Source organism: Phaenicophaeus curvirostris, chromosome 24, assembly GCF_032191515.1.
Source record: "Phaenicophaeus curvirostris isolate KB17595 chromosome 24, BPBGC_Pcur_1.0, whole genome shotgun sequence".
In the NCBI taxonomy this organism is placed as follows: Eukaryota; Metazoa; Chordata; class Aves; order Cuculiformes; family Cuculidae; genus Phaenicophaeus; species Phaenicophaeus curvirostris.
In genome coordinates this window covers 7,376,288-7,599,175 of record NC_091415.1, presented here as the reverse complement: position 1 = coordinate 7,599,175, position 222,888 = coordinate 7,376,288, and the positions used below count along the sequence as shown (strand labels likewise).

General features: G+C 50.2%; 10 protein-coding genes and 1 long non-coding RNA gene across 21 annotated transcripts; 6 read left to right on the top strand and 5 right to left on the bottom strand.

Moving 5' to 3' along the window:
* The first annotated feature begins 29,247 nt into the window (after window positions 1–29,247).
* SLC6A17 (solute carrier family 6 member 17) lies at window positions 29,248–53,232 on the top strand. The gene is made up of 12 exons (XM_069875631.1): window positions 29,248–29,415; window positions 38,806–39,210; window positions 42,925–43,082; window positions 43,359–43,485; window positions 44,188–44,369; window positions 45,686–45,796; window positions 46,785–47,026; window positions 47,721–47,913; window positions 48,272–48,464; window positions 48,655–48,814; window positions 49,382–49,544; window positions 51,580–53,232. Exons 2-12 carry the CDS (start codon window positions 38,925–38,927, stop codon window positions 51,946–51,948), a joined length of 2,184 nt encoding a protein of 727 aa, XP_069731732.1. The 5' UTR covers window positions 29,248–29,415; window positions 38,806–38,924; the 3' UTR covers window positions 51,949–53,232.
* Window positions 53,233–61,194: 7,962 nt separating this feature from the next.
* LMOD1 (leiomodin 1) lies at window positions 61,195–84,511 on the bottom strand. Its single transcript, XM_069875632.1, has 3 exons — window positions 84,070–84,511; window positions 64,091–65,728; window positions 61,195–62,647 (listed from the first exon to the last, which is right to left on the bottom strand). Exons 1-3 carry the CDS (start codon window positions 84,328–84,330, stop codon window positions 62,621–62,623), a joined length of 1,926 nt encoding a protein of 641 aa, XP_069731733.1. The 5' UTR covers window positions 84,331–84,511; the 3' UTR covers window positions 61,195–62,620.
* Window positions 84,512–91,693: 7,182 nt separating this feature from the next.
* On the top strand, window positions 91,694–101,709 carry TIMM17A (translocase of inner mitochondrial membrane 17A). The gene is made up of 6 exons (XM_069875839.1): window positions 91,694–91,753; window positions 95,716–95,815; window positions 98,215–98,278; window positions 99,537–99,665; window positions 100,058–100,168; window positions 101,398–101,709. Exons 1-6 carry the CDS (start codon window positions 91,728–91,730, stop codon window positions 101,466–101,468), a joined length of 501 nt encoding a protein of 166 aa, XP_069731940.1. The 5' UTR covers window positions 91,694–91,727; the 3' UTR covers window positions 101,469–101,709.
* Window positions 101,710–105,568: 3,859 nt separating this feature from the next.
* On the bottom strand, window positions 105,569–112,355 carry ADIPOR1 (adiponectin receptor 1). Its single transcript, XM_069875855.1, has 7 exons — window positions 112,167–112,355; window positions 111,320–111,436; window positions 110,495–110,666; window positions 109,760–109,946; window positions 108,475–108,662; window positions 106,703–106,896; window positions 105,569–106,393 (listed from the first exon to the last, which is right to left on the bottom strand). The coding sequence occupies exons 1-7, from the start codon at window positions 112,305–112,307 to the stop codon at window positions 106,265–106,267; spliced, it is 1,128 nt and encodes a 375-aa protein (XP_069731956.1). The 5' UTR covers window positions 112,308–112,355; the 3' UTR covers window positions 105,569–106,264.
* Window positions 112,356–113,875: 1,520 nt separating this feature from the next.
* On the top strand, window positions 113,876–116,870 carry LOC138730462 (tetraspanin-18-like). 2 transcript variants are annotated; one of them, XM_069875655.1, is made up of 7 exons: window positions 113,876–114,026; window positions 114,195–114,389; window positions 114,912–114,986; window positions 115,301–115,399; window positions 115,614–115,793; window positions 116,044–116,127; window positions 116,573–116,870. In XM_069875655.1, the coding sequence occupies exons 1-7, from the start codon at window positions 113,970–113,972 to the stop codon at window positions 116,618–116,620; spliced, it is 738 nt and encodes a 245-aa protein (XP_069731756.1). In that variant the 5' UTR covers window positions 113,876–113,969; the 3' UTR covers window positions 116,621–116,870. The 2 variants fall into 2 exon arrangements, with proteins under 2 accessions (XP_069731756.1, XP_069731757.1); XM_069875656.1 differs by lacking the exon at window positions 116,044–116,127.
* A 567-nt stretch (window positions 116,871–117,437) lies between these two features.
* On the bottom strand, window positions 117,438–123,960 carry UBE2T (ubiquitin conjugating enzyme E2 T). Its single transcript, XM_069875658.1, has 7 exons — window positions 123,887–123,960; window positions 122,833–122,951; window positions 122,127–122,196; window positions 120,505–120,610; window positions 119,197–119,295; window positions 118,677–118,760; window positions 117,438–117,681 (listed from the first exon to the last, which is right to left on the bottom strand). Exons 2-7 carry the CDS (start codon window positions 122,939–122,941, stop codon window positions 117,559–117,561), a joined length of 591 nt encoding a protein of 196 aa, XP_069731759.1. The 5' UTR covers window positions 122,942–122,951; window positions 123,887–123,960; the 3' UTR covers window positions 117,438–117,558.
* Window positions 123,961–127,009: 3,049 nt separating this feature from the next.
* Window positions 127,010–136,299, top strand: LOC138730551 (cryptochrome-1-like). 2 transcript variants are annotated; one of them, XM_069875833.1, is made up of 10 exons: window positions 127,014–127,534; window positions 128,951–129,067; window positions 129,302–129,449; window positions 130,442–130,582; window positions 131,417–131,587; window positions 131,742–131,882; window positions 132,387–132,538; window positions 133,451–133,548; window positions 134,065–134,175; window positions 135,313–136,299. In XM_069875833.1, the coding sequence occupies exons 1-10, from the start codon at window positions 127,122–127,124 to the stop codon at window positions 135,474–135,476; spliced, it is 1,656 nt and encodes a 551-aa protein (XP_069731934.1). In that variant the 5' UTR covers window positions 127,014–127,121; the 3' UTR covers window positions 135,477–136,299. The 2 variants fall into 2 exon arrangements, with proteins under 2 accessions (XP_069731935.1, XP_069731934.1); XM_069875834.1 differs by lacking the exon at window positions 130,442–130,582 and having other exon boundaries at window positions 127,010–127,534.
* Window positions 136,300–142,746: 6,447 nt separating this feature from the next.
* On the top strand, window positions 142,747–159,139 carry LRIF1 (ligand dependent nuclear receptor interacting factor 1). 4 transcript variants are annotated; one of them, XM_069875629.1, is made up of 5 exons: window positions 142,747–142,836; window positions 148,769–148,844; window positions 151,084–152,572; window positions 154,081–154,356; window positions 156,021–159,139. In XM_069875629.1, exons 3-5 carry the CDS (start codon window positions 151,097–151,099, stop codon window positions 156,486–156,488), a joined length of 2,220 nt encoding a protein of 739 aa, XP_069731730.1. In that variant the 5' UTR covers window positions 142,747–142,836; window positions 148,769–148,844; window positions 151,084–151,096; the 3' UTR covers window positions 156,489–159,139. The 4 variants fall into 4 exon arrangements, with proteins under 4 accessions (XP_069731730.1, XP_069731727.1, XP_069731731.1 ...); XM_069875628.1 differs by lacking the exon at window positions 142,747–142,836 and adding an exon at window positions 142,853–142,976; XM_069875626.1 differs by lacking the exon at window positions 148,769–148,844 and having other exon boundaries at window positions 142,753–142,836.
* A 10,371-nt stretch (window positions 159,140–169,510) lies between these two features.
* LOC138730593 (uncharacterized) lies at window positions 169,511–170,870 on the bottom strand. Its single transcript, XR_011339048.1, has 3 exons — window positions 170,820–170,870; window positions 170,252–170,375; window positions 169,511–170,166 (listed from the first exon to the last, which is right to left on the bottom strand). It is a non-coding gene; the product is annotated as an uncharacterized lncRNA (long non-coding RNA).
* Window positions 170,871–174,351: 3,481 nt separating this feature from the next.
* Window positions 174,352–189,858, bottom strand: DRAM2 (DNA damage regulated autophagy modulator 2). Of its 5 annotated transcripts, XM_069875652.1 has the most exons (12): window positions 189,822–189,856; window positions 189,099–189,159; window positions 186,103–186,199; window positions 185,494–185,618; window positions 184,002–184,116; window positions 183,541–183,698; window positions 182,781–182,848; window positions 181,812–181,951; window positions 179,265–179,442; window positions 176,468–176,550; window positions 175,039–175,131; window positions 174,352–174,699 (listed from the first exon to the last, which is right to left on the bottom strand). In XM_069875652.1, the coding sequence occupies exons 6-12, from the start codon at window positions 183,669–183,671 to the stop codon at window positions 174,592–174,594; spliced, it is 801 nt and encodes a 266-aa protein (XP_069731753.1). In that variant the 5' UTR covers window positions 183,672–183,698; window positions 184,002–184,116; window positions 185,494–185,618; window positions 186,103–186,199; window positions 189,099–189,159; window positions 189,822–189,856; the 3' UTR covers window positions 174,352–174,591. The 5 variants fall into 5 exon arrangements, with proteins under 5 accessions (XP_069731753.1, XP_069731752.1, XP_069731751.1 ...); XM_069875651.1 differs by lacking the exon at window positions 185,494–185,618; XM_069875650.1 differs by lacking the exons at window positions 185,494–185,618; window positions 189,099–189,159 and having other exon boundaries at window positions 189,822–189,858.
* Window positions 189,859–190,017: 159 nt separating this feature from the next.
* CEPT1 (choline/ethanolamine phosphotransferase 1) lies at window positions 190,018–222,540 on the top strand. 2 transcript variants are annotated; one of them, XM_069875643.1, is made up of 9 exons: window positions 190,018–190,090; window positions 192,301–192,701; window positions 196,691–196,838; window positions 197,808–197,949; window positions 213,516–213,600; window positions 218,479–218,610; window positions 219,494–219,652; window positions 220,798–220,923; window positions 221,756–222,540. In XM_069875643.1, the coding sequence occupies exons 2-9, from the start codon at window positions 192,363–192,365 to the stop codon at window positions 221,870–221,872; spliced, it is 1,248 nt and encodes a 415-aa protein (XP_069731744.1). In that variant the 5' UTR covers window positions 190,018–190,090; window positions 192,301–192,362; the 3' UTR covers window positions 221,873–222,540. The 2 variants fall into 2 exon arrangements, with proteins under 2 accessions (XP_069731744.1, XP_069731745.1); XM_069875644.1 differs by lacking the exon at window positions 213,516–213,600 and adding an exon at window positions 205,461–205,545.
* Window positions 222,541–222,888: the final 348 nt, after the last annotated feature.

Genomic DNA, 222,888 nt, shown 5'->3' with positions numbered 1-222,888 from the left:
CTTCATCTCCGGCTGCTACAGAATGCAAGCAAAGGGAAAAACTTCCCTTTTTTCAGACACCCTCTGGGTTTCTTTCCCCTTTTCAAGTTGTATGGAACCCATTGGTTCCCTTGCCTCCCCAAGGCCGGGGCTGAGGCCTGAGCAGGTCAGTTGATGATGATCCCTGGTGGGACTCGGGATCCAGGGATGGTGGTGATGCTGGGACATGGGATCCAGGGATGATAGTGACCCTGGCACATGGGATCCAATGATGTTGGTGACCCTGGGACACTGCATCCAGGGATGATGGTGACACTGGGACACAAGATCCAGGGATGGTCATGATCTTAGGACAAAGGAGTCAGGGTTAATGGTGACCCTGAGACACAGGATTCATGATCGCATGTAGCTGAGTCTTGGTGGAGGCGCTGGGCTCTGCCAGCACAGATGGTGTTTGTTCCCAGCACCGAGGAATTCCTATCCTGCTCCTTCTGCTGGTCCCACACTCCAGGATTTGGGTTCCCCATCAACCCCAACAGCTTGGCTTTGCCTTTTGCAGTGGGTGTTGCTGTTGGGGCAGAGCAGAGCAGAGCTAGCCTGGACTATTTCCCCCTGTTTCCTCCCTTTTTGTTCCTCTGCATCCCTCGGCTGTGGAGCCGCTGTGGCTTCTCCCAGAGGCTGGCGTTTTGCTGCACAGAGGCAGGAGGTTATACAGCTCTGGGGATGTTTGAGTGCAAAATGATGTGGTTTGTTGGGTGATTTAAAGTCTTGGTGTCAAAAAGAGGGGATTAAAAAGCAGGCACGGAGAAATAAGGAGATATCTGGGCTGATGGGTGATGTTTTACACCTCCATTTACTATTTTCCCCTGGCACAGCATAGACCACAGCTTTTAACTCATCCTAGGGCACTGCTCCTTGCTCCAGGTCTAAGGAAAAAACAACCTCCAGGTATCAGGGCTGACGGGTAGAGGTTGAACAGTGCGGGAGCAGCAAAAAGAGGCGAAGGACCAGGCTGATCACAGCCATGTGATGTTAAATAGCGGGACAACAGGATAAAACTGACAATTAAATAACACTATAAAGAGTGCTATTGCTTTTATTGGTGGTGCTGCGGCAGTACTTTGTTATCCCAGGCATGGTGCAAATCTGGAATTACAAGACAATCTTGCTTCAAAGAGTTGATGATAAAAATAGAATGTGATCCTTGTGTCTTGGCTACCGTTTCAGGACTGATACAACATTGTTGGGTCAGTGCAAAAGCCAGTGTTATCGCAGCAGTGCCGGGTTCATGGCGTGTGGTATAAATCATGGCTGGATTTTTCAGCTTCCCGCTCAGAGGAACTGCATTTGCAAGAAAAATAGTGGCTGCGTTGCAGTCTTAGGCTCAAACGTATTCCGGCAGAGTCCTGTGAGGGGCTGGCTCTGTAAACAGGGGTCTCAGGGTGTGGCGCCTCCTCCCTCCCCACACTGGCTTCCTCCACATCTCATGTCCCACAGCATTCACTGATGTTTTCCCTTCACAGCAGCTGGAGCTGCTGAGATTTTCCCTGTTCATAGGTCACTGTGTGTTGTGAATTCTTGCAAAACCGAGACTACAAGTTCGCTGGGGTGCAAGAAGTCATTAAATATTATTAAACATAGCGTAATTCCTGTAAAGTCTTAGTTTCAGTGTTCCTCTCCCAGTTTAACTGCTGGCATTTAAAGGATTTTAATAGCAGAGGGATAAGTCTATTCATGTGTGCTGGTGATGTAGAGGGGTACAGGTAGGCTGATTTGGGATATGCTGGTTTTCCAGGCTGGTGCCATCACTTGGACCCTCCTGGGCAGGTGGAAAAGGTCTTGGAAAGATGAGATTTGGGGTATTTGGTAGCTGAAGGCAGCATGAGGAGAGGTTTCTGAGATCTTTTGGGTGTCTGTGGGGCTGGTGTTGGTTTGTGGAGCTGCTGAGGGGTTTTGTCCCTCCAGTGGTCAGGGCTGAGGACCAAGACTCCTGGGGACTCCTTCTGAACCTGCCACCAGCCCTCTGTCCTGGGTTTTCTGCTGTGTAGAGCCAGACCAGGGTGCCTCATTCTCCTGTCTTGATGAATGGTTAGGTGCTTTGTGATCAGGGGCAAAAACTACTGGCAGAGAGCAAGGTGGGTGCCTCTGCTTTGGGGTCTCCTTTGGGGACCAGGGCTCTGCCCCTTACACCATGTGTGGCACTGACCGGGAGAGGAAGGTCACTACAGGCTTCTGGGTCTCATTGGGTTTCGTTTGTCATAAACCAGATGATCTGTGGTCAAAGGGTGGTCCCAAAAAACTCCTTGGCTGAAAAGCTTCAAGGAGAGCTTTTCACAATGTCCCAGAACCCGATCCCAACATCTCTGCATGGGGAAGAACTGCTGGGCCAGCTCTTGGATTGGAATGACCTTTGTGGCCCCATTTTAATTGCATCTGCCACTAAACAAGCCACAGCAAGAGAGCCACCAAGTGCACCTGGCAGACTCCAGTGGGATGTTCTGTGGGAGAACATTTTGTGTTTTCAGTTTCTCTCTTGCTTGCTGGGAGCAGGAATTCCTCCTCCCCCTCCCCCCTCTTTTCTTCTTTGCATCCCATCGGCTTTCTGGACCTCTCAAACCATCCCAGAGAGCTGCCTCACCTCCTCAGGGATCAGGAGATGTCACTGAAGAGCTCAGCAGGAGGCCGGGAGGGTTTGCATAGCTCTGTGGTTTGTATGAACGTCCTTGCACAGCCGAGGCTTTGTGATGTTACTGAGCGCCTTGGAAATGCTGGCAAGGCACGGAGCAATGCCTACTGCCCAGGACCAGGAATGGCTTCTCCTTCTCCAAGTTCATGCTTTCCCTCCCAGCCTGAGGGTCAAGCAGCAGGAAGAATAGATGGGGACTAGTGGCTGTGGTCCAGCCCGTGGGCTTTTTCTCAAGGGGGCTGATTTTTATTATTTTTGACTCTGCAATCTGCAGTTTGGGAAGAAAGCCCATTCCTGGGATCCTGCTGGGAAACAGCTACAGCTTCCTCTGGAAAGCAGAGAGGCAGCTCAGCTCAGCATGGATCCGGGGCTTCAAGGTCAAGGCAGAAGGGACAGAGCCTGAGGACAACTGCGCTCTTGATGACACTGTTAGACAACAAAGTCCCCTCTAGCGTGTGGCATCCCTGTCTGTGTTTAGCAACCACTGGCGAAGCTCAGAGGCAGCTCTGCTGCTCCTCTCCATGCCCTGGACAGGTCCTCAGCCTGGAGAAACACCACGTGTGGGCAAGAGGAGCTGGGACAATACAGGGGCCATTCCCTCTGTCCTTTGCAAGGACACCGTTTTGGGGAAGCCCATGAGATTCTTCCCTCACCCATGGAAATTTTGTGACTCACTCAGCCATCCTGGCTGCTCTTTTGCTGTGTCCCCAGCCTGGGCTCCTCCAGGCTGTGTGCCCCACGGTGAGGACCTTCTCCTAATGCTCAGGGAAAGCCATCGACGGCTCATTTGTGCTCCTTGTCGGGTGCCAACATAGTCTTCTAGTTTGTCTTGGGCACGTCCCTGCATCTCTGTCACACAAGGACAATGATCTCAGCCCCAAGCTGCAAAGGGAATCCCTGACCTTGCTTACATTGCTAAAGCTGCAGAGCTACCACGGGTTAAATCCTCAGCCTTCGTCCCTCTGCACATCCCTCTCTGCTTCCCAAATATCCCAGAAAATCCTCAAACTCCTAATGTCCAACTCATTGCAGACCTTCATCCCAACCCACGGCTCGATCTTGCTCAGGAATGTGTCTGTTGACGGCAGGAAAAAAATGTCCTTAATGATTCCTTCAAAATCTCCCTTGCAGATTGCAGCCCTGTTTTGCATTAGTGAGTGGGAGACAGAGCCCCTCAGCTTTGACCCTGTCAGAAATCCATTGGGTCCACCGAGCTGGGGCCACCTTTGTTATTTAATGAGGCCGATGTTATAGAAAATGGACCCGTTTCCAGATTGCATAGAGTGAAAGCACAAAACCAAACATCCCCCCCATGTGTAATAACAATGCACAAAGGTGGGCGATAGCCTCTGCGTCACACACGTGCTTTACGTGCATTCATATGGATTTATATACACACATGAATATTTATATATGCACATATATTTATATAATATACACATTTTTATCCATATGCATATTTATATCCATCCAGATGTATGCTCAGATAATTTAATTCCATGCAAACTTGTGTTACAATTTTGCAGACAAACACAGGGTATTTTGAAACTGCGTATTACTGACACGTGGGTGCTAAAATCAGATAAGTTTGTGTCTACACTGCAGAAAGGGAGCGTGTCAAAATCGCACCCACCTCATTGCAGAAATACCTACATTTGTACAAATGTGTTAAGATCGTATCTGCCGTCCGCACAGCCCTGCGGAGCTGGGTTACAGCCTCGCGGGTGCATTGAGGAGGGGTGCACGTCTGCTGCTAGAACACACGGACACCCTCAGCGCTGGCAAAGGGGGGATTTTTTTTCCTGTAAAATAGGGTATTTGTTGAAAATGCAATTTTTTCCAGGTTATTTTGTTGGTTATTGAAATCTTTAAGTTGCCAGTTTCCTCTGCTGGCTTCGGAGCGATGTTCAGAGTCAGAACGTACTGTGAATTAATGATCACTACATTCAACAAGCAAACAAACTGTGGGGCTGTGCACAGGATTAAACCCAGAGGGAAAGCAAAGCCCCATCGCTATTATTTTAGTTTGTATTTCATTGAGAGAGATTAAGGGGAAATTAAAAAAAAAAAAGGAAAAAAAATCATCAATATTTTAACTTGATTTTAACCAATGTGAAAACTAGCAGGGTTTTGCAGCTGCTGGATTAAAAAAAAAAACAACTAGGTGTTTAGAAAGTGCTTTGGGGATGTCTTTAGAGGAGCTGCAGGACTAAATCAGCTTAATTCCCTTAGTCTGCTTTAAACCAGGATCCAGCCCTGTCCTTGCAGTCAGGGCTACGGTGAGGATTTTGTCTCTATAAACTCAATTTTACGCTGCAAGACAGAGGGGACTTGTGAGCGCTGCATTGCCGGCTCCCAGCCGGAGGGATGGATCCCTTCTCCCATCGCCGTCCCAGTGCTGCGCCTTTACGCCAGGCGTCTTCCTGCTTTAATAAGGAAAGATTTGTACTTCGATGCGGGGAATTTTCAGGCTGCTTTGGAAAGTGCTTCAGGATGCCAAGTTCAGGCTTTTATTTACTTCAAGCTGCTCCAAATATACATATTATTATTAAAAAAAAAAAAAAGGCTGAAATGAAGCAGCAGCTGGGATTTAGGGGAGAGGCTGGGCTGGATGCTTATGGCATTAATCCCAGTAAAAGACGTGTAACTGGGAGCTGAATGGGACTTCTGACTCCTAAAAATCTGATAGCAATTGCAAAATATATCGGAATATATCTAGGGATTAAAGGAAATTTATTCCAGGGTTGTTCTGATGAGAAGGGATAGGATTCGAATTGATTCGAATTTCTCATTTTAGAATAATACTGTTACGTGTTGTAAATCAGAAATAATGACACAAAATAAGCGGGAGCATTTTGGATTTAACAGATATGAAACCAGGAGTGGGATCTGGCGCCTGAATTCACACAGCAGCTAATTAAAAGGGTGTAAATCAGAGAAACCCAGTGCTGGGTGTTATTAGAGATTTACACTGCCTGTAGGATGTACAACGGAACGGAATTGATTCTCCGTGTGGTTGATTCCCCATCGGTGCGGGGCTGGCCCGATCCATTCACAGTTGGCTCGGTTATTCTGGGTTTGCATGGGATCACCCTGAGCAGAGTTTGGTCCTGAACTGGGAACCAGCTGAAAACTGGAGCATATGGGGGAAAATAGGCAAAAGGGAGGGGGCATATTTTTGGGTGCTGGGTGTGTGTGTGGAATTTAGCCCAGCTCCTGTCTGTCGAGAACCACTCTCTGATCCCAGGAGAGATTGGAAATAAATCCAAGCCCTTCCAGAAATTAGTTTTGTAAAAGGAAACATATTTGTCTCCAGCTTTTCCTGCTTGTTCAGCATCCATGGAGCGGGTCCCAACGCCACGCTGGGGGTGTAAGCAGCCCCCATTCATCCTGCTCACGGGTGCTCCAGGATGCTTCCCCCACCCTGGGGGTTTATTTGACACCCCCTCACCCCCCCCAGCCCCAGTTGGGGCTCAGCTGTCCCGGCAGAGGATCTCATACCGTGCTGGAGATGCTGAATTCTCCCAGCGACGCCAAATTCTCCCAGCGAGCGCCCTACTCCCTGTCTGGCTGCCACTGAGCAAAACCCCCAGACCCTACTGTGGGATTTGCAAGGGTGACATCGAGCTGGGTAAAGCTCTTCCCCTCCCTAGGTAACTGATAGATTTATTAATCTCATCCTTTAATAAGCCACTTCCAGATCCCAGTAAATTATACCCACCAGGATGGATGAAATCTTGCTCCATAAATCAGATCTAAGGCTGACAAGTGCTGCCTGCATCATTATCCCGACGAGCTGTGGAGATCCCAGGCATCACCGCCTCCTTTGCAAATCCCAATAAATCTGGGAGTAATCATTCCCGACAGAGAGCTAGAAAAAGCACCAGAAAATATTTTCTTCCCTTAAAATTTAAGTGGAAAATTTATTGCAAGGAGAGGAAAAATCTTCTCTGGAGAGTCCATAACAAACAGTGCTGCAAGCAACTCCCTGGGGCCAAGCCGGTGGGATGGCGTTGCCTGGAGGTCACTGGGAGAAATTCGTAGTAGCCCCTAAAAGTTAGGGGAGTTTGGGTTTTTTTTTTTGGAGGGTGAGAAAACAGGAAAAAAATAAAGCCAAGTATCTGCAATTGTATCCCAATAGGACAGTGGAGCCAACACGCTGGAGCCCATTGCCTTCTGGTTTGTGTTTAGCCTTTGGAAAAAAAAAATCCCCCCTGCAAACCTCCTCTTTCCTTAGGGGGAAGATTGATTTTATGAACTGGCCAACACCTGAAAGTAATCGGCTTTTTTTTTTCTTGGTGGCTGGGGGGAAGGAACTATTCCTGGGGGCTCTGCAGGGAGGAGAGCTGTATTTTCTCACTGCTGTTGCTCCCAGCCGGTGTGGATGCACCCGTCCATCTAAGCAGGCCTCATATATACGTGTGAGTCCTGCCACTGGGTGAGACTTGCTTGGACAGACAGACGGATGCATTTCAGGAACATGTGTGACTATGTATGTGTACAGGATGCTCTGGCTCATCAGTGTTTTAAGTGGTGGGTACTGGATGTCTCGTTCCTCCTTACCCTCATGGTTCCATCAACGAGGCAACACAAGAGGACAAAGTGGTCCTCTATTCAGATGGGGAAACTGAGGCACGTGGCACTGGCATAGGTGTTAAGGATTGCAAATCCCCCACCAGCTCATCCTTGGATAGTTTATTGATGGGTTCCTGATGCTTGGCTGTCTTTACAACTGGGGGAAGCCAGGGGAAGTGGCACCTTCATGCATCTCAGAGGGCTTTTTTTTCCCCCCCTCAAAGTGTGCTTTCCCCTCCTCCCAGCCAAGTGCTCTTCAGAGTTTTGCTTTCCCCAAAGGCACATCAGCAAGAGCTCTTTTATTTCCATAAAGGGATTGTGCATGTCAGGACTTCAAGAGATCAGGCTGGTGGCGATCCCTGTACCTGTCAGGATGAATGAATGGTGACAATGCCAAGAGCACTGGGGGAGTTGTGCAAAACCCAGATGGGCTGTCAGGGCTTCTTGCTTCCCACCAATTTGTTTTGCCTGCCCCAGCTCCAAGCCTGGCTGGGTTGGCTGAATTAAGGTGTATGAGGACCAGCTCATGTGAGGAATGGGAAGGAACACATAGGCAGGAGCAGGGAAAGGGGAGAACAAAGTGCCTGACAGCTCAAAGCACTGTTTGGATGAGCAATGTGGTGCTATGGTCTAGGATGGATGGATAGAAAGAGGAGAATGAAGGCTGAGAACAAAGCAGGGGTGGGTAAGAGCTGAGCCCAGAAGCATTTAAGCATTGCTGTTGCTGTAGGATGCTTCTGGACCCTGGTGATTTGGGTCAGGAAGGCGAAGGTGGTCAGATGAGACACATCATGTTGCTCGTCCCTCAAGGCCAGGACTCTGTTTAGGATCAGGAGACCTCAGTCTTGTAAAGCAAAATGCTGCATCTGCTTTTCTGTGGTGGGCTTTTTGTAGCTGGTCATGACCATGTTTCTGCTCTGAAGGGGACCCAGCACCCAGGCCCAACATGGGGCCTCATCTGTGTCAATGGTGAGAGTCAAACCAAATGCAGGAGGGATGCAGAGCAGGTTCAGGGAGGTAAGTGGACACTAATGGGTCCAGCCCCTGGCTGCAGTGACCAAATCCAGTTTGGGCAATGGCATCCCCTGAACCATTGCATCCTACTGCCTTTGGTTCCACAGCAGATGAGACTATGGGGCCTGCTACGGTGGTGGGAAGAGTAGCCTTTCCATCCATGGTCTTGCTGTAGGTCTGGAGATGGGGCATGATTCCTGTCTCCTGGGTTTCTTCTCACCTTCTGCCTCATCTCTGGATCCCCAGTGCCCCGGTGCTTTGTCCGTGGTGTGACCTCCCCTACCCGACCCAGATGGAGAAAGGTTTCCTTCTTGCTTGGCCAGCTCTGATAAGGAGAACCAAAACCAGCTTTGATCTTTCAACTGCAAATATCCCTGCAAGGAGCTGCAAGCGGTTTCACATCTCAAAGGACCCTTGATACAAAACAAACCCCATATCATTAAACTTCTAAGCAATTTTACCCCCCAAAAATCTCATAGGCACACAAAACCAGCTCAAATGAAGACGACTGGGTGGTTTTAATGCTGCTGAGAAACTAGGCCAGCACGTACAACGTGTAAGAGGTATCTTGGGCTGATCAGTTGTCTGGAGCATTGCTTTCTCCTTCCCTTTTGCCTGCTGCACATGTGGAGACCCACTGGTGGGATGTGAAGGCTTTGGGGGAACTTGTCACCTCCTTTCCTCTTCTCTGAGAGTGAGAGACCCCAATTACGCTGAAACCTTTACCGCTGCTGCCCCCAGGAAGACTGGGGACAGATGGATGGGCCAACGCGGATGAGAGGTGTTGGTGCAAGTTTGATTGAGGGGCTTGTTGGGAAAGAATGATTTAACCCCTGGGATTTCAGCAGATACACTATGAGCCTGTCAATGCAAATCTTTTTCCTTGCTTTCTTTCCCATCCCAAAGTGGTGCAGTCCAGCATGGTGACGTGCTTCCAACCTCTGGGTCACTGTTGATAAAGAAAGGTGATGGCTGGAGGTGCAGGAGCTTTGAGCAAGTTAATTGGTAAAAACACAACAAGGGGAGATGCAGCAGCTCTGCAAAAGGGAGAGTGCTGAGTTCTGAGGGGGAATTGAGCAGAGGTCCCATGTCTTGGTGGTCAATTGGACTCCAGTAACTGGGTTAAGGCTCTCGGGACCACGTGCCCCATGCTGCTGCATGGCTGTGGGCTGCATCTTGCTGCACGTGAACCCACGGGGTGGAGGAGAGCAGCATGCTGTGATACTTTCCCCAAGCATGTCCCCACTTAGTTTCCACAACTTGAGCTTTTCCACACTGGGGTTTTCCCCTGCATTGGGTGTTTATCAAGAACAGCTTCGTGGCATGAAACACAGGGCTTTCCTAGGTGATGGAGAACTCAAGCATCCCACAGAATCGGGCTCTAAACACCATCAAGCTCCTTATATTTCCTCTCATATTACCCCTACATTTTCCCTGCTGTTGCTTAACTCCATTAATGCCATCTGAGTCAGTTCAAAGCCTTCAGAGCAGCAGGGGGGGAAGTACAGAGCAATAAGTGGAGGCGACGTCTGCCAAATTGGAGTAAAAGATGTCTTCCTCCAGCTCCCCAAACAGCCCACAGCAATTTCACATTTAAACATCTGTGCCCAGAATAGTTGGGGAGGAAGAAATAGCCAGGATCAGCCCTTTCTGCAAAGAGCCAGGTGTAAAAGGGGTTGTTGCCTTCTGGAGCAGGGGGTCAGGGTTCAGCAGCCAAGCCCATGGTCCAGCATGCAGGAAAGGATGCTCCTGGAGGGCTCACCAAGATCCCAGGATGTAAAACCTATGGGAAAGTCATCAAACCCAGGTAATTTGGGGGAAAGTGAGTGTTTTAGGGAGCTATGCCAGGCGGAAGATTGTCATGGAGTCTGGGCACAACATTCCTCATTTGAAATTGGTAGAATGGTCCATTCTGGAGCAAAAGTGTTGTTTGATGATAATCTTCTTCGATGCTGCTTCTTCTGAGCATCTTTGAGGGGGGTTACCTACTCCAACTTGGCTCTGCAGAGCCCCAGAAGCTGGAGCAATGTGAAAGGGAGGAGGAGTGCAACTGCTTTGCTCCTGGAAGGACCATTTGCTGCTGCCAGGAGGTTTTGAGTGAGTCCCCATCAGAAAGGACCCCCATGGCAGAGGGAGCTGGAGCCCCTTGTGCACTTGGAGGCACTATGAGTGACATGGCTGGCTGGGTGCTGAGGTCTTGGGGGCCTTTGTGGTGGCAGGGGTCCTGTGTGAGGTGGTTTCATGGGGGCAGAGCTTCTCCCAGCACAGATATGGTCACACAGGCTGAATTACAGCAACAGCCACTGTATTTGGGTCTAAAGCTGCTAATTTGGGTAATACAGATCCCAGCACATCCACTCTCAGTGGAGTTACCCCATGAGCAGGATCTGCCCAGCACCAGCAACTCCCCTTTGCTCCTCTCCTTTCTTCCCAACAGCATCTCTGTCTGTCCTTCCATCCTTTCCTGCTCTTGGGGTTTTCTCCTGGCCCCATTTGTGGGAGGACATTGCTAGGGTGGGAGGAAGAGGGGTCCCACCTTTCTCCTGGGGACACGTGTGACCAGTGGGACGGTGCTGCCTTGTCCCCAGTGTGGGGCTTAATGGGTCCCACCTGGCTCCCAGGCCAGCGTGCCCTGTGGCAGTCCCCACGCTTCTTCCCTTCTGCTCATCGGAGGGGAAGTAAATTCATTAAGTTCACTGAGGGCATGAGCTCAGCAGAGCTGGCCGAGGCTTTCATTAGCATTAACCCTGCTTCCTCTGCCCCACAGAGGAGTCATGGTTGTTAGCGGAGGCTGACGGCAGTGGAGGGGAGGCAGAATACCCCTCTCTGTGTCTTTGCTCCCCAGGGAGCTAAGAAGGGGCTGCCCCATCCTCTCAATCCAAGCCTGGGGACCTCCTGATCTAGGCAGAGGATAAAATTGCAGGGGAAGTTTAATTGGCAACAGGGAGCAATAAGGTGGCTGTAGCATCTTTCTTTCTTTTTTTATTTTTTCTGTCTGTTTCACTGCAGCTCTGTGTTTGGTCACCATCCTTCTGGCACAGCATCTCCCTGGAGGTGTTCAAGGCCAGGTTGGATGGGGCTTTGGGCAGCCTGGTCCAGTGGGAGGTGTCCCTGCCCATGGCGGGGTGGAACTGGATGATCTTTAAGGTCTCTTCCAACCCAAACCATTCCATGATTCCATGATCCTCTCTGCCTGTTGGACCAGCCTGGGCAAGAGCAGGACATCGAGTGTGGATGCTCAGGGTGGGAATTTTGCAGCGTCCCCTCATTCCTGCCCTGCGTAGCATCTCCCATGGGTCCCTGGTACGGAGACAATATTGGTGAGCTGAATGCAGGAATGCCTTGCCACAGAGGAAGGCACAGAGCCTCCTCTGTGTTCCTCCAACTTGCAGTAATTTCATTAACTTGTTTCAATCAAAGGAAGCCAGACCCTGGCAGTGTGGGACACACTGACTCTATCGAGGCTGCAGTTTCTTGCAGGCTGAAATCCATCCTTTCATTGATTCCAGCAGGGCCATCTCCCAGCCCAGCCAATTCCCATTCGCTGTGCACAGAAGGTTAATTCCTCCCCTACTTTTGCCCATTAATGCAACTGCTTCTGGGTGACAGCATGACAGCCTTTTGCCAGCGGCAGTGGTTTAGGGTTGTATCCAGCCCAAAACGGGACTGAGGGGCAGCAGAAATACACCCTCTGGATAGGAGTGGGGCAAAAAGAGCATTTGCTATAGGAAGAAAAACGCATCTGCTCTGCAGGAGTCATACACCACCATGAGCTCCATCATCCCACCATCCCTTTGCTTCTTGCTGGGATACCTCTGCCCCTGAGGGACCTGATGCGCTGTGACAACCCCCCTTCCCATGGGGACCCCCATCCCACAGGGAGGCTTGGTGGGTTGTGCCAAGCATCTGGGTTTGGGATGATGCCTTTTTCCAAGGCACCTGACTCTGACTTCGGCTTCTGCCAGCCCTACAGGAATGTGTGAGGGCACCTGGAGGAAGAGCCTCTGTTGTTTTAATAAACACAGAGCAGGCAGATATGGTGTGGGGTAGCTCTCCTCCAAGGAGCTGGATGGGCTAGGAGTGAGGGAGAGCAGGGAAAAAACAGGCAGAGAGTCTCAGCCCCATCCTGAGCTCCTGTCAGTCACTGTTATCAGCTGTCCCAGGGCAGGGTGATTGACAGCACGTGGAGGGATTCCTCAATATTTGCTGTCTCCTGTTTCCTTCTTGCTGAAGGGTAAAGGATGAGCAGTAATGAGAAATGGGGTTGAGCCCTTAGGGTTTGTTTTCTTGGAAACTCCCTGCAAACATCTTTTCTTCTTCAGCCTGAAGAAGAGGAGGAGGAGGAAGAGATGAAAAGAGAAGAAAAAGGAGGAGGAGGCTACCCACTATGCTGACGAGAGCCCAGAGCAGGCTCATGTTCTCCCCACTGCCCTATTTCACCTTCTCATCCCAGGAGTTGCAGGAGATATGTTGTGCCCTTCCTAAAGAAGCAGCACCAGAGGATCCCTAGGATGCCCCTTAGGATCCACCCCAGCATGTTTTACCCAGCCCATAGGGTTGGTGCCTCAAAGGGACCTGGGCTCTATACCTGTCTCCGCAACAGCCAACCTGAAGGCATCAGCTTCCAAACCCTGTCCTGGCTCCCAGGGCCTCCCATCAGCCCCAATTTCCTTCAGAGCCCAGTGATAAGAGGCTGATCCTCAGCCTTGGAAATCCGATGCCCCAATGTCAGGAAAAAACACATCCTGGGGGACTATGGAGACACAGCTGAGAATGAGCAGATCTTGCTCTTTCCCCTCCTTCTCTCCAAGAAAGAAGTAAATCCCTTTAGAGGATGCATGTGGCCTTAGTGCCACTCTCCGGTATTGCACCTGGACTGCGTTGCCCTGGTTTCTGCCAGCAATGTTGGTTTCTGCGTGGTTAAAAGCTGCCAGGCACACCTGCACCCACTGAAGCACCCAAAGAATAATTGGGTTCAGGTTCAACAAGGCCAAGTGCAAAGTCCTGCACCTGAGTCCAGGGATGATGTGATTGAGAGCAGCCCTGCAGAGAAGGACTTGGGGTACTGATCAATGAGAAGCTCAACATGAGCCAGCAACGTGCACTCACAGACCAGAAGGACAACTGTATCCTGGGCTGCATCAAAAGAAGCGTGGCCAGCAGAGCAAAGGAGGTGATTCTGCCCCTTTATTCCTCTCTTGTGGGACCTCATCTGGAGCATGATGTCTAGTTCTGGAATCCTCAACATAAGAAGGATACGGAACTGTTGGAACAGGTCCAGAGGAGGGCTGTAAGGATGATCAGAGGGCTGGAGCACCTTCCATACGAGGACAGGCTGAGAGAGTTGGGCTTGTTCAACCTGGAGAAGGGAAGGCTGTGAGGAGACCTTATAGCGACCTTCCAGTACCTGAAGGGGCTCCATGAAAGCTGGGGAGGGACTTTTTACAAAGGCTTGTAGTGATGGGACTAGGGGTAATGGCTATAAACTGGAGAGGGGGTGGATTTAGACTAGATTTAGAGCACTACAGTGATTGAACTAAACTGATTTATTTGAGGAAGTCCTTTGGGAGTGCTGGCTTCAGCCGCTCTGCTGCCAGCCTGGCTGGGCAGTTTACTCCTCAAGGCTTGTTGTTCCCATGAGATTGTGTCTGCATTAAAGAGACTGGTTTTACCCTGGAGATTATGGCAGCTCAGGACAGGGATGACAGCTCTAGGTTTTGTCTTGCCTGTCCTGTTTACAGCTTGTATAACATGGGGTCGCTGCACTTAGCCCCATCCCCAGGATACAGGAGAGCCAGAGTCTGTGCAAAGACGGGGGCTTTATTTGCAGCACTAGGACCAAGCAGGGAATTTGGGACCTGCATCACGCTCACGCCTGGGCTCTGTCAGGCAGAAACGTGGGCAGCACACGTGAGTCCAGAACCAAAACCATCGCAGGAGAAATCCCTGTTAAGCAGCCAAGATCTTTGTATTTTCCACCCAAATAAAACCTCAGCCAGCAAACGGGCTGTATCCAGGGCAACGCCAATGCCTCACAGCTTGGGTTTGCTGAGATCCAATCTGTGATCCCTTTGGACCAGCATAGGGGTAGGGTGACTGCAGGCATCAATCTAGGGTCTGCTCGGAGAGCTGGGAGAGGCTGGGGGTCTCTGGGGCCTCCAGGCTCCCCAGAGCCCCATGGAGATGCTCCACTGCCATCTAGTGACAAGGGTACCCCAGAAGAGAAAGTCAGGGGCACGGGCCCAGAGGAGCCCAGCCGGAGCCAGCAGGTCCTGCCTGCTCTCCCTGGGGGTCTGGGTGTGGAGCTGAACCTTCTTCAAAGGAGAAAGGACTGGCATCAAGACTGGTTTCTTCCCTGCAAGGAGAGAGTGTTTCCCCGCTATTCTCTCCCATGCAACCTGCTCTGGGCACCTGCCTGCGTCGTCACCACTGGAGTGGAAATGCCTTCTCCAGCCCTGACTGTCCAAACACAGCATGCTCAGGCTCTAAACATCTCTAGATTAGGCTATTACGTTTTTAAAACCCACTTTTCCCAAAGGAGCTGATGGGAAGAAGATGTCTGTGCATCTTGGGCTGGAGGTACCTTATTCTCCGTGCCTTGGACATAGCACAACCTCGCGGAACATCTCTCCACCGCCTCCTGTCTTCCCTCACCAACACAATGAAATTTTTTAGTGCCTTTAATGTAATTAACACGTTTCAATCCTAAACTGCTAGCAGCTGCCTGGCCTGGCAATTTATCCTTCCACTTGGCCATTAATGCCTCCCCCTGGGGGATTTCAAAGCAGAAAAATCCTGCAAACCCAAGTCCTGGTCTGGAGGAAAAGGAAGAAAAGGGGCAGAGGACCTGTATGCGTTAATATAATTAACACAAATTGCTTGGTGGCTGCCTGGCTCCATAATTCATCCTTCCACAGAGCTGTTAATGTGCCCAGAGTGGCTGTTAGGGCACATGTGTGTGCAAACACATGTACAAGGCTGTTATGTTCATAGAATCATAGAATAGTTAGGGTTGGAAGCGACATTAAAGATCATCCAATTCCAATCCCCTGCCATGGGCAGGGACAATTCCCACTGGATCAGGGGCTCCAAGGCCCATCCAGCCTGGCCTTGAACCCCTCCAGGGATGGGGCAGCCACAACTTCCCTGGGCAATGTGTGCCAGGGCCTCCTCACCCTCATTGTGAAGAAATTCTTCCTTATGTCTAGTCTAAATCTTCCCCTCTCCAATTTATAGCCATTGCTCCTAGTCCTGTTACTCCATGAATTTGTAAAAAGTCCCTCCCCAGCTTTCTTGTAGGCCTCCTTCGGTACTGCTGCCCCTGTCCCTCACTTTTTGGAGGTTATTTCCCTCCCAGCATCATCTCCCTGTGCACATCTCGCTCCTCAGTTTTAATTCACAGCAGTTGCTGTATGATCATATGCCTCCCTTCTCTTATTACTTTTGCTTAGGCTAATTGTGTAATTGGGAGAGGCAATTACCTGCTGAAATGGGATAGAAAGAGGGGCTGGCTCACTCTCCCAGCATGGCTGCTGGGGGGAATCCCTTTCCAGCTGGTAGTGAGGTAAACCAGGAGTAGGGTCCCTGTCCCTCTTCGGGGGGGGACACCTGTGTTTGCAGCACAGTCACATCCTGCTCACACAGAAGCTGAAGCCGCCCCTTTCCAATCTTTTGGAAACTTTTCTAACTTCTTATTGCTCAGGCTCCTGACCTTTGGGGTTTATCCCAGCAGTGGTGTCTCCCCACTGAATACCAGCCTCTCACCCCAGCCAGCAAGATTCCCCGTGTCAGGGTCACAAATCATCTCCTGCATGTGCTCTTTTCCGTTTCTCCAGGCATTTGCAGACTGACGTCCCCAGATCTTGGCCTGTCCTCAGCCTAACCCTGCTTCCCATGATCCACATGGATAAACCCTACCCTGGGATACTGGAAGAAAGAGGATGAAGTCCCAAGAGGAACGATGGGGCAGGGAGGGAAGGGCTCCACGAGGGATTTGCTCCAAGATTAAGGGTCTGACTTCTTTCAGACATGGCTTTTTCTCGTTGGTGCTCTAAGCTGATTGCGTTAAGCTCCTTGGTGAGTGATCACTTTGGATGGATCTTCCCAATTTTGCCTGGGCTGTCCCTTTGGGGCAGGCTTTTGGAAAGGAGCTGGCTGGGCACAGGGTCTGACAGGGAATTGCTGGCTCCCCACCAGGCACAGCACACCGATTCATCTCCCAGATGCCCTCACTACAAGAAAGCTATTGAGGTCCTGGAGTGGGTCCAGAGAAGAGCAATGGAGCTGATAAAGGAGCTGGAGAACAAGTCTTACCAGGAATGGCTGAGGGAGCTGGGGTTGTTTAGCCTAGAGTAAAGGGGGCTAAGGGGAGATCTCATCACTGTCTACAGCTGCCTTAAAGGAGGTTGTAGAGAGGTGGGTGTTGGTCTCCTCTCCCAAGTGACAGGTGATAGGATGAGAGAGAATGGCTTCAAGTTGCACCAGAGCAGGTTTGGATTCCACATCAGGACAAATGTCTTCACCAGAAGGGTTCTCAGGCACTGGCAGAGCTGCTCAGGGAAGTAGTGGAGTCCCTATCACTGGAGGGGTTTGAAAAATGGGTGGATGAGGTGCTCAGGGATCTGGTTTAGTAGTGGACAGGTACAGATGGACTCGATGATCTCAAAGGTCTTTTCCAACCCAGTGATTGGCCTTTGGCCTTTCACCTCCACTGATGAGCCCAGGTCCATCCCCAGGTTTTGGTTTTGCTGGGTTGGTTTCACCCACTGGGGCTGGCGAGTGGCTCAGAGACTGAACCCCAGTAGAAATCTGAGAAATTCATCACAGCTGGCACCCAGCACTTGGACACTGCAGCTCGCTGTAGTAGCCTTGGATTTCAAACTTTCCCAAGGAAGGAAATTAAGCCCCAGGCAAATAAGATTTAATCTGCCAGCAGCACTAATCCTGTTTGTAAACACTCAGCTGAGGGACGCATGGCTCCAGTGTTGGCTGAGCTCCTCAGCTTCCTGACCAGACCACCCTCCTGCCAACACACACCTTAAATGTGGGAAGACGGGCTGCCTTTTCCCCCCCTTTTTCCTAAACCCCAGCAGTTTTGCAGGATGCAGGTGATCCCTCTTGCGAGACAACCAGGGAGCTCAGCATTCCCAGAGCTCCCAGCAGAGCTGGGATCTCTCATGGGATCCCACTGCAGAACCCTACGGTGCCAGGATCTGCAGCTCCTGCTGTTTTTCCCTGGCATGCACAGAGCTGTGTGGGTCATGGTGTGGCACCATCACCCCAACATTCCTCCTGGGCTGTCCCCACTCTGTACAAACAATTAACAGGCCCTGGTTAAGGGGATCCTTGAGGGGGCATGCGGGGAGAAGGATGGGGACGCAGAGCCAGACCAGCTCAGCAGAGAATCTGGGACCTTTCAGGACCCTAGGAACCTCCCAAAGGGCAGGTGATGCCCAGCCCATAGCCAGCTACTAAGCCAATGGGAGAGCAGATGCTGTATTGTGGGAGTAAATTCATGCAGTACAGCCAATGGGCAGCGGGCTTTTTGCATATGTGATGAAGGGATAATTAACAACTGCGGTTTCCCTCCCATCTTCACGCCTCAGTGGGGGATAAAAGGGCTGCGGGGAAGCACAGGGGTTTCTTGTGGTGGTGGGGACCCCTAAAGCCACCCAGTGTATGCTGTGGTGTGACCACTGGCACAATACTGATCTCCTTCTGGTCTGGCAAGAGTGATCCCATGCTGAGGAGGGCAGGAGATGCCCAAATTTATGGCTAGTAATTTTTGTGCCTTTGTCTACCAGTTTGGGGGTGTGGATAAAGCAACACTGGAGGAATGGGGACCCCAGGGTAAGGGGTTTTAGGAGGGAGGCAGGCAGGAGGGCAGCAATGGGAAGAGTGAGTGAGGTGTCAGGATGTGCAGATGGTACAGAAGGAGCTGCTGAGGTAGAGGGAGGATAATTATAGTCTGGAGCAGAGCTGAGCAGAGCTCAGCAGCCCCAGGTGCGTGTCCCTGTCTCAAGCTCCAGTGCTTGAATTAAGGCATCTTAAAAAAGCTGTGAGGGACTGGGGCATCTGCCTGGTTTTGTAAAGCATCTGTGGCTGCTCTGAGCAGCTTTTCCTTCCCTGCTCCAGCGTGGTTCTGCCAGAGCTGGCTGCTAAAGGTAGTTTGCCCAATGAGTGATTTGGTGATGGAGCCCTGGCTGGTCCCATCCTTGGCACAGATGCTTCTTTCCTCAGCTCAGCCCTGTGAAACCTGCCTCCTTTCTTTCCCCTTGTCACAGGTGGGCTGTTCCAGGGCTGGGTTTCATCCTGTCTCATCCCTGAGTGTCCCCTGTGATTCAGGCTGGTGCTGGGAACCAACTCCCATTGCTGACAGCTCTTGCAGCAAAGCCAAGGCAGTGGAGCTGAAATGAGCCTAAGCAATTAAAAGCACCGGCAGCAGATGGTTGGTGCAGTCTGTCTCCCCGCCACTGCCGCCTCCTCGCTGCTTCCTTTCCTCATCCTCCCTCCTAACTCTTTTTCTTCTTGTTTGTGCTGACTCAGGACCTCTCAACCCTTCCCCAAAGGAGGATGCTGACCCTGCACCCCCACCTCTATTCCCTCTATGAACAGGGATGCATGGTGCAAACCTAAAGACTCATCTGCTGAGCTCAGGTTTTGTTGAGGAGACATCATTTGTGGAGAAACCAAGGCTGGAATCTGCTGGTTCTATCCGATCTTCCCCATCCCCAGCTGGAGAGAGATGGTGCTGCATGTTTTGTATCCCTGGTTCCAGCTTTGAGCATCTTCTTGAAGGGGCTGTAAATTGCAGGTAACAAAGAGAAGCGAAGGTTAAAATAGCTGTAACATCGGCCTTACTGAATGGGTCCTATTTTATCCAGGCTCCTTCTGCATCACTCAACCCTACCCTTGATTTGCAGCTCCCTCCTCAGCTCTGGTTCAGTTCCCAGGTGGTGCGGTTGAAATAGAGCCACGAGCATTCATTCATCTCTGACGGTGCTTTGCAATCCCTTCTCCCAGACACGAACACCCCTGTGTCTACCCCTTTCCCAGGGACTCCTGCGTGGCTGCATTCCTCCACAGTGCTGTTCTCAGTGGTGGTGGCCATGTCATTCAGCCAAGGTTGAGCCCTGCCGCGGGGACGATGGGCTTCATCCCAGCCTTGGAAAGAGGCATTGTTTTTTGGAGGTTTGATTTCTTCACTTATTTGTCTCTTCACCTCCTCTAGGGTCTCTTTGGCACTGCCAGTTTTGTTGGGTGTCCAAACCTCCTCTCGGTTGGCAGCAGTTAAAGCCTGACCCAGACAATGAAATGTGCTGCTGCCTTGGCAGCGTCTCCATCTGCTGACAGTCATGGGGATGTTGGGGGTGGGGGTACAAGATGGGTACCGACAGGCAGTTTCGATGGTTTCTCACATAAAGGCTGAGCTGGGTGGGTGTTTACACTGGAAGATACCCTGGGAGGTGCCTGAATGGCTGTTTTTGAGGTGCCCTCATGGGGGTATGCCCTGGGGGTTCCCAGCTGGGATCCTGCTGTGCTGAAGCTCTGAGCACTGTTAAGGAGGAGGCAAGTCCTGTCTGCTGAAGTCTAAGTAAATCCTTCCCTGATCCCATCAAGCATTGCTTGATCTCAGTGCTGCCTGAGGCTTCACTTGGCTCAAGCAGGAGCCCTAGGGGAAGGGATGGGGCATGGCAGGGGAACCCCCACATCACAGCTACCACAGAAAGCTCTGGGCAGTGGGGAAAAGGAGGAGAAACCAGGAACACAGAAGGATGGGACAGGTACAAAGCCAGACCCCAAACCACAGCCGGTGGGTAGAACTCACCATGCTGTGCAGAGCCATCTCCTGCTGTTACCCCTGTCCAGGCAAGGAGACTTGGGGAGGAAAATCTCCCTCTCCCAGCTCCTTGCAAAGCTGCAGCAAATCTTGCCTCAAGGCATGAGCTTGCATCCCTGATGTGAGCAGAGTGGGGCAGCGTGGCTACATTGGACCCACACAGCTCAGCACAGGAGATGCTGCCCAGGCAAAAAAGCTCCTCAAAGATCTTCCAAGCCTGATTCCTTCTGCTGGCCCTGTTGCAGTTGGGCTGGGTCTGTGCTATTGGATGGGAGAGAAGAAGAATCAGCCTGAGGGAACTAAATGCGGGGGGAGATGCTTTCACTTGTGCCAGCTATAGAGGGGCAGCCTGGCTCTTCCCGATGAGAGAGGGCTCCAGAGCGGCCAAACATCAGCAGCTTCTCCACACCAAGGCAGGGGAGAAGCAACCCTGCAGGCAGCTTTCTCTCTGTGTAGATGGAAGCTCAGCAGGGAGGGCAAGGGATGACATCCAGGCTCCTCTCTCCAGCAGTTTTTCACATACCTTGGGGCTTGCTCTGTTCTCAAAGCACAGCGAAACCCCCTTGTGTGAGGAGCTTGGAGGGTTGAAGAGCATGAGAGGGTGGGAGGATGGCTTATCTCAACCCACTTGTCTTCATGTGGAAGATAGTTTCCAGCTGAAGCGCTGGGATGGGATTTTTTAAAATCAGCTGCTTTAGTCCTCCAAGCCTCCTGTGATTCCCCCTCCACTGGTACAGCTCCGATGGGGGCTGAACCGCAGCTGGAGACATCCCCCCCAGCAGGCGAGATGTAGGAGAGCCTAGGGAAACCCCCAGCTGGGTGATGGCCAGGGTATTCAAAGAGAAAAGCTTTGAGACCAGGGATGCTTGCAGGATATTGAAGGGAGGTTTTGTGCCAGGCAGTAGGTATCCCCACAGCATCTCCATGAGTAGCCTGATTTCAGGGACCTCCAAAGCACACGGAAACCCTTGTGTGCCCAGTGTTGGCACTAAGATCCACTGGGATGTGTTGAAATGGAGCTGCAGGTAAAAAATTCCCATGAGGGGAAAAAAAAAGGTTGGATCTTTGCCCTGTGCTTCTCTCTACTGGTCATGGGTCAGCCTGAACAGCTTGGCAGGAGGCGATGCGAGGCTCAGGGGAACGTCTCTGGGGACAGACAGCTGCTGTTTCTGGGACAAGACATGTGAGTGAAAAGCTCAGTGTGAGTTTGTGCTGCAAAACACTGCTCAGCCACTGGAACTAGTGCAGCGGCTGTGCTGCTCCATCCCTGCCCAGATCCTTTTCCCCAGGTGGCTGTATCCTGCTCCTGGAGGTGTTCAGGCCTGGGATGCAAGGGATATGGAGGCTTGCTGCTGGTATGAGACTGGGTGCAGCAATTCATTTAGGGCTGGGACTAATTGAGGAGAGCAGTTGGGATGGAGAGGATTGGATGGAGTCTGGTTCCCAGTTCAACGCAGACCCTGTCAGACCCAATGGAGCTTGTCGGGGTGGTCTTTTGGGGCATGGGAAGGATTTTTCACTTGCACCCAGCTCCAAAAGGAAGGAAGGAGCAGGGTGTACCCACCACCCTGGGTGGTTCCAGCTCCTGGTGCCTCACTTCCCACACCCACCCTGTGGGGCAGGTCCTGCTCCAAATTGCCAGGTGAGCCAGGCATCTTGCAGCCTGTGGTTTTTTCCACCTTTGCCTTATTCTGCCAAAGAGGAGGCTTAAGTATCACCTCCCTCATCCTCAGCTCTGTTCAGCTGTGAAGGGGCGACCTGGCTGTGGGGACGCGGTACCGCAGGGGACAGGGGAAATTTGGGCCAGGGGAGATCGCTGCCTGATGGAGGGAGGTTGATGAGGAGACTTGGGCACAGTTTTGGCTGGAAATGTGTAGAAAGCAGCATCCTGGGGAAGAAGGTGTGACGTCAAAGGCAGCGCTTAAAATATACTCAGGACAAAATCACATGGCAGCTCGTGAAACAGGAGCTGATGGGCTCCATGCACAGAGTCCTGCGGGAGCCTTGGGGATCTGGTGGGAAGCATCCCCAGACAAAGCCGGCAGCTTTACTTTCTCTGCTGTCTTATTCCAGCATGTCCCTGGCCCTTGCCATGATCTGTGAGCTGTGTTGCCAGACTGGGGACAGCAGGAAGGACTGGCTGGTGGCAGGCGGCTGTGGGACCGCAGGTGGCCGGCTGGTTTCCATCTGTTCCCCGCCAGCCGGGACTGCGACTGCACAGCCCCAGGGTGATTCCTGGGTGACTTCTGTGGGAAGCAGCTACTGGTGAGGACCAGCTGGATGGCATTTGGCTGCTTCTTGTTAGCTGGCTAGAGAAGGGTGCTAGATGCCAACTTGCTAGGGGGTGGGCAGAGGCTGCAGCAGGGGATGATGAGCAGCTCTGCAGGGCTGGCCTGAGGGCTGTGTCCAGGACATGCTTTTCCACCCCAGTGGATGTGGGTGGGGATGAAAATCCTCTGGTTTTAGCACTTGGAGCCATGTCAAGTCTGCTGGACAGGTTGCATGGTCAGGGTGGACCTCAGAGAAACAAACCACGTGTTCGTTTGGGCAGCATCGGACAAGGCCATAGCAAACTCCTTCCCTGCTGGGCTGTGTCCTCCCTTTGGGACTCAGAAAGGAGACACATGTTCCCTCGCAAAGAAGCTGGCCGAAAGGCAGGCTGAGCTCTCGCTTTATTCCTCCAGGAATAAAAGGCACAGCCAGCAGCAGCCGTGCAAGGAGATCTGAGGCTGAGCAGCCCTTTGAAAGGTTTTTCTCTTCATTTCCAAGGACAAAATGTCCATGGGCCCTGCAGCTTTTCAGAGCAGGTCCAGGCACTGAGACTGTCCCAGATCTCTGCCTCGGGGCCCTGTGCCAGGCAAGGAGGGCTGGATCCAGCCAGGAGGGAGGGTGGTGGGGTCTATCCCACCGCACACCCTCCAGGGTGGTGGGTTTGGTTCAGCTGGGGGGTGCAGGCAGTGAGGGATAAGAGAGGATATTGGGAGGAAAAAGCAATATCAGCCAAGCTCCAGGTAATGCCTTCAAGAAAACCCTCTGAGGTCATTCAAATCTCCTCCAAAAAGACCCATCCAGGCCACAGAAATCACCTGGAAGTGTAGCCTGCTCTGCCACAGCACCCCGAGCCAGTGTGGTGCCACCCAGCCCCGGCACTCATGAATTCGCCTCATTGCACAACGCAGACTCAGCTGCATCTGATCCGACAGCAGCTCTGCATGTGAAGAAAATTAAGACCAGAACTCAGGAGCTGCAGCTCTTTAAAGCGTGTTGTTCTGCTGCCAGGAGCCCTTGCCCAGGGGTAATGGGACATGGTTCTCATTCCTATGTCTATGCTGGGGTTTATTATTTTTCCTTCTATTGTGCAGAGCCCCCTTTATTCCCTGCATTCTTGTCCCCTGGGGCTGAATGAAGCCGTGTGGTTTTCTTTTTGCGCTCAGCCACAACTTATTGCCTCCTCCCAGCCACCCTTTTGTTTTTTGGACATGATCTCCAGGCCAAAAATAGATGATCTTTGCTCCTCACAGCCCTGAAGTAAAACCTCCAACAGGTGAGTGCATGGAGGGACACCAGGGCTGGTTTTATTAAGATCATTAATAAATGGTAGATGTTTGTTTTAAACATCACTTCCTCCGTGTTTCTTGATGTTTCCAGCTAAGGCTGTCTGGCATTCATCCCTCTCCTGGGGATATGGTACCCTGTGGGGTTGTCATCATGCTCTTGGGTGACCCAGGAGGTTTGGGAGCCCCTGGAAAAGCCACCACATCTATGCAGGCTCAAAAGCTCACCACCCCAAGTTGTCTCTGTCCCCCACTGTGATGATGAGGATGGTGCATTTCTGGGATGAGCAGGGTAAATCCAAGGGGAATGTCCTGGTTAGGATTCTGCCTCACCTGTAGCCTTGGGTGCAACCTTTCACCCTGTGAGATGGGGGAAGGAGCTTGGTGTAGCAAGCTGGGATTCTTGGGTGGAAAATGCTGTCTAAGAGCCAGAAATTCCTCTGCTCTGAGTCAGGTCAAGCTCTCCTTTCCCAAACTCTGCTCCTTTCCCTCTGTGTTAGCAGCGCTCAGCCTTGAATGAGCGACGACAGGCACTGGCTTTGCAGGCAAATACATATTTAGAAACCAAAGGGCATTATCCCCTTCGATTATTGTCACTTGAATGTAGGCTGGCTTGACAGCTTAGGTGGAAAATGATCTTCTGAGAGTCCTGACAGCTTCGTGCTCACTGTCCTGTTAATTCCTCCCTGCTCACACCCTGCTTTGGGAGGAAAAGCCGGGTTTAGGAGCCATTTCACCAGCAGAGACGGCATGAAGGTGAATTATTAAGGCAGCCATCTCCTTCCAAAGGCACAGGACGCAAGGGTGTTTTTTGCAGCCAGGGGAAGACAGGGTGATGAATGGAGATCCTCATGCTGGAAACACCCTCATGAAGGTCCAAACTGCCAGGGGCTGACCAGGGAGGGATTCATTCATCCCTGCACAGCTGTCTGTCCATTTGTCCCTGCCCTCTGCTCACGCAGGCTCATCTGTCCCTGCCTGGCTGCAGCGTGTTTGAAGACGCAGGCTCTGCTGCATCCTCACCTGCTCCCTCTAAAACTCCCTGCTGTGTTTTTTCCTCCTTGATTGGAAGAATTCATCTTTTAAAAAGCCTCAGCAATGCCTCCCCCATGCCAGGCCCCCTCCCTTGGACCAAGCCTATGAATGAATGCCTGGTGGCCCTGTGATGCCATTTCCATGGTGACAGATGGCAGCCGAAAATGCGGGGATCAGGGTCACATGAGAACACCGGTAAATTCAGGCAGTTATTTATAGGCTGCTGCTGCTCCGGCGTTTATGGAAATGCGTCTGTCTTCAACTACGGTATCAGCCCTTCGCTGGCTCTCCGGGGCACTGCTCTTCCAGGAGAGACATTACTCATGCTCTGCTTTAATCCAGACTGTTCCTGCTGCTCAAGCTGGTGTTGGAAAAGTACCGGGCTCTCTGGGTTTGGGGGACTTTTTTTTCCCCCTCTTTGAACCTGAGTGTCTGGATCAGCCTCAGCCAAAGGCAGCCGTAGCCAGAGCTGCTTGCTTCTGTCTGTGGCACCTTCCATGCTGATTACTGCCACTGTCTACAGTGCAACAGCCAGGGCCATAACCTGAAATATCACCCCTGAGCATGCATGTTCATGGCAGAGCCTGGATCTGGCTTTGCTTGGTCTTTTTTTTTAGTTCCAATATGGGTCTGTGCCTCAGTTTACCAACCTGTCTGTGCCTCAGTTTACCAACCAACAACTTCGGTGATGTGTGGCCAGTCAAAGGAAAGTCTATAAAATCCTCAGGCAAGGATTTAGAACTCCTCAAGATGTTATTGAGTCACCCAGGAACCACCCCCTCCCCAACCCAAGTAGGCTCATCCCTGCTCCACATTGAGATGTGCAGGTGCATGGGAGCTATATGGCTGGTTCAGACCCTCTTAATAAGGTTGCTTGGTTTCCCTTTGCTTAAGATCCCCTTAATAAGGTCACCCGATCTTCTTTTGTCTAATCTCTGAGTGCGTGGAGAGCTTTATGCTCCTGGCATTTGCAGCTGTGGGCTCTGCAGCTCCCCTTCCCCAGCCTTCCAAGCTTGCATCCATCTCTCCATGGATTCATCACTGGGATATAATAAAAATCTCTGTCTTTGGAAACGAGGAAGGTTTTCTTGTGCATGTAGATGTAGGGACCTTTCTCCCATCACTGGGCTCTTTCCAGTGCCTGAGATGAGCCTAATGCTGCTCTGCCTGGGGGTGGTCATCACCTTGCAGCCCGGGGAGAGTACATCTCACACCAGCTCTGCGTGGGGTTGAATTTCATGGAGATCCTTCACTCCCCCCATGGGTTTGTCCCAGATCTATGGCTTCATCTGGGTCTCTGAGCAACCACACCAGTAGTTCGAGGCTGGAGACCTGAATCCTTTGATGTTCATCTCTTCCAGCATCTGCCAAGGGTTCTCCATCCCCATGGAGGTGACGTGCCATGGGACATATTTCTCTCTTGCTGCTCATTAATGCCTGCCATTGCCTGTCGTCTAGGAGGTGGAAGGGGGACCCCATCAACATGTTCTGTGTTCAGTTCTGGGTCCCTCACCACAAGAAGGGTGTTGAGGCTCTGGAGCGAGTCCAGAGAAGAGCAACGAAGCTGGTGAAGGGGCTGGGGAGCAAGGATTACGAGGAACGGCTGAGAGAGCTGGGGGTGTTTAGCCTGGAGAAGAGGAGGCTGAGGGGAGACCTCATTGCTCTCTCCAACCACCTGAGAGGAGGTTGTGGAGAGGAGGGAGCTGGGCTCTTCTCCCAAGTGACAGGGGACAGGATGAGAGGGAATGGCCTCAAGCTCCACCAGGGGAGGTTTAGGCTGGACATCAGGAAAAAATGGAACATGCTGCCCAGGGAGGTGGTTGAGTCACCTTCCCTGGAGGTGTTTAAGGCACGGGTGGACAAGGCGCTGAGGGACATGGGTTAGTGATTGATAGGGATGGTTGGACTCGATGATCCAGTGGGTCTTTTTCCAACCTAGTGATTCTGTGACATCCTGTCTGTGCTGGCTCCCAGTCTACCCATCCTTGCCAACCAGGGAGCTGCATCCCTGCCTGCCCTGCTTGAGTCTCCTGTCAACCTGTGAGTGTGATCTGCAGGAAGCAATGCAACAAGATGACACGTTAAAACACAGAAAGCATGAAGTCTTCAGAGCTGTCATGAAGTCTGTCTACAAACCAGAGGGGCCCCTGGCAGGCTTTGCCCTGTACCCCATCTCTTCCTGGCTGGCTCGTATGAAGCCTCAAGCTCTCCTCATCCCTGCCAAGGTTCATCAGCCCCTGTGAGATGTGCAGAGCCACAGCAAGAAGTCAAGCAGACGGCGGGGATTTCACACAGCAGTAAATCGCAAGTGCAATGTGCCTCTTACCCTCCAGGCACTGCGTGGAGCTGTGTTACCCCTGCCCGGGATGGGTAAAGGCACAGATTTAATGGAGTGTGGCCTCATTTCTCCCGAGGGGACAGAAGGGAGAGTTATGACCGTCGCTTTTGCACTGGAGCACTGGATCTCAGTGCAGATGCTGGCTGAGCTCCCAGGTACCTAGGAAAATTGATCATTTTGTGCCTAATAGGCTGGAAAGGGAAATGGGTCCATATGCCAGAAATGTGCAGAAACATTTTGATCCAGGACCTGTAAGGAGCATGATTTGAGGCTGGAGATATGAATCCTTTGGCATTTTTCTCTTCCAGATGCGTTTTTCCTCCAGTCAGGTTTTCTTACAGGCCCAGGAGCTGGACATTAGCAGAGGTGTTGCCAGCACCAGTAACACACTGGTTAGGGAAATGCCACCAGGGAACACCACTGGGGTTTCGATGGGTTGAATTTGGCTTTTCAGGACCCAGAGATCCTAAGAATTTCTATAGGGAAATGTCACCAGGGAACACCACTAGGGTTTGGATGGGTTGAATTTGTTTCTTCAGCACTGAATAGAAGGGGAGGGCTGATGTGTGGAGATGTGCCTGGGCTCTGCTACAGTTACTGCATGAAAGCAGCCTAAGTGGCTGTGATAAATCAAGCCTGTCTGAGCTGGAGTTAGTTTGCCCTGAAGAGCTGTGCATGAGTATTTCTGCTTCCCTCCTTATAAAATACCTGGTGCTGCCATATCCCACTGTGTCCTGTTGGGAGGGGGAGTGGGACCCCTTTGCCTGCAGAATTTCACCACTGGCTTTAAAAGTGGGTTAATAAATGCTAATACCTCATCTCCCAAAATTGCCTTACACCCCTAGCTCAGCCTCAGTCCAGCCTGTGCAGTTCCTGCGCTCAGCTCTGGCATGAGAAGACATTGGTGTGGCTGGGCACGTGGTGTCCTCTGAGCCCAGTGTTGGGTCTGGGGTCCCTGAGTGTCACTGGGCTGTGAGCAGCTCTGAGCATTGCTGCCTTCAAAGCGCAAAGTCCAGGTTTGTGCTTGAGTTGCAGGAGGCAGAATTTGAGTCCCAATCACTTCTCTTGCTTCCCTTCGTCCCTGCGAGGTCTGAAATAAAGTGACTTCTCTAATTTATCAAGCCATCCTTGGAGGAATTCCTGTGCGCTCGCAGCCCAGAAAGCCAACCATGTCCTGGGCTGCATCCAAAATAGTGGGAGCAGCAGGGAGGGAGGGGATTCTGCCCCTCTGCTCTGGTGAGACCCACCTGGAGCCTTGTGTCCAGTTCTGGAGTCCTCAGCACAGGAAGGACACAGAGGTGTTGGAGCAAGGCCAGAGGAGGGCATGGAGATGATCTGAGGAATGGAGCACCTCCTGTGCAAGGACAGGCTGAGAGAGTTCGGGTTGTTCTGCCTGGGGAAGAGAAGGCTCCAGGGAGACCTCAGAGCAGCTTCCAGTGCTGAAAGGGGTTCTAGGAAAGCTGGGGAGGGGCTCTTGATCAGGGAGTGCAGGGACAGGACAAGGGGCAACGGTTTTCAGCTCAAAGACCAGAGGTTGAGATGAAGTCGTAGGAAGAAATGTTTTGCTGTGAGGGTGGGGAGGCCCTGGCCCAGGTTGCCCAGAGCAGGGGTGGCTGCCCCATCCCTGGTGGGGTTCAAGGCCAGGCTGGATGGGGCTTGGAGCCCCTGATCCAGTGGGAGGTGTCCCTGCCCATGGCAGGGGTGGGACTGGATGGGCTTTGAGGTCCCTTCCAACCCAACCCATTCCGTGACTCCTATGGAAGGGGTGACCCAATGCTCCCCTTCCCCACGGCAGAGCCATGGGGGCACCCAGCGTGTGTGTTATAAAGGGGATTTTACCTCTCCCCGCAGTACCAGGGTGGGTGTAGCTGACCCCACCTCTTCTGCCAGGACTCATTCCTATTTTCTTTTGATGCAAGAGCCCCCTCGGAGAGGAAAGGGGGGGGGGGGCGGCCCGACACCCCAGCTTTGACGTGCAGCCCCGGTGACTCAAGCCTGCGTCAGGGGCCGCGTGTCCCTTCTTTATTTATTTTTTTATTGCTTTTCCTTTTTTTTTTTTTTTTGTCTTCTGGAGTGGAGTTACCTCCCCTCCCGCGAAGAGGAGTGAGGCAGCGCTGAGCCCAGCGCGCATCTGCCGAGCGGCGGCAGGGGAGGAGGAGGAGGACGAGGAGGAGGAGGAGGGGAGGACCCCGAGCATCTTCTCCACCGGCACCCGCAGCTTCCCCGCTTCCCTGCGGGCACCGGAGCCGCGTACCAGCCCAGCCGCCCGGCCTCACCCTTCCCCGCGCTGGGGCAGAGGCAAAACTGCTGGATTTACCCCGGGAACGGGCCAGTTTCTCCGAGGACCCGGTCAATCTCACCCTCCCCGGGAGCTCCGGGCAGCCGCAGCGCCGAGGTGAGGCTGCTCCCTCCGTTCTCCCGTTCCCGGGGATGCTCTCCACCTCTCCGGGTCCTCCCTGCCCTGCCTGCCCCCTCCCCACCTCTGCTTGCCCCCTCCCCACCTCTGCCTGCCCCCTCCCCGCTCTGCTCGCCCCCCTCCCTGCTCTGCTCGCCCCCTCCCACCTCTGCTGTCAGGGTCTTTCTGGGCAAGGTGCGCGGAGAGGGGTGCCACCTCCGTCTGGAGGCACCAGGCGTGGCCCTAAGGGTGGTGGCACGAAGGGCTGAGGGGACACACACACACACACGCGTTTTGACACAGCAAGTGGCTCCAGCCACCCCGGCGAGGCTGGGGGCGGCTGCCGGGGGGCTCGGGTTGGCGGGGGGTTTATCCCCTCCGAGCTGCTGCCTGAGGATGGGTAGAAACGCAGCTTCCAGGTTGACCTTGACGGTAACATTGGGAGAGGAGAAAGCATTCAGCTGCGCTGGGTATTTCATTCCTGGCTTTCAAAGTGTTTGGTGTTTATTTTCTGTCTTTCTCTCTTTTTTTTTTTCTTTTTTTTTTTTTTCTTTCTCTCTGCTACTCCCTGAATGGAGGTGGCTGGTTTTGAGGCAAAAAAAAATGAGGTTTGGGGTCCTGGTTTTGAATAAGTCTCAGTATAAAGTGTGGGGAGTCTTTATTCCCTTCCGTGCATTTACTGATGTGCCCAAAGGTGCGTGTTTTGGGCTGGCGTCTTGGCCAGGTGCAGACTTGCATCACTCTGGCGATGTGAAGCTGTAGACTGGCTGAAAAATCTGGCTCCAGCTCTTTGTAAAGGACCCAGAAGGTGAAATCCTGCTTCTCAGCTTGTGTCTGAGGCACCTGAGGTTTGAATCCACCAGGAGCTGATGCAATTATTTCTGGTCTTGATAGGAAAAAAACCCAAAATGCCACGGCAGCTGAACTATTCTTGGCAGGGCGTAGAGTTTCTCGTGAATATTTCTCTAGAGGTGTCGGGACTAGGTCAAGGAACCTGGATGGTGGTTTGAGTGCAGCTCGGCTGCTTGGAAGGGAAATAAAATGTGGGTCTGAGCTGTCCTCTGGGATATATGGGAGATGGCTCTGCTCAAGTCAATCGGAATAGAAAATGGCTTGGTTTAAATCTGGAGTGACTCCACGGGTACTTCAGGCTTGCACAGAGCAAGGATTGGAGTTATAACAGTGCCAAGCTGGAGTCATGAGGATCAAATTTACCCTAGATCAGATGCTGACCTACGCACATCCAGACTAAACCGTTGCCTTGGGAGGAGGGGTTCTGATTTTACCCCATCCTGGATCGCTGTTTAGACTTGTTTGTTTACAAACATAGCAGCAGCTTCATGAATTACAATAGGAAAAACAGAGCTTATAGAGGGATTGGGGTGCTGCCTATTTGCTGCCTTTAAGATCAAACCTGGGCTGGTTTTGGGTTCAGTCACTAGCTAATGGGTGAGTTAAGAGAGATCACGGAGATCTAACTGGAAAAAGATCATCTGGTGAATCAAACAGGGCCCTGAAGGAATCATATGACATTGGCTTTGATATGGAGTCACGCTACTGCAGCTGATGTATGTTTTTATGATACTAAATGAAGGATGAAAGGAGACCAAATGTGATGAATCAATGGGTTCATACACTTCGTGACAAACCCAAGTGCCAAGGCTTCCCCTCCTCCTGTGCTGTTGTGTCTGTCTCATGACCCATCTGCAAAACTGCTTTTTCTGAAAGTTTGTTGGTACCTATTAAAGAAGAATCGCTGTAATGTCACAGCCTGCCACGGGGCACAAAACACCTGGGCTGGCGTCGGTGGGAGACGCACCCACCTCTAGGGTGGAGCAGGTGGTGGCTGCTGGGGTAGTTCCATCTCTGTCTGCCTTTATAGGAGCTGGGGATATTTATAACACCTGGGTGCTTTTGCTGGCAAAAGCCACTTAGGTAGGTGTAAGACAGAAGTGGAGGCAGCTCTGATTCATCAGTGAACATGAACCGCTCCTGTCTCATGATGCTAAAGTGGGCCTGGATGTTCACACAGGAAGGACGCGGATACAGAGCATCTCCAGCTCCTCCAGCAGGGAAATGCTGGATGTGTGCCGCCGAGCTGCTCTCAACCCCATGCTGGGGCCAGGAGCTTGGTTTCCAGCAAAGCTTCTTGTGGGTGCCGTAGTCTTCAGACCCCATGTGCTCTGCTTTCTGCTTACACTGACCCTGTCCAAAGCTTGTGCCTCTTCACACGTGGGTGTAAAGGAGGGAGCACACCAGGATGCAGCTCAGTGGTGGGACTGAGTCACTGGATGGCATCTCTGCAGGGTGTTGAGAGCCTGGTGCTAATTAACAGGGTTCGTTTAAAGAAGGGGAGAGAGGGAGCAGCCCTAATGAGCCCAGATGGCAAAAACCTTCCCAGTGGAGTCACAGAGGATGGGCAGGGAGGAGCAAGACCCAGCAGTGAAAATATTTAAAATAGAGGCATCTTGGATTCGGCCTTGGCTTGTGGAAGGGAGGTTTGCGTGACAAAGGCTGCAGGAAGGTCTTTTGAGCAGGGCTAGGAGGGATCAGAGATGCAGTGTTTCCACACTGGGCAAAGATCTCTTCTCAGGGCTTTGAAGTGGGGCTTGGGTGCTGCTGGCAGGGTCTTGCCCTTGGTTTCTAGGGGCTTGTAAGAGTGGGATACCTCCCAAAGGTGGAATAACCCTAGAAGAACCTTTCCTAGCATGGAGGCTCTCCTGACTGCAGGGACCTGCAGGTAGGGCCTGGAGCCATTTTTCTCATGGTTTGGTCTCAAATCCGTGATGTGCACCCAGGGCTCCTGTCCTTCACTGCTTGGTTTTGCAGTGTACAGGGGATAATGGGAGGGATGCTTGTTTCTTTCCTCTGCCTGGTTCTTTTCCTCCTCCTGGTTCCTGGGTGACCCTGGATCCATCTCATCACTTTCCTGCTTAATCCTCTTCATCTGCACCAAACAGCCCAGCCCTGGTTGCAAGGTTTCCCTGGCCCCATGTGTGGTGGGGGGAATGGGAAGCTGCAAATCGATGCTTAGATCTCCCAGCCTGAACCTGAGAGTGGCCTTCCACCTCCTGAAACCCCTCTGTGCCCCTGGCCCCTTTGCTTTTCCCTCCTTTCCCTGCTCTGTGACCTTGATGGAGTGAGCTGGACCTTCCTGAGCCTGATGAGCCAAATTCTTCACCAGGAGCAGTGGGGGCTTTGCCTGGAAGCTTAGTGCAGTATGGTCCCAGCTGAAGGAAGAGAGGTGATGGGAAAGGGAGGGACCAGCAGAGAGTACCCATGGTTTAAATGTTAATTTTGCATTCACTCGATCTCAGCCTTTTTGTTCCTGACTCAGTTTCCCCTTTTTGGACTCAGGGTGTAAGTGGAGAATTTCGACACAGAAGAGGAGAAATGTCCCACTGTGCCTGTCCTTCAGACTCAGAGCACATTTCCTGCTGGTGGCTGCTCTCCCTAGAGGCTGCTGTAAATCTCTAGTTCCTCCCCACCTGCCTCTGCACTCCCAGACCTAGCTGAAAGCTTTGCTGACGTGTTTCCAGCCTGCTTTATTGCTCCCCAGCTGCCTTCCTGAGAAAGCAAAGAGGAGCCAAGGCAGGACACGGGGCTTGGAGCATCCCTCCTCCGCTGAACAATTTGTGATGCTGCTGACAGGGCTGGGCTGGGGGCCGTGGTGCCCTCAACTCCTGGAGGGCTTCACTCATCCTAAATAGCAGCTTTTCCCCAGTGGGTGTTTCTGTCTTCAGCTAGGATTGATAACAGCCCTGGGCAGGGATTAAACACCTTGAGTGTAGCAAAGCTGGAGCTTCTCCATCTCTGCCCTTTCCCTGGGTGGGGTGAATCCAGTTTGTACCATGCCAAACCATTGCCGTGCACCTTCAACAGGCTGCGTGCTGTGGCTCCTGAGCTGTCAGTGCAGAGGGCGGTCAAGGCCACCCCTGTGTCACCAGGACAGGTGAAACGCAAATGGGGGATCGGCAACATGGTGCAAGCAGGAGCCCTGTGCTTAGCCAACAAGTCTGATATGGGAGAGGAGGTTGGGGGTTGGTGGCTGCTTTGCATGGGGGCTGAGGTCCTGCAAGGGGTTAGGAATGAAGGCACCCATCAGAGACCATGGAAGTGGGAATCCCATTAAGGAGATACCTAAGGATGCCAAGTGGGGGGAGATGCAGGAGGTAAGTTCCCCCCAGAGACAACCCAATGGTTCTTTCCCCAGTGTCTCCCCTTGCTGTGCCCCTTGGCTGCTCTCAAGTGATCTCTAGAGACACTGGCACCAACCCCAGCACAAACTGGTCCTGCCATAAGAAAAGCCACGGTGCCTCTCTGGGCACCAGCGTGGGTGACATCAACACCAGTTTTTACCTGGGCAAGGCAGCTGCTGCAAAGGCACCTCTGGTCTGGCAGTGCAAGCGAGGTTATTAAAAGCTTTGGGCTTGGAAAGACCCTAATCTGTCTTCTAAAGAGAAAGAAAAAAATGCACGTTTAAGAAAATTAAGGTCATGAGGACTAAGTAAACAAACTGAATCTCCATCTGTCAGTGACAAGGGTTTTCTATCTCTCTCTGGCCTGGGAAGCTCCTGGTTGTCAGCTGATCTGCCTTGTCTTTCTTGCAGGGTGGTTATTATTTTTGGCAGATGAATTCTTGATTAAATTCCCTTTTCAATCAAAGAAATGAGTGGAAATACCTTTCTTGGATTTGGATTGCACTTTTCAATTTGAGGGCTGCGGACCCTGGGGCTGATGTAAAATGCTGGGAAATCACTAGGGGAGCTCTGTTGATCTCAGTGTTCCCTGGATGAGGTCCCCATGCTGGGCTGGTCAGTGACTTTGTGTTGATTCGAGATGGTTCATCTCGTGGTATGGGCAGGGATGTGGACGGCAAAGGTTGGGTGCACCCATGGCGTTGCTGTTGCCCCCTCTCCTTCAGGCCTGGGTCTCCTCTGGGCAACACCACCATCACTAGACTGGGCCTGAACCATCTGGGAGAGCAGGATCTTCCCAAGCAAACCATTGGGACAAAGTGACAGAGCCATGCTGGAATAAAGAGTTGGACCTCTGCCGTGGTTTTCCTCTGCTCTGGTTCAACTTGGGCAAATCTCCCATGGGGAGGAAGACTTGTACCTCTGCTCCTTCACCCTTGTCTCATCCTCTGGTGTTGTCTCACCAGCCTAGAGAGCCTTTGCCCCAGGAGAGCAGCTAAGCACTCTCTTTGATTCCCAGATCCTTTGGGAATGTTGTTTTCTTGAAAACCCTCCAAGGAGCTGAGAACATTTGGGGCTTTGAAGATGCTTGAAGAAACCTGCTTTTCAAGGACTACTGTGTCCTGCCACCTCTCAGCTCCTAAGGATAATGCTGGGGGAGTGGGAGGTGGGGAATCTAAACTGAGAAGGGGGAGAGGTAGAGATCCAGAGAGAAGTGCTGTGGGGTCTGTCCTAACCCTGTGGTGCTGGCCTGGCTCAACACCACCTCTCTGGGAGGTGGGCACCTGGCGCCTCTGAGGCTTTGCTCCAAGGAAATGAATTGTCCCAGGAGAGAAGTTTGGGTACCCTCATGACAGGGCACCGAGCTCTGGGAGCTCAGCCAGCAGGTCCTAGGTCTCCAAGGCTCTATCCCTAACAGAAACAGAGACTTTAGTCCCTGTGGCTGAGTCCTACTGAAGGTCTGAGTCACCCTCACTCAGAAGGAGCTTAAGTGGCTGCTGAGCAGACAGGGAGCAGCAAACAACCTGTGGGGGATTTGACCAGGTTTGTGCTAATGTATACAGAGCCTGATCCAAAATCGATGGAAATCCCAGTGATTTCCTGGCTGCTGGATGAGGCCCTTCCCTACCCTGTGTGCCTGTCGCAGTTGCGGCTGAGGATGCTCCAGCCCCAGGCAGCCACGTGCCGGTAATTGCCACGATCGCGCCATGAGTGGTTTACGTGAATGAGCCCTCGTTAGGAAATTAAACATTGCTGGGCCAGGCTTGAAAGAATAATTTAAACGGCTTCTCTGGGGGAGTAGGATCCAAGAAAGATGTGGAGCCGACAAGGTTGCTTGGCAACGGATGCAGCCAACAGCTGAAAATAGCTTTTCTAATAGGAACAGAGCCTGGCAAAGAGGGAACTTTCTTCAGGGGTGAAAAAACACCAAGGTAAGGGTGAGGAAGGGTGAGGTTTCCTCCTGACAATGCTTTGCTTCCTTCCCACACTGGATTAGGACCTTGGTGCACTGGTTGGGATGGGCTTTGCTGCCTGGGCTGAACCCACTGCTGTGAAAAGGTTTGGAATTGAGAGCTAAATTGGGTCAAAAAGATTGATGTGTGTCTGAAGGAAAGAAGATCTGCAGATGGCTCTGGAAAACCATGAGTTGCCCTTTGGATCACCAGAGGGGACAGTGGAAGGTCCATCCTGCATCATAAGGGAGAGCTTATCGCTGTCTACAACTCGCTGAAAGCAAGTTGTGGAGAGGTAGGTGTTGGTCTCTTCTCCCAAGTGATAGGAGTGGTGATAGGACGAGAAGGAATGGCCTCAAGTTGCACCAGGGCAGGTTCAGATTGGACATCAGGAAAAAAGTCTTCACTCGGAAGGGTTCTCAGGCACTGGCAGAGGCTGCCCAGCATGGTGGCGGAGTCCCCATCCCTGGAGGGGTATAAAAGATGGGTAGATGAGGTGCTCAGGGATCTGGTTTAGTAGTGGGCAGATAGAGTTGGGCTTGATGATCTCCAAAGTCTTTTTCAACCAAGTGATTCTGTGATTCCTTGATTCTATGGAATCTATGATTCCGTGATCATCTGTCTTGGTAGAGACTGGCCACCTGCACTGAGCATGTACTGAGCAAGGACTGCGCTGATGGGTTATTGGTGCAGCATCACCTGTGAGCTGCCACTTATGTCTTGTATGAGCTTTGAACTGAATAAGAAAGCCCCCAGGGTGAGATGATGCTGTGGCCAGGCTGGGGTGAGACAGGTCCCCAGGCATAGCACTATTACTTTCCCAGGGGCTGGTGACCATCCTGGTGTCCCTTAGGAAGAAGGAATGGAATGCAGAGAAGAAGCAAACTCTCATTCTGGAGAGTCGATTCGCATCATGCAATATTTCTTGTGGAGATTCTGTGTCTGCTTCCTAGCTGGTGAACCTCCAGAGTCCCAACTGGGGCAGAAACTGCCAGTCAAACCCCAGTTCTCCCTGTAAGGCAAAGAGGGATGTGATACTTTTCCGAGGCTGGGAAGCCCCAGCCCAGCAGAGTGGATTTCCCTGATGCCCCAAGGCTTTTCAAGGTGGCGGTGAGCATTGTGGGGCTGAGCCACATCATGGGCACTCCCTGGAACGCCTCCATGGGGCATCACTCCTGCAGACGGAGTCTATGAATCATAGAATAGTTTGGGTTGGAAGAGACGTTAAAGATCATCTAGTTCCAATCCCTCTGCTATGGGCAGGGACACATCCCACTAGATCAGGCTGCCCAAGCCCCATCCAACCTGTCCTTGAACACCTCCAGGGGTGAGGCAGCCACAACTTCCTGGGGCAACCTGTTCCAGTGCCTCACCACTCTCATTGTGAAGAAATTCTTCCTTATGTCTAGTCTAAACCTGCTCCTCTCCAGTTTATACCCATTGCCCCTCGTCCTATCACTACAAGTCTTTGTAAAAAGTCCCTCCCCAGCTTTCTTGTAGCCCCTTCAGGTACTGGAAGGTTGCTATAAGGTCTCCTTGGAGCCTTTTCTTCTCCAGGCTGAACAACCCCAACTCTCTCAGCCTGTCCTCATATGGAAGGTGCTCCAGCCCTCTGATCATCTTTGTAGCCTCCTCTGAACCTGTTCCAACAGTTCCATATCTTTCTTATGTTGAGGATTCCAGAACTGGACACAATACTCCAGATGAGGTTTCACAAGAGGGGAATAGAGGGGCAGAATCCCCTCCCTCTCCCTGCTGGCCACGCTGCTTTCGATGCAGCCCGGGATACAGTTGGCCTTGTGGGCTGTGAGTGCACATTGCTGGCTCATGTTGAGCTTCTGATCAACCAGCACCCCAAGTCCTTCTCTGCAGGGCAGCTCTCAATCACATCATCCCCCATCCTGTGTTGAAATCAGGGATTGTCCCAACCCAGGTGTAGGACCTTGCACTTGACCTTGTTGAACTTCATGAGGTTCTCACAGCCCCACTTCTCCAGCCTGTCCAGGTCCCTCTGGATGACATCTCATTCTTCCAGTGTGGCAGCTGCACCACTCAGCTTGGTGTCATCTGCAAACTTGCTGAGGGTGCACTCATTCTCACTGTCTATATCATTGGCAAAGATATTAAACAGCACTGGTCCCAGTACAGACCCCCGAGGGACACCACTTCCCACAGATTTCCATCTGGACTTTGAGCCATTGACCATTACTCTCTGAATACGACCATCCAACCAGTTTCTTATCCACCAAACAGTCCACCCATCACATCCATATCTCTCCGATCTAGAGAGAAGGATGTTGTGGAGGACCACGTCAAAGGCTTTACAGAAGTCCAGATAGATCACATCTGTTGGTTTTCCCATGTCCACTGCTGCGGTTACCCCATCATAGAAAGCCACTAGGTTGGTCATACAGGACTTATCCCGGTGAAGCCGTGCTGACTGCCGTTAGTCACGTCCCTTTCTCCCTGCCCATCACCACACTAGCAGTCAACTCACGCTCCTAGTCGCGCTCCCTTCAGGGATCCAAAAATTACCCTGCCTGTGCCCATCACGGCCCAACACTCATGGGATCTGGTACCATCAATTTGGGAAGTGAGGCAGTGGGGGCAAACTGGTGTAACATGTGAGTGCTCTGGGACTGGTATGGCTGGTCTGAGGTGAAGGCTGGGAAGGTGGAGGGGGAGAGACAACTGATGGCTTTCCTTGGCTGCTGCTTGTTTGCAGCCGTTATCTGTTGTAAGGCTGTCTGGGAAGATTTAGCTGCTGGCTCCCAGGCTTTTAAGTCTCTGACTCCTGATAATGTCTAGGGATGGAGAGGTAGCCTTGGCGTTTGTCACCGTCCCTCCAGTGCTTCTGAGCCAAGGGGCCAGGAGGAGAGGGAGCAGAGCAAGGAGAGCAGAGCCTTGGCTGGTGGTGCTGCTGGCCTCGGAACGGGGTTGTTAAAGGATAAAGGAGGTGTCACAGCAATATGATTTGGCTCCATCACTTGTCACCATCCCCTGCAGCCCAGGGAAATTCTTTCTTGTGGGTTGTAGGAGGCTCTACTCCATGAATGCTGAACTGCGGAGTTGCTCCTGGTCTGTCATTCATGGAGTGGGGGCACTTGGCGTCTCCCAGCCCAGAAGGAGGTCCCCAAGGCATGAGTCAATGGACATCTTCTCATGGTGCTGCCGCTCCCACCAGCACAGGACACATAGGCCAAGGCAAAACCAACTGTGTTGACCCATTCCCCACCCAGGTCCTACTGATGAAGAGGAGGTGAGGCCTGAGCTGTAGCTCATACAGGTACTGTTCCCTGCAGGACGCTCATCTCCCCTCGCGCCATCCCACCCCCGGGGGCCACGTAGAGTCATCCCGATGCCAAAGAACAGCAAGGTGACGCAGCGGGAGCACAGCAGTGAGCATGTCACCGAGTCAGTGGCCGACTTGCTGGCCCACGAAGAGCCCGTGGACTACAAACGCAGCATCCTCAATGTGACAGGGGAGACCTGGGACAAGCAGAAGGATGGAGAGGAGGAGCTGGATGCTGAGAACCGGCCTGCATGGAACAGCAAGCTGCAGTACATCCTGGCACAGATCGGCTACTCCGTGGGGCTGGGCAATGTCTGGCGCTTCCCCTACCTTTGCCAGAAGAACGGAGGAGGTGAGATTTGGGGCACAGATGGGCTCAGCTTTTGGGGAAGGAGGTATGGCCCAATCCTGCCTTGGTGCATGTTGGGATGTGGATCCTGGGGCGGGACAGGGACTGTTTGGGTTCTAAAGGGGGAAAGGAGCAGCTGGGAGCTGTTCACTGCAGTGCGTGCATCAGTGCAGAGATGCAGGAACCTCCAGGATGTCTGCCTGCATGCTCCAAAGTCAAGGCAAATCCCAGGCTGGGAGCCAGGATTTCTTGCTTCAACCCCCAACTATTTCCCATGGTCCTGAAGCCAGGTTGTGGAGGCTCCAGCCCCTTCCCTAATCCTCCTTCCAGCCATCCCATTCTCCCACCCAACCCCGTGAGGGTGGACCTCATGACTGTCTACAGCTGCCTTAAAGGAGGTTGTATCGAGGTGGGTGTTGGTCTCTTCTCCCAGGTGATGGACAAGATGCAATGGCCTCAAGTTGCACCAGGGCAGGTTCAGATTGGACATCAGGAAAAATGTCTTCACTGAAAAGGTTCTCAGGCACTGGCAGAGGCTGCACAGGGAGGTGGTGGAGTCCCCACCCCTGGAGGGGTTTTTAAAAGATGGGTGGATGAGGTGCTTAGGGATCAGATTTGTAGTGGACAGCTACTGTTGGGCTTGATGATCTCAAAGGTCTTTTCCAACCTAGTGATTCTATGATTCTGTGCCTCCCTACTGTGGACTTACAGGAGCAGCCCAGAGGGCCAGGTCTCTTCCAGCCGTGCTCAGTACCTTTCATGACACTGATGAGAGGGTGGGTTGCTCATCATTAATCCAAACCCAGCACTCATGGCCCCTCTTCCATAGCACTGAGCCTTGCAGCCAAGGGAAGCATCTTGTGCTGAGTGGCATTGAATGAAGCCAGTATCAGCCCAGCTTCCCCTTCATTCCCTTCCCCTCCCCTTCTTCCCAACACTGCATCATTCACCATGCCCCCAGCCCTGGAGCTGGCAAGCCTTCAGCGCTTTCAATAATTAAAACATCTTTGGTGTCATCTTCACAATGAGTCATTCTCCCAAACGAAGACCTGTGCAGTCAGCACTTCGCACCCCAGGCTGCTAGCATTCCCATCACCCTCCCTTCCCAGCTGGGATGGAGCACAGATACTGCATCCCATCTGCTGGCACACTCAGCTCCCAGTACACTAGTTTGGGTCCAGGTGAGGCTCAGTTTTGGTGCAGCATTGGCTTCGCATGCTGTGTTTGCCCTGTTGCAAAGCCAATGAAGGGGTCTCAGCATGGTCTTGGGTTGCAACAAGGAGCTGCAAGCATTGCAGGGCTCCGGTGCTGCGTTAGCTGCATTGCACGTGCCAGTGCGCGTGTGCATTGGGTGCAGCAGGGAGGGTTGCATGTATGACCTGAAGGATGTCAGAGCCTGGAGTAAATTCAGGGCTGGGTTAGATCAACACAGCCCTGCTGGCTTTGTTACACAGCTCTACGTGTGGACTGTGACTTCCATGCAGGTTTTCTGATTCAATAAGACTGGCAACCAGCTCAGACCTGGAGTGTAGAGACTCAGAGTCCTCCTTCTCTGTAAACCCATAACCCAGCTGTGCCTCAGTTTCCCCGCTGGCACAGCAGTGAATAACTAACTGTAATTAGTGCAATGAGTAGAAGTTTCTCAGTGTATGCTGAGGTCTCTGCTGTCCTGTGTTGTTGTGGGGCTTTCGCATTGGGTGTTGGGAGGCAGGAGTTTCAGCTTGTGTTCCCAGGCTGGAACTCATCCTGGTGAATTCCCTAGCAATTCCAGGGCTGAATTTTCTGTCAGTGTCAGGGGAGCATTATGCAAGTGTTTTTAGACAAAAAGCCGGATGAAGTGAGGAATGGGGACAAGGAATTGAACCTGCAACAACCCTGGGACCCACCGCAGCAGAGATGGGTGTGCTGAATTGGAAGCTAGTGACTCAGCCCCAACTTCTGGTGGGATACACGGACACCGACACAGGTACTGAAACAAGCTGGTTGTAGGAGCAATTCACTGTTGGGTGACATCTTCCTACAGCAGGTCTCAAAAAATGTTTTACAGGCTGCCCCATCCATTGCCCCTATTTTACAGATGGGGAAACTGAGGCATGGAGCTTCAGCCGTAGATTGCGGAGCTTTCCTGCACTCCACATGAGTCACCTCTTATTTTTTTTCACCCAAGTGGCATTTTCCTCCTCTGTCTCATGGGGCAGACACTGATTTTTCTGCCTTTTCTTTCCACCACGTTTAACCTCATAGCCTCTGTCTGGGGTTCTCATCAGGCTGTCAGGCTGGTGCCAGACAAATGGATGTGGGAGCTGGGGTGTGATGGACAGACCACTTCTGGGTGTGCTGAGCAGCCCTGGGACGTGGTGGCAGCTGCTGCTTTCTCTCCTGTTCCCTCGACAGGCATCTGCATGGGAGGACGGCTGCATGCCTGTAGCAAGATGGGCTGGAGCCAGATTTCCAGGACTCGATGTGCTGGGAGCTGGCAGTGCTGCCCATTGTGCTTCCACACCGGTGCTGCTGGGCACAGCAACGCATAGGCATCAGCTGATGCTCGTCTTTCCAGAGATCACAGGAAGAAAATCTCCAATACTGGACAAATTTACATCTCAGTCTGTCCATCTGTCTCATCTCTGTCCATCTGCACATCAAGATGTAGATGCCCAGGAGGGTGTTGCAGAGATGGGATGCTCATGGTCCTTCCTGAATGACGTGCTTTCTGCCTCTCCTTTCATCTTCCTCATTACCCTGGGCCTCTGCATCTTAATGTGTCTCCCCACCTGCGCTTCTAACACATCATTCCCCAGCCCACTGCCAGCATGCTCAGCCCGGGACAGGATTGTGGGTGAACCACTTTGCAGGTCCAACGCTTGGACCAGCATCAGCTGCTGCAGGTCCTGCCTGAGGCAGGGGTGTCTGTCACCAGGGTGTAAATCCAAACAGGAATGTGTCCAACACAACCAGGCTCTGGTGTGTGCCTTTGGATTGCCTGCCACCCTGCGGGAGCGAGATACAAGCTCCTAAACCTGTTCCTCAGCCCCTGGCAGGAGGTTGGAGTAATCAGCTGGGCACTGCAGCGTGAGTCATTGCATCCTTTACGGTCACTTCGTTACGCTTCAGCAATTGCTAATTTCTCTGTGGCTTCCTCAATTAGGCAGAGATTATTAACTGAGTTTCTAATTTGAACTGTTTCTACCCCTAACAGAGGACCTCTTTCTGCACAGTGCAGTGTTTGGTGTGGTGGATGGTGCTACCGAAGATGTGGGTGTTGGCGAGGGGGTGTATCAGTGCAGGTTGTGCTTGAACATGCGTGTGCAGGCAGGACCTGGGTGAACAGGAGGGTTCCTGCCTGCCTCTGTGTCTGAGATGGCTGGGACCATGCGCACATCCCCAGGGGCTGGTTTACGGAGGTGTCACTTTGCAAGTGGGACCATGTGTCTGTACCAATGCAGAGTGTCTTTAGTTTCATCAGGGTTTATCCCACGTGTACCCACACTGGCAGGGGATGTTGCAGCCTCTCCTTACACATGCGTTTGCTCCTCTCCATGGCTATCTTCTCTGCTACCCAAGCACTGATCTGCATACCCAGATCCACTGCAAATGAACTGATGAATAAGGCAGAGCCTGTCCCTGCTCTTCCCTGCCTGCCCATCCCTGTCCATCCATCCTTGGTTGCATCAGAGCAGGCAGAGACAGCCCCATGATGAGCTTTCTCTCCCCTGCCAGGTGCCTACCTGGTCCCATACCTGGTCCTGCTCATCATCATCGGGCTCCCCCTCTTCTTCCTGGAGCTGGCAGTGGGACAGCGGATCCGCCGGGGCAGCATCGGTGTCTGGAATTATATCTGTCCTCGCCTGGGGGGCATCGGCTACGCCAGCTGCCTTGTGAGTGCACCCATGGGTCCCCTCAGATCTCCATGTCAGGGTGTGCAGAACGGCTTTAGAGGCTGCAAAGCAGAGGGTGGCCTGGGAGTAAACTTTTTGGGGCCCCACACAGAGGTTTGAGAAGTCAAGAGGAGTTTTTTCAGCTCCACCCATGGGTCTAGGGCTGGGTGGGAATGGGCACATCCTCTGATCCCAGCACCCCTGCTCCCTCCAGATCTCTGCCCAGCAGAAGGCGTGCTGGGGGATTTAACACTGTGTCCTCCTTCTTACCCCCAGGTCTGTTTTTTTGTTGGTCTCTATTACAATGTCATCATCGGCTGGAGCATCTTTTACTTCTTTAAGTCCTTCCAGTACCCTCTTCCCTGGAGCGAGTGCCCCATCGTGAAGAATGGTTCAGTGGCTGGTAAGGGACGGCTGCTGGTGCCAGGGGAAGTTCAGCTGTAAGGGAACAGTTCCCAGGGAAGGGGGGCTGTGGGACACAGGGGACCCTCAACATCTGTAGCTGTTACAGGTTGGGGACACTGGAGGTTGAGGTGTCTTTTAGGGCACTGTGTCCTCTCCTGTCCAGTTGCCTTGATCATACGGAGGTGTTTCCCCTGGATTGAATGAGTCTCTCCCATGCTCTCCCCTTGCTGTCTGTCCTCACTGATGGGATTTGATGCCAGTTGGGGATCCAGTGCTTGGGTCTCCAGGCTGCCTCAGTGCTCAGGGCCAGGATCCGGCCCAGGACCATGGAGGGAGGCAGCGAGAGCCAGGCAGGGCTCACCTGGCTGCTCCATCAGTGCCTGACGGAGATGCTGATGGAACTAATGGTGTATAATAACATCTGAGCACCTCCTTGGGACACTCTGATAGGGTTTATAGCAAATGCAAATGTCTCTCCTAGTATTTAACATCTTATTTTCACCTGACAATGGCTTTATGTCCTGTCTCTGTGTTTTCCTAATAAAAAAAAAGAGCCTTATTAGTTCCTGTTCCTTAGTTTTCCTGCCTTTCCTGGCTGGCTCCAGCAGGTCTTTGATATTAATTGGTGTTCCTCCCCTAAGAGTTGGTGGGTGACTCTCCCCCAACCCCCTCATGCTCTTTTGCCTCTATTTGGTTACAGTTGTGGAGACTGAATGCGAGAGGAGCTCAGCCACCACCTATTTCTGGTACCGAGAGACCTTGGACATCTCCAACTCTATCTCAGAGAGTGGGGGGCTGAACTGGAAGATGACCCTGTGTCTGCTGGTGGCCTGGAGCCTTGTTGGCTTGGCCATGATCAAAGGCATCCAGTCCTCAGGGAAGGTGGGTAGCGGTGACCACCTGATCCTGGTTATGGTCTGTTATTGAGGCAGAAACATCCTACTGGGACCCTGATCTGGAGTGGCTGGGGGTCCCCTGGGATGCTCACACCCGCTCCAGAGTTGGGGCCGTCTCTGAGATGATCAGGAATAAGATCAAAAGAGAGTGTAGGGAAGATGTTTAGTCCAACTGACACTCACAGCCGCAGCCCAGGACTCAGCCACATCAGGTGAGACAAATCACCTGCCCAGCCAGAGCATTTGGGGGCTGTCAACTGTCAGATCCCCTGATGCACGGCACCTGAGTAGATGTTGGAGGAAAACCGAGCCCTCCTTCATGGGGGGAGCACTGGGACTCCATGCAGGAGAAGCAGGCAAGGGAGGAAGAGATTGCTTTGGGAAAGGGATGCGGTTAGCTTGCAGAGGCATTTCAAGCAAGGCTGTGTAAGCAGTGGAGTTGGATGGAGAAGGCTATGGTCTCCTGGCACACTTGAACATCCTTTTCTCCAGATGTGCTCTGCCAAACATCCAATGCCTTAGCATGAAGCAGAGGGCAATGAGACCCCTGTCCCACAGCCGCAAGAGCAGGGTGGTGGGAGTGAGCTGCAGGGACAGGACCACGGCAGCAGGTCTCCCCTGCCCAAGATGAAGTCCCAGCTACACCTGTATTATTGGGGCATTGGAAATGTGCTCCATGCCAGGAACCAGCTGTGGCTACCTGCAGCCCTGGGCAGATGCTGGAGGAAGGGAATGGTGGGTGCAGAGCTGTCCTTCCCTTGGGCTCACAGAACACCAGAGGTTTGTGTTTCAGAGATTTTCTAAGCCAGATCCAGCATCTTCACATTCAGCAGCCACAGCAGATTTTCTGTCTTAAGAGTGCCCAAGCACTTTGCGAATCCACTGCAGCGCTTGTAACATCCTGCACTCAGACATCAGAAAAAAAATTTTCATGGAAAGGGTCATTGGGCACTGGCAGAGGCAGCGCAGGGAGGGGGTTGAGTCATCATCCCTGGAGGTGTTTAAAAGATGGGTGGATGAGGTACTGAGGTGCATGGTTTAGTGATTGATAGGAATGGTTGGACTCAATGATCCTGGGGGTCTTTTCCAACCTGGTGATTCTGTGAGGAGTCCCACAGCTTAATCCTGCACTGCCTGCAGAGTAGACCTCATTGTGCGGAGGGTAACCCTCCCTTCTCCCCCATAGTGGTGTCCTTGGCTTGGATGTTTCCATCATGGCTTGGCTTGGACATCAGCCATAGGTGACTGAGCTCACTGGGCAAGGAATGAGGTTGAGCCGATGTTGCCTCCCTCTTGCCCTAGGTGATGTACTTCAGCTCCCTCTTCCCCTACGTGGTGCTGGTTTGCTTCTTGGTGCGGGGACTTCTGCTGCGCGGGGCGGTGGATGGGATCATGCACATGTTCACACCCAAGGTGAGACCCTCCAAGCCCCACAGACTCTAAGCAGGTTCTCATTCCAGCTGGCCACACCCTATTCTCCCTTATGCTCCCTACCCTCAAACCAAGAGTACCAACCCCAAACTGCCTTGGTGATCCTGATAAATCATCAGCACCCTAAAACCAGGGGACAGTCACAGCCAAGAGCCTCACAAACTCGCCATCCTGGAGCACCTTTGAGCCTCAGCATCACTCCCGTCACCTTTCATTGCCCAGACGCCAGTGTAGGGGTGGGAAGGTGTCCAAGGCAATCTATTTTAAAGCTTCATGGGAAGATACTGGCTGGCAGCAAAACTTCCATTGGTGGCATGCATCCCTTAATTAAACAGCTAATTAATTAGTTAAGCAGAGATGTAGATGAATCAACTCAGGCGGTGAGGCTCTTAAAAGATATTAATTATGATCTCTTGATGAATGATGCTCAGAGGCCTCCAGCTTGCAGCTCTGGCTCGCAGGAGAGGGCGGATGTGGCTGGGGGATGGGAGGTTAAACAAACACACCAGCTGAGACCTTTGATTGCAGGTGCTCCAGGTGCTCTGGAAGCAGTAGATGGCTGAGGGAGGATAGACACCCATTGCTGGGTGGCGGGTGGCTCCCTTGGGTTCAGAGACAGGGATGTCAGATCCCAGGGCAGCTGGGTGGTCTATTGGGAAGCTGTAGGGCTTTACACTGGGAGATCAAGCGCCCAGCTTGGGCTCTGGGGCAGATGGAGCACTCAGAGACACGATCAGATCAAATCTTTGCCTGCCTCTCGCCATGCCTCAGTTTTCCCCTCTGTGAGAAAGAGAAAAAGGACCTATGAGTGCTGGGTAATGCGAGACCTGATTGTGGTAGATCAACGGCCAGGGCTGCTCCAAAACCAGCCCATGTTGTAGGCACAGCATCCTTTTAATTTCGCTCTGGCTCCAATGGAATGAGTTGTGAGGCCACTGAACCACCTAACTACTTCTGTCTCCCTTCCAAGCTGGACAAGATGCTAGACCCTCAGGTGTGGAGAGAGGCAGCTACACAGGTTTTCTTCGCCCTGGGCTTGGGCTTTGGTGGAGTCATCGCCTTCTCCAGCTACAACAAGCAAGACAACAACTGCCACTTTGATGCCACGCTCGTCTCCTTCATCAACTTCTTCACATCTGTCCTGGCCACTTTGGTTGTGTTTGCTGTGCTGGGCTTCAAGGCCAACATCATGAATGAGAAATGTGTGGTGGAGTAAGAGGATTTGCTTTTTCTCTGTTTGGGGTGGGCAGGTCTTTGCGGCTGCTGGTTGTGGTAGGTCTGGGGGCAAAAGAGTAGGTGCCCCGGAGAGAGCTCAAGCTCCTGATGGTCAGGACCTGGATCTCCAGAGATGTCCCACTGTAGCTGAGGCAGTTGGGTATTCAGTGCTTCCAGCCTAAAATTCAGCTCTAGGATGGTCTCCTCATCTGAAAATTGAGGGTAAATCAAACGTGTCTGGTCGTATCACCTGGGTTCTTCCCAGTTTTGACTCATCATAGGATCCACTTCTTTGCAAGACTAAGGGAGCTGCTGTGTTGTACCCCAGAAGCAGCTGGAGGAAGGTGAATTTGGGCACCTAGTGTTGTCTTTAGACAATGACCTGAATCCATAACAATCCTGGCCATGTGGCGTGGAGTCCCAGAGCAGAAGGGAAGCCACAGGACCACATGGCTGAGAAGGAGGCACTGAGAGTTACCTGGTGTTACCACTTCTGCGTCCTCTGTCACGTGGCCTAATGCAATGTTTACTTACACCTTGGGAAACTGCAAAGAGGTCCTCTGTCTGGGTCCTGATAATGTGACCCAGGAGGTTCATCCTGCCTGTGCAAAGGCAGGATGATCAGGCCCCATCTTCTCTACCCAGGGAAGAAGGGAACATCTCTGGGTAACCAGGCTCTGTTCTCCCTTAGGAACGCTGAGAAGATCTTGGGCTACCTGAACACCAATGTGCTGAGCCATGACCTCATCCCACCCCATGTGAACTTCTCCCACCTCACCGCCAAGGACTACAATGAGATGTACAGGGTGATAATGACAGTGAAAGAGGGGCACTTCAAAGAACTGGGTTTGGATGCCTGCCTGTTGGAGGATGAACTCAACAAGGTACCTGGTGGCATTCCTAGTAGGACCAGGAGATCACTTACTCCATTGCCTCTCCCTGGTAGGATCTGCTCTACTTGTGTGTCTGCTAGCACATGGATCTGGAAAAACTCTTTTAGAGGGATTCCCTCTTTCTATGATCTTCCCCAGCACACAGTGGTTCTTCCTGGGGTGGGAGAAAGATCTGCCCATAGCAAGTCTGGCAGGGTCAGCACTGTTTCCAGGCTGGGCTACCAGACTGGGTTTTTCTTTCATCAGAGTGGTTCAGTGCAACAGGAGAGACCAGAGACATGCAGGAGCTTGTAGGCTGTGTCCCTGACATGTTTCTCCTCATCTTGTGGTCCTCTCTTCCCCTGAACAGTCGGTGCAAGGAACTGGCCTGGCCTTCATTGCTTTCACAGAAGCCATGACCCACTTCCCAGCCTCACCATTTTGGTCCGTCATGTTCTTCCTGATGCTGATAAACCTGGGCTTGGGGAGCATGATCGGGACCATGTCTGGCATCACTACACCCATCATCGACACCTTCAAGGTGCGGAAGGAAGTGTTCACAGGTGAGGTCTTTTCTCCCACATCCTCCTGGGGTAGGGCTGGAGGGTCCCCATTGCCCTGGGGGTCACTCCAGAAAAGTGTGAACATAGTGGATGTGTTCTGGGCCCTGCTGATGCAGGGAATGGATCTTGTTGTGGAGGCTTTCATTCACCGCACGATGCTCTGCTGACTGTGCCTGTTTGCTTCCCACAGTTGGTTCCTGCATCTTTGCCTTTGTGGTGGGACTGATCTTTGTGCAGCGCTCTGGGAATTACTTTGTCACCATGTTTGATGATTATTCAGCCACACTGCCGCTCACGGTCGTGGTCATCCTGGAGAACATCGCTGTGGCCTGGATTTATGGCACCAAAAAGTAAGGCATTTGTAGAACATAAAGAAGAGCTGTGTTGTAACTCATGGCTAAAGTCCCCCTGTCCTTCCAGCTCTTTTCCAGATGACGTTTTCTCCAGGAGGCCAGCTCTGAAGGAGCAAATGCCCCAGGGTCAGCTACTTCATAGAGGCAGGAACTCAGTTCACCTTGATCCTCTTGGCCTGCCCTGGGTGTAACACAGCCCCAGGAGCAGGTTCTTCTAGAGGGTATCTCCTGTTGGTTGTGGTGCTCCGTCACCTGAGATTCCTGTCTTGTCTGAGGATTTCAAGCCCTTCTGGAAGGGAACCTTGTTCCCCCACTGCCTGCTCTTGTCATTCACAAGTTGGCCAAGGCAGAGGTGGCTCTGCCTAGTGCTCCAATGGGCTTTTCCTTAGGAGGTTTCCAACCAGTCCTATAGGCTTGAGGGACACAGTTGCTCATCTGGATCAGCTTGGGTTCTTCTTCAGGCTCTGCCTTGAGCATGAGCATGCATTCCAACAGGGGCTCCTGGGAGGGAGTTTTTCACTTGGAGGTGGGGAACAGCGTGGTTCCATCTCTTTTTCTCGGCAGGTTTATGCAGGAGTTGACAGAAATGCTGGGTTTCCAGCCTTACCAGTTCTACTACTACACATGGAAGTATGTCTCTCCCATCTGCATGGCCGTGCTCATGACCGCCAGCATCATCCAGCTGGGAGTCAGCCCCCCCGGCTACAGCGCATGGATCAGAGAGGAGGTGAGCACAGCTCCCCTCCCCACAGCCATCTCCACTCAAAGTCTGACTGAGCAGGGGGCAGCTGAGAGCTGGAGACCAGCCTGGTCTTACCACCTCTGCATGTTTCTCCTCCCCTCTCCTGCTGGACAATGTCCTGCCTGTGGCTGCTTATCCTCTGCAGGCAGTCAGGTTTGTGCATGCTGCCCAGAAATCTCCAGCCACCTCTGACCATGGACTTAGTTTGAGGTTGGGTTTTGGTTTGCCTCCACAGCTCCATGCTGTGTGCAGGGCCATGTGTGCAGGCGCACACTCTCCTGGATGGAAAACTGGTTGGCTGGAGGGCCCAGAGAGTGGTGGGAAATGGTGTTAATTCCAGCTGGAGGCCAGTTCCAAGTGGTGTCCCCAGGGCTCAGTGCTGGGTCCAGCCCTGTTCAATGTCTTTATCAATGACCTGGATGAAGGCAGCGAGTGCACCCTTAGCAAGTTTGCGGACGACACTAAGCTGGGTGGAAGTGTTGACCTGCTGGAGGGTAGGGAGGCTCCAAAGGGATCATAGAATCATAGAATAACCAGGTTGGAAGAGACCCACTGGATCATCAAGTCCAACCATTCCTATCAATCACTAAACCATGCCCCTTAGCACCTCATCCACCTGTGCCTTATACACCCCCAGGGAAGGTGAATCAACCCCCTCCCTGGGCAGCCTCTGCCAGGGACCAATGACCCTTTCTGGGAAAAATTTTTTCCTAATGTCCAGCCTAAACCTCCCCTGGCGGAGCTTGAGGTCATTCCCTCTTGTCCTGTCCCCTGTCACTTGGGAGAAGAGGCCAGCTCCCTCCTCTCTACAACGTCCTTTCAGGTAGTTCACAGAATCACAGAATCACAGAATAACCAGGTTGGAAGAGACCCACCGGATCATTGAGTCCAACCATTCCTATCAAACACTAAACCATGTCCCTCAGCACCTCATCCACCCGTGCCTTAAACAGGTGCCCCTCACCAGCTTCGTTGCTCTTCTCTGGACTCGCTCCACACCCTCAACATCCTTCTTGTGGTGAGGGGCCCAGAACTGAACACAGGATTCAAGGATCTGAACAGGCTGGACCGCTGGGCAGAGTCCAATGGGATGAGGTTTAACAAGGCCAAATGCCGGGTCCTGCACTTGGGGCACAACAACCCTGAGCAGCTCCAGACTAGAAGTCTGTCTAGAAAGCTGCCTGGAGGAGAAGGACCTGGGGGTGTTGGTTGACAGCGACTGACCATGAGCCAGCAGTGGCCCAGGTGGCCAAGAAGGCCAATGGCATCTTGGCTTGGATCAGAAATGGTGTGGCCAGCAGGGCCAGGAAGGTTCTTCTCCCTCTGGACTCGGCACTGGTGAGACTGCTCCTCGAATCCTGTGTTCAGTTCTGGGCCCCTCACCACAAGAAGGATGTTGAGGCTCTGGAGCGAGTCCAGAGAAGAGCAACGAAGCTGGTGAGGGGGCTGGAGAACAGGCCTTATGAGGAACGGCTGAGAGAGCTGGGGGTGTTTAGCCTGGAGAAGAGGAGGCTGAGGGGAGACCTCATTGCTCTCTACAACTACCTGAGAGGAGGTTGTAGAGAGGAGGGAGCTGGGCTCTTCTCCCAAGGGACAGGGGACAGGACGAAAGGGAATGGCCTCAAGCTCCACCACGGGGAGTTTAGGCTGGACATTAGGAAAAAATTTTTCCCAGAAAGGGTGATTGGTCCCTGGCAGAGGCTGCCCAGGGAGGGGGTTGAGTCCCCTTCCCTGGAGGGGTTTAAGGCACGGGTGGACGAGGTGCTAAGGGGCATGGTTTAGTGATTGATAGGAACGGTTGGACTTGATGATCCGGTGGGTCTCTTCCAACCTGGTTATTCTATGATTCTATGTCTTTTTCCTTGATTTAAATCCACCTTCTGATAGCTTCACATGGTGCCCCTGAGGATGAAGCCTGACAGGAGGCAGCAAGAATTGCCTAAGCCTTAGGAGATGTCGTACATGGTGTGCATCACCTTTGCTGTAACAGTCCCTTGACACTAATATCTGTCTGTTCCAGGCTGCAGAAAAGTTCCTTTTCTACCCAAGCTGGGCCATGGCTATTCTCATCTCTCTGATCATCCTGGCATCCCTTCCTCTACCTCTGGTCTTCATCCTCCGTCAGTTCCACCTCATCTCAGATGGCTCCAACGCCCTCTCTGTCACCTATAAAAAGGGCCGGATGATGAAGGACATCTCCAACTTGGAAGACAATGATGAGACCCGCTTCATCCTGAGCAAAGTGCCCAGCGAGACCCCATCCCCTATGCCCACACACCGTTCCTACCTGGGTCCCGGGAGCAACTCCCCCATGGAAATGAGCAGTGCCCCCAATGGACGATACGGGAGTGGGTACCTACTGGCCAGCACCCCTGAATCTGAACTGTGATGATTGCCTGCCGACCACCCCCACTGGGAGAGGAGGTCACTGGGGAGTGGATCCTGGCTGTCCAGGCAACAGGAAAATCAATTAAGAAGAAAGATGAAGAAGAACCCCCTCTTAAAATTGTACCCAAAAGCAGCCATTTCTACAGTGACATCGGGAAGAAGGGACTGCGGGAGGGGCAGGACTCCTCCAACAACCCTCAGCTGACAGGCTTGCCTTTCAGGGAAGGGAGGAGGAACAAGGGACGCTGCAATATCTTGCCAAGAGTTGTTTCCACACAGCTTAATTCTGAAGCAAAGAAATCTCTCTTTTCTAAGCAGCTGATGGTTGGAAAAAGGACCTGGCGGCAGGTGGAAAGCCAACCGTACTTCCTCCTGGAACCCAGAGCTCTTCTCTCCCTGACTGTTGTCCTTTAGCTGGGAGGAGTCATGGCCTTATTCCAACGAGCACAATTAACCGTCGGTGTTCATAGCACAAAACGGTGCTGCTGTTGTCACCATTGGTGTTGTTGTAGTATCTCCTGTAGTTTTTAGCACTATGGACACACCCAAATAACCCCCAAATCTTGACCAAGGTTGGTAGGGAGCAGCATGGGGCTGGCTGAGATGTTGCAATGTGTGAGACAGTGGATGGTGGATCCTTGGGATAGGTTTTGTTACCACCAGCAATGGGGCAGCGTCTGTGGGGTCTTCTGAGGCATGAAGATGTCACGTCAGCATTGTGTCACGTTCATGATGTCCCTGTCAGCGTGTTCTGTGGTTGAGCAGTTATCAATCATGCTGAGTGTCAGAAGCACCTCTGAAGTGAGGGGGCTTTGGATGTGGGAGTATGTGTGTGGGCCTGGATAGGGTTATCATGGTGGGGGTCAGGAGCACTCTCCTGGAATTACTCCTGACACATGGAATGCTCTGCTGAACCAAAATCCCTGGCATGGTGATTGTCTCCTCTTGCTGCCCACTTTGGATGCCCCAGAAGGACGTGCAGAGACACTGTGGGGCATCCAGTGCTACCACAGTCCTGGTTGAGCTCTCAGGAAGCCACCCCCTGACTTATCTCCCTTGCACCCACCAGCTGAGATGAGCTAGGCAGGGAGAATCCCTGGACACGTGTCCTCATTTCTCATAGCTTTGAGCCAGGGTGTCTGCATTGCCTCCCATTGCACCTCCCCAGAAGGTCACCGACCTTCGGCCCTTGGGGACAGCAGGTTTCTGCTGAGCAGCAGTTCTTGGGAGGCAGTGCCAGGACCTTATGTCCATGGCAGCTCTTGATCCAGGACTGGGGGCAGGAGGGGCCTTTTTAGAGCCCAGGGGCCTTTATCGTGCCCCTCCACATTGTCTGGCGACCAGATGGATGTGACCTTATGCTGTTTTTCCCCAAGCTAAGAAAGATTGTGATCTCCCAACTCTCTGTCTCTCCTGCTGGGACTGAAGGTCATTTCCCTGAATCCTCCATGTGGCTGAGCATTCTGTCAAGGGCACCAGCATCTTCCTCCTTTCTCCACAGAGAGCAGGAGCCTGCTTGCACCCTCTCAGTGCATTGCTATGGCCTCCAAAAGCCAGTGGAGCTCCTCATCCTTGGTTCTGCTGGGCTTACATCATGCATGATGTTACTTGAAGCCAAACTGAAGGCCAGGTTTGTGAGTGCTTGCCCACAGTCCCCTCTTTCCTCCACTTTCCTATCAATGGATTTTCTTCCACCTCAATTCTCCTTTCAGCTGAGAGGCAAAGGCAGAATGGACCCGGTGCATCTGCCACATCCTTCACTTCTCTTAGCATCCCAGGGGCCAGGAGGTCCTGCACGATGGCATTTGACTTGTGGGTTGTGATCCTTATTGATGGTTCTTCTCCATGGGCTTGGCTGGTGACCTGAAGCCTCTCTTGGACAATGAGGTCGGGCCCTTCATTTAATCATCTTTCCAGGGGGAAAATGGAGGCATCGACTGAACCAAAGCAGCTCAGTCATTGGTGGCTCTGAAAAGCGCCAGCCCTGTGTGGTCAGGATGAGCCATGCTCTCGTCTCTCCTCCAGCAATCCCCACTTTACCATCCTCCCGCTTTCCTTCCCCTGGCTGTGCAGAGGGACAGAAATATTCCCACCCCGTCATCTCTGAAGGGGAGAAGAACAAAACCTGTGGCATTTCCCCACTACGAGGCAAACTGTGCCCTCCTATCTATTATTTCTCCCTCGGTGCCCAGTTTCCTTCACCCAACCAGCAAAACAGAGGATGAGCCAAATTCTTGCCCAACATCACCTTCCCCATCAATGCCCCTGAGCCCAGGGGCCGGATTCCCACCACAGCTCCCATGGAGAAGGGCACCTCCCAGAGCCAAAGTGCTCAGTCCCATCCCCTCTTGGGGCACGATGCTCCTTCAGCCCTGGAGGGAAGGATCCAGCCCTCCATCTCTCCCATCCCTACTCCCAAACGAGCCAGGGAGGCGTTCCTTGTCCACCCCTCTTTTTGCAGTATCAAAGTCAATAAGAAGGATAGAAAATTCACCCCGAGAGAGGAGATGGACCAATAACGAAGCGGTTCTGTTTCTTTTGGAGATTTATTGGCAGCCCTGCCAGTGCTGTTCAAAGCGGGTTCCACAGTGCCCCATGCATTTCCCCCCAGTGCTGCACACATCAGTTCTCACTGGAGAGCAGGACAGATTTGCACCTCTTTATTTCTCATGGGTAGTGGGTGGCCATCCCCACCCCAGTGCGTCCATCCCCACCCCAGTGCGTCCAGCTGCCCTGGGGACCCAGCAGGGAGGAAGAAAAGGGACCCCATCTCCCTTTTCAGCTGTGGCAATACTGCGTATCTCTGTGGCATTAGCTTGGTGCTGAACACAGGGGTTGGGGACAAGGGTTCCATTCTCAGTGAGCTGCATCGTCGCTGTATGAGCATACGCAAGCTTGTCTGTAGATGCCATGCGTCGGGCCAGGGGGGGAACGACACACACACATATGTGTGCACAGGTGTGTTTTGTTTAGGATTCACTTCTCACTGCACTCGGTCACTTTGGGAGCCTGCATTGGGGATTTCTTCAGCTTGCCAGGGCAGGCTCTCCCTCCATGCACCTTCTTGGGGTCGCAGGCTGTGGATCTGGCCATCCCCAAGGGCTTTTTGCCCTGGAAGGCACCTTCTTTCCTCTTTTATTTTTCTCTGGTGGCACAGGGAAGAGCTGCCAGTTGACACAACCCCATGCAGCTCCAGGCTTGGGGAAGAGCAGCTGGAAAGTGGCCTGGCAGAGAAGGACCTGGGGTGCTGGTTGACAGCACCTGAACAGGAGCCAGCAGTGGCCCAGAAGGCCAGTGGCATCTTGGTTTGGATCAGGAACAGCATGGCCAGCAGAAGCAGGGAAGGGATCAACCCCTGGTGAGGCCACATGTCAAATCCTGGATTCAGTTTTGGGTCCCTCACTCCAAGAAGGACATTGAGGGGCTGGAGCACATCCAGAGAAGGGAACCGAGCTGGGGAAGGGGCTGGGGAACAAGATTTATGAGAAGCGGCTGAAGGACCTGGGTTTGCTTAGCCTGGAGCAAAGGAGGCTGAGGGGAGACCTCATCACTGTCTACAACTGCCCAAAAGTGTAGAGAGGTGGGGGTTGGTCTCTTCTCCCAAGTTACAGGTGATAGGATGAGAAGGAATGGCCTCAGGTTGCACCAGAGCAAGTTCAGATTGGACATCGGGAAAAATTTCTTTACTGAAAGTGTTCTCAGGCACTGGCAGAGGCTGCGCAGGGAGGCGGTGGAGTCCCCATCCCTGGAGGTGTTTAAAAGATGGGTGGATGAGATGCTCAGGAATGTGATTTAGTAGCGGACAGATGTGATTGGGCTTGATGATCTCAAAGGTCTTTTCCAGCCTAGTGATTCTATGATTCTAGTTACCAGCACAAGCACTTTGGAGTTTGCCTCCAGGTGGTGGGAGAAGGAGGGCAGAACTGCTTCCCCTAGATGGGCTCGCCACTCGGTTCCCAACCTGGATCCTGCTGCTCAGAGCAGGGTGGTGTCGCTGGCTGGGGGACACAGAGGTGTTGGGTATCCCAAGAGTGTTTTAAATCACAAAAGGAGGGGTTGAGGGGGTCGAGGCTGCAGCAGGGCAGAGGGGATGGCTGGTGCTGAGGGCAGAAGGCTTTGCAGGAGGATGCCCACCCCATGCTGGCAGTGCTGCATGTCCAAGGGGGTGCAGTCCTTGTAGGGTTGGGGCTTGGTTGTTCCATTCCTGAGTGTCCAGTTCTGCTGCCTGTGCTGGGGGTAAGAGCTGTACCTGTCCTTGACCCTGGTGCAGAGCAGAGGGGACAGCTGGAGCTGCTCGTACTCTTCTGATCTGCACCCTCCCTAGGTGTCCGTTGGCCTGTTCCCTTCTATCCATCCAAAACAGCCTCTGCTTCACCTCCCAGACCCCTCCCCAGACCCTGACAGGTCCTGTCAAACCCCAGCACCTCTCTGGAGCAACTCCCACTGCCTTCCTTCTGTCCCCACCTTTCTCCGAGCCTGGGTCTTGCTGGCAGGAGCATGGAGCAGAGCCAGGTGGCCTTGGTGGCCTCGGGGGACATGGCACAGCCCAGACAGAGCCATGACAGCATGCGGGATGCAGCTGCTTCCCCTGTGGGCAGGTAGAGTGCTGGCAAAACCCTCCTGTACAGGTAAAAGCACAGATCTTGTAGTAACTTGTCCCATGTATCCTTGTAGCCGGTGTATTTACCACATGTACCGTGCTGGCCGGACTCCTCAGGAGTTGAAAAAAAAACCCTGTAACAGCTGTAACGGAGTTCAATTAAAAGTCTCTTCTTACCAAATCTCACCAAGTCTCTTTTCTGCCTCGATTTCCTTTCTTGGGGTGGGCTTTGGGGTCTCGCTAAGCTTTGCAGTTGCAGACAGCTGAAGCCAAGGTTATTGGGGCTGTCAGTATCCATGGCACTGGTGTCTCTGTCTTTGTCCTGTCCTGTCCCGTCCCTGCCATCAGTGGTCTGTCTCCCCTCATCCTGAGTCCCTTCCTCCATCCATCATCAGCCACTTCAAGGGGGTTGCTCAGGGCTCGGCTGCCAGCAACTGCTGCAGAAGCATCATGGAGATGATCTTCCATCCTGGACCAGTTCTACCAGTACACACTGGCTTTGTTGGGTACACGGACTGGTAAGATGCAGCATCTGCTGCTCTGCACAATGCCCTGCTAACGTTGCTGGTGGTTTATCCTGAGCATCTGGAACTGGAAAAACTATTTTGAGACTTCCCAGGGACAGGGATGACCACCAGCATCATCCAGCTGGGAGTCGGCACCCTTGCTGCAGCACAGGTCCAGCCAAAACCAAGAGCTGCAATTGCATCAAGAGATAGTTATCAGAGCGGGGTGGCCAGCGATCCCGGCAGGTGCAGTCTCCTGGCCGTGCCTGGGCTGGACGAGACAAGGCTGGGATCTCCAGGCGTGCTCAGTTCCCCAAAACCCAGCCCTGTTCCTCGTCAGCACTTGAGGGAGCACCCAGACCAGGCTCCATGCGCTGGGAGAGGCACCTCTCCATCGCTCCCCCTGCACGGCTCTCCCCTCCGGCAATCCCCAGCTGAGGCTTGGGAAGAGCTGCACTCGTCTCTCGCAGACGGAGCGAGCCACGTGCTCCAGTGGCTGCAGTAGCGCCTCGGCCAGGACGCTGCTGGTCTGACTGGGAGGCCAAAAGCCAGTCCCAGGCGTGGCCGTGCTCAGGAAGCACGTGGGCCACATCCTGGTCCCAGAGGAAAGCTGGAAGCTGGTATCCAGCACAGCTGGGTCGTCGCTTTCCCAGGTTTCTGAAGAAAACTCACCGAGAAACACCACAAGCTCCAGGATTATGATTTTGATCATAATCTCACCTGCCAGCAAGAGGCAGGCACTCCCTGCTTCCTATCCACTGTGGTGCCCCGTGGACCTCCCTCTGACATCCAGCGCGCGGAGCCTTTCTCCTCCTGCTCTTAGCTCAGGAGGGCTCCCCGCACTGATGCTTTTCTTCCACTCCAGCAGCGCGGGCTGTCAAGGCAGAAGCAGAGCAGATCCTGGACGGGGCTGGGGACAGGGCACGAGCACAGTTCCACATCTGATGCTGCAGTGGGAGCAACCGAGCTCCTCATCGCCAGCTCTAAGTGGAAGTTCCCGGGGGAGGAAAAAAGACAAATTTCAGTTGCCCCAGAACACCAGTGGCAGCTTCCCTGCTGCTCCACACCCCATAGGCCGAGTTTGGCCACAGCCCTGCTCCCATGTCAACCCAACGCCCCAAGCAGGTGTTCCCCGCTTCCTCCCCTTGCACTGCCCTGCTGGTTCTTGGTGGCCCCGGCTCCACCAGGAGTTCGAGCGGGCCCTTGGCTCCCAGGTGGGAGCCTTTCTCCTCGCAGCCTTCAGCTCAAGAGGTCTCCCCACACAGACACAGCTCCTCATTCCAGCAGAGCTGAGACGTGGCTGGGCGTGGGCACAGCTCCCCATCGCAGTCCTGCTTGGCAGGGAGAGCAGCTCAGGTCCTGAGGGCCAGCTCCAGCTCCAAGGGGAAGCTTCTGGAGGAGGAGAAAATCATGGAATCATAGGATAGTTTGAATTGGAAGGGACCTTAAAGATCATCTAGTTCCAACCCCCCTGCCATGGGCAGGGACACCTCCCACAGGATCAGGGGCTCCAAGCCCCATCCAACCTGGCCTTGAACCCCTCCAGGGATGGGGCAGCCACCACTGCTCTGGGCAACCTGGGCCAGGGCCTCCTCACCCTCATTGTGAAGAAATTCTTCCTTATGTCTTGTCTAAATCTGCCCCTTTCCAGTTTATACCCATCCAGTCACTCCAAGCCTTTGTAACCAGTCCCTCCCCAGCTTTCTTGTAGGCCCTTCAGGAGCTGGAAGGTCCCTATAAGGATTCCTCGAAGCCTTCTCTTTGTGGCAGAGCCCAGGGCCAGGGCTGATGGAATCGCGATGGAGGAAGAATCACAGTGCGGGGGAGGGATAATCGGGTCCGGGGAATATCGCAGGGGCTGGGGGGAAGAATCGGGGTGGGAGGTGATTCATGCTGGGAGAGGAATCATGCTTGGAGATGGGAAATCGGACTTGGGGTGAGGGGAGTGGGAATCGAGCTTGGAGAGGAAGGAACGGGCTTGAAGAGGGGGGAATTGGGCTTGGGGGGTAGATTGGGCTTGGAGGGGGAATCGGGTTTGGAGGGGGTGAATCAGTCTTAGAGGGGGAATCGCGTGGGGGGTGGAGGGAGGATCGGGTTGGGGGAGGAATTGGGCTTGGGGGGAACCACGACTGGGCTGAGCAGCTGCAGGACGGAGCGAGCTGCTTCATGCCCTCGGTACAGTCCGTCAGGGGCTTCAGTTTCTCTGCGAGCACCAATGAGCACAGAGTTCGACACAAACACAAAATCCAGCAGTGACCCCTCGGGGAGCCTCTGCCACGGGTTGGGGTGAGCCGAGGGGTTGGGGTGACCCTGGGGTCAAGTGCTGGGTGACTTGGGGGTGTTTGTGTAACCCTGGTGGAGCCCTGGTTGCCATTGCCCCCTGGGTGCCCAGTTGAGGGTGGTCTTGGGGTGCCCAGTTTGAGGTCACTGCTGGCTCCTGGGTGCCCGGTTTGGGGTGGTTCCATGGTGCCCTGTTTCTGGTCCCCACTGGCTTGGGTGGTCTCACAGAGCCTCCTTTGTGGTGCCCTGTTTGGGATTGTTCCTTGTCCCCAGCTGCCCACATGGGGGGCTCCAGGTGCTGGGTGGGGCAGAGCAGCCAAGGGTGCAGTGCCCAGCTCCACCCTAAACACCCCCGTCACGCTTCCGAACACCTCCAGGGCACACAAATAGACACATTTTGTCTGGATACTGGAACTGTGGCTTGGCATTGCAGCCCATTCTGACTGGGGGTCCATGGGCCAGCACCCCCAGGAGCCACCTTGCACCCCAGGTCCTACTCGGGCATGATGGTTTCATCACCATTGTGCCCCACAGGGCTGGCAGAGCCCCAGGCCCAGTGCTAAGTGACCCTGGGGAGGTTTGGGGTGACACTAGGGAGCCCTGTCCTAGCTCTGGGTGACCCTGGGGGTTGACCGAAGGGACGGGGGGTTGGGGGGTGGGATGACCCAGAGGGAGCCCCTGCCCCAGTTCTGGGTGAGCCAGGGATTTCTGAATGACCCCAGGTGGATTTGGGGTGACCCTGCAGGAGGCCCTGGCCCAGGTCTGGGTGACCTTGGGGGTTCTGGGGGGACCCTCAGGGGTCCATACTGGGACCAGTGCTGTTTAATATCTTCATCAATGATATAGACAGGGAGACTGAGTGCACCCTCAGCAGGTTTGCAGTTGACACCAAGCTGAGTGGTGCAGTTGCCGCACCAGAAGGCCAGGGTGTCATCCAGAGGGACCTGGACAGTCTGGAGAAGTGGGGCTGTGAGAACCTCATGAGGTTCAACAAGGTCAAGTGCAAGGTCCTCCATAAGGGTCAGGACAATCCCCAATTTCAGTACAGGATGGGGGATGATGTGATTGAGAGCTGCCCTGCAGAGAAGGACTTGGGGTGCTGGTCGATGAGAAGCTCAACATGAGCCAGCAAGGTGCACTCACAGCCCACAAGGCCAACTGTATCCCAGGCTGCATCAAAAGCAGCGTGGCCAGCAGGGCGAGGGAGGGGATTCTGCCCCTTTACTCTTCTCTTGAGAGACCTCATCTGGAGTATTGTGTCCAGTTCTGGAATCCTCAACATAAGAAGGATACAGAGCTGTTGGAACAGGTCAAGAGAAGGGCTACAAAGATGATCAGAGGGCTGGAGCACCTTCCATATGAGGGCAGGCTGAGAGAGTTGGGGTTGTTCAGCCTGGAGAAGAGAAGGCTCTGAGGAGACCTTATAGAGACCTTCCTGTACCTGAAAGAGGCTACAAGGAAGCTGGAGAGGGACTCTGCATAAAGGCTCATGGTGACAGGACAAGGGGGAATGGTTATAAACTGGAAAGGGGCAAATTTAGGATATAAGGAAGAATTGATATACGGAAGAATTTCTTCACCATGAGAGTGGTGAGACACTGGAACAGGTTGCCAAGGAAAGTTGTAGATACCACATCCTTGGAAGTGTTCAAGGCCATGCTGGATGGGACATTGGGCAGCCTGATCTAGTGGGAGGTGTCCTTGCCCATGGCAGGGGGGTGGAATTGAGTGATCTTTAAGGTCCCTTCCAACCCTAACGATTATGTGAGTTGCATGGGGGTGGGGGGGGTGGGGGTGGGGTGTTTGTGTGACACTGATGCGGCCCATGGCACAGTTCTGGGTGACCCCAGGGATTTTGGAGTGACCTTGGAGGAGCCCCCGGCACAGTTCTGGGTGACCCCAGGGATTTTGGTGTGTCCGCTTGGCTTCGAGGAGCCTGGTTGTGGGTGTTTGGCAGCCACAGGGTGCCCCATTTGGGGGGTTCTGGGTGAGTGACCAGGGAGATCTGGTTGAGGCATCTGGGTGGCCCCAGAGTGCTCTGTTTGAGGTGGCCACATGGCTCCAGGGTGGGGCTGTTGGTGCCAGGAGAGGGGAGAGCTGCCCTAGACGTGGGGCTGAGCCCATTCCCAAACAAGCCCTGCAGCCCTTTTCCCCACCCCATCAGTCCTGGGTGACCCCGTGGTGCAGACCTGTCCCTGAGGCAGGGGAAGCGTTGGCTGAGCTTTATTGCTGGTGCAGTGGCCACAGTCATACAAATGGCAAACAAGGCTTTATGCCAGGAAGATCCAGGGGAGCTGGGCATCAACACAGCCCCCAAACCTACTCCAGGACCAGGAAGAGCCCCTGGACAGACCTGTGCCCAAAGGCAGAGGGGTGGGCAAGGCTGCTGGGGACACCTCAGTCCCTGGGTGAGCCCTGCTCTCCCTGGGCAGGATTTGTTTTCACACAGGGGGCAGGCAGAGTGATCGAGTGTGGGGTCCAGAAGGTGGTGGGTCAAGAAGACGGAAAGAAAACCCAAACCTGAAAAACCCATCTGCAAAAATGCTTCAGGCTGCAGGACAAAATGCCCTAGGCTCCGGTGGGCCCTGAGTAAGGCTGGCTGCGGGCACCAAGCCCCTGGCTCCAGCCCCAGCTTGACCAGTTGCCTCATCTCCCCATCACTTCCATCCCCCTTCTCTCCCTGGCCTCTCCTTTCTCCAACCTCCCAGTTCCTCCCAGAGTAGAGCCTGCACCCCAGCAGCTGGCACCCCACTGTTGTGCCTGCACCCCCTTAACTCTCCCAGCATCCGGGGACCCCCTGGAGAGCCAAGCTGTGATGATGATTGGGTTGTCTCCTCTCCCTCCAGAAAGCAAGGCTGGGGCTACCTCTGCTCCCCCCAAGCTGGACCACCCTGGGGGCCCTGCTGGCAAGCCAGGATGGAGGGTGCCAAGCCTCTTTGGTGTGCTCCGAGGGGAGCTTCCCGCAAAAAACTGTACTGCAGACCCCTCCTCTATCCTTGGCATCTCCAGGCGGCCAAACAGAGCAGGGCACGGTGCTGGCAACAGAAAGAGCTCAAAGGCTTCACAACCACAAAAATAATAAATACATCTTCCTCCTGTGCTGCATCCAACAACCGTGCTGACCCTCCTTGGGCCCAGCCCTTCGTCCGGCCATCCCAGAGAGATCGCTGCTCCTTGATGCTGGTCACTGCAGGGTCCCAAAGGGCTTGTCACAGAAACAGTCATGAGAAAGGTGAGTGTCCTGGGCTCTGCCACGCCGGGCTGCGGGGGAAAAGCCGTTCCACTCCCTACTGCAGCAGCTTCGGTACCTCCACCTGCAGGAGAAGACATCCCGTTACTGGGGGGAGCAGGGACCGATGAAAGCAGATGCGGGAATGGCTCAGGCCTGCTCCCGTGAGGAGACCCACAGTGGAAGAGCTGGGTCACTCCATTGCTTCTGGGGATGCTCAGCCCACTAGGACATCTCTTCCTCTTGGCCAGGCTGGTTGTCCCCACACTCCAGCTAGTGGTCTGCCTGGCCAAGGGACATAAACCACCTGGGGTGAGGGAGACGTTTCAAGGAAGGGAAGTGACTGAGCCCTTGTACTCGGCATTGGTGAGGCCAACCTCAAACACTGAATTCAGTTTTGGGTCCCTCAATGCAAGAAAGACATTGAGGTTCTGGAGCACATCCAGAGAAGCTGGAATGGAGCTGGTGAAGGGTCTGGAGAACAAGTGTTATGAGGAGCAGCTGAGGGACCTGGGGTTGTTTAGCCTGGAGAAAAGGAGGCTGAGGGGAGACCTCATCACTGCCTACAACTGCTCAAAAGGAGGTTGTAGAGAGGTGAATGTCGGTCTCTTCTCCCAAGTGGCAGGTGATAGGAGAAAGGGAAGGGCCTCAAGTTGTGCCAGGGCAGGTTCAGATTGGACATCAGGAAAAACTTCTTCACTGAAAGGGTTCTCAGGCAGTGTCAGAGGTTGCCCAGGGAGGTGGTGGAGTCCCCATCCCTGGAGGGGTTTGAAAGATGGCTGGATGAAGTACTCAGAGATCTGGTTTAGTAGTAGGCAGGTACTGTTGGGCTTGATGATCTCAAAAGTCTTTTCCAACCTAGTGATTCTATGATTCTAAGGCATCATGCTGGGAGCAGCAGTGGAGACACAACCTCTCCAGCCACCCTAGGTGACTTCCCAGCTCCAGGGGTGTGGGCTCAGCTATTCCAATATGGCAGCAAATGCTCCTGGAGCTGCTGCCCTTGGGAACCCATTGCCTGCATTCTCTTGCCTGCAGGGATATAAGTCCATATAGTGCATGTGAGCCTCCTTTTCTGCATGAGGAGGTCCTGGATTTCCATCCTCTAGGACTATAGTTTAAAGCTGGCTTCTTCCTTGTGTCACAAAACCTGCAGCCAATCCTGACTGCTGGAGTGAGGTGAATCTGTTCATCCCAGGGGCTCTGCCAATGCATGGATCTGCCCCTTTCATGCTCTCTGACAAGGGACGGATCTTCTCCTGTTGGATGGGATCTGCTGACCCCAGCTGCTCTGTAAAGAATTATGCAAAAGGATGGATCTGCCCACCCTATGTGCTTGCTGAAGGGATGCATTTAGCACACCACATTCTCTGTGCAGGGGCTGGGAGCACAGACACCCCGCACTGGAGAAGGACAGCCCTCACCTCTCCACTACCCAAGAGACAACAGATGTGACCTCAGATCTCAGCCCATAGAGCAATCCCACGGGTGCTGCCTGGAGGCCACCCCACCGCAGCCCTGCACTTGCCTTCTTGAGCTGTTTGAGGTTGCTGGAGCGGATGGCTGCCAGCAGCTGGTCCCGTGAGTTCTTCTCCTGGACAGGCAGCACCCGGTCTCCCAACTTCCTCTGCGTGGCTGGTGAGAGCGAGTTCCTCAGGTTCTCATTGATCAGTGGTGGAGCGAGTGGAGGAGGAGGTGGGGGTGGTGCGGCAGATGCCTCTCCTTTCTTGGGAGAGCTTTTGGGGGAAGCCTTGGGGGATGGCTGCGGGGATGGCTTGGGGGACCCCTTCGGCAGGGCTCCAGGCTTAGGCACCTCCAAGAGGTCTTTCTTCTCCCCACGCTCCTGTGCCATTTTTTGTTCCTGGAGGCGTTTCTGCCTCTGTTTGTCCATGTTTCGGCTCAGCAGGTTGGTAACTGTCATGCGTGGTCCAGCCAGCTCAAAGTGGTAGCCCAGCTTCAGCAGCGTGGTGTTTTCCTTCAGAAGCTTGGCAATCTCCATCTCCGTCTTCCCCCCACAGATGTGCCGCTGGTTGTGGAAACGCAGCTCTGTCAGTGTGTTGTTCTGCAGCAGTGCCCGGAAAATGGCCAGGATGCCCTTGCCTGTAATGTGGTTGGAATCCAGGTTGATGCTCGTCAGCACCTTGTTGGACTTCAGCATGATGGCAATGGCAAAGGCCACGTGGTCATCGGCACGGGTGTTGGCCAAGGCAAACAGCTTGACCACAGTGTTGAACTCCAGGGCCTCAGTGAAGCGCACCAGGGTCTCGTTGTTGATACAGTCCGAGTTGTTGACGTTCACTTCAGTGACGTCAGCATCGTTGTTCTTCACCTTCTCAATGAGCTCATCGAAAATGCTGGAGGCTTCATCGTCCTTGGCCTGATCTGGGGAACTGCTGGTGGTGGGCTTGGAAGGGCTGCTCTCGGCTGCCACCTTGGCCTCCTGTTTCTCTTCCACTGCCTTTTGTGCCTCTGGCTGTGGTTTCTCCTTCTCATCTGCTTTTGATTTTTTCAAAGCTGAACTCTTTTCCTCTTCTTTTTTATTTTTTTCGTTCTTATCTTCTCCCTTTTTGTCCTTTTCTGCCTCTTTCTTTGATCCTAAAATCTTCTCTTCCTCCTTTTTGTCCTTCCCTGTGCTCTTCTTCAATGCAGAACCCTTTTCTTCTTCCTTTTTGTCCTTCCCTGTCTCCTTCTTTGCTGCTGAGCCCTTTTCTTCCTCCTTCTTATCCTTCCCTATGTCCCTCCTCAGTGCTGAGCCCTTCTCTTCTTCCTTTTTATCCTTTCCTATGTCCCTCCTCAATGCTGAGCCCTTTTCTTCCTCCTTCTTATCCTTCCCTATGTCCCTCCTCAGTGCTGAGCCCTTCTCTTCTTCCTTTTTATCCTTTCCTGTGTCCCTCCTCAATGCTGAGCCCTTCTCTTCCTCTTTTTTATCCTTCCCCATCAGCTTTTTCTCCATGGCCTTGACTTTGTCATTGATAGCCCTCTCCTCTCTGGTCTTGGTCTCAGCCTCAGCTTGGACTTTTGGGTCTGTTCTTTGAACACTTTCTTCCTTTTTAGAGTCTTTCCCAACTTTTGTATTCTGTTTCCGGGCCAGGTCTTTGGAAGGAGCTTCTTTTCCCTTTTCTTCTTCATTCTTGGCTCCTTTATTCTTCTCACTCAATCTGGTTTCCTAACAAGAGAAAAATACCAAGGTGTTACAGAGAAAATTGCCTCCAACCTCCACACTCACCACCCCAGTTTCGTTGTCACCAACTCTGTGTCTCTGTCACACAGGAGCAAGCATGGGGCCCTGTGGGGTAGCACTGCAGCTGGGGAAGATGCATGGGAGCGAGTCCAGAGGAGGCTACGAAGATGACCTGAGGGCTGGAGCACCTCCCATATGAGAACAGGCTGAGAGAGTTGGGGTTGTTCAACATGGAGAAGAGAAGGCTCCGGGGAGACCTTAGAGTAGCTATCAGTATGGAAAGGGGCTCCAGAAAAGCTGAGGAGGGGCTCTTGATCAGACTGCAGGGGTAGGACTAGGGGAAACAGTTTTCAGCTGAAAGAGGGAAGATTGAGATGAGATCTTAAGACGGAGGTGGCTCCTCCGTCTTGTTCTTCCCTCCCTCCTTTGCCCCCTCTGGCCTAGGTTGACCAGAGCAGTGGTGGCTGCCTCATCCCTGGAGGGGTTCAAGGCCAGGCTGGATGGGGCTTGGAGCCCCTGATCCAGTGGGAGGTGTCCCTGCTCATGGCAGGAGGTGGAACTGGATGGGCCTTGAGGTCCCTTACAGCCCAAACTATTCCATGACTCTGCAGGACAGTCCAGCCTCGGGAAGGTCTTAGACTCTGCCTACGATGCATAAGCTGCCCTACACCAGGCATTTGTGATAGAAACCTGGTGAAAGCATCAGGCAGGTTCCGCAGGAGGCAATGTGGAGGTGCTGGGGAGGAAGCATGAGGACTGCGAGTCCTGGTCTGAGCAGTGGCAGGGGACAGCCCTGTGGCCAGGACTCATCAGGGAAGTAAGTGACCCTCTCCAAATCAGGGTGGTTTGGCCCTGAACATGGGCCACAGCCTCCTCCATCTCACCTGAGTGATTTAGCACCACATGTTCACACACTGCAGCCTGTGGCTGGGTTTTGGAAGAGTAAATTTTAACCAAGCCAAGGTCCTGGGTCTAGGGAATGGTTCAACATCCAAATGCCCGAAATGCAGGCAGAGCCTGCAGGACCCAGGAATGCCAAGGCATCTCTGCTCTTCTTCTGCCATTGGTCCTGTCCCCAAAGGCTCCAGAACTTTGTGGGATGTCCTCCTTCATCCCCAGTGAACAGATGATAACCTAACAAGCAGCAGGATGCATCTTCCTTAGCAGACTGGACTGTCTGAGCCCTTCCTATCATAGCTTCCATGAGCTGTCCTCTTTTAATCACCTTTTGTTATCATCTTTTTAATCCAGGGATAGATCTAGTGCCTGTACCTCTGTGAACCCCAGATGTTTTCTCAGCTTTCCTAAATGGTTTCCAGCTGAATGCTCTGCACGTTTGCCTGGTCCAGAGCCCAACACACTTCCCATGCTGGCCTGGATGCTGCAGGTGATGGCAGAGGTGACACTTCTGATCCAGCAGTCACACCTGGGCTCTCTGAAATGTCCTCCTTTTGACATGAGCTTGTGTTTTTGAGCTCCCTGCGTAAAACCAAGGAAATGGAGACATGGTATTTCTTGCTTTCTAATGCAAGATGTTCTCCCAGCACATCTGCTTCCAGCATCCAAAGGCATCAAAGGGGGAAAGAGCTTCACTGGGGTGGTGTTGGGGAAGTTTTTGCTGCATGTGTCTGGCAAAACAGCATCACTGCAGCTTCCCCTGCTGCCCCTGCCCTGGGATCTCCATAGTTTCTCCATTCTAAGAAGTTCTGCAGTGCCCTGGACCCCATGAGTTTCTCCTTTTATCTCCAGGCCACCCAAGGTGCCTGGTCATTTCTTAGTGGCCTGGCAAACATCAGCGCTTCTGTTTGGGCTGCCTCCTTGTATATTCACTCTTCAGAAGTGATTTCTGCCTTTGCTTTCATGTTTGTCATGATTCCATTGTTGTGTTCATGGGACTTTGATAAGCATGAGGAGCTTAGTATGGCTTTCAGCTCTCCAGTGCTGACCCTCAGGTAGCGACTATCTCCTCTCTGCATGCAGAGGGATGAAGCCCAAGGCTTGATGGCCATTTTCTTACAAACTGCCCTGGCAGCAAAGGATTTTCCTCTTTCTCTCCTTGCTTGAGGGCCCTTTGTTCATTCAGCTTTTGTCCGTCAAACCCCCTTTTCACATAGTTTTTGGTACTTCTATCAACTAACTGCACCTCCCCCTTGGTACAGCCTGTGTGGTGCACAGCTGCTGACCACAGCCAATGCCAACAGCTCCAGGACACAGAAAATGCCACACTGCAGCCTTCACCTCTGGCTGGTGAGGCTGGGAAGTGTCTTCCATCAGCACCAGCTCTGCTTCTGCAATTAAAGCCTTCACTCGCAGCTTGGGGCATGCAGCCTTCCAAGCCTGATGGTTTTCTTATGGCACCAGATTCACTTTCTCAAGTATCTGGAGAGATGCAAACACAGGACTGAGACTTTGTTACAGTTTGAGAGCAGGACACCAGGGCAGAATTCATCCCCGAACATCAGATATGAGACACAAACCACAACAGAGATGAGTCAACACTAGGGACCCATAACTGAAGACAGATGAACCCTTGACATTGAGACCACACAGCTCCTGCCTCTTGCAGCTGGCCTGGCTCATCCTGGGTGCCCAGCTTTTGCAGCACAGCTTGGCTCTGCGTTACAGCTGGCACCATGGGGTTTCTGTCTGGAGATGAGCAGAGGGTGGCGTGCCGGGACTTTGCTAGCTGGGAGCCCGGCAGCAGAGCCCTGGTTAGGTCAGGCTTTGTCCTACAGCTGCAGGATTAATCTGGGCATTGTCATCTCAACCACAGCGATGCTGGCGAGCTGACAGCAATGCTGGTTGCAGGAGGAGGAGGAAGCATCAAGGTGAGGGGGTGACAGAGTGAATGTCATCGTTGCCAGGGGGAGTTTAGGACTTCAGGGAAAGGAGATAGAAAGACTCCTGGGAGCTGCAGCTGTGACATCTTTATGAGCTCTCAGGGACCTCCCAGGGCTAGGACAGCCCTGCGGCTTGAACCCCCAAATCTGAGTCCAGAGACCCTGGTCTGCAGCCAGGGCTGCCCTCTTCCAGCTGATGCCTTGGCTGTGCTGTCTTCCCCAGCCCAGTCCCCGTGGTGTCTGTACAGGGGCAGAGTGCGGCTTTGCCTTCCCAGCATGCGGCACTGCTGGCCCTCAGGGACTGCTTTTAGTGGAAAATACTGGCCTGGCAGCGAGCAGGGCAGCCATGGGGACTGTTTGTACCTGGCATATAAACAGAGGCCATCTGAGGTGAGAGAGCTGTTTATTTAGTTAAGAGATTTCTTGGCTCCCCTGTGTAGACCTAAATAGGTGACAGAAATGCACAAGCCAGACCCCTACAGAGCCCACCCATGCATCCACAACCACTCATGGCTGCAAAAGGACCAGGGGTGGGGCTCCCAGAGGTGTCCCAGTGCCAGCACACCCCTGTCCTGGGGACTGCAGGGAGCAGGCTATGTCACCTCCTCTGGCACTGAGCTGGTGGCCCGTCTCACCAAGGTGTGCCTTGTTCGCAGGAAACTCAGTGACATCATGAAGCACCTCAGGGAAGGATGAGCCCCACCTGCTCTGGCAGGAGGCTGCCCAGGGAGTGTGTGGGGGATGAGGACTCTGCTGCCTAACTCTGTGCCCCGACATCCAACCATGCCTTTCGAAGGTGTTTGGGGATGTCTCAGGTTGGAGGTTGCTTGTAGCTCCCTGAAAGAAGAAGCAGTTGCCCCCCAAGGGCTCTGCAGCCCTTCTGTGTCCACAAGCTGAGCAGTCCTCGAGGCAGAGACACCAGCCTCATCTCCACACCAAGCTCTCCAAAAAGCCTTCTCCTTCCCAGCCCAAGCTCACATGATTTGACAATGAGGAGCCCTGAGTCTCCCCTAAGTTGCCTTGCCCATCCAAGACCAAGCAGAGCAAAAGTTTTGGCCAGGAATGAGAGATCTTGGAGAAAGGAAGGAAAACTCTGAAAAGAAGGACCTATATCTCCCAGCTCAGAGAAGGCAATAGATTTCTCCAAACCAAAGGAAAATAAGATGCATAGCAAATACCTGCTTAGCAAAGATGCTGAGAATGTCTCATTCCCACACCGTTAGTGCTGTTCTTGTTAAAGCTACCATCCAGGGATGTGTTGCCACATGTCCAGGTGCTGCGTAGTGGGACAAGTCTGGGGGAAGCAGGGAACTGGAGCCAGAGTGCAGGATGTGAAAAAGGAACCAGTGGGGGAAGAAGCCAGCTGTGTTCCCAGGCAGGGGAAACCAGGCAGGCAACGGATGTGCAGTGCCCAGCTGTGGGTGTTACAGCCACCATGGGCAGCGTTTGTAGTATTGCATGTGTCCAGCAAATTTGGGATGTGCTGGAAAGATCATGTCAAAAGGGCTGCAAATTATTACAGACAGTGCTGGCTGGTGGCAAGAGGTATTCCTGCTGGTTCAGTTGATGCAGAGCTGTCTTGACTGTGACATCCTTGTCCCCATTGGGGAAGCCCTCTGCAAGCACCTGGTTCCAGCAGGAGGAGCAGAAGGGGAGGAATGAGGAGCAAAACCTTCCACGCAAGAAGGAATGTTTCTAAAACCAAAGGTCACCTTTTACCCATCTGCCACTGCCTGCATGAGACTTTCTGTCCCTTAGAGGAGATTTGGGACATCCCTTAAGCCCATTTAGAAGCCGCTCTTGGCAGGCAACTCTCCTGCCTCTGCACCCATCCCCAGGCTCTCAGTGTGCCCCACTACTCTGGCTCCACCGCAGCCAGCTCCGAGTGGTGACATCAACCCTAACTCTGCTCACTGGTGATGGTGCAGAAGTCCTCATCTCCAGGCTGGCAATGAAGCATGCTGCTTCAGCTCCTGGAGCTCAGGAGAGGAGCTGCATGGCAGAAGAGGAGAGGGAAAGGCATCTTTCTCCCTGGTCTTAAAATCCTGGCTGTCTGCACAGCCCCCAGCACACCTCCTCCCGCAGTGCAGGCCACTCGCCAGGCCGTCTCCAGCTGCAGTGGCCAGTGCCAGACCTGTGCTCTCCCCATTGCCATCTTGAGTCCTGCCTGCTCGCTCCTTTCCACCGCGCTGACATATTTACCTTGGATACCTAGAAACCAGAGCCACTGCACCCCCTTCTGTGCCATTCCCCCTGCCACAAGCATCATTATTAGGGGAATATTCTTACACTGCATGTCAGACCTTTAAAAATAAGCCTAATGAAAACAGCCTGGTGCTTGGCTGATTAATCATCAGTGTTTTGATGAACTGAAATGCCTTCCCCTTTCCTCTAAATAGACTAAAATGAGCATTGCCATTGCTTGTTAGCGTTTGTAACCCTCAAACCCACTCAGATGTTTCCTTAAAAGGCAAAGGAGACTGGGAACTTCTTGTCTGGAATTTGAGCACTTGCAGCACCGCTCCTGATGCTGAGCAAGGACTGCGGATGGAGCAGCCGTCCAAGCTGGGGATGGCTGGGAGCGGAGCAGAGCAGAGGGGCTGCTGAGATCTGCTGTGGGTGGTGGGGATGGGCAAATGTGCCCGTCCGCTCTCCAGGGCAGGATGGGCGCCTGCCGACTCCACTGTAACACTGTGTTAACTCAACTTAAGCCTGACTGAGGCTTTGCATCCATGGAATAATTTCTACGGAAATACTGACATTCATAGCAGCAACATGTACAAATCACAGCATTTCGAGAGCCCGAGCCCATGGCTCTATCTGGTTCCTAGTGTGGAGCACGCTTTCTCAGTGGTCCTTGTGAGGTTTTTGTTTGTGCTGCATTGCATCAAGAAGTCACGTTCAAGCAGGGACATCCTGCAGATGAGCAAACCATCCAAAAGCAAATGAAGCTAAAAAGCATATGGAGTGCACCAGAGAAGTTTTAAACTAGTTAGTAGGAAATACTACTTCACCAAAGGTGTTGTCAAAATTGGAACAGGCTGCCTAGGGTGGAGTCCCTATCCCTGGAGGGACTTAAAAGCCATGAAGATGTGGTGCTTAGGACATGGTTCAGTGGTGGAGTTGGCAGTGTGAGGTTTACGGTTGGACTCAATCATCTTTAAGATCTTTTCCAACCTAACTAATTCCACAGTTCCACGATTCTGGGATGTGATGGTGGACTGAGGTTTTTGCCTTCTGCCCTGAAGGCCCCATAGCTCACTTTGGGGCAGAAAATCATTACTTAGACAGTAGGTATTGATCTGGCTGCTTGCTCAGCATGGTCAGTGAGAGCTGGCCACCCCACTGGGCCCACAACAGGTTCCTAAGTGAAAGGGGAACACACTGGAACAGAGAGGAGAGGATGGGTTGCCCAGGGACTTGTGGATCTGCACCCAAGCTGGAGGCCAGGGGCACTTTGTGGCCTGGCTGATGCTGTTACATTAGTCTCTGGCAAAGGGGACGTATGGAAATACATTTGCAGAAGAAATGTTTTGTCCCTGGAATGGGCCAGCTCTCAGCAGCTTGCAGTTATTTTGAGAGGCACATCTTGGGAAGAGTCCCTGAAAGCCTGGATTACCAGGCTGAACATACCACCCCACCATGCTGCCACGTGCTTGGCTCAGCTCAAGAACAAGATGTAAGGATGGAAGCCGTGGGGGCGCACGTGCTGCCCCGAGCTTGGTACTGGCTCAAAGGCACTGCACCCCATCTGGGTTTGAGGAGGGCTTGGATGAAAGGGGGAAACCAGAAGAGTCCAGGATGGCTCCTCCAGGAGGCTCGGTGCTGGGGGCACATGGCACACTGCACCCAGAAGGAAAGGGCACTGTCAGCAGAGTCCTCAAGGCCAAACCTCCACCTGCAGTTCATGTGAAACCACTCCAGAAATAGTGAACTCAGCCTGCAGGCTTTAACTGACTCAGTCCCTAGTGTCACCTCCAGCTCTGGTGGCCTCTGGAAGCCAACTATGAGACCCCCCATCACCCCTCTGATATGAGAATATCAAGAGCACAGGACAGGAAGCCTGAGCTGGGATGAGACTCACCCCAACCATCAGCACTGCTGGAAAATCCAGGATTAGCTCCAATGGCTCCAGCAGTGCCTCGCTGTGCATGGCAACAGGGACATGGGCTGCACACCCCCCACACACAGGGGCACGGTGCTCGCCTGCATGCAGCCGTGGGGAACTCTGATCTTGAGGGGTAGAAGGGGAAAATATGGAACAAAGTGAGAGGCAAGTGTCGGTGCCTTCAGAAACTGCCTGCATGTGTAAACTGCACCCATTTAGCTCAGCCAGTTGGGCCACACGTCCACTTGCAGGCACAAGTCTTGCGCCTATGCTCTTGCAAGCACCAAGGAGTTACCACTGCTTGTAACTGAACTGTCCTACACCAGTGTGTGGCCTTCCCAACCCATGATTCAGGTGCCCACTGAGGAATGACTAAACTTAATTAATCCAGCAATTGTTTCAGCCAGGTGAAGTGATTTCTGCAGGTACCCTAGAGCCCGTGAGTCTTCTTGCAACTCACTTCTCTCCAGCAACTCTACTTGGCATGCTGCCTGCCTGGCACCTGGCTTTTTCCACCAACAGTGACTCTCCACCCAGAGCTGTGCTCCTTGTCATCCAACCAGAATCCCTCCAGAGAAGTAGGGATGGGCAATTCAGTCCAGGCCAAGAGACTGTCCCTCTCTTCCAGCATCTACTGGGATAATAAATTTCTCCTACAGCCAAAAGGACATTTCCCAGTTTGTCTCTTGGAGGGCATGACTTTGGCAACAGGTACCCACCAGCAAAGCTCCATTGGCCCCATGCAAACTCTGAGTGATGGACGGGCTTTGGAGGTGGGAGAACTGGGAAGCAAGGAAGCCTCAGGGAGGAAGGGAAACCTGAGGGACAGCTCGTTGGTCAGCTGGGGGCTTCTGAACCAGGCTGGCAAGGGAAGGCACTGGGGTTGGTTATTTGAAGTAGGGAGTTTAGGCACAATTATGGATCCATAACTAACAAGCCAATCTGGTATCATGGCCTGAGGGGTTTCAGTCTGTCCTATGCATGCTAAAGAGTCCTACAAATGTCTTCAGAGCCACCACGAGACTCTGAGGTTGAACCAATGTCTCTAACTCTGGGCATCTGTGTGATCCTCTGGAGATACCAACATAGATGTGTGGGCATTAAAGGATCCTGTGTCTCTCTCTGTCCTGCCCAGATACCCCAAATCCCAGCCAGAGGCTGTGAGCAAGGCACCAGCACCCCACCACCCCACAGTGTGGGTGAAGGGGGCTGAGGAAGCAACATACAAGCCACATGAGAGCTCCCAGAAGACAGAGATGCCCCCAAGACTGCACAGAGAAGTCCCTTGGGTTTGCCAGAGGGCAAAGGCATGTTGATTTGCACTTTATGTTCCTGCGTATTTGGGAATTGTGCTCTGGCCATGCAAGAGGGCTACTGGAGCCAAGCTAAACCACAACAAGTTAGCCAAGCTGCTCCTTTTGTCCATTCCTCAGCCAGTTTTGAGTAACTTAGGGACAACTCAGAGCCAAGGACATTCCTGAAAAAACTGCTGCATCCTTGGCCGAGTCCTGAGAGCCAGAGACCACCAGAGGCAGTGGGACCGTGAGGACCTGCTTGCCCAGGACAGCAGAGTCCAGGTCTGTGTGACACACCCCATGCACAAGGGGACCTGGCCTTGCTCTACCTGGAGCAGTGCCAGGGCAACCCCTGCTCCTCAGCTAAGAGCAACCACTCCGGGCCAGTGTGGTGCGATACCTGGCTCGCAGCCCCCATGTGCCTCACAGAGGTAGGGGCTGCCTGGCAGGACTATTCTCAGGCAGCAAACCACTTCTCTCTTGGCATGTTTGCATTCTTTTGTCATGAAGCAAGGGTGAAAGAACCCTGGCTCCCAGCACTGGGACACACATAGACCTAGCACAACTCCACGGCTGTGCTCTGCTGAAGTCCAGAGCGATGTAAACAATTTCTGGCCGTGTCCTGCCCCAGCTATTGCTGTTATTTTAATGAGGAGCTCAATTATTCCCTTTCCCTTCTGCTTAGACCTTTCTGACCCCAAATATCAGTCTTTTTGCACTTCCCAGGCCAAGGTTTTGAAAAACATCCTCCTCCTGAGATGCAGTGCTCTTCTCTAGAGCCTGGACAACTTCTGGCCCTGACTTCTGTCTTGCTTTGCTTTCTCCGCAAACAAACGTTTCAGTTGGGTTTCCTTTAATGGAATAGCTCCAGCCCTTCCTCAGCAACGCACGGCCATTTGCCAGAAAGCCCTTAAACCACTGGATACTTTGCAAAAGGAAACTTCGGGGTTTCACTGGTTTAAGAAGTTGGGTTTTTTTCTGTTTTTCCCCATTGTTCTCCCAGCCCCTTCTCCTGGCACGGCCATGGCTGAACTGGCTATTCCCAAGCTGAGACCTGGTCTCTGATCCTTTCCTCTTCGGCAGAGGTTGCGAAGGGCAGTGAACATCAGCCATTCACACTGTGCCACCTCAAGGCTGGATTTACGCCTGGTGCGCTTTCCGTAGGAAGCCCACGAAGAGCATTCCTCAGATTTTTAGGAACAGAAAAACTGTAAATCAGCCCTAGCAAGTCTTAGCTCCTGTCTCCCATCCTCTGCATCACGGGGAGGGGCTGGGCGCTCAAGACACAGGACTCTGTCTCCCAGCCTCTTGGGATGACATGGAAAGCATCTCCAGATCCCTAGCTCGTATAGGTCTCCCGTGGGTCCCATCAGCCCAGGGGACTATCACAGACATCCTATGGCATCAACAGTGGCTGTGGGCACCCAGTTTGGGAGGATGAATCAACATCTTAGAAGCAGGTGAGATGAGCCCCAGCCCCAGATGCCTGCCTGCCAACATCAGAGAGCTGGTTTACTGGTCAAACCCCTTGAATAGCTTATGAGGAGGAGGAGCACTGGCACCCTGTGCTCCTACACCACGCTGGAGCTGTAGCCAGAACGCAGCACTTAATGAGATCAAGCAGGGCGTGCCAGGAGTTGTGATCTCTAGTTCTTAGAAACCGAAGTTCTTCCCTGAAAGGAAGCAAACCACAGCTCCCTCTCTGCTGCAGGCAGCTCTCAGGGCTGTGCGGGTGCCTGTTCCCATACCGGGCATGACCAGCTGCTGCCACGGTCCCCTGACAGGAGGCAGAACAACTTGGAGCCCTCAGTAGAATTCAGTAGGTCCTGGTGTGAATCCTGACCCAAATATCATATCTCAGCCCTGGGCTACTCAACCCAACGTCAACAGGTGCACTCACCACCTCTGCGACCCTCGGCCATCGCTTCCCCTGTTGGATTTCTGCAGCTCTTGTTCCTGCCTCTTTTCCCTTGTCTGCTCCTTGCAGAGGAAGGGACTGAGCAGGGCTTACATCACTTCATGGTGTGGCTGCTCCACCACTGTTGCCACTGTCCCCACCGTGACTTCAAAACAAGTACCCTGATACTCTCCTCCCTGCAAAGTGAGATCGTCTCACTCCATCGTGCTGTGATTCCCACCATGGCACAGGGTGGGCTTGAGTGACACAATCTGTTAATCCCAGCGTCCTGCTGGGAGCTGAGTCACTGGGACCATTTTAGTATGCAAACGTTGTCATAATGCTGCAAAAGAAAGTGATACATGAAGGGTCCCAGCTCTTTTCCTCTTCTCTATGTCTATTTATCAGCTCAGCATAACAAGATAAAAAAAAAAAAACTCTTGTGCAGCTCAGCCCATATAAACTGAACACTGCATGGAGTTAATCTGCATCCCAGCTGTGGTTTATGTAAATACAGAACTCATCTTTTTACTCTTGGGTTTTCAGCCTGACTGGAAATTGAGCTTTTTCCCTACTCATTCCCTTAGATGGACCTCGTGTCTTTCAGACAGAGTGTGCATGACCTAAGAATCATGGGAACTTAGTGCTGCCACTCGCCCCCATCACAGCAAAACAAGGTTTCTGCACCATTTCCCAGTGGCATTACAAAAACTCTGATGCTGCCACGAGGTTCCCTCTCACACTGCTTGTTCAGAAATGCAGCTCAAACCAGGGTGTGTGGCCACTGCACTTGCTTCAGCTGTTCTCAGTCCTCTGGCATGGGATCACTGCTGTTTCTCTTCTCACCTTAGAGCTCTCGCTTCTGATGTTTGTTTGTCCTTCTGATTATTGGATTGGTATCTTTCCAGAAATGAAGAATTTAAACATCCAAGCTCAAAGAGCAGTTTTCATTTCTGGACAATGGAAGGGTTCTCCTACACCGGCTGTTCTGCAGCTGGCTGTGGACACCACAAAGCAGAGACCATCTGCGGCCTCCTTTAATCCTAGAATCATGGAACAGCTTGGGTTGGAAATGATCTCAAAGCCCATCCAGTTCCACCCCCTGCCATGGGCAGGGACACCTCCCACTGGATCAGGGGCTCCAAGCCCCATCCAACCTGGCCTTGAACACCTCCAGGGATGGAGCAGCCACCACTTGCCTAGGCAACCGGGGCCAGGGCCTCCTCACCCTCACAGCAAAACATTTCTTCCTAAGATCTCATCTCAATCTCCCTTTCAGTTGAAAACCATTCCCCTCATCCTGTCCCTGAACTCCCTGATCAAAGATCTCTCCCGAGCTTTCCTAGAGCCCCTTTTCAGTACTGGAAGCCGTTTTAAGGTCTCCCCAGAGCTTTCTCTTCCCCAAGCTGAACAACCCCAATTCTCTCAGCCTGTTCTCGCACAGGAGGTGCTCTAGCCCTCAGGTCATCTCCATGGCCTCCTCTGGACTCACTCCAACAGCTCCATGTGCTGAGGGCTCCAGAACTGAACACAGGACTCCAGGTGGGTTCTCACCAGAGCGGAGCAGTGGGGCAGAATCTCCTTCCTCGTCCTGCTGGTCCCACTACTTTGGATGCAGCCCAGGGCACAGTTGGCTCTCTGGGCTGCAAAGACCAAATAGGAAAGACTCAATACCTTTTTTTGATAGGAATGGTTGGACTCGATGATCCGGTGGGTCTCTTCCAACCTGGTGATTCTATGATTCTATTTGATTTCTTTCAAAATGCATGACAATTTTGGACACCCGTGTCTACGCTCCACAAGAACAACACAAAGACCAGGGAACTACAAGCTCCATTTCCACTCAGTGTGTTGATGGAAGGACCCACACCATTGTCCCCTGACCACTCCAGTGTGAGCCAGGTGCTGCTGGACAAGCAGCAGGAGAAAGGATGCCCCAGTAGCACCCACCCCTTACGGCTCTTTTGGAGGCCAGGAGTGGGGCAGAACAGCCACATGTTCTGATGACAGAAAAGCAAGCACCTATAGACCTGCCTAGGACACGGATAAAAGAAAACCAAGAACCAGGAATTGGTGAAGGCTCTTAGAACAGAGAAGGAACATTCTTGGCACATTGACAGAACTGGCTGATAAATAGAACAGCAGAGTTTAAATACATGTGTGTTAGTCAGAGACTGGTAAGATGCTTAAGGAATGATACAACCAATTCTTTTCCTTTGTTTGCAGTTTCCCTTGGGTCTGTCCCAGCTTTTTAAACATGGAGCTTGTATTTCCGCCAGATATTTTCATTTTCATGACAAGATGACCAGCTTGGGGCATTTATAAGAAATTTAGATAACAACTTGTTTTTCTATGGGGTTGAAGAACAGTAAGGATCTTCACTGGTCATGTTCTCTCCTTCCACACATGGCCCCAGGAACCAGATTAAACACCACCCAGCAGTGAGCACCCAGCCTACACGCACACCCCAGTGAGCTGGAAAGGAAGGAAGGACTTTTTACAAGACCTTCCCAAGGGGTTTTGTAATCCTTATCCATGGCAACAGGACCTGCTGCCCTCTGGCACCAGCATCCTTCAAATAGGCTGCATTTGGAGTAAGTAAACTCCCTCCAAGGTCACTGCTTTTCCCTCTGCATCAAAACCCAGCCATGAGGAACGCTGTCCCAGCATTCACTGCATCCAGCCAACAGTGAAGAGTGTTTGGGGTCACAGGGACATCTCCAGGAGCCTTGGGCCAGGCAAAGCATCCTGAAGAGATAAGGATGCGTGGACCTGGAACAGAAGTGCACATGGGTAGTAGGACATCTGAGAGGAAGGGGAAAGGTGTTGGAAGACACTTTCCTGAGCCACCTGAACTTCTCCTCTGGGAAGGGTGCTCAGCCTTCAGGGGACAAAAATACAGGGACCATGTGCACTGTGCACAGCTGGCCATGGCTGCATGCACCTGCCCTGGCATCCAGTATCTCCTGTCCAGAGCTTTCTGCTTCAAGAAGCTGGTCTCTGGGCTTACATGGAAAGAGACAACCCTCATGTGTGAAAGCATCTTGCTAAAAGAAGTGGGTTTATGGCCCTGGAGTTAGTCCCCTCCATCAGAAAGATAACACTCCCACATCCAATCAGAGAATCATAGAATAGTTGAATTGGAAGGGATCTTAAAGACCACCTAATTCCAACCCCCCTGCCCTGGGCAGGGACAAGTCCCACTAGATCTCCCTGCATCTTCCCAGCATATGTGCTTGAGGCAGCATGAAATCAGTGTAGCCTTGCTGGGAGGAAGGACTGGGGACTCTAAAGAGACTGGGACATCCAGGTGTCCTCTCATTGCAGGTGGAGCTGAGGGAAGGGGGCTCCATCCAATCTCAGGGCAGACAGTGGTGCTAGAGAAGGAGAGCACGAGGAGGCCCCCCTTCTGCCACCAGGGATTCAGTGTTTTGGGCACCGCAGCGAGGCCAGGTGGGAATCCAATAGATCCTAGAACAGCAGCAGGTGGGTTTTGTGGCGCGTCTGAAAAGTAAAATCTCCTGATATGGATATGGTGACTGCTAAGGAGCACTCATCCACCAAGCCACCGGGTCCCATGGCACGTGCAGTACACACAGAGCAGTGGTAGCTCTTCTCAGCCAGGTTCCTCTGGCAAAGGTCCCCCTCAGGGGGTTTAAGAGTGACCAAATTCCAGTGGGAAAGATGGGTGTACCCCTGGGGTGTGTGTTGTAGTGCTGTATGCACAGATACAGGCTCTGCAAAGATTTCACCAACAGCAGAGGGAGAACATGTCCAGAGAAGAGCAATGGAGCTGGTGAAGGGGCTGGAGAACAAGACTTATGAGGAGCGGCTGAAGGACTTGGATTTGCTTAGCCTAGAGAAAAGGAGGCTGAGGGGACATCTCATCACTGCCTAAAAAAGGAGGTTGTAGAGAGGTGCTGGCGTCTTCTCCCAAGTGACAAGTGATAGGAGAGAGGGAAGGGCCTCAAGCTGTGCCAGAGCAGGTTCAGATTGGACGTCAGGAAAAATTTTTTCACTGAAAGGTTTCTCAGGCACTGGCAGAGGCTTCCCAGGGACGTGGTGGAGGTGGTTTGAAAGACAGGTGGATGAAGTGCTCAGAGATCTGGTTTAGTAGTGGGCAGGTACGGTTGGGCTTGATGATCTCAAAGGTCTTTTCCAACCTAGGGATTCTATGAACAGGCCAAACCCAGCTGGAGGAGCACTCACAAATCCATCTCCTCATGCAGCTCAGCTCTCAGACAAATCCGCCCTACAGAGACACCCACACGGAGACACCCGCACTGAGCCCTGATGCCCTGGGGCAGCAGCTATTCCTTTTCCAAAGAGAAATCCCAGGCACCATACAAAGATTTCAAGTGACAGCGAGTCAGCTGTGCATCCAAGTAAATCATCCTCCAGTTATGCCACTGCTTCAATTTCACAGCATGTTTCTAGCCTGAGTTTCTCATTATGTCTTTTCATGCTACACTAATGAGCCATGAGCCATTAGAAATCATCTTTTCATTTATCTACTCAGGAATATGAGTTTAACTTTGGCTCCCTTGATACCTGTACCTTGTTGAACACATCTGTGGAGAGGTACTGTCCCAAGCCCCACTCCTGAACCACACTTTCACTCGCTAGCACCGCAAAATGAAGATTAATGAACTAATACATCACCAAGATGTGAATTTGGCTCCCCAATGTGGAGAAGTGAGGGCAAAGCTCATGATTATTTTGGGCTGTTTATAAACTGCTTCCTAGTTACCCAACTTTGCCCTTTCAATCACTAAGTAGACATTCTTTTATGCAGTTACAATATTTCTAAATATTTTGAGTATTTAGGAGGGTATGGGGAGACTGGAACCAGTCCAAGAACAGGGCAATGAGTGTGAGAACTGAGAGATGGACAGAAACTGAGCCTTTTCCTTTAAAATATTTTATTTTGAACATTAGAGAAATTCTTGCATAGAATCATGGAATGGTTTGGATTGGAAAGGACCTCAAAGCCCATCCAGTTCCAACTCCTGTCATGGGCAGGGACACCTACCACTGGATCAGGGGCTCCAAGCACCATTTAACCTGGACTTGAACACCTCCAGGGATGGGGCAGCCACCACTGCTCTGGGCAACCTAGGCCAGAGGGGGCAAAGGAGGGAGGGAAGAACAAGACAGAAGAGTAAAAATAGGTAGGGAGACAGGGGTGCAGTAGCTTGGGTCAGCATGCTGCCAGCTTCGCACCAATGCGAAGCCCCAGCCCCAGTCCTGGCAGCCACAGGAATCTGGAGCAGCTGCTGCCCCACATGGGCTGCGACCTGGGCACCTTCTGGCTTTGCAAAACAAGGTTTAGTCACAAGGGTAGATCTCAAGGCACTGCTGCAGAGCTGGGACAGGAACTCCCTAATGTTTTCTATCCTTGCTGCCTTTATGCAAGGCACTACAGTCCTATAAACTCTGTAGTTTAAGGACATGATCAGTGATAGGACTCAATTATCCTTGCGAATCCCTTCTGACTCAGATAATTCTGTGATTCTGTGACAATAATAGAACCTCCTGTCTCTCCCTACTGCAGAGACATCACAGACATAGGATAACATCTCCCAGATGTTCCAGCCCTACTGGAAGGACCTTCCCTGCCTTCCTGCCCACACTTTCCTCCCATGCTCACACATCTGCTTCTTGCTTGCAAAGGCTTTGCTCCGTGCATTTAATCAGGGCTGCTGAGTGGTTGGTGATGCCCAATGCTGGGAGCCATCAAAGGAGAGAGATGGGGACAGACACCGAGGGGTGATGCCTGCATCCACCCGGGGAACACCGTCCCCTGTGGGTGTGCAGCCACAACGCTGTGTTGGCAGGCACGAGTTCACAGTGGGAAAGCCACTGATATAAGTGCTTGGAGAGCTGGGTGAGCTCAGGAGCTTCCCAGGATGCTCCAGATGGATCCGTGTTGTCACTCCACCCTGCAACAAAACATGGCTCTGTGGCCTCCTTGAGCAGAGGGAATCATCAGCCTCCTGGGCTGGTTTCTATTATTGCTTCTGTGGGCTAATAATCCCATCCCACCCCATCCCATCCCACATCACCTCCCAAGGTCCTGCTCCACCACCGGCATGGGCTGACCTGCTAGCCCTGTGAGCTGGCATTTTCTAGGCACTAATTCCAGCTCCTAACAATGCCAAGGAGGAAGGGGTGGAGGGTATTTTTTTCTCGGCCTCCAGGGTTTGAAACAGAAGAAGACAGACAGTTCTGCTGTATCCAGTTACTGCACTGCAATCTAACAGAGCCAGTTCCACAGACAAATCTGACCGACAGCCAATTTGCTTTGTCTTCCCTGGCCCATGGCTGCTGATGTTCAAAGAGAAGGATGAGGAGCGCTTTTCTCAGGACCTCCATTGCTGCCCTCTCTGCCAGCTGGAGCTGGACATCTTGTCCTGGGGTGCCTCTCTTCCCCATGCTGTCCCCTGCCACCACCCCATGTCCTCTCCCACAGAACACGCACACTCAGGCATCTTTGAAGTAACACAGTCTTTAACTAGAACTTCCCAGCTCTCTTATTTTTTCAAAAAAACCCACACATTTCCTCCCTTCCTCCTGATCACAGGCATTTCCCCATCCCAATTCTCAGTTGACTCCTCTTCTTCCCACAGTTAAAACCAAAATAGCATCACTAGTGATGACAAACACACGAGTCCCTCCTGCCTGGAAAAGCAGCTTTTCCAATGTCAGCTCCCAATGCTGGCATCACCACCAAACCAGTGCAAACCCCTGAGGTGTCACTGGGCTGACTGCACACATAACAGCGTTCCTTTTTCTGGGCAGGCTTGTCCTGCAGCACCTGCAGTTCTTCACAGGGAAATTTTGGACCAGCCCACTGGTGGGAAAACAAAGCCCATGCTGGGGGCACAGCGCTTTCTGTCCCGCAGCCCACGTCAAACGCCACATAAAGGTGAAGGTATGAGGGCCGTGTCCTCACAGCCAGAGGAAAGCTCCCAGGTGGCCTAAGCCTGAACTTGGAGATGGGCAGCGAGGGAACTATTTAAGCCCTTTTTGAGATCTCCAAAATAAATCTGCATTTACGCCCCCTACAGCTGCAATTTTTATCCTTTTCTGCCTATTCTCTCCCAGGCCCTGGTCGGGAATGGACCCTCCAATAATAAACTCCATACACATTGATAAAGAGCTGTTTCCAAGCGTGCATGGGCTACTTAGAGCTGGATTGCTCAGCTGAGAGGTCCAGGTACTGCTGGGTGACCTGGAATTGATAAAGAATTGGAGCCAGAGCAGTCAACAGAGGGGTATCCAAGTAAGCCCCCACGCTGCTTACACTGATGATGGTCCTCACCACTGTCCCGACCCAGCAGATGCAAATCCAGCCCAAGATATGAAATCTGCCTGTGACTACACAGATAAATAGCTGAAGAGTTTCCTTCTTTCCCCTTGTGGCTTAGCCCGCCATGAAAAACTAGGGAAACCAAATGCTTCCCAGCCTCCCACACATGAAGCACATACCAAATATTCTTAGTGCAGAGTTTAATTAAACATTACAGGGTAGTGGGACTGGCTCTCACTAGGATGAGCAGGGGGACTGGCACAAAGCTTCCTAGCTCAAAGCAAGCTATTAAAGAACTTGCCAGGTGCAGTGAAGGAGATGAAGGTACCCAAATCAAAATAAAAGAATAAATTTTAACTGAACAATAAGCCCAGAACAAACAGCCTGAGATAAAGCCTGCTTCTTGGGGTGATTTCCACAAAGGTGCAAACTTTTATTCCACAAGAATCAGAGACTGTCTAAGTTTTTGCACAAGAGGAACTGAAAGGACTGAGAGTCTGGAAATGTCCAAAGGAAAAAAACAGGAGGAAAAAAAGCACAGCCAGCAGGATCGCTGTCACTACACCTTCCCTGCTCCCTGCCCTCCCAAAGGATGTTAGAGCATAGGGAGAATCCCTGGCACCAGAAAGGTTTTGTCTTTGCAAGTAACGCCAGGATTTCATGAAATACTCCATTCCCTCCCAGAGTGCCTGGACCAGCTCCCTGCCTCGCTCCTCTGGTCTCTACATGGCAACTATTCCTCTCTAGAAAGCACAGTGCACCTTTCCTGGGGTTTCTGGCTTCCATCTCTCCCCTAAACCGGCGCAGCAGCAGTCATAGGTACAGCCCTGCATTGCTCACAGAAACACCTCAAGTATGAGGAAATGCGACTTACGTCTATCGAGTGTTCCCTCTGAATGCGTCTCCTGGTCTCCTTTTCGCAGTGATTGTGCACCGTGTCACAGTTTTGTGGGCCAGGTGGAGAACTTTCTGTTTGGTTTTTCTGACTAAGCTCCAGAGGGATACTGCCATCTGCATCCACCACATCCAGCTCCTTTTCCAGCTCTTCCATCTCCTCTGGGGACAGAGTAGACAACAAATTGTCAATATCTGGATCTTCACTAACTTGTCGCCGATATTTGGCCACTTTGGACATCTTGGCTCGCTGGCGAGACACGGTTGCGGTTGTGTGTGGTACCAAAGAAAGGAGAAAAACGAGAAGCCGAAGCTCCAAATCTGCTTCCCCCAGCAGCAGCAGGTGCTGAAGCGTTAAATTGCAGCAGCCCTCAATTGCTGCAGCCCAGGATATAGTAGTTATAAAGAGGGGACACCCCTCGGTCCAAGAGTTGGCCAATAACAGGACCCAGCCAGGATTTCGGGTGCTGGGAAGCCAATGGAGCCCAGCGGGAGGCGGGGAATGGTGCTATCGGAGGAGTCTGAAACCCGAGGACATTCCAGGGAACCATGCAGAGCTGCATGACCAAATTTAGTCCGGAGCATTTAGCCTTTTAAAGGCAATGGGCCAACCTAGTGAGAAAACACACAAAAATGCACAAGCTGGCAGGCTGGGGATCCGGGGGTGGGGGAGGCAGATCCCTAGCGTGTGCCCATCTCTGCCAGAGGGCTAGTAAAGAGGTCAGTGTGACTCCAAAGGTAAAGGGCATCTCCTGGTTACAGGAGAGGAGAGTTCCTGCTGAGACAGTGACAGCTCTGGGCTGTGATCAGCAATAAGGCATCCACCCCAGAGAAAGTTTTCATCTTTATCCCACTGCTCCCCAGGGTCTGCACTGTAAACCAAAGCACACAGCCCTTTGAGGAAGAGGTGGTTGTGCTGCTCGCGCAGGATGGCTGCTTTACAAAGGATATGCAAAGCCCAGCACCTTTAAAGTGATGAGAAAGAAGGCAGCGAGCTCAGCCCAGCCTGGCGCCTGCTCCTCGCTCTGCAAAGCCTGACACCAGCACCATCCCTGGGTCACTTTATCAGAGCTTCTGCCAATTCCTTGACCTCTGCAGGGGTGTTTCTGCAGCTGCTTTTCATCACAACACTCCCATATCCCCTCACCAAGCCCCATCACTCCCTCTGCACAGACTAAGTTCCTGAGTCTCTCCTGCTTCTGGTTCAGGCAGTGCCCTAAGCCTGGGCTTTGGCTCGAGGCACCTATTTTTTTTCCATCCACCTAATCCATCAAGGAGCTTCCTGGCACCTGCAGATTCTCCCAGAGGCACAGAGGCAGCCAGGTGCTTCTCTCCAAATTTCAAGGCAGCTTTACCCCATACGCAGCACTTTGTACCCATTCGTCATGCTGACAGCTTCAGCCTTTTTTATTCATCCTCCTCCTAATATTTACTGCCTGTTCTCAGGCCTCTCTCTCCCTGCTAACCCAAACAAGCAGCCCTTTGGTCATCTTCTGTAAAATAAGCCCTCATAAGATTTTCCTCATCCGTCTAATTTCCTCCTCTGCCCATTTTCCTCGCTCAAACCCCATCCTGAACACAGGCACAGGGCTCTCCAGGTGAGTGTCCCAATGCCTTGTGGTACAAACCAGACATTTTTCATCCTAACAGGAAATGCACATTCTTGTTGCACTCTAGGCTTTCACTTATCTCCAGCATCCCAGCTCCTGCTCATAGCCTTCCGATGATTCACCAGCATGATTGAGATTTTTTCCAGACTGTAGAAGAAACTGTTGGGTTTGGTTGCCAAGTGCAGAACCTTAAACACTGCTCTGTTGAATTTCAACCCACTTCATCCCATCACTTCTTTCTCCCTGATATCCTGACCCTCACCTTGGTGCTCACTTGTACCGAGTACTAGGAGGGACAAGGCCAGCCCCTTCCCCTTCTTCTGGTTAAACGCAGTCAGGCTCTTCTCCTTCCCATACACCAAAGCTGCCACAGCTGCAAGAGCACTGAAGGCAAGAGGTCAGTGGGAACTGCATGCAGGGCTGCATCCAAAGCAGTGGGACCAGTAGGGTGAAGAAGGAGATTCTGCCCCTCTGCTCCACTCTCCTGAGACCTCACCTGGAGCCCTGTGTTCAGTTGTGGATCCCTCAGCACAGGATGGACATGGAGCTGTTGGAGTGAGTCCAGAGGAGGCCGTGGAGATGACCTGAGGGCTGGAGCACCTCCTGTGCGAGGACAGGCTGAGAGCGCTGAGGTTGTTCAGCTTGGAGAAGAGAAGGCTCTAGGAAGACCTTAGAGCGGCTTCCAGTACTGAAAGGGGCTCTAGGAAAGCTGGAGAGGGATCCTTGATCAGGGAGTGCAGGGATAGGATGAGAGGAATGGTTTTCAACTGAAAGAGGGGAGATTGAGATATCAGAAACAAATGTTTTGCTGTGAGGGTGGGGCGGCCCTGACCCAGGGAGGCCCTGGCCCAGGTTGCCCAGGCTGCCCCATCCCTGGAGGGGTCAAGGCCAGGTTGGATGGGCCTTGAAGTCCCTGATCCAGTGGGAAGTATCCCTGCCCATGGCAGGGGGTGGAACTGGATGGGCTGCGAAGTCCCTTCCAACCCAATCCATTCTGTGACTCTGATTCTCTCGCTGGCCGCGAGACAAACTGAGCAGGAATTGCTTATAAAATGAGAAGAGATCAGTGTGTTTAACATTTTCTCCTGCAGGTTCTGAAGGAAAGTGAAATAAAGCAAATTGGAGGAATCCTTCCAATTTTCAGTTGTCCTTTATCAGCTAAGAGTAAAAAATAAAGGAAGACAATTGCCCTAGATGGCGACACGAGGAATGGGGGCACAGAAAATTTTTCCAGCTCTGCCAGAGACCCTGTACATGAGCCTGGAAAAGGTGCTTGATCTGACTCTGTCTCAGCTCATCATCTCTAATCATGTTGCTATGTTTCAAACTGCTGTGCAGAAATACTCATTGGTGCCTCTGTGGTGCTCATCTCCACTATCGCATTCATCTCCTGCTCCCATCCTGCTTTCATTAAGGACAAACATGCCATGAAGGCTGACATTCACAAGGAGTCTTCTAAAGAATTCAAACCCAGCACATGAGAGTAGGTGGAGTGTTTTGGCTCCTTTCTGTTGCGTCAGCCCATGGTTTATTAATTAAGTACCTCAGCACGCAATCCACATCGCCTGTTGCAACTGCCTGATTTACTGCCCTTACAAGACAGCACGTGTGCAAGGTTAAATTAGGAGTGTGAAAAGAACAAGCGATTTACAACATAGAACGCTTGCAACCATGTGGGGAATGGCTTTGGGGGCTCTGAGGCTGCTCTGGTGTTTGCTGCCAGCACAGTAATTCTCTGGTTTTCAGCTCTGCCTTCCCAGCCTCCTGGGAGAACCTCTCTCCCACAGGCACTATCCCTCAAGGGAGACCACAAAGCCCAGCTCTTGTTCACACTGACCAGTACCCAGGGACACGTCAAGGTCAGCCAAGCTGATTCAGCAGCACCAGGAAGAAGGTGGTCACTGCTTCTGAGTGTCTCAGCTGCTCTGGTGGGATGGACACTCTCACCTCGCACCAATCTCTCCATCACCAGGCACGAGCTATTCTATAGCAGGATACTGACAGGCTTCTTCTCCACTTCCACTTCCAGGATTCACACTGTTTGCTGGGATCATAGAATGGTTTGGGTTGGAAGGGACCATGAAGGTCATCTGGTCCTACTTCCCTGCCATAAGCAGGGACATCTTCAACTCAATCAGGTTACTCCAAGACCCATCCAACCTGACCTTGAACACCCCCAGGGATGGGGCAGTCACAGCTTCTCTGGGCAACCAGGGCCAGGGCCTCCCCACCCTCATAATAAAAAATTTCTTTCTAATATCTACTGTAAACCACCTTTTAGTTTCAAACCATTCCCTGTTGCCCTATTCCTACAGGCCCTGCTAAAATGTTTCTCTCCATCTTTCTTATCAGCCCTCTTACAGTACTGAAAGGCTGCAATAAGCTCTCCTTGGAGTCTTTTCTTCTCCACACTGAACAACCCTAACTCATTGGGGATGCATTTACAGATGGATCAGTTGCCTGAAGCCTCAAAGATCGGCAAAGCAGACTCCTGCCTCTCAGATTTGCCCACATTTCTACTTGGCCATTATTTCTTAGAAGGCTAAATCATAGAATCATGGAATGGTTTGGATTGGAAGGGATGTTAAAGCCCATCCAGTTCAAAAACCCTGCCATGGGCAGGGACACCTCCCACTGGATCAGGGGCTCCAAGCACCATCCAGCCTGGCCATGAACACCTCCAGGGATGGGGCAGCCACAGCTTCTCTGGGCAACCTGTGCTTATACAAGAAGTAGTTATGATTACAGTAAGTGGAATATTTTTATTTAAGCTAAAGTAAAGTTCATTTAAGTAGCTGTATTTTTTTGAGTGTTGGACATCATGTTCCTCCAATAGCATGGGATTTTATAGCATGGGTTTTTTTCAAATGTTTTTCCAGACACTGTTCCTACACCATTCTTTGAGAAATTATAACAGCTTGTGTTCAGTGTGATCTGTGCTGAACAGATGTGGTTTCTTCCCTCACCACCTCTGTTTGCAGTCTTCCTCTATCTCAAATGCAAGTTCAGACAGAACTGTTGCCAAAGCTCCAATTAGCAAGAAATCTGGCTGTTACAAAGTTCATAAAATAACATTAAAATGAGTCCTTTGAAAGTAATAGAATATGCGTAGGATTTCTGGGAAAAAAATATACTTATGCATGTAAGTGGGAAATATCTTCTGTCCTCAGTTCTTGTCGTGTTACACACATGATGGAGATCACTCCCTCATGCATCTGGCACTGAATTAAAGGATGCTTGCTTTCTAGAACTCCAAAACCAGTGGCCAGCAGGAGCAGGGAAGGGATTGTGCCCTTGGACTTGGCATTGGTGAGGCCAGACCTCGAATCCTGGGTTCAGTTTTGAGCCCCTCACTACAAGAAGGACATTGAGGGGCTGGAGTGCATCCAGAGAAGGGAACAGAGCTGGGGAAGGGCTGGAGAACAAGTGTTATGAGGAGCAGCTGAGGGACCTGGGGTTGTTTAGCCTGGAGAAGAGAAGGCTGAGAGGAGACCTCATCACTGCCTACAACTGCTCAAAAGGAGGCTGTAGAGAGGTGGATGTCGGTCTCTTCTCCCAAGTGGCAGGTGATAGGAGAAAGGGAAGGGCCTCAAGTTGTGCCAGGGCAGGTTCAGATTGGACATCAGGAAAAATTCCCTCACTGAAAGGGTTCTCAGGCAGTGTCAGAGGTTGCCCAGAGAGGTGGCGGAGTCCCCATCCCTGGAAGGGTTTAAAAGATGAATTGATGAAGTGCTCAAGGATCTGGTTTAGTAGTGGACAGGTACGGTTGGACTTGATGACCTGGTCATTCTATGACTAAAGAATTTATTTGTCAGCATTTTCGGTACTGGTGCCAGTGCCGAACTAAAAGCTACTTTGCCGAACCAAAGCTACTTTGTGTGCCAGGCCTCTATCAGAGCCAACACACACTTTTACTTCTGCATTTTTTACTTTTTACTTCTGCATTGGCAAAGTCTGTGAAAGATAACAAAAAATCATTCTATAAATATATAAATAATAAAAGGAGAACTAGGGAGACCATACAGTCCTTATTGGATGCAGAAGGAACAACAGGGACAGGGGATGAGGAAAAGGCTGAGGTACTTAATGCCTTCTTTGCCTCAGTCTTTAATTGTAAAGAAAGTCGTTCCGTCTGTGTACAAACCCAGGAGCTAGAGGAGCAAAATGAGGCTCCCATGATCCAAGAGGAGGTGGTCAGAGCCTTGCTAGCCCGACTAGACACCCACAAGTCTATGGGGCCAGATGGGATCCACCCAAGGGTATTGAAGGAGCTGGCGGATGTGCTGGCCAAACCCCTTTCCATCATCTTCCAACAGTCCTGGATGACTGGGGAAGTCCCACTGGACTGGAGGCTGATGTTGTGCCCATCTACAAGAAGGGCCGCAGGGAGGATCCAGGAAACTCCAGGCCTGTTAGTCTGACCTCAGTGCCAGGGAAAGTCATGGAGCAGGTGATCTTGAGTGCTATCATGAAGCACATGCAAGAGAACCAGGTGATCAGGCCCAGTCAACACGGGTTCACAAAAGGCAGGTCTTGCCAGACTAACCTGATTGCCTTCTATGACAAAGTGACTCGGCTGCTGGATGAGGGAAAGGCTGTGGATGTGGTCTTCCTGGACTTCAGTAAAGCCTTTGTCACGGTTTCTCACAGCATTCTGCTTGAGAAGCTGTCAGCCTCTGGCCTGGCCAGGCGCACACTCTCCTGGGTGGAAAACTGGTTGGATGGAGGGCCCAGAGAGTGGTGGTAAATGGAGTTAACTCCAGCTGGAGGCCAGTTCCAAGTGGTGTCCCCAGGGCTCAGTGCTGGGTCCAGCCCTGTTCAATGTCTTTATCAACGACCTGGATGAAGGCATCGAGTGCACCCTTAGCAAGTTTGCGGATGACACTAAGCTGGGTGGAAGCTGGATCTGCTGGAGGGTAGGGAGGCTCTGCAAAGGGATCTGAACAGGCTGGACCGCTGGGCTGAGTCCAATGGCATGAGGCCAAATTAACAAGGCCAAATGCCGGGTCCTGCACTTGGGGCACAACAACCCTGAGCAGCTACAGACTAGGAGAAGTCTGGCTGGAAACTGCCTGGAGGAGAAGGACCTGGGGGTGTTGGTTGACAGCGACTGAACATGAGCCAGCAGGGGCCCAGGTGGCCAAGAAGGACAATGGCATCTTGGCTTGGATCAGAAATGGCGTGACCAGCAGGTCCACGGAGGTTATTCTCCCTCTGGACTCGGCACTGGTGAGACCGCTCCTCGAATCCTGTGTTCAGCTCTGGGCCCCTCACCACAAGAAGGATGTTGAGGCTCTGGAGTGAGTCCAGAGAAGAGCAACAAAGCTGGTGAGGGGGCTGGAGAACAGGCCTGATGAGGAGCGGCTGAGAGAGCTGGGGGTGTTTAGCCTGGAGAAGAGGAGGCTGAGGGGAGACCTCATTGCTCTCTGCAACTCCCTGAAAGGAGGTTGTAGAGAGGAGGGAGCTGGGCTCTTCTCCCAAGTGACAGGGGACAGGACGAGAGGGAATGGCCTCAAGCTCCACCAGGGGAGGTTCAGGCTGGACATTAGCAAAAAATTCTTCACAGAAAGGGTGATTGGGCACTGGCAGAGGCTGCCCAGGGAGGGGGTTGAGTCCCCTTCCCTGGAGGTGGACGAGGTGCTTAGGGGCATGGTTTAGTGTTTGATAGGAATGGTTGGACTCGATGATCCGGTGGGTCTCTTCCAACCTATTCTATGTTTCTGTGATTTGGAGCCTATCCTCAGCGTCCCAACCCGCACCGGGGGGGGGGACCCGCACAGGCCCTGCGAGCGGCGCTGCCCCCAGGCGTCCTCTCCGCTTCCCCAGAAACACGGGACGGGCCGCGCGGGGCCTCGACGCGCCCCCCACACCACGGACCCGGCGGCGGAAGAGCGCTGCGCACGCGCCGGCTGCCCGCGCGCCCTCGCCTCACCCCGCCCTCCGCGCCCATTGGCCGGCGGCGGGGCCACCAGCCAATCGCGGGCCGGGGGCGGGACGAGGCGGCTGCGCGGCTGGCGGCGGTGCCAAGATGGAGGAGTACGCGCGGGAGCCCTGGTGAGCGGGCCCGGGCCGCGCCGCGCCGGGCCTGAGGCGAGCCCGGGCCGTGGGGGCAGTGGGACCGGAGCCGTGGGGGCTGGAGCGGGGGGGGAGCCGCGGAGCCGCTCCCCGGAGGGGAGGCGGAGGTGACCTTGGCGGGGGAGGCCGCGGCCTGTGCGGCGCCAGTGCCGCCGGTCCCGAGCGCGGCCTGGTCCTCTCGGCACCCCTGCAGCCTTTTCAGTCCCCCAGCCCCCTCCCAGACCCTCCTTCAGTTCTCCCAGCCCCTTTCTTTCCCCATCAGCCTTCTCGGCCCCTTTCAGCTCTCTCAGCTCTGCCCCAGCTCCCCTACCAGCTCTTCCCCGGCCCCTGCCTCGACTCCCTCATTACTCTGCTCCCACCTCGCCATAGCTCTCCCAGCCCCTTCTTTATTCCCTGTGACTGTTACCGGTCCCCCCTCAGCTCTCCCCCGCTCCCCAGCCTCCGCTAGGCCCCTCTCAGTCTCCCCTTTCATTCTCCATCAGCTCTCCCTGCCCTCTTTCAGCTCTTTTGCCCCACCCTCAACTCTCCCACCTCCCTTCAGCCCCCGCCCTTGGCTCCACTTCCCCCCCACCCCTCCCGCCCTCCTTCAGCTTTCTCACCCACTTTCCCAGATCGCTTTCAGCTCTCTGTGCCCTACTTCAGCCTCCCCTTAGTTCGCCTCAACCTGCTTTATTCCCCATCAGCTCTTCTGACCCACTTTCAGCTTTTTCAGCTCCCCACCAGCCTCTCCTCAGCTCCCTCTCTGTTCTCCCCAGTCCCATTCATTCCCCATCAGCTTGCCCAGCCCCCTTTTAGCTTCCCAGGTACCCCCTCAGCTCCCTCTACCATCTTCAGAACCCCCTCTGGCCCCCCATAGCTTTTCCTGCCCCCCCTTCATTCTCTCTCAGTTCTTTTTAGCTGCCCTCAACCCACTCCCCTCAGCTCGCCTCACTCTCTCCTGCCTCCCCTCAGCCTCCCTGCGCCCCCCTCAACTCCCCCTCAACTCACCCCACTCTTCCCTGCCACCTCACAGCCTCCCTCAGCTTACTCTATTCTCTCTTAGCCCCCCTCAGCAATCCTGCCCCACTCGGCCTCCTTAATCTCTCCCCACCCTGTGCGGCTCCCCCAGCCTCTCAGGCCTTCTCTCAGCACCCCCAGCTCCTGTCCCTCAGCCCCCCTGGCTGCACAGGTGGCCTTGCTGCTGAACTGGCTGCATCTAACACTAATCACATTTCTGCAGTGTCTTTGCAGCCACCTTGGTTGCAACTTAAAGTATTTAGCTGTAGTACTAAAGCATTGAAATGAAAGCTTAGGCTCAGGATTAAGTATGCAGCGTTCTGCTTGACTGCAAAGAGAGACCTGTGGCACTTGGCGAGGCTTTTGCCACAGTTCTGGGCATTGCTCTGCTGTCGTATGTTAAGTTTCTCCAGAAATGTCAGCTCTGCCTTTCCCCAGCACAAGGTTTGGGACATCAGCAAGATCAATTCTGTTTCTTTACTGATTGCTCTTGGCTTCAGGAGGTCTCATTCTCTCTTCAGTATGGTCAGGCGATATGGGGCCATTAGAGGCCCTGCTCTCTTTTGTCCCTTTTGCTGCTGACAACACTGTTTTCTGTGCCCCCCTTGTAGCAGCGTGGGGATTTGCTGCTTCTGGAAGTAGTGTGACCTCGCTGGAAGGTTGGCTGTTGGACCTGGCTGTAATCCACATCACAGTCGCCTTGGTTAGGAGCACAGATCGTTGTGTAGCCATGTCCATGCTGAGAATGACCCGGATGGCTGAGGTGGAGGTCAAGTGTGTCGTGTAACAGTGGTTCCTGTCCTGTTACCGCTGTTTGCCAACAAGGCTGAAGTGCTGCCCCTTCAGCAGCAGCGCTGCTCTCAGGCTGGCACCCAGCTGAACTCTCGGTGCTGAGGAAAGGCACTGTTGTTTATTTAAAGTGCTTGTTGTTTGCTTGCTGTTGGGAGAACTGCCGCAGCCCCTGTGCTTAGGGGGGACAATTCTCCCCTTGGAGCAAGGATCCTGGCTCGCAGGCAGTTGGAGCTGGTGTGGTGCCCTGGCTTTCCTCACTCTGCTGGCCCAGCCACCTGCTCCTTGTTTTATTGAGCTAAAGATCTCCCATGTTGCTGTGCCACTGGCAGCCACCACAGGCCTCTCCAGATGCCTGAGGTGAGTGGCATCCTCAGCCTCTCCGGCTGGCCTGGTGCACAGCTGTCCCAAGGCCCTGGTGTAAGTGAAGTCCTGGCCTATGCTCTCCTTATCTCTCAGTCATTCACAGGACATCAGGAGTAGGAATGTTCTCTTAACTGCAGCAGTGCTTGCAGCATCTTTCCTCTACTGTGAGGGCTCCCCTTGAAGTCAGGGAAACAATTGACAGCAACATTAAGCTTGTAGATAACCATCACATTAGTAATGGACTAATCCCTTTTATTGTCATCTGATTCTTTCCTCTGCTGAGGTCACATACTGCCAGGCACTGTGCCGTATGCCATGTGGGCTTTCAGATCCATGCAGTGTCCTTCCGCAAGCTCAAGGGAGCCAATATATGAAATGGCTGTGATGGATTCCAAGATGGAAAAGCTGCTTGTGGCATAGTTTAAAAGGGAAATTGAGAGCCCCAAAGGTAACAGACACTGAGCTGTACATCTGATGTAGGGTTAAAGACGGAGAGAAATACAGGAAAGCATTCCATGGCTGGGGTCTAATTAATGAAGGTTCTGCAAAGATCCGTCATGATTTAGTAAACTGGAATTCTTCGACTGTGTGGGTAAAAGAAGACTCATTTACACAGTCTGTTTGGATTTCCAGAAAGTCTTTTAATGAGATTACTGTTAGCCAGCTAACAAAGGAGGAGATCTGGGATGAGATGTTTTATTTGGAACAGAGTAAGTCAGGGTCTTGAGAGACACAAAATGCAGAGTGAAATGAGTAATGCACATCAATACTCTTCTCTGTGGTTTGCTGATGTGAGCACTGAGCCCTCCACAGAGCTTGGTTTGTGACCCCAAGTGGGGATTTTGCCAGGTTTGCAGATCATTGCCAGTGCGACAGTTACCATCACCCAAGTGCTGGGCTGCTGCTGTAGCATTCTGATATCAGATGGAAGAAAAAGAGTAACTTCTTTGTTTTATGCTTTGAAATTGCCAGAGGTGGCAGCCCAAGGTTGATAGTGGATTAGTGCTCTCCTAGCTTAGGCGTGAGTTCAGTGATAGACAGTCACATGGCTCCAGAGCTTCGCAGCAGCTTCGAAGGGGGTTTTGAACCCCAGATTAAAGCTCCTTTCACCAGTATTGAACATGTTTGCTGCAAGGAAGGTGCTTGTTCTGTTGCAAAGCTTTCGCTCACCAGTTGGAAACATTTGATGCTCTATTCTTGGAAGCAGGAATCGTAACTGCTGAACCTCTGAGGAGATCTGTGTTGTGATTGGATGAAATTCCAAGATCCATGAGGAAAAAATGTTCAATTTAACAAAAGATGGCTTTGAAATCTCTCATTTAAGTAACTAGAACCAATGAAAAGCTTGGGTAGATCAGGAAAGTTTTGTGCCGCATGGGAATTGAGTCCCATCAAAGTGGTCACCTGTGTGACCTGTGGGTCGAGACAAAGATAAGAACGATAAACATAGAGCCATTTACTCTCCATAAGAGTCAGAACTGGAATTCTGTAGAAATTTTCCATGATAGAAATATGCCTTTCTGCCTTGCGTGGGGAGTTCAGGGAATTCTTGTCTATTCAACCCATACCGCTCTAGGGAGACGGATTGATCAACTCTCAGCCAAGGCTGAGTTTTGTTTGCTGTACTATTGCCTTTCTGTGTGGTTTGATGTGTGCTCAGTGAGCTGGATGTGTGGACAGCACAGCTTGGGTTTCACTCAAGTTGCACTCAGTGCATGAGTGCTGAATCCATTACAGGTGCCTGCACGGTTTAGTGTGGTGGAATTTAGTATATTTATTTTTCTTCACAGCCCCTGGAGGATAGTAGATGACTGTGGAGGGGCTTTCACCATGGGAGCGATAGGAGGTGGCATCTTCCAGGCTATCAAGGGGTTCAGAAATTCCCCAGTGGTAAGTAAAATCCTTTGGGAGTGCATTCAGAGTGCATTCTTGCTTTCTTTGTCCATCAACAATGAATCCAGCCATCTGAGGGTAAGGGAGAAGAGATCCCTGTGCCATGAATGGGGCTGGTTAATGGCCTGTGTGTCGCTAATCCAGACCAGGAGGGCACAGCTGGTGACTGTCTCAGGGTCTACATGGGTCCTCTGTCTGTCTGGGTGAACATTCCACTTTCCCAGTTCGGTTCAATGGCAGCAGCGCAGTGCTGGCAGCTGAGAGCTGTTTCTCTTGGTGGGGAAAGGGAGGGCACAGGAGAACATGTCCATTGTGGCTGATCCTCTGCCTTTGCTCTGTCTGCGGCTGCGGGTGTGCAGCCCCGGCTGTTCTTCCCCTTCCAGACTGCCCCTCTCCCTTGCTTTTTAGAAACTGCAAGATGTGAAGGAAGGATCTTTTTCTCCTTCAGATTTATATTAGAGTATATTATTTTCTTTAATTAATCTCTTAATAATTAACATAATTTATTAACTGGATTTTTTGGCAGGTTGTTCATGCAGAACTGTGTGTAAACACAGAAGTTGCAGTTTAGCCGATGCGAGTCAGGTTTCACTTTCAGGATTTCTGCTGTGAAATTTTGACTGTAAGGCTGTTGCTGAGACATTTTTTGGAATGACATCCAATTCCTATTTGAACATTGATTTTAAAACATTTCCGTGGCTTCATATTAAAGGGGGTTTTGAGGTGTTTTTTGGTGTTACTACCTGACAGTTTGTTTGCCACAAGTTTCTTGATGAGCCTGCAATTTGAGGTGAGGTTTGTAAATAAGTAAATGCTTCCAAATTGCTCAGATCCTGCAGACACTTAACTTGAAAAGGATTATCTGCTTAACTACAGTCTTGATTTTGCTGAAGGCTTATTAAATAAACTGTCTGTGCATCTGACTGCTTGTATCAAAACTAAAACTTGGGTATACATTCTTCAAATCTTCTTAAAGGGTAGGGAAGGAGCTTGTCATAGTTCTGTGGGGTCGTGGATGTTGTGTTCTGTGTTACGCTCTGGAAGGCTCAGCACTACGCTTAGAAGCTGGATTACTTGCTTCTTGTAGCTGGGCTGGTGAGACAAGGGCTAAGTACTCTGCCTGGCCCGCAGGAATGTGGGACAACCAAGGAGGCTGTTGCTGCCAGCCGTGCACACTGCTCCTGGAATGTGGGCGTCTGCAGCAGGGCTGAGGTGGTTTTGCTAAACCATATCAAATACCAGTGGCAGCGTACGATGACAGCAGGCAGTTTGCCTCTCACATGGCACCCCATGGGCAGATTTCCCTGTTCCCCACAGACAGAGCCTCCTCTCTGTGGTTGTCTGTGTCTGGTGCTGCTGTTTGCTCTGCTAGTGCCCTGTGGGCAAACTGCCTGAAGCATCCAGGCATCCGATAGGAACAAAGAAATGATAGACATGAAAAGTATATCTGCTTTTCTTGCTAAAAGTGTTGCTTTGAATGTCTCATTCAGTTATGGAATCTTAGAATGGTTTGAGTTGGAAGGGGTCTTAAATATCTTACAGTTCTAACCCTCCCATGGGCTGGGACACTTCCCACTGGATCAGATTGCTCAAGGCCTCATCCAGCCTGGCCTTGAACACCTCCAGGGATGGGGCAGCCACCACTTCCATGGGCAACCTGGGCCAGGGCCTCCCCACCCTCATTGTGAAGAATTTCCTCCTTATGTCTAGTCTTCACCTCTTCAATTTAAAGCCATTTACCCTCATCCTATCACTCCATGCCTTTGTAAAGAGTCCCTTCCCAGCTTTCTTGTAGCCCCCTTCAGTACTGGAAGCTGCTCTAAGGTCTCCTTGGAACCTTTTCTTCTCAAGGCTGAACAACCTCAAGTCTCTCAGCCTGTCGTCATATGGACAGTCCATTCCAGGCCACTCAAACCAACCTTCAAATCAAATTGTTCAATACCTGGTGGCTGTAATTAATTTCTGTGTCTTATGTGGAGTGATAAATACTGAACTAATGGCTCTAAATTGGAAGAGGGAAGGTTTAGATTAGACATCAGGAATTTCTTCACCATGAGGGTGGGGAGGCCCTGGCCCAGGTTGCCCAGAGCAGTGGTGGCTGCCCCGTCCCTGGAGGTGTTCAAGGCCGGGTTGGATGAGGCTTTGCGCACCTGCTCCAGTGGGAGGTGTCCCTGCGCATGGCAGGGGTGTGGAACTGCATGGGCTTTGAGGTCCCTTCCAACCTCAACTATTCTATGATTCTAAGCAGGTGTGAAATGCCTTTTCTGCCAGCTCCTGATCTCAGCTCCTGAGAGAGCCTAGGAATACTTAGGGCCTGTGCAGGTTTTGCTTTATTCACTCAAGAGTGGCTGTAAGACTTTGCTTTTATTCTAACTGTCATTTCTTTTTTGTTGCAGGGTGTCAACCACCGGCTGCGGGGAAGCCTGACAGCAATTAAAACCAGAGCTCCCCAGCTGGGAGGTAATTAATTGTGTATAGTTGTTGCAGTCAGCAGGCTGCTTGTGGATAAACCTGGCTTGGGATCAGAGCGTGGTATAAGCACAGTGCTGCTGGGTCTCAGCAGGGTTTGTCAGTCCTAGCAATGAGTAAATGTGGTTTTGATGCATGCAAAATTATTTTGGGTGTGGAGGAAACATGCTTGTGCTGATAGGGTTAATAATTGTCCTGTTTTAACCAGTGCTATGCAGAGCTGCTTGGGAGCCTGGGCATTGTGTACAGGGCTTTAAAATAAACAAAACTGACACATTAAAAGAAATCATCGAACTGGGAGAAACAATGAAGTGGATAAGTGGGTCTGGGTAGGATTCCAGACCACTCCTCTGGGGTTAGCTGGGTAAATTTCTTTTGTCACATGGATTTTGTGTGTAAAAGTCTAAAAATCACAAAACTGCTGGAGTTGAAATGACTTTGAGACCTCTCTGGGGCCAGGCTGTGGTCACGGACTGCGCTGAGCTGTTTTGACTGCAAATGGAGTTGATACATTACAGGAGAAAATGGGGGAATGATGTGGAGCTGGGAAATGTTAGCTGCAGCAGAACTGCTTAAATACATCAGGGCTGCAGGCTGGAAAGGCTTTATGGCTGCAGCCTGTGGTGGCTGCCTGGAGAGGAATCCTACCTCCCAGTGTATACCTGGTATAAGGTGTTAAAACACCTCAAATTAAGGGGGGGCTGAACTTACTCTAAATAGTTTTCCCAAAATTAGTCCAGAAATCAACATTCCTTTTACTTTATAATGCACATTATTGTTACAAGACTTCCAAATGTGCATTTGGAAAACTGTCATGTTCTTTTTGCATCTGCCCTACAATCCTGACCTCTGAGATGTCAGAGGCAGGATTAGAATAGGGCACGAAATTCCTCTACGTCATTCTATATGAGGAAATACGTTTAAACAGTGAAAAATAGGTAAATTCCCTGAGCTGTTCTGGTTTTATTACGATGAGAGTTCATTTTAACTGCTGTTTGATGAGCTTTCTGTTGTTAAATATAAATTAGTAAGTTATATATGTTGTGTGTGTGAGAGAGGTGTTTGTCACCTGGCAAGATGAGAGTTCTCAGCATTGATTTTTACCTGTGTTTGGTTCTTTGTGGCTCAGAACATGCTTCCATGTGTGAAAGCAAACACAGCCCTGCACCATCTCTGGATTCTCTGGCTGCAGTGTGGTGGGCAGCTCTGCTGTCTCTAAACTGGGTTTTGGTGGGTTCTTTTTCCACAGGTAGCTTCGCTGTCTGGGGAGGTCTCTTCTCCATGATTGACTGCAGTATGGTCAGAATGAGAGGGAAAGAAGATCCATGGAATTCAATCACAAGTGGAGCCCTGACTGGAGCCATTTTAGCTGCCAGAAGTAAGAAACTGGGGGTGTCAGTTGAAAGGCTCCTGTATTCTAAATGCCCAGTTCCCATCATTACACTGAAGCAACTGTTTGTGATACCCAGATTGGGATTTGCTTCCTAAGAGAAGCTGAGAGACAATCTGAAGCTGATGTCGTGTGGTTATGAAAATAATAACTGTCTGTCTTAGACATTACCGGTGTTCCTCTGTTTCCTTGAGGAGGAGGGGAGAGTTGCCCTGTAATTATCCTTTTAATGGTGATGCGAGGGAGCCTTAATGGATGCAAAATAACTGCTGCTGAGTCTGCTTATAGGAGAGCTGATAACTAAAGAGAGCACTCTTGTATGCAAATTTAATGCACCAAAAAAAAAGAAAAAAGGGTTGGCTTATACTTTTTATTTTTAGATGGACCCGTTGCTATGGTCGGATCCGCTGCGATGGGAGGAATTCTCCTGGCTTTAATTGAAGGAGCTGGTATTCTCTTAACAAGATTTGCCTCCACACAGTTCCCAAATGGTAAGAAGCCATCTGACTGCGGCATCACAGGGCTTTTAGAGTGCAGCACTGATGTACCTTTGGCGTTCTGACCACTTCTAAGTCAGCTTCTAAGGCTGCGGGAAGTAAAGGAGGAGCCACATGCTACTGCTGAGACCAGAGTATCATCAGCTCCTTCCCTGGGGTGATGGGAGATTGCAGAGAGCTCCTTGTGTCCGTGCCTTCCCCCCTCCATCCCCTGGTGTCCCGACATGGCCCGTTTGGTGGTGGCTGCAGTGTTTCAGTCGGCGGGGGGGGTGACACAGCAGGATAGGGGGAAGAACCAGCAGGAGGGCTGGTTGTGGCTGGTGAGGGCTGATTCTGGCCCGCTGGCGAGGGTCTGTGCGCGACTCTGCGGGCAGCCCTGGTTTAAATGTGGGGGTAAGAATGAGCAGGCACGTACAGAGAAAAGGTTTTGAAGAGGGGTAGTGGGGGGGGGGTGGTTTTCTAAACTGCTTCAAAAACTACATCCCTTTTTTTTCTTAAGTAAAATGGAAGCTGAGGTGTCAGTTAGCTGAGTCAGTAACTGTGCGTGTAAACGCTTGCCTGTGCAAAATACATAATGCCTCTATTGCCCCCCCTTTTTGGGAGGAACACAGACAAAACCACTGGTGCTGAAAGGATTGGGAGCAAGCCACTAATTCCCAAGAGGCTTCCTCTCTCATTTGTTCACTGATGTTCTTTGTCTGATCTAAATTGTAATAGTTTCTGTTCTTAACACAAAGACATTTGAAAGTTAATCTGCTTTGGAGTGGAGTATCATCTGCCTGTTGCAATTTGTTCTCTAAACCTGGCATGCAGTAGATGTGCTGCTTCCCTCCAGCAGAACATCAGTAAGAGGAGTCGGGAAGCTGACTCCATGATGACTGTTCTGTTTCACTGGTTGTATTGTCAGGCAAGTGATGGTGGATGAGCCTTTACAGAGTGGCTGAGTTCAGCTGGAGGGCGATAAGGCAGCGGTTTCCCTCTCACTGCTCTGATTCTTTTACCTGTTAGTAAGGGAGATATAAACAGGTTCCTTGTTGGAGTCATGCTCTCATCAATGCAGAAGCTCTTGAACTTCTTTGAATGAAAAAAAATTAAATGTCAAGTCTTGTTCATTAATTTTACAAGGGGCTTATATGAAAAATACTGTGGATGTTTAATGCTTCATAGAAAGAATCTCAGTCTTTTGGTATTTACTGCGTTTTTTCCTCTTGCCTTATTTGCAGGCCCTCAGTTTTCCGAGGACCCCTCCCAGCTGCAGACCTCTCCGTTTGGCGAGTACCGACAATACCAGTGATCTCCCTCCCTCTCCTCATTCGTGCTGCTCCTGTGCTGTGATTCCAAGTGCTGGAGGACTGGAGTGCATTGTGTCTTTACACCAGTGGTATCTCCTATGCCAAGAAGACCTCCAGCACTTTCCAAGGTAAAGCTGCACAGGAGAACTTCTAGAAGATGACAAATCTATTTATTCCTGATAGATTCCGTTGCTGTAGTGTTAACATGTGTCTGACAGAATACATGGAGATTTAAGACAAGGACTACATGGAGTTTTGTCATCCTTTGGACGTGGACTGATCTGAAAGTCTTTGGAGTCTGCCCTAGGATGTGGCATTGACCATCCACAGTGCACACAGCTAGAATTTAGCCTCTTCCCTACTGGATTTAGGTTGCTCTGCATATTTCAGCTTAAGGACAATAATCCAGCTACACACAGCTTTGCGTTCCTGAAGTGAATGTTATTGGGAGAATGTGCGAGCCAGTGAAAATTGCTTCCAGCAATGTATATTCCACTGCTGTGCATTGTTCCCTAAGCTGCTGCCACGCAGCCCAGCTTGTTTGGTTAAAGCAGAAGCCGCCTTTTGTGGATCCGCTGGCTGTAGCATCCCTCTGCTTTCCCTTAGACCCACAAGGTTTGATCCCCTTTTAGCAAGGTGACAGCAAGCAGGTTCTCCACTCCTGCTGCTGCTTGCGGTGGCTCTCGGGCCAGCCTGGGAAGAGGCCACCCCACCCTTCCCTCCCTGCGTAGGGGCCCCAGACAAAACCACACAGGCTCCTAGGGCTGGAGGGGCAGCACACTGTGTGCCCGCTGCCAGCCCAGCTCTTCCTTTTCACCTGGGATCCAGTCCTAAGCACAAATAGCAACTCTGCTCCATCTTTTTGGTCTTAAACTTCAGTTGTGGAGGCTGGTTCCCTTTTACCAGCAGTTGAAAACCTCACTGGGTGTGGTGTTTTGTTGTTAATGCTATTGCTTGCTGACAGTTCCTGATAGAATATCATATTCAAAAAGGCTTGGGTATTGTTCTCTGAGCTGCTTCCTGGCTTTTTCCTCTGCCTGGGGAGGAGCTTGGTCTCTGCCCTTTGTCAGGAAACGAAGTCAGACCTGTGTAGGAGGGGAGGGTGAAAATAACGTGGAAGCAGTGACAGTAATGGCTGACAAGTGGGGCCAGACTTTGGGGTTTTGACCATGGATTGGTCTGTACGACACCACACTTGCTGACAAAGGATGGGGTACACTTGTCCCCACGGGGCTTCCCAAGACGCTGGCAGGGCTTATCAGTAGAGCCTTAAACTAGATGTGAAGGGGGAGGGGGACAAAACCAGATTTGATCGAAAAAAGCCTGGGAATGGCACTCCAGTGTCTGAGGGATGCTGTGCCAGGGAGGCTCTTTGCTCTGCCACCTCAGGGGAGGTGGGGGAGAGCCCTCCAGGTGGCAGCAAAGATGCAAAGGTTATTGATGGGTTAGAAATGACAGTTGGAGTCACTTGGGAATTGAGGGTATTCCTCCCAGCAGCGTGGCAGGATCAACAGCTCAGCTGAAGTGCTTCTACACCAAAGTCTGTGTATGGCAAGAAAACTAAGCTATTAATTGCCATCACAGAAACGTGGTGGGGCAGCTTGCATCACTGGAGTGCTGCCAGGGCTGGATATAAACTCTTCAGACAGGACAGGCAAGGAAGGGGTGGCGGTGGGGGAGTTGGGGAGTGGTTTGAGTGCCTTGAACTCAATGAGGGTGGTGACAGGGTTGAGTGTCTATGGATAAAAATCAGTGGGGCACCCAATAAGGCAGAGATCATGGTGGGAGTCTGCTAGAGACCACCCAGCCAGGGAGAAGAGGCTGCTGAGATACTCTACAAGCAACTGGGAGAAGTCTCACGATCGCTATCTCTTGTCCTTGTGGGAGACTTCAACTTGCCAGATGTCTGCTAAGAGGTATGATACAGCAGAGGGGAAGACCCGAGGCCAGTTCAAGCCCACGGCAATCAACCACAGGCAGTCTGTGGGAATAAAGCTAAATCTGGGGAGAAAGGGGAACCCTAAAGCTTTCTGAATACCTCCCTCCCCAAGGCAGTTTTTCTTTAAAAGATGCAACGCAGAGGAGCAGCACACTTTTCACCAGAGAGGAATGCAGCACGGACACCTTGGCCTGTGAAGGGGAGGTTGGGATGTTGGGAGACAGACAGAGCCGGTCCCTGCTGTCAGCAAGGAGCCTGGTACCCAAGGGCAAACTGCAGCTGTGGCACTCCTGCCCTCCAGCTGTCCTGTACTCATTATCATGTCATTATAATACTAAAGCGCATCTCCAACTGAAGGCTGCCTGCCCTCTCCCTGCCTCTGAGGCAAACTGCTCCCAGAGCCACTGCTGCTGGGCCGGCGCAGTTCAGGTTTGTTGTGTGAAGCAAGAACTTTCTCCACAATCAGCAGGGTTTGATGTGATGACTTCAGGCACTTGAGCCTCACCTAAACCTCTGCCCCAGAGATGCAAGTGATCATAAAATTGAAAACAAAGGGGAAAATTTATGGGGGGTGGGAAACATCATTGAAACTTGGGATCAGGTGATGGGTTGGACACCACCTCCCCTCACATTGGGACGCTATTTGGGTAAGACCTTTGTGTTACGTGTGCGAAGTATATACCTTAACATCAAGCTAATTATTAGTATTTCTCTGTACACTGACCTTAACTACATATTCCTTACCTTCTTATTGCTCTGATCTATGCTCAGGTGCTCGACTTCCAATGTATTTTTGCAAACAGCGTCTTGTTCCCCGCCACCACGAAACCCTTATTCAGTTGCGATTTGTTATAACAGAATTGTTATAATAAAATGACTTGTTTGCACATAGACAAGTCTCAGGAATCCTGCTGTTAAATGGGGATTTAAAGGGAGTTTCTGGTTTAAGCTTAACAAGTTGGCTAATAATGTTCCTTGTGTGACTGCTCGATGTTTGCTGTGACCTGACAAGCTGAGCTGTTTATTTCCATTCCTGTCAGAGAAAGGTTTAAGCAGATTGGTAAAATAGAGACTGGCCCAGCTATGGTCAAAAAGAGAAACAAGGGAAAAGCATGAAGTGTTTTCTTAAATTTCCATTCAATTTATAAAATCCCAACCCCTCAGTGAATCTAGACCGAGCAGCAAACAGCAGCTCAGCCCTCACTGGTGGAGAAATGAGACTCAGGGAATGGTTCTGGTTGAAAGGGACCTCAAAGCCCATCCAGTTCCACCCCAGCCATGGGCAGGGACACCTCCCACTGGATCAGGGGCTCCAAGCCCCATCCAACCTGGCCTTGAACCCTCCAGGGATGGGGCAGCCACCACTGCTCTGGGCAACCTGGGCCTTAGGGCATTGTTCCAGGCTGCACTATGAGCAGAGTAAGGCATTTGTTCTCCAGCCCAACCCTCAAACCCGTGAGCTGTCCTTGGGGCTTAGCTGGAAAGGCAGAGGACTCAACTGAATCCTTTCCTGGCTGTGTTTAAGCTGCAGCCTGGAGCACTCGGACCTCTCTGGCAAGGGTGGGACAGGCTGACTGGGAGCAGCTGCAGGTGGATCTGCTGACCAGGAACCCTCTGCTCCCCACACCAGGGGCTCCAGCCTGGCCCCAAAGCCCAGCCACATCCAGACACCTCAAGAAGGGCCACACAGCCCTTCCCCCCAGCAGCAGGGACAGAGGGGTGCGTGCCCCAGCTGTGGCCAGGGGTGCGCTGGCACTGCAAGGTACCAGGCTCCAGCTGCCCCAGCTGTTTTGTTCTGCTCCGCTCTTCCCTCTCCTCGACCTTGATCTGCTCTGGACGGTCACTCACACACTCCTCGAGAAGCCTCTGGCTCCAGCTGCCATCCTCAGCCCTTTGCTCATTGTCCCAAACCGGCTGGGAGCCCTCTGCCCACCGAGGGGGAAGGTGGCAGATCCGTCCCTCTGTGCCCAGGGAAGGGTTTCCTGTCCTGCCCAACTATTTCCCGTGGATCATTTCACTGTCAGGGGTGTCCAGCCTCGCTGCCTTGGCAGGGGGAATCCTGGTGCTGCTCAGCACTGACGGCCCTTGAGGGGACGCACGCAGAGCCTGCTTCCCCGAAGCCACCCACACCCCAAAAACGAGACAGACACCACCCCACAACACTGAACTATCAACCTTTTATTTCAATCGGCTACAGCAGCTCTACGTTCCCCAAGGGCTCTGCCCCTCCGTCACGGACAGCCAGAGCGCTGAGGACGCTGCGCAGGCAGCGAGTCTCTTTAAAGCTTAGTATTAAATATTAAATATTCTCTCATTTCTGTTTACATTACTTTGTCAAGGAAAACAAACAACCAGAGACAATTAAAACTTAAGTTACATGAATCTATGCCTGTGCCCTGGGCGGCAGCACCAGGTGCTGCAGAGCTGCCTCTGGCTCTGCAGGAATCGCTGGCCCTGGGAGCACAGAGCTCTGCTCGCTCCAGCCGCGAGCTCGGAACAAGGGGCGCTCGGCTGGGCCAGAAGCAGGGCACCCACACCCATCGCTTTTGGGACTTGGCCTTGGCCGGGGAGGCCCAGGCACCCCGGAGCAGCGAGGATGCCGTCTGGAGGAGGCGAGGCTGCCAGGGCCTGCGCGGCCTCCCCTCAGGCCCCACAAAGTGCATGGGGAGGGGGCGAGGATTTGGTCAATGACTTCGCTAACAGATTTTTCTGTTTCGTTTTTGTCTTGTGTTTGTTTTTTTTTTTCTTAAAAAAAAAACCACCAAACCAACAACTCCAAACAGTTTTGAGTCTTCCTCTGATTTTAGCAAAGACGAGTTTAAAAAGCACTTGGGAAGCTTGTACTAAAATCGGGCGCTCTCAGAGGAGAGAGTCGTCTGTGCACCCCCCTTCCAGGCCATAGCGGAACTCCTGCAGGTTGGACACCCCATAGAAGTGGACAAAGGCCGCAGCCACCACAAGCACATGGAAGATCTGATGCGACTGGAACTGCAGGGAAGCAAAAATGCCCCTTAGGCCAGACCAAAGGGGACAAAGCAACACCAGGAACACCTCTTTCTCCTCCTCCCTGTTTCTGTGCTGCCCCCCGGACTCGGTTCCGCTTCTTCCTCCTCACTGCTCCCAGGCAGCGTTTTCCACCCTGTTCCCCCAGCAGTGCTCAAGGTCTGGCTGCCAGCACAGGCACTGGGCACACTAGGCCACCCCCAGCCACCTTCTCCTCATCTCAGAGCTCACCTCCTCCCCAACCTCGCAGCTGCACCCAGAGCGCCCCGTCTGCTGCCTCAGCCGTGCACTCACCCAGATGTCGAACTTGCCCGGGAAGAAGCGCTCAGGAACGCGGGCGGCGTACAGCCCCGCACCCGTGATGTACATCACGGCCATGAGGAAGAACCAGCCCATCTGGCCAACGGTGGTGGCTTTCACGAACCCCTCAGCGATGGTGAAGTGCATGGTGGGCACCACACCGCTCAGCCCCAGCCCCAGGAAGACACCTGTGGCAGAGAGGAGAGGTCAGTGTGCTGCTCCCCACACTCATCCTGCACAAAGGGAAGCTCCTGGAGGCACCACCAGATTTCCCTCACTCAGTCCTAGATTATCCCACCCCTGTGGCATTTATCCTTCACAAAGCAACAGATCTCTAGCTCTACGTCCTGGTCAAAACCAGTGCTGGCCCCCACTGCTTGCTGGGCAGATGCGTTCTCCGAGCTGCAGCAGCTCCTGCTCCTGGCTACAGGAATGGCCCTTTTGGAAGGTGCTAGCCCTTTGGAATACACTGAAGCCTCACAGGCAAGGAATGCAGCAGCCCTTCAAGGAGAAGCTTTGCCAGAGCCACTTGGGTGAAGCCGCTCATGGGGAAGGTGCTCACTTAGCAGTGCTGGAATTTTCAGCTCTGGCTGAATGAGTTCAGCAGAGAACAAACAGCACAGCAGCAAGAAACCCAGGGGACTGTGGCTCGTACTCCCAGCAGGATCCCGTGGCGCACTGGGGTGGCCAGCAGCCTGCACCAGGAGCTGCCACTGGGATCTCGGCACCGGTGGTGCCACAGGGGGTCAGAACGGCTCCAGTGCCAGCAGCGCTGCCCGGCCTCCAGCTCCACAGAGGCACTTGGCAGGCAGGGAGGATGGGTGAGAGACCGATTCTTTTTGCTGTCTTAAACTACTTGTTGTCAACTGCAGCAGAAGCAGCATCCTCCAGCCTTCTCTCACTCTCACAAGCAGCCCAGCTGTGCTTGCTGCCCAAAAAGCCTCCTGGAAGGAGCAACCCCCAGCTCAGTTCTGGAACTTTCCTAGAAGAGGCACTGTGAAGGGTGAAGGCCCACTGAAAACTATAAATAATGCTCTGCAAGAGGGGTGATTTGCATGCCCGCCATCCTGGGAGGCAGACCAGAGCACAGGTGGCATCTCTCTCCCTTTCTCTCTCTCTTTTTCCTTAACACAGGTTTAGCAGCCAGTGCCAATCTTATTCCTTAGAATGCCTATACAAATAATTTCCTTTTTGGACCAATCGTTTGGCATCATTTTGCTTTCATTTAGCTCAGTAGGTATCAAACCCACCAGGGCAGGTGGGGTCTGCGGGGCAGGACGGGGTCAGACACAGGGAGCAGGCTGGAGGCAGCCTCACGGGAGGCAGGAGCGTGCCAGCACATCCTTGGCAGGGGAGAGGCGAGGGGATCTCTTCCTCCTCCTGCCTAAGCTGCAAGCTCACGCTGCCGAACTGCTTCCCGGAGGAGGCAGCTTCACATGGCGCAGTCCCCAGCCACCCAGACGCTGCTCACAGGGCTGTTTTGAAACACTATCTGCCTGCTCCAAACCCTGGGCTTGCCAAATGCCAGGTGGAGCTCAGGCACTGCTCACTGGAGGACCTAAACGCCCCTGTGCAGCGAGAGGAAGGAGGAGACCTCTCCCTGCCAGGAGCTGCTGCAAAGCAGCATGGTGCTGTGAGGGAATGAATTCTGCAGATGCTGAGGATCTTCCAAAGTAGGAACAGTCACCCTGCAATGTGACCTTTCCAAAGTGCCTCCCTGAAGCCTCCGCAAGCTCCCTCTGGGGACTTGGAGAGAGGACTCCTACCTGCTCTTGTCTGCCTGTGCTTGGGGGTGGCGAATCGGTCCCACTGGGCGACAATGATGGCAGAGATACCCAGGACACAGACGATGGAGAGGTAGATGAGTCTTGGCTGCGGGGAGCAGTAGAACGAGTAGTAGAGCCACGGGACAAAGCTCCCCATGATCAGCAGTGCAATTCCTGAATAGTCCAACCTGCAGCCGGGGTGCAACAACAGAGTCACAGAGGAGCCTCAAAATCCAAGCCCCCTCCTCACGCCTGCACATCAGAACCCTTGGAGTCACTGTGATCAGGCAGGCAGCCACGGCCCCACACAGTCTAGAAAGGGGAGAAAGGCTGCACTCAGGTCTCATCAGTGCGATGTGGGGCAGGAGGTGGGCCGGGCAAGAGGACCGGGGCATGCATGCAGCTTCTGGTGCTTGGCAGGAGCACAGAGGAGAAATGGGAGTTGCTGGACACAGGGCCGTGCACCCAAACCCCCATGCCAGGACACAGGTGCCGTGCCCTTGCACAGACAGACTGAACCGTGATTCTCCACTGTAAAGTGCAATCGATTTATCGATCCAGGACCCATTTCACCACCATACTTCAGCCACTCACAACATCAGCACCACCACAGCAGCTGCAGGAAATGCCTTCCCCAGCACACAAGGACACCGTGCTGCAGGCACGATCCCACATGATCTCTGGAGCAAATGGTTTCCCAGCAAGGAGCACCCAGGTGAATGCCTCTGACATGACCTGCATAAGCCAGCTCTGCTTTCAGAGCCCTGCTGCTGCCCTGCCTGTGCCATCAAGCTTAACTCTGAGCACAGCTTGTGCTCCGGCCTTGAGGGAGGGCCCTCCACTGCCTGGCCTTTCCACAGTGCTGGGAATCCTGTTTGGTTTGTTTCTTTCAGCTCGGTTTCACTCCAAACTGGATTTAAACCAGAGTTTTTGAAAGCAACCAGTAAACTGGGAGCTGCCAAATGGCTGTGTCTCATGAGACCAAGACCCCTTCTCACGTCAGTGCTACAAGGGGCACAAGGCCATTCCCCAGGTTCCCAAAGTCCCTGTCTTTATCTTCCATCACTTGAGCTGGTGGATTCCTGGAGGGCTATTCCAGGTGCTCAGGCACCTCGAAGAGCCCTCCAGGACTTGGCCATGGCTCCCTCTCGGCTCTGTGCTGGATTCGGTGAACACTCCCTCCCCGCAAGATAAATACTTGGGCGTGCAGCACTTTCCAAGAGGAAGCACTGTGAAAACTCAAAACCTCCTGTGAGGCTGTGTAACTACATTCATGCTGACTCACTTCGAAAAAGTCCGCGAGACCTTCTCTGAGTGGCAGTAGACAGTGTGGAAAAGCCAGGAGAAGCTGAGGCACAGCACTGCTCCCAGGAAGAACATCCCGAACACCACCTTCTCCTGGAGAGGAGCCATGAAGTACATGTTGGGCCGCAGCATGGTCAGGATTCCCAGGCAGAGGAACAAAACGAAACCTGCAGGGAACACACCAAATGGGCAGTTAGGCAGAGGAGAGCCAAGGAAGTCAGCCAAGAGCCAGGAGAAACAGAGCCCTGGAGGTATCCTGCTCACAGTGGTGCTCAGTCCCACCCAGGGCTGGCCTGGCAGCAGGCCATTAGCCAAGGCCATTGGTACCGCAGATGAGCGGAGCCAGGGCAAGGGCATGGCCAGACACAGGGTGAGGAACCACTGACCATCCCTGGGCTTCCAAGGAACATGCTCTGATGCTCTGCTGGTTTCTCCAGGACATGTTTCTCTGTCTCACTCTTGTAGAGCGTCAGCAAAGCCCCAAACTTATCCCAGCCCTGGGGCCTCACTGTGAGGAAGTGTCCTGGTCTCTCGTCACCCATGGAGCTCCAGGAACTCTCAGGTACCTCCTGACCAGGTTGGGGTAGGTGATTTCCAAAAGGAGGCCCCGGGCATGGAAAGACCCAGCACCAAGCGAGTCCTGCCTGTGAACAGCCGCCCTGTGTGCGGGGGCCAAGGCCACCATCAGCTCGGGGGCTACTGAACCCCCTGTCACCTAGCAAGTGTGTCCAGATGTTGCCAGTCTCGGTGTGTATTCGGAAGATGCTCTTGAAGCAGGCTCGGAAGGACGGCATGGGAGGCCGGTGTCCGTGCAGGAGGTAATCGTTGTCCTTCAGCCAGTCAGGCAGCACATCATAGGGGATCACACGCCAGCGCCCTTCCCACACCTGCAAGACACCAAGCTGTGCCAGGGGCCCACGGAGTGTGGGACCAGCCCGAAGCCTCCCATTTATTCCTCCTCAAAGCTCTAAGTCACATGTTGAACAAGCTTGGCTAGGGCCAAACAGGCTCCATAAGGCTCCTCGGGCAGAGGAAGTTTGGTTTCTGCAATATCAGCATCCTGAAGGATTCCTCTGGTCACCCACATCCTGCAGAGACTCCCCACACCTCCCTCCAGCATTCTACATCCTCGGGTTTAACCCTTCTGCACCCAAAGTGATTGTTCTTGCAGTGGGGAATTCCCTTCCACTTTGCTCAGGGAACAGGGAGCCCCAGCTTCCCGAACTGCAGCGACCGTGAGGACAAGCACCAGGGAAAAACCCTTGGGGGTCCTGGTCCCCGTTAGAAGAACATGAAGACACCGGGATGCTCAGGTCATGGCTTATGAGGCACAGCTGGGCACAACTTCCAGCCCCACCAGCACTTCCCATCCTCTTCCTGCCCCACTCCAGTGGGAGCAGAGCTGCACAGAGCCCCGGGAGCTTTACCCAGACAGAACAATACATCCCAGCCCCCCTCCACCACCTCGAGCCCCAGGCTCGGGGCACGTGGCCCTCATTAATATCCTAAAATCAGGAATGGCAGATCGCCACTTCTCTACCTTATACACAAATTCCTCCATCTTCTCCATGGCGTGATGAGCTTGCAGGGGCAGAGTCAGCACACGGACCACCTCTTCCTCTTCCTCAGGGGCTGCTGGGCATGGTGGATCTTCAGCCTAGAGGGGAAAAGGCCGGGAAGAAATCATTCCTGCCAATGAGAGGAGAAATGGTATGCGGAGCACAGAGAGTCCATTCTGACGGCACCTGGGGCTTCATCCCTTCCCGCAGGGATGGGAAGGACCTACTGGTCACCACCGCTTATGCAACAAACACTGCCCGAACAGTCTCAGGCAGGCTAATCCCAGATTTATTCCTGTTGAAAGGTGATTTTACTAGGGGGATTTTCAAACCACAACCAAGGCTGGAGCAGCCCCTTGGCTCAGTGAGGAAACCTGGCCCTCAGGCCCAGCTGTAAGCGGAGGCAACAGCTCCCTGGCCCCTGCCTAGGCTGGAAACATGCTGCCCACCCCAGCTCAGCTCCATCTCTTCTCCTTATTCCTTAGCGGGTATGGAAAATGATTCCAGCCCTGCAGCTGCATGACTGAGGGCTCCCCTTTGTGCGAGTGGCTGCTGTCTCCATGCGAGAGCTTCCACGACCCCGTGCCTGCCTGGCGCAGCTCCCCAGCCAGCGCGGTGCCCGGCCCAGCCAGGCTGGTGTGTTCAGGCAGCAAAACGCCTCCCAGCTCCTCGCACGGAGCAGCGACCAGACCCAGGGCTCTGCCACCCGGCCGGCTCGCAGCCTCCGAGCTGCTAATGGGATAACGGGCAGATTCCCAGGTTAATCCGCAAGGACGCAGTGGAGAGTCGGGAGAGCAAACCCAGCGCCCCAGCGCGGCGGAGGCTTACGCTGGGCAGCCCGGCAGCCCCTGGCTCGCCCTTCTCCTCCAGCAGCGGCCCCAGCTCGGCCAGCTCCAGGTGGGCTCGGTCCCGGCCGGAGGCGGCCAGCCCGCTGCCCTGCCCGGCGGCGGAGGCCTTGCGGGACGCCATGGCGGCGGGGTCGGTCCTGGTGGCCGAGGAGCAGCCGGGGCCGGTCGCTCCGCGTCCTTCTGCCGCTGCGCTGCGGAGGAAGGAAGAAGAGAGTTACCGCGAACCCATCACCGCGAGCCGGGCGCCGATAACCGGCGGCCGCGAAACGAGCACCGTGAACCCGGCCCCGCGAACCGCCCCCCGCCGGCCCCGCGCCCGCCGCGCTCACCGGCCCCTACATCCCGCGCGGGGCGGCGGCACCGGAAGCGGTACCGGAAGTGACGTCAAGAGGCAGCCGCGCGCTGACTGGCAGCGCGGAGCCGGGAGACGCTCTGGCCAGGACGTACGTCTCGGTGGCGCCGCCTCGGCCGCCCCCTGGCGGTGGGGGGGGGAGGGGAGGCGCAGAGGGGCCCCGGGGCGGGCAGCGCCACCTACAGGGGCCGGGGGGATCTGTCCCTGTCCCTCAGTCCATCTCTGTCCCTCTGTCTGTCCCTGTCCCTTTGTCCGTCTCTGTCCCTCTGTCCATCCCTGTCCCTCAGGCCATCCCTGTCCCTCTGTCCATCTCTGTCCCTCAGTCTGTCCCTGTCCCTCAGTCCATCCCTGTCCCTCTGTCTGTCCCTGTCCTTCAGTTCATCCCTGTCCCTCAGTCCATCCATGTCCCTCTGTCTGTCCCTGTCCCTCTGTCCATCTCTGTTCCTCTGTCTGTCCCTGTCCCTTTGTCCATCCCTGTCCCTCAGTCTGTCCCTGTCCCTCAGTCTGTCCCTGTCCCTGTCTGTCCCTGTTCCTCAGTCTGTCCCTGTCCCTCAGTCCATCCTTGTCCCTCTGTCTGTCCCTGTCCCTCTGTCTGTCCCTGTCCCTCAGTCCATCCTTGTCCCTTTGTCCATCTCTGTCCCTCCCTCTGTTCCTGTCCCTCAGTCCATCCCTGTCCCTCTGTCTGTCCCTGTCCCTCAGTCCATCCCTGTCCCCCTGCCCATCTCTGTCCCTCTGTCTGTCCCTATCCCTTGGTCCATCCCTGTCCCTCTGTCCGTCCCTGTCGTCCCTCAGTCTGTCCCTGTCCCTCTGTCCGTCCCTGTGCCTCTGTCCCAGACCCTACTGGTCTCCCCATTGCTCCAGGTGCCACCAAAGCCGTCGAGGGCTTCCCCGGCCACCAGCCCGCAGAGCAGTTGCCCACAGCAATAATTGATGGCCAAGGTCGCCCTGGGCCTGTTGGGACCAGCTCATCTTTCCCTGCCTGGAGGTTTAATTACCACGCTAACGAGACCTGGGGCTGGAGACTCCCCTCTGCCTTGTCCTGCACACAATGGTGGATCCTGTTCCCCATCAATCATTCATGGCCCTGCTGCTGGAAGGGATTTCTCAGGGGCTGCCTGGATTTTCCAGTCTTCCTGGCGTTCCATAGGCGCTGCCGGGGCGCGTCAAGGTGCCCAGGTCACCCGCTGTACCCAAGGGTGAGTGGTGGCGGGTCTGGGAGGGGACACGAGGTTTGGGGGGCAGTGGGTGTTGGTGAGGGACGGGAGGTGCTCTGGGGATTCTGGGAGGTTGTGTCTTGGCTGGGACAAACCCCATGTCCCTGCCAGAGCTGGGGTGGTGGGGGGGGCAGGACAGGTTGGGGCTGGCTGTGGCCAGGGCTCTGCTGTCCCCTCCACAGGGACAAACGCTGCTGTCCCCTGCCCCGGAGTCCCCATGGGTGTCTTGAGCTGCATGAAGTACCTGATGTTCATCTTCAACGTGCTGGTGTTTGTGAGTCCGTGGGGTGCGGGGGGCCCAACCCTTGGCCATGGGATCTCAGGGAAGGAGGGGGGGACACCAGCCCAAGGGAGGGGACGCCACAGAGGTTGGAGCACCCCCTGCCCCTATGGGATGCTTGGGGCCAGTCCCTGCACCCCATAACCAAGACGTGTCCCACAGGCTGGGGGGACGTGCCTGGTGGGCGTGGGGATCTGGGTGGCCGTGGACCCAGCTGGTTTTCAGGACATCGTGGCTGCCAAGCCGGTGTTGAGTGCCGGTGCCTACCTCCTGCTGGCCGTGGGCATCGCCCTGGCGCTGCTGGGCTTCCTGGGGTGCTGCGGGGCCCTGCGCCGGAGCCGCACGCTGCTGCTGGTGGTGAGTGAGGGCAGACGGGTGGGAAGGCAGCACGGGATTGAGGAGCCAGGGAATGGAGGGTGTTGGGGGATGTGGGGTGTCCACAGATGAAACAGAAGCCTTGTTTTCCCCTTCTTCACTGCATCAGTTCTCAACACCTCCACCTAATCCAGTCCCCATTTTGTGAGTCTCTCAGTTTAGAGCTCAGAGGATTTCACAGAGCCACTGAGTGGGGTCATTTCTCTCTGAAGCTTCTGGCTTGTTCACTTGGCACTTCCGAGCATTTCTTCTCAATTGTGAGGGCTGAACCCCCTCTCTGAGCACTGACACCACAATTTCTTTGGCTTCCCCAGACCCTGACAGCTGGTGCTTGTTTTTACCACTCTGCCTCACACCCATGGCGTTTGCCCCTGAACTGCTCATCCCTGTGTCCCCTGGGTCTCAGGGACACAGGGCTGGCTGCAGGAGAGGGGAGGAGGAGCCAGAGTGAGTTGCCTGCAGCGTCAAGTTGCTCTCTGACTCTTCCATCCTTCTGCCTTGCAGTTCTTCATCCTCGTGAGCCTCGTCTTTGTCACACAGCTCATTGGAGCTGTTCTCTTCCTAGTGCACTGGAAACAGGTACTGTCCCTATGCCCTGACACCACGCCCGGCATAGCCAGTGCCTCTCCTCCCTCTGTCATGCCATGGGTTGTGGCTCCAAGTCCCCCAGGGACCAGGAACATCCTTTCTCACACTCATCTTCATAATCAGCACCCTGATGCTAGCTCAAACCTGGGTGGGTGGGTCTCATGAGTCCCTCCTCTGCCCTCAAAGAGAGCTGGTGCCCCAGGCAGGGTGGCGCTCGGCAGGGTGGGTTATGATGGGATCACAGCCCCCACAGTCCCATCCCTGGTACTGGTGCAGCAGTGCTCACAGACAGCACCGGCCCACAGATCCAGCCAGAGCTCTTCCTGTCTGAGCTGAGGAGGAACTACCGCGGGGACGATGGTGCGGAGGTCTTCTCCACCGCCTGGAACACACTCATGGTGACAGTGAGTGGCTGGGAAGCTCCTGGTCGGCTGGGGGGTGTGTGTGTGGAGCACTCACAAGAACTGCTGAGGGTGGCCTGGATGCATGTGAGGGACTTGTAGACTCCAGATAGGGACCAAGAGCTATGCAGGTCTGTTCCCCCTCCCTCTGTCACCTCTGCAAGTGGCATCCCCCCAGTCTGGACAGCACACTGATGGTGTTTCCCTTCCTTTTCAGTTTTCATGTTGTGGCGTTTTAGGACCTGAAGACTTTGGGAATGGCTCCCGCTTCCAGGAGCTGCACCCAGGGATGCCCTGGCCGCAGGCATGTTGTGCCCGGAATGGGCTCCTGCAGGCGGGCGAGCTGCTAGGCTGGGAGCAGTGCCAGGAGAGAAGCCCCGGCTACATCCATGAGCAGGTAGGACACAACCCTACCACGTCCTCCTCTTGTCCCCAGTGCTCCCCAGGCACAGGGCAGTGGGGCACTAGCACCCTCTGTCTCTGAGCATCAGGGACAGGAGCCTAGGACGCTGCTCGGCCGTGGTGCCACAGCCTGGGGACTCCCTGGCTCATCCAGCCACAGTGCCCCCCAATCCCAGTCACCCTCTGAACTTTCTGCAGCCACAGGAAGCATGAGGAAGCTCCTCCAGCATTTTTCTCTCCTGCAGGGCTGCTTCTCCACCTTTGGCAGGACCTTGCAGAAGTACATCTCTCTCCCTGGGACTTGCAGCTTGGCTGTGCTGGGCATCGAGGTTCTGAGTGGGGCTGGAGGGGACAGGGCAGAGGAGGAGGGACAGGGCAGGCAGCAGGACACCTCACACGGGCTCTTTTTTTGCTGGGAGGGTGCTCAGGCTGGACCCATCCGAGCCGCTGGCTGTCACAAGCACACCCAGAAAGCAGGTGCCTGTGGAGCAGGTCTGTGTCAGGGTGTGAGGCCAAGCTCTGGCTGCTGATGGGCCAGGTTAAAGGACCAGGGTGGGTTTGGTTTGTTCCTGGAGCCCTGGAGGGCAGGTGGGTTGGGCTCCCTGCAGACCCTGGGGAGGTTGGAGGGGCCTCATTCACTGCGGTGTCCCCAGTGCCCGGTTTGATGCAGAGCAGAGGACAGCAGCCCCTTAGTCTTCCAGCTTTCTGATTTCAGCAAGGCAGGAGCGTGGCTCTGTGGCGCGGGGCTAACTTGTTCCTCCTCCGGCATTCCAGATCTTCGCCATGTTCTTTGCCTTTTGCCTATATTACAACTTCGACTGAGCAGGACGGAGCGTGGCAAAGATGAGCCACTTTGGAAACAGCAGCAGGCAAGGACTCTCCACTTCCCCACGTATCCGAGCACAGCTCTGTGGTTCAGCACTCCGATTACTTCGAGTCCTGTCTCTGCTCCAGCCGGCACATAAAGATGGGTCTGGCTCACTCTTCTTGGAGCAGTGACAGGACACAGGTTGAATTCTTCATAGGCAACCACGTAGAGCGAGAGGCAGAGCACCAAACTTGCTCCCGCTGCGATCCCATCGGTCTTCACACAGTAAAACAGCCCTGGTGACAGAAACTTCTGCCCTGCTCACCTTCATATCTGCTGTAACACCAAAACCTGTCCTGCCTCGTCCCAGTCCTCTCCAGCTCCTTGCCCTGCACGCTGTCCCTCACAGCCCGCTGTCTCCCCCTCCTGCCCCACTCGCAGACCTCCAGGCACCCTCTAGGCTTTTCTCCATTGCTCTCAGCTGGCCACCTCCTGGAGACACAACCTAGTCCTGTTAAAGGCTCCAAGAGGCAACTGGGATGTGACAGGCTGCTCGAGGGAGCAGGACTTTTAAGCCTCCTAGCATTTCTGTTTTAACAATAGACATATATTTCAGTATTGATGTTACACAGAAAAGAAAGCCTTTACTGGAGAAGGGTGGCCCTAATGTGTCTGTGACTCAGTTTGTTCTGAGGCAGGAACAGTAAAACAGAAAGTTCATCCCGTTCCAACTCCTCTAAGAGAAAGTGGGAAATCAGCAGCTGAACCAATCCTTCCCCTCTTCCATTTCTTTGGAATACTCCCAAAACCCCACACATCAAAACAAGAAAATAAACACAAATGAAAATTATTTAATTGACAGAATGGAACTTGTCACAACTGACATCTGTAACCACTGTGCAGAGCAACGAAGGGAAAGCAAAAGCAACAGCGGCCACAAGAACAAAACTGCTTAGGAATCCAGGCAAGATTTCTTCTCCTTGCTGGTATCACTCCTTTCTGTCTCCCGCTCGGGAGCCTCACTGGTGGCACTGGTTTTACTTTGGGTTGTTGTCTCTTCCGAAGGCTTGGAAGCCTATGACAACACAAGAAACAAAAGCAGCAGCTGTGAACAATTTGGTTTTACAGCCCTCAGCGCCACTGTGCATTCCCAGCTCTGTGTGCATTGTGCCCTAGAACACCCTGTGCTCTAGGAAGAGCAGAGCTGACTACGCTCCCAGCTTTTCTGCAGCGACCCTTAATTCTCCCACTGCTGGCAGTTTTAGGGAGGAGGAGTGACAGGAGAGCAGGATAATGGCTGAGCCCAGCAGTGAAAACTGGATGAGCCGGGTCGCTTGGGGCTAAGGCTGTTGCTGTGAAGGTCTCTTCACCCCCAGCCCTTTTAAGAGCCCCCATGATGAATATGCAAATGTGCTCAGAGCAGGAGCAGCGAGGGCCGCTCATGGGCCTTCCACACACACCCTTTTTGGGAAGCAAGCTGTCTGGGTTGGGTGCGGGGAGGGAAAGCTCTCAAGGAAGGGAGAAGGCCCCAGTGGAACTAATCTTTGGGAACAGGATTTAATCTGCTTAAATGCAATTTTGTTTTATGCAACGACAAGTCAGGGTGCAGAACAGAGGAAGGAAAAGAGGAAGGGAATGATTGCAGGAAGGCTGAACTCTGCTGGGGATTAGGAGACCAGTCAGTGACTGGATAAGCAGGTGGGGAACAGCCATAGCTGAACGTTAGGCACAACCACAGCAGAATGCAGAATCTGGTGGGAACAGAGCTGAGAAAGAGACAGGGCTGCAGGGTTCCTGGGGAAGGGTTTTGTCAGGCTCCAGTCCCTCCTCCTTCTCAAGGAGCACTGCACCTAGCTGTGAAGGAACACTTATTTGGGAGGACTTAAGCTAGCAATCTTAAAAGTAAAAGCATAATGAAACACCCACCCAAAACACAGAATGGAAGGGAAGGAAAGGAAGCAGCTGCCAGAGGCGTTGCCCAAAATGATCTTGAAAGGCAAACTGAAACAAGACAGGCTGTTCACAAACAGGGAGCTGCTCTCTGCTGGGAAAGCAGAGTATGGTTCCTACCTCCTTCTGCTGGATTGCGTATTTCTTGGTCCACTCTCTGGCACGCAGCAAGAACACTTCCTTGTTGTACTTGTACTCCGAGGACTAAACATCACAAGCAAGAAAAAGACAGAGATTTGACTCAAGACAAACACCAGATGAGAAACTGGGACTCGGGGCTGCCTTTAGGGCTCCCAGAACCACACTGAAACCACTACAAGCACATGGCACAAAGCTTAAAATTCATTGTGCTCTCTTTAGTTTGCTTAAAGAGCACACACTGCCTTTTGTACTGGCAGGTGTGAAGAGAAGACTTTTAGCATCCCTTTTCCACTGCTGGCATTAACCCTGTCGCGCACACCTCATCTCCTCTGGGAAATGCAGTCACGTCCCCAGGCCAGATCCAGGTCAAGCTACACAACCATGTAATGTGCTGGCGCATCAATCCACAGCAAGTGGAGTGGAAGCAGCACCTACATCTAACGCCCTGTCTTTTGACAGTCCACACCTACAGCCACAGGAGAAAGAGGAGCTCACGTACAATTTCTGCCATGAGAGGGTCATCAGGGTTGGGCTCTGCCATCAGCAGCTGTATGGAGGTCAGCAGCGTGACGATGTTCAGGCAAGGAGTCCATGTGCCCTTCAAGGAAATGGGGAAAAGAAGCAGTGACGCAGAAGGAAACCTGCCCAGAGAAACCTCAGGACTTGGAGCAACTGACCCACAAGCTGCCCGAGGATTCACAGCACTGAAGCCCCCACGGAAAGCAGCAGATCCCTTCTCAACACACCAGCGGCCTCTCTGAGGAAGCCCAGCTGTTGCAATTTGAGATAATTAGGATCAATTTTCTGACTTTAGCTCAGACTCATCTAAGTAACTTCATTTTCTGGAAGTTGACTGCAGGTTTTTCAGACAGTTTTTCTCTCTAGCAGCAGTCACAGGGGGCACCGGGATGCAGAAAGGCCAATGCTTACACTTATTCCTACAGTAACCAAGGCCATCCTCGAGCTGGCAGAGCCGTAAGTCAAAGAGGTGAAGAAGGTGAAACCTGCAGGGAGGGGCGGACAGGAGAGGTGATCCCAAACCGACCAACAGAGGATTCCATCCCATACATGTCAGTTTTACTAAAACTGAGAGATCACAAGGGTCTCGCTGTCTTCTTTAATGGCTGATGTCCAGTGAGGACCTCGTCTCTCTGTTTGCCCCCAGCCGCAGATCTGTGCAGTCCTGAATGCAGCTCCTGAGCTCAGCTCCTACCCAGCCTTGGACCCCTTCCCTTGTGTCTGCTCTGCAGCATCTGCGGGGATGCAGTCATCGGGGGGGGTTGCAATCTCACATATTTGTATACACTTGATTACTTTCTAATTGTTCTCATCATCACCGTCTCCATTATTATTTCATTAAAACTGTAGTTTTAGATTCTAACCTGCACATCTTTTCCTCTTGTTTCCCTTTCTCCTTTCCCTGAGGGTTGGAGGGAAGGGAATTGGGAGCCCAACTGGTCAGTTTTAGCTGCTGAAATTGGCTGGGCCGGAGCTAAACCATGACACCGGCTGACAACCGCAGGCTGTATCCTGCACACCCCTGCTGGGGCAGGTCAGGGTAGGCCCCTTTCACAGGGCGCCCTGATGCCTTTGGACTCCAACCCTTAAAACCTTGGAACCTCATATAGAACAATGCAGGTCGTGTTCTAGTCTCTAAAGAAAGGAGACACTGCTCAAAAACATCACCCCGACACTCTTGTGTAAATAAGTCAGCAGCAAAGAGACATTCCATAAGAGTTTTACAAGAAAAAGATAGAGTTCGTTCTCCTCAGGCTCACTTACCCACACCCAAGCAGCACTGCCTTACCTTTGGAGGTGATTTAAGAGCATCCAGGCAAATCCTTCCAGCAGAGTCGATGTTAGGATGATAGATGGGGGTCAGAAAGCGAATCTTCGGGGGCTCAAACGGGTACCTTTAAGGAATAAGCATCAAGAAACAAAAGCCAGCTCTCTATTTGTACTCAAGTTGTCCCCTCACCCAAGCCATGCCATTACTCCTGCCTCCTGTCCATTCTCTAAGCACTTTCCTTCCCCAGAAAGCGTTGGGGGAGGCAGTGCTGCGCCTCCAAAACTTTCAGCTGTGTCTGACCGGCACTTCTCCAGAGAGCTTTCCACAAAGAAGTGATTTGTAATGGGATAGGAAACTTTATCCTCATGACAGAGCTCCTTCACAGAAGGCTTTAAGACTGGCTGGCTGGCCAGGGCCCAAGAGTGGTGGGGAACGCAGTACAATCCAGTTGGAGACTGGGCACAAGCAGTGTCCCCAGGGCTCAGAGCTGGGGCTGGTTTACCTCAATATCTCTATCCATGACCGGGATGAGGGGATCGAGTGCTCCCTCAGTCAGTTTGTGGATGACACCGAGCTGTGTGGAAGTGTTGCTCTTCACACAGAGGATCTGTATGGGCTGAATCCATGGGCTGAGGCCAACAGGATGAGGTTCAACGAGACCAAGGTTGCCGAGTCCTGCACTTGGGACACAAGAACCCCGTGCAGCTCCAGGCGTGGGGAAGGGCTGCTGGAAAGCTGCCTGGTAGAAGAGGACCTGGGGGTGCTGGTTGACAGCAGCTGTACGTGAGCCAGCAGGTGGCCAAGAAGGCCAATAGCATCTTGGCCTGTATCATAAACAGTGTGGCCAGCAGGAGCACCAAAGTGATTGTGACCCCTGTGCTCAGCGCTGGTGAGGCCGCTAAGCACAGGGGTCACGCTAGTGACGTCGAACCCTGGGTTCAGTTTTGGGTCCCTCACTCCAAAAAGGACATTGAGGGGCTGAAGTGGATCCAGAGAAGGGCAACAGAGCTGGTGAACAAGCCTTATGAGAGGTGGCTGAGGGACCTGCTGTTGTTTAGCCTGGAAAAAAAAGAGGCTGGGGGAGACCTCATCACTATCTACAACTGCCCAAAAGGAGGTTGTAGAGAGGTGGGTGTTGGTCTCTTCTCCCAAGTGACAGGTGATAGGAGAGAGGGAAGGGCCTCAAGCTGCACCAGGGCAGGTTCAGATTGGACATCAGGAAAAACTTCTTCACTGAAAGGGTTCTCAGGCTCTGGCAGAGGCTGCTCAGGGAGGTGGTGGAGTCCCCATCCTTGGAGGGGTTTAAAAGATGTGTGGATGAGGTGCTCAGGGATCTGATTTAGTAGTGGACAGGTACGGTTGGACTCTATCTCAAAGGTCTTTTCCAAACGATTCCAAGACAGTATGATAAAGGTAGAGATCTTGTCATAACACTTTTAGGTTGTTAATCACACAACTTAGGGAGTCCAAGGCGAATCAGCCAATGGAAATAATAACTACATTCCATAATGTCTTGCCTAATCAACCACATTCTTTGTTGGGAGGTAAAAGACCAAATGGTAGCACTAATGGGGAGTATCATACATGAACGAACTTATCTTTGAACTTATCTATTTCACTGGATGTTGTTGCCCAGTTACCTTTCAGGAACAACTATTTCCAGGTTGAATATTCCTTTCTCATAAGGCGTGCCTGCACCTCCTGTAATTTCTTTAAAAGCAAGATTACAACATAAACATTACATTCAAATCATTGGAATTTCTTCAACCACCTCCACGTACTTCCCACAGCTACAGGATTCTAACACTGCTCAGATCTAGGAATAACACAATCTCATCCTACCCAAGTCTAGTTCCAGCCCACTACAATCAGGACCGGAAGCAGACTGGCCCAGCTATGATTAAAGAGAAACAAGAGAAAAACCCTAAGCATCTTCCTAAAATTCTACACTTCCATGCAATTTTATAAAGCCTGCACCCCTAAGGAATCCAGACTGAGCAGCAAATCGCAGTGCAGCTCTCACTGGTGGAGAAGTCAAACTCATGGAATGGTTTGGGTTGGAAGAGACCTTAAAGCCCATCCAGTTACAACTGCTGCCACACGCAGGGACACCTCCCACTGGATCAGGGGCTCCAAGCCCCATCCAACTTGGCCTTGAACACCTCCAGGGATGGGGCAGCCACCACTGCTCTGGGCAACCTGGGCCAGGGCCTCCCTACCTTCACAGCAAAACATTTCTTCCTAAGATCTCATCTCTATCTCACCTCTTTCAGCGGAACACCATCCCTCCTTGTCCTATCCCTGCACTCCCTGATCAAGAGCCCTCCCCACCAGAGAAGTACATACGCGCCCTTAGCTCATCCAGACGGTCTTCATGCTGCCAGCAGGTGATTCCGGGAGGTGGCTCTGTGACCAAGAGGCAGAGTTCCCTCTTGAGCCGAGAGAGTCTTTGCATTGTGGTGAAACTGAGAGATGGAAGGGTATTGTTGGCAAAATGGGATTTTCAAGAAGAGTGCTTAATATTGAGAGTGGTTTTGGCTGAGGAGAGTTAACGCGGGTTCCCAGCTATTCTCCTGAGGTGATACCCAGCGTCCCGGGAGCTGTTCCCGGCCCCTGCTCCTGGAGCTGCTCTCGCAGCTGAAGGAGAACCAAATCCCCACCCTGTGCCACCTGCCCTATCGCTCCGTCCGTCCCCAGCTGGGTCCGATACCCCCAGGCCCAGGCCCGCCCCCCTTAGGGAAAAACTCCGAAGCCCCGGGGTGCCCGGAGCTCTGTGGGGCCGAGCCCCGGCGCTGCCTCAGCCTGGGCACCCGCAGCAACCCCTCAGCAGGCAGGGACCCCCCCTGCCCCAAGAAGGGCTGGAGAGCGGGAAAGCCCGAGGGATCGGACTCTCCTTACTAAAGGGATGCCCACGGCACTCCTCAACGGATCTGTCTCCCCAGGCCCCACGCTGCCGGTACCTGGCCCCACAAGCCCTACCTGCCCCTCTCGCCAGCCCCCACAAGCCTCAGCTGCGCCCCCAAACTCCACCTCCTCCCCCCCCAGGCCCTACCTCCCCCCAACAAACCCCACCTGCCCCTTCACCCCAGGCCCCTCCAGCCCCCCCCTACCCCGACCTGCACCCCTCCGTTCCTTCCTGCCTCTGCCTTTTCCCCAAGCCCCACCTGACCCCGGTCCCCCATGCCCCCTCCCCCGGCCTTACTCCCCCGCCGTATCTCCCTTCCAGGCCCCAACAGCCCCCCAGGCCCCACCTGCCCCCCCAGGCCTTACCTTCCCCTCACTGTATCTTTCCCTCCGGGTCCCACCTCCCCTCACCAGCCCCTCCAGGTCCTTCCTGCCCTCCCCAAGGTCCTACCTACCAGCCTCTCCCCTCCCTCACCCTCCTAATGACCCTAATTACCCCCTGATCCTAATCACCCCCCGTTCCCCTCAACCGCTGCCGGTGGCGCCCGGACCCGCGCGGCGGGGGCGGGACTCGCGCCGTCGCCTAGCAACCACGCGAGGTGCCCGGCCTGTGGCCCCGCCCCCCGCGCGCAGCTCCGGCGCTGATTGGTTCTCGCCCGTCCCCGCCCTCCCGCTGGCGCTGCTGCTATTGGAGGAGCCCGGCGGGCGGGCGAGCCCCGCCCCCTCGGGGAAAGCGCGCGCGGGGGGGCGGGGCTTGTGCGGAGGGGCGGGAAGCGGGGGGGGCGGAGCGGGGCGGGAACCGGAGCGGGACCGGGGGAGGAGCGGGGGCCGCGGAGGCCGGCGCTGGAGCCCGTGGGAGGAGCGGGGACCGGGCCCGCCGCCGCCTCCGAGCCGCGCGGCCCCTCCCCAGCGCCCCTTCCCCCCCGCGGCGGGCGTTGTGTGACCGGACACGGAGGTAACGGCGGCGCGAGGGTCCCCGGGGCGAGCTTCACGTCCCGGTCCCTTCGCCCCCCCGGGCGGGGTCTCTGGCCCGTGTCTCCCCCCTCCCGAAGCGGGATTCCCCTCCCCGTCCCTCTGCGCCCCCCGATCGGGGGTTCCCGTCCCTTCCCCCGTCCAGGCGAGGGGTCCGTCCTCTCCCTCCCTGGTTTTGCGGCTCTTTTCCTGTTGCAAACTAAACCACCGTTTTCTTTGGTGCCTTCTGCTTCATAAACTGTCACCTCTGGCCTGGCCAGGCGCACACTCTCCTGGGTGGAAAACTGGTTGGCTGGAGGGCCCAGAGAGTGGTGGGAAATGGTGTGAAATCCAGCTGGAGGCCAGTGACAAGTGGTGTCCCCAGGGCTCAGTGCTGGGTCCAGCCCTGTTCAATGTCTTTATCAATGACCTGGATGAAGGCATCGAGTGCATCCTTAGCAAGTTTGCGGACGACACTAAGCTGGGTGGAAGTGTGGATCTGCTGGAGGGTCGGGAGACTCCAAAGGGATCTGAACAGGCTGGACCGCTGGGCTGAGTCAAATGGCATGAGGTTTAACAAGGCCAAATGCCAGGTCCTGCACTTGGGGCACAACAACCCTGAGCAGCTACAGACTAGGAGAAGTCTGTCTAGAAAGCTGCCTGGAGGAGAGGGACCTGGGGGTGTTGGTTGACAGCGACTGACCATGAGCCAGCAGGGGCCCAGGTGGCCAAGAAGGCCAATGGCATCTTGGCTTGGATCAGACACGGCGTGGCCAGCAGGGCCAGGGAGGTTCTTCTCCCTCTGGACTCGGCACTGGTGAGACCGCTCCTCGAATCCTGTGTTCAGTTCTGGGCCCCTCACCACAAGAAGGATGTTGAGGCTCTGGAGCGAGTCCAGAGAAGAGCAACCAAGCTGGTGAGGGGGCTGGAGAACAGGCCTGATGAGGAGCGGCTGAGAGAGCTGGGGGTGTTTAGCCTGGAGAATAGGAGGCTGAGGGGAGACCTCATTGCTCTCTCCAACTCCCTGAAAGGAGGTTGTGGAGAGGAGGGAGCTGGGCTCTTCTCCCAAGTGACAGGGGACAGGGCAAGAGGGAATGGCCTCAAGCTCCACCAGGGGAGGTTCAGGCTGGACATTAGGAAAATATTTTTCACGGAAAGGGTCATTGGGCACTGGCAGAGGCTGCCCAGGGAGGGGGTTGAGTCCCCCTCCCTGGAGGGGTTTAAGGCACGGGTGGATGAGGCGCTGAGGACATGGTTTAGTGATTGATGGGAATGGTTGGACTCGATGATCCAGTGGGTCTCTTCCAACCTGGTTATTCTGTGATTCTATGATTTTAAGTGCCGTGTGCCCCCCCAGAGCTCTGGAGCCACGTCAGAGTTGTTGGCTCAGCAGCTCGGGCTGGCGCCGGGTGGGGACTAGGAGGATGCCAACAAATCTATGCAAAGGATGCATTCCCAAATCCCAGGGGAGGAGTTGTTCTCCAGCCCGTGAAGTCAGAACACTGGGGAACAACTCCACTGTGGGGATTCTTCCACTTCCAAAGCCAAGTTTTGGAGGGTGGCCTTTTTCGTGCTGGCCAACATGTATTTAAAGCTTTGTAATTGCATTCCCAGCACTTCAAGCTGAGCAGGCAGGGAGAACACCTGCAGATTGCCTCATTGGGACAACCAGGAGTGCCTGCAGAGGAAAATTAAACTGTTAATTGCTTCCCTCCTCGCTCCTGGTCTTGTCCATACATCCTCTGAGTGTTGAGCCCACTGCCGTCCTCCTCTCAGGGATCACACAAAGCCTTGAGTCTCTCAGACCATCATTGATGTGCATATTCATGGTATTTAGGAGTGTTTAAACATGGTCAACTCCTTTCTCAATGCTTGTAGGAACAGCAGTAGCACAGCTGGATCTGCACAGTGATGCTCTGAATACTGTGCATCCCTCCGGCAGAGAAATGTTCCTCAGCGGGAGAGCTGGGAGCAGCAGTTGTGTGGCATCCTCTTCCCAGGGTGACATGTAAATACTCTGGAGTGTTAGCCTGGTGATCTTGAGAGAAGGCCCAGCTGTCTCACCCAGGGTTTCCCTGCTTTCTGCAGTGCTGTGCCTCTCCAAAGAGCGGGGATGCACCAGGCGCGAGGTGTATTTGCTGCCAGTGCTGGTGGGTTTTTGATGGACAAAAGCAATGCAGCCGTGGCTAGCCTAGCACCACCACTTTGGAGGGAGTTGGAACAGTGACAGAGCATAAATCATATAATCCGGTGTCCCCCTGTCCTGGAAGCCCTGTTCCCCACTGGCTCCGATTCTCCCAGTCCCCTGCGCTGGGATCCCCAGAGCTGCCCCAGGCCAGGTGGGGTGCAGGGCACTGTGGCAGAGCAGCCTCCCGAGAGCATGGGGGGCTGGGGGGCTCCACGGGCAGTGTGTGGGGCTGGGGGGCTCCACGGGCAGTGTGTGGGGCTGGGGGGCTCCACGGGCAGCGTGTGGGGCTGGGGGGCTCCACGGGCAGCGTGTGGATCTTGAGTGACTCATTTGGAAAAGAAAGCTTGCTCTGTGGAGCGAGGTGATGCTGCTGCAGCTTAATTAGACCTGGCTGAGGAGAGCAGTTTGGTCCTGTTTCTGCTTTTCTTTCACAAAAACTTACCAAAAAGCAGAAGAGATCTGCGGTAAAAAGAGCAGAGGGTTGTTTGGAGCTGCGTTTCTGATTGTTAATTGCTCTTGTTCTGCGTAGGGATTGTGTACCCCGAAAGCTAACGGTTCCATCCCTCTTTCAGCAGATCTGAGAGCAGCCAGGATGCCGCATCGCACTATTCATCTTTTCCGGAAGGGACTTCGGCTTCACGACAACCCGACACTGCTGGCCGCGCTGGAGTCCTCAGAGGTTGTCTACCCTGTCTACATCCTGGACAGGACATTCCTGACATCTGCCATGCACATTGGGAACCTGCGGTGGCATTTTCTGCTGCAGACCTTGGAGGATCTACAGAAAAACTTGTGCCAGCTGGGCTCTTACTTGCTGGTTATTCAGGGAGAGTATGAGTCTGTTCTTAGAGACCATGTCCAGCAGTGGAATATCACCCAGGTGACACTGGATGCAGAGATGGAACCATTTTACAAGGAAATGGAGGTCAACATACGCCGTCTGGGGGAAGAGCTGGGCTTTGAGGTGCTTTCCCGGGTGGGCCACAGTCTGTACAACACCAAACGGTATGTGGCTGCCCTGAGGACCAGTGAGGTATCTCCAGGAAGGTTAATTTTAGATTTAGCAGGCACCAGGGAGAAAAGGCCGGGTATCTTGGTCTTTCTAGATGCTAATGTCTTTCTTTTGATAAAATGGGGTGGTCTGAGATGGACATAGTGCTATTTGCTGGAGGTTTTTCCCTGTGTTGTTCTGCTGTGAGAAACAGAAGAGATTTCATAGAACGGTTTGGGTTGGAAGCCTACAGACACAGTCATGGAATCATGGAATGGTTTGTGTTGGAAGGGACCTCAAAGCCCACCCAGTTCCACCCCTGCCCTGGGCAGGGACACTTCCCACAGGATCAGGGGGCTCCCAGCCCCATCCAACCTGGCCTTGAACCCCTCCAGGGATGGGGCAGCCACCACTGCTCTGGGCAGCCTGGGCCAGGGCCTCCTCACCCTCACAGCAAAACATTTCTTCTTAAGATCTCATCTCTATCTCCCCTTTTTCAGATGAAAACCATTCCCCCTTGTCCTATCCCTGCACTCCCTGATTGAGAGCCCCTCCCCAGCTTTCCTGGAGGCAAATTTGCTGGGTTGCACAGGCATGAGGATGTTGGGCTGTGATTTGAGCGTAAAGAGTTGGTTTGTGTTTTCCTTTTGGACTTTTTAATTCCCTTCAATACTGGCACGAGCTGCTCTTTTAAGCAGAGTGGAAGCCATTCTTTAACATTTAATAGGACTTTTCCATAAGAATTCTTTGCGTCAGATTCTTTTGTAATCTTTCTAATCAATGTTTGCTGGTATCTGGATACACTTGGATCCAAGCTATTATTCTGAGCTTAACGACTGAAGATATTGAAATCGATAATAGCAGAGAGGGGACCAGTAATGCTGAACCAGCCTTAGCACTCCAGGTCTGGAAAGGCCGTGATGTAAATCACTGACTGGATGCGTTTGCCTCGCCGTCTCAAATTCAGGCTGTCTGTTCACATAGGTGGTTGCTTGCACAGAAGAGTCATTTATTGCCCTGAACCTGTGGGTTGTTTTGTGATCCAGCTGCTTCTGGCAGCCGCAGAGGTGCCCAGCATTGTGTCCTCTGCTATCCTGGCTCTGTCTGGCTGCATGGAGCTGCCCAACTGAAGCCGTGGCTGGTATCCTGCTCCCAGTTTTGTTGTCTTGAGACCTGAGAGACTGCTTGATAGGAATGGTTGGACTCGATGATCCTGTGAGTCTTTTCCAACCTAGTGATTCTGTGATTCTGCTTTCAGTATGGGTGCGTGTTCACCCAGAGAGGTTTTACTTGTAAAATCTGTAATTTCCACGTTCAGTTGTACAAGCAGGGGCTGTTCCAGCCTGTGCAGTCACCTTCCTACCCACTGGCAGCTCCAGCTTCCTTCTTGTTTTTATACTGTGGTGAAAAGTGATCTTTATTTTATGTAGGATTTTGGACCTGAATGGTGGGATGCCCCCGTTAACATACAAGAGGTTCCTTCACATCCTGTCTCTGCTTGGTGACCCCGAGGTGCCTGTCCAGACCCTGACAGCTGAGGACTTCCAGTAAGTTACACTGAGATGGCAGGAAATTGCAGGTGCTTGGAGAAAAACTTTTAAGTTTAACAGAGGAGTTTACTCCCCAGGAATGTGCAGCCTGGGGTTTCGGCTGTGCTTGTGTTCTCTGGTGCTCTGGCTGTGCTGCAACAGAGGAGCTCTTGACGTGCATGATGAACAGGGCTCTTCCACTTTCCTCTGGCTCCAGTTCCTTCTTTGAAAAAGGCCTCTCTTTCCCATTAGGGGATGTCGTCCTCCTGCCCCAGGCCTGGCTGAGCATTACAAAGTGCCTCTCCCTGTGGATTTGAAGATCCCCTCGGAGAGCCTTTCCCCCTGGAGAGGAGGGGAGACCGAAGGGCTACGGCGCCTGGAGCAACACTTGACTGACCAGGTCAGCCTTGATTTTCTGTGGGTGGTGATGGAGGCTCTGGATGGGCTGGGGTTGGTGTCCACCTCGATCCTTTGGTGTGGGTTTGTGTCTGGACCTCAAGAAACTGCTCAGCTCTCCCAGCTCTATCTGAGATTTCCTCCACTGGGGCTCAGCTCTTGGCAGCCCAGCCTGCCTTGGTGCTGGCTACTTTTAAGCAGATGCTTTACCCACTCCTAATTTCATAAAGTTGTAAAGCTCTTCAGCGCGGTGCTGTTGGACCCAGAGAGCTGTTCCTCATGGGACAAAATCACCCAGTCCTTGGGAGAGCAGAGCTTCGCAGCACCCACAGGCAGGATGTGGCCTTGGTGTTGCTCTTGGAGGAGGCTGCGTGTTTGGAGATCTTGGAGGAGGATGGCAGCCAGGTCTCAAGATTTCATTGTCCTTGATGGTGGCATTTGTGGGAGGGTGGGTGGTGAGAGTGTTTCCCAGGCACAGCATTGATCAAGCCTTTGTGACGCAGAAGCCAATTGACAAGAGTTTTTTTCCTCTTGACAGGCTGAGAGAGTTGGGGTTGTTCAGCCTGACAGAAAGAAGGCTCTGGGGAGACCTTAGAGCAGCTTCCAGTGCTGAAAGGGGCTCCAGGAAAGCTGGGGAGGGGCTTTTTAAAAGGGCTTGGAGTGACAGGATAAGGGAAAATGGCTTTAAATTGGAGGGGGGAAGATTAGATTAGACATTAGGAAGAAATTCTTCACGATGAGGGTGGGGAGGCCCTGATCCAGGTTGCCCAGGGAAGCTGTGGCTGCCCCATCCCTGGAGGTGTTCAAGGCCAGGTTGGATGGGGCTTTGAGCCCCTGATCCAGTGGGAAGTGTCCCTGCCCATGGCAGGGGTGGAACTGGATGGGCTTTGAGGTCCCTTCAACCCAAGCCATTCTTTAATTCTATGATTCCTCTTTCATTAGCCAGACGCGTGTCACCTTGTACTGCCTGAACCTGGTTTTCTGTTTCCATTTTAGGGTTGGGTGGCAAGTTTTACTAAACCAAGAACAATCCCAAACTCACTGCTTCCAAGTACCACGGGCCTGAGCCCATATTTCAGCATGGGCTGTCTATCGGTTCGCACCTTTTTTTATAGGCTGTCAAACATTTATGCTCAGGTAAGGCAATAATTGGTCATGGTTAATCAAATCCAGCACTCTCAGGTGTCTGGCATGTATGGCTGGGATTTAACCCTCAAATCATCTTGGTTGAGACCTGGTGCAGCAAAAATGCCACTTTGCTGATGTCCTCTCAGTGTCCTATGAGATCTGTGAGTGGCTTTGTTGTGTGAAAAACCTGTGAACAGATACAGCTTTTCTCAAGCAAGTTTTATAAATATGATCATTAGGGAGCAGTGAGCCCTGGAAGCAGCAGGGAAGCCCAAGAAAACTCCTAAAAGTCAAGAAGTTCAAAATTTCTGCTTTATATTCAAGTGGAGTTTTTGATCAGTTTAGCCTATTAAAACAGTTTTGGGTTTAGAAAACATTTGTTTCCATCTTAGACAAGTTTTAACTATAGAAGAAGCCCAACCACACTTCTGAAAACTTGTTTGATTCTTAAGGAAAGGTATGGTTTAAAACAACCCAAGACAATCAAGGTCCGCCTGTATCTCCTTCTGAAGAGCATCTCTTGAGACATGGCTGAGCCACCTCAATCCAGCCAGCTGAGCAGTTAATATGCAGATTTGGTTTAAGAAATCCCAGTGCAACACCTTTTTGGAAGGTGGGTGGAGAATGTTTGAGGTAACACTGAGGTTTAACAGAGTTCAGCTTTGGTTTTGGGCATAGAACATTGCTTCAGATCTTTGATTCCTGTCCCTTTCATCGTAAAGTGCCATTAAGCCAGCAGTACTGTTAAATTAATCTTTACTTTATGGGCCTGACAGTCACAAAACAAGTGAGACTGCAATGTTATATATGAACTGAAGTTTTCACCTCGTATGTCTCTCGCAGGCCAAGCATCACTCTCTGCCCCCGGTGTCGCTCCAAGGGCAGCTTCTGTGGAGGGAATTCTTCTACACAGTGGCATCAGCAACACCAAACTTCACCAAAATGGCTGGGAACCCCATCTGTCTTCAGATCAGTTGGAACGAGAATGCAGAGAAGCTCCACAAATGGAAAACGGTAACAGGAAACATTGCGACAACTGCTCCCTTTCAGTTTAGAGTTGTTCTGTTGTCCTGGGATCACTCCCTGCTGGCTCTTTGAGATGGGATGTGGAGGGAAGAAGCGTGAAGAGGCTTCATGCAGGGGGGCTCATGTTTCTTCTCTGCTTCAGGCACAGACGGGGTTCCCATGGATTGATGCAATTATGACCCAGCTGCGCCAGGAAGGCTGGATCCATCACCTTGCTCGGCACGCTGTCGCCTGCTTCCTGACGCGGGGAGATCTTTGGATCAGCTGGGAAGAGGGCATGAAGGTTCCCTTCTGGTTTTTGGTTTTCTCTGCAAAGCGTGAGCCTGGCAGCGTGAGCCTGGCAGCGGGAGCTGGGGCTGAGGAGCAGTGCTTCCTTGCTGAGCCCCACTGGAGATCTCACAGCTCATAAAATCTCCTGGTCTCTTGCTCGAGCCTGAACCCTGCTGTGCTGGGTGCAGCGGTAAGAGGCCACTCCCATCTGCACAGTGTAGTGATTTGGAATACTGAGAATGTTGGAAACCTGCTAAGTCTGCAGCAGGCCAGGAAGACAGAGCTTTGGACTTTGGGTTACTCTATGCTGGGGTCCTGCTCTAACTTCCTGATGGTAAAACATCTTGCAGGGGAGCCTTCCCCCTGTGCCCTGGGAGAAGAGCAGCCCCCAGAGCAGCACAGTGCTGAGCTTCACCCTTTGTCTTCCAGCTTGTTAAGTTGTTTTTGGTTTTATTTGCCATGAAGGCAGCTGTTCCAGGGGTGTTGTTGTCTTTCTCTTCCCATCCCTGGGGTGCAGGTGTTTGAAGAGCTGCTTTTAGATGCTGACTACAGCATCAACGCAGGGAACTGGATGTGGCTGTCAGCCAGCGCGTTCTTCCACCAGTACACTCGGATCTTCTGCCCTGTCCGCTTCGGGAAGCGCACGGACCCCGAGGGGCAGTACATCCGGTAGGGCGATGCGCAGCGTAGCACTGTCTGCTCTGCTTCCCTCGCTGCTCTGACAGCAGGACCTGATGGATCTGGTCTGTTTGAAACACAAATCCCTGTGAAACCGGGGCTGTAGCAAAGGTTTTCTGTAACATAAGGAAACTGAGGCACAGAGAAGCAGAGAGGCTGACCCTGGGTTGCACAGGTGATGGCTGAGCGAGGTGTTGTGTTGATTTGTGAGCACCTGGCGCTCCAGCACCAGCTCTGTTCGCCAAGCTAGGTTCTCTTTTTCTAAAGGACTGGAGTAAAACTCCCCACAGCTTCCTGCTCCAGTCTGTGCTGTGTTTCTGGGGTTTGTAGGTGATCAGAATCATTTCAGACACTGCAGTTTTATTTCCTGCTCTGAGTGAGTCCTCTCTGCTCCAAAGTCTTGGTTTTCTTATCTCTGGATCAGGCACTGATGGGCTTCCGCGCGGGCAGTGGGTGATTTTACAGCTGGCTGCAATAGGTGCAGGCTGTGGTGTCTGCGCAGATGGCTCTGTGTTCCCAAATCTCCTCTTCCTCTCATCCTCTTTGGCTTTGTGCCTTCCCAAGGAGAAACCCACACTGACACAGAGTGGGGCAGAAAATGACTTTTTTCCATTCTATAAGAATTTGCTAGATATTTTAAATTTGTTGTTCAATTTATAGTTTTGAAACTTCAGTTAAAATGTTAAAAACCACAATATTTTGAATGAAGTAAAGACTGAAGTAATTTTTAAGTCAACCCATTTATTCTTTGTGGTAAAAACAGTTCTGTGTAAAATGACTCAGGACTCCCCAGTGGATTGTGGTATCAGTCTGATCAGCAGGAATTAATGTGGCATTGGGTGGTTTGCACATACAAATATGGTCTGCAGGATTATAAACCCCCATACTATCCTTGTTTTGTAGGAAGTACTTGCCTGTACTCAAGAACTTTCCCTCCAAGTACATCTATGAGCCCTGGACAGCATCTGAAGAGGAGCAGAAGCAAGCAGGGTGTATCATAGGTAATTTGGATTTGTTGCTAAGGATTTTGCTGCTGCCGACTGTTCCAAATGATTGTGTGAGCAAGTTGGAAGTGTCACACTTCCAACACAGGTCATGCGTTTATTTTCTGAGACTGGATTAAACCAGCAGTCCACCTTCTGTCAATTTTCCCTTAGAGTTTTTTTACTGAAGTCTGAGTTCAGAGAACATATTTTTGCCTCAACCTCATGTCCTAAGACTATTGGTCTCTCTCCGCTGTTGCTTTTGTGTTTATCTATCTTGGATGCCTGGCTGTCTTTAAAGAGTGTTTCAACATCTTGTTCTTTCATGCTTGCGCTAACCCATCTCTGGAGCCTCTTACAAGCTTATGTCTAAATGAGAGCTCTAAGTCCTTGATGGAGAGCAATCGGTCTCCTGAGGAGTTTAGCTTAGATGCAGTTTCTGTTAAGAAAAGGCACAAACGTTTACCCCGGTGCAAATCCAGTCTACTCTCCTTGATCAGTTCCGTGAAGGCCACTATCTCTGTGTTGCACCAGGTGAAGATTACCCCTTCCCGATGGTGAACCACAAGGAAGCCAGCGATCAAAACCTGCAGCTGATGAGGCAGGTCAGAGAGGAGCAGCAGAGAACAGCACAGCTCACGAGAGGTACGAGGGGCTGAACACTGCACACTGTGCTGCAGCGCAGAGCTGCCACTGGGAGCTGATGGCTCTGGGGGTTGGTTTTGTGTGGTTTCCAGGACGCCTTTCCTCTTCGTTACCAACACCACACGCTGTTCTTCCACTTACTGTTCAAATGATGTCCCAAGAGGGAAAGCCAGAGGTGGGGCAGTGTCCCTTCACTTCTGGCTGCCCTTGTGGGACGGGAACTTGCTTCTGCCTGCTGGAGGAACGCCTCCCCCACAGCAGACCTCTCGACCTTCTGTAGGTCAGCACAGACAACCCGGCCCCCAGGTTTGCCCGGTCTGTGTCCAAGGTGCAGAAATCTCTGCAGCTCTGCCCATGCCTCCTGCAACCAGGGCATCGTTGTTTCTCCTTTTTGCCATGACCTCCCTGCCCCGTAGCAGGGATTATTTGAGATTCCCCCTGACCACTAAGGAGCAAAAAGCCTTTGAGACCTGAGTTGCTCTAAGAAATTTACCTTTGACCTTGTCTTTCAAAGAGATTAAGCAGATGCACAACAAACCCATAGTTATCAGGTAAAACTGGAACACTCAGACTTTGGGGAGCCTAAGATAATTAGGTATTTCCAATTACACTTATGGCACCTGTGCTTTTAAAACTGAAGTCCTAGGGCCTGTGATGAGCTCTAGGCCTCAAGGAATCCTCTGCAGGAATGTAAGTGAAGCAAGGCTTTTGTATTTCACAAAACACCATGGCAGCCTCTTGGTATTGCAGAAATCCGACATGCAGCAGCCGAGGGCTGCGGGGAATCTTAAATATTCCTGCATCAGTTGTTATGGTCAGAAGGAACTACTTGTTCTCAACCTTAATGTCTCCAGAAGGCTGCACAGCAGCACCTTCCAGGTGTAACCAACATCTGCTGACAGTGCTTCCACAAACCCTGTGGTGTAGGGGAGTAAACGCTGCTGTGGTTGCTGTTGGAGAGAGGGAAAACTAAAATCTGAGAACCAGAGTCCCTCACTCCCAGCCAGCCTTATTCTTGTTGCCTGTGAATGGAAGCAATTTTTGGCGCTCTTCACCTGCTGCTGTTGATCTAGGCTGTTGCACTGAGGCTGGAGAAGGACCTGCAGACTTTTAATTCTTATTTCTCTCTTGCCCTAGATGATACAGATGACCCAATGGAAATGAAGGTAAAACGTGAGCGCTCTGAAGAACACACTTCAAAAGGAAAAGTGGCCAAGATGACAGAACAAACTGAGATTCCAGCAGGGATTGCCTGTTGGGAACCAGAAAATGGCAAAGGGGGAGAGCCAGGGGCCAACTGAACAGGACAAACCAGGACAAACCGTACCCAGTATCTTACCCTGCAAGTGGTGTCCCTTGCTTGTGAAGTGACCTCAAGATGAGTGTTGGATGCTGAGTATGTTCGTTAGTGGAGTTGTTTTGAATGGAATCATCCGTCTGTGAGGGGCTTACAAGCCATTTGTAGCAGCTCTTGGGTGAATCCACGAGATGACTGGTTTCAACAGGCCATGATGCTACAACAGTGTGCAAATCCTCTTGGTGTTCATGCAACCGTATAGTCAGTTTCAGTCATAACTACTGGTCTTTCCAACATGCCAGGTTAGTATCAGTTCATACACACATTTATGTGATCACATATTGGAGTTGGAAGCTCGATTTGCCTGTCTTGCAGAGACAGAGGTTTTAGGATTTCCAGATACGGGTTTAAAGTTCACAGTTTGTGCTTACAGCCCCAGTGTGTGGGTAGAGCAGAACGCAGCCCACTGTAAGGCTGTGCGTAGTTCTTATGACTTAATTGGGGTTTGTTAAGCATTTTAAGGGTAATGTTGCAAAATATTTCACTAAATTAGGGCTGATGTACAACTTTCTTCACTGTAACTCTCCTTCTTGGCTCATTCCTCTAGAACTGTAGGGCAGATGTCATTTCTACCATGCACCACATGTTAAAAATGGAACCTTCCATTGAGATGTCTCCTTGCGAAGTTTCAGAATGCTGCATTAATCGATTATCTTTGTTACAGCTGGGAGTTTAGTGGTGGTAGGAGGAGTGGGGTAGGTTTTTAATCACACTAGGTACTATTTTTGGTTTTAAAAGAAATAAAAATTTATTTCTGACATTAAAAATGTAAGGTCTTGTTTTACCACAGAGTGCAAATCACAGAGTGTGATCAGCATAAAAAGCCCAGACTCTCAAATGCATGTGAGATCAAATTTTACTTAACTTATTAAAACAAGAAAGGTAACAAATGATTTGTTAATGGTAACACAACAACTGGGAAGTTGTACGCAGTACATCCACTCACAGGTGAAGTCTCCAAAGTCAATACAAGAGCGTCCAGCTTTTAAATCACTAAATAAACAACTTACATAATTCTAATAATGTGTAATCCCTCGTCTCAGCAGTCCGTGGCCCCCCTTCTTGGAGCTGTGGCCAGGCCAGAGCTCAAGAAAGGAGATGACAGCCCGATCTCTCTTATCTTTGAACTAAGGGGGTTGTTGAGATGCAGCATTCCTGCACAGCTCTTCTCCTTTCACACAGTGTTGACTGGCCAGCCAGGGTGTGGATGGCTCAGGAACTGTTGCTCTTTTTCACCTCCTGTATGTGCTGGAGAAGCTACAATTAATGTGGCAAAGCCTTGACCCAGGTTGCCCAGAGCAGTGGTGGCTGCCCCATCCCTGGAGGGGTTCAAGGCCAGGCTGGATGGGGCTTGCAGCCCCCGATCCAGTGGGAGGTGTCCCTGCCCATGGCAGGGGTGGCACTGGATGGGCTTTGAGGTCTCTTCCAATCCAAACCATTCCATGATCCTATGATGGGGCAGGGTGTCCCCCAGCAAATTTGCAGATGACAGAGAAGCAGGAAGCAGCGGTGACAAGTCCAGAGGGACTCTGCAGCCTGGAGCAATGGGCAGGAAGAACATGGAATCATAGACTATTTTAGGTTTTGAATATTACATAATATATATTATATATTATTAAAGGTTATTTAAATATTATATCTGAATATGTAGGAGATAACCTGAAGGGAGTCTCCAGACATGGTTGGATAATCCAAAAATATAATGAGCATTCTTTGAAGATTTACATGGTTCTTTGTCTAAAACTAGCATATATACCCACTGCTTTTGTAAGATGTTATGCATTTTTTAGAAGGACATCCAATTCAGCACTGAATTGACTCATGGAATGATGACACTGAACTCAGAGTTAGGTGCAGGTATGCAGCCGTGTACAGGGTGCAAGGGGGATTTTTCCTCCAATCTTGCACACCAGGTGTCCAAGCTGACACATTTTTATTGAGCTGTTATTCATATGTATTGGGTTAGTATACATAGTCATGACTTTTCCAAGAAGTGGGTTGGGTTAGTAAGATTAGTCCCAAGAATTTATTAACGCGCATGTGTTCCTCCTAGTGGTAGTGGTGGATGCGGGTCTTTGGAGATGAAGGCAGGCCATCCTCGTCACGTTGGACTTCTCAACTTTCCTTCTTGCACATGCTCTTAGACTTCTTGGGCATTTCCTCAAGGTTCCATCTGGTCCTGGCTGGTTCTTCTTCCTCTTATCATTGCACCAGTCCTTGTTATCTAGCTTATTTATGTGAGAATGGGTAGTAAGGAGATTCGTGTCAACATGGCAGGAAATGGCAGCAATTGTGAAGTTGTGAATGTTTATCTCCAAGTTTAAGCGTTTGACAAAATTCGCGGTTTAACATTTTTGCGGGGTTTAGCTGTATTGGATTGTGCAGACTGGGGTGTGCGGATGGGGGCGTCTGTGTTCAGGGGGCCTCGGGGAGCAGCTCTTGAGAGTCCCTGGGCGGCTTAGGAGGGGCCGGGTGCACTAAGGGGAAGGAACATTCTCGAAGGTGATTGTGATATTCATGAGGCTAAATGAATATGCATGAGAACAAATGTATAAAAAGGTGTGGCCAGCGTTGTTTAGTGCACGTGTTGGTAGAGCCAGACTCCCCACGCACCCACACACACAGAATCACACAGAATCACACAGAATAACCAGGTTGGAAGAGACCCACCGGATCATCGAGTCCAACCGTTCCTATCAAACACTAAACCATATCCCTCAGCACCTCGTCCACCCGTGCCTTAAACACCTCCAGGGAAGGTGACTCAACCACCTCCCTGGGCAGCCTGTTCCAGTGCCCAATGACCCTTTCTGTAAAGAATTTTTTCCTAATGTCCAGCCTAAATCTCCCCTGGCGGAGCTTGAGGCCATTCCCTCTTGTCCTGTCCCCTGTCCCTTGGGAGAAGAGCCCAGCTCCCTCCTCTCCACAACCTCCTCTCAGGTAGTTGTAGAGAGAAATGAGGTCTCCCCTCAGCCTCCTCTTCTCCAGGCTAAACACCCCCAGCTCTCTCAGCCGTTCCTCATCAGGCCTGTTCTCCAGCCCCCTCACCAGCTTTGTTGCTCTTCTCTGGACTCGCTCCAGAGCCTCAACATCCTTCTTGTGGTGAGGGGCCCAGAACTGAACACAGGATTCGAGGAGCGGTCTCACCAGTGCCGAGTCCAGAGGGAGAAGAACCTCCCTGGCCCTGCTGGCCACGCCGTTTCTGATCCAAGCCAAGATGCCCTTGGCCTTCTTGGCCACCTGGGCCCCTGCTGGCTCCTGTTCAGTCGCTGTCAACCAACACCCCCAGGTCCCTCTCCTCCAGGCAGCTTTCTAGACAGACTTCTCCTAGTCTGTAGCACTGCACAGGGTTGTTGTGCCCCAAGTGCAGGACCCGGCATTTGGCCTTGTTAAACCTCATGCCATTTGACTCAGCCCAGTGGTCCAGCCTGTTCAGATCCCTTTGCAGAGCCTCCCAACCCTCCAGCAGATCGACACTTCCACCCAGCTTAGTGTCGTCTGCAAACTTGCTCAGGGTGCACTCGATGCCTTCATCCAGGTCATTGATGAAGACATTGAACAGGGCTGGACCCAGCACCGAGCCCTGGGGAACCCCACTTGTCACTGGCCTCCAGCTGGAATTAACACCATTTCCCACCACTCTCTGGGCCCTCCATCCAACCAGTTTTCCACCCAGGAGAGTGTGCGCCTGTCCAGCCCAGAGGCTGACAGCTTCTCAAGCAGAATGTTGTGAGAAACTGTGTCAAAGGCTTTACTGAAGTCCAGGAAGACCACATCCACAGCCTTTCCCTCATCCAGCAGCCGAGTCACTTTGTCATAGAAGGCAATCAGGTTAGTTAGGCAAGACCTGCCTTTTGTGAACCCATGTTGACTGGGCCTGATCACCCGGTTCTCTTGCATGTGCTTCATGATAGCACTCAAGATCACCTGCTCCATGACTTTCCCTGGCACTGAGGTCAGACTGACAGGCCTGGAATTCCCTGGATCCTCCCTGTGACCCTTCTTGTAGATGGGCACAACATCAGCCTCCAGTCCAGTGGGACTTCCCCAGTCTTCCAGGACTGTTGGAAGATGATGGAAAGGGGTTTGGCCAGCACATCTGCCAGCTCCTTCAGTACCCTAGGGTGAATCCCGTCCGGCCCCATAGACTTGTGGGTGTCTAGTCGGGCTAGCAAGGCTCTGACCACCTCCTCTTGGATCACGGGAGCCTCATTATGCTCCTCTAGCTCCTGGGTTTGTACACAGACGGAACGACCCTCCTTACAACTAAAGACTGAGGCAAAGAAGGCATTAAGTACCTCAGCCTTTTCCTCATCCCCTGTCACTGTTGTTCCTTCTGCGTCCAATAGGGACTGTATGGTCTCCCTAGTCCTCCTTTTATTATTTATATATTTATAGAAAGATTTTTTGTTATCTTTCACTGACTTGGCCAATCCAATTTCTAGCTGAGCCTTAGCCCTCCTGATTTTTTCCCTACACAATCTCACTTCCCTCCTGTAGTCCACCCAAGAGGCCTGTCCCCTCTTCCAGAGCCCATAAACATTTCTCTTCCTCTTGATATCCCTCAAGATCTCTCTATTCAACCAAGTTGGCTTTCTTCCCTGCCGGCTTTTTTTCCGGAACATGGGGATGGCTTTCTCCTGAGCTGCTAGGACCACCTTTTTGAAGAGCTCCCAGCCCTCCTGGGCTCCCTTGCCCTTGAGTACTGTCTCCCATGAGACTTCACCAACCAGCCTGCTGAAGAGATCAAAGTCTGCCCTCTGGAAATTTAATGCTATCGTCTTGCTAACTACCCTCTTCACTTCACCTAGAACAGAAAACCCTATCATCTCATGGTCGCTTAGTCCTAGGCGTCCACCTACTGCCACATCCCCTACAAGGCCTTCTCTGTTCACAAACAGCAGGTCCAGGAGGGCACCATCCCTTGTTGGTTCATTCACCAACTGTGCAAGGAAGTTGTCTCCCACGCACTCCAGGAACCTCCTAGACTGCTTCCTTTCTGCTCTGTTGTACACTCAGCAGATATCAGGCAGATTGAAGTCTCCCACCAGAACGAGAGGCATTGATCTAGAGATTGACCGCAGCTATTTATAGAAGAGCTCATCAGCTGCTTCTCCTTGGTTGGGTGGTCTGTAACAGACTCCCATCACAACATCTACCTTCTGGTGGGCTCCTCTGATTTTGACCCACAGGCACTCAACCTCCTGATCGCCACAATCCATCTCAACGGAGTCCAAGTCCTCCCTTACAAAGAGGGCTACCCCACCTCCTCTCCTACCCTTCCTATCCTGCCTGAAGAGCTTGTACCCCACCATAGCCGTACTCCAGTTATATGAGTCGTCCCACCACGTTTCCATGATGGCAACGACATCATAGGCTCCTTGCCCTACGACAGCTTCCAGCTCTTCCTTCTTATTTCCCATGCTGCGTGCATTGGTGTAAATGCACTTCAGCTGAGCTGCCGAGCCTTCAGCCCTCTTAGAGGGAACAGAGTTCGTTCCCAACTGCCTGGTAACTGGAGTAGTTAATACCAGAGTGCCTGCATCTCCCTTAGCACCCCGAGGTGTGTTCTCCCCCACTTTCTGTGCGGTGAGGTACTGGTGGTCCTCGCCCGCGCACCCTCTCCCAATCACCAATTCCCCACATCCAGGCTCATTCCTGTCTAGCCTGGGCTCAACCCCCTCCCCCTTCACATCTAGTTTAAAGCTCGATTTATGAGCTTGGCTAGGTTTCTAGCAAGGGCTTTAGCCCCCCTAGGAGACCCATGTGTCCCGTCCTTAGCAACAAAGCCTGGGGGTGCGTGAGCCACCCCATGATCAAAAAAGCCAAAGCCCCTCTCCTCGCACCAGGGTCAGAGCCAGGCATTAATCGAATTCTTCATCCTGGTAACCCAGTGCTGTATTACCCAGCTCTCCATCCCCAGCTAATAAAATACTTCGCTGCTGAATTGGCCTGGCAGTGGAGTCATTTATAACATTTAGATACAGTCATATTCTTTCCCGTTCTTTCTAACTGCAGCTTTGCTAAAATTCCTTCTGTAAGCCTAAATAAGTTCTAAAATCACAGAAACTATACATAATATTCAAACTTATAATAGGTTAGTAACTTATAACAACTGATCTCTTTTTTTAGAATTGTAAAATAAAAATATTATTGCATTTGCTTCAGGGTCTTCAGCCAAATGCCGGGTCCCGCACTTGGGGCACAACAACCCTAAGCAGTGCTACAGACTAGAAGTCTGTCTAGAAAGCTGCCTGGAGGAGAGGGACCTGGGGGTGTTGGTTGACAGCCGACTGAATATGAGCCAGCAGTGTGCCCAGGTGGCCAAGAAGGCCAATGGCATCTTGGCTTGGATCAGAAACGGCGTGGCCAGCAGGGCCAGGGAGGTTATCCTCCCTCTGGACTCAGCACTGGTGAGACCGCTCCTCGAATCCTGTGTTCAGCTCTGGGCCCCTCACCACAAGAAGGATGTTGAGGCTCTGGAGCGAGTCCAGAGAAGAGCAACAAAGCTGGTGAGGGGGCTGGAGAACAGGCCTGATGAGGAACGGCTGAGAGAGCTGGGGGTGTTTAGCCTGGAGAAGAGGAGGCTGAGGGGAGACCTCATTGCTCTCTCCAACTACCTGAGAGGAGGTTGTGGAGAGGAGGGAGCTGGGCTCTTCTCCCAAGTGACAGGGGACAGGACGAGAGGGAATGGCCTCAAGCTCCGCCAGGGGAGGTTTAGGCTGGACATTAGGAAAATTTTTTTCACAGAAAGGGTGATTGGGCCCTGGCAGAGGCTGCCCAGGGAGGGGGTTGAGTCCCCTTCCCTGGAGGTGTTTAAGGCACGGGTGGATGAGGTGCTGAGGGACATGGGTTAGTGATTGATAGGAATGGTTGGACTCGATGATTCCAATCTGGTGATTCTATGATTCTGTGATTCTATGACTTCGTCCTTTTCAATATTTTACCAGTGAATGAGTGTCTCTCACAGACTCGATGACCTAAAAGGTCTTTTCCAACACGGTGATTCTATAGTGCTATATTATATCTTACGTTGTTAAATATTAATTTAATTTTACGGTTACATATTAATGTACCGTCACGCTCGGACCCGCCCCCCGCGCTCGCCCAGACCGGAAGCGGCCCCGCGGCCGGAAGTGCCGCGCCGGAAGCGCCATACCGGAAGCGACCCACCGGAAGCGGCCCCGGGGCGGATGTGCGGCGGCGGAGAGGCGCGCCGCTGGGCTCCCCGCCCGCCGCCGCCTGGCCATGTCCCGCCGCGCCCCGCGGAGCAGAGAGGAGCGGCCGCGCCGCGCCGCGCAGTTGTGAGTAGGGGCCGGGGCGGAGCGCGCCCCCTCCCGGCGGCGGGCCCGGCCGGGGCTCGGCGGCGCCGCCGCCCCGCGGCCGCCGCTCGCCTGTACGGCCCGGCGGCGCCCGGCGCGGCCGCGCAGGGACGGCCCCGCAGGTACGGCCCCGCAGCGCCTCGAGCTCGGCGGGAGCGGCAGCGACCCGCCGTTCACCCCGGTCCCGCCGCCGCCCTCTTCCCCGGCCCCGCCGCCTCCAACGGCCCTGGCACCACCGCTGCTCCCGGAACCGCCGTTGTTGCCGTCCCCGATCCTGCCGTTGCGTCCAGTTATGCCATTGCCGTCGTCCCCGGTCCTGCCGCCATCCCCAGTCCCGCTGTTGTCGCGATCCCCGGCCCCACTGTCGCCCTCCACCCTGGCGCCGCCATCACCCCCGGCCTCGCTGTCGCCCCCAGAACCTCCATCACGCCCATCCCCAGTCCGACCATCACCCCCGTCTCTGACCCTTCCTTTGCCCCGGTCGTGCCATCCGCCTGTCCCGGCGGGCGGTGCTCTGGGCCTGGGAAGCGTCGCCCTGCATGGCCGGGCCCCAAGAGTGGTGGGGAACGCAGTACAATCCAGTTGGAGACTGGGCACAAGCAGTGTCCCCAGGGCTCAGAGCTGGGGCTGGTTTACCTCAATATCTCTATCCATGACCGGGATGAGGGGATCGAGTGCTCCCTCAGTCAGTTTGTGGATGACACCGAGCTGTGTGGAAGTGTTGCTCTTCACACAGAGGATCTGTATGGGCTGAATCCATGGGCTGAGGCCAACAGGATGAGGTTCAACAAGACCAAGGTTGCAGAGTCCTGCACTTGGGACACAAGAACCTCGTGCAGCTCCAGGCGTGGGGAAGGGCTGCTGGAAAGCTGCCTGGTGGAAAAGGACCTGGGGGTGCTGTATGTGTACAGCAGCTGTACGTGAGCCAGCAGTGGTCTAGGTGGCCAAGAAGGCCAATAGCATCTTGGCCTGTATCATAAACAGTGTGGCCAGCAGGAGCACCAAAGTGATTGTGACCCCTGTGCTCAGCGCTGGTGAGGCCACACATCGAATCCTGGGTTCAGTTTTGGGTCCCTCACTCCAAAAAGGACATTGAGGGGCTGAAGTGGATCCAGAGAAGGGGAACAGAGCTGGTGAACAAGCCTTATGAGAGGTGGCTGAGGGACCTGCTGTTGTTTAGCCTGGGAAAAAAGGAGGCTGGGGGAGACCTCATCACTATCTACAACTGCCCAAAAGGAGGTTGTAGAGAGGTGGGTGTTGGTCTCTTCTCCCAAGTGGCAGGTGATAGGAGAGAGGGAAGGGCCTCAAGCTGCACTAGGGCAGGTTCAGATTGGACATCAGGAAAAACTTCTTCACTGAAAGGGTTCTCAGGCTCTGGCAGAGGCTGCTCAGGAAGGTGGTGGAATCCCCATCCTTGGAGAGGTTTAAAAAATGTGTGGATGAGGTGCTCTGATTTAGTAGTGGACAGGTACGGTTAGAGTTGATTATCTCAAAGGTTGTTTTCAACCAAGCAGCCCAGCTCCTCCTCCCGCTGTGCCCCTGCCCCTTGACACCTCTGTCCAGCATGTGGTGCACCTGCCCCACATGGTGGTACCCGCTCCTTGCCATCAGAAGTTTGTGTTTGCTGGAGGTGAGGGTAGTCTTGGTGCTGTTAGAGCTGTACTGGGGCTACCAGAAAACTGGGAAGAGGAAGAAGGATGTGAGATATAGGGCTCTGACCTTTCACAGGGGTAGAATAGCTTTGTACCAGCCTGTTAATCAACTGCAGTGTGAACATGCATCCACAGGCCTAGTGTGAGCTGGAGGGTTGGAGCTCGATGATCTATCTTTAAGGTCCCTTCCAACCAATTCCATGATTCTATGATTTTTTTAGGCTGTCTAAGGCTCTAGTTTTACATTCCTGCTTTAAACTAGAAGGACCTTGGCGGTTGTATTTTGGCTCCTGCAGCGTTTTGGAGTTCTCCGGTTGCCATTTCTGTTTGATGAGGGGGTTTGGGTGAGCTCATTCGAGCTACGGGGCTGCAGTGGCTATGGGAGGTGGCTCTGACACTGCTGGCATTCTCTGTAATTCCACCGAAGTTTTTAGAGCGAAAGGAGGACCTGGGCATTGATCGGTAGAGCTGTGGTTTACAATAATGCACAAGGACTGTTTCCCAGCACTTAGTGCATCCTAGAACAATTATCTGTGTGCCAAGGAATATTCCCCAATGGGTGAACGTGTTTCTGTGTGAAATCAATGTCAAACAGGAAGTGTTTCTCCTGCCATTGCTGAAAGCTTCAGGATAACGATAAACCCCAAGCCATTAGAACCTAAATTGCAGGCAGGATTCCCAGTTTTGTGTGCAAACTCAACATAATTTCTGGGTTTCCTTCAGGTAATAACCATAGAATAGTTTGGGTTGGAAGGGACCTTAAAGATCATCTAGTTCCAACTCCCCTACCATGGGCAGCGACACCTCCCATTAGATCAGGCTGCCCAAGGCACCATCCAAGCAGGCTTTGAACACCTCCAGGGGTGGGGCAGCCACAGCTTCCCTGGGCAACGTGTTCCAGGGCCTCACCTTTCTCACAGTGAAGAAATTCCTCCTTATGTCTAGTCTACATCTGCCCCTCTCCAGTTTATACCCATTGTGCCTAGTCCTATCACTACAAGCCTTTGTTAACAGTCCCTCCCCAGCTTTCTTGTAGCTCCTTTCAGGTACGGAAAGGTTGCTATAAGGTCTCCTCAGAGCCTTCTCTTCTCCAGGCTGAAAAAACCCAACTCTCTCCGGCTGTCCTAGTACAGGAGGTGCTCCAGCCCTCTGATTGTCTTTGTAGCCTCCTCTGGGCCCGTTCCAACAGTTCCATCTCCTTCTTATGTTGAGGATTCCAGAACTGGACACAATACTCCAGATGAGGTTTCACAAGAGAGGAATAAAGGAGCAGAATCCTCTCCCTCGCCCTGCTGGCCACGCTGCTTTTGATGCAGCCCGGGATACAGTTGGCCTTGTGGGCTGCGAGCGCACGTTGCTGGCTCATGTTGAGCTTCTCATCAACCAGCATGTCCAAGTCCTTCTCTGCAGGGCAGCTCTTAATCACATCATTCCCCATCCTGTATTGAAACTGGGGATTGTCCTGACCCAGGTGTAGGGCCTTGCACTTGGCCTTGTTGAACCTCATGAGGTTCTCACAGCCCCACTTCTCCAGCCTGTCCAGGTCCCTCTGGATGACATCTCATCCTTCCAGTGTGGCAGCTGCACCACTCAGCTTGGTGTCAACTGCAAACTTGCTGAGGGTGCACTCAGTCTTGCTGTCAATATCATTGATGAAGATATTAAACACCACTGGTCCCACTACAGATCCGCGAGGGACACCACTTCCCATGGATTTCCATCTGGACTTTGAGCCATTGACCACTTCTCTCTGAATGCAACTATCCAACCAGTTTCTTATCCACCAAACCATCCAGCCATCAAATTCATATCTCTCCAATTTAGAGAGAAGGATGTTGTGGGGGACCGTGTCAAAGGCTTTACGGAAGTCCAGATAGATCACATCTGTTGGTTTTCCCGTATCCACTGCTGTGGTTACCTCATCGTGGAAAGCCACTAAGTTGGCCGTACAGGACTTGCCCCTGGTGAAGCCGTGCTGACTGCCATTAATCACCTCCCCGTCCTCCACATGCTTTAGCAGAGCTTCTGGGAGGATCTGTTCCATGATCTTCCCAGGCACAGAGTTGAGGCTGACAGGTCAGTAGTTCTCAGGGTCGTCTTTCCTACCCTTTTTTAAAAAGGGCACAACGTTACCCTTCTTCCAGTCACCAGGGACTTCTCCTGATTGCCATGACTTTTCAGATATTATGGCGAGTAGCTTGGCCTCTATATCGGCCAATTCCCTCAGGACTCTGGGATGCATCTCATCAGGTCCCATATATGTTCAGGTTCCCCAGGCGGTCATGAACCTGATCCTCCTCTACAGTGGGAGGAGGTTTACCCTTTGGTCACCATCTTGCTGTCCTGTGACCCAGGAGGGGTGTGGAAAGTGGTTACCAGTGAAGACCAAGGCAAAAAAAAGTTGTTAAGTGCCAAATGACAATGACAAAAGATGTTTATTATGATATTTAGTGAGTACACAGATGGGATATGGCTGTGTAAAATAGACTACAATCTGCTAGTTCTGCTTTGTCCCTTGGTGTGTGCTTCCAATTTATAATAAATGTTATTTGCCTCCTCTGGGATTTGTAGTGGCGTGTAGTCCGTCTTTGATGTATTCATATGCATGAAAGATGAAGATTGTCTCTAAAGTGATAGCTGGGAGTAAGGGCTGGCTAAAAAGCTGCTTGCTTCTGCTTGAGAGGGAATGTTCTACTGACAGCTTCAAGGCGTAGCTGATGTTTGAGAAGTCTTTCTGGCTTTTCTATCACCACTAATGCGTTGTTTTGGGCGGCATGGCTGTGATTTGTGTTGCAGTAGTGTGTTGGGTTGTACTGGATCTGGCAGATGGATTTATTGATGGCAAATACTCTGAGTGTGATTCTGTTAATGCAAAAATTGCAGAGAGAAGATGGGTTTTAAAGTATTTGGTATTTTATTATCTGAGCATGGTGCTTTGTAAGAGTGGTAAACAATACAGTATGAGAATTTTAGACAATGAAATTGATGTAGCAATCATATAAGGAAAGAGAAGAGGAATTCTGTTTCAGTTGAGGGAAATATAGGCAAATCTTTTTATTTTTCTAGCCTGATAGAAGTAATAATCAATAAATCTTGCCGTTCCTGAGCCATCAACACCCTGGCTGACGGATCAACACTGTATGAAAGGAGAAGAGCTGTGCAGGAATGCTGCATCTCAACAACCCCCTTAGTTGAACGATAAGAGAGGTCTGGCTGTCTTCTCTTCTCCTTTCTTGAGCTCTGGCCACAGCTCCAAGAAGGGTGGCAGTGGGACTGCTGAGACCAGGGACTACACATTTTTAGAATGAGCTGGTTGCTCTTGTAGTGACTTTGGAGACCTCTCCTGTGAGTGGATGCACTGCTTACAACCTCCCAGTTGTCATGGGAAGGCTCCCCAAATCCTTTCTGCAATAGGGGCTTCCCAGCAACTGTGGACAATTGGTGCTGGATCTAATTGCTATACTTAGTTCTCTTGTAGTAATGATTAAACATATTACCTTTAAAACTGTTCCTGTTAACTTGCTGTTAATCGCTACTAATCATCTATTACCTTTCTTGATTTAATAAGTTAAGTAAAATTTGATCTCGCGTCATATTTGAGAGTTTGGGCTTTTTATGCTGATTGCACTCTGTGCTTTGCACTCTGTGGTAAAACAACACAGCAAAGTGTTTTCAGCTTCTCTCTGAAATAGCAAATGTGTCTACAAGCTGTGACAGCTAAGTCTCCTTCCTCTTGCAGAGATATCTGTGTAAATTTGTCTGTATGCAAGTTCTCAGTATCTCATCTCATTCCCTTTCCTTCTTTCTTGCCTATCTTTTCGCTTTTGGTGATTCTGCAAACCTCTAAGCGTCTGCTCTTTGTTTCAAGCAAATGAAAGTCGTGGTAATTTTAGGCTTTGCTGCTCTTCTTTGCATGGAGCATGAAGACAGGAAGCTTTTGCTTTGGGTGATCATGAAAAGCAGATTGAACCGGAGTTGAGGTGAACTGGGTTTTGTAGAGGAGGTTCTTTCCTCAGCTCACTTAACAGATCCCATCTCTAGCACAGGGTCAAAACCAGGGTTCTAAGCCCACGGAAAGGGCAGTGAACAATGACTCCAGGCAGGAATGCGAGGAATGGAGGTAGCGCTGGGAACCCGGCATTGCTGCTGGAGAATATGTTCACACAAACACACCGTCTCTCTCTGTTTTGCTTGCTTCCTCCCTCACAGATCCACTCCCCCTTCTCTTCCCAGCAGTTAGAGGTGTCCGTTTGCTTTGACAGGAAGAAGAGCATCCCTCTTCAGAGATCATCTCTGCCCTCTGATGCCCGTTTGCAGAGCTGGTTAGTTGGAGTCCAGGTAACTGTCTGTTTACTTCTAAAAGCTGTTGTGATGCAGCAGTTCCATCTCTGTGGAAGTTGCTGAAAATTCCCTTCTGAATTCACCTTCAGAATATTAATTTTTATAGATAGAAAAGAATTAAAGACTGTAGATGATGCTGTTATTGAAGAAGCCGTGAGAGATTTGAAGCCCACAACAGACAGAGATGCAAAAAGCTGTCTGGGAGCTTAGTGCTCGCTGTCTTGGTTCTTCATTATCAGTGATGCTGTGAAGTGGCTCCAAAAATGAGTCTTCTGCTTTAATGAAGTTCAAACAAACAAATATTTTTAGTTACTCTTTGCTTAAGCAAAACTATTTCTGTAAGATCACTACCCTTCAGTGCTAGTCCTTCTCAGCTGTCATTTCTGATTCCAAAACTTCCAGCTCCTTTTACTACTCAACACTCTGGTAGCAGCTTCCACCAGGAACCATGTTGGACATTGTCCATTTTTTTTCATTTGCAGTTTGTTATTTTTAAAACAAAAGTATCATGGGAATTTTCTGCCCACTGTGCTGACAAATCACGTGAACATCTGCTTTTCCACTCAGTATACCTAGAAATGTGGCATTGTACCAAAACACTGGATGTAGGAGTTATTTCTAAGGTTACAGTGAGGGAAGATCTACATATCTAAAGCCTTTATGGCTTAAATGAACAATAGTGTGGTTATTTATGTTGACCACCGAGGGGAGCATCACCCCTTGGGCTGTATCAGGAACTATCTGGCTCTGGGAGTGAAGAGCATCTGTGTGACTTCTCACTGGATGGGAAAAGGCAATGTCTTGACTGGCTTCTTGAGCAGATACAACGGTGGGACGCACGAATGGTATCTCCTGGTCACTCTGTTCCAGGCTGAGTTGGAAGCCCAAACTGTAATGCTTCACTGCCAGAAAAAATGCTGGTGTTTCCAAACTACTTGAGAGTAAACAGAACATGATACTGCTGTCATCTGGACTGGGAATAATCTCATGTCCATGTTCTCAATGCATTTATTGATGTAGAAAGTCAATGGGACAGAGCTGGAATGCTCATGGAGTCTGAAAGTGGAGTTGGGGAGCTTTGCCATGTACTCATTCTGGACCTGATGTGAAGACCATGAAACCTACTTCTAATTCATTTGGTCTCCTCTGTGCTGGTGAAAGAAACTCTGTTTTGATCACGCGTGTCTCAGCATGCCCTGTTGCTTCTACAGTGCTTTGGGCATTAGATTGATCTTCCGAGAGTCCAAGATTTCCTTGGGGAAGATGCCTGCATGCGGGTGAACTCAGTTGAAGTGGGAAAGAATCTCTATCTTGCAGTGGACTGGAAAAGTCTTGGCGTTTGAAGCAGTCACAGCTTCCTTGTGGTTTGACAAGGCTCTGTCTGTCTGTCTGCTGTTTGAAGTACCTGTCTTCATGGACAAATCATCTCCATTTATTCTTGTGATTACACTGGTGCTGTTTTCATTGTGCTCCTCCTCATTCTGAAGCCAATCCTTCTTTGACTTAGATTTCTGTCCTCATCGATGTTTGTACCTTGAGAGCATTTGAGGTTTTTTTTTCATCTCTTTAAAGATGACCACCTTTGTAGTCTGTATCCACCTAGAGACTGAGCAGGCAGGTGGGACGTAGGGTACGTATTGGTCACTGAGATCCTGTTCCACAAGATAAATGTATTCTGCATCTTAATTCTTTTCGTGTATGTATCTGTCTGAAGTAATTTCCTCTTCCATCTTGCTGTGTGACTAATCTGCCTGTGTTTTCCTGAAGCTTTCCTGAAATCCATATTTCATAGCACTGAGTAGGGAGATTAATAGTAACAGGAAGATGGGAAAGCAAGAAGTCTGGCTTCTCTGTGAAATCTGGAGATAACGTTTTTCTTTTTCAGAATGACAGGCCTTCTGAGTAGAGGAGGAGGATAATATAAGGTGGTTTTTAGGTCTTTTAACTTACTTTTTGCTTAAAAAGGATACCGTATCTTGCTGTGGTGTAAAGGCTGGGCATCTTTTTCATGCAGTTTTTGGTTTTCTGAAATGCTAACACAGTGGATCAGGATGATTTTTGCCATTGAGCTTCCTGAAGATGAGATCTGGCATTTTTCGGTTGTTAATCTGTTCTGAGATGTAGCAGCACTGGATATGCAGTTCAGTGATGCACATTAATTGAAATATCTGTGCCATTTTCACTTGTGCTCTCTTTCATTGTTCTTTTTCTTCTCTCTTTTCTTTGTTTTGTTAAGCATTGCAGGCTGTATGTACCGAGTAGTTCAGACGACGGGACCAGACGGAAAAAACCTTCTGAAATTACTTCCAATTTCTAAATCTACTGGAAGTTTTGTGCCAATAGTTCAGTCTTCAACCAGACCAAACAATTCTAAAGCGAGTATTTCTAGTCCGGTCCATCTTACATTTGAGACGCAGCTTGCCAATACTACTGCGCCTTCGTCTGTTAAGATACCCATTTTTCCATCTCCTAATTCTGGAAAGATCATTCTTACAAGGACATTAGACTCACAGGAAAGGGTTAGGGCAGGTTCTGAAAAGGAAAGCTTGATTCCAAAGTCAGCTGCTGACACCCAGAGTAGCCGTGTGTCCATGGATAGGCTGTCTGTGCAGAGCATGGCTGTAACGAGTTCCTCCAACCAGCATCGCGCTGCATATATGCTGGTGAACTCAGACAGCCTTCCCCTTGTTGTGAAGTCTCCAGCGCTGCTCTCTGGCCACCACCTCCAGATACCGGCTGATGCAGAGGTGAAATCTGTCCCAGCTTCTGTGTTACCACCTGCAGTACAGCAAAAAATACTTGCAGCTGCCGCAACAAATATGTCTAGAGGAGCTGACAGTACAAAACCGCCAACTGTTATTTATGTGTCGCCAGTGAACACAGTGAAAACAGCACTTCCCAGGCATTTTCAAGCCATTTGCCCCAAACCTACCATGGAAACTTCAAAATCAGTAATGACAGCTACGCATACAGAGAGTGGTTCTCCTCAGACAGCAACCTCAGTGTGCCCACGAACTCCAGTGAAATGGGTTGTGCAAGAAAGCACACAGTCATCAACGTCTTGCCTGATTCCTGTGAAGTCATCAAATAATATGGCTTCCAGGATCCTGAAAACACTGTCAGACATGAAGAATGTAGAAGTTAACTCAGCAAATATTTTGCCGCTCAGTTCTAGTGATCCTGATGGAAGCCAGACAAAAATCACACCTATTAAACATAACGCTCTGGTCATGTACAATGGGAAAGTCTATTTACTGACCAAAAGAGGCTTGGATGTTCCGACAGCTCAGGCTGACAAGCAAGCACCTTCCTCTTCTGATACTTCACTTAAGAAGGGGTCATCCAAGGTCATTGAATCTGCTGCAGTCAATAAAGTAACGAATCTGGTATTGTCAAAAAACGGAGGAATGGTGGTGTCTCAGAAAGATCCAAATCCAGGTACAAACTCCAACAGTTCTTCACCAGCTGGCTTAAGAAATGAATTAAAACCTGCACCTGCAGCTCTAGTGACCCCAAGTGCTAATCAGCAGGATTCAGGTGTGAACCAGGAAAAGAGTTTGCCCTTCACCAAGAGCATTTCAAGTGGAGTGACCCATGGTCCAGCAGTAGGGACACAGGAAAATGGGTGCCAAAATGGTGAGGAAAAGATCCATTCCTTCAAAGCAGCAAGGGCTCTTTTTCCTCAGCCTGAGCAAGAGTGTGCTTCCAGTGAAGACAGGCAAAAGGTAACTGTCTAATAAATGTGCCCATCACAGTCTCTGTTGAATCATTACAGGATCTTTGTTCTATTTGAGTGAAATGGCTGCTGCTAAGCTCACAGATTTTTGTAGTGGGGTATACTGTCGCTGGAAACACTGGTCTGGAGTGGGATAATGATCAGTAAATTATCTTTCTTTTTCAATGAAATTGCACTATGCACGTGAGAAAATACAGAAAGAGCAGAAAGGGGCAGGGAAAAGATAGCTTTTTATTTCCACAGAAGATAAATCATTGGTGTCAACTGAAACTGTAGGAAAGTTGTTCATTAACCTCTGAGAGTTCTTTGCTTGTGTTGTTGATGCCACACTCTCAGAGCACGGCCATTGACTGTGTTGTAGGTGGGATGTAAGGTGGAGAAGATTGCAGCTATGCAAGAGAAAAACAAAGTGCAAGAGCAGGGTTTGTTATCCAGAGACAAACTGAGTTGCACTCTGTCGGCTCCATCCTCTGCTAGCTCAGGCAGCCAAAGGTGGGAGCTGCCTTTCCTTCCTTTTGTGCTGTGACAGGGAGAGATCCACTTATGATTTCATGGCAGACAGAAGAAACTGGAGGTCTTTAACGTCTTTCCCCCTTAAGCCTTGGCCTACCTATTCTATTAAGATCTTAATGGCGAATATGTAAAATTTCCTTAGTCTCAAATCCCATGAACTCTACCTGTGAGGAATTGTAGGTCCAGGTTTCAGATGTTGAAGAGGACAGAATGAATTTGCCTGCCATTAAACTGGTTTTGGAATGATTTTTTATGCTTTTCCTTGTGGTGAGCAGACAGAAGAGAGATGCCAGCTAGGTGTATTTGTGCAAGTTTTAGACATTGAATATTTGCAGCAACTGTGGGGCCTAATTTTTGAAAAGTCATTAAAATAGCCTTTTTTTTTTCTGTTGTTTCAGTGCTGTGTTATGCCAAGCATTAGCCTTCTCATTTGCTTTAACCTCCGTGGGAGTAGTGTATCAAGTTTTTGCTGCTTTTAGTCTGTAGGTTTGCAAGCCCACAGATTGCCAGACATACCGATGTGAGATCGAACCTGTAGATCAGAAAGAGCTCAGGTTACGATGAGGCTGGATACGAGAGGCAGCTGATGGCACTTTGTTATTGTCATCAGCCACAGTGCAAACATGGAATGCGTTCAGCACTCTGGAGGTCATGCTGTGAAGACACTGTTTGATCTTCCCTTGTTACTTTGAAATGTTAGAACAGGCAATTCCCCTGTTGCTGCTTTTACTTCTGTGGTTTACAAGTTGAACTGTGCATTTCTGGGATGTTCCACAGTGTCCTTGGGTGTTTAGATAACTACAAGAGCATCAGACCTGTGATAATATATCTATAATTGGTTTACCTGTGTTAATATAACTCTGGGAGAATGGCAGGCAACATGAACATTCACTTATCTTTCTAGAAATGAGTTTTTAGTTTGTGTGTGTGGGGAGAGAAAGAGAGACTGTGACTGATGGTGCTATCACTCTTTCTGTATTTCAGATCCAACGTGACAAGATGGATTCACTGGTAAAGGTTATTCAAATTGAACACCGGGAGAAGCCGCATTGGAAACAATACTTGGAATTAAGGAAAAAATTTGGTCTCTCTAAGGAGGAGAGAGTGTACCTTAAAAGAATACCTTTAAGGACCTCCTGTGAGAAACCAGAAGAAAGGGTTGGTTCCAGTAACAGCTTGGAAAGGAGAAATGATTCTTGCAGTTCATCATCATTAGATGTGGAAATAAATCAACATCAGGAATGTGTTAAAGAGGAAAAGGTATCTTGACATTTTTCATTGCTAAAATGTGTACTGTGGCATGTGCAGAAAGCAGCGCGTCTAGTCAGTACAGAGCCATGTGTTCGTTTGGATGCTCCTGCCTCTGGGCTCATCCGGGCAAGTCGGGAATTGCTATGGTCTAGAACTTTCTAGAACTTCTGTGTGTACCACAACAGAGCTGAGTGAGTTCAGTATGACTTGAGAATCATCTAAGAATTTTTATCCTCTTTTCTGGGTTCCTTTAGAGGAAAATAGAACAACAAATGCTTTGAGGAAGACTGGATGCTCTAGTGGTGGTGGAACGGTCAAAGGGAGAATCTTTATTGCAATAGAAACTGAACCCCTGTATCCTGATACATAGTTAGAATTATAGAATCATTGAATGGTTTGAGTTGGAAGGGAACTTAAAGAGCATCTAATTCCAAACCCCCTGCCATGAGCAGGGACGCTTCCCACTGGATCAGGGGCTCCAAGCCCCATCCAGCCTGGCCTTGAACATTTCTAGGGATGGAGCATCCACAACTTCTCTGTGCAACCTGGGCCAAGGCCTCCCAACCCTAATTGTGAGGAATTTCCTCCTTATGTCTAGTTTAACTCTGCCCCTCTCCAATTTGAAGCCATTCCCTCTTGTCCTGTCACTACAAGCCTTTGTAAAAAGTTCCTCCCCAGCTTTTTTGTAGGCCCTCTTCAGGTACTGGAAAGTCGCTGTAAGGTCTTCTTGGAGCCTTCTTTAGGCTGAACAGCCCCCACTCTCTCAGCCTGTCCTTGTATGGGATGTGCTGCAGCCTTCTGCGAACAGTTGTGTTTATCCAGTAGTGCAATGGGTAGAAACAGAACAATAGAATAATAGTTTCTTGTGAGGCTTTGACATTGACTTTGAAATCAGTTAAGTGCAGTCATTTCAAGGCACTTCAGTTGCTTACGTGAGTAGGTGTGGCTAGTTGAAGAGAAAGGCATCTGCTTAGTCATGGTCATGTGGTGGTTTGTGGAAAGAAATGTACCCCTGTGCTGTCTAATTTTTGCTGTTATTAGTATCTTTATAAACTTAGTCCTTGTCATTGGCTAGGAACTCGCTTGGATCCTTCTGGAAAAGTTCCCTTGGTGCAAGGACTTCCATCTCAATGCAACGAAATGATTTTATCTGTCCTGAGTAGTTCTGTTCATAGTGCCACCCCCAGTCAAAGGCTTTCTCAGGTTTTAACAGTTCTGTGTTGAGTGCCCTGGTTTGAGCAGATCTATGGGTGAAGTACGCTAACATTTTAATAACAAAACAGCCAGCAGCAATGCAGTCTGGTAATGGATGTTGCAGTGGGTGAGCTTTTTGGAAACGTAGGCCTAGGAATTCTTCTGCATTTTGAATTTTCTCATCAAGTTAGATAGAAAGCTTTTGTCTTATGCTGTTGTTAAAGAGTGCAAGGAGCCACAGGAGCTGGTAGGTGTGCATAGAGAAGGCAGAAATGCACTGGGAGTTGTTAACTGGGAATCTTTGCTAGAAAAATATCAAATACAGAAGTATGTTTGCTGAAACTGTTGAAAGAAACGTCTCCCATGTAGTAATTCTGAGACATTTACAAGTAACTTGTAATTTATGCTTAGGGAATTGTGATATTGCCATATAGATGCTCAGTTTAACAGTACATTTTGTGTGTTCCTTGATTTTACAGATAATTGTGGATCTGGAAGAGAATTTGACTAAGAAAAGAAAATCAAAATCCTCACCACTGTCAGACAGTGGAAAGAGAAGGAAAACTTTTGTCACATCAACCACAAATTCAAATTCAGAAGGCACCAGCTCCAGTGCCACTGTAGTTACCAGCAGTGTTTCACCCACACCGGTCTCGTCACAGCAGGGTGTGCCCACAGACTTTGTGTTATCATCTCCAGGGAGTGACTTCGAGCAAGGCCTGTACCCCCAGTATAGCGATGTTACAGACTCGAGTGTTCCAGTCATAGTGTCTTGTGAAGGTAACGCTTCAGTTCTGGAAGGTTCTTTCAGAGATGATGCTTTCCTTTTGACTCCCCCAGACCTGGATGAAACGATACGGGATGAAAGAATAAACCGGCTGAAACAGCTTTTAAGAGAACGAGAAGCGGCACTCGAGGAGATGCGTAGAAAAATGCAGCAGAGCTGAGATGCTGAAGCTGGTGATCTGGACCATGTTCATCTTCATTTTAGTGACTTCAAGAAGAAATTCCATGTTTAAATTAACATGAATATTTCTGGTAGATGGAAGGTGATAATGAGATTTACAGTGTTTGTGTATTTAGAAAAGTATAGGTGTCTTGTTGAGCACCGGAAATAAAATAGTTGGACCATCAAATTCTGCTTCTGGGACAGTCTGTGCATCAAAGAATGCAGAAGACAAGCATTGTAATTATTGTATTCTTTATATTTTGAATTGAGGGGTTTCTGTATTAGTCCTAGCAAATGAACTTCCATGGCCTCCTGTGGAAACTGAATGTAAATTGCAAACCCCACTTGTACAAATATTTTTGTTTTCCTACTGTTTTCTAGTGTTTGACAACTTTTGTGAACTGTCAATTGTCATATAAGGTCAATGGTTAGTGTTTAATACGGTCTGTTTATGTGATTTGGGAATTAGACTTCAGGTAGTGATGATTTATATGAACCCTTATGGAATCTGAAGCAGTAGGAGCACCCCGTGACAGTGACCTGGATACACGTCCCTTATGCTTGTAAGCCTTTGCGAGGCCTCTGCCATCAGTGCTGTGTGGGAGTTGCATTGTGGGGTTATTTTTGGGGGAAAGAGTATTTTTTTTAAGCAGAAATATGTTGAAAAATAACTTATTGAAGCAAAAAAAGGGCATATTTCTATATCCAGGGGCGGCAGCTTTTAATAATTCTTGAGTATCTTTTCCATTGATTTGTTCAGTCATTGCTTGAACTTGTTCTTGCTGCCTTCACTTGGTGTTATTGTAGTTTTTCATTGCAGGAGAGAACGTGCACTCAAACTGTCTCTGGCATTGGAATTTTCTAGATCTTGGTAGTGCATTTCCTCACCATGTTCCATCATATCTTGCATGGACACCTTTCAGTCCTTTCTATGGTCCATGTCATTGAATCTTAAACAACCATAAAGAATTGTTTTGGCGATAGAATTTGCAATTGTTTTTTTAATGCCCATTTGTGGTTGGATGCGGCATTGCTGATCCCTGCAGAATTCCACTGCTGATTTCTGTGCATGGGAGACTATTGCTACTCTTCTTATTTTCTGTATTTTAATCAAATTTTCATTCGCAAGGTTTTTCACTGTTATCACACGTGTATGCAGGCTCTCTGGAGAGCCTCATGGACTTTGTCAGCTCGTGGACTGTATCACCCCTGCTGATACACACCTTGGCAGCGTGACAACCTCAAGTGGATTAGGGAGACACACCAGCCTTAACAAGAGAATAAAAGATGGTCCCTGCTCTGAAGACTTGGAGCTAGAGCCAGCGTAGGAGATGATGATCCTCAAACGCACTGTGGTGGTGAAGAAGGAAGGTGTGGAATGGAACTGAACTCCAGCGAATGAGATTGCTGTATGAGGCAGCTGCCTGTGACAGAGCTGGCAGGGATGACATCATCGTGGGTTCACTGTGCATGGGGAGGGAGTGTGGGGTAGAAATCCTGTCGTTTAGCATCGGGAAAGTGAAGGCAATGAGGGGCTGGTGCACAGCTGGGAGAATGATGTGAATGAATTTGGTCTTGCGCTGTCCATTCTCGCGCAGCCCCAGTGTCTGAGCTGAGAGCGTGGGCAACACAGCCGAGCGCCTGAGGAAAGAAGGTAGGAGCAGTACCCTGCGTCCTGCAGCCTGGCCGAGCTGCTTCTGGAGCAAGTGTGCATGGATGTCGTTGTGTTCTTTAGTGGTAAATGTGCAAAGGGCAAAGCAAAAAAAAAAAAAAAAAAAAAGCAGGCTGATTTAGACTAGACATATGGAAGAATTTCTTCACAGTGAGGGTGGAGGGACACTGGAACAGATTGCCAAGGGAAGTTGTGGCTGCCCCATCCCTGGAGGTGTTGAAGGCCAGGTTGGATGGGGCTTGGGCAGCCTGATCCAGTGGGAGGTGTCCCTGCTCATCGCAGGGGGTTGGAATTGGGCAATCTTTAAGGTCCCTTCCAACTCAAACCATTCTATGGTTCAATGATGGATCGGAGATGACTTTTTTATGAAGCTGATGGTACTGGTGTGGAGGGTGTCTGTGCAGTCTCATCTGTGCTCATTCCAGAAAGTGTGGAAGAAGCGTAAGTTTGGCCAAGCTTCCCTGTCAAATATAATCAGTGATGAGGAGGGAATAGTTTTGTGTGAACAGTGGGAATATTCCCTGTGTGTACATGGGTGTGATGAGCTCACCCTGGCCAGCTGCCATGTGCCCACCCAGTTGCTTGTTTGCTCCCCACTCCTGCGGAATGGGGACGAAATAGGAGGCAGACAGGACTTGAGAACTGAGATTAAGAAAGTTACAGGTAAGTAAAAGCTGGATGCAGGCAAAGCAAAATAAAGAACTTAATTACCATGTTCTATCAGCAGGCAGAGGTTGAGTCATTTTGTGGGTCTTGGCACACGTAATGCTTGCATGAGGACAAATCCTGTAACCATAAATGTCTCTGCATCCTCCTGTCATTAAGGTTTTGTTTGCAGAGCATGACATGATAGAATCATAGAACCATAGAATTGTTTGGGTTGGAAGGGACTTTAATATAGTATGGAATATCCCTTTGATCAGTCTGGGGCAATTGGATGTATCTTCCTGGACTTCAGTAAAGCCTTTGACACAGTTTCTCACAGCGTTCTGCTTGAGAAACTGTCAGCCTCTGGCCTGGACAGGCGCACACTCTCCTGGGTGGAAAACTGGTTGGCTGGAGGGCCCAGAGAGTGGTGGGAAATGGCGTCAAATCCAGCTGGAGGCCAGTGACAAGTGGTGTCCCCAGGGCTCAGTGCTGGGTCCAGCCCTGTTCAATGTCTTTATCAATGACCTGGAGGAAGGCATCGAGTGCACCCTTAGCAAGTTTGCGGACGACACTAAGCTGGGTGGAAGTGTCGATCTGCTGGAGGGTTGAGAAGCTCTGCAAAGGGATCTGAACAGGCTGGACCGCTGGGCTGAGTCCAATGGCATGAGGTTTAACAAGGCCAAATGGCGGGTCCTGCACTTGGGGCACAACAACCCTGAGCAGCTCCAGACTAGGAGAAGTCTGTCTAGAAAGCTGCCTGGAGGTGAGGGACCTGGGGGTGTTGGTTGACAGCGACTGAACATGAGCCAGCAGTGGCCCAGGTGGCCAAGAAGGCCAATGGCATCTTGGCTTGGATCAGAAACGGCGTGACCAGCAGGTCCAGGGAGGTTCTTCTCCCTCTGGACTCGGCACTGGTGAGACCGCTCCTCGAATCCTGTGTTCAGTTCTGGGCCCCTCACCACAAGAAGGATGTTGAGGCTCTGGAGCGAGTCCAGAGAAGAGCAACAAAGCTGGTGAGGGGGCTGGAGAACAGCTGAGGAGCGGCTGAGAGAGCTGGGGGTGTTCAGCCTGGAGAAGAGGAGGCTGAGGGGAGACCTCATTGCTCTCTCCAACTCCCTGAAAGGAGGTTGTGGAGAGGAGGGAGCTGGGCTCTTCTCCCAAGTGACAGGGGACAGGACAAGAGGGAATGGCCTCAAGTTCCACCAGGGCAGGTTTAGGCTGGTCCTTGAACTCCTATGATCTGTTAAGAATTTTGTTGTGACAGAAGAACCGGAGTCCTGGGAAAACTGGCTGTGAAAGCTCTCGCAGCCTTGGGTGGCAGAAGGCATTGCAGTTTCACACCATGTTTGCTGTGTGAAATACCAGCATTATGAAACCCATGGATTTAGGCTGGGAATTCAAACTTACTTTCAAGCAAATATAAAGAAAGAGTCAGTGGAAGACCTTTCAGGAATTCCTGAGTCCAGAGAGCGAAGGTGGCAGGATGTGCTGGGCAAAACCAGTTGGGACACAAAGACAACACTTGGGCCAGTTGCCAGCATCAACCTGACCCGGTGAGGTGGAGCGTCTGGACGGAACTATCCATGTGCCAGGGTGTTACTTTTCAGCTGGAGGACAACACACCACAGCAGCAGCATGAATCTTCATGCAGGTTGTCCCAGACACTGAGCTGGAGAGGCCACTTGGAAGCTGGACACCTAGAGCCCATCAGGTTCTTCCAGGACAGCCAGCAGTTGGCTGCTGTGGGTGGAGGTGTGCAGGAATGCTAGAAAGTGAGTCAGCCTGCAGAGATTTCTCATCAGGGGTGTGCAAATTCGGCTTTCAAACTGTTTCAGACAGGTTGGAAGTGACCCTGAATTTCCTACAGCTGCGTGGTTTGAGTGGATGATTTGCGACCCATTTCCAATGGCGCAGTCAGCAGTGGGAGGCTGGGTTTGGCCAAGCCCTACCTGTCCTCCTCTTGTGGGTGTGGGAGGCGTAGGGTGGTTACAGCGCAGTCCAAAGAGAGCTCCTGGCAGACAGGAAGGAAGAGGGCCCTGCTTTCGAAGGCAAGACATAAAAGCATGAGTAGTTGGTGCTGGTTTAGTCTAAAGATCCATCCAGCCCGTTATTGAGTCTCTAGTAGAGAGAAATGAGAATGGAGGGTGATAGTGGATGCCTAGAAGAGAGTGCAGAAGCATGCAAACCATATGCAACCATCAGTCATGGAGAACATCATCTTTGTCATCACACAGGTGATCAGGCCAAGTCAGCATGGGTTTATGAAAGGCAGGTCCTGCCAAACTAACCTGATCTCCTGCTAGGACAAGGTGACCTCCTTAATGGACAAGGGAAAGGCTGTGGATGTAGTGTACCTGGATTCAGTAAATCCTTCAACAGCCTTTCTCACAGTGTTCTGCTTGAGAAACTGGTGCCACTGGCCTGGGCACGTGCACCCTCTGCTGGGTTAAAAACTGGCTGGCTGGCCAGACCCCAAGAGCAGTGGGGAATGCAGTTCAATCCAGTTGGAGACCACGCCCCAAGAGCCGTGTCCCCAGGGCTCAGAGCTGGGGCTGGTTCTGTTCAGTATCTCTATCCATGATCTGGGTGAGGGGATCGAGTGCTCCCTCCGTCAGTTTGTGGATGACACTAAGCTGGGTGGAAATGTTGATCTGCTTGAGGGTAGGGAAGCTCTACAGAGGGATCTGGATGGGCTGGATTGATGGGCTGAGACCCCAGTGGGGTGAGGTTCAACAAGGCCAATTGCTGAGTCCTGCACTTGGGACACAAGAACCCCGTCCAACTCCAGGTGTGGGGGAGAGCTGCTGGAACGCTGCCTGGTGGAAAAGGACCTGGGGGTGCTTGATGGACGAAAACATGGCACAACACGCAGTGATCAATATGATCCAAGTGAAGCCATTTAATCGAAGTTCACAACACATTTTATACCTTACTTGCTGAAGCAAGCCATTGTTTTGCAAGCTGATTTGACGATTCTTCATTAGTAACAAGTAATCATTAGTTACAATACATTATTCTATTTTCTCATGAGAAACAGCTATGTGAGCATCTCAGTCTACAAATTGATAGACTACAAAGTAACAAGTCAAGGACTACCGAGGAAAGCTTCCCGTGAGAAATGAGAGGAGTATAAGGCAGAACAACTCTCTATTGTTGCAAAGAAAAACCTTGAAGACAGTGTGTTAGTTACAGCAGCTGCTTCTTCTGCAAAGTTAGCTTTAATTCTGGTGCAAAAGCTGTGAGGCCTTATGCTAAGGTGCCTTTATTTCATTTAGCATAAGCTGCTCAGTGCTTGGGGTGCTCATTAAATGCCCTCTGGTTCATAACCACCCATCAATTCCCCCGTTTTCTTTTTGAGCAATCTAAGCACTGTTGAAAGCATTCTTTATGGCCGTATCAATCATTCGTTTTACACAAGACAAAATACACGGTATCACACTTAAAATTACCAAAATGACAATCAAAATAATCAGACTTTGCTTTAACAATTCTTTAAGTCATCCTGTTAAACCTAATCCTGTAAATCAATTATCTAAAAAGTTTTCAGATTGTAATTTTTTCATAGCATTCGCCATCCCTTTCAATTTCATATGTATCGATTGAGAGTGATCAGAAAGATTCACACAACACATTTCAGCAAAATCTTCACATCCATGGCCATGAGTTAAAAGCAAAAAATCAATCGCTGCTCAATTTTGCAGTATGGCATGTCTAATACTATCTAAGTCATATAAAATCTGCGAAGTACGATTTATCTGTTTACCTGTCTAGCAAGCTAAAGTATGCAATGAATTTAGTGCCTGTATGCTCGTTATTTGTGGAAGAAAGAGAGAATCAACTATAGATAAAGCTCGGCCTCATAAAACTACATTATCATTATAGGTCTCTCTCAATTGGAGGGTGGATCTCCTTTTTTTTACCACTGTTTTGTTAAGTTCCTTAAAAAATTGCATGTTCTCTTTTTGAGGCATCGGGAAACTCAATTTTCCAATATAACAAGGCCCTCTAAAAGGTAGAGCAGGTATTCTGGGCTATGCCCTATTTCCACAAATTAAAAAGTATCCAGGTGGAAGTGCCTTTGGTTTAGTATCATGATAGGGTATGTGAGGGGAGGATCCGTTACAATAAGAACCATCATGATACCATATTCTTTGAGGTGACACATGGGTTTCAGCCCCGATAGACGGAGTACTAAAATATCAACATCCTCGAGATGAATCTGACTCTAATAAATCTAGTTCTTGTGGGGGCAACATTGTCTCATTTAAATTTTTTACTATTAGAGCCATGGCAGTGGAGTCATAACCCCACCCCATTGTTGCAGCAGTTTTATTTATAACTGTTTTCTTCAACCAATGGTCTACTGTGGTTCAATTTCGAAAGTCTTCTAGGTTCGAGTATGGTATCCCTATCAGACAAGTTTTAAAAGGGTCTCCTACTTGCTTTAACAACAAACAAAACTCTGTAATATTGGCTTTGTAGGCCCAAGAGAACCACACATTCGGTGAATTTTGTGACAGAGCCATATCAATTGTGACCGACTGAACTCCCGTTACTAAACACTATAGGCCACAAGAGAGAATGATGCTGAAGGATTTCATTTTTGACTCATTTTCTTTTTCCAGCTAAAACACTTTTCACGCTGTTTTACTGTTCTATCCCAATTGTCACTATTGTCCAAATATGAAGCACTAATAATTTTTTTGCTACATACTATTTTCAATACACAAATAAGATCACTTTTGTTTCTGAATTCTGTTTGCCACACAATTTGATTGCTATATAACCGAAATGTAAAACCTGGTTCATGACCTGTGACTATTGCAATTCTAATGGCTTGTTCTATAGTCTCGAATTGTTTTTGTAAACATCGATCACACTATCTACATGTTAATGATGCTTTTCGGTAAAAACAAACATTACATTCTCTACATACAGTTTCCACCCAAGGTTCACATTTTACACATTCTTCACATGCTAATCTCTGTTGGTGCACTTCCTTATACTCTCTTCGTTGTCTGGATTCTGTATACCCGGTGATGACCGCTCCTTCCAGGGCTTGATCCACTTCTGTGGTACCCAGTGAGGTCCTGTATCTGTTAAAACACAAGCATAACCTCTCCCAGTCATTTTAAGTTCGACAGCTCCTTTCCATTCACCTGAAACCCAGTCTTTGTACTGTACTTCGATGCCTTGCTGATCCTGGTTATTCAATCCTGATTCCAGTGATCGATGATGAATTACAATTGGAGGGCTATTCCTAGTTCCAGTGAGACGCAAAAAATTTAACACATAAGTTGCTTTTGCAATTCATTCACTAGGGGGTAATACATCTCCTCCCCCTTTTTGTTTTTGCAAAAGAGATTTCAAGGTTGCATGAGAATGTTTAATGATTGCTTGACCTATTGGAGAATGCGGGATACCCGTAATATGACGGATTCCCCATTGAACACAAAAATGTTTAAATTTTTGAGAGACATAAGTTGGCCCATTATCTGTTTTTATCATTTGAGGTATCCCTAATGCCATTATAGCAGCATACATGTGTTTAATTACGTGTTTTGCAGATTCCCTGGTCTGTGCCGTGGCCCATATGGCCACAGAAAAAGCATCTACTGAGACATGCACATATTTCAATCGCCCAAATTCTGGAATGTGGGCCACATCTATTTGCCATAATTGTAAGGTTTGAAGCTCTCTGGGGTTTATTTCAAATCTTAATCCCATACTTTGTTTTTGACAATCTGGACAAGAATTGATTATACCTTGTGCATCAGACAGAGGAATATTAAATTGTCATTTGAGTACTTTAGCACTTTGTTGAAAAAATTCATGTGAGGTTTTGGCTTGTAAAAAGAGATTTGTTCGAGGATCATTCCAAACTGCAGCAACAAGGCGATCAGCACAATTATTCCCGATTGCCAGGCCAAAACTAGGTTGATGGCTTCGTATATGAGTAATAAAATACTTATGTTCTCGTTGTTCCAACAGGTACAGCAATTGTAACAATAAGGCGTACAAAATTGCATTTTTAAGTTTTTTTATCATAGCTCGTTCTATTCTACAAACAGTACCTACAACACATAATGAATCAGAAATTATATTAATAGGTTGTGATGTATATTGTTGAAATACCCAAACCATTGCTCGTAGCTCCATAGTTTGTAATGAATCACCTGGTTGTGTAAATATTAACTTTTGGTTTTATTGTCCTCACTTTTGCCAGGTAATAGCAGCTCTACCAGATTTCTTTCTTGCATCTGTAAAAAATGTAATGTCTTTTACTGGCGTCTCAGATCGCATAGGTATCTGTTCAAAGATTTGACTTTGTATTAAGGGTATCATTTTACTAATTGGATATGTGTTGCTAACTTCTCCCATAAAATCTGTTAATGCAATCTCAATAGGTTCTGAATGTTCTTATCCCTTATTAATCGGTAGATAAATTCGTGAAGGTTCAGTCTCAGACAATTTTAAACATCTTTTTCTGCCTTTCATAATTAATTGACCGAACAGCTCGAGTCTAGTGGTTATAGTATTTTTCGGTTGATACGGTAAAAATATCCACTTAATAATTCATAATGAATCATTTGAATTTTCCTCTATCATTGGCTCAATTATCTCTAAAAGTTGTCTGCACTAGGACCCAGCAATTGCTGAAGAGGGACACTGGAATGCAGAGTGTTCTCACAATTTGGCATTCTTCTAGAGAGATAACACTGTTAACTCCTCTGGACTTCTGCAAAGCTAAAAGAAAAAAAAACTTAGAAAGGAAGGAGAAAGGAGGGGGCGGGGGGGACGGACACTCACACACATACAGTTGCTATGTTTTGCTAGGTATTTTAAAATTTTTCTTTCGGAAACTTTTCATTTCAAAGATCCCCAGGTAAATTTACCTGTTTGCTGGTTTAGTGGACATTTGAGATTGAAAGGTCCCAGACATATATTTTCAAGATTAATCAAAACTAATTTGGAAGTCTTACAAATGTTTGAAGCGCTTCAAACACACACACACGACCACTCATTTCAAAGCTAGCTGAATACATTCATACAATTGTTAGTTATCACTACTGGATTTACAATTTTTCAATGCTAAGGATATTCAAACTACACACGGTACTGGGAACATACAGCACTTAAAATATGGACATGCATTATCTAATAAGACTTATATCGATTGTCTAACAAATATTTCACTTATGGTAATATATTGTTCTTCTTTGCTCTGTAAGTACTGTACTTTGCAAATTCATGATTTTGGTAGTTAATCACGGACTAGTCAATTGAGCTAAAACTTTCATCCCCCTGTATATAATTTCCCTTGCTTGATTTATTTCAGTAAAACTTGCATCTATAACAAAAGCCTTTCTGTCCGGTGCACAGTCAGGGCGGTAGCCATCAGCTGTGCTTGATAGGTAAACAATCCCAGCTGTTGTTGTAGGGGTTTTCAGACCACACCATATCTTTCTATATTTGTCATTAGGATTTTTTGTCACTGATTGATTGTAAAATTAAGGTTTCTTTAACTGCTCAGTTGTCTACTTGCTTGTCAAGCACATGCTTTGATCTATTTATAAACACCATAATATATACATATACACACATATAAACACTATCTATAAACACCAGGTCATGCTTGTTACAACTTTTAAAATCTGGTATCTTTATAAGTGTTTGATAAAATAAAAAGCCTCATCTGTTGTAAAATCACATTATTTAAACTGTCAGCAGTGGCGAGCAGCCCTCCCTCAGCCCAGGGCAGTGAACCCCCGCGGCGAGCTGCTCTGTGGGAGCTGGAATGGGGGGGTGTGTGTGTGAAAACCTTGGCCGGGCGGCTTGGCTCCGGAGTACTTAATTAATTCTCTTTTGTGGCTTTTTTAATCTCTTTTAACAATTTCTAATTAAATGGTTCCTATTTGCTTACTCCTATTTGTGTATTTAACAATACAGGATACGCTTCCACAGTTACTCTTTCTAAAACCGTGTCCCTAATTACCCCCTGCCAACGCGCTCCCGGTCCCCACCACCTTGTCCCCCCAGTGCCGGTATCAAACCCCATCGATGGCAGAGCCAGTGCAGTCGGCTCAGGCCGTGGCTGCGTTCCTGGTGATTGGGCAGAGATGGTTCAGCTGGACGGCTCTCCTTTTCCTCGTGAATTCGAATTTCTTCCAGCTTTGCCATCAGTTTATCAAATTCTTGTTTGAAATTGGAACACTCAGGAAAGGGCAACACAGGACGTTCAGAGTCTGCACTAAACAAATCCTCTAAGGAATTAATTGAAGGGCTTTTTGGAGGAGGAGGACAAGGAGGACCTTTATGTTTTTTGCCATCGGTAGTGTGAAGCTCCTCATGTTCTTCCACTGGGAGAAATGGGGGAGAAGGCCAATCTTTGGAAGGTGGTGGTGGTGGTGCCTGCGTGGGTAAATTACTTTCACGGAACGATAAGGCAGATGCAAATGAACCACCACCGTTCTCTTGATTCCTATGCATAGCAGCATAAGCTGATGCTGCAACTTCTCGCTCGACTTTCATATCACACAATGTCTCTTTAACTAATTGCCAAAAAGTAAGATACTGCCAAAGGCTCTTATTTCCTTTCGTGCATTCATCAAACAGTCTTTGTCTCATTTTTTCCCAAGTTTCTTCCTCGAATAGGGCAGTGGTCATTGTAACAACGCCACTTTGATAAGCCCATGTTAACATAGACTGCATTGCAGCTTTTTCGTAAGTAATTACTCTCACTGAGAGCATATGTTGGAGGAGCTTCTGCGCAAATTCTATCCGAGCCTTATCCTCGGAAGAAAGCGCCGGCCCCATCTCCTCCCCGACCGCTCGCCTTGGCCAGTGGCGAGTTTCCAAATTCTTAAGCTGCACAGCCCTGGAAAACAGTTTTTCCCGAGTGCTGGGGACAGCACTCACCTACGGTCGGCTTTTCCGTACCCTCTGTTTTGCATCTTCAGTCGTTCAAGGCAACTTCAGCAGGCCATCCGAGAGCCGCCTGTCCCTGTTCAGGCACCATTTGATGGAAGAAAACATGGCACAACACGCAGTGATCAATATGATCCAAGTGAAGCCATTTAATCGAAGTTCACAACACATTTTATACCTTACTTGCTGAAGCAAGCCATTGTTTTACAAGCTGATTTGACGATTCTTCATTAGTAACAAGTAATCATTGGTTACAATACATTATTCTATTTTCTCATGAGAAATAGCTATGTGAGCATCTCAGTCTACAAATTGATAGACTACAAAGTAACAAGTCAAGGACTACCGAGGAAAGCTTCCCGTGAGAAATGAGAGGAGTATAAGGTAGAACAACTCTCTATTGTTGCAAAGAAAAACCTTGAAGACAGTGTGTTAGTTACAGCAGCTGCTTCTTCTGCAAAGTTAGCTTTAATTCTGGTGCAAAAGCTGTGAGGCCTTATGCTAAGGTGCCTTTATTTCATTTAGCATAAGCTGCTCAGTGCTTGGGGTGCTCATTAAATGTCCTCTGGTTCGTAACCACCCATCAGGTGCTGGTTGGCAATGGCTGAGCATGAGCCAGCAGTGACCCGTGAAGGCTAACAGCATCGTGGCTTGGATCAGCCATGGGGTGGCCAGCAGGAGCAGGGCAGGGATCGTGCCCCTTGTCTTGGTGTTGGTGAGGGAGCACCTCAAATCCTGGGTTCAGTTTTGCATCCCTCACTCCAAGATGGACATTGAGGGGCTGGAGAATAAGTGTTATGAGAAGTAACTGAGTTGCCAAAGTCAGAACCACCCAGGAGATGTGAGGAGGGTCTGGAAGCTGGTGTCATCCTTCGTGTCACAGCAAGCAACACTGGATAAGCCACCTGGATACGGTATCTTGGCACTGAGCTACCGGCCACACCACGTCAACATCTACTTTGAAACCTGCCTGTGGTCAGGGGCTTGGGAGAGGGGTTTAATTTAAATAAAAACACCTTCTCCAATAAGATCTCCCCTTAACATTTTCTGCATTGTTCTGCAATGTCAGCGTTCTCCTAAACAGTCTGGCATGGATGTTCCATTATTCCATTTTATCATAGTTTCTACCTATTTTATTGGGATGGACATGAAAGCACTGCTATTATGTCTCCCCAGACAGCCTTGGGAAGGCTTTGGAAAGCTGGGGTTGTTTGCTGCTCTCCTGCCCTCCAGCGCCAAAGCAGTGTTCAATAAAAACTTGTTTCAACTGGTTTTATCCTTTAGGGTTCTTATTTGACCCTGAGGATTTAACCCTGTTCATTTGTAAACTCACTGCTCTTCATCAGTTTGCTTGGAAACGTCTCACCCGTATCTCAGCCAGATCCACCAGTTCCCTGGGATGAAAGGGTGGGAACATTTCTGGGCTCTTCTGTCGTGATCATGGATGCCAATACCTTCTTTTTTTCTGATGGAATTTTCTTTGAAGAGTCATGTTAGACCTTGATCCTAAAAACCTTCTGGCCAATTTTCTGCTACTGTTTGAAAACATGGGTTTGCTCCTTTGGATGCAAATTCAATATGTCTGAGGATTTTTTCCCCTCCATCCATGGTTGCCTAACCCCAGTTCAGCTGCGTTGGCTGTCCCACTCCCTCTCCAAGGCTTTCTGGGCTAGGTGGAACGTGTTTGCTCTCTTAACAAGCTCCAGCAGCTTGCATAGGTTTTGCCTCACTTATAATAATTTTTCTTTAAATAATAAAAATAATAACAAGGATAAAAGCCACAAAGACCTTGTTTCAGTGTGTAATGGATGAGCCAGCTGGAACAGTTTCCTTCCGTAACACTACAAGCTCATGCCTCCTGCCCCATCTGCTCCTGCTTCTCTGCAGGTAATGCTCAGTTCTTATGGCCCTCAGTGGTGGTTTTCCCTTTGCATGTTTATCCCATCTCTCTTACACCTTCTTATCTCTCCCCAGAGCTTCCCCCCAGCCCCTGGCTACAGCCTCCTGGTTGGCTTCAGATGGGAATATGTGCGTGGTTTTACACTCCACCGTTCACACCTGGCACACGGGGCTCAAGCTTAACACAAGGTGAGACACCTGAGCTGCCCAGGGGATTGGCTGAGGGCTCATCAAGAACCTGAATGCCGGCTGAATGGTTTTCTCCATCTGTAATGGGTGTCATATGTCAGCATCACTGTTGGTCTTAGCAAGGGCTGGGACTCCTTGGTGTTCTTCCTCTCCAGGTGCTGGCAGATGCCTCCATCCTTGTGGCAGGGTGTGGGGCTCAGTCTGGGATTGAGCCAGCTCGCACACCAAGCAGGTGGGAGTCAGTGCTGATTTCGGTTATGTTCTCACAAGAGGACACCAGCCCAGGTCTGTAGGTCTACTGCAGTCAGCCAGGAGCAGAGGAAGAGCGAGTGCACAGGAACTGGCGAGGACAGGAATTATGAGTACAGCCATCCCGCAACGAGGAGATGCTGATGAACTCTGTGGGGTTGACTGAAACATCTCACCTTGTCTGGGAGCAGCAGGAGTGGGGCTGCTTCCCGTGGAAGGATGCGCTGGGTGTCACAGGAAACACCCTCAACAACCAGTGAGCTGGGTCAGGTACACAGAGCAGGGTGGTGGTGACAGGGTCTGTGGACAGTCCAAGCAAGGCAACACAATGAATGAGACTCCGGCTCAATCAAGGTCAGGAGCAGCAGGAGAATCACAGAATAGTTTGGGGTGGAAGGGACCTCAAAGACCATCCAGTCCCACCCCCTGCCATGGGCAGGGACACCTCCCACTGGATCAGGGGCTCCAAGCCCCATCCAACCTGGCCTTGAACCCCTCCAGGGATGGGGCAGCCACCCCTGCTCTGGGCAGCCTGGGCCAGGGCCTCCTCACCCTCACAGGGAAACATTTCTCCCTATGATTTCATCTCAATCTCTCCTCGTCCTCTCCCAGCACTCCCTGATCAAGAGCCCCTCCCCAGCTTTCCTCAAGCCCCTTTCAGCACTGGAAGCTGCTCTAAGGTCTCCCCAGAGCTTTCTCTTCTCCAGGCTGAACAACCCCACACCTCTCAGCCTGTCCTCGTACCAGAGGTTCTCCAGCCCTCAGGTCATCTCCATGGCCTCCTCTGGACTCGCTCCAACAGCTCCATGTCCTTCCTGTGCTGAGGGCTCCAGAACTGGACACAGGACTCCAGGTGGGAGTCTCACAAGAGCAGAGTAGAAGGGGACAATCCCCTTACATCATGAAGTAAACGCAATTGGCTATCCAGAGGGGGTCCTACCTTTCCGTACATCGCGAGATCTTCCGACCGCCGGGCCTTAACTACCCACATTTCCCCCCTACCTATGCTTAACAAAATAGCCAAAAAAAAAAAAAAAATAAAAATCTTAACAAATATAAAAGTCTTAACAATATAAAATCTTAACAAATTTAAACAAATTAACAAATATAAAAATCTTAACAAGTCTCAAATGTAACATCAAAAGTCTAAATTTAAAATATAAAGTCTAAAAAGTGCAAACAACAGTTTCATAGTAACAAACATAACGCACACTTGGGCCAATGGTAACTTGGAGGTAACTGGGTGTAACGCTAACCAAATACGTTCTTAAAGCAGTTGCTGGCATTCTACAAACATAATGTTAACCTTCTCTAGCCAGCTCTTAACAAACAACACAAGCTTACTCAATATACAGGGTCCGAAAATCAATGCCAATATGATTATTACAATCAGCCCTAAAATCAAAATTACACAAAGGCATCGCAGCCCCTCCCCATAGAGGCTGCGTCGCTGTTGTTTGGATTCCGCCGGTGTGGAACTCTCAGGTGCAGACACAATGCTTGTTGACTTGTCGTCCTCTCCTGCCACCGGGGCGTTCGGGTTACAAGGGCATCTGATAATCCGGTCCTGTGGACAGAAACTCTGAACAAAAACCGTCAAAGAGTCCCTCAACCGAGGGCAGTTTGCTACAACGAGACCCGCCTGGCCGCACGTAAAACATGCCATCACGTTGGCTATTGCGGTGCCAACAGCCATCTGGATCGGGGCTAGATGCTCTTCCTTTACGACGTGCTTAATCATGTCTGTGATACTTGACCCCACCGGCAATGACCACAGAATTTCTTTGGTTGCCGAGTTGCACTGCTGACGCAAGCATTCTGCTACCACCGGGCCTTTTGCTTCCGCAGGCAGGCTCGAAGAGTCGACCGCTGCCTGGAGACGGTCCACGAATTGTGCGAAACTCTCACTTTCACTTTGTTTTATCGTGGACCATGGTGATGGCTTGGTGATGACTCTAGAAGCTGTGCGAATGGCTTCTCTGGCCGCACGGGTAGTTGCCAGGACTTCATGGGCCCGCAGGCCCTGAGCTTGCGCCTGAGGGGTGATCATTGCTGGGGCTGTTCCCACGAGCCGCTGCAGGCTGGAGCCGTGCAGTGGGTGATCTGCCCCAGCCACTTGGGCCAGTTGCTTCACGCAGGTGTCCTCCCATTCTTGTTTAAAAACAATCATCCCTGCCCCGCCCAATATTAATCTACAAGTTTGTTTTATATCAAAGGGGAGCATGTCGTCTCCCCCAAAAACACTGTCTGTGAGGGTGGAGACCATGGCAGAATTGAGCCCTTTGTCCGCAATGGTTTAACAATCGCTTGTACGTCCTGAGGGTTTATTGGTGAGTGGACCCTCTGTCCCCTCTGTCACCCGGACCGGGAACGCCAGTGTGGCTGATGGGGCCCAATCGGCACACACTATCTTTATTTTCCTCCAATCCGTGAGAGGGATTCGTCCCCCTCTCGGCTTTTCTTTAATTCGAGTGGGGATATTTCGGCTTTCGACTCTATCCACCCCCATTTCCTCCTCCTCTGAGCTGGAGTCAGTTGTGAACCACCCGCCCCAACTAGTGTCCGAGCCGGAGTCACTTCCAACGCAATTGGCTCTCCGGAGGGGGTCCTACCTTTCCATACATCGCGAGATCTTCCGACCGCCGGGCCTTAACTACCCACAGTCCCACTGCTGGGGATGCAGCCCAGGACACGGTTGGTTTCTGGGCTGTGAGCACACATTCTTGGCTCCTGTTGAGCTCCTCATCTCCCAGCACCCCAAGTCCTTCTCCTTAGGGCTGGCCCCATTCCATTCTCCTCCCAACCTGGATTTGTGCTTGGGATGACCCTGATATTTTTCAGTCACTGCTTCCCCCTCAAGTGAGCAGGATACGGGCTGTGTACACTGACTCCTCTGGGACTTGAGCAGCAGCAACACTGCATGAGGGCTCTTCGATGGACCTCGCTCAAACAACTGGCAGGAAGAGGGTGGGAAAGAAGAAATAGTAAATCTCAGATTGCAGCTGACTTAATGCCTGCAGGCTCCTTCCTGCCTCTTTTGGACACTGTATCTTCTTCTCTACCTGCCCTGGGAGCTTCTGCTCATGTAAACATGTCATCACCATTCCAGTCTTCTGGCATCACACCTACCACTCCTCCTGACTCCTCAGTACAAGTTAAACAAGAACCTGTCTCTCCAAAAGGCTTAGAAGGAAATGAGAATTCTGTGCTCCAGAGTGCTCTGTGTGCTTCACGAGCAGAAGAGGTGAAGCAGAAGGATGAAGAGACCAAGCAGAAAACTTCAGTGTATCCAGTTATCTCTGCAACTATATCCCTACCAGAGCTGACCGCTTGTTTACAACACACTAATCAAGATGTTCTCAAGCCTGCTGGGGATGGAAGAAAGGCTGAACTTCCTGAGAATCCATGTGCTCATTCACTGTCTGTTTTCAGCAAGAGAGAAGCAAGTGATACGGTGACTGAAAAGTTTTTACTGGATCAGTGCAGCATGTGTCTTCCAAAGCATTCAGTCCTTCTAGAAATGCCAATGGATAAAACCCCCAAATTGTCAGCAGAACCATCCAAGCAACAAGCAGTAACCACTGTAGTCCCAGCAGAGAAAGGGAACAGGAGGAGAAGAAAATTAGGGAAGAAGAAAACTCTGAGGGCAGCCCATGTGCCAGAGAACAGCGATACAGAACAGGATATAATCAACTCTAAACCTGTCCAGAAAGTCAAGGGTGGAAAGGTCCCTAAAGGAGAAAAAGTTACTACATCCATTCCTCCAAGACAGGAGGATGGAGCTACTGCTCAAACAGCACGAAACAAAGATGAGAATGACAGTGATGCTTCTCTGCAACTCCTGGAAGTTCCGGCGTCCCAGTGTGAGGTGGTTGATGTTGGCTCATCAGAGTCAGGAGATGAGAAATTCAGAGTGAAGTGATTTGGTTTTGCAGCAGCCTGCACAGATTCTTGCTGCTGCTCCTTGTCACTCCTCTCCAGGAGCAAATGCACGGCTTCCACAAGAGGGGAGCTGGCCAAGTCCTCATCTGTCTCCTCTCCTCTGGAGGAAGCTGGGGTGGAAAGAGGGATTTCCTTGTGGGTTGCTCAAAGGATAAAGGGGCTTGGGTCCTTCCACCCTGGCACAGTGCGCAGGGCTGCCCCCGAGGCAGCTGCAGGCATGGAAGGCTTGAGGCTGAGCTCCATGTATCCAAAAGAACTTGGCCTGAAGAACATTGGAAAGAGGAGGGCAAGGGGCTGAGGAAGGTAACTGGGTCAGGTGGAAGTGATGAGGAGACACAACCTTTCAATAACCTTCATTTAATTAGTCTGTGACATTGACACGTGCAGAAATGTTCCAGGCCTGTTTCCAATACTGATAGTGCTTACATTGCTGTGGGGTTAAGAGCAAAGCCCTCTCTGTCAAGTTCCATACAATAACTTCATAGTCTTTATATGTAACATAAGTGCTTAGAAATATAAACTTATTGCTATTAAATTCCTGAGTTATGCTGAGAATGTATTCTCTTTCCCTTCATTAGATGCTCCCTGCTATCAGCAGCGCCTGCTCCTCACTCCCCCTGCTCTGTGGTATATCGTACAGGGTTTGTCCATGCAAGCTGACAACCGCACGCAGCGAGATTTTCTATAGAGGGAAAAGGAAAGAAACTCCAAGTTAGCAGGGGTGTCGCTGTCACAGCACGGGCAGCTTGAGGAGGCAGATTAAATGCCAAAACGCAGATCGGCTCCAGAACTGTAAGCCTGACTCCCAAGCTGTTCTCCTGGACCAGCTCCTGTGTTTGCCTTGCAACAGCCACTGTGCTGCGGACAATCTCATGAGGCAGGGGGCTGTGTTAACACAGCAGGGTCAGTCCTGCCAGGGAAAGTTTGTGCTGTTCATGCTTCACGCCTTCAGCCTCAATGACTGATAAGGTACAGCAGCCCCTCGGGCTCATTAGAGCACTGACCCTTAACTTCATTTTACCTGGAAGTCACGGATATAGGTGAGGAAAAAGCTGAGGAAGGAGAACGCCAGTGACCACTCTGAGATGGTGCTGATGATGTGAGCTGTGTAGCCCTGTGAAAGGGGAAAAAAAAACTGTGAGAAGCTCCCCTTGAACCTCCAGTGGCAGAAAGCAGGCTCGCACGTACAGCACCTCCCACCCAAAACCATTCATTTGGAGAGCAACATTTCTTAGCATATCATGAGTCTCTAAGAATGAAGCATTGAACTTGGCAGAAGAGTGAGAATGACCAGGAAAATGCCTGCTCCACACACCTGGGGTGACCTTGCTGGGAATTTAATGCTTACCTGCAAAACCTGGGGCTCAGTGAAGAGCTTAGCACAACTAACAGCAATGCCTCCTTACAAAAGCAAGGTTTGAGACCTGCTCTGGATGTAAGCAGATTTCCGAGAGCAGATTTTCACCTTATGCTTTAAACAAAGGGAGGAGTGGGAAAGCATTCAAACCCAGCCTGGATAATGTTCCTTCGAGTAAGTGCCCACACTCCAGCAGAACCTGGAGAGGATGCGGAGGGCAAGGGAGTAAGGCAGAGCTGTAAGACCTACACACCCTTTCTCTGTCACATTTGGGATCCTTCACTGCGCAGCGCTCATCATCTCTCTGGCAGCTTTACTGCCTGTATCCTTTGGTGGTGTTTTCCTTCCAAATCACCCGACACCCATCGTGTAGCAGCCAGGAACTCAGCTTTGTGGCAACCAGCTGGCACCTGAGCTGCATCACCAAGAGTGGCCACGTAAAGGTGAGAGGGAATCAGTGACCACGCAGACTGGACGGGCTGCCAGTCTGACACCTGGTTGAGGTGCCCATAACACTATAAGCAACTGCTTTGTTCCGAGCAGCAAGTGGCTGCATACTGGCTCAACCGGTAATGCTCACTTACGCTCCCCCATCCCAACAGCACGCACATGGCTGACAATTGGTGGCACTTGGGGACATGGTTTAGCAGGTGTGGTGGGGTTGGGCTGGCAGTTGGACTGGATAAGCTTGGAAGTCTGTGGGTAGTTAAGGCCTGGCGGTCGGAAGATCTCGCGATGTACGGAAAGGTAGGACCCCCTCCGGATAGCCAATTGCGTTTAGTTCATGATGTAAGCAGACGGAAGTGACATCGTAAACCCAGGCTATATAAGGCTGTGTTACGTATCAATAAACGCCATTTGCCATCCACCACATTGGTGTTTGTGAGCTCATGGACCAAGCGGCCTGGGGTTGGTCGCCGTGCCGTTCCTGAACCAGGTCGCCACGCCTCCGAAGGCAACGCCCTCCGAAGGCAACAGAAGTCTTTTCCAACCTTAGTGATTCCATGACTCTATGGCTCCAGTCAGTGCCCAGATGCATTTGTCGCTGTGAACGTAGCTGGGTTTTGATCTGTTTCTCTGTTCATGCTCTTACCTTTTCCTGTGGGTCCCAGTGCAACTTCTGCACCAGATTCATTCCGTACAAGCCGCTGTATAAGATAACTGAGGAAATAAACACTGTAAAGCAATACGTTAAGGAAGATTCAAGACCAAGAATGAGCAACTTGGAAATTTCACACTCAGCTCTGGATTGTGTTGAGCTGAGGCTGTAAGGAGATCCCTGTGTGTTTGCCACAAGGTCTCCCCAGCAGAACGAACAGCAATGTGACGTGGATTGCTTCACACACAGGTTGTTCCAGCTGACTGGTTACTGTCACATGAAAAGGTTAATTCTAATCTGAATTGATTCTCTTCATTCTCTGTATGCTGCATCTTGTACCTCTGCCACCAGAGAGCATCCTGGGTGAAAAAAGCATTTGGACTGTGATCAAACGTGAATACTCAGCAGTCTGACTTTTGTTTCAGTGGTATCTTCCAGGCTCACAGTGACTGGACCTCTTTCTCTGATTGCTTTTTGACATCCCAGCCACCTTGAACTCTTGCTCTGTGGGTTCCAGGCTGGAACGCTGCATCATTTGCCACAGACAGGGCTACTGGCTGTTCTGTTCCCCTCTTGGCTCACTCAGCGTTTGATAACTGCTTTGGTGCAGCAGTCGAGGAAAAACCCCTTGTGGCAAAGATTCCTCCTTTGATCACAGACGGGGGATCTTCCTAGAGTGACTGAGATGTCACTTTTTCTCCACTACATTAGTGTTACTGCCCTTATAAATGAAACTGGGAGCTTTAAGTTATAGAAGACCTGATTTTCATGGGATTAAGATATTAACTTCTTTAATCGTTAATAAGATTAAGCATCAAGAGCCTCCTGATGTGAAAGATTAATTCTGGTGGTGAACAAGGCTGAACTTACTGGCACAAACATGTTTGAGAACCCAGACTTCCAAAGCTTGTTAAAAAAAGGATGTGGGTGGTCCAGGGAGCTCTGGTTACTGATCTGAGTGGGAGATACCCATTTCTCTGCTAATTAAAATGTACAGCGTTAGTAGCTGTTACTTACCTGCCCGAATTATTACCGCAATGGAAAGAATTTAATCATCATGGTACAAAAATAACTGGCTGCCATCCTCCCCTCATTACCGAGTGGGTAATGCTTTGCCCTTTCTGTATTGGCAATTCCGTTTCACTCCTGCAGAGGATCAACAGCTGCTTTAGGTTTCTTTCTGTTCTCTAGTACCAGTTACAACCATTTCACCCATGGCCACAGACCTCTGCCTTTCTGTTATTGCATTATGAGCTGTCAATACAGAAAATGCCCTGACAATTTCCCCTTTCCTCCCCTTCCACACAGTTCTGTGTGTATGTGTATTTCTGCAGCTGTCTTTATTTCTCTCTAATTTGGGTTAGACCACGCTGCTTTAATCTCTCTACATTTGGGGTTTATGGGGTTTTGGCATCTGTAAAAGGCTCCTAACTTGTAGCAGATTTTGCTGTTCCATTTTAGTTTTCCCCAATTCCATTTGGCTCCTAACTGTCCCAACCTGACAATCTTGTTCTTCGCTAGCATCAACATTTCTGCCAGGGCTGGTGATTCTCTCTGTCTCACAGATGAGCTCTGTGCTCTGCCCTGAGCCTCTGCAGCACGTAAGGGTCCTTGATGCTACTTTATAGACAACCAGACTGTGCCTCAGTTACCGCTTCTTGTCTAACTGGTATCGACTACATAAACTTGCAGTAGCAGGTGTCTCCCACTTAGCGAGATCATCATGGGAAATGGGGTGTACAGTTTAGTGTTAGTTTTGGCTGCCAGCCTGGAAAGAAGTGGAATTGGTGGGGATTAAATCGGTGGCCTTGATTCAGCTGCAGAAGAGACTTAAGTAATGATTTTTGCACTCGCCCCTGACATGTAAATTTGAAAGCTTTAGTGTTGTAGTCCTGTTTGACACAAAACTGAGTCAGTTTTCAAATTATAATGGCCAGGGTGATCAAAGTGAGCAAAGGAACAGCTAGAGTTCCTTTTCTCGATGGCTAAATGACTCCGGACAGGAAAAAGGCCCCTCTCTCTGGAAGGGTTTGCCCATATTTTCTGTAAAACCCACAGCTGCTTCCAGCACTCAGAATACAAAGTTAAGGGAGACGATGGATTCCAGAGCCGAGAGATGGCTCTAGGGAATTCTGGTCAGAATGACTTGTCTTTTGAACTGGGAGGGGCAGGGGAGGAGAGCAGAGGGCAAATGTCTCTTCTGATGCAGCCTTGGCAATACGCCCTAGCAAACACCAGCACTTCAGAGCAGCTTCAGGAGCAGCTGGCACAGTGCAGACCCGATTCAGTGGTGTTTTTTCTTGTGCTATGTCTGTATTTCCCTTTCAGTTGTATCCTTACTATAAAACTTGGTCAACCATTCCTATCACTGGGGAACAGACACTTTTATTTCTTATCTGCCCATCTCTTAAGTACATTTCCCTTTCTTCCCATCCTTCACAATCTACAATCAGAGTCTCTGTGCCCTCATATCTGGTCGTTTCCAGTCTCTGGTGTGCAGAAAGAAAGGAGAAGAGAAAGGGGGGCAACCATCCCTCTTACCTTTCTTTTTCTAATTAGTCAGTCACTCGCTACTGGGCTTAATCTGATGGTTCCATTTTCCCTAAAGCTCCCAGGTTGCAACATGGAGTATGAATGGACAGCCTGGCACAAGCTGTACATGTGAGGACAGCCGTGGCCTTCCGTGGCACAGCCCTTCACACGGGGGGGGGGTTAAGTTAATGTAAATGCAAATGCTGTCACTTCTGATGGCTGCTTGAGTTTGTGGTGACGCCGCACAGCAAAAGGATACTGCTCACAATGCTGGAACAACACCAGAGGAACATGGTCAGGCGGATCCAGAAGATGTCTTTGCTGTGAAGTTCTGGCTGCATCAGGTAGGACAGGACAGTCTGAACCAGCAGATAAATTGCCCCAACTCCGAACGTCAGGCATGCTCCAACCACGTGTATGTAGTACAGAATGCATTTCTAGGGGAAGAAAGCAATGGTTGTACAGAACTTGGTTTCATTTCAAACTCTGAGAACAACTTTCTCCTGTACACCTTTGGCACTTCACTGAACTACTTTCCCGCATCCCAGGCTAAGCATTTCTGGAATGTGCCAGCACTTCAGAGGTTTTTCTCGGAAGACCCATGTGGACGTAGCTGGAAGCCAGCACCTAGCAGCCCTCTGTAATGCTGTTTTTGTGAAGTTCCTGTGGCTGTTACAGGTCACAGCTCTCTCTTAATTATGGAATTTATAAGAGTTGTTCTTATCAGCCATAATGGATAGCAACAAAGAAACTGGATGACGGAATCCCTGCAGTTGGGCAGGTATTGAGAGTGACATCAGGCTATTTACTTCTGTCCTTGGAATCAGTACTTCTCTGACAGAGAATGCAATAGAGGATAAACATGACACAGCTCTAGTCCCTAAACTGGGACTGAAAATAATGAGGTATAGTGTTTCTCTGAATTACTCTAGTCTGAATAAGCCTTGTTTGTTAAATTACTATCTTTGACTACTCAGAGGGACTGAAGTTGAACAAAGCAGTAATACTTCTTAGCTTAATAAACGCTATAGGAGAATCAACTGTCAAATAGTCAAAATTATCAAAACTAGAAGTTATTTCAAGAAAAAGAACCCAACTTGAATTCGTACCTTGAAAAATCACATTGTGTTCAGTCCATTCGTCTCATCCCTGCTGAAGCACAGAACCCAATGACAGAAACTAATAATTGTTTTATTGCAATTGTGATGTGAGGCCTGGCAGCCTCCCCACACTCCAGTCGTGCAGGGGATCTTTTATGTCCTAGAGCCTGAGACGGCCTGTGTTTGACTGAGTAACTCCACTGACTGGGAAGCGGAGTGACTCTTTCCCCACGATCTTCAGATGTACCTTATCTGCACAAATGAATTTGAGGTGCTGTACCCACAGTATAACAGAAGTGGGAACTGATATTTAAACAGAGATCTCAGAGATTTAAACAGAGGATCACGGAGAGATCTTCACACTCTATGAGATGATATTGGTAGCCACAGCTAAAACAGAGCAGTATGGGCTGAAAAGCAGGAATTAAATCTCCCATGATGGGCCTGCGCTATCGCTTTGCCAGCAGCGAGGGCTGTCTGGAGCTCTCTGTGTGATGGCTCTTTGGTGTGTATTTGCACACCTCAGTTCTCTTCAGTAATGAGTGGATTTCCAGGGCATTTAGCTCCTTTTGGAGCCATCCTGCCAGGGTGGCCCTCAGCCGCTCCTCAGCATCCCTTGGATATGCAGGCACATCACTTCCAATTGCTGTCTTGCTCCAGATTAAATGTTACACAAGTTCTTTAACAAATGAGCATGTACCTTCTATGTTTTGATTATCTGAATCTGCAGAAAGTAGACAAACTCCTTCCTGACCAGCGGTGGAGGGAAATGATGGAGCTGAACACAGCCTGGAGGCTGGTGCTTAGTGGGTGCAACAGGGGCTCCAGAAAAAGTAAATAGATTGAGGCTTCAAAAAAACCCCAAATGAGTGTGCTGAGGTGACAGGGGCTGCTGAACAGAGAGCTGGGGTAGGGGAAAAGGCAGAGCTTTCCAGGAGCTTTTCTTCTTTGCTTTTCCTGGGTGCTGATCCTGCAGGAGCCCAAGGTGACACTGCAGACGCCAGAGAAACCCAGCCAGTACCTGATATGGAGAGGCTGGCAAAGGCACAACTGGGTGCATCGAACACCAGTCCTGGAGAACACGGTCCTGCTGACAGTGTGATATGTGAGAACACCAGAGCCTTTTTTCTGGAGCGTGTGGGAAGTACTGGGGAGGGAAAAAAAAAATAGACCCTCTGGGATGGGGAAACTGAAAAGCTGGATGACACCGCAGTATTTTCAAGAACTGCAAAGGTCTGAAGGAAAATATACCTCAGAGGGCAGGCTTTTCAGAGCTAGGCTTCTCATGGGGTTGGGGTTTTTTGTTGTCTTTACTCTCTTCTAACAGTTTTTAACTATTTTGGCACTTGTTTCTTCTTAAGTCAAAATACACCCGAGTTGTGGCCTTTTAACCTAGAGCCAAGACTGCAAATGGCCTACAAGGAGATCCGAGATGAGTTTGCTTTCTGCGAGAATTCAGGGTTTCTGGATGTTCTGGAATTTCATGAATGGCTGCTCACAAGTCCCAGTAGATAAAGAAAACAAGAAATGAGTAAGAAATTCTAAACTGAAACTGCTTTTGTAATGTTTTCCTCTAGGGAATTTGACAAAAACCCATATTTGCCCTACAAAGTTTTGCTTTCAGTAAATCCCCATTTTATCAGATGTCTCCGTAACCAAACACACACAACTGGGCAGCTTTGGGGAATCATGAACAAAGCACAAACCTGGAAATTTGCAATAATGCAGAGTCCAAAGCAGCTCATCAATCCAAGCGTAAGGGCAATCTTATTCAGCTTGATGATCTTGTTTTTTTCCGGATTCAAAGCATAAACTTGTTTATAGCGGACGTACATGGTAGCCATACCTGTTAACAAAGATCCCACTCGCAATCAGATTTTCAGCTGATGAGTAGCCTGTCCTTCTGTAACTAGGAAGATGTCAGGTGACAGGGGCCACTATTTAAAATACCAGAACTGTCTGAGGGGACACTGGCATGGGAAAGCTGCAAATCTGGAAGTCAAACTGAAATAACACAGTGGTAAACAAGTGAGCTTACTACATCTTTCTGATCTCTTTCACCTGAAAGACATACTGGGCTGTACTTCCCCTTCCATAATTGCAGCACAAGTAAGGTGAATGCCTTGAATTCACATTCCTCTTTCTCTTACATGCCTGCTGGGTATTTTCCAAACAAATTTTTGTCCTTCTGGGATCTGCAACTGTCATGCTGGCTTTGCGGGTAACATCACTGCCATGCACTTTTCTGTCAAAAGGAGGTTGTAGTGAGGTGGGTGTTGGTCTTTTCTCCCAAGTGACAGGCAATTGGACAAGAGGGAATGGTCCCAAGTTGCACCAGGGTAGGTTCAGTTTGGACATCAGGAAAAATGTCATCACTGAGAGGGTTCTCAAGCCCTGGCAGAGGCTGCCCAGGGAGGTGGTGGAGTCCCCATGCTTGGAGAGGTTTAAAAGACAGGTGGATGAGGTGCTTAGGGATCTAGTTCAGTAGTGAACAGGTACAGTTGGACTTGGTGATTTCAAAATTATCTTAAGATAATTAAGATTGATTGATTAGAATTTAGTTATTTACTGAGAATTATAGGCTGTCTAATGATCTGAATAAGGAAATTAAATTGTTTAAAACTGTGCGTTACAGAATTGCCTGCGGTTCGTCAAGGACAGCTTCCTATACTCACCCAAGAAGGCCGAAATATTTAACATTATCCCAAATAAGCATCTTTCAGGAGGTATGGTCCCTGTATCACTGGAAGAGATAAACAGGGTGATATATATCTATCTATATTAAAAATACTTGCAACACAACTTTACTTATTTCAGTCTACAAATGAACCATAAGAAATAGATTTGTACAAACCCTCCCAGGTGTGTTTCACTGCATTTCTTGTTACTCTGCTGATTTTAGAGCTGTAAAAATAAGACTGATAAAACCACGCTATCCTTAGAACATGGAATGAAGTACCCGGTATAACTATTCCTTTTTTATTGATTTTGGTTCCACAAAAGGTAAACAAAGAGTATTAAAGCTGGGAAAATGCAGATATTGGAAAGCTGAAAGACCAAACTAAGGTCATAGGTACAGCCTTGATGCAATGCAGGTAGGAGTACAGGTTATAGAACAGATTTACTGCTGCAACCACACACCGTTAACAGCAAGACGCTTTACTCTGAACAGAGGTGTGGAGATGCACTTCCAGGTTTCCTGTTCATCATCACTTCAAGGATATGATCGCACAGACAGATCTTAAAGGTTAGACTTTTGCACAAAACCAGACAGCTTTAGAGTGAAACACAAATAGCCACACCAGCTGGGAACTTTGGAGCTGGTAGGGAAGAACTGCTGTTTGCAGTTTGGAGTTGGGGAACAGTTCACAGGAGCAAGAGGCCAATTCCATACCACGGTACTCTTCATGAGGCAGCTGCATGAATGCTACTGACCTGATGTACGGCACCAAGGGGTCGACGTGGTGTAGGACGATTGCAGTGATGTAGGAAAACACAAAAGATGCCGCTGACCAAACCACCAAAGCCGCAGGCAAGAAAGAGAGGCCTTGCTGAAACCACCACATTTCAGCGCTGACTTCTAACTCCAAACACTGTGAGGAACCAAATACAAAGGTTTACTAAGATTTCTCAAAGGTTTTGCTTTTCTTGAGGCAATTGCCTCAAATGCAGTGATTTGTTATTGCTCTCACTCCTGTCCTGCAAACCCATCTAACTTCATGGCACAGCGATCACACATAAGCAGAAAAAACATCTGGAAATGGCAATGCTGAAATTCTTAGAAGATAGTGAGAAAAGAGACGAGTAGTGTCACTTACTACATGTCTCAGCATTTATTGCTGCCAGAATAAGGTCAGGTGGGTCACTGTGAATAATAGACTCTATTTAATTCTTACCCTTGTGTCATAACACCAGGTCAGAATTAGTGCAGCTGACAGAGAGCATGTCCCAGCAGTGACAGTTTAACTGACAGTGGCTGTTTTGGAGCTTCTAACTTCAATTAACAATCAACTGGGTGACGTGGAGGAGATGACCTAGAATTACTTTAATATCTGCACTCATTTACTACCTGTCATGCTGTGTGACTGAACATCTGTTACAAGCATCCCTTAAGTACGCTTACAGGTATCTCTGAGCAACAGCTGACTCTGATGAACCACAGCCTTCAAACTCAAGGGCTCCTCTTCCTCAGAGGCAGTAAGCAGCTGTCATGTCTTAACAGGTGGAAGGAATAGGCTCACTCTGTGCTCCCCAAGTGCCTGATAGCAAATCATTGCCATTACCTCAGCTCTCTAAGAGCAATGATGTGTACCTCTGTCACCCTGGTGAGCTCACGCAGAAAGAACCGTGCCTCCTCTCCGCTGGCTTCAAATACAAAGTCTACTGGCTTCAAATACAAAGTCAAGCTGTGCTGATTTCAGAATCCCAGGATTACTGAGGTGGAAAGGAGGTCCTCTTGTCCAGCCTTCTGCTCAAGCAGGGCCATCCAGAGCCGGGTGTGTTGTGTGGCTTTTGGATATCTCCAAAGGTGGAGATCTACAGCCTGTCTGGTCAGCCCGTGCCAGTGCTCCATCAGCCTCACACTGAAAGGGTGTTTCCTAACGTTCACAGGGAACCTCACATGTTTCAGTCTATGCCCGCTGCTCCTTGTGCTGGCACTGGGCACCACTGATGAGTGCCTGGCTGGATCCTCTTTGCAACCTCCCTGCAGGTATCAGCACACCCTGGTGGGATCCCGCCTGAGCCTGCCCTCCAGGCTGTGCCTGGCCTGGTGTTTTGTGCCATTTTATGGATGCCATCCCATGGATGCCATCCCGTTACATTTACACTGGGAAGAAGAGTACAGAAAATGTCTGAGCACAGATGAAACTGGAGACTGTAAACGGAATATGAGATAGGAAAAAGGTGAAGAGGAAATAATAAAAATCACAGATTCAAGGGCATCCAGGCAAATATCAAACAGCATGTGAGAAAAGCAAAATAATGCTGAGATAAAATAGGGAGGAGTGCAGCGCCGAGACGCTTCAGGAGGTGGGCACTGCCTAGGGTGTGAGAGTTAGAAAGAAAGGAAAAAGAGAAAAGGAGGAAAGAGATAGGAAGCACCAAGACTAGAGAGTCTCATGGGAGGAAAAGAGATGTTGAACCAAAAGTGGGTGAATCCTGAAAGAAATCAAAGCTGACCAGCACCCTTGTGTCTCCCTTAGGAGGCCTCAGGACTTCACTGACGTTCGTTTACTGCACCCAGCAGGCATTCAATCCAGACACACCTTTGTCACTCTATGGTACAGCTTTCTGCTGAACTTCACCAGCACGCGTGTCAAGGAGCACTTGAGGAAAGCCAGGTTGATAGATTCATCACATGATGCATAATGAGAGCTGCTCACTTACCAGAAACTGGCCACTGCCCTGTGTCTGTGCTGCTTTACAGCCTAGAATTTTATTGGCTCAGGTATGAACAAAGGAGCTCTGGTGTGCTCCTGGGAGGTAAGAGAAGCCAACTCTGACTGATAACCCTTGAAAAGAATGTATAATCACCTCTCTGTACAATTATAGGTTCAGCTGCTCCTAGGGAAGATGCTGGGTAGCAGGTACAGGTGTCAAACAGGAGATGGAGTGAGTAAGAACAGAGCAATAGAATTAATATTGCTCCCTTACCCTTCAGCTTTCATTGTTAAGCTAAGCATAACACTTGCCTGCTAATGTTGACTTTCATTTTAAGACCGTAATGCAGTAAAAATAGTACTGAACGTGCCTCCACAGTCCCATCTCTTGCATGGGTAAACTGGGAATTTGTCTGATAGAGGAATGCACATTTCACATGGTGTTCTCTGTTAGAGCTATGTTACCTGCCTGAGCCTGTAATTCAAAACTTCCAGCAGTCTGATGCTTAGACTGTACTTTGCCTTTAGCATTTAAACATTAACAGTGCCCTGGCTTTATTTCTGAGCTAACAGATCTCTGGATGAAAACGAACCAACCAACCAATATGTCACATACCTGAGGACACAGGGTGTCAGAAAGACCATTGCCTCACGGGGAATCCAAAGGCATCTTCCTGGTGAAGTTCCACATTCACCTCATTTTCTTTCCAAGCCTCTGAGATACAAAGGAAAATAATCAAGATGTGAGGTACTTCTATAGCTCTTACTCTACAGAATTTACTCTCCTATTAGTCATTGCTGCTGACTGGACCTTGGATGTGCTGGCCTGACACAACGTGTTTTTCCTGTGTTCCAGGTGGTTTGAGTGAAGGATGCGCATGGCAGGATGGTAGAAAGGCAGAAAACAGGTGGTTGGAGACTTTTTGATGTACAGGAGTTGTCTATGCAAAGATTTAACTTGGAATGAGATGCTTTCAAGAGAAAAATAAAGCAACTGTTTTGGGTCAACATCCCAACATGACGTTGATGCTACACTAAATATGTGGCAGGATAGGTGCTGAAGCAGCCTGAGTGTGAACAGACACCCTGCAACACCTGCCCTCTCTTTGCATCAGCACCTGCCATTTCCACACACTGGAGAAGCTGTAGAAAAGAAGACTTTGTGCTGCCTTCCCACCAGCCGGCAGCGTTTGGGTGCTGGTGAGAGGCAGCACTGGAGTCCTGCTGCCATGTGAGCACAGGCAAGGTTGGTAAAACCGAACAGCTTTATTTCATCAGTGGATATTGCTCTTATCACATAATAAATGTGCGCATGCAGGCAGCTCATCAGCAACACCAGCAGAAGAGCCCTCAATCCATCCAAGACTGGGCATCTTTGCAACCTGTGCTGTTGCTTCACCCAGAGAGAAGGCACAAATTGTGTTTATTTCCATGTGGTTGGGCATTAAGAATAGTGTAGAAGCTTCAGTCACAACCTGAGAGCTCTGGTAGGCACAACTTCTTCCTGTGACAATAGCTGCAGGCTGGTACATCCCAACAGCATGGGGATGAGAGCTCTGTCAGACAACTGTGCCTCTGGCTCTCTGATTTCCACAGACATAAACCCTGGCAAACTCTTGTTACACTCACAACAGTTTTGTAATGTTTTCCCCACTAAATCCTCTTTCTTAGTTCTGTCAAGATCTTCTCTGAATTCATAGAATCATGAAATGGTTTGGGTCGGAAGGTACCTTAAAGATCATCCAGTTCCAAGCCCCTGCCATGGGAAGGGACACCTCCTACTGCATCAGGGGCTCCAAGCTCCATCCAACCTGGCCTTGAACCCCTCCAGGGGTGGGGCAGCCACCACTGCTCTGGGCAACCTGGGCTAGGGACTCCCCACCCTCATCGTGAAGAATTTCTTCCTAATGTCTAATCAAAATCTTACCCCTTCTAATTCAAAGCCATTGCCCTCATCCTACCACTCCATGCTCTTGTAAAAGGTCCCTCCCCAGCTTTCCTGGAGCCCCTTTCTGTACTGGAAGCTGCTCTATGTTCTCCCCGGAGCCTTCTCTTCTCCAGGCTGAACAACCCCAACTCTCTCAGACTGTCCTCATAGCAGAGGACAATTCTTATCATCTCCCTTCCTGTTTAAAGCTTTTCTGCTGTTCCACGGTCAAACTACATACAGCAAACACAGTTTTGTTCCCTGCAAAGCACTCTGTGTGTTTATGTGCCTCTACTTGTGCCTGTCCCAACTCCGCACTGCTGCAGATTCACCGAGTCTCATCCAGCTCCCGCGGCTCGCGCAGTGTCTGGGCAAGCACAGGTGAGTAACGAGGCATCGTAGATCCCTGGGAGGCAGGAAGGAATTGCCTCGCAATTTGCCAGCTGGAAGGTCCTGAAATAAATTAACACATCATCCTGTCTTACTGTTTTCAATATTGAGAAATAAAAGTCAGCCTCCTTGTTTTTTCACAGGGCCCTTTGCCAACTGATGATCTAATGGCCATGGCCAGCCTCGCTTCCCAGGAGCACTGATTTTCTTAAACATTTATCCGGATTTGTAGGCACTTCCCTGTCCTAAGGGGTTTTTAAAGCCGTAGATTGAGAATCCAAATCTTTTCTGCAACAGCCATTATCAAATCATCATCAAGAACAAGTCGAGGAAGCGTTTCAAAAGCAAAGGGGACTTAAACCACCCCTGAGGGTTTTCCATAAAGGCAGGAATCACGCATTCTGTGCAAGTTGAGCACGGGGAAACAAAACTGCAAGTGAAAATGAAAGGTGGCCAAGACCACTAACGGCAGAAAGTTAACGTTACCTAGAATGGTAACGCTGAAAAGATGCTCAAAAGGATGTGTGGAAAAGGGAAATGTCTAAAATAATGCTGATACCCTGAGGATCAAGCTGCCTCTCGTCGGCCCTCCCAGCAAGACATGCAGAAATAAAGCTGTGCTGAGGGAACTTCCTTTTTCCCTCCAGCAACACTCCAGCAGACACCATGCTGAAGGAAGAAAGACAAAGCAATTGGCCACGTGCGCTCCTAAGTGAACACAAAGGTTGGATGGGGTTGAGTCAGGAAGGGATTGACCGCTTGCATTAAGAGCACGCGAAGGTTGAATGAGGGTGAGTCAGGAAGGCATTGATTGTGTTCATTTGCACAACTCAACGATAACAGGGGTTAGAGGCTGCCAGTCCTCAAGGAACTGGAAGTAAGAAAGTAGAAGATGGGTCACCTTTGCTGTTCCCACCGCAGGATAATGACACATGACTCTTTTTGAGTGTTTTCATGGTATAGGCACCAAAAAAAGTTGCTGTTAAATCATTTGGGTATGGGGGTCAGCATCTGGAGGGTTGAGGTGAGGAGCTTTATGCCCTCGCTAACCTGGCTGGGGAAGGAGCAGGACAGCACAGTGCCAAACTAAACAGAGCCAGGCAGAAGATGCTGCAGCAGGAGGATGTTCCAACACCTGTTTTACAAACCCCAGTACCCGCCTGTCGCCCCAGCTGACCAGGGGGCTCCATGTTCAGGGTGAACGGACGCTACCTGTCAGCCCGACCTGTCTAACTAGAGAAAAGCAGCTAAAAGTATGTGGGTGCTAAAAGCAGAGCACGGAGACAGGTTCCCACCTTCCAACTGGGGAAGCCACAGCAAGGTCACCAAGAGAGGCTGGAAGTGCCCAGGGCAGCTCTGGAGAGAGCGCAAAGGGACCAGGATGGAAGGAAGGTTTAGGAGAGCAGCTGGGCAGGAAGGATGAGGAGATGGAGTGGGGAAAGCAGGGGCTGAGGGTAGAAGGGAGAAAGGATAGAAAGGCTCGAGGGGTTTTCAGGGCATGGGGGGACACTGGGAACAATGAGGGGACACTGGGAACAATGGGGGCCCACAGGGAACAGTGGCAGGGGGCACTGCGGGGACAGGGACAGGGTGGCGAGGGCTGAGGGGGGGGGGGTATGGGGGTGACAGAGGCTCTGTTAGGGGTGGGAGCAGGGACACCCGAGGTGACGGGGCCTCTCGGAGTGCTGAGGCTCCAGCCAGGGCTGACAAGGGGTCACGAAGGGGGAGACAGAGCTGACAGAGGAATGTCCTGGGGGGTGGGGGGGCAGGGGGTGATGGGGCGCTCGGGGGGTGACAGGGGGTGACACAGGTTGACGTGGGGGTGGGGACAATAGGGGGTGACGAGGAGTGCAGAGGGCACTGAGGGGGTGATGGGGGGTGACAGGGGGAGGACAGGGGGTGACGAGGGGAGCGAACAGGGGGTGACGAGGAGGTTGGAGGGCACTGAGGAGACACGGCAGGGGCACTGCGGGGGTGCGGGGGCAGCCCGGGACCCCCCAGATCCGGCCCCCCCTTACCTCGGCCGCTCCCGCGCCGGCCCCGCTCCCCCCGCCCGGCCCCGCCCCCTCCCCGCCCCCTCCCCGCCCCGCCCGTCGCTACAGGCCCCGCTCCCCGCCTCAAGCCCCGCCCCCCCCTCACCGCCCTCGCCCCCGCCCCCTAGCCCCGCCCACCGTCCTAACGGCCGCCCACTCCCACAGCCGCTCTCCCACCTTCCCCGCCCTCTCCCGCCTCCTTTGCGGCCGTCGCAAAAGGGGCGTAAAGCAGCGCCCGGTGCAGGGAGGTTGAGGTAAATGCTGGGCGGGGGGTGCGGGCCGGGGCGGTTGGCCGGGGCGGTTGGCCAGGCCCGGGCCCTGGGACTCGCGGTCGGGCCGGGGCGGTTGGCCGGGGCCCTGGGGCTCGCGGTCGGGCCGGGGCCGGGGCTCTGGGGCTCGCGGTCGGGCCGGGTCGGTTTGCTGGGGTCCTGGGGCTCGGGGGCTCGCGGTCGGGCCGGGGCGGTTGGCCGGGGCCGGGGCCCTGGGGCTCGCGGTCGGGCCGGGGCACGAGGGGGGCCCCTTCTGCCCTCCGTGGTGCCGGGCCCCGAGCGGGCGGGGCTGTTTGTTCTGGAGCCGCCTCTGCTGTGAGGCCAGGCCGGGAGGTATGGGGTTGTGTAGCCGGGAGAAGAGACGGCTCTAGGAGACCTTAGAGCAGCTTCCAGTGCTGAAAGAGGCTCCAGGAAAGCTGGGGAGGGGGCCCTTACAGGGGCCTGGAGTGACAGGATGAGGGGAAATGGCTTTAAATTGGAGGTGGGGGGAAGATTTCGATTAGATATTAGGAAGAAATTCTTCACGATGAGGCTGAGGAAGTCCTGGCCTAGGTTACTCGGAGCAGTGGTGGCTGCCCCATCCCTGCAGGGTTCAAGGCCAGGTTGGATGGGGCTTGGAGCCCCTGATCCAGTGGGAGGTGTCCCTTCCCATGGCAGGGGTGGAACTGGATGGGCTTTGAGGCCCTTTCCGACACATTCTGTGAGGCGGTCTCTGGTTGTTTTCTGTTCTCAAGGGGAGCAACCATATAGTAGGAGAGGAAGCATGTATTGCTTTCTGTTTTGGAACAGGCTTTCTGGTCATCTGGGACAACGCCCACAGGGACCACATAGGTGACTCAGTGGTGATCTCCTGGTACAGAAGCAGTTGTGAGTCTGCTTATCCTGGACTTATCAAGGCCCTGTTTGCTCACGTTCTCCTCACCTTCCACTGACAGCGCTCTCTGCCTTTTGCTCTGCTTCTCTCTCTCAGCCTTTTGCTGTCAGAAGTTGCTTTAATTGAGCTGTGGAGAACGCAAATGAGAGCACTTGCTGTTGTGCCAGTAGCGACCTTTGATTTGTATAGTTTGTTTTCCCTGCCTGGTGTGTGCATTGCTGATGGCTTTGGAAAGAGCTGTCATCTCCTCTTCTCAGGCTTACATACTGGGCTTCACAGCCATCAATTTTTCTCTTTTATTGAAACATCAAACTTTTCTCTTTAGTCCCTTTTCTCTACTGTTCCCCTCCCCTCCCATTTGTATGGATAGCTGTGTGTTCCTGGTCACCTGCTTTCATGGGACATCATGGGGGTCCCTGTTTGTACAGGAAATGCTGTTCCTGACTCTTAAGCTTTCTTTTCCAGGCTGCCTTGTGCTTGTAGGCTGTCTCTGACCAGCTAGAGCTCTCTGGTTCCTGTGTGTTTCTTGCATATCTTTAAAGTCAAATAGGCAATGAGTTTTCACCTAAACTGGGTTAAATTTGGAGAAGAAAAAAGCCACAGTGAAACTGAAATAAGGAACAATGGTATGAAAAAATAAGCTTATAACTACCTTTATATGTTTGTTCGGATTCACCAAAGAGCAATGCTGCTGCAAGCCATTTAAACTAAAACCACTACAAGTACAGAGCAACAGTTACTGTTGTCGCTTGACAAGCTGAAGTGGTATGTTCTGTTGGGAACAGCCAGCTCTCCTACAGGAGAGTTGCGAGGGACCTGCCTGTACCTCAGTCTATAATATCAGCTGGTGGTGTGGTGTCAGATTCTGCTGCTGAGGTTCAGGCTGGTGACTGCAGGCAGGATCTTTGCTTCAGTTGGCAGCAAAGAAAGTAAACAAGTGCAACCTAGTGGTTTCTAACTGTATTGAGGGCCTTTGTTTCCTGTCTTTGCCTCAGCAATTCTCCAAATGTAGAATCGTGGAATGGTTTGGGTTTGAAGGGATATCAAAGCCCATCCAGTTCCACCCTCGTACCGTGGGCAGGGACACCTCCCACTGGATTAGAGTGCTCAAGGCCTCATCCAACCTGGCCTTGAACAGCTCCAGGGATGGGGCAGCTATGACTTCCCTGGGCAACTTGTTCTTTCCTAAGGGAGAAATCTTATGAAATCTTCTTGGTTTTCTGGTAACAAATGAAATGCTCATTAGGGCAGTGCCTTGGAACGTTAGTAAAATCTCAGTTGTCTTTTCACCTTCAGTGTGTCTCATCCCTTTATGCTGCAGGATCTTATGATTCTCCGTTAACAGCTGCTACCTGCCACACAGATCTTGACGCAGCCTAATCCATGAGTGGGTATCGGAACATAAAGAGGCGATATGGGGAGTCGCACCTGGAATCCCCCACAGGTTGCGGCCACGGTCCTGCTGCTGGATGCATGTTAAGCAAACTGGTTCAGTTGCCAACACCACCCCTATCAAAGCACCAGCTGAAACGGTTAGAAGAACATAAATATCGGAGTGCTGGACGGTCCCTGCTTGAACCCATGATGCAAGGTTACTGGGAATGGTTAGTTGGAAGAGTTCCTGCCTGGATTGCTCCAAATCTCATCACCATAATTGGACTATCAATAAATATATTTACAACTCTACTGTTAGTATATTACTGCCCCACAGCTACGGAACAGGTAAGCTATGGACTCTGACAATCTTTGGTTTTGTTTGCTGTCACCTAGTAGCAGCAGGCACCTGTTTCTGGTGGGTTCTTGTCTTTGGAGAACTGTTTCTTGTTGGTCAGCCCACAGGTTTTGTACATTTAAGCTGATCTCTATGAATATTTGCGATGTGGGTGCCTCTGTATGAGCATCTGCATGCAAAAAAGGGCGTGTGTGGATGCTGGGGTCAGCATGCTGCTTGCTGAGTGAAACATCAGCTCTTCTGGCCAATGTGCGCTGTATGAAATGGGGTCCAGTGCCAAAATAGCTGTTTGGCTGCAGCTGTGAAGGACCTGCTGCATGAAAGCTGCAACCCTGTGAGGCTTGGGTGCATGTGCAGACAGCTAAGAAATGGATTCACAGCTGCCGTGCGTGATAGGTGTAGTTTTGCCTGTTTACTTTCTCTGCTGGTGCCTGGGTTAGTCACCTTCAACTTTCTGATCGAGTTACCACATGACAAGAGGTGCAAGGTGACTCGCTTGGCAGCAAGCTGGCTCTGCCCACGAGCCCAGCTAGGGTTGCAACACGGTGAGGAACTCTAGCTCGGACCCGGGGCTGAGCTCCAAAGTGGTGTGGCCTGAGAGATCAAGGCTGGCCACTTCCGCCGTGGTTGTGTGACTAAACCCAGCTTACTGCGATAAAGGAACACCTTCATCTGCCACAGGCCTTGGCAGTTCCTGCTAACATGCAGCTTGGAGCAGGGCCCTGCATACAGTCTATGATGAGCTTTGGGATCACAAAGCTCTGCTCTTGAGCAACTCTGCTGTGAGAAGGCTGGATCAAAGTCAGTGGTTTTATTCTTTGTTCTGAATGCACTAAAAGCTCCTGACCAGTCCTCTGGAGAACTGTCTTAACTGCCTGTAATTTGTGGTTTCAGGGAATCAAAGTCTTTACAAGGCATTTCAAGTTACCAGTTTCAAAGACTCCTCTCTCACCACAGTTGCCTCATAAGGCACTTAAAGACTTTAATTTTAGTGCACTAGAAAAGTTTTGTCACTTCAGTGTTAAATCCTAAAAGCTGCTCATATCTGTATGCACTGAGAAAGGGAATTATTTGGTACAGAAAATGTGTTACATGCCTAATAGCTGGATAGCCTCTTGTAAGTTCTCGCTTTTAATGTATCTGAACTCCTTCATAACCAAGTCTCCCAGCTGATGGGAGAGTGCTTCATAGTCAAGTGGACTCTGTTTCTACCCAGACTAAAAAACCCAGTTGGCTTGGTACATTCCACACGCTGCATCTGTGTCCCCATTGGACATAGCAAAGGTATGTTTGCCTCCTGTAGAGTTCTGTTAGAGTAGATGATTTCCCCATAATTGTTTGCGTTTGGCAGGTGTAAGATGAAAAGTGAGAATTAGCAGTGAAGACTCAGAGCAGCCCCTTTCTTTTTCAGGTGGTAGCTTTGTTGTGTGGCTTGGTTTTCATTAGGCACTTGCTCCCATAGCAGCTTTACCTGGGGCCAGGACTGAGAAATCCGATTTGATAGAGAGACTTCAGCCCAGCTCTGTTTCAGCAGCTTAGCAGCTGGTGTAGGCCACTGAACCAGGGCATAATTTAACATTTAGAGTACAGTTGTGCTTTGGTGGGTCATTAAACTTCTGAAGAATAAAGCTGTCGTGTTTGCTGTCCTCTGCTGTGTTTAAATGCCGTTTTATGTTTAACGGTGTGAGAGTTACTTTGTGATAGGGAATGAGGTTATCTTCTCACTTCAGCTGAAGAGTAGCTTTGTGCTGCCGTAGCTTTCAGCCTGCTCTGACTTACCATATGGCACTGCAGCCCCGTGTGAGAGAGGGAGACATGGAGAGGGAGAGCGATGTCTCCGTGGTGGAGCTGCTGTGAGCTTGTGCTGCTGGAGTGTCAAGGAGCTCTCAGAGAAGGAAATGGGGCTTTGACATTCCAGAAACAGAGTTGTTTGGGTTTTTTTTTTTTCTGAAAGCACCATTCCTTTCAGATGTAAATTGTCTCTTTCATGTAGCTCAGTCTTAGTTCCACTTTTTCCAAAAGCGACTTGTCTCTCCCTGCTGAGGAAAGGTGTAGCCAGGGGAACACAGCTACCAGGGGCAGCCAAAAGAACATGACATACAAATTCTACTGCTGGCCCAGTTGTGAGGGCCCGAGTTGGCAAAGCACTGGGCAATGGAGGGGTACCCGGATTGTTGTGGTTTTGAAGAAGGGAAGAAGATTTGGATAGGAGAGGAAGCTGTGGAATCTCATGCAGATACAAATAACGTGTAAACATTTTGATAGAGGCAGACTGTGGAGGGGCTCTTTATCAGGGAGTGCAGGGACAGAACAAGGGGGAAGGGTTTTCAGCTGAAAGAAGGGAGATAGAGCTGAGGTCTTGAAGAAATGTTTTCCTGAGGCACTGGCCCAGGTTGCTCAGAGCAGTGGTGGCTGCCCCATCTCTGGAGGTGTTCAAGGCCAGGTTGGATGGGGCTTGGAACCCCTGCTCCAGTGGGAGTTGTCCCTGCCAGTGGGAGGGGTTGGAACTGGATGGGCTTTGAGGTCCCTTTGAGCCCAAACCATTCCATGATTCTGTGTTTAAGTAGAAACCCTGCACTGGCGATGAAAGAAACATTTCAGAAAGAAAAGCCAGCAGCCTGGTTTGGGTTTTGTTTGGTTGGTTTTTTTGTTTTTTTTTTAAGTTTACATGGAATAGTTGCATGGCCCTAAAGTGAACATAAACATTGTGTATAAATCTATACATGAGAAATAGAAATGGTATCATGAGATGGAATTCTGTGGCATCCAAACCTTGTCTAAGTGTGGTGCTCTGCTGTTAGGTGACTCATTTCCCCCTTGCCTCTCTTCTCCTGCTGGTTGGTACAGACACAATGCCAAAAGCAGAGCATGGTGCCAGCTCTTGGGGCAGAAGGAACTGGTTTAGTCAAATGCAGTAGCAGGAACAATGCAAGCTGTAGAAGGAAATCTGTTTAATACATAGTTGATGGACAACAAATGAGTCATGGCTCTGTAGACCAAAAGGGGCTGGACTGCAGTGCTTAGAGAGGACAGTCAGCTTGATTGAGCTACTGAGCTGTACTTGGGCTTTGTTGACATGGTCTGTGAAACACCGCTGCTTGTGAATGTTCACTTTCTAGTGTGTTGAATGAGAAGCTTGCAAAATACCCAATAATACCAGTTTTGTGGATGTATAAACTATGACAGTAATGGGAGCCCTCTGGCTTTTGTGGTCACAGTGGTTTAAAGTTTCAAATACTGAAAAAAGCCTGAATTGCAGTCTTTGGTCTAGCAGGGGCTTGGTGTTTGTGTTTCTGTAGAAATAAAGTTGTCATACAGGACATGAATATGAAGGGTTATTAATGGAGATTTGGCAAAGCTGCTGTTACTCAGTAATACAAAAACTGGTTGGTGCTGTGCTGCGGAGCACTGGAGCTTTCCGAGTCTCAGAAAACGTAATGAGCAAACATGCACTGTGGAAGCGTGGGCACTTTGTGGTGAGGCAGTTCCCTAGTGCCGCTGCAGGCCAGCAGTGCCCTGTGCTTGGCAGGGGTTCAGTATGTGGCGCCTCGCTGGGGGCTGTGCAAACGAGCTCAGGGTTTGTGCTACAGTGGCACAGTTTGGGGACTAAAAATTTTCTGGTTTCTCAATCCCTTGGACAACTTACACATACCTCTTCGGGAAAGAGAAGCAAGACAAGAGCTTGATTGCGCAGTACTGAATCTTTTTCAGAGGTACAGTGGAGCTTCCTGCTGTACAAGCTGTGATGTACCTGCTAATCCAGGCTGGCAGTTCTGTCGCTGGTTTATTTACACTTCATGTTGATGACCCCCACTGGCTGTCCCCACAGGACCAGCGACTGGGCTACCACAGGGTCTGTGCATCTGATGAGGAATGTGCACAAATGAAAAAACACTGTGGTAGAGTGTGAGAGAGTTCAACTGAAGGCTTTTTGTTTTCAAGTTTAAAGAAATCTTTTACTGTCATATCTGTTTCTCAGGCACCTCCCTGGGCGTACATTGCTTGTGCATGTGGCCTTTTCATCTACCAGTCTCTGGATGCCATAGATGGAAAACAAGCGAGAAGAACAAATAGCAGTACTCCGTTAGGAGAGCTGTTTGATCACGGCTGTGATTCACTTTCCACAGGTATTGTCATTTTTAATTGAAGTATGAGGGTTAAGTGACTCTATTTCAGGGATCAAGTCTGGAACACAGGAAAATGGTTCTGTACTGAAGAAGACAACCGATACCGCTGTATGTGTAACTTTTCAGTCAGCCTTCTTTCCACAGACAGTACCTTTGATCAACTGTATGCCTTCTCCTGTATTACACTGACGAGAAACGAAGCATGTGGTTAATTTGATCTGATCCAGCAGGGTCTGTGTCTGCTTTTATCAGTCTTGGGTCTAAAAAATGATCTGTAAGAAATTGTCAGACTGTGCTTCTGTATTATTTTAGATTGAATCTGTACAGAGCAATTGCAAGACTGATAAGAAGCCTAAACCCTAGGACAGCAGAAGTCCAAGTTCCTAGGTAGATCAAGGTCACCGAAGCAGCCTGAAGTTTAATCCTTTTGCAAAAGAATGAGTAGATGCTTTTGGTTACTTAAATTCTAAAGCTCTCATGCTTTTAAATTTTTAGGAATGCTTTAATGAAGTCACATATTTAAAGGTGAGAGAAGCACAAATCTTGAATGCCAGACCTTAGGTTTTCTTAACGGCATAATAAAAATTCAGAAAAAGGTTGGGGGGAAATCAAAAAAAATAGATGTCATCTTGTATACATGGGGACCCTGGAACTCTGGCTATGGGCTGCAATTGCATAAATCACTCCAGTCCTTTGATGTCTGATACCGTTAAATACAATAAAAATGTAGGAGGCTAAGAAACCCTCAATACTGGGGACTTCTGATAATGGATATGAATTTAAATATATGTTTTACAGTCTGTACTTCTTAAGATTCAGTATTAATCTCTTATGTCTGTGAAATAAAACACATCAGGATGCCTTCTCAATATCTCTCCTTCTCTGGATCCCTTTTAGATGTGTTTTGGGTAAGGATTGTCACACATACACACTTTATCTTTTTACTATGTGACTGATTTTCTTCTGCAGTCTTTGTGGTTTTGGGAACTTGTGTTGCTGTGCAGCTGGGAACGAACCCTGACTGGATGTTCTTTTGTTGTTTTGCTGGAACTTTCATGTTTTACTGCGCTCATTGGCAGACCTATGTCTCTGGAACGTTGCGCTTCGGCATGTAAGTACTTTGGCTGAAAATAAAACTGAAAGTTGGGCTGCTTTCCTGTCTAGTTCCATGTTATGTGATTTTAGTTCAGAATCTTAGAGCAGTATGAAATCGTTTGTATTCATATGTACACACTTAGAGCTTGTGGCAGCTGTTACCTGTGGGATCTGCAATTAATACTGAAAGTTATTTGGCTTGTTTTAAGAGGTGTAAAAATATCCTTTTGTCATATTAATGGATTGGGAATTTCTGATGTGATTTGAACCTAAATAAATAAGGGGAGGTGCCTGGTATTCCGTTGCCAGGAACAGGCGCTGTTGTCAGATGGTGGCAGTCTGGCTTCAGCATTTAGTTAACTCTTGATCTGGCTTGCCTTGTGTTGGTGGGTAGCTAACCTTCACTATTCACTGTAACTCTTAAAATATAGTGTAGTGATTGGTGTTGTGCCTACAGTTTAAAGTTCTGAATCCCTTTTAGTTAATATAGGCCCTGGTTCTGTCAATAGTAGCACCAAAGCCACAATGCCAAGAACGTTGACACCTGAAGTCCTGTTTGCTGCTCAGCGAGGGCAGATGGGGAATGGAACACGAGGACCAGTGAGCTGTGGGATTCAGTAGCCTTCGTGTAGAAATGCCTATTTGTTCTGTCTGTCCGTACATAGATCTTGTAATCTAACAAATGTATTTCAAATAAATATACTGTGGAATGGTTTTCTGGAAACCTCTGAAATTTATCCTTAGTTTGTATGGGATTTTGAATGCACTGTCTATTAACAGTCTGTTATTGATCTATAGATATCCAAGTACTGCTAAAACAGCGCAATTCTGGACCTCTTGTCTGTAACAGCTCTTATTGACAGAATACTAATGCAGATTCTCTTGAGAAACTGCTGTTTCTGCTCAAATATGTAAGACAACAAAGCAGCTTTCAATGTCTATTGGAGGATGAAAACTAGACTCCTATTCTAATCCTGACCACACCAAAGCAGATGGAATTGTTTCAGTCCATTCTCTGATCTTTGCAGTAATGAGTCTATCTTGACTCTTATACTCTTTTAGGCTGCTTGCTTTTGTGCTGTACTGCAAGTCTCAATGCTGACTCTTTTTAGCTCCCTTTGAACTTTACAGGGCCCTGATAATTAAAGTTTTACTGTGGGAACCCACCCCACCTGACTTCAGCATGTGCTTGACTTTCCAGATGCAAGGATCAAACCAACCCGACTTGCCTTTGTGCTCCAGGCAAACTTGTGCATCATCTTTGGTATTCATTGTGACTATGACTTCTTGCTACAGTGAGGAGTCTTTTGGAGACAGAATTTTGTAGCAGATAGTGTTTTCGGCATGGTGTTACATTATGAGAATTTGATGATCCATCAATACGTAGCTAAATTAGAGAAGGCAATAAGCACGCAAATGCATGTATTTCTTTTAGATAAGACAGCATGGTTGTAGTGCACGAAATTGTCTTCATTTGCCCTGTGTCATAAGGTTAATAGGTTGCAATAAGCTAATGTTCATTTCTCTGGCAAAAACTCAGATTATTTTTTTTTTTAATCTAGCTAACTGATTCTCCCTCTTTGATACTGGGTTTTTCTGAAGCTTTCATTTCACCAATCATAAAACTGAAAAGAAGTCTATCTCATCTACCCTTTCAGAGTTAGTGGAGTGCACAGGCTTAGGTATTTTTACTTCTGAATAAATGGACTTTGAGACATGTGGTGAAAGGAGCCAGGAAGGCCTCAGTGCACTGAAGCTTTTTCCTGTCTGTGTATCCTACAGTCACTCTGTCAAAAATACACTGAGGAGGCTGGAAAGAGTAGTGATGTTTTAGGAAACAGGCAGCATTTCTAACTTCCATTCCATTCCAAATAAGCTGGAAAGAGCACACAGTTGGTTATCACTTATTGTATTTCTGAGATGAGATTATGCCCAGAAATTGTATTTCATTAGAGATCAACTCAATAAGCAAATTGGAAATGGCTCAGAAGAGCAGTAGAGCGCTAGAGGGCGAGATTAATAATGTACTCCTTACATGCAGCTCAGACTTGAACAATTAAATGCATAATCAACTCTGCTTGCTGAAAAAATCTGTTGTCTTCACAAAACCAAGATAAATTAGTGTGTCAAATTGAGTGTCAGCTTGCAGAACAGAATGTCTGATGCATGTACGCTGTCTCTGTCCCAGCCCTTAGAATCTACTGGAGCTGTGTCAGACTTGATCTGCAGAGCAGGAGTGTTCACCCCAAGGGAGAAGAAAATGGGATCACTCCTGCTTAATTCCTACAGAGCATTGCAGGTGGAGTAGGAAAACTATTAGTTTAATTGTTCCCAATTACTGAGTACATCACCTGCGCTGGTTCTTCTTCCCACTGACAACTGCGGAGCTGCCTGCACTGCTCCGGGACTGCAGGATGATCAGTTGAGACAGTAAGGGCCTGGGATCTGTCTCCATCATTAAATGATCATGTAATTTTATTAGATCTTGGCTTTGCAGCTGATGCAGAGTTTTCAAAGAGCAACTCGAGTTGGTTAAGCACCTCAAAATTAGCTAGAGGTCAGTGTTGCTTAAGAATTCTCCATGAGGAAGCAGGAAGTGTCTCAAAGGGGAGCTAGGTTGGCTACAGTGAAAGTCACTGTAAGTGACATCAGCAGTGCAAAGGCAGCAGGGGCTGGCATGGGTAGGGTTGTTTTGTTTAAAAACAAACACCTGATCTGGGAGTGAGCTCATGAAAGAGCAGGACACTTGAAGAAACAAAGGTGATTCTGAACTGCAGGACAATATTCAATATTAAAGCAGTCCTGTACTTTGTTCTCCTGCCCTTGTTTCCAGCACAGCAACTGGTTTATCAGGACTGTGGTATTGTGGTGCTGCAGTACAGAATGAGCTTTGTTTCTGGCTTCATCTTTATGGGTACAGCTGTGCTATAACTGGGGCATCTCTGGTTTGAAACACTGCATTTTCCTCTGCATATCCTAAAAATCAGACCTGTAAGCTCCACTGGACCTTCACATATCCATGTGGAAGCAGAGTTGGTATTTTAGGAACACTGTGTAGAAACTGGAGTCATTAGGGGATGTGGTGCACAGACGCTGAAGGGAATTTGCCTGCCATTAGCTGGAGCCCAGAGGTAATTCCTAGATCTGGTTCTTCCAGATCCAAATTTATTCCACTTGGATTCAGTAGTGCACTTGCTCACTGTTCTGGCTTCATGAAGGGTATTAAGAGGTGTCTGTTCATGAAGGTTCAGTGCTGGATCCAAGCTCCCAAGGTCAGTGCACAGCTGATCTGGCTCTGCAGGAGCTGTTTCAAATCTGGGATAGCTCAGGTGAAGCTGGAACTGTCAGTCTGTCAGATCTGAGCCAGGTTCTGCATAGCAACTTGAGTGTTGTCTGTGAGGTGCAATGTTGTGCAGGTGCTGGGCTGGGCAGGACTGGGGAGTACTGAGTCATACTTCAGGAACCCAGTGGGTGCTCAGCGAAGTCCCAGTCAGAGACATGAGGGTGCTGCTGCGCTGTGGTCTGCAGTGTTTCTCCTATGAGTTACTGCATTATTTGATTTATTACTCTGCTACGAGGACAGGCTGAGAGAGTTGCCGTTGTTCAGCCTGGAGAATAGGAGGCTCCAAAGAAACCTTAGAGCAGCTTCCAGTACTGAAAGAGGCTCCAGGAAAGCTGAGGAGGGGCTTTTTACAAGGGCCTGGAGTGACAGGAATGAGGGGGAGTGGCTTTAAATTGGAGGAGGAAAGATTTCGATTAGACATTAGGAAGAAATTCTTCACAATAAGGGTGGGGAGGCCCTGGCCCAGGTTGCCCAGAGGAGTGGTGGCTGCCCCATCCCTGGAGGGGTTCAAGGCCAGGCTGGATGAGGCTTTGAGCCCCCTGATCCAGGGGGAGGTGTCCCTGCCCATGGCAGGGGTTGGAGCTGGATGGGCTTTAAGGTCTCTTCCAATCCAAACCATTCCATGACTTATGATTCCTATCTTTCTAAATTGAAATATGGGAAGCTGGTAATAGTCGAAGTTATAAAGGGGATGTGCATATACATGTATGTAGATAAGGATGCTTCATGAAGGCCTGTCAGCAACCAGGGAGAGGAAGGATCAGTCCTTACCAGCTTTCATTGCAAGTGAAAAATTACAGATATTCCTTCACTGCTTGAGTAACAGTCCCTAGAGAAAGTGAAAGCATTCAGGCTGTCTCACAAAACAGCATTAGTGAGGAATGTTGGAGAATTTGGGAGAACATTCTTGTTCAGTGATTTGTAGCAGTTGCACATAAGCAAAAGCCCACTTGGTAATGGGCTGGTTTAAGAGAGAAAAGGGTAGTTTGCTTAATCCAAGCCCTCTGGCTGGTACAGCCACTGAGGTACAAGGGAAAGGTTAGGAAATGAGGCTTTGTTTCAGAAAGCAGCTAAAATGAAGCCTTTCTCTGTAGCAGCTGGCAGGAGTGGAGTCCGTGTGGCGTCTTGGATAGACAATTCACAACAAAAATCAGAACACAGAGATGGAAGCCTTCCAAGTCAAAGTTTAGCAAAGCGAGTTCTTGCTCTTGGGAACAGCTCTGGGTTCTCAGGACTGTGGTAGGAGATAAGAGTAATCTCCCTGATTATATGGCTTAAAACCCCTTTTTATGAGTTTTTCCAACACTTCTTAAAAGAACTCTGACACCTTGGGTATTTGCAGAGGCAACTTTGAAGCTCAGTGGAGTCTCTTGGAATGTCAGAAGGGGCTCAGTTTCTCTATGCGTGCAGGAAGTGTGTTTTGAGGCATTGATGTGGTGGGTGTTATATTTGCTGCCTACAACCTGCTGCCTTCTGGGTCCTTTGGTAGCTCATTGCCACCTGCCAGTGTATCTGCAGTGCTCGCTGTGTGTCATGTTGATACCTGTAGGTGCTCTGCTACAGTGTGATACACACAGCTGAAATTGCTGAGGGCTGTCATGAGTGATGAGAGGTTTTTCCACATCCTCCTTATTGTCCTTTCCCTGTCACAAATTCCTTAGCAGTGTTTTAAACCAGGAACCAATCCTGTGCAGATATGCTGTTGCTGCTTTTTCTGCTTTTATCATTGAAAGACCTTCTTGCTGCTCTGTGAAACTGAGCTTCAACATCATGGCCACATGCTTCACCTCCTTTTCTCCCCTGTGCAACCTTTAATCAACATTAGTGAGCAGCAAAAGATAGATGTCCATGTCATCTGAAGTGTGTTAATACAGGGAAAGGAGAAAAGCTTCTGGCTCACTTTTAATGCTGTCTTTAGCTCAATTAAAATCTACTGTAGCTGGAAATAGTTTTGATTAATACGTTCACTTCTTTCTTCTGTATAGTTTGCTTTATTCATGCTGTTTGTGTTTCATTACGCCTGAGTGAAAATGCTGGTTTGGAATGAGTTAAGATTAAACTCCATAATAACCTTTAAAACTCAGCATTTGGACTTCCAGCATGTGACTCTTTCTTTCGTGTTGTGATGATGAACATTCTCTTCTTGCTGCAATGGCTTCCTTAAGAAAACAATCTTTTGTCTCGTGCTTAGAGTTGTATTTTTTTGTGCAGCCTGAGTAATCCCACTTGTATGCTTGGTAGATACAGCTGAGACAGATGGAGGAATCATCATTTCTCAGAGTAGAGTGCTGCTGTGTGGAATATTAAATGGCAGAGACAGCCCCTTGAGCCTCCCAGCCTTGCAACTTCTGTTTTCTGATGAGGCAAGAGTGTTTTTCTTGTCTGTTGTGTTTTGCCGTGTGGAATCATTGCAAGGAATTGTGTGCTGGGGGGAGGAGCAGGAGGGTAGATAAGTGCCCCCCTTTAGTTTCACACAATGTTAAAAAGAAGCTGTGTTAGATCAGCGGAATTGGTAGTGATGGATTTGGTTCAGAGCAATCTCTAGTGTAAGTGTCTGTTTCCTGTTGTTCACTTTCCCAGGAAATTTCTCCACATTTTGAGTCTTTTGGTTCACCCGCTCTGGATGAACGACGGAAGAGTTGGCTGCAGCTCTCTGTGCTGACGCTTGGTTCTGTGTTGGCCCTTGTAAAGTATAATGCCTTGTTTAATCAAATGATGCCTTTTAAAAATCACCCATGGAATATGCTTAATGAATTGGTACTGACAGGGATATATTCTGGGTGCATGTTTAATGAATTGCCTGTTAATTGGCTCAAGATTCCTGCCAGCTTGACAAGAGAACCCAGCAGCAGACAGCACACAAAATAAGGCTTGTCCCTGCCAACATCCAAGTAGAGTTAAGCACATGCCAAGGTCAATAGACCCTCTTAAGCTTTCCCAGATAATGTTTAAAGTATGAATGCATGCCTGAATAACAAATATTGCTTACAGTGACAATGGGAAACAAGGAAAAACTGCAGCTGTCCAGAAGTGCAAAGTTAGTGGTGGTGTTGGGCCATATGGCTTTCTTTTCCGGTATTCCCTAAAATACCGTATGGCACCTTTCCCAGCTATATGCTGTGTTATGTGCTGTGCTAATTACACTGAAAAAGCTTATCTAAATGGACCTGAGTGCACGCTCTCAGCAGGCATGGGACTGCCCATCCTTATTGCACTTCTTGAGCTCTGTCAGTGTGAGCTCGAAGAATATTGGTTCCTTGATGAACCTTCTTAATCCCCTGCCCTGTTACTGTGTGGCAGCCTGCACGCTTGTTCTGAGCATGCTTTGCTAAGCGCTGCAGTAAACAGGATCACTCTTATGGCTGAGTTTTACTGCTGAATTATTTTTTTTTTTAGACTAGATGGTTTGATGTAGTTCTAATTTGGTCATGCTTCAAAATTTGCTTATCAAATGCTATAAATCTGTTTCATCATAATGGTAGTTATGACTTCATCACAAACTGTGTCGCAAAATATACTACAGCGTATTTTTCATCCCTTTCTGTCAAGTGTGAAAAATCAATGTATGCAGAATGGAGTTTGGTTTCCCCTGAGTAGGGGTCCAGAGCTCACTTGGCATCTTCTGGCATTATTTGCCAAGGAGCTGGGTGCAGGAAGCTGTAACTTGGGTTTTCCCCTTGGAGGTGGCAAACTGAAGATGCTCTGTGCTTCTGCTTGACAGAAAATAGGCAGTAGCGTCTTCAGATGAAGAATTATGAATTTGGTGTCATTTGGAGATTCGAGCATAGGACAGGAAGACAAGAGGTCCTGAATTGTGTTTGATGATGAATGTTATTTGCTGTGACTTAGAGCAAAGAATTTCACTTTGTTTCCTGGTGGACACACCAATGACTCTGTGTGTGTACATGTGTTGGAGTGGTAAAACTGCAGATTGGAGAAGCTCTGTATGGAGTTTGAATGTGTAAAATGCTATCTGGGTTACAATATAATACATTTTTTTTTTTGGGGGGGGGGTTGGGGGGAGATCATTAATTCCTTTCTTTTGACCTTTGAATTCTTTCACTGATGCACAGTAGCTCTCTGGATTGTGTTCTTTATGCCGTGACTGAAGATCCATTTAATGATTCCCTGTAACTGAAGTGCTTGGGACAATGTTTTGAAATGTTTCTTTCCCTCGCGTGTAGATTTGATGTTACGGAGTCCATGCTCTGTACCATAGCGATCCAGCTCCTCACAGGAGCTCTGGGGCCCTGGATCTGGAACTGCACGGTAAAGCAAGCGTGAATGCTATCTGCGAGCAATGGCATGGACTAAGCAGAGCCAGCGCCTTTGTCATGCACAGAGTTACTGGGACATGAGAAGCATCTTTCCAAGGGTGTTTCACAAGTGTTTTTATCCGTAGGGAAAACTGTTTGTGAAATATGAATGAGCAGTAAAAATCTGACTTAACTGGAAACACTTTTGAAAGCATCATATTTTACTTGGAAACAAAGCAAAAACCTGCATGTTAAACAGAAGAGTTTGCTTTAAATGTTTCTTTTGATTTTGTCACAGTTCTGGCTTCCCCTAAAGGAGACCCAGGGCTGTGGGAGCTGCACTGTGCCAGGGCTGTAGTGATTCTGTTGGAACTGCTTTTTAGAGTTGCAGAAATGTTTTTGGTTGCTGCTGTTTAAATACCTTTCCACCAGAAAGAAAGAATTGCTTGGCTGGTTCAGGGATCCATGCCCTGTGCAAAAGCCGAAAACATCATCAGCAAGGGGTTAGAAATGCCTGTTTGGTGTACGCCACTTACCTGTGTGGACTGATTGCTTGGCTGGGCTTCTTGCTTCATTATTCCCTAACTTCATTTCCTGGTTCTCTTTATCTTCAAAATGTTTTTCCTTCTTTCCATGCTACATATATCCTTCTGCCCTCTGGTTGACTGCTCTTGAGAAAGGACTTTCTCTTCCCTATTTCAGCTTTAATGCAATGGCTCTAGGTAGAGTTCCCTCCCAGTAACATGGTGTTATTAACAGTGAGTCAGCTGGGTTCCTTGATGTTTCTCATAGTTGCCGAGAGTTTTTCTTGAATTGTTAAGGATACAAGGATAGGTTTTTGATAGCTGCCTTACAACTGCATCAGATTGTAAATAGAACCGAAAGGCATTTTTCTGGTGACTTGTTTGTGCACTCTTAGTTAAACTTGTATTGATGCAAATTATGCCTTTTCTTTTTTCTTCATGTAATGGATTTGGCAATTTCTGCTTTCATGATGCTGTTAGTCTTTAGTTACCAGCACTCCTGTTGATCTGACACTTTGGTAAATCATGGTGTGTGTCATCCATTGCCTCCATCTGGCTGCATGAGCCAAGTGCTAGCTTGGTGTGCTCACAACTTCTAAATACTTGGAGAGGCTGGAAGTGCTCCACGTCAGGAAACGGTTGCGTAGCAAGGAGTGACTTAAGAGAAGGAAAAGCTCCATCAAGCTTTTGGCCTCGTGCAATAGCAGCACTGGGACTCTGCCCAAAGCGGTTCTTTGGAGCGGGGAAAATAGAAACAAATCCCTTAGTAGCAAACATTTAAAGACTTCCAAAGCCACACAGGGGTATGTGGGTGATGTCAGAGGAAGCAACTCAAGTTCTGTAATGGAAGCGAGCTATTTAAACTGGACAAGGACAAGTTGCTGTCTCATGAAGGAGAGAAGGAAGAGTTTGGATCCTCCGCACAGCTGAGTGGGAGCTGATGGAGGTGTTGGTATGTGGAGCCCACTAACGCTCTCTGCCCATGGAAAGGATGGTGATGCAGCTGCCAGGCAAGAAGGAATTTGTTTTGCAAATGAATTCAGTGGCTGATAGGACTGGGGTGTGTGTGGGTTGAGCCCAAGCAGAGTGCTTTGGCTCTTCTGCTGCTGTACCGGAACACTGAGTATTTGCCTGGGACAAGTCCCCTTGTGCATGCTAATCTTAACCAGTTCTCATGAGACCCCCACCTGGAGTGTTGTGTCCAGTTCTGGAATCCCCAGCATAAGGAGGACATAGAACTGTTGGAAAGGGTCCAGAAGAGGCTACAGAGATGATTGAGGGCTGAAGCACCTCTGCTGTGAGGACAGGGTGGGGGAGTTGTGGTCAGCCTGGAGAAGAGGAGGCTCTTGGGAGACTTTAGAACAGCCTCTAGTACCTAAAGGGAAAGCTGCGAAGGGACTTTTTGTAAGGGCCTGGAGTGATGGGACAAAGGGGAGTGGACTTAAATTGGAAGGTGGAAGATTTGGTTTAGACATTAGGAAGAAATTCTTCACTGTGAGAGTGATGAGGCCTTGGCCCAGGTTGCCCAGGGACGTGGTGGCTGCCCCATCCCTGGAGGGGTTCAAGGCCAGGTTGGATGGGGCTTGGAGCCCCTGATCCAGTGGGAAGTGTCCCTGCCCGTGGCAGGGTGTGGAACTGGATGCATTTTAAGGTCCCTTCCAACCCGAACCATTCTGTGATGCTATGATACTAAATTACAGAATAGACTTAATTATCTTCTTAAATCCTTCCATGTGTTTCAGATGTCTTCTAGTATCTTTATTTCTAGTTGTAACTAATAAGGATGCTGCTGCTGAGTCCTTTACTCGGAACACCCAGCATCACGTGTACTTTACACTGTTTGGGGTCAGGAGTTGCAGAGTGATTTCAGTGTGGCACCAGCTCTGAGAGTGTTAAGCTACAGAAATTCCATATTCATTCTATTCTTTCATCTGATAACTGTTTCACATGACAAACACTTGTAGTAAGAAAGTATAATGATACACCCCTGCCTGGGAAGTACTGCATAACTTGGTCAGACATGGAGTGCCTGGATTGCAGGGCTTGCAGCATGAAAACTGTGCCCTGTATTGGGCAGTGAGGCTGCTCAGTTATCCAGGAGGGGAGAAAGCCTTGAACTGTTGATGGAGTTTGCTTATGCCTTCAGCCTGTGGAGGAATTATTTAAAACCATGGCAGCTTGAAACAATGGAAAACAAAAATATGTTGGGAATTGGGTTAGGACGAGTTTACGCTAAATTGCAAAATCCTCCAGGGCTTCAGCCCTGCCTCTCTTCCTGTGGTGCTGCAATGTCAGCTTGCAGCACTTGTGCTGTTGGAATGGGACCTTGGCTGGTCACGCTGTCAGCTTATGCTTTGGGGGTTTGTCAAATACTAGGGAGTTTGAGCATGGTTCAGCCACCCACACAGAGGAATTGTAAATGAAGGTGTTGAAGATGGCTGGGTCTGCAAAATAGTCAGACTTCTACAGGAAGCTATGTTAAAATAATACTGCTCCTAATTATGTATGTCAGGAAATAGAAGTTTGAGAACTAGCAGGTTAATCTGTATTCGTTAGGCACAATGAAGATGGAGAGATGAGGAGTAAAAGGTGGGTGTAATCAAACACCTCGCAGTCTCACAGACTGGGAGGAGGCCTTGCAGCTCTGTGGTTGTTCTGTTGTCCTGTGCTTTTAGATAGACAGGGAGTGAGGGACAAAATGTGCATTTTAAGTCTCGCACCTCATATACTTTATGTGAATTAAAATGCTCATATATCCTTGTGTGCAGCCTTTAATTCACCAAGGCCACTGGTGCAGTGGTGGTGACATTGTCTGCCCTAGTCCTTGCTTGCCACCTTCAGCTCTGCAGAGCTGCTGTTATTCCTCCCTAACATTAGTTTGCTGCAGTCAGTTTGTTTCAGGGTCATTTCAGTGTTCTTCCTAGTCTTGCAACGAGATACTCTGTTTTGGCATTTTTAGTTTGTTAAACTATTGAGTCGAGGTTCTTCGTTGCTTTGTCTTCAGTGTTTGATCTTTGTTCTCTGGTTCTTTGCTTGATTGTTCCTGGTGATCTTAAAAACTTGATTCAGGGTCTTCTGTTTATTTTCTAGAAGATGAAAAAGCCCCTGGCTTATTTGAAGAAGCGGTCGTTGGAACTCGGCTGCTGTGTGTCTGTTGAGGAACTGTGATGACAACTTTACACCTATCTGTTGTTGCAGGGACGTGTCTTGGGGGAAATGGTTTGTTTCATTTTCTTCATTTCACAGGAACTGCGGATCTACCATGTGTTGTGCCCTGTGTTTCTGCATCATGCTAGTAACACAAATGGTTCCGGCAATGCTGATGTGACTCAATTTGTCAGGAAGCATCAGGCAAAAAAGCTGTCAGGTCAGGGGAAGCATGGCTGGAGCGATTGCTGAAAATATCCTAGCTTTAAGAAACCCTGGAGCTGAGCTGCAGAATTCATGCTGCTCACTCTTTTTACTTTTTTTTTTCTTAGGATGTGCACTGTAGCATTTAAATGCATAAATAAATACAAACATGAGGAGAAATAATAGAATAGAACCAAACTTAGAACTGGCAGGTTCCGTTCTTGCTTGGAAATGTTTTTGTTTTCGTACCGGGTACCAGGCTCCTGGCTGTACGCAGTAATTAAAGGGAGGTCCTGCAGCACCAGAGGCCCTTCACGCTTTTGATTTCCCAGTGCTGTGAAGTTTTCTTCCTTGAGGAACACGTCTTTGTGCATTGATTCTAAAAATACTTCTCTATGAGTTGATAGCTGATCCACTACTCCATTTTTTCTGTGGTCCTTATCACAGGAAGAGGCGCTCCAATGTGCAGTGGAAAACCCATAGTGCTCTTACTGTACCATTTAAGCAGGAATGTTATCACCCTGCTTTGCAAATCATTTCCCTCGCCACTAAAGTGAGCTGTACTTTTCCTCAAGAGGCCAGCAGAGGTAGTATAGAAGTTTTATCTGGTCTCCATCTAAACTGCTCATCAGCTTTCCCTGTAGCCCCTCTTTTCTCCTAGTCCTCCCAGAGTTTAGAAACACTGTGGTGAGTGATGATTTATGGGTCTCTGTTAGTGGTGTATTTTATCTTGGAACAATTCGTAAACATGAGTTAATAATTACAGCATAGGAAAGGAATGTCCTCTAGGCTGCCTGTTGTGTTGGCATTTTCCAGGTAGTGCCGTACGTTACCTTTGCTCAGTATTTTTCTCGATAAAATCATTGGTGCTTTGCTTTCTAATTACATTCTTTCACTTCCACTGTGTTCTGTTTTAAGGACCGTTCAGAACTCTTATGAATGCTAGGAGTGGTCCGCTTGTTCAAGCTTCCAAATGCAACGCTTGTTCCCATTTATTCCTCCTTTTACTCCCCTGTCATCTAGGTCTGTAGCTGCACCATCACTTTGACTCAGCACTGTTCAGGTGCCAAGAGAGGCAGTGCTGACCTTCCTCAGCCCTCTCCTTTGCGCTTGCATCTTCATGAGGCCACGTAACATGGAGAAGGAAAGCTGTTATGCTAGAAATTTGGACAGGAACTTTTATTTTCCCTTCTTTTTAGATCAGGCTGTTTTAGCTAAGCTGATTTTCCACTCAAGTTGATGGTGTGAGACTGTAGTGCTGGCATGAGGGAGAAAGTGGGCTTTGGGAGAGAAAGTGGTTGGGCTTTAGAGGAGCCTGAACGACTGCTCCTTTTAGCAGCAGCATGGCTTTATTCTAGCTTATGCTGTAGTTGCACAGTCGTCTTGAATTCAAGTTAAATGAATAGAGGAAGAGCATGCCTCCTTTCCCTTTCACCCAGCTTCTGTTTCCAAATGCTGTTCCCTTTTGTGGTCTAGCCTCAAGGAGCAGCTCTCTAGATCCCTGTATTCCCAGGTTTTTAATTAGTGGCCATTTGATGCTGAAAAAAAAAAAAAAAAAAAAGAAAAAACATGCACTGGGTAATTCTAGCACCAGGCATGTGCTCTGCAGATGCCGAGCACGTCATCCAGCAGTGATTTGAATGAGCATAGGATGTTCCCAATTCTCTTTCATCCTTGGCCTTAAGACCTTGTACTTTACTTTAGGTGCTAGGTGTTTAGTTTCTCCTCAATTTGTTTTGTCTTTGTCCTCTCTCAAGAGCGCTATAGCGTTAGAATCTTCTCTTTATGTAGATTCAAAGTTAAGGCTTTGAAAAGGGAGGAGTTTTTAACCAAACACACTTGCAGTTCATTACTGTACCCTTTCCAGCTTCCTGATGCTGTTTTTATTTGAGCTGGGGAGGGCAGAACTACAGGCTGTGGAGCAAAGGTTGTGCCTTGGCAGTGGAAGGAAGCTCATGCCTTCTCCCTAACCTGAGTCCACGCACTGCATCCATAGATTTGGTTGGGCTCCCAGTTTTGTGTAGTGTTTGTTTTTCAGAATACTTTGTCTTTTATGAGCTGAAACTTTTTTGAAGTATGTCCTTCCTCTATTCTGCATTAAGATTGCTGCTGCCCAAGAAAACCTGTTTAACTATTCAAGGAGAGCTGTGAACTTGAGTTACCCCATTAGTTCTTAGTCACCGTTTCCATGAGCTTTCTCAATTGCCTTGTGTTCTTTGAGGTCATTGACAGCAGTGGTGAAACAGGCTGAAATTGTTCCTGTTTAACCTGTGTGGATTCACCAAGCTCCTTCAGCCCTTTCTCAATTGGACACACTGCAAGCACATTTCTGAGCTGACTCCAAAGCGAAGAGGAAACAATTTGCATTTAATCAGATGTTTTCTATATCTCTTTCTGAGCAGGTTTAGTTTTTCTTGCAGGGTGGCTCAATGACTTAATTTGTATGAGAGCTGAAAATATGGATTTTTAGAACATGCTTTCCTCCTTGTGGAAATTAATTTTTCCCATAGGTGGTTCTGATTGCCTTACAGGGTTATTGAACAGATCAAATATAGGAGAACCCCTGGGGACATTTCCCATGTATTTCATATTTCTGTGCTTGGTGTGGTGAAAAGAAAACTTACGAAACAAAGACATCTAAAGGAAACTGTCTTTTATTGGAACCTTCTCTAGATTCCCGCCAACAGCTTTAGCTGAACTTCACCATTATATGCTGTGAGTTGGGTTTAGTTCCTGCCTATCCCTGCTTTCCCATCTGCTTTATCCTTTGTGCTCCCCTGTGCTACTGCACTGCTTGTTTATGTGTGACTTTAGGAGTGAGCAGTGGTTGCTATGCCTCATACTCTGCTTGCCTGCTGTCAGTAGTGCCACTACATGTGGATTCTGCTGTTCCATAGCATGGGTTGGATTGGAAGGGACCTTGGAGATCATCCAGTTCTAACCCCGATGCCATAGGCAGCTCCATAGGTGTCCTGCTCTTGGAGTTGTTCAGGAAGTCTCTTGGCTGATGGAATGGTGACGTTGTACAGTGGGAGATGGATGCGGTGGATTTTGCAGCAACCAGCCCTTGGTGAATCCATAGTAAGATAAGAGACTGAATGGAATACCACATACTGGTGCCCTTCTGCTTCCTTATGCTTTGGGGGATCTTCCCGGGGAGCTGGGTGTAGCCTCATGAGGATCCCTTGTGCATATGGACCTGCTGCCTAAACACAACTGTGTTTTGTTCAGACTGGAGATGCTCTGATGAGGGGATCCACTCCAAAACTGGAACAAAGGCTGTGGAAGAAAACTTGGTGGCAGCCTGGTCATATAGTACACATCATTGGACTGTACCCTTATCGCTCACCGAAGGCACATGGGTGAAATAACCTCACGGAACCATTATTCCCTGATGCCTATGCAGTTACTACCCACAGTGTTTTTGTAAGAGCAGAGCTTGTGTTTTCCAGAAGTGATTTAAGTCTTTTTAGGTAGAACTATTAGAGATGAGGAATATGCAATAAATGTTTCAAATTGTCTCACAAAGTTCCACAGAACGCACCAGTGTGGTAAGACCAGAGGTGGCCTGTCTGCCTGCTGGAGACTGAACTGTGTCAGCATCAGTGCTGCAGCTACTCGTGCTGCTTACATTTATGTAAACTCTTCAGGGACTCATGCTGCTTTTTCAGACTTTGATGCTATGCGTAGGGAGCATTCATATGAAAAAAAATAGGGTAGGGGATATAATAAGAAATAGAAAACAGCTTTCCTGCATTTTCTCATTTGAAACAAATTCTTATTTTGGTAAGCAAGGTTAAAACTGAGTATTTATTTCTGCAGCTGGTGGCCAGTTAAGAGTTCCAACTGTTCCTTCTGGCAAAATGGGTTTTTATGGCACTGTGAAATAAAACAAAAAATAAAGCACAGCAAGGCTCTTAATCCTAGCAATAAAACTAAAATATATTTTTGCTTTCCAAATTACTTAGAAATTTTGCCTCTTGTTTTCCTCAGTACTTTGGGGTTTTGACACTGTGCATGACAAAGGAGAGCTGCTGAGCTTGCAAATAATGGACTGGGAATTGCTTTCAATAATTGTGCTTTTCTTTGGCTTTTTGTACCTAATCAGAATTGACGTGACTGAAGTACAAATCTTCATAATACTCATGCACTTTCTGGCAGTGATCGGAGGACCTCCTTTTTGGCAATCTCTGGTAACTTTGTTCTTATTTTACCCTTTTTAATGCTCTCATACACCTGGAAGAGCTGCCTGCATGCATCGGAACAACTGAATTTGTGGAATTTCCCTTTGGGGAAGGGCTCACTCCTCCTTATAAATGGAAATACCCTTCCTAAGCACAGGTCCCATGGCAGTGACTGTGTTCTGGTTCTACCAGACTTCTCAAACAAGCAGTTACTGTCTCTTGTGTTTGCAGGTAGAACGGTTATTGAACACTGCACAAACTGACTTGTGCCTTCCCTGCAGCCCAGCCTCCTCAGGGAGAGCTGGACTACTTGGGAACCAATTCCATGCATGAGCCAGACCAGCAGCAGGAGTGCTGAACTGGACTGGGGATACTGGGGAGATGCTTGAAGAGCAGTTGGTAACCATCAAGAGATAATTTGGCCTGAGTGTGGCTGGCAGCTCTTATCTGGGGGTAGCGGTGGGTAAAATCATGTGTTTTTATTCTGGTTTGGTATGGGGCTTTTTTTTTTTTTTTTTTTTAATTAATAGTGGCAAGCATCCTAATTGGGAAAGCTGGCTGTCCCAGCCTGGCTGTGTGAGGATCCTGGATGTGTAATGTAGGCTCATGAGGCCCTGTCAGCTGGCAGTTTATAGGCTCTGTTTGCATTCCTGAAGCCACACTGGGCTGTCGAAATAGCATAGCCCAGAGAAAAGCATATCTGTGCATACAGAAATAGAGCAAATGTCTGTAAATACCATCTACAACATGGATTTCCTGGAGGCTTTTCTTTCCTGAGCATTGATCTTGTCTGTGGGCTTGATAAATCCTCCTCTTAAGGAGGATAAAGAAATCTTGATTTGCACTGAAACCAAGAGATGGTCAAAAATTACTGAAATGTCCCCCCAAATCGATGAATTTCTAATCTGCTTCCTGTAACTGGAGAAATGAACCCACTAACACCGATGAGAACATCTGGAAAAAGGCACTAACCTTGGCTACCCCAGTTTTGCTATGCGTGCTCTCAGGCTTAAAAACCCAATTCTCTCTAGTGAATTGTGTAAACTCTGCAGGAAATTCTGCCTAAACTTGAACTCTGGCAGAGGTTCTAGGCTGCAGCAGCATTTGGCCAAGTCAGCTCCCAGAATATTAAACTATTTGAACCTCGGTGTTGGATGGATCGAGGCATTTCTCCAGAGAACAATCCTAATTGGATTTCCCATGCCAATTGGGAATTTGTCATTCAACTTGTGGTATTTTGGGTCTATTTTGAGATAATTGTTATTTACTACTGGGAGAGCCAAGTAGTTCACACAACCCCTCCTTGCCCCCCTAATCCTTTCATGTTTTATATGATAGCAGAATTGGTGGTTTGGCATTTTCAGTTTGTTTCTGTTTGAGTGGAAGAAATAACAGAATACAATGTGGTTGTGTGCTCAAACATTCCACTTTGTGACACTAACATGTGAAAAGCAAAACAATCGGAAAGGGCTACATGCAGAATTTTGTATTTTGTCAATTATTGCTTTTATTAGCTGTCTTTCTTTCCACAAAGCAGTATGTACCTGTGCTGGCTTCCTCCTCTGTGTCGGTGTGGAGTCTCTTTAAAGGTGTTAAATGCTGTTCTGGGAGCTTGGTAGGTTCTAGTGGATGGGGCACACAACTGCAGCTGGGACCTGCATTCAGAAAGTGTGAGTAAGCTGAGGTACAGCTTGTCTGATACATCGATTGTAAAGAGGTGTTTTTCTCTTTGAGGTGAGAAAAGTGCTGCAAGCGCCCGAGTTTTATTCCACAACATAATCTCAAAAAGCAGAAATACTTCATGTCTATAAAGCAGCTTTGTTTTTGTCCTGCTATGGGTTGTTATTCCCCTTGGAGAAGTGACTGAAGTGTGCATGTGTGCAGCTCTGAACTGAGGGGAGACCTTATCTCTGTCTACAACTGCCTGAAAGGAGGTTGTAGAGAAGTGGGTGCTGGTCTCTTCTCCCAAGTAACAGGTGATAGGGTGAGAGAGAATGGCTTCAAGTTGCACCAGGGCAGATTCAGATTGGACATTAGGAAAAATTCCTTCCCTGGAAGGGTTCTCAGGCACTGGCAGAGGCTGCCCAGGGAGGTGGTGGAGTCCCCATCCCTGGAGGTGTTTGAAAGACGGGTGGATGAGGTGCTCAGGCATCTGGTTTAGTAGTGGACAGCTATGGTTGGACTTGACGATCTCAAAGTTCTTTTCCAGCCTAGTGATTCTGTGAACTACAGCTGGAGCTGCCTTGTGAGGAGGCCTTGGAACACATAGTCGTGGGATTTGTGGCTAGGAGCTGGCCCAGGAGGGGCTCTAGAAGGAGCGCCTCTGTCTAGTTGAGTAAAGGGAGAGTGGGAGCTATACTCGGATCTCTTCCTAAAAAATGGCATCGCAGCCAGGGTTGTGTCATCTCTTACACACTCTTCGCTGCTGCTTCCCTTACCTCTTAACTGTATGCTTTTCCTGGCTGTTTCCTAATTATATTGTTTTTTACACCCTGATTCCTGCTGTTCAAAGCTCTGATGGCATCCAGTCTGAAGGCCTGATGTTCACTTTCTTGTGAATGATTGTAGACTTGCTTTAACTTCCAACTCTGGCCAGCACTTTTTAATCCATTCTGTGCCTGCTGCTGCTTGTTTTTAGTAATATTGAATCAAAGAATGGTTTGGGTTCGAATGCACTTCAAAGCCCAACTGGTTTCACTCCCTGTTGTGGGCAGGGACACCTCCCACTGGATCAGGGGCTCCAAGACTCATCCAACCTGGCCTTGAACCCCTCCAGGGATGGGGCAGCCACCATTGCTCTGGGCAATATGCATGTTTTTCCCAGACAAAATTTGGAATGCACTCTTTACCAGGATCTATCCATAGTCAGAAGCTTTCTGCGCAGTGCAGCCTTTTTTTTATAATTGGCTTCAAAGGATTGAACAGAACAGAACTTACCTGCTGAAGATCTGGCCTGTGGTACTTCTCTGCAGTATTGCCATGTTCTTGTGAAGCTCTGCGTGCATCTGAGTGCTGGTGGGACCCATGCGATTGCCAGCAAGGGCAGAATGATTGCATGGCCTGTAGCGATATGTGGGATGCCAGATAAAATCTGTGACTTGCCCTCTAACGTCCTCATATTTACAAAATCAGGGCTGCAATGTAGGAAGATGTTGGAATACAGCTCCTTCTCTCCCTTTAGTCAGATGTTTTTCCTTTTCTCTCAGTGCTGTTTGCTTGCCTTTGCTACTTCCAAATTATGGTCTTGCTGCTTTCATTTTCTATGCAAAACAGTTTAGCAGGTGCTGCATTTTTATACCTCTTCTTTGACTTTTCTCTAACAACTTCTTCATGTCGCTTTGCTTCCCAATAATGATTTCTGCCAGATAAGTGCAGTTTGATACCTGTTATTGAAACAGCTATCAGTGGGAGCAAAAAAGAGAGTCTTAAAGCATAAACATAGCCAAACTGGATGTTATCACAGTGTGGTCTCATCCTTCTGCCTTTCCTGAGCATTGCTTTCAGCTGTGTTGGTGGTAGCTTGGAGTTCAGGGTGGGTTTTCCTAGCAAACTCCCCTGTACTTTGGGAAATGTTAAGCTTAATGTCTTTTGACTCCTGTATGAAACTTGCCAGTGTTTTCTTCTTCCTATAGAAGAGCAAATTCACCCTGTTCTTTAAATACCAAAGTATTGTTACTGGAGCAGAGGGCAGCACAGGTGCTCACCATCCTTTTTTAGACTGAGGAGAGACTGTCACAAGTCCTGTGCCTCGTAACAGTAATGAGTGGTTACAGTTGGCTCTCCAGTCTGTGGCAATATCTGCCTTTGGTTCACTTGCCATTGTTCATTCTTCGCTATCTTTCAGACGATGTTTCTCTGACTTAACAGTGCAGCCTGAGCCAATGGAGAGATCTGTTTGAGTGTCATGGAACTCTGACAGCTGTCTAGAAGCCTGCAGGGCAGTGATGTGGAGTGGTGATGGGCTTCCTAAGAGCAGCACATGAAGAGTTAATGCTGGCTCTGCCTCTTACTTGCACCGTGAGAAGATCACAAGATTGTGTTATTGAATGTGGCAGAAAATAATTATCTTCACCTGTTTAAAGCTACACTGAGAGTGTAACTGAATTAAAATAGAAACTGCTTGACCTCATGTGAGCCTCTGCTTGGAGCTGGACTCTGTGCTGTTGGGGAGCCAAGTGTGTTTGTGCAGCTGAGCGCTGTGACAGATTCTGGAATTAAGAGCCCATGATGTGAATATGTTGAATGGATAAAGTTGGAAGGCTTGGACAGTTCTCCCTAAATGCTTGCTTCAACAACACATTTGTTGTGGTTTATTTAGAACTTTCTTCACTTCTGGTTTCTCCTGTTCTGCTTGAAACACTGCTGTTAAAGAACACAACTGCTTTGTTGCTTCTTTAGCACCTGGCGCACTGACTCTGAGATGACTTGTCTGGTCTGAGTTTGCTTCCTATGTCTTGCCCATAAGGCAATGTTCAGCCCCTTAAAGGGCTTAGTTCCACCATCTCTAGTGGCTCTTGCTTTGCCCAGTTTGATCTTAGGCTGCAGCTGTGAGTTTCACAACCAGTGCAGAAAAGGGGACTGGCGCCTTTCACTTCCATGTGATTGCCGGGTGACTTAGCTTGCAAGTTCTTGGTTCCTGTGCACTTCTCTGCTTTTGATGGCTTTTTTCAGGTAACTGGAGATACATCTGGCTTTGTGGAAAGCTTGATGGAAGGATTATTGGAAAAATACATGCTATTCTGTGCCTCTTAGAAATTTAATTCTCTGTATAGCAGAGAAAGAAAAGCAAACATGTTGGAAAGTGGAGTGTTTGATTGCACCACAAGTTTTAAAACAGATTTTTGTTTGCTTGTGCATATATTAAGTTCTTGTCTCTCTTTCATTAAGATTCCAATAGTGAATATTCAGGTGAAAATACTCCCGGCTCTCTGTACTGTCGCGGGAACCATATTCTCCTGCACAAACTACTTTGGTGTGATCTTCACAGGTGGAGTTGGCAAAAATGGATCCACTATAGCAGTGAGTACTCTGTTCTGCTGGTTCCTTTCCAGCACTCTGTGGTTTTCAGCCATGCCTTTAGTTTTTGTTTAACATAATGACTCCTACATGTAAAATCTTTTCCTTTCAGTTCCTTGCTGTCTTGGGATAAATAAGTAATATTGTCAGTGTAAGAACAGTAGCTTTAGGAGTCAGGAGTTTTAACATTTTTGAATGATGAAAGGTGGTTATAGTACTTTGATATTTGCTTTTGAATTAATCATATAAAAGGGGTTATACAAATAAACACTTCCCCTCTCCCCCCTCAAGTTCACAGAGAAGCCCAGTGCAAAAATCCATTCAGAAGGAAAGCTGTCAAGAAGATTGGTTATGCTTTTTATGCTATTGAGCCTTTTAAAAGCTCTCTATTGTTCATATTGCCAGGGAAAGGTGCAGGTGGGGAGGTGGGGGCATCAGCACAAGTGCCTTCAGTTTCTGTAAAGATGAGGATTGATTCTGGAGCCTCAGGAGCTTTCCAAAAAGCAATTGTATACTGACCTAATAATTATTTGTAGTGTAGAAGGCTGCTTAGTTGCTTTCTAGCTGACAAAAATTGATACAGGTATTGTCTCCTGTCCCTTGCTAACAGAGTAGCCACTGCCAGTGTGACGAATTTCAGAGCTGTGCACTTCTTGCGGCCTAACACCTCAGCACAAGACAGGTTCAACCATGTTCTCAGCTGGTGCTCACTCAGGTTTCACCACACTGTTTTGCTGTCAGTGCCAGTGTTCAGAAAGACAGGTTTTTAATGTGATTCTAATTAGAAACCACCCATTGCAAACCATGTGAGCGTTTGACTTGTTGGGATTTCTTTGCAATGTGCACATTTTATTAACCTAATGCTTTAACTTTACTCTCACTGCAGGGAACGAGTGTCCTTTCACCTTTTCTTCATATCGGGACAGTGATCGCATTGGCTGCAATGATCTACAAGAAATCTGCTGTGCAGCTCTTTGAAAGGCACCCCTGCTTGTATATACTGACTTTTGGGTTTGTGTCTGCCAAAATAACAAATAAACTGGTGGTAAGTATGCCAGGACCTTCAAGTTTCTTGTTATCGCAGTAAAACTTTTTGCAGGTTTTTAAGTTCTCTTATTGTTCCAGTGACTGACTTGTGTTTGTACTGAAGTGATACATGCGCTTCAGTTATTTTTGGTATCCTGGAGGTGCAGCAGAGCCTTTATCCTGTCTGAAAGGGGAGTAGCTAGTGCTGTGGTTACACAGTCAGCACCAGCACAGTTGACAGTTGCCAGAGTTCTGTTTCTCACCCTTTCCCAGTGGTTTATTTGCACTTTTGCAGTGTATTTGCACGTGTGTTATGAGCTGGGTTGGAACAGAACAGTCTGAAACCCTCAGGTGCAGGTGAGGAAAGTTTGTGAGAATGAGAGAAGGTGACAAAGCTGTTGAGATCTGGAGCAGTTGCTCAGGACTTGACTTAAGCAGTTGGAGAAAGATGGTAATTGAAATTACAAACAGGTTTGTACCTGTGAATGCTGTCAGGAGAGGAGCCCCTGTGGAACAGAGTGAATGGGGGCATAAACAGCCACTGCCCCACACCATCTTGGTTCTGCGGGCGTGTGAACTGGACCAGAGTTGGATGTAAGTCACCGTGGAAAGCAAGTTTATTCCTTACCAAGACCAGGTTACAACACAGTCACATCCAGTTGTGGTGGATGTAGTGTAGGACAGCCTCTGTGTAGGCAGGGAGGCTGGGAAGACCACGCTTGGACACAAAAATGCCGGATCATCCAACTGTGACCAGGAAGAGGTCACAGGAATAAATAGGTGGATGGATTGAGAAACAAGAAGTGTCGCTGGCTTTTGAAGATCTGGCAGCTGTGAGTTCTTGTTTCCAGGCTAAACTAAACTCTAAAATTCACCAGTCTACTTCCATTTTACTGTTTCTTTTCTGGTAGGAGGAAGAGTTTGTCAGCTGGGAAGTGTTAGTTTTTTCCTGTAGCTGCTTTCTTTATTCTGATAAGATACTTCCCTGCAAACCTTATATAGCTGTAGGCTTTCAAGGTTAAAACCATATTGCTGCTGTGCCTTAATTACTCCATATATCTTACAGTAATTTTTCTTGACTGTAACTTCTGACTGTGTGTTCTGAGATCACTCTGCTTTGGCTGGTGGATGATTATTTATGAAACTTCCTTTTTTTTAATGTAGGTTGCGCACATGACCAAAAGTGAAATGCACCTACACGACACAGCATTCATAGGCCCAGCACTGTTGTTTCTGGACCAGTATTTTAACAGCTGTATTGATGAGTATATTGTACTCTGGATTGCCCTGGTAAGTGTGGGCTCCCTTTGCTTGTCAAATACCATTTGCGTTGACTGAGCCTTGCTGGCTAACCCAGAGGCTGCTGGGAATGGGACTTGCCTTAACGAGTTGATTTTAAATAGAGCTTGTGCAAACAGAGGTAAATGTGGTTCGCTTGCTTTAAAACTGTTCAAACCATAAACCAATGTAGCAAATACTCAAAGCTGAGAATAGACTGTTTCGAAGATCTGTGTTGATGCCTTGTTAGCAAGGGGTTATATTATTAACAGTGCACGTGTGGTGTGACTGTGCCTTAAGCTCTTGAAAGCATGGCTGTTATTGCCAGAGCACCCAGGAGGAAAAATATCTGAAGTTAAATTCTTATGGGCTTATCAAACACTGAAGTGTTATCAACCAAAATGCTGCGTTAACCTTTTAATAAAATTGATTTTTTTTTCCTGTCTGTTTATCACCCTTTCAGAGTTAATAGGGTGTTTCATGTAGAGCTGCTGTAACTGTGTTCCTCCCTCTGACTCTGGAATTAAGAGTCTGTTCTTACAAAGCTTAAAGAAAGCCTAGCAACCTAGAAACCACCTTCACTGAGTGGTTACTCCTGCAGAGCTGGAGATTTAGTTTGTGAGAAGACCCTGTCTTCTAGATCCAGGGGATCTAGGGGCAGGTGTCCTTGCCCATGGCAGGGAGGTGAAACTGGATGGGCTTTAAGGCCCCTTCCAACACAAACCATTTTGTGATTCGATGACCCCAGTGAATTTCGTCTGAAGCATGCTGGGTGTGCTGTACTGCTGTGTTTCACTGTGTGGAAACCCAGATCTGAATGTGTGTGATCTTTTTCTCTTGGCAGGTCTTTTCTCTCTTTGATTTGCTCCGATACTGTGTCAGTGTATGCAATCAGATTGCTGACCATCTGCACATCCACGTATTCCGAATCAACTCCTCCATGCGTTCAAATCACCATTAGTAAATGGGGAGTCGCCATAAGGAGAAATTAGAGTTTTCTATATGAACGGATGTGAAGATATGTAGGAGACTGAGGCATAAAGCAGATAAGAACAAAGTAATTTATAATAATGAATGTTGTATAACTTTTGTTCTTTGTTATCGGTAACACTCCTTAACTAGTCTCCTGCCTGAGAGAGTGAATTCCAAGTCCACCCTAGTCAACTCTACATGTAGTCAACTCTTGGGTTCAAAGCGTGGGAAAGCATGCAGGGAGTAATGCTCTGTCTTTGTAATTACCTTGATTACAAAATAATCTATATATGGTGAATGGATCCCCAACAACTGAAGTTTCTAATGTAGTATAATTACAGCTGCAATACGACTTGCTTTTAAATTTAATATTTCATCATCTTAGTGAAATACTTGTTTAGTGTCCACTCAAAATTTATTTACTAAAGATCTGAGCTGGTAAGAACAGAGATGTCATGCTGGCTTGTGTAGCTGAAGCAGCTGTCGAGGTTTGAGTTCAGACTGATGTGGTTCTTTTGCTTATGCATTGTTAATAAAGCGGTTTCTTGTTAAAAAATGTGTTGAGCAAGGTTCTGCAAGCAGAAGGGGTGACCGGCACGTGTGGTACCTTTTTCAATTAATTTTATTTTTTTAAATAAACATTATCTAAAGAGACAACATATTTCTCAATTTTCTTCAGCAGAAAGGTTCTAAAAAGAAAATTTTACTGTTTACATTTTTATGTATAAAACTTAAGCAGAATTTCCTTTCTTCTCTTAATAAATAAGAATTCTGAGAGCAGCAGTTGTCGTCAGATGTGTCTGTTGCTCTGGGCTGCTTAGACTTAAGTATAACCCTGGCTGCTATTCAGAAAACGGGTTTCTAACACTTGATGCAGATAGTGATGTCGCTCCGGGATCTGAGAGCTTTCTCTGCTGCATGGTTTTCATGGTTTAACTCCAACCTAGCCAATTTCGGCAGCTAAAACTGAGCAGTTGGACTCCCAGTTCCCTTCCCTCCTACCCT

Coding starts and splice junctions, on each gene's coding strand:
- LOC138730551 (XM_069875833.1), top strand. CDS start 127,122: ATGCCGCATCGCACTATTCATCTTTTCCGGAAGGGACTTCGGCTTCAC. Junction 127,535..128,950: donor AGTCTGTACAACACCAAACG/GTATGTGGCTGC, acceptor TATTTTATGTAG/GATTTTGGACCTGAATGGTG. Junction 133,549..134,064: donor GCAAGCAGGGTGTATCATAG/GTAATTTGGATT, acceptor GTGTTGCACCAG/GTGAAGATTACCCCTTCCCG.
- ADIPOR1 (XM_069875855.1), bottom strand. CDS start 112,307: ATGGCGTCCCGCAAGGCCTCCGCCGCCGGGCAGGGCAGCGGGCTGGCC. Junction 111,437..112,166: donor GGGCTGCCGGGCTGCCCAGC/GTAAGCCTCCGC, acceptor TTTCCCCTCTAG/GCTGAAGATCCACCATGCCC. Junction 106,897..108,474: donor GCACAGGCAGACAAGAGCAG/GTAGGAGTCCTC, acceptor TCTCTGCCACAG/GTGTCTTCCTGGGGCTGGGG.
- CEPT1 (XM_069875643.1), top strand. CDS start 192,363: ATGAGTGGGTATCGGAACATAAAGAGGCGATATGGGGAGTCGCACCTG. Junction 192,702..196,690: donor GCCCCACAGCTACGGAACAG/GTAAGCTATGGA, acceptor TCTGTTTCTCAG/GCACCTCCCTGGGCGTACAT. Junction 197,950..213,515: donor GGAACGTTGCGCTTCGGCAT/GTAAGTACTTTG, acceptor GTACCTAATCAG/AATTGACGTGACTGAAGTAC.
- SLC6A17 (XM_069875631.1), top strand. CDS start 38,925: ATGCCAAAGAACAGCAAGGTGACGCAGCGGGAGCACAGCAGTGAGCAT. Junction 43,486..44,187: donor GAAGAATGGTTCAGTGGCTG/GTAAGGGACGGC, acceptor ATTTGGTTACAG/TTGTGGAGACTGAATGCGAG. Junction 47,914..48,271: donor TGGAGGATGAACTCAACAAG/GTACCTGGTGGC, acceptor TCCCCTGAACAG/TCGGTGCAAGGAACTGGCCT.
- DRAM2 (XM_069875650.1), bottom strand. CDS start 183,671: ATGTGGTGGTTTCAGCAAGGCCTCTCTTTCTTGCCTGCGGCTTTGGTG. Junction 182,849..183,540: donor CCCTTGGTGCCGTACATCAG/GTCAGTAGCATT, acceptor TATCTCTTCCAG/TGATACAGGGACCATACCTC. Junction 176,551..179,264: donor TTGTTCCAGCATTGTGAGCA/GTATCCTTTTGC, acceptor ATTGCTTTACAG/TGTTTATTTCCTCAGTTATC.
- LOC138730462 (XM_069875655.1), top strand. CDS start 113,970: ATGGGTGTCTTGAGCTGCATGAAGTACCTGATGTTCATCTTCAACGTG. Junction 114,027..114,194: donor TCTTCAACGTGCTGGTGTTT/GTGAGTCCGTGG, acceptor CGTGTCCCACAG/GCTGGGGGGACGTGCCTGGT. Junction 115,794..116,043: donor CCGGCTACATCCATGAGCAG/GTAGGACACAAC, acceptor TCTCTCCTGCAG/GGCTGCTTCTCCACCTTTGG.
- TIMM17A (XM_069875839.1), top strand. CDS start 91,728: ATGGAGGAGTACGCGCGGGAGCCCTG. Junction 95,816..98,214: donor GGTTCAGAAATTCCCCAGTG/GTAAGTAAAATC, acceptor TTTTTGTTGCAG/GGTGTCAACCACCGGCTGCG. Junction 98,279..99,536: donor CAGAGCTCCCCAGCTGGGAG/GTAATTAATTGT, acceptor CTTTTTCCACAG/GTAGCTTCGCTGTCTGGGGA.
- LRIF1 (XM_069875626.1), top strand. CDS start 142,781: ATGTCCCGCCGCGCCCCGCGGAGCAGAGAGGAGCGGCCGCGCCGCGCC. Junction 142,837..151,083: donor CCGCGCCGCGCCGCGCAGTT/GTGAGTAGGGGC, acceptor TGTTTTGTTAAG/CATTGCAGGCTGTATGTACC. Junction 154,357..156,020: donor AATGTGTTAAAGAGGAAAAG/GTATCTTGACAT, acceptor TTGATTTTACAG/ATAATTGTGGATCTGGAAGA.
- LMOD1 (XM_069875632.1), bottom strand. CDS start 84,330: ATGTCCAAAGTGGCCAAATATCGGCGACAAGTTAGTGAAGATCCAGAT. Junction 65,729..84,069: donor AGAGGGAACACTCGATAGAC/GTAAGTCGCATT, acceptor TTCTCTTGTTAG/GAAACCAGATTGAGTGAGAA. Junction 62,648..64,090: donor ACCTCAAACAGCTCAAGAAG/GCAAGTGCAGGG, acceptor CTTCTCCTGCAG/GTGGAGGTACCGAAGCTGCT.
- UBE2T (XM_069875658.1), bottom strand. CDS start 122,941: ATGCAAAGACTCTCTCGGCTCAAGAGGGAACTCTGCCTCTTGGTCACA. Junction 122,197..122,832: donor TCTGGATGAGCTAAGGGCGC/GTATGTACTTCT, acceptor TTGCTTTTAAAG/AAATTACAGGAGGTGCAGGC. Junction 120,611..122,126: donor GAAATAGTTGTTCCTGAAAG/GTAACTGGGCAA, acceptor TATTCCTTAAAG/GTACCCGTTTGAGCCCCCGA.